We start from the raw sequence: 288,358 nt of genomic DNA on the forward strand, positions 1-288,358 counted from the left end.
TTGATGAAAACAAGTCAATATTTAGTTCCCCAAGAAAGTAGACCTCTCTGTTTACATCACATACACTGTCAAGCATTTCACACATATTATTTAGATACTGATTGTTAGCACTTGGTGGACTATATCAACACCCCAAAAGAAAAGGCTAATGGCTAATATATAAACGTTATTGATTTCATGAACCTTATTTCTTAGGCTACATATATTAATATTTGCTATTTTCAGCCATTTCCTGGGTAGCTTATCAGAGATAGACATAATACTGAAAAGAGCAAAAAAGCTAGAGAAAAATATATACATTCTGAAGTCCATTAATCAATTGGTGTGCGTGTGCTGCAGGGTTGAAGCTACGAACCCATAGGCTTGGCTCTCTCATCCCTTCCAGGCTTCTGGGAGGGAGGGTGGACAATGAGCCATAGCGGATGTAAGCAATGTCCCAACCCCCTCTGGCAGCTTTCACGGCTGGGATCAGTTCTGTCCTCCTCCGGCGCATAGCTTCAGGATAGTCCTCGTTGGGGAAGATATACGTTCCTCTCAAGTTCTTGGCTCTTTCCAGAACAGCTACCTTGTCCTTGAACCTCAGGAACTTGACCACTATCAGCCTGGGCCTATCACCTGGGCCGGTGGGGGGTTTTCCATGCCTGTGAACACGCGCCACCTCAATCTTCCTGTGGTCTATCTTCAATTTCTCAGAGATAATTTCCCTCACTTTGTCCCCAGACTCCATCCAGGTCTCAGGTGGAGATTCTACAATTCCGTCCACTAGATGGTTGTCAAACCATACCATCCAACGGGGCTATTCATTTGGGTGAGGTTTTTTTCTCGCCTGAGTAGCCTCGTTTCACTGCCCAAAATTTAATTAAACCATCTAGTGTTAAGCAAAATAACAACACAATGTCAAATACAGGTAGCCTAGTCAAATAATTAACCTCCAATCACATGAACCATTACTCTCTCGCAGGAAACCTTCACTCTTGCTTAGACATTTAGAAACGAAACATGAGAATTTGAAAAATAAGCCACCAGAGTTTTTGGAGCTAGAGTAAAGAGGACTTGCGAGTAGTAAGACATGTATTAAGGCAACAGATACCATTAATAAGAAGGGGTAGAAGCGTCTTATATGGTGAGCTACCGAGTGGTTAGGACAGGCAAGCCCCAGACTATTGTGGAGGACTTATTTCTTTCTGCTGCTGCTGTGGATATGGCTGGGAAAATGCTGGGTGAAAAAGCCCCAAAAACTATACAGACAATGCCTTCATCAAACAACACTGTTTCATGATGCATCAGTGACATGGCAGGAGATGTTTGGAAACAATTACTGCTTCGCATACAAGCCAGTGAATTCTATGCGTTACAGCTGGATGAGTCAACAGACCTGGCGGGCCTGGCACAGATCCTGGTAAATGTCCATTAGTTTATGGGGGGTCAATTAAGGAAGACATCCTCTTCTGCAAAACACTGGAAACCAGGACAACAGGAGAGGATATTTGTAAAGTACTGGACAGCTTTGTGACATCAAATCGACTTTGGTAGTCAAGATGTGTTGCTATCTGTACTGATGGCGCAAAAGCCATGACAGGGAGACATAGTGGAGTGGTAACGCACGTGCAAGCAGTTGCTCCCGACGTCACTTGGGTACACTGCAGCATCCACTGAGAGCCTCTTGCTGCCAAGGGAATGCCTGACAACTTGAAAGAATTTGTGGACACTACAGAGAAAATGGTTCACTTTGTTAAAGCAAGGCCCCTGAACTCTTGTGTATTTTTTGCATTATGCAATGATATGGGCAGCGACCATGTAACGCTTTTACAACATACAGAACTGCGCTGGTTATCAAGGGGCAAAGTATTGACACGTTTTTTTTAAATTGAGAGACCAGCTTAAAGTTTTCTTGATTGACCATAATTTTAACTTGTCTGACCGCTTGCATGAGAATGAGTTTCTCACACGACTAGCCTATCTGGGTGTTTTTTTCTCGCATGAATGATCTGATTCTAGGATTACAGGGACTCTCTGCAACTATATTCAATGTGCGGGACAAAATTGAGGGTATGATTAAGAAGTTGGAGCTCTTCTCTGTCTGCAGTAACAAGGACAACACACAGGTCTTTCCATCATTGTATGATTTGTATGATTTTTGTGTGCAAATAAACTCAAGCTTATGGACAACGTCAAATGTGATATAGCAAAGCACCTGAGTAAGCTGGGTGCGCAATTACGCAGTTACTTTTACGAAACGGACGACACAAACAACTGGATCCATTATCCCTTTCATTCCCTGCCTCAAGCCCACTTACTGATATCTGAACAAGAGAGCCTCATCGAAATTGCAACAAGCGATTCTATGAAAATTGAATTGAATCAGAAGCCACTGTCAGATTTATGGATAGGGCTGCGCTCAGAATATCCTGACTTGGCAAATCGAGCTGTTAAGACACAGATGCCATTTGCAACCACGTACCTATGTGAGAGTGGATTCATGGCCCTCACTAGCATGAAAACGAAAATACAGGCACAAACTGGGTGGAAAATGATTTAAGACGACTCTCTCCAATACACCCCAACATTGCAGAGTTATGTGCATCCTTTCAAGCACACCCTTCTCATTAACCTGTGGTGAGTTATTCACAATTTTTGTTGAACAAATAAGGTTTTATTTGTAAGATGGCTAAATAAAGAGCAAAATTATTGTGAATTATATTATTATTTGTGCCCTGGTCCTATAAGAGCTCTTTGTCACTTCCCACTCACTCATTATTATGTTTAATAAATGCAGGCCTATAGTAATAGCAAAAAACAACAACATTTGAGTGTGTGCTGACCCTGGTGCTAGAGGGGGTATGCAGCTGGAGGTTGAATGATTGAAGGGGTACGGGCCTATAAAAAGTTTGGGAACCACTGCCCTAAAGGATATTCCAGGAAACGTTTATTTGTAGAGTGTAGAACATAGTGATATACCATTTTGGCAACATGAGAGGAGGATGGCATTGGCGTCTCTCTACAAGTAGGTTGAGTCAACATGTTGTTCTGCTTTCACAAAGGCACACACACACACACACACACAGAAATCAGAATCTTCCCCCAGTGATTTTACCCACAACTGAATATAACAGACGCAGAGAAGACATGTTGTCAAGCAAAAACAAGTTTATTATTTATTTCTGTCTTCAAATATGTACAATCTTTGTGAGCGAGATGAGCGCTACTGACCAGTGTGTCAGGAAAGTGCAGGGAGAGTATAAGCTAGGCAAAAGCAATCGTACAGAGAGCAGAGCTTCTACTGCAAGCGTCACAGATCAGAGTTCAGAGAAAGCCTTGCTGTGTATAGTGAGCGCATGATGAGTCCTGTCAATAGCTACAGGTGCTGTTTACAGAGAACACAAGTCTCGCTTTGCATGGGATGGAGATTGGATTCAGAGCAGAACATTCTGCACTATTCGTCTACAAAAGTTCAATTCAAACTGAACTGACTGAACGACTGTACAGTTAGGAAACGCTTCAAACCATAACAAGTAAAGGATTTATTTGCAAGAATTGCCAACTGGTTGGCAAAGGAAGCTATTGGCTGAATGGGTGTAGTAGTGACAGACACTATTTATCTCACATTCTGGGTATGGAGCCTGTGCTGTGATTGTTTGGGTCATGTGATTTCTGATCTTTGTTGATAGATATTATTGTACAAGATGATGTGTGTTATACTGGATTTAAATGATTGCGTCATACAACACAACACCAAAATGAAAGAAGTATTGATTGATATACACTGGGCTGGTCTTGTGATTCTGACCATCTCAGAAGACTAAAGTGGAAGAACTGTGCAGTTAGAAGACATAGCCCCTTCTCTGTAATCAACACACAGCGCTACATTAGTCACTGTATAACTGTATACTTATTATCCTTATGATACAGATTATGACTGATCTTACGTCAATGATCAAACTCCTTATTGAACATTGTGACTTTTCTTTAACCAACAACCTCCACAGATACCGTATGAAATGCACATTTTATCCGTTGGTTACGACATGGGCTTTAGACGAGTCAACTTGTTTAGGTCTAACATTCATATATGTCATACGGTACTGTGCATGAACGAAACCCATACTTGTGTCATTCCACGAATAGAGTGAATTGTCGGTAGTGTAATAATACAAATACACGTTTATTTCCGTCATAAAGAGTAAATGCTAAACTACATAAAAACATGTTTTCCCATCTCAGAAAAACAAATGGCTGTAAAAAGTGCCAATTAAAGTAACAAGATTGACAATTTCATCTTAATTAAGCCATAACTTAGGGGGTATGGAACAGAGAGGCGCAATTCAATGCAAGATTAACCAAACTTGTTAAAAAAATGTGTCGCCTATCTGTCGAGGGGCAACGAGGTTGACGTGTTATGATCGAATCGCTCAGTTTTCCACCACAAAACACTGGAAATGGACAAAAAGAGGGGCATCAGCTCACCTGCTTTTACACTATGCTTTGACTACGAGATGTTACATTTTTCTTTTTAAAGGAGAGTTCAGTTCATGTCACAGGGCTGACCTTAAACCTGGGGGACCCATTGGTACTTGGTCAAAGCAAGAAAATAACTACGGCTTTACAACTATGGTGAACACTTTGGGAATGTTTGTGGTGAAGCGGGTTGAAATTGTCAAGCATGATATGGGACATGCCAAAATGGGAATTTACTTTCATGGAAACACGCTACTATTGGACTTATGTGAACCGACTGTTAAATTGAGTGCTTAGCTCAGTAAGAACGGAGAAGTATGTGAACTAAGGGTTAAATGACGTGTTTTATAAAAATGTACACACGCACACAACGTCACAAGGCCATGAAAGGCACTATTCGTGGAATGACCCACTTAATACTGAAACCACACAGGTGAATGATTCAAACCTACAATAAGGCATACTGTAGGAATGTCCATACTGAGAAACCCTTCAGTTCTACTCATACTGTACAGTACAGTACGAAATATCCACTGTTTTGTGACGGCCAAGTAACACTAGCTCTCACCCAGAGAATGCCCCGAACACTTGCACTTATCCCGTGCAAGCTTTAGTGTGTGTTCATGCAGGCCGTGGTCAGTGAAGCAAAATCGTATTTTGTAGAAGCCTCTGGACAAAAAGGCCAACACATAGCTTCAGTGCACTGTGTGAATCTTACAGTACTACATTAGATAATGTCCCATCTGTTACTATAATATTCACAAAACAACCAATACCATTGGTCATACTCCCAACATTCTAAATTGGCAACCTGAATATAACCAACCTGTTTTTTTCCCTAAGTATAACATTCACACAAATATACCTAGTACCTTTAAAGACAAAAACCACACACATAATATGACCCCATTATCCTAACTTATCTCAAATGGCCTCATGCTTGTCTCCAGAATGAACTGAAACTACTGTTCAAGGCACTCTTGCAGGATATTTCTCCTGAAGGTTAAGTTCAAGTTCTTCCACATTTCCTAGGACTATTTCAAGCACTAGCGTTGTAAGAGTTTCAATGAAAATGAAGAAAGTATATTACAACATAAATGTCAGAGTAATAAAGCAAGGCGGTCCTGGTAACCAGGGTGACACGGCTGGTAACCAGGGAAACCAACAGTGTGACCAGGCTGTTAACCAGGGTGACACAGCTGGTGACCTGGGTAACAAGGCTCGTAACCAGGGAGACCAGGCTGGTAACCAGGTAGACGAGGCTTCACAGTGACGGCAAGATGGTGAATGGCTCTCGTCTGGGTTAGGATAGAGCCCTGCAGACACTACTGTACATATGGATAACATGTTGGACACACACTGTCTCCCAAAAACACACACACACAGGGGTACACATACACACATATGGGTGATAAACACACAAACATAAACAGTTTATGTACAAAGACTTATAGTAGCAATGAATGATATAGGAATAGATCCTTTAAATACACAGAAAGCTTATATGCACAAACAAATGAATGGATTAAGCAAATATAATGAATGTATTACACACCTTAAATACAGTACAACACATTCACACAGGTGATAAAATATACATATGTCCCTTATGTACATATATGAGGTATGTAAATTGAGGTTGATAATGTCACACACATTGATAACAACATATATGGGCTATATATACAAATGCTTACTATATACATACATGCTGGTTAAATATATACAGTTTACATACTGTGCGTAGAGTAGACCACAGCTCTAACTACATATGACTTATTTTTTGGTAACATAGTTGGAAGACATGATGCTACAGGGGTTAGAGGATTAGAGGGTCCTGGTTTTGGGGTCGGGGGGCTCGTAGGGTGGAGCAGGGGCGGAAGTGGGGGTGCCCCAGGCTGGGGGCATGATAGGGAAAGCAAACACCCCTGAACCCAAGGAGGACAGCAGCTCAGGCCACTGGCTTACACAGAAGGGTGAGAGGGGCGAAGGTGGCAGCCCCCCAAACAGGTCTGGGGCTGGATGGGCCACCAGATAGCTAGGATGGAACCCTGCTTGTCCCGGGGAGCTGGTCCTCATCACTGACCCCTGGGCCTGGCTGTCAATCATCGGCCATGACAGGGAGAGTTGGGGGCCTTCAAAGCCAGCGGCTGTCCTGGCAGGTGTCTGAGGAGAAAGATATATAGGTGAGCTTTCAGTCACCACAGGCTTTCATCTTAACTATTCCAGACCTGGCTTCAAATAGTAATCGTTTTCTTTCAAATTAATTCAACCTGTGATTAGGTCTGTCTGGAGTGCCAGCTGGTAGGTTTTGCACTAGTCCATTGTTTCTATTCTGGGTGGGGAATGAACACCCACCAGCTGTCAAATGCAGGGAAATTTTGGCATTGGCAGGTAAGAATGCCTATTTCACCAGCCATATTGGCAGGTTGTCACACAGAGCATTTGACAACAGTTGTTTCAATGAAAAGTCAAATTGACCCGAAAGGCTACTAAAGTGTGACTTTGTCATCATGTTCATGGCTAGTTACAGTATTTTGTTAACACGCTATGTTGTTTTTCAATATTGGTTTGAGCTTTCTGCAACTGTCTGCTGCTAGCAATAAGATTGCAACATTTGCAACATTTGCTTGGAGCTAACTCTGCAAATAGCCCTACTGGGTGATTTGAAAAGTCATAGTCAATTGATATAATAATATAATAATACTCTTAGCAAAAATGTTTATCTTTAATTTAGAATCTGTTGAAACTATGAGAATAGAACGTTTCAGAAATTTTGGGAAACATCACAGCACAGTTCAAATCAAAACTGGATGGTCTTCAGAGATAGATGGGAGGGGTTGAGGGTAGCTGAAGGATGGGACTAAAAACAAACAAAAGATAACTAATGTAAAATATACTGTCCGTAAAATGTATAGTATGTTAAAGCTGGAAGTAGAAGCATAAGTACTGTTGTCCATTAGTTTACTCCAATTAGGGGAGGGATGATAGGGTTAGGGGGAAATAATTTATCATTTGGTACTACATCATTCCATATGTGTTATTTCATAGTTTTGATGTCTTCACTTTTATTCTACAATGTAGAAAATAGTACAAATAAAGAATATCCTTTGAATGAGTAGGTGTTCTAAAACTTTTGACCGGTAGAGTAGCTATGTGTGTTGAAAACATTTCATCACAGGTAAGACATATAACTTGTTTAGTATAGTTCATTTGTAAGTCCACTCACTACTTGTAGCTGTATAGTCAGTTTGTTTGAAGTTGCTCTTGGCTAACATAATGTTCCGGTCGTTAGCTAGCTTGCACTGACGTGGCTGCTAGCACCTTCATGAAAAGGGAAATTTTATTTACTTTTACTTAACTAGGCAAGTCATTTAAGAACAAATTCAGGGGAAGCTCTTCAATATAACATAGTAGTAAGTAGTAAGATTTCTCGGGAGCAGGCAATGTTGAAAATTAATCTTTAGACATGTTGTACTTTTCTTAAATGTAGTTTTGTAAATGACTAAAACAAGCAGAAAACAAGAAAATTGTCTTCGAAAAAAAGTCAAGTTTCTGCTGTGAGTCAATGGGGTAACCTAGGTAACCACATGTTTTTCCCACAGGCGGGCAGGGCCAGGATGTTCTATATAATACCAAATGGGACCAGGGTTGCCAGGTCCAGCTAAAATTTAGAGCCCAATGACCTCTGAAAACTTGCCCACAAGGCCTGAAAACTATCCCAACATGTTTTTACCGCAGCATTTATCCAATAAACCCTTTTCCCATAACATTATCGAGAGAAAAGATAAATTGCCCTTATTAATCTCTCCAGATCATTTTCTATCAATGGATGTCAATTTAATTTGTTTTGACTGCTATGATTAATAAACAATAAGGAAATATATATATTTTTAAAGACAAATGCCATGGTGGCAGCGGTTCAATTTAGGAGTAGCCTAAAAATGCACCACCCGCAACCAATACATGTTTTTGTCAATGTAACCCAATTTGACTGCAAACCCGCAAAAACTGCAACCCTGACTGGGACTAGACAGAGATTCTCTTCTCTGACAGACATCGAGTGGCTATTACTACGGTAACAGCCCGACCCCTTAACTTCTTATAGCTGGGGGGCAGTATTGAGTAGCTTGGATGAATAAGTTGCCCAAAGTAAACGGCCTGCTCCTCAGTCTCAGTTGCTAATATATGCATGTTGTTATTAGTATTGGATAGAAAACACTCTAAAATTTCCAAAACTGTCATAATATTGTCTGTGAGTATAACAGAACTGATAATGCAGGCGAAACCCTGAGGAAAATCAAACCAGGAAGTGGCTTCTATTTTGAAAACTTCATGTTCCATAGCTTGCCTTTGCTCCATTTAAAGGGATATCAACCAGATTCCTTTTCCTATCGCTTCCTCAAGGTGTCAACAGTCTTCAGACATAGTTTCAGGCTTTTATTTTGAAAAATGAGCGAGAAAGATAACATTGCGTCATTGTATGGCCGTGTGCCAGCAGCTTTTGTATGCGCAACAGAGTTTGGGCAGCCATTGCCTTTCCCTCTCCTACTGAAAAGGACAGTTGCGGTTGATATATTATCGATTATATATTTTAAAAACAACCAGAGGATTGATTATAAAAAAACGTTTGGCATGTTTCTGTGGATATTACGGATACTATTTGGAATTTGTCTGCATTGTCGTGACCGCTCTTTCCTATGGATTTCTGAACATAACGCGCCAAACAAACGGAGGTATTTTGGATATAAAAATAATTTTTATGGAACAAAAGGAACATTTATTGTGTAACTGGGAGTCTCATGAGTGAAAACATCCAAAGATCATCAAAGGTAAACGATTCATTTGATTGCTTTTCTGATTTTCGTGACCAAGCTACTTGATGCTAGGTGTTCATAATGTTTTGTGGAGCGATCGATAAATGTACACAAAAGCTTGGATTGCTTTCGCTGTGAAGCATATTTTCAAAATCTGAAACGACAGGTGGATTAACAAAAGGCTAAGCTGTGTTTTGCTATATCTCACTTGTGATTTCATGAATATAAATATTTTTAGTAATATTATTTGAATGTGGCGCTATGCAATTCAGCGGTTGTTGATGAAAATTATCCCGTTAACGGGATTGCCGCCATAAGAAGTTTTTAAAGGGGCAGATAACAATTTGTTTTGTCTCACTGAGTGCGTTCGTAAATTCACACTATCTACTCCGATTTCAGAGCACTCCCTTCTGAGTGTGCCAGAGTGCAGAATAACTGATGAATATACAAACGAGCAACACCCGTTGATGAGCAACACCGCTGTCAGTAAACAGCAAAAAAAATGTAATTGTTGCCAGCAGCACAGTTACAGTCACCAACGCTCTAGATAACATGAAAACAGTCTAACCAGCTCTGCTGGGGTGAGTAAAATGGTCAGAGTGAGGTGTTCTCTTATTTGTGTCTAGAAGTAGCTAGCAAGCTAGCCAACTTTAGCCAGTTAGCTTGGGTGCTTGACTCATGTTGTGAGGTCAGAACACTCAGATCAACACTTGTTATGTACTTGAGTGAAGACCCAAAAGCGGTTTTAACAGAAAACAGAGTTCTTTAATGAAAAACAGGAATGGCATAAATCCTCCTCCAACGTAGTCAATGGAACAAAAAGAACGTTAGTATAATGCAGGAAGCACCTGCCAGGCAGACTCCGACAGGATAGGACAAGGTGGAAGCAAACGCGACGACAGCTTGCTTCTGGCATCAAAAACACAAATAAGAATCAGACACTGAAAGTAGCAGGAACAGAGAGAGAAATAGAGACCTAATCAGAGGGGGAAGAGAGAACAGGTGGGAAAGAGTGAATGAGCTAGTTAGGGGAGATGTAGAACAGCTGAAGAAAGAGAGACAGAGAAGGTAACCTAAAAAGACCAGCAGAGAGAGAGACAGAGTGAAGAGAAAGGACAGGAACAGACATAACAAGACATGACAGTACCCCCCACTCACCGAGCGCCTCCTGGCGCACTCGAGGAGGAAACCTGGCGGCAACGGAGGAAATCATCGATCAGCGAACGGTCCAGCACGTCCCGAGAGGGAACCCAACTCCTCTCCTCAGGACCGTACCCCTCCCAATCCACTAGGTACTGATGGAGGGCGCATGTCCAAAATCTTACGGACCCTGTAGATGGGTGCGCCCTCGACAAGGATGGGGGACGAGCGGGGGCGCGAAGAACGGGCTTAACACAGGAGACATGGAAGACCGGGTGAACGCGACGAAGATAGCGCGGGAGAAGAAGTCGCACTGCGACAGGATTAATGACCTGAGAAATACGGAACGGACCAATGAACCGCGGGGCCAACTTGCGAGAAGCTGTCTTAAGGGAAGGTTCTGAGTGGAAGCCATACTCTCTGACCGCAACAATATCTAGGACTCTTGGTCCTACGCTTATTAGCGGCCCTCACAGTCTGCGCCCTATTACGGCAAAGTGCCGACCTGACCCCCTTCCAGGTGCGCTCGCAACGCTGGACAAAAGCCTGAGCGGAGGGGACGCTGGACTCGGCGAGCTGAGATGAGAACAGCGGAGGCTGGTACCCGAGGCTACTCTGAAAAGGAGATAGACCGGTAGCAGACGAGGGAAGCGAGTTGTGGGCGTACTCTGCCCAGGGGAGCTGTTCTGACCAAGACGCAGGGTTACGAAAGAAAGACTGCGTAAAAATGCGACCAACAGTCTGATTGGCCCGTTCGGCTTGGCCGTTAGACTGGGGATGAAAGCCGGACGAGAGACTGACGGAAGCCCCAATCAAACGGCAAAACTCCCTCCAAAATTGAGACGTGAACTGCGGGCCTCTGTCGGAAACGACGTCAGACGGAAGGCCATGAATTCGGAAAACATTCTCGATAATGATCTGAGCCGTCTCCTTAGCAGAAGGGAGCTTAGCGAGAGGAATGAAATGAGCCGCCTTAGAGAATCTATCGACAACCGTAAGAATAACTGTCTTCCCCGCTGATGAAGGCAGTCCGGTGATGAAATCTAAAGCGATGTGAGACCACGGTCGAGAGGGAATGGGAAGCGGTCTGAGACGGCCGGCAGGAGGAGAGTTCCCAGATTTAGTCTGCGCGCAGACCGAACAAGCGGCGACAAATCGAGCGTCACGTTCAGTGGGCCACCAGAAACGCTGGCGAATGGAGCGAGCGTACCCCGAACGCCGGGGTGGCCGGCTAACTTGGCAGAGTGGGCCCACTGAAGAACGGCCGGACGAGTAGGAACGGGAACGAACAGAAGGTTCCTAGGACAAGCTCGCGGCGACGGAGTGTGAGCGAGTGCTTGCTTTACCTGCCTCTCAATTCCCCAGACAGTCAACCCGACAACACGCCCTTCAGGGAGAATCCCCTCGGGGTCGGTGGAGACCTCAGAAGAACTTAAGAGACGAGATAAAGCATCAGGCTTGGTGTCTTTTGAGCCCGGACGATAAGAAATAACAAACTCGAAACGAGCGAAAAACAGAGCCCAACGAGCCTGACGCGCATTAAGTCGTTTGGCTGAACGGATGTACTCAAGGTTCCTATGGTCAGTCCAAACGACAAAAGGAACGGTCGCCCCCTCCAACCACTGTCGCCATTCGCCTAGGGCTAAGCGGATGGCGAGCAGTTGCGATTACCAACATCATAGTTACGTTCTGACGGCGATAAGCGATGAGAGAAAAACGCGCAAGGATGGACCTTGCCGTCAGCGCTGAGAAAGAATGGCTCCCACGCCCACCTCTGACGCGTCAACCTCAACAACAAACTGACTAGAGATGTCAGGTGTAACAAGAATAGGTGCGGATGTAAAACGATTCTTAAGAAGATCAAAAGCTCCCTGGGCGGAAACGGACCATTAAAGCACGTCTTAACAGAAGTAAGGGCTGTGAGGGGAGCTGCCACCTGACCTACGGATGAAACGCGATAGAAATTAGCGAAGCCCAGAAAGCGCTGCAGCTCGACGCGTGACTTAGGAACGGGCCAATCAATGACAGCCTGGACCTTAGCGGGATCCATCTTAATGCCCTCAGCGGAAATAACGGAACCGAGAAAAGGGACAGAGGCGGCATGAAAAGTGCACTTCTCAGCCTTCACATAAAGACAGTTCTCCAAAAGGCGCTGGAGGACGCGTCGCACGTGCTGAACATGAATCGAGAGAGACGGTGAAAAAATCAGGATATCGATAAACGAAAACAAAAATGTTCAGCATGTCTCTCAGGACGTCGTTAACTAGTGCCTGAAAGACAGCTGGAGCGTTAACGAGGCCGAAAGGAAGAACCCGGTATTCAAAGTGCCCTACGGAGTGTGAAACGCCGTCTTCCACTCGTCCCCCTCCCTGATGCGCACGAGATGGTAGGCGTTACGAAGGTCCAATTTGGTGAAAAACCTGGCTCCCTGCAGGATCTCGAAGGCTGAAGACATAAGAGGAAGCGGATAACGATTCTTAACCGTTATGTCATTCAGCCCTCGATAATCCACGCATGGGCGCAGGGACCCGTCCTTCTTCTGAACAAAAAAAAACCCCGCTCCGGCGGGAGAGGAGGAGGAGACTATGGTACCGGCGTCGAGCGAAACCGACAAATAATCCTCGAGAGCCTTACGTTCGGGAGCCGACAGAGAGTATAATCTACCCCGGGGGGAGTAGTTCCCGGAAGGAGATCAATACTACAGTCATACGACCGGTGTGGAGGGAGAGAAGTGGCCTTGGAACGACTGAACACCGTGCGCAGATCGTGATACTCCTCCGGCACCCCTGTCAAATCGCCAGGCTCCTCCTGTGAAGAAGAGACAGAGGAAACAGGAGGGATAGCAGACATTAAACAGGTCACATGACAAGAAACATTCCAGGATAGGATAGTATTACTAGACCAATTAATAGAAGGGTTATGGCGCACTAGCCAGGGATGACCCAAAACAACAGGTGTAAAAGGTGAACGAAAAATTAAAAAAGAAATGGTTTCGCTATGATTACCAGAGACAGTGAGGGTTAAAGGCAGCGTCTCACGCTGAATCTTGGGGAGAGAACTACCATCTAAAGCGAACAAGGCCGTGGGCTCCCTAACTGTCTGAGAGGAATGTCATGTTCCCGAGCCCAGGTCTCGTCCATAAAACAGCCCTCCGCCCCAGAGTCTATCAAGGCACTGCAGGAAGCAGATGAACCGGGCCAGCGGAGATGGACCGGAAAGGTAGTGCGTGATCCAGAAGGAGAGGCCTGAGTAGTTGCGCTCACCAGTAGCCCTCCTCTTACTGATGAGCTCTGGCTTTTACTGGACATGAGGTGACAAAATGACCAGCGGAGCCGCAGTAGAGACAGAGGCGATTGGCGATTCTCCGTTCCTTCTCCTTGGCCGAGATGCGGATACCCCCCAGCTGCATAGGCTCAGCATCCGAGCCGGCGGAGGGGGGTGGCAGTGATGCGGCAGGTGGCAGTGATGTGGAGAGGGGAGCAACGGAGAACGCGAGCTCCTTTCCACGAGCTCGGCGACGAAGATCAAACCGTCGCTCTATGCGAATAGCGAGAGTTATTAAGGAGTCCAGACTGGAAGGAACCTCCCGGGAGAGGATCTCATCCTTAACCTCGACGGGAGACCCTCCAGTTAGCTTGAGCAAAGCCGGCTGTTCCAGTCACTTGAGGCAGCGAGTGCGAAACTCAATCGAATAATCCGTTATGGATCGATTCCCCTGACATAGGGAAGACAGGGCCCTGGAAGCCTCCTCCCCAAAAACAGAACGGTCAAAAACCCGTATCATCTCCTCCTTAAAGTCCTGATACTGGTTAATACACTCAGCCCTCGCCACCCAGATTGCCGTGCCCCACTCACGCGCCCGTCCAGAGAAATGACGTAGGCGTGCGGGCTGCGCTCCTGGAAGTAAGTGTTGGGCTGGAGAGAGAACACCACATCACACTGAGTGAGGAATGAGCGGCACTCAGTGGGCTCCCAGAGTAACACGGCGGGTTGTTGATCCTGGGCTCCGGAGACCGGGAAACCCTGGAAGTGGGCGGTGGATCGAGGTGGAGTTGGTGAACCTGTCTTGTGAGGTCGGAGACTTGGACGGCCAGGGTCTCAACGGCATGTCGAGCAGCAGACAATTCCTCCTCGTGTCTGCCTAGCATCGCTCCCTGGTACGGCGGAGTGAAAGGGTCCGGAGCCGCTGGGTCCATTCTTGGTCTGATTCTTCTGTTATGTACTTGAGTGAAGACCCAAAAGCGGTTTTAACAGAAAACAGAGTTCTTTAATGAAAAAACAGGAATGGCATAAATCCTCCTCCAACGTAGTCAATGGAACAAAAAGAACGTTAGTATAATGCAGGAAGCACCTGCCAGGCAGACTCCGACAGGATAGGACAAGGTGGAAGCAAACGCGACGACAGCTTGCTTCTGGCATCAAAAACACAAATAAGAATCAGACACTGAAAGTAGCAGGAACAGAGAGAGAAATAGAGACCTAATCAGAGGGGGAAGAGAGAACAGGTGGGAAAGAGTGAATGAGCTAGTTAGGGGAGATGTAGAACAGCTGAAGAAAGAGAGACAGAGAAGGTAACCTAAAAAGACCAGCAGAGAGAGACAGAGTGAAGAGAAAGGACAGGAACAGACATAACAAGACATGACAACACTACTCCTCCTCGGCCAGAGTGTCCAGTGTGCGCTCTGATCGCGAGAGCGAAACGCCACGGCCGGCCCACTCATTAGGCAGGATTAGGTAGCCGCCCATAGTGGTAGATTGAGGAAGGTGGCATTTTCTGAGCTAAAGTGACCAAGGCACACCTCCAACAACAACACATAAAACCTCACATAATTCTGCCCAAAAACAATGACAATTTCGCACAAACCAGTGGCATTTCACAACACCCTCAATAAAATCTGCTAAACATGTGTGTGACCAATAAATGTTGATTTGATTTGAATATGGGCTCTTTAGGTGAGCGCTGACTACACCCTTTGTAAAGTAGTGCCCACTTTGTCAAAGGCAGGGGCGCAAAATATTTGACTTGTCCATTCCCAGGGTGCTGTTGGAGAGAAGCATCTCTGCAGCGCTCCACCAAAGTTCGGGTCAAAAATAATCGAACGTAAAACATGTAGAAGATATAGGATATGGTAGAAAGACTATGTGGCCTTTTCTGTAGCCTTCAGGCTGGAGATAAAATATATTACAATGTAATGAGAAGGACACTTTTTACATCATGAAGGTTTCTCCAACCAAACAGCCTAACATGAATGGCGCTCAATCAAATAGAAAATATGCTGTCATGTCAACAAAGAACATGTCCTAAAAACAGGACAAGTCAAAGTAAAATGGACAATATGGAATGGACAATCACAACTGTTGTCCAGGAGTTGCATTGTCATGATCAGTGGTTTCAAGTTTGTATCCATACATTTTTTGACAAGCTGATCATATTTAAAAAGAAAATACTTCTGCATTTCCCGCTGTGTAAACACATTGCAAATAGGCTCGCGATAACTGCTGATCAAGGTAGATAGCTGATATTCAGAGCTTAAATAGCCAAACTATTTAGTCACAGGAATCAAGACTAACTAAGTCAATGCAATGGCATGTTAGGCTACACCCCAGTAAGCATGAGCTGACGTCTTTTGGACATCTTTTTTTGGTCCTGTCCGGAAGTAGAGTTTTGGTGTTGTACAAATGGTAAGCTTACCACATAGATGGGCACTCATAAAATTCAATTTCAAGCAGCACTGTAGGCTACACCTCAGTAAGCACGGACTGACGCAGACGCTTTTGGACTTTTGGTCTTTTTTTGGTGCAGATCCAGACAGGCCTTGATTTCCACATCCACGGACATTGGTTTCTGGTCCGGACCAAATCTGAACCAATCACAGACGTCTATGTTTGGTCTAGATTTTGTCTGGTCTGGACCAGCCTTGATTTGACCCAAACATAGACATCTATAAATTACATATTTTCAATTTTAATTCAGAACCACAAATGTGCATGATTTCAACATCTGGAAAATACATTTTCACCTTTCATTCAGAACCTAAATTGAACCTAACTTCAACGTCTGGAAAATACATATTTTAAATGTATCTTCAACATAATTTTGCTTACTGGGACTATACTAGTTCTGTGGAGGGAGGGGCAATATTTTTTGGCTTGCCTATGGCGGCAGAACAGCAAAGACCGGCCCTACGAAACACATTATTTACTAAAGGGACAATCTGACCAAACTCTGAATTTACGAATGCCCAGAGCACACTCTGGCACTCCACAGTGAATTTATGAACACACCCCTAATGACTCAAATATTTGGGGGTACATTGTGCTTAACTGAGTATTGAAGACTCAAAAGAACTTTTATTCATAAACTCTTATTAATTCTTATCACTAAAACACCCAAATGATTATATTGTGCTCCTCCACCTATTTGTGTGCTTCTAAATTTCAATTTATGTACCCTGTGTAACAAATGTCAGTTTAGAGCCCTGGACTATAATTACACAATATGGACCGAGGGGGTGTGGTATATTGGCCATTTACCACAAACACCTGAAGTGCCTTATTGCTATTATAAACTGGTTACCAACGTACTTGTGGTATACAGTCTGAAATACCAATGCTGCCAGCCAATCAGAATTCAGGGCTCGAACCACCCAGTTTATAATAATCAATAAAATAAACTGCATGACTCAGCATTGTGTGGTAGGGAAGGCACTTTGTTGATGCTTAATACTCAGAACTGTTAACTGTTTTTACTATTTTATCTAAATTATTCATTTTAACATACTGATAAAATATTCAGATCACACACATTTCATTAAATTGAGCAATATACCACATTACTCATTACTAGTTATATATTTCTTGGTCAAATAAATAATCAGTTATTAGTGATTTTTTTGCGTAAGAAAAGGAAACTTTTTTGGGGTGTAAGTAAAGGAAAATATTTTGGCTTTTGAAAGATCTGATTGGCTGGTAGATTTTTTTGATCTACCTACCACAGTGGCTGGTGGACCAATAAGTAAATTTCCCACCCTGGTTCTATTGTGCCAGAAATGATCAATCAAGTGCAGAAAAATCAATATATAATTTTAAAGAAAACAAACACTAGTTGACCCATTTAGCTACACCCCTACTAATAAATAATGCATAGTACATAAACAGTTAAACACAGATACATACCGTATCCAACAACTACTCACATCTGGAGCGCTGGCCAGTCTGGCTCTGGTTCTGGGCCCCATGGGGTCGTCGTTCCAACGCGGCTGCCCACTGAGGCTGAGGGAACTGGGCCGCGGCCGCCAGGAGACAGCCAGAGCCTCCATGGCCCAGTCATCCACCAGTCTGTGGAGGTCGTCTGTGAAGGACCCTGCATAGGAGCCTATGTAGGTGCCAGGGTAAGTGCCAGTGAAGGTGCCTGTCTTGTTGTTGCTGTTGTTGGCCTGGACTTGGGCCAACCCTGCTATTGGCTGGTGGGGAGGAGGGGTGGAGCTGGCTGTCTGTTGCTGGGACGGCTGGTTGGATGCACCTGAGCCTGATCCAGTCCCTGGGAGATGGACATACTGTTCAGACCCTGCCTCAAGTTCCAAACAGAGTATGTGAGCGGAGCGGAGCTGGAGCAGAGCGAGGAGTGCCCAATTTGACTGGAGTGCGGAGCGAGATTCCCAAAGGCTGGAGCCTCGGCCTTCTCACCTGCTCCAATTTCGCTCCAGTACCACTCACTTCAGGAGCTCAGGAAATGCCCGGCCCAGCATGTATTTGTAGGCTACTTGTGTGCTGCTACTGCCCCTTGCTTTAGCTACTGTCATGGAGTTGGCTGAATATTTTCATAAAGAAACCAAGAGCAAGAGAGGGAATGCAGTGATGTAGTGTCCACAGCTAAATAATCATTGTGGAATCTGAAAAGACACTGATCCCAAAAGTATGATGGTGTACTTAAGGAGCTTTCTGTTTTAATAGGGTTATTTAAGCCTAAAAACCTTTAGACCTACCTATAGAAAAATAAAAACTCTGCATCCCTGCCTAGCAAGAGTAGCCTGAGAGGGATATTCTCCGCTGCTGGCCTGCTCTCCAGGCACCATCGCATGAGCCTGAAGCTAGACTCTGGATTCATGTTTCTAAAAATGAATTCAAAGGCACTGTAGACCGAGCCTAATAAGGCATTTTTAGTTTCATTTGTATCTCATTCTAAGTAAGCCTATATGGGAAATTAATTGACTAAAATTATTTAATACAACAAAATGTCGTTTAAACACTGAGCGCTATAATGTTCCTGCCAAGCCTAGTGTGTTGCACTTGCAAATGCTTCACAATGTATTTCTTTGTAGGGTATGGGCTTGAAATAATTGAAATAAATGGCTAATAATATAGCCTAAATAATACAATACTTGTCTGACTCCTGACCTATTTAGAGTGTGTATATGCCGTTTAATACAACATGTAGCCTAATTCAAATGATTAGCGCTTCTTACAGTCACCTCTTCATGTTGTTTATTAAAATAATTTTCAATTCAAATCATATGGTTTGGTTTCAGTACTTCAAAACCAAATGGTCCGGGTAGTGACAGAAATAGATGGTTGTTGGTTCAATGGTGATTTTAATGAATGGGGTGAATTTGGAACAACTGTTTGTTATTTTCCTGTGAAGAAGGAGTGTTTTTTTAACAAACCGGTTGGAAGTGGTTGGAAAGGACGTGGAGCGTGAGGAACGAGTGGGATTTCCGACCCCTGAACTCCGCTGACATACTCTGGTCCCAACTAGCTCTGTTGCTGAAACGTGTTATCTAAGTAAATGTAGTTCAAATGAACACTAGAAGGCCCCTCTTGTTTATAAAATGCATTCTAATCTAATGACATGTACTTCTACTCTTACTCATGAGAGGAGCTTTTGGGGAAAGAAAACAAGGTACATGAGTAGATACAATAATAAAATCAATGAATTCATGAATAGATAAATACAATAAATAGTTTGGGATTCTCCAAATGGCTAATGTCTTTTCTGCAAATTATACTTACCCCTACCACGCTCTTTACCAAGGCAGAGACGTTTCAGAGTTGACCCTAGGAGATAAACAGAGTGAGGACTCCAAGCAACACGGAAAACATAAACACACATAGACGTACGTCTAAAAAACAGTCACACTGCTACAAAGATCTGCTCAAACGCCAGATGCAGCATCATCACACACATAACACCGTGGGAAAGCACGGTTCAGACAACTATCTGAATACAGATGGACAGGCCAATCATGCAGTCCCTCTAGAAGTGAGCCACAGAACTGTGAGAGGTCTGAGAGAGAGAGAGGTCTGAGAGAGAGAGAGGTCTGAGAGAGAGAGAGGTCTGAGAGAGAGAGAGTTCTGAGAGAGAGAGAGAGGTCTGAGAGAGAGGTCTGAGAGAGAGAGAGTTCTGAGAGAGAGGTCTGAGAGAGAGAGAGGTCTGAGAGAGAGAGAGGTCTGAGAGAGAGAGAGGTCTGAGAGAGAGAGAGGTCTGAGAGAGAGAGAGGTCTGAGAGAGAGGTCTGAGAGGTCTGAGAGAGATCTGAGAGAGAGATCTGAGAGAGAGGTCTGAGAGAGAGAGAGAGATCTGAGAGAGAGGTCTGAGAGAGAGAGAGAGAGAGAGAGAGATCTGAGAGAGAGAGAGGTCTGAGAGAGAGAGGTCTGAGAGAGAGAGAGTTCTGAGAGAGAGAGAGTTCTGAGAGAGAGGTCAGAGAGAGAGAGAGAGGTCTGAGAGAGAGAGAGGTCTGAGAGAGAGGTCTGAGAGAGAGATCTGAGAGAGAGAGGTCTGAGAGAGAGAGAGAGATCTGAGAGAGAGAAAGAGAGAGAGAGAGAGGTCTGAGAGAGAGAGACAGAGATCTGAGAGAGAGAGGTCTGAGAGAGAGGTCTGAGAGAGAGAGAGATCTGAGAGAGAGAGAGAGGGAGAGAGAGATCTGAGAGAGAAAGAGAGAGAGAGAGAGGTCTGAGAGAGAGAGAGAGAGCTCGTAACCAACAGGGCGCAAAATAACAGCGCTGTGTGTAGCCATGCAGACAGGGTCCACTAGGCAGGACTGCAGTGGCAGAGAGGCAGAGTTACACAGACAGGAGCAGAGAGTGAGCCGAGTACACAGTACTGCTGCAGTGCGTTACTACTATTACTACTGCATCCACTACTCATCAGCCAAGCACAACAGACAGAGAGAGACATTTCACTGTAGTTCAGAGAATCAGAGAGACACAGGGGAGAGGATGGGATGGAGGAAGGAAAAAGAGGGGGAGAAAAAAATAAAAGAGCTGCAGGATGAAGATATCCGGACATAGTTTAAAAATGGTCAGTACTTCAACGTCCACAGAAGTCGTTTTTTTGATCCGGCCCAGAACCAGTCTTGATTTCAACATCCATAGACGTTGATTTTTAGTCCATACCGTACTACATCTGAACCAATCATAGACATATGTTTCACAAGTTTGGACTGCACATTAGAGTCCGGAACGACCAGAGCTCATTTGAATAATGCCCAGTTGTGTGTTCATTTTTACATTTAGTTCATTGAGCAGACACTCTTATCCAGAGCAACTTATAGTCAGTGTATTCAACTAAGGTAGATAAACATATCACAGTCATAGCAAGTAAAGAGTAACTGTAATGGCTACTGATAATGTTGTTGTGGTTGAAGTGTTCTTTCTGTTGGTTGTCAGAAAACATGATCACTTCCAGTTCTGAAGCTTTTGAAAAGGTGACAGATGGGAGTAATAATAAATATTCCATACTACAATCTTCATTTTGCTCCATTTTCCTGTAATCTGATATATTTCAATGTTAATGACCAAAGAATTATACGTTCAATTCTGTAGGGTTGAAATATGACCATAGAAACAATAACACCAAAAATATGTATTTTTTATGTCTGGATAAATGTATTTTCAACATCCGGGAAAATACGTCTTTTCAACTTTTGTTCAGAACAGAAAATGAACGTAATCTCAACATCATCTTTACATCTTTTCAAAGTAATTCGGCTCACTGGGTAAAGAGGAGGAGAGGCGAGAAGAAGAGGAAGACATGAAAAGAGGAGAATGGAGGAGAGGAAGGAGAGCAGTGGAGGAGGACAAGAAGCAGAGTGAGTGGGGAGTGGTGGAGCAATGGAGGGGAGGAAGGAGAGCAGTGGAGGAGGACAAGAAGCAGAGTGAGTGGGGAGTGGTGGAGCAATGGAGGGGAGGAAGGAGAGCAGTGGAGGAAGACAAGAAGCAGAGTGAGTGGGGAGTGGTGGAGCAATGGAGGAGAGGAGGAGATACAAACAGATAGACAGAGACACAGGCCCACTGAGGAATCTAGCGCGTGGTTTGCTACTGGTTTTATAGGTCACTCTCTCAGGTGGTGGAGGGTAAGCAGGCCAGCCTGTGGAGAGGAGGAGGAGAGGAGAGGAGGAGAGGAGACACAGAACATCAGGGTAAGAAGAGCACACAGCTCTGACCAGAACCCGCTTGAGAAATGAGTTTGAACAGCAACCTATGTCAGAACCATATGTTAAAGGCTACAGATGTAGACATATTTTCTAAGGCATCCTATTGCAGCAGTTCCTCTAAACATGAGTATGAGCCACAATATTGATCTGTATCTGTTGCTTGTCATTTGGGTGAAACAAATGTAATAAATTAATAAAACAGACAGTTAGTGTTGCAAAATTCCAATTACATTCCCCAAATTCTCAGGTTTTCCAGATATCCAAGTTGGAATATTCACAGAATTAGGAGGGAATAAGCAGGAAATCTGATATCCTCAACCCAGGATTTCTGGAAAACCTAGCAATTTGTTTGGAAAGTTACCGGAATTTGGAAACTCTGAAAGTGTCTCCTTTTGCATGCTGGGACATGTAGTTTGTGGGTCACCTTGGCTTGGTGGAGTCTGTGGACCTGTCCCCTCTCCGTGTAGTCCAGCTCCAGCGTAAATGTTGTCTGAGGAGAGGGAACCCTTGAGGGAGCAGGGCTGCTGGGTCTGGACGGGCTCAGAGGTGGAGGTAGCCAGGTGACTGGTACCTGAATGGGCTCGGCTGTCTGACTGAACTGGAGCTTTTCCTGGAGACCCGTTCAGACTCACTGTAGGCTCACCTACACAGACCAATATACAGTTGAAGTCGGAAGTTTACATACACTTAGGTTGGAGTCATTAGAACTCGTTTTTCAACCACTCCACAAAGTCCTTGTTAAACTACAGTTTTGGCAAGTCGGATAGGACACAAGCATTTTTCCCAAAAATTGTTTACAGACAGATTTTTTCAGATTGCATCACAATTCCAGTGGGTCAGAAGTTTACATACACTAAGTTGACTGTGCCTTTAAACAGAAAATTTCAGAAAATGATGCCATGGCGTTAGAAGCTTCTGATAGGCTAATTGACATCATTTGAGTCAATTGGAGGTGTACCTGTGGATGTATTTCAAGGACTACCTTCAAACTCAGTGCTTCTATGCTTGACATCATGGGAAAATCAAAAGAAATCAGCCACAACCTCAGAAAAAAGATTGTAGACCTCCACATGTCTGGTTCATCCTTAGGAGGAATATCCAAATGCCTGAACGTACCACGTTCATCTGTACAAACAAGAGTACGCAAGTATAAACACCATGGGACCACGCAGCCGTCATACCGCTCAGGAAGAAGACGCATTCTGTCTCCTAGAGATGAACATAGTTTGGTGTCGAAAAGTGCAAATCAATCCCAGAACAACATCAAAGGACCTTGTGAAGATGCTGGAAGAAACAGGTACAAAGTATCTATATCCACAGTAAAACGAGTCCTATATCGATATAACCTGAAAGGTCGCTCAGCAATGAAGAAGCCAGTGCTCCAAAACCACCATAAAAAAACAGACTACGGTTTGCAACTGCACATGGGGACAAAGATCATACTTTTTGGAGAAATGTCCTCTGGTCTGATGAAACAAAAATATAACTGTTTGCCCATAACGACCGTTATGTTTGAAAGAAAAAGGGGGAGGCTTGCAAGCCGAAGAACACAATCCAAACCGTGAAGCACGGGGGTGACAGCATCATGTTGTGGGGGTGCTTTGCTGCAGGAGGGACTGGTGCACTTCACAAAATAGATGGCATCATGATGCTGAAAAATTATGTGGATATAATGAAGCAACATCTCAAGACATCAGTCAGGAAGTTAAAACTTGGTCGCAAATGGGTCTTCCAAATGGACAATGACCCCAAGTATACTTCCAAAGTTGTGGCAAAATGGCTAAAGGACAACAATGTCAATGTGTTGGAGTGGCCATTACAAAGCCCTGACCTCAATCCTATAGAAAATTTGTGGGCAGAACTGAAAAAGAGTGTGCGAGCAAGGAGGCCTACAAACTTCAAATCAAATCAAATTTTATTTGTCACATACACATGGTTAGCAGATGTTAATGTGAGTGTAGAGAAATGCTTGTGCTTCTAGTTCCGACAATGCAGTAATAACCAACAAGTAATCTAACTAACAATTCCAAAACTACTGTCTTATACACACAAGTGTAGGGGGATAAAGAATATGTACATAAAGATATATGAATGAGTGATGGTACAGAGCGGCATAGGCAAGATACAGTAGATGGTATCGAGTACAGTATATACATATGAGATGAGTATGTAAACAAAGTGGCATAGTTAAAGTGGCTAGTGATACATGTATTACATAAAGATGCAGTAGATGATATAGAGTACAGTATATACATATGAGATGAATAATGTAGGGTATGTAAACATTATATTAGGTAGCATTGTTTAAAGTGGCTAGTGATATATTTTACATCATTTCCCATCAATTCCCAATATTAAAGTGGCTGGAGTTGAGTCAGTGTGTTGGCAGCAGCCACTCAATGTTAGTGGTGGCTGTTTAACAGTCTGATGGCCTTGAGATAGAAGCTGTTTTTCAGTCTCTCGGTCCCAGCTTTTATGCACCTGTACTGACCTCGCCTTCTGGATGATAGCGGGGTGAACAGGCAGTGGCTCGGGTGGTTGTTGTCCTTGATGATCTTTATGGCCTTCCTGTAACATCGGGTGGTGTAGGTGTCCTGGAGGGCAGGTAGTTTGCCCCCGGTAATGCGTTGTGCAGACCTCACTACCCTCTGGAGAGCCTTATGGTTGTGGGCGGAGCAGTTGCCGTACCAGGCGGTGATACAGCCCGCCAGGATGCTCTCGATTGTGCATCTGTAGAAGTTTGTGAGTGCTTTTGGTGACAAGCCAAATTTCTTCAGCCTCCTGAGGTTGAAGAGGCGCTGCTGCGCCTTCTTCACGATGCTGTCTGTGTGGGTGGACCAATTCAGTTTGTCTGTGATGTGTATGCCGAGGAACTTAAAACTTACTACCCTCTCCACTACTGTTCCATCGATGTGGATAGGGGGGTGTTCCCTCTGCTGTTTCCTGAAGTCCACAATCATCTCCTTAGTTTTGTTGACGTTGAGTGTGAGGTTATTTTCCTGACACCACACTCCGAGGGCCCTCACCACCTCCCTGTCGGCCGTCTCGTCGTTGTTGGTAATCAAACCCACCACTGTTGTGTCGTCCGCAAATTTGATGATTGAGTTGGGGGCGTGCGTGGCCACGCAGTCGTGGGTGAACAGGGAGTGCAGGAGAGGGCTCAGAACGCACCCTTGTGGGGCCCAGGTGTTGAGGATCAGCGGGGTGGAGATGTTGTTGCCTACCCTCACCACCTGGGGGCGGCCCGTCAGGAAGTCCAGTACCCAGTTGCACAGGGCGGGGTCGAGACCCAGGGTCTCGAGCTTGATGACGAGCTTGGAGGGTACTATAGTGTTAAATGCCGAGCTGTAGTCGATGAACAGCATTCTCACATAGGTATTCCTCTTGTCCAGATGAGTTAGGGCAGTGTGTAGTGTGGTTGAGATTGCATCGTCTGTGGACCTATTTGGGCGGTAAGCAAATTGGAGTGGGTCTAGGTTGTCAGGTAGGGTGGAGGTGATATGGACCTTGACTAGTCTCTCAAAGCACTTCATGATGACGGAAGTGAGTGCTACGGGGCGGTAGTCATTTAGCTCAGTTACCTTAGCTTTCTTGGGAACAGGAACAATGGTGGCCCTCTTGAAGCATGTGGGAACAGCAGACTGGGATAGGGATTGATTGAATATGTCCGTAAACACACCAGCCAGCTGGTCTGCGCATGCTCTGAGGGCGTGGCTGGGGATGCCGTCTGGGCCTGCAGCCTTGCGAGGGTTAACACGTTTAAATGTTTTACTCACCTCGGCTGCAGTGAAGGAGAGTCCGCATGTTTTCGTTGCAGGCCGTGTCAGTGGCACTGTATTGTCCTCAAAGCGGGCAAAAAAGTTATTTAGTCTGCCTGGGAGCAAGACATCCTGGTCGGTGACGGGGCTGGTTTTCTTTTTGTAATCCGTGATTGACTGTAGACCCTGCCACATACCTCTTGTGTCTGAGCAGTTGAATTGAGATTCTACTTTGTCTCTATACTGACGCTTAGCTTGTTTGATTGCCTTGCGGAGGGAATAGCTACACTGTTTGTATTCGGTCATGTTTCCGGTCACCTTGCCCTGATTAAAAGCAGTGGTTCGAGCTTTCAGTTTCACCAGCTCTGTCAAGAGGAATGGGCCAAAATACCCCAACTTATTGTGGGAAGCTTGTGGAAGGCTACCCGAACCGTTTGACCCAAGTTAAACAATTTAAAGGTAATGCTACCAAATACTCATTGAGTGTATGTAAACTTCTGACCCACTGGGAATGTGATGAAAGAAATAAACACTGAAACAAATCATTCTCTTTACTATTATTCTGACATTTCACATTCTTACAATAAAGTGGTGATCCTAACTGACCTAAGACAGGGAATCTTTGCTGGGATTAAACGTCAGGAATTGTGAAAAACTGAGTTCAAATGTATTTGGCTAAGAAGTATGTAAACATCCGATTTCAACTGTAAATATTACACACAGAAACCTGGACAGATGGACAAAGTGCATCACAAATGGCACCCTGTTCCCTATTTAGGTCAATTATTTTGACCACGGCCCATATATTATAATTTAAACCTGCTACTATATACACATGATGAGAGTTGCCTTGCCTCAGACCAGAGGACCTGCCCAGGCTTTAGTGGGCTGATGCAATCTTTAGTTGCGCAGACAAGCTGGGTTCAATCCCAGGTGTATATCTCAGTTCAACAACATCAGTGGAGTGACTGGTTTCAGTGCTCTCATACTCACTGGTTTTGCTAGAATCACTGGTTTTGGTGGTAACGTTCCTCAGCTGTTGTACCAGAGGACTGAGGAGTTTGCCAGCCTTCAGTTTGTGCTTGTGCTTGCTCTTCCGCTTGGGGGGAGCTGTGTGGGAGAAACCTAGGGGGGGTGGAGTGGCTTTACCCAGCCTTCGGTACAGCAGCTCTATTTCCCCTCTCTGGTGGGCCTGCAGCTCCGAAATCTCCTTCAAATGCCTGAGTGGAGGGGAGGGGGAGGAGGTTAAAAGGTTAAGGTGTCTGATTCCTCCAGATAATGGTCTTCTAGACCAGTGGTTCCCAAACTATGGGTCGGGACGCACTTCTGGGTCACGGCAGATGTCCAAGTTGGTCGCGAGATGAAATTGCCCCAAACAATGTAATTAAAATAAGTGAAAGAAAAACACTTTCAGTGTAAACATAAATTACTGTAATCAAATAGAAAGTGTGTAGAAAAGATGATGAGAATTTACAATCAACAGAGTAAAAGCTAGACAATCAGTCCCTCATTGATTTTGTTATAATGTTTAAGAATAAGAACACAGCATTAGCCATTTATAGAATTGTGTGGAATTGCAAGAGATTAGCTTTCAAACTGCAATTTTTTTTTAAATATTCTTTGATCTGTGTATTTTTCTTCACCGCTCTACCCTTATGGTGGTTTGCGACTCAAAAGACACTTCAATTGGTGGGTTTGGGAACCCCTGTTCTAAACACACACAACTTACTTCTCCTTGAGTCTGGTAAGCTCTCTCTTCATATCCGAGTCCTCCATCTCGGAGTCGTTGTCACTACTGACATAGGCCGAGCCGTGCACGCCCCCCTGCCGGCTCGGCGAATCAGAGCTCTGCACACTACTACTCCGGCGGCCCGAACGGCGCAAGAAGGCCACCGCCCTCTTCATGAGGTCACTTCCTCTCCGCTCCCCCGAGTGGCCATGCCGTGAAGGTGTGGCCGGGGCCAGCTTGGCGGGACTACTCTCCGCCCCCGAGTCTGATGACAGGAAGCGTGGGTGTGCGTGGACCGTAACATCAACAGACATGGAAGTGGTAGTGGAGGCACGTGGCAGTGACCCCCGTTTGGCCATGGAGGGGGGTGTATCCAGGTAGAAATCGGGCGGCGCAGAGTAGCGGCTGCTGCGGGTCCTCAGGGTGACGTCGTCCTCGGTGCTGACCACGGAGAAGCGTCCGATGGTGGTGGAGGGGGCCATGGCCATTGCCTGGACACTGCTGCGGTGGTCTGAGTGGCCAGCAGGGTGTGCTGGGGAGGCAGCACTGCTCCAACTCCTCTGCTTCAGCTCTCCTCGTGTCACCATGTCAGGAGGGCCTATGATAATCTAAAGACACGGATGACAACAGCAATGATAAAGTTATTGTTTAAAGAGCCACTTCCAAGTTATTACCTTTGCAGGTAATTATGATATTGGTCAAAAATACCGCATTCGCCGTTTCCTCTACAAAACTAACTAGGTATTGCACCTCTAGAGGTAGTAGTGGAAATGACTATTGGGAACAAATATGTGACTTGTTTAAAAAAACTAGCCGTATATTGCAATTCACTACTTCACAGGAGCGGCATTTGAACATATACTGCATTTTTGAGCTGAAATGCCTTTTGGAACATGTGAACTTCCATATGCCTTAATAACGAACTTGTATTCCATCCATAAATACGAATAAAATAGTTAAATTAGGTGCATAGCTGGTTTAGCTACGGAAAAGACAAGAACCTTCCTTTTAGCCATGATTGGCTGAGGTAACGGATGGGCTGGACATGCCGGGAGATGAGTTTGGATTCGTCTGCAATGTAGCATGCTTCTGTTTATAACGTGAGCTGCTCAGTATGTGTTAACAGTCCTTTCTACCGCGCCGTTTTTGAAATATAGCCATCGATCTACAAAAGTTTTGCTACTTTTCTCAACATTGATGCCCTGAATTTAGCAGGCGCTATCGAAAACGTGATGGGCTACTTTCTGCACACACCACAGTCAGTGTGAACCGGAGTGACTGACACAAACAAGATGTAGCTACAAACAAAATAGAGTTAAATGGCTACTGTCCGCCGTGAAGCGTTCATCCATGTATACGGGTAAGAGTCGAGCTCCATTTTCAGATATAAAGTTTCTAATTTCGTCATAAAGTCCTTTTTATTGCAAGTTAAAGCGCACTGTCGGTTAGCTAGCAAACGTTAGCTCGTTGGCTCGCTAGCTAACGTCACGTGTGTGATCTGTGTAGTATGTAATAGAGTAAAGTACCTTAGACCGGCCACTGGAGCCCGAGCAGGAGGTAGAGTGGAGTATGTTCTTTCTCCTAGACATGGGGGCTGCAGACAGAGAGAATGAGAGAGATGACATAGCTTATCTAAATAACTACAATAACTTGATTTTGATTTTTCACAACTGCTGTTCTATACGTTAAAAGAAAATAATTGCAACTGTAATGTTGTGGCCGACATACAACACAGTAGAGTGTACATACCACCCATGGCAGAATCACTCAACGCGCTTAAACTGTCCATCCTCTCTGGAATCTGAGGCTGAAAGAAAAAGTGGTGAGGGAGGGTTGAGAAAAGAGAGACGGTAAAAGATTGAAGCAGAGAAAGAGCGGGTATGAGGGTAATATAATGTATGAGGGTAATATAATGCAGTCGTTTCTAAAAGGGAGAATGGCCAACACGTAAGGATGAATGGCATAGATAGATTGCATGTCCTTTACATGTTGTCTGGGGTGTGGGTAAAGAAAACACTTCCAATCTCAGAAAGGAAAGTATGTTTGAGTCCCAAATGGAGCCCATAGGGCTCTGGTCAAAAGTAGTGCACTATTCAGGAAATATGTTGCCATTTGGAATGCATTCTATGAGTTCTATGTATGACATGTTCTATGTTTACCAGCTGTTCCCCTGTTCGGTAGCGCCCTTCCCCCATGGGTCCAGGTGTGCTGTTTCCTGACCCCAAGGTGGCACTGTCGGGCCCGGGAGGGGACTGGACATACTCTGTCCCCGAGCCTGGTGTCTCCGCGGCAGTGCCTGATGGGTACATAGGAGCGTACTCCTGGTACAGCAGGTTCCTCAGCTTCTCGTCCAGAGTCTTGATGGTGCTGTCCACAAAGCCCCCCGACCTCCCACCCCTCGACCCTCCCCGTCCGACTCACTGGGCCCCCCTGCCGTGTGCTGGTGGGGAGCCGGGCTCTGGGGCAACGAGGGGGCCTTGGCGCCACCCACTGAAGAGAAAGGCTGATGGAGCACCACGGGCTGCTGGGAGCGGTCGCCGCGGGAACCAGAGGGGTAGGAGAGTTGTAGGGACTCTCTGGCTGAGGAAGTAGTGGGGTCCTGGGGGGGCAGAGGGGTGAGGGGAGTTGAGCTCCCTTGGGCATCACAACTCACGTTCAGGGACAGGGGCATGACCAGCGGGCAACAGGGCACCTCCTCCACCATGGAGGCAGTGCACGCCATCTCTGCCATCTGCTGGGCAGCGTGGATGGGAGAGATGGCACCCAGACGCCCTCCTCCCTGGTGCTCCTCTCCGGACAGGAAGCTGCGGCGACCTCCAGAGGGGGCCCCTGGAGGAGCCGAGGCTGGCTGGGTGTGATGCACCCTGGGAAGGGTAGAACTGTGGGTCTGGCCCTCTGGAGGAGGTCCTGGGTGGACAGATGGGGGGCCAGAGGGGGCTGGGACATGGGACATGGCCAGGAGGAGAGGGTCTGTGGAGGACAGGATGGGAGGGCTACAGAGGCCATAGCCCTCATAGGCGAAGCCTCCACTCCCCCCAGAAACTGAGTTAGCTATGGAGGACGACGCTGATACTGCAGGACAAAAGCAAAAGAAGACAGAAGATTATAGACAGAAAGGCAATAGGACTAGCATCCTCTTAATCAACCATTCTACAACAGGACCACATGCAAAGACATACAAATATTTCAACTTAACAACTCAATATTGTATTTGTGGCATTCTGACAGAGTGTTGCAAAAGTGGTTTGACTACAGATGTTGACAGAACGTTGTTCATTCATTGAGCACTAGAGGGCAGCATGGTAGCATGGCTCGACCAGGATGGCTTCATACTCAAACGGTCACATGGAAACAAAGTCACCTCTGCCTGAAGCAGTCCCTGCAGTGCCACCCTCAGCAGACTGGCCAGGCACTGTAATCCCATCAGGCTGTGCAATTGTAGTCCTGTCAGGCTGAGCAGTTGTAGTCCCATCAGCAGTTATGTTTGTAGTTCCATCCTGGCTGGAGGTAGGAGGCTCCTCCACTGGGCAGATGATGAACCATCTCTTCCCTGTGTGGAGCACTGAGAGAAAGATAGAGAAAGAGAGTGGAAGAGAAAGGCCAGTCAAACAGATATAGCAACCAAATGTACTCAGCCCACCCACACAGCCCTCCTTTAAAAACCTTCCTCCACAGACATCCCACTCTCTATGGGGCCGATTCAGACTTAGAAATTCTATGCCTTTTTTAATCGTTTTGATTTCAGCACTTCTCAGTAGTTCAGACTTACCTTTTGCAGGTGAGTCATTCCAGCTCAAAAAAACACAAGAAAGATGATTTTGACACCCACCATCTCAGATTGTTCTGGAATCGTTTCTGTAGTTAGAAACGTATAAGTTTAACAGTCCTAAAATATTATTTGATATCTGCAAAATGAAGCTAGTTGATGGTGCCCAAATTGGCCATTTTAATTTATATGATTCATATAATTGTCCATAAATATAGTACCTAACATCCGATTTGGAACATACCTCTTCCTAACAATGACTAAGACGCGAGGAATCCAATACAATGATCAAAAACCACTCACGGACCCCCCCACATCCCACGCCAATCCCAGCACCCAACAACCAGTACACAGTATCAGTTCTCTATGTCTGACAAGTCACATGGAGCCGCTGCTTACGAGTATTGCTTCTTCATCCTTTGTAATGTATTCCCTGTGAATCTGGTGATGGGTTTTTTTCCGGTGTTCAGAGAAATTAGCCATTGAAGTCGCTAGCATTATTTACCATAAATGAGTATGGTAGTACCAAGTTTTGTCCGATATTCCTGCTACTGGCAGCACACACGTTTATCAATTTTGCTGTTCTCTTTTGTTAATTAAATGGACCACAAATGTTTTTTCCCAACTTTAGCCAGAAAACCACCAATAGCTTTTGCTCATGATGAAAAACAAATGGTATGGTCATCTTTACAATTCAAGCCAGTCTTTCATGAAAGCAATTCCGTTTGTCCATCTCTTAGGCTTGATTTTTGTCCAGGAAATGGCCCCTCTGTGTGTGGTTTACTCCCTTCAAAAAGGTCTAGATTAGTTAGACCATTCCTGGTGAACAAGCAACCATTACGCTAAAGTAGTTCTAATAGTTTCAATGTTATAGTCTTTTTTTTTAAGTCCCTAACACACAGTGTTTTGCAATGGTAATGGATTTGGGTTGGATTTAATGGTATATGTCACTAATCACACTACATATATAGATGTTTTCTAATAATTATATTGAAAACATACACCTGCCATGCATTTTACACACTAGCCCATTTCTCCATCCAAGTTTGGGACTTTTTATGAGAATTGCACCAGAGCTCAAAGAGCTGCCATTTATAGGACTATTCAAGGAGTGTTGGGTTGAAGCAAAAGGTTGCTAAGAGAAGGACAAACGTAATTGCTTCATGGAGGAATTGCTTGACCACACAATTTATTTTCATCATGAGTAAAAGCTATTGGTTTCCTACCCAAAGTTGATCCATTTATTAAACACAAGAGACCAGCAAAATGGACAACATGGTGTGCAGGCAGTAGCAGGAGCAGCCGCATCTAGTGGGAAAAATCAGAAACTTTCACACAAATTTATGGTAAATAATGCAAGCGAAGTCGAGAAAGTTGGTGCAAGTTTCAATGGCTAATTTCTCCAAACGGGGACAAAACATCACCAGATTCACACAGAATACATTACAAGGGATGAAGAAGCAATACTCCAAGCTGTAGCTCCATATTACAGACACAGAGAACTGATAATATATACTGGTTGTTGGGGTGGGATTGGTGTGGGGGTCCGTGGGTGGTTATTTATTTCAATATTATGTCAATTAAAAAGGGTCAATTTGGGTGCAATCAATTAGCTTAATGTATTAAAAATCGAATAAAATTTCAACAAAATTATGTTACAGGAATGCTGTTTCTAATTACAAAAAAGTTGTCCGAAAAAATTGAGGTTGGTGGGTGTTGTGGCTTGCTGAAATGACATGGAATAACCAAGGTGCATAACAGGTTTTGGAGGAGTTGCTCTCTTGCGCACTCTGAATACATTTAATTCAACCATACTTTTGTATAATTTTTAGCCAGTACTTCTGAAAGTAGTACTCAAAAGCCAGAAGTGGTACCCGGAAATTTCATACTACCTCACATACTATATGTGCACCACATCATCTCTCTCTCTCTCTCTCTCTCGCTTTGCTATGTGTGCATCTTGCTAGCTGTCACTCAAATGGTGAGGGGCTGAAGTTAATTGGCTGAAACACAAATTGCTCGGGCCCAAATTAGGGATTTGGTGGCTAATTGGGGTAAAACAGTAATTCCGCTCATAGATTATGCATGTAGAACTACACATTGACACATCCAGCCCAAATGGAGGTTTAAAAAATACTTACTAGTCCCCCGAGTTTCAGAGGAGGTCTTTAAAAAACAGCGAAACGTAACTAAATGTAATTGAAAATGTAATCTAAGTACTCCCTAAAAAGTATTATTTATTATGAGAGGGCCATAAACAATAACTAGTAATACTGCATCTCAACTTTCTGGTAAAAAAAAAAAGTTGCTGATGTGTTCTCAGTTTGAGGGCAAGAGCTCATGTACACAGTACTCATAATAAAAATATGAAAATAATATTATATATGATGCATTTCCTATTCAACATGATTAAGTATGAATAAGGCTTAAAATGACACACATGCTTTCTAAATACAGTATTATCAAATTATAAAATTATAAAATGACTAACTATAAGATTTCACCTTCCTTATAACTGTAAAAAAAATGTATTTGTTTGTTTAGTGGCAGAGTAAATGTGCATATTTTCTTAAGGTCTCACTTGATCAAAACGTCTCACAGAGCCCTAGCTTGGCTTCCTGAACTCGTTAGGAACTCGCCTTTCATCTCATATTATTCTTGTCCGTCTATGACAAACAGAAAGTGTGTTTTTGTATGAATTATTTTAAATTACTGGCTATACATCAATTTCTGAATGTGGTAGACGATGAAACCACTTGCGCTACGATGTAAGGATTCCTGGCATGTTGGTGGCTGTGAATTATGGTTCAGTCAGGAGTTGATGGACAGTCGGAAGAGCGAATGAAATGAGAGGAGGGACATCCCAGCTTCAAGTGGTGTCAGATTCACATCCTGCTTTAAAGGGGCAAAAGAGACATAGCAAAGATTTTTTTAACTAAACTAAGATAGACCACCGCCAGTCGTTTCCAATGGAAAAAAAGAGTCATAGTGGGCAGATCAAGTAAGGAGGTGGGCAGAGCCAAGCACAAGCCAGCGAGATCCTATTTTCCTGTTCTAGCATGTATCCGCATATTTATGCTAGGGAAAGCCTACTCTGTGAGGTGCGCGTGTGCAATAACTAAATTTGCCAGTGCACTCCTTCTAAATGACATGATTTTAAAAACTTTGGCAAAGGGTAAAGTCTAAAAAAAAACGTCATCTGCTCTGTTCAAAACAGATTCTAGTTTTGGGAACTGAAAACTGTATTGAGATCAATTGTTTAATCGATGACAATTTGCAGAATGTCTGCCAAAATCCAACTCCTTCCATCTTCTGCCAATGCTGGCCACTGGGCTTCCTCTCACTACCATATTTGGATGCTTCACATTTATACATCCGGTGAAATATCTGTCTCATTATTCTAACAGTGGACATACTCCTCTGTCCGTGAGAATCAGGGCTACCACTCAATGCAAGCCTTTTCAGGGGTCTAAATCGATCTACAGCGAATATGTCAGTCCGAACTGGTACCAGAAACGCGCAGGTCTTTACATCTTAAAGGTTTTAAATACATTGTACCTTTTAATTTGAATTTTCACAACATATTTAATTAGAATATAGGCTATCGAGAGAAAAAGGGTTACGAACAATAACGAAAAATTAAAGAAAGCCATTGAAATACATATATATTCGTCTCCTTTTTAGCACCAATAGATTTAAAAACACTGACATTGTAGATTGTTTAGGATTAGAAAAGTGTTTACGAATCATTAAAACAACGGTATGGAGAGCATTTATGCACTAAATATATTGGTAAATCAAAAATGCAGTGGTTTGATTCATCCTGAAAATTCACATATTCAATTGTTCAAACCATGAAATATCAGAAGGTGCGAAAAGGTTACAACAGTGATTGGACAATACACATCGACCATAAGCTTTACTGATCTTAGAACTGTAGGCAGATGACAACAGTTTAGTCGTGAACCGTGTCCCAGGCTCAAAATGCTAAGTTTCATTACTATATATGTTCTAAAATTATAGCACAATTTGTAACAAGTTCTGAATCCACTATAGAATAGATAGAGATAGAGATAGAGAGAGAGAGAGAAAAGTGAGGCATTACCATTCTGCTGATAAACAGGATGGTGTGCTCCAGGCTGCTGAATCTTCAGAGAGATAGAGAGTTAGACAGGAAACAGACTTGTGAGAGATGTATAATGTGTGTGTGTGTGTGTGTGTGTGTGTGTGTGTGTGTGTGTGTGTGTGTGTGTGTGTGTGTGTGTGTGTGTGTGTGTGTGTGTGTGTGTGTGTGTGTATTTCATGCGTGTGGCTTCTGAATAAACATCCACGTGAGAATATTAGCATCAGTGTGTGAGGGACTTGTGTTTGGGATGCCCCCCTCACCTCTCCCCCCAGCCCCCCAGAGTTGTGTCCCAGTTGGGGACTGCCACCCAGGGCGGAGGCCGTCTCTCCCTCCATGTTCTCACTCAGCATGTCCTCAGCCTTGTCCACGATGTCTTTCAGCTGGTCAATGAACATCTCCTTCTCTATGGGCAGGATGAAGCCATTCTCCACCTGCATACACACAGACAGAGAGACACACACACACACACACACACAGACACAATGTAACTACAAGCAATATAATAATGCCAAAACAAGAACACTGAAGAAGTGATAGCACTTCAGGAACAATCATAATGTAAGTATCCCATTTCAATACAGGAAAGATAAGATTACAAGGGGATTGATAATGAACTGGATGACCGAACAGAATACTCATTTATAAGATCTTCTGCTGTAGCGCATTTGAGCATGGTGGCCCTATTTAAATATTAAACAATCTATTTGAAGTTCTCAAAATAGCTTTTCCCAGGACATCCCAGACAGACAGAGGACCTCTGTCTAGACCTGGGGTCAAATACTATTTGAAATCCTTCAAATCTTTTGAGCATTTGCTCTAGCCTGTCTGGAGCGCCAGATGGGCCAGATGGGAATAGTTTTGTGACTATTCTAATTCATCCATTAAGCCAGGAAAGATCAATCAAGCACAGATAAAGAATTTGAAATGACTTCAAGTCATTCTTTGCACCCGGGTCTACGTCCCATAACAGCACCCTATGTCCTACATGGTGCACTACTTGGACCAGAGCCCTATGGACCCTGGTCAAAAGTAGTGCACTCTAAAGGGAATAGGGTGTAGTTTGGGACGCAGAGAGGTCTGCCAAGGTCATGACCTCACCATGTAAATGGCTATCTCCTCCGGAGCATCTCCATCCAGGTCGAACTTGAAGGTCACCATTTTGTGATTGTGAGTCTCCAGCTGACATTCCACCATCTTATCGCCTGTGTTGCACACCTGAGGGGGAGGAGAAATCACTTTGAATGTGAAAGTATGAATATGCATATACTTTGAATACACAGTATAAATTGTCATTTCAGTTTCAAACTTCTCCCCTTTGGGCTAACTGAATAGCTTATGAACGGCTAAAACATTGAGCAAATCAAATCAAACTTTATATTCCCCACGCGCCGTAAACAACAAGTGTCGACCTTACCGTGAAATGCTTACTTTACAAGCCCTTAACCAACAGTGCAGTTCAAGAAGAGTTAAGAAAATATTTACCAAGTAGACTAAAATAAAAAGTAATTATAACAAGTAACACAACGAGATTATTGTGCACTGGCCAGGTCGGAGCTGTGGTCAGTGTGGACGGATGGACTTACATTGAGCATGCTCAGTTTGGGCTTGTTGGTCCTCTCCTGGCGGGAGCGCGTGCGGGCCGATTTGCGGTGGTGTTTCCGGGTCTTCCCGTCCCCTTTCCCGCCGCTGGCCGAGCCATCGCAGCCATCACTCATCTCCTTACCCGACGCCACGTCTGAGTTGAAGCTAAAGGCAGGGATGTGAACGAGTTCAACAATACTTTTAACACATTCTCTCTCTCTCTCTCTGCTTCTCGGCGTGTCATTAAGATTGGACTCTGGTGTAGTGACTGGTGTTTAGGTTAAAGATAAAGTTACCCTGAACCTAAGGATGGATTGTTGTCTGACCTTGTCCATAGACATGGCAAGGAAACCAATGTCATTTTATAACTTGGGTGAACTATCCCTTTAAGATTTCAGTGAGAAAGTATTCACTATTGACAAGGCCAGGTGTCCACACCACGGTCACACACTACAGCCCCTATACCGTACACAGTACCCACTACAGCTATTGTTGGGGAAGAACATTTTAACAACACTAGTCAAGCTCAGAAGGTATGGCCACACACCTGTCATAGCCTGGGTAACTGTGAAAGGCCATGGGTTTCTCTTGCAGTGGCTCCTGAAGGCAAAACAATGGGGTTGTTGGATTCACAAGAACATGTCACAGGGGTTAGAGTATGGCTGGGTCTCAAACGGCACTCCACTCCTTCCCTATGTGGTGCACCACTTTTGACCAGCGCCTACGTAGGGAATAGAGTGCCATTTGAGACGCAGCCTGCATTTACAATATGGGCCGTGCATAGCCGACACACAAGAAAAGAGTGCACTGATGCATGTACGAGTACTGTACACAGTATGTGCTGTACGTTGTTGTAGAGTAAGAGTTGTATCTGGACACTCTTGGAAGTCAAGGCGCCTGGAAGAACCTTTCCAGTTGAAAAAATGTTCTTTGAGGAACCCCTTGTGTTTTGTGATGGGAGGGGTTCAATTTGAAACCTTTTTAATAATATATTGCAAAGGTGGCCGCCTTACAGATTGGAGGCGTGGCTTGTTGGAGGTGTGACTTTCAGATCATTCTTTTTGGTCACTTATTTAGCGTAGTCATTCCTGTTTATCGTGTTAAGTTGGTACACTGCAAATTAAAATGTTCCTTGAATATTTATGCGCATTATATTCTAATATAATATTCATCAAATTAACATTGCTGATTACATTTACTCTAACGGGTAGCCAACAAAAATGATCTATCGTAAAGCCACGCCCCTACTAAGCCATGCCTCCACTCCAGGGTTCCTCCAGGAACCCGTTGCTACATTGAACCATTAAAGGTTCCTCCAAGAACCCCTCAAGTAACGGAAGATGCAAATATGAACCATTAACTAGCAACGGTTCCTTGAGGAACTCCAGGGGTTCCTTGAGGATATCCATGGTTCCTCGAGTCACCACTAATTCTAAGAGTGTACTGTACTGTAGAAACGGTTGATAACTGTGTGGTGAAGAGCTACCTCTTGGCTGGCCTCAGGTTGGCAAGAGGTGGACACCGATGCAGTGTCCAGGTTCTGCTGAGTCGTGGACAAGCTGAAACGGTCAGGCACTGGGGCTGCTATCTGGATGCCAGCGGGCTTCAGGGCTGCAGCTGGAACCGGAGCCAGGCGTGGGACCCGGGCTGGGATCTCAGGGACAGTCTGGTCAGACCCGGCTGCAGCAGCAGGTTCAGGGTCCACCACCTCAGCCCTCCAGGGTGAGGAGAGGATGGCAGGCTGGACGGGGTGGAGCGGAGCGAGGGCCGACACCTGAGCCTCTCCATGGGGTTCCTGAGGGGCACCAGACTGGACCTGGAAGGAGGAATGACTCAGGTATTACAGAACCTTCTTTGCTACTGCTGCTAAAGACACAGTACAACCTACTTGTTTATCCAAATGTATGTTATGTGCTGTGCTACATTGACTATCCATATTCCAACAAAGTCAAAATGTAAAGCCAACGTATTTGTAAGGTTTTGTAAAGCCAGCTTACAGTGTATTCGGAAAGTATTCAGACTTATTCAACCTTGTTCTAAAATGTATTAAATACATACAAAAAAATGTTTTTTTAGACATTTTTGCAAATGTATTAAAAATAAAAAACAGATATCTTATTACATAAGTATTCAGACCCGTTGCTATGAGACTCATTGATCATCCTTGAGATGTTTCTACAAGTTGATTGGAGTCGGTGAAGAAGGATCTTGGTCAGCGAGGTGACCAAGAACCCGATTGTAACTCTGATAACCTTCCAGAAGGACAACCATCTCTGCAGCACTCCACCAATCAGGCCTTTATGGTAGAGTGGCCAGACGGAAGCCATTCCTCAGTAAAAGGTACATGACAGCACACTTGGAGTTTGCCAAAAGGCACCTAAAGGACTCTCAGACCATGAGAAACAAGATTCTATGGTCTGATGAAACCAAGATTGAACTCTTTGGCTTGAATGCCAGGTGACAAGTCTGGAAGAAACCTGGCACCATCCTTATGGTGAAGCATGGTGGTGGCAGCATCATGCTGTGGAGATGTTTTTCAGCGGCACGAACTGGGAAACTAGTCAGGATTGAGGAAAAGATGAACGGAGCAAAGTACAGAGAGATCATTGATGAAAACTTGCTCCAGAGTACTCAGGACCTCAGACTGGGGCGACGGTTCACCTTCCAACAGGACAAACACCCTAAGCACACAGCCAAGACAACGCAGGAGTGGCTTCGGGACAAGTTTCTGAATGTCCATGAAAGGCTCAGCCAGAGCCTGGACTTGAACTCGATCGACCATCTCTGGAGAGATCTGAAAATAGCTGTGCAGAGACACTCCCCCTCCAACCTGTTGACATGACAGGGTAGGGCAAAACAAATTAATTAAAATGGAAATAGCTAAATAAACAGAGCAACATAATGAGAACGTAATAAACACACAGCTTTAATCTCTATGTTTCTCCAAAGACATGAGGTTAGATTAGGAGTGAACACAACTCCTGATCTTTATCCATTACTTAAAGGCCCAATCCATTAGATGATGTGTCCCCAGTGGTAACAAAACAAAGTACAAACACAATCGACCAGAAACAAAACAAACACAAACAAAACAAGTTGTTTGATTTTCACCATTGAGTGCACCTGGTTCCTCTTCTTCACTGCAAAACCAATATTGTGTGCACTCACAAATACCCTCCCTAGCTGTCAGTCCTCCAGGGCACTTTTCTTACTTGTTACTCTCATTACGTATTACTTGCTTATGGATTGTGCCTCTACAGTTCTGATCAAATATACATGATAGATCTGTTTTGCATAAGCGCCATGAGTCTGTCAAGCGAGAACCTACACATTATGGAGAAACAACCCCTCTGTGAGCAGGTAGTGCAATCTAAAGTGAATTGTTTGTGGCAAATAGTTAAATATAACAGCCAGGAGTACACTATTGTTTAATTACATTTTTGTATTGGGTGTATCCACTGACAGCCTGTATAGTTCCGAAAAGATACATCCGTTGTTTTTTACATTTTCTTTACTCTGCCTGCAAACACACTGGATGCTTCAGAAGCCATTGAAGACATCAACACCATGAAATAACACATTGGGAATCAAGTAGAAACCAAAAAATGTGTTAACCAAATCAAAATATATTTTATATTCTTCAAAATAGCCACCCTTTGCCTTGATGACAGCTTTGCACACTCTTGGCATTGGTGAAGTCTCAACCAACTTCACCTGGAATGCTTTCGAACAGTCTTGGAGTTCCCACATATGAGAGCAGAGAACTTGTTGGCTGCTTTTCCTTCACTCTGCAGTCCAAGTAATCCCAAACCATTTCAATTGGGTTAAGGTCAGGTGATTGTGGAGGCCAGCTCATCTGATGCAGCACCTCATCACTCTCCTTCTTGGTCAAATAGCCCTTACACAGCCTGTCGGTGTGCTGGGTCATTGTCCTGTTGAAAAACAAATGATAGTCCCGCTAAGCCCAAACCAAATGGGATGGCGTATCACTACAGAATGATGTTGTAGCCATGCTGGTTAAGTGTGCCTTGAATTCTAAATAAATCACAGACAGTGTCACCAGCAAAGCACCCCCACACCATCAAACCTCCTCCATACTTCACAGTGGGAACCACACATGTGGAGATCATCCGTTCACCTACTCTGCGCCTCACAAAGACATGGCGATTGGAACCAAAAATCTCTAATTTGGACTCATCAGACCATAGGACAGATTTCCACTGGTCTAATGTCCATTGATCGTGTTTATTGGCCCAAGCAAGTCTCTTCTTATTATTGGTGTCCTTTGGTAGTTGTTTCTTTGCAGCAATTCGACCATGCAGCAGTCTCCTCTGAAGAGTTGATGTTGAGATGTGTCTGTTACTTGAACTTTGTGAAGCATTTATTTGGGCTGCAATTTCTGAGTCTGGTAACTCTAATGAACTTATTATCCTCTACAGCAGAGGTAACTCTGTCTCTTCTTTTCCTGTGGAGGTCCTCATGAGAGCCCTTTTCATCATAGCATATTGATGGTTTTTGCAACTGCAACTGAAATGTTCCAGATTGACTAACCTTCAGGACATAAAGTAATGATGGACTGTCGTTTCTCTGCTTATTTGAGCTGTTCTTGCCATAATATGGACTTGTTCTTTTACCAAATAGGGCTATCTTCTGTATACCCTCTACCTTGTCACAACAGAACGAATTGGCTCAAACACATTAAGAAAAAAATACCACAAATGAACTTTTAACAAGGCACATCTGTTCATTGAAATGCAATCCAGGTGACTACATCATGAAGCTGGTTGAGAGAATGCCAAAAGCGTGCAAAGATGTCATCAAGGCAAAGCGTGGCTACTTTGAAGAATCTCAAATATAAAATATATTTTGATTTGATTTAACACTTTTTTTGTTACTACATGATTCCTTATGTGTTTTCTTGTAGTTTTGATGATTCACTACTATTCTACACTGTAGAAAATAGTAAAAATTAAGAAAATCCCTGGAATGAATATGTGTCTCCAAACTTTTGACTGGTACTCTAAGTATTTTACACCCCTATGCTATGACATTCCAAACTGAGCTCAAGCGCATCCAATTAGCTTTTATCATCTTTGAGATGTCATTATAACTTGATTGGTGTCTACCTGTGGACAATTAAATTGCTTGTACATGACTTAGAAAGAAACACACCTGACCAAACAGAGCAACTGGGCAGGAAGGACCTTGGTGAGGGAAGTGATCAAGAACCCAATGACCACTCTGGCAGGACTACATAGTTCCTTGGCTGAGACGGGAAAACCTGCTGGAAGGACAACGGTCAATACAGCACATCACCAATTTGGGCGAGTGGCCAGACCGAAGCCATTCCTGAGAAAAAAGGCACATGACAGCACGCCTGGAGTTTGCAAAAAGGCATGTTTAAGACTCTGAGATAATCAGTCAAATGTGCTGTCTGATGAGACAAAAACTCTTTGGCTTGAGTGCAAAGCGCTATGTCTGGAGAAAACCAGGCACAGGCCATCATCCTGTGAAGGCCATCATCCTCTACTGTGAAGCATGGTGGTGACAGCATCATGCAATGGGGATACTTTTCAGTGGCAAGGACTGGGAGACTGGTAAGGATAGAGGGGACAATGAATGGAGACCAATACAGGCAAATTAGAACCTGCTTCAGGGCACAAACATCCCCAGACTGGGGCAAAGATTTACGTTCCAAAAGGACAATGACCCCAGCATACAGCCAAAGCATCGCTGGAATGGCTTCAGAAAATGAATGTGAACATCCTGGAGTGATCCAGCCAAAGCCCAGACTTCAATCCCATTGAAAAACTGTGGGAATAATTGAAGATTGGGAGCAGCGTTCAACAGCAATATAACTTAACAGAGTTTGAGAAAACAAGAAAGAGTGGAAGAAAATCCCCAAATCTAGATATGCAAAGCTGATAGACATACCCAAGACAAAGCTGTAATCTCCGCCAAAGGTGCTTCTACAAAGTACTGACTCAAGGTCGTGAATACTTACTGTATGCACATGAGAAATTTCTGTATTTCATTATATATGTGAAGGGCGGCTCCGGCGGCTCCTGACTAACGGTCGGCTTCGGCGGCTCCTGACTGACGGGCGGCTCCGGCCGCTCATGACTGACCGGCGGCTCCGGCCGCTCCTGACTGACCGGCGGCTCTGGCAGCTCCTGACTGACGGGAGGCTCTGGTGGCTCCTGACTGACGGGCGGCTCTGGCAGCTCCTGACTGACAGGCGGCTCTGGCAGGCTGGGGAGACCTACAGGAGGCCTGGTGCATGGAGGAGGCACCGGATGTACCAGGCTGTGGGGGAGCACTGGAGCTCTGGTGCGCAGCCTTGGCACCACTCCTCCAGGCTGGATGACCACTCTCGCATGGCACTTGCAGGGGGCTGGCCTATAGCGCACCGGGCTATGAGCGCGTACTGGCGACACTGTGCACTTAACCACATAACACGGTGCCTGACCAGTACTGCGCTTCTTCCGGTAAGCACGGGGAGTTTGCTCAGGTCTATCGCCTGACTCCGCCAATCTCCCCGTGTTCCACCCCAAAGAATTGGGGGGGCTGCCTCTCGTGCCAGTTGCGCTGCCTTACCTCATATCGCCGCTCCTCAGCTTTCGCTACCTCCAGTTCTTCCTTGGGGCGGCGATATTGCCCAGCCTGTGCCCAGGGTCCCTTGCCGTCCAATATCTCCTCCCAAGTCCAGGAGTCCAGAAGCCTCTGCTGCTGGTTACCACGATGCTTGGTTTGTTTGTGGTGGGTAGTTCTGTAACAGTTTTCTTCCTCTTCTGAGGAGGAGTAGGAAGGATCGGACCAATATGCAGTATGGTACGTGTCCATGTTAATATTTATTTAAACTGATCACAAAAAAAAGAGAGAGTGAAAAGAAGGTGCAGACAAAGAGACAGAAAACAACTACCCTCAAAACCCATGTGGGCAAGAGCTACCTAAGTATGGTTCTCAATCAGAGACAACGATAGACAGCTGCCTCTGATTGGGAACCATACCAGGCCAAACACAGAAATACAAAACATAGAACAAAACATAGAATTCCCACCCCAACTCACGCCCTGACCAAACCAAAATAGAGACATAAAAAAGGAACTAAGGTCAGGACCTGACAATGTAAGATAATAATTAAAACTGCATGCATGGTCAGAAGGATAGCAAAAATATTTACAGGGAAAGATTCTTAAGCAAACAACCCAAGCATTAATAATTGAGAGTCAGGTGATCTACTGTTCTGTGGTGTGGGGAAATGCAACAGCAAGTGACATTAGGAGGCTGCAGAATGCAGCGAGTTCTAAGGTGGGGATACGATTCCTTTGTTGTAGTTATGCACAATGCTCTTGGGTGGTCATCAATTAATAAGATCATACAAAATAAAAAGAAATGCTTATTTTCTTTCAGAGTACACCATTTAAAAATGGCCAAACTCCATTCACAACAGGGTTCAGTTGGTAAGAGACAGATATTCAGTCAATACTAGGAATAGATTGTCCACCATCTATGGGTTATCCCGGGAGAGAAGGTATACTGGCAAATTAACATTTTGTTACAGAGCAATGAACAGTTGGAATAATTTATCTGAGCAAACCAGAAACCTTTCAATATATAGATTCTGATTTTGATGAAGGCCATTGCGGGCTGAAAAGTTTATATTTTAATCTTGGGGGGGGGGGGGGGTTATGGTGAGCGAGTGTAGCACCTTTTCCTTTTCAATATATAAATTCAAACAATACTTCAGAACCAGTTGAACATAATCGTTTGGAAGGTTGTGCAGGACCAGGGCAGATGAAGGGACCGATCTATCTTTTCAGACTGTCAGAGTACTTGTTATCAGGATTTGTTTTGTATATATTAACTTTGTATATATTGTGTTTTCTTACCTGTCAATGTATTACCTCTGTTGTTTGTAACAGTGTGTTCTATGTGAACATGTGATTGTATTATAAATAGTATTTAAATGTTTCAAGGACTTAGTCTGAACAAGGTCTTTAAGAGATTATAATGAAATCCCCCCCCCCCCAAAATCTAACAAATCTACTGCCCACCTGTGTGCTGATCTGCAGTGGCTGGAGAGGGGGCGTGGCCTGGGAAGGCTGCTGTAGAGGGGTAGAAGCATTGCTGCCCAGGCAGGCAGCTGATTGGACAAGACTGATGGTGATGTCAGAGCACTGCTGAGGTAGAGGCTGGCTGGCAGACAACTGTGGTCGGGAGAGAGAGAGAGAGAGAGAGAGAGAGAGAGAGAGAGAGAGAGAGAGAGAGAGTGAGAGAGAGAGAGAGAGAGAGGAGGACAGGCAGGGTGAGTAAAAATCATGACGAAGTTAATTGAACATCTATATCTGTCCTGTTCCACAAACATAATATATTGCCTCTCATACACTCTGCCTGTCCAGTCACCAAGTCTAGTTGCCAAACAGCCTTTCTGACTGGAACACACACCCTCGGTCACAGCGTCTGACTGGGGACACACGCATAAACATACACAAAGGTCTGAGCTCACACACACACACACAGCTGAGAACAACAAAAATCACAGCCACTATCATCTCTGCTTATTAAACAGAAGCCAGGGGACAGACAGCATCTGACTGGGTGGTCAGGATTTTGTCAATGAGAGTCCAACAAACTAGCACATCTCATATTTACACTAACATTTAAATCAAAAAGTGGAGACAAGTATAGACCTTACCGTGAAATGATTACTTACAAGCACTTAACCAACAGTGCAGTTCAAGAAGAGTTAAGAAAATATTTACCAAATAAACTAAAGTAAAAATGATATAAAGTAACACAATAACATAACAATAACGGGGCTATATACAGGGGTTACCGATACAGAGTCAGTGTTCGGGGGTACAGGTTAGTCATTTGTACATGTAGGTAGGGGTGAGGTGAAGTGACTATGCATAGATAATAAACAGTGAGTAGCAGCAGTGTACTAAACAAATGGAGTGGGGGGGGGGGTCAATGCCCCTGAACAGGCAGTTAACCCACTGTTCCCAGGCCGTCATTGAAAATAAGGATTTGTTCTTAACTGACTTGCCTGGTTAAATAAAGGTAAAATAAAATAAATAAATAAAAAAAGTCCGGTGGCCATTTGATTAATTGTTCAGCAGTCTGATGGCTTGGGGGTAGAAGCTGTTAAGGAGCCTTTTGGTGCTAGACTCGGCACTCATAGACTGTTTTCTCTGCTACGTCACACCACGGTACCACGTGCTGTGACGTATCAGACAAAACAGTCTATGACTTGGGTGGCAGGAGTCTCTGACAATCTTATGGGCTTTCCTCTGACACTGCCGGGACGGCAGGGTAGCCTAGTGGTTAGAGCGTTGGACTAGCAACCCGAAAGGTTGCAAGTTCAAATCCCCAAGCTGACAAGGTACAAATCTGTCGTTCTGCCCCTGAACAGGCAGCTAACCCACTGTTCCTAGGCCGTCATTGAAAATAAGAATTTGTTCTTAACTGACTTGCCTAGTCAAATAAAGGTAAAATTAAATATATGTCCTAGATTGCAGGAAGCTTGGCCTTGGTGATGTACTGGGCCGTACACATTACCCTCCATAGCACCTTATAGTCAGATGCCTGGCAGTTGCCATACCAGGCGGTGATGCAACCGGTCAAGATGCTCTCGATGGCGCAGCTGTAGAACCTTTGGAGGATCATACCAAATCTTTTCAGTCTACTGAGGGAGAAAAGGTTTCGTTGTGCCCTCTTCACGACTGTTTTGTTGTGTTTGGACCATGAAAGTCCGTTGGTCATGTGGACACCAAGGAACTTGAAACTCTCGGCCCGCTCCACTACAGCCCCATTGATGTTAATGGAGGCCTGATCAGCCCACCTTTTCTGTAGTCCACAATCAGCTCCTTTGTCTTGCTCACATTGAGGGAGAGGTTGTTGTCCTGGCACCATGCTGCCATTTCTCTGACCTCCTCCCTATAGGCTGCCTCATCATTGTCAGTGATCAGGCCTACCACTGTTGGCCACGCAGTCGTGGGTGAACAGGGAGTACAGGAGGGGACTAAGTACACACCTCTGAGGGGCCCCTATGTTGAGGATCAGTGTGGCAGACGTGTTGTTGCCTACCTTTACCACCTGGGGGCGGACCGTCAGGGAGTCCAGGATCCAGTTGCAGAGGGAGGTGTTTAGTCCCAGGGTCCTTCGCTTAGTGATGATCTTCGTGGGCACTATGGTGTTGAATGCTGAGCTGTAGTCAATGAACAGCATTCTCACATAGGTGTCCTTTTGTCCAGGTGGAAAAGCGCAGTGTGATTGAGATTGCGTCATCTGTGGATCTGTTGGGGCCGTATGCGAATTGAAGTGGGTCTAGGGTATCCGGAGGATGCTGTCGATGTGAGCCATAACCAGCCTTTCAAAGCACTTAATGGCTACCGATGTGAGTGCTACGGGGCGGATATCATTGAGACAGGTTACCTTCACTTCCTTAGGCACAGGGACTATGGTGGTCTGCTTGAAACATGTAGGTATTATAGACTCAGTCAGAGAGAGGTTGAGAATGTCAGTGAAGACACTTGCCAGTTGGTCAGCGCATGCTTTGAGTACACGTCCTGGTAATCCATCTGGCCCTGTGGCTTTGTCAATGTTGACCTGTTTAAAAGTCATGCTCACATCGACTACCGAGAGCGTTATCACACAGTCATCCAGAACAACTGGTGCCCTCGTGCATGCCTCAGTGTTGCTTGCCTCGAAGCGTGCATAAAAGGCATTTAGCTCGTCTGATAGGCTCGCGTCACTGTCCAGCTCGTGTCTGGGTTTCCCTTTGTTGTCTGTAATATTTTCCACATCCGCCACATCCGACGAGCGTCAGAGCCTGTGTAGTAGGATTCAATCTTAATCCTGTATTGATGCTTTGCTTGTTTGATGGTTCGTCTGAGGGCATAGCAGGATTTCTTATAGGCGTCCAGATTAGTGTCCTGCTCTTTGAAAGCGGCCTTTAGCTTGATACAGATGTTGCCTGTAATCCATGGCTTTTGGTTGGGATATGTACGTATGGTCACTGTGGGGACAACACCGTTGATGCACTTAATGATGAAGTCGGTATACCTCAATGCCATTGGATGAATCCCGGAACATATTCCAGTTTGTGGTAGCAAAACAGTCCTGTAGCGTACATCCGCGTCATCTGATCACTTCCGTATTGAGCGAATCACTGGTACTTCCTGCTTTAGTTTTTGGAGGATAGAATTATGGTAAGATTTGCCAAATGGAGGGCGGGGGAGAGCTTTATATGCATCTCTGTGTGTGGAGTAAAGGCAGTATAGAGTTTATTTCCTCTGGTTGCACGTGACATGCTGGTAAAAATTTGGTAAAACTGATTTAAGTTTGCATGCATTAAAGTCCCCGTCCACTAGTAGCGCCGCATCTGGGTGAGCATTTCCTTGTTTGCTTATGGCCTTACAGAGTTGGTTGAGCCACGACTCGGTGAAACATAAGACATTATAGTTCTTAATGTCCCGTTGGTAGGATAATCGTAAGTCATCAATTTTATTTTCCAATGATTGCATGATAGCAAGTAGAACTGCTGGCAGTGGGAGTTTACTCACTCGCCTACGGATTCTCAAAAGGCAGCCCGATCTGCGTCCTCTTTTCGATCTGCGTCTTTTCTTCACGCAAATGACGGGGGATCTGGGCCTAATCCCGGGAGTCGTTAAAGGAAAAAGTTTCTTCCAGTTCCTGGTGGGTAATCCCAGTTCTGATGTTATTTTCGGTCATAAGAGATGGTAGCAGAAATATTATGTACAAAATAAGTTACAAACAATGCAACAATGCCCTACGGGCATGTAAAACGACGCCATCTTAACACCCAAGTGTTAATTCAGAACAGATCCTTACCTCGTGGCCGGGCTGGGCTGCAACAGCAGGCTGCGCCTGTGCCTGTACAGTGGCGAGAGGGGCAGCAGCTGGGAAGCTCTGTGGGGCCGTGGGGCCGTTCTGATGTACCGGAGGCCCTGGGGTGGCTGGAGCAGAGGCTGGCTGAGCCTGGGGCTGGGGCTGGGCCTGGATCCACCCTGCACTAGGCTGGAACACACAGGAGAAAAGGCAGTCTTTCAGATTATGACAAAGATTATCAAGAACACATCATATAGAATCATCATTTTTCTTCACGGGAGCAAAGAGGGGATAAATCATTGTTGAGCAAGGTTGATATTGTTTTGCTGGAAACTGCCGGATAAAAGTAATTGAGTGGCTGCTGCAATAGTAAGGGATTCTACACAGCTGATCCACCATCTCGTAATCGAGCCATGTGGTGTTTATCTGCTGAGGAGTGAACAGAGGCAGATAGAACATCACTTTTACGCTTGAGGGTCGGTGTTATGGTCAGGAAATTACAGTAACTTTCCCAAAACTCCCAGGTTTTCCTGAAATCCCAGTTGGAAGATTTTTCAGGGGGGAATAAGCAAAAATTTGGGAGTTACTGAAAATGTTGCATCCCTAGGGGTTGATTTGGGATTGGGAAGTAATGTTGCACTTGGTCATCATGGGAGGGACAGAGAAAGCTATGCTCGCGGGATCTGGCAGCTTGCGAGGCTAAGAGAAAGAGGAGGTGCTGCAGCTAGGTGTGGTGTTGCTACGGCAATGGCTCAGTAGGGTCAAAGTTCAATCAAGCCGGTAGTATCCCTGACCTACCATTGAACCATTTGGTGATAGAAGCAGGGGCTTTTCCAAACCCAGGCCTTGGTCAGAATGCTCAGGCACTGGAGAGGTGGGCTGGCTTTGGCTGGGCCAATAGGCCCCGCTGTCTGGGGAAGTAGGGGAGCTGGTCCTGCGAACCCTAGCCTCTCCATAGCTTTGGCTGGGCCGGTACGGGGCGTGTAGGGGTGTTGGGGAGCTTCTCCTGCGACTGACGATGTGGCTGAGACAGTGGTCGAGCAGGGAGAGATCTCCACTGGAGGAGCGGACCATTAGGGAAGGAGGCGGGGAAAGATGTGAGGGAGACGGAGGAGCCGACAGGGAGGAGGTGATTAGAGGGCGATTGAGCAGTGAGAGAAGCTGGGGGGAGACTAAGGAGGGGTGTGTACTGATGAGCACTGGGGGGAGGGAGGGAGGGGAGGCGTGTAGAGGTGGCCTAGAGACCCCCCAGCCTCCATCCTAGTTCTTAGTAGAAGGTCAAAGCTCGCACAGGCCCTGCGGGAGTGGGGTAGAGGGAGGTCTGAGGGGTGTCGTATAGGATTTGTAACCAGGATGGCAGGATGGGGGGGATTGACTGATTGATTGATTGAGTCAAAGTAGGAACACTGATGGTGCTGGGACAGGTGAGGGGAGAGGACAGGATACCGAGGGGGAGTGGAGTCTAAAGGGGGGACCGCGGCTGCTGCGTACTCCTCTGAGTTTTTGTTACCCTCCGGGCTCCGATGTGTGACTTTGTCTCGTTTGGGACAGAGGTGGCAGGGAGAACGGCACAGAGGCTTAGGGAGGGAGTGGGTCCTGCACATGTCAATCAAGGAGGTGCTTCCACGTCTAGCGCACTGATTGGTCCCACCACAACACACTGTACTCTCATTGGTCCCACAACCAACCAAGAAATCTCCTTTCATCTCTTGGGAGAGAAGAGCATTCTGGAATGCAAAGGGCTCACTGAAGTGTTGCTGCTCAGGTGGCATCGCCCGGACAAAAGAAAACAGATTTTAGTTCAGTTTGTCTTTACAAAAGACAGATAAAACCGAAAATAAAATGTTAACAAGGAGCTAAAGAGACATAGAAAGGGAATGTCTGAGACTTGCAGTGAGAATATGTTTATAATAATGAGTTTTGAAATTTGAGTTAGAGGCAATGGGGAATTTTGTATGAGAAACTTACAGGTGGAGACTGGTAGTCCCCCTGGTGCAGCTGTGCTTTAGGTTGCTGGTAGGCCCCATGGTGCAGCTGAGTGGTGGCTTGCTGGTAGGCCACCTGATGAAGCTGTGTGGTAGTAGCTAAGGAGTAGGCCACTTGGGGAGGCTGTGCAGTGGGCTTCTGGTAGGCTCCCTGGTGCAGCTGGGCCTGGGGCTGCACAGGGGGGCTGTAGACCACCTGGGGTGTAGAGATGGGCTCTGGGATGGACTGGTATGGGGCACTGGGCTGACTGTTTGTAACATTTGACATCACCATGAGGCCCACTCCACCATCAGCTATAACAACAGGAAACAGAGGGGAGAAAACATAATGTCAAACTGGCGAGAGACAGAGAGAAAGCGAGAGATAAAGAAAGAAACAAAGGGATGGAGAGATGAAGTGTCATTCAAATTCAAAAGCTAGGAGATGACTCAGAGCTGAGTCACACCCTGCATCTCTCTCTCTCTCTTTGCATCTCTCGCTCTCCCTGAATCTCTCTCCCTCTCCCTGCATCTCTCTCCCTCTCACTGCATCTCTCTATCTATCTATCTACCCTTCATCTATAAGCCTTGTGAAGTTTTTTCCCATCTGGATTAGATAATGGCGACGGAGGAGATGGCTGGCGTTTTACAATCCCCTAACCAATTGTGCTATTGTGTGTGTTTTTTTTGCGTTATTTGTAACTTATTTTGTATATAATGTTTCTGCCACTGTATCTTATGATCAAAAAGAGCTTCAAGATATCAGGACAGCGATTATTCAACCCATACTGGAGGAATACTTTTTCTTTAATGAGTCAGACGGGAAGGATTTACTTCAGACGCCGACAAGGCCCACATCCCCGTCGTACATAGGAGAAAGAGACGGAGAAGGTCCAGGTTCCTTGAAAGGATCCGGAGGGGAGCGGGTACTCTCCCTTTACCATCGGTCCTATTAACCAACGTACAATCAATGGAAAATAAAATAGATGAACTACGATTACGTATATCCTACCATTGGGAAAATAAAAAATGTAATATCTTATGTTTCACGGAGCCGTGGCTAAACAACATGAATAACATACATCTGGTGGGATTCAAGCTTTTTTGGCAGGATAGGACAGAGGCCTCTGGTAAGACAAGGGGTGGCGGTCTATGTATATTTGTAAACAACTGCTGGTGCATGAAATCTAAGGAGGACTCCAGGTTTTTCTCACCTGAGGTAGAGTATCTCATGAAAAGCTGTAGACCACACTATTTACCAAGAGAATTTTCCTCTATATTCTTCATAGCTGTCTATCTACCACCACAAACCGATGCGGGCACTAAGACCGCACTCAATGAGCTGTACACGGCCATCAGCAAACAGAAAAAGCTCATCCGGAGACGGAGCTCCTAGTGGCCAGAGACTTTAATGCAGGGAAACTTAAATACATTTTATCTAATTTCTACCAGCATGTTAAATGTGCAACCAGAGGGAAAACAACTCTAGACCACCTTTACTCCACACACAGAGACGCGTACAAAGCTCTCCTTCACCCTCCATTTGGCAAATCGAACCATAATTCTATCCTCCTGATTCTTGCTTACAAGCAAAAAGTAATGCAGGACGCACCAATGACTCAAGAGGTCAATAAGGAAGTGGTCAGATGAAGCAGATGCTAAGCTACAGGACTGTTTTGCTTGCAAAGACTGTAATATGTTCCAGGATTCTCAGTCACTGGCTTCATCAATAAGTGTATTGATGACGTCGTCCCCACAGTGACCATACGTACATACCCCAACCAGAAGCCATGGATTACAGGCAACATCCACACTGAGCTAAAGGGTAGAGCTGCCACGTTCAAGGAGCGGGACTCTAACCCGGAAGCTTATAAGAAATTACGCTATGCCCTCCGACAAACCATCAAACAGGCAAAGCGTCAATACAGGACTAAGATTGAATCATACTACACCGGCTCCGATGCTCTCCGGCCAACTATTACAGACTACAAAGGGAAGCAAAGCCACAAGCTGCCCAGTGTCACGAGCCTACCAGACGAGCTAAATTACTTCTATGCTCGCCTCGAGGCAAGTAACACTGAAACATGCATTAGAACATCAGCTGTTCCGGACGACTGTGTGATAACGCTCTCCGTAGCCAATGTGAGTAAGACCTTCAAACAGGCCAACATTCACAAGGCAGCAGGGCCAGATGGAATACCAGGACATGTACTCCGAACATGTTCTAAACAACTGGCAAGTGTCTCACTGACATTTTCAACCTGTCCCTGACTGAGTCTGTAATACCAACATGTATCAAGCAGACCACCATAGTCCCTATCCCAGTGCCCAAGAACACTAAGGTAACCTGCCTAAATGACAACCGACCCGTAGTACTCACGTCTCTAGTTCTGAAATGCTGGACATGGCTCACATCAACGCCATTATCCCAGAAACCTCAGGCCCACTCCAATTTGCATACCACCTAAACAGATCCAAAGATGACGCAATCTCTATTGCACTCAACACTGCCCTTTCCCACCTGGACAACAGGAATGCTATTCATTGACTACAGCTCAGCATTCAACATCATAGTGCCCTCAAAGCTCATCACTAAGCTAACGACCCTGGGACTAAACACCTCCCTCTGTAACTGGATCCTGGACTTCCTAACGGGCCGCCCCCAGGTGGTGAAGGTAGGTAACAAAACATCTGCCACGCTGATCATCAACATAGGGGCCCCTCATCGGTGCGTGCTCAGTCCACTCCTGTACTCCTTGTTCACTCATGATTGCATGGCCAGGCACGACTCCAACACCCTCATCAAGTTTGCAGATGACAATAGTGGTAGGCCTGATCACTGACAACGATGAGACAGACTATCGGGAGAAGGTCAGAGACCTGGCCGTGTGGTGCCAGGACAACAACCTCACCCTCAACATTATCAATGATGTGGACTACAGGAAAAGGAGGACAGAGTACGCCCCCAATGTCATCGATGGGGTTGCAGTGGAGCAGGTTGAGAGCGTCAAGTTCCTTGGCATCCACATCCCCAACAAAACACACTAAGACAGTCATCAAGAGGGCACAACAAAACCAATTCCCCCTCAGGAGACTGAAAAGATTTGGCATGTGTCCTCAGATCCTCAAAAAGTTCTACAGCTGCACCATTGAGAGCATCCTGACTGGTTGCATCACTGCCTGGTATGGCAACTACTCAGCCTCCGACCGCAGGGCACTACGAAGGGTAGAGCGTATGGCCCAGTACATCACTGGGGCCCAGCTTCCTGCCATCCAGGACCTCTATACCTGGCGGTGTCAGAGAAAGGCCCTAAAAATTGTCAAAGACTCCAACCACGCTAGTCATAGACCCTTCTCTCTGCTACCTCACGCCTACGACACTGGAGCACCAAGTCTAGGTCCAAAAGGCTTCTTAACAGCTTCTACCCCCAAGCCATAACACTCCTGAACAGCTAATCAAAGGGCTTCCCAGACCCCTATTTTACGCTGCTGCTACTCTGTTTATTATCTATGCATAGTCACTTTAACTCTACCTACATGTACATATTACCTCAATTACCTTGACTAACCGGTACCCCCTGTATATAGCCTCGCTATTGTTATTTTACTGCTGCTCTTTAATTATTTATGACTTTTTTATTTTCTATTTTCTACTTAACACTTGTTTTCTCTTAACTTCTTAAAGTATTGTTGTTTAAGTGCTTGTAAGTAAGCATTTCACTGTAAGGCAAGGTCTACACCTGTTGTATTCGGCACATGTGACAAATACAATTTGATTTGATTTGATTACGTTGAACTGATCGACCCTTCCTCAAGAAAAGGTGATCTGCCTGTGTGTGTGTGTGTGTTTCAATTACTTAAAGTGTTTCTCAGTTTTCTTGTATACACATTCATCTATGTGTTTGTTTGTTGTTTGGATGTCATAAGGTGAATTCACCAATTTGTAAGTCGCTCTGGATAAGATAAGAGCGTCTGCCAAATGACTTAAATGTAAATGTAAATTAAATGTTGCTGTTTGTTTATTTGTTGTTTGCCTCTGTCTCTCTCTTTGTGTTTCGAGGCTGCTTTCAGGTTCTTACATGTAGTCGTGGTGGCGTGTGCGGGCAGGCTGCAGATCAGGGTAAGGGGCTGGTCAGCTTCTGCCTCCTCTGGCTCTGCTGGGGCCAGTTGCGCCCCCTGTCGTGGTACCCCCATGCTGGGCACCTGCAGCAGGGTTGTTTAATGTACAGATTCGATCAACAATAACATGGTAACATTGATTCAGATTGAGTGGTTGGTGACCACTGGTCTATCTTAAAATGATTCCTCGTCGATCACCAAAAATTTCTGTAGAAAAGCCAACGACATGTGTCTTGCACTGTTTGGCGGTAGGTGCACTTGATTCGTGCCAGGTAGGTGCTTCCATTTTGAACCATTTCATTTGTCTGATGGGACAAACTCTGCCTACCCGGTAGACCCAAAAAGCTAAATCAAGTGTGCCTACTGCGCAGTCCAATCAAATTGCTTAACTCACCATGCCTGCAGCTTCCTAACCCACAGCTAAGTTTGATACTAGCCAACGTGAGATTTCACAACTTTTGAAACCATGACTAGAGAGAGACTGTCGAAGAATACAGCAAAGAGCTGCTGTTTTTATGAGTGAATTCATGTTTAAGTTTTTATTCAGAACTGTCAACACTGTTTTTATTCCAACACTTTTACAAAACAGTAAATGCGTTTCTCACTTACAGTCGCGGTACAACAGGCACCTCAGCTGCAATTAACGAGTAGCTAATTGTATCGATAGGCCTGTGGTTTTATTATTAGCGGATCGTCGTGTCTATTTTTTTTATCAGGGAATACTTCACGTTCTCTGGCCGTAGGAAAAACATGAATTTAAGGCAGAAATAATGAGGTACGACTCAAGTTTCGCCATCAGGTGGAAGACGGTGTCCCCTCTGGTCAGTCTCACCGGAGAAAAGTAGAGAGGAGGGGCAGTGAGCGTCGGACCCAATGTCGCTCTCTCCCTTCTCTCCGCTGAGACCTACCATCAGATTCAGGTACCGTCAGTCCAGTAAAATAAAAAAGAGAATTATTTAAATGTATGCTCTTTGTGCCTCACAAGTATACAACAACCGATCTATTTTGTTATCATAGATTGAGTTTTTAAATATAATATGGTCTGAGAAGAACAATATTGACAGGCCAAGCACAGCCAATATGCTGCAATAATGTATTAGACCTACTGCACAAACCTCATTCCTACAGACCTGTATTCATTAGGTTAATGTTGCATAGGTTTACATGTTTAAAAAAAATATCTGAGTGGTACATCTCAGCTTGCATTTTGACTCCGAAAGTGATCTTGACTCAGAAAGTTTTGGTGACCAAATAAAGGGACAACTTAAACAACAACAACAACAATTACAAATATCGAGCAGCAATGAACGGGTTTCAGACGATGACAGAAAGGACAAAAGATTGTGCTTTAGGTTGGTTATCTTTGAAAGCAGCAGGTTATCACTCTTAAAGTCATTACTTAATGTATTGAGTTTATATATAAATATGAGTAAGTCAAAAAGTTTGGACACCTACTCATTCAAGGGGTTTTCTTTATTTTTTATAATTTTCTATATTGTAGAATAATAGTGAAGACATCAATACTATGAAATAACACACATGGAATCATGTAGTAACCAAAAATTATAATATATTTAATATTCTTCAAAGAAGCCACCCTTTGCCTTGATGACCGCTTTGCACACTCTTGGCATTCTCTCAACCAGCTTCATGAGGAATGATTTTCCAACTGTCTTGATGGAGTTCCCACATATGGTCGAATGTGGTGTTATTTGGACTTATGGTACATGAGAATACGCTTTTCAAAGGTTTTCCAATATGTCCAAGATGGAGGAAAATCTATCCTGATGGACCTTATGGGTCCTTGAGGCAATTTTTGTCAGCATGAGGAAAGACACCTACATAGAACATTTCACGTCTCTAGGTCAAACAGGGCCGATATGAAGGTTTAAGTGAGACTGCTTTTAAAAACGCCCCCTATAGGCCAATTGGTGCCAATATTTTTGACCAAGTTACTCATGGCCTCTAGTTTCTGTGTGCCAAATTAGAAAAAAAGTTACCAATCTTAAGTAACTTGACCATGTCAAGAAAACAATTATAATTCAGAGAATAACAATGGCTTTGCTGTGAACCCCTAAAAAGCACAAACCTGTAGCAGGTCCTGGGTCTGGTTCTCGACTGCAGGGACGGTTCGTTCCCTCCTCCATTTGATGAGAGCCACTCGATCCTTGATGGACTTTCCTACGATCTTCACATCGCTGTCCAGGAAGAAGCCTGAATCTACCTATAACAGAGAGGTTATTACCAATGCTGCGTTCATAACATCTCATAAATACCAGCATACGACTGGGGAAAATCCACTTGAACGCCCCTCCAACTGGTAATTACTAGTGGGAAACTTGTCCATCATCTCTCTCCGACTTCTCTCACATGCTGATCACAACTCTGATGTCACATACTAAGGAAATGACACCACACAGACCCCAGCCACGATCTGTTCACTTCCTTGCCGTCAGGCAGATGATATCGGAGCATGAGGTCTGATAGAAACTGTCTCTGATCCTGTTGGTGTCTAAAATCCATCAGTCTGCTGAACACTTGAACTGGACTGAACACCTGCTCTGATTCTCCGCACCTTAGCACACATGCACTCACTCACACTCCTCCCCCCCACACACACCCACACACAAATGTACATTCATGTTACGCACACATCACTGCTGCTAGCATTATGATTGCTAAATGCCGCATAGTTTAAAATCCTGCCCCCCGAACCCCTCTTCCCCAAAACATGTGTAAATATTAGACTATAAATTGTATTATACTTATGCTACTATTTGTGTTCTTATATTTTATTATTTCTTATTGCTGTTGCATTGTCAAGAAGGAACCTGTAAGTAAGCCTTTCGTTGGACAGTGTGTAACATGTTTATCCCATACATCTGACTAATAAAACTGGAAACTTAAAATGACCTCGATAACAATATTTTCGGCAGTTAAATGCTACAAAAAAACATTATTTATAAAAAAACAATTAATATGGTTTTTTGACCACAATTTGTTTACGAGGATGATCTGTACTTTTACTTTATGATTGTTGCAGCTTGTTTGCCATTGGCCAATTGGCGTTCTCAATGAGTTGAAAGCATGTGAATGCACACAACTCGCTGTTCTAAATTTACAAGTACTATTGTCAGAGTTTCCCACTTTTTATGAATGCAGCATAAATAAACCAGGAAAAAGCCTGACTCCACTGACAGCAAAGAGGTTATCCTCAGAAATACTCTAAGGATGAGATGCTAATCCAGTTCTTTTCAATTAGCAGTGCAGTGCATTCTGGGTCAAGGGGAGCACTCCTTCAAGGAGAAAATGGGAGTCAATTGGGCACTAGCTCAACATCCCAAGAATAGCATAAATTACATGAACAAGACACACAATATTACAGATCTTTTCCGAGATGTGAGATTATTAAGTTCTCCGTAATATTTTACTACTTTGAAATCATGACATTACATGTTTTGAGTAACAAACAAACAAGTTTCTTGACTAATACCCTGACTTTCTAGAAGGGAGTGTGTGAGGAATGGCCTAGCAACCGTGTGATACAGCATGACAATGTCAATGTGATTGGTCAAGAAAGCTCAGAGCGTTAGGTATTTCTCTATTAATTTTTCCTACAGTTTAGGGTCTTTCAGTAGATTGTCTTTGTTATCACAAAAAAAACAGGCGGAGCCCTGACTTCACCTACAGCAGACTGGACAGAACAGGACAGTGCAGACAGGATAGAGGTTATCACTAAGAACCCTGACTCCATCTGCAGTAGACAGGAAAGTGCAGACAGGACAGGACAGGACAGAACAGGGAAGGACAGAGGTTATCACAAAGAACCCTAACTCCATTAACAGTAGACAGGAAAGGGCAAACAGGACTGGACAGGACAGGATAGTGCAGACAGGATAGAGATTATCACTAAGAACCCTGTCTCCATCTGCAGTACACAGGACAGTGCAGACAGAGCAGGAAAGGATAGAGGTTATCACTAAGAACCCTGGCTCCATCTACAGTACAGTAGACAGGACAGACAGGACAGAACAAGGAAGGACAGCAGTTATCACAAAGAACCCTGACTCCATCTACATACAGTAGACAGGACAGAACAAGGAAGGACAGAGGTTATCACAAAGAACCCTGACTCCATCTACAGTAGACAGGACAGAACAAGGAAGGACAGAGGTTATCACAAAGAACCCTGACTCCATCTACATACAGTAGACAGGACAGAACAAGGAAGGACAGAGGTTATCACAAAGAACCCTGACTCCATCTACAGTAGACAGGACAGCAAAGCAGAGGTGTTATCACCAGACTTGAGCTAACGTGGAAATATGAATTGATCGGACAGCACTTTAGGGACATCAGTTGTCCCTATCTTTGTATCACAGTCGCCCAACGAGATAAAAGCTTGCCCCTCCTTAGCCCACAGCTCTCTGATGGGCCACAGGGTCGGGCAGGGTCTACCAGACTGACTGGTTTAAATCAATACCTTCCTGGATGATACTGGCCCGACCACAAGACCAATTAGAATTTATTGATTGCATGATGGGTAATTATATCAGGACTGGCTTGTGGAGATTATTATTTTTTACTGACCAGGAATGGACTGTAACACGATATCAAGTCTTTCAGCGTGTTTGAGGAAGATCAGTTTAATCACATAATGACTTGTTACATGTGATTAGATGTTATTTGTAGATATGTGATTCTGTGCAGTCTGACTGTAATCTCAAAAACACACTATTTCATGACTATCACCAATTGCACAGCAGGCTCTAGCCCCCAGAGGCATGTTGGGAGATGTAGTCTGTACAGACAAGGCCGTAACTACATATGAGGACGCTGATATCCAGACTACAGTCAGTTTTATCTAATTTGAAAATAATAATAATAAAAATATATATTTCGTACACAATAAAGAAAATCAATTACGGGTCAACATCTAAATATTGCTCCCCGCGTCGATCAAAGCTCAGAACACTTATATTCTTGGAATGATGAACAGTGGTTTGTTAATTATGTTCGCCCGCATCCCGCGGATTTGCCTTTTTAGCAGCACATTCACCACTCTCTGAAATGGGTAACTCCGCCCTCTTGCGACACAGGACGTGAAACGAATGAGAAACGAACTACCCCATCTCAGAGTCGGCTTAAAAAGCTCAATTAGAGATGCTGCTGACAGTGTGTTTGCAAGATTCTGTAAAAAAAAGGTAATTTTCCAACCACCCCGCGACTCCTGCCAGGTCTACAAACATACCCCAAACAAACAAAAAATGGACTCTCGGAGAATGAGTGCACAACTGGTAAATAGTCACTTATTGATATGTCAGTCAGGTGGCTAGCTACTGGCAGAGACTTTGAAGGTTTTGGCTAGTAGGCTATTATTATTAGTATTATAATTTTTTATTTCACCTTTATTTAACCAGGTAGGCCAGTTGAGAATAAGTTCTCGTTTACAAATGAGACCTGGCCCAGATAAAGCAAACCAGTGTGACAAAAATAACAACACAGAGTTACACATAAACAAACATACAGTCAATAACACAATAGAAAGATCTATGTACAGTGTGAGCAAATGTAGACGAGTAGGGATGTGAGGCAATAAATTGGCCATTGAGGTGAAATAATTACAATTTAGCATTAACACTGGAGTGATAGATGTGCAGATGGTGATGTGCAAGTAGAGATACTAGGGTGCAAAAGAGCAAGAGGATAAATACCAATATGGGGATGAGGTAGGTGGTTGTGCTATTTACAGATTGGCTGTGTACAGGTACAGTGATCGGTAAGCTGCTCTGACAGCTGATGCTTAAAGGTAGAGAGGGAGATATAAGATTCCTGCTTCAGTGATTTTTGCAATTCGTTCCAGTCATTGGCAGCAGAGAACTGGAAGGAAAGGCGGAGAAAGGAAGTGCTGGCTTTGGGGATGAACTGTGAAATATACCTGCTGGAGTGTGTGCTACGGGTGGGTGACCAGTGAGCTGAGATAAGGCGGGGCTTTACCTAGCAAAGACTTATAGATGACCTGGGGCCAGTGGGTTTGGCAACGAATATGTAGTGAGGCCAGCCAACGAGAGCATACAGGTCGCAGTGGTGGGTAGAACATGGGGCTTTGGTGACAAAACAGACGGCACTGTGATAGACTACATCCAGTTTGCTGAGTAGAGTGTTGGAGGCTATTTTGTAAATGACATCGCCGAAGTCAAGGATCGGTAGGATAGTCAGTTTTACAAGGGTATGTTTGGCAGCATGAGTGATGGAGGCTTTGTTGCGAAATAGGAAGACGATTCTAGATGTAATTTTGGATTGGAGATGCTAAATGTGAGTCTGGAAGGAGAGTTTACAGTCTAACCAGACACCTAAGTATTTGTAGTTGTCCACATATTCTGTTACAACTGTCCAGAGTAGTGATGCTAGTCGGATGGGTGGGTGCAGGCAACAATCGGTTGAAGAGCATGCATTTAATTTTGCTAGCATTTAAAAGCAGTTGGAGGCCACGGAAGGAAAATTGTATGGCATAGAGGCCATACAACAGGTTAGTTAACACAGTGTCCAAAGAAGGACCAGATGTATACAGAATGGTGTCGTCTGCATAGAGGTGGATCAGAATATCACCAGCAGCAAGAGCAACATCATTGATATATACAGAGAAAAGAGTCAGCCCAAGAATTTAACCCTGTGGCACCCCCATAGAGACTGTCAGAGGACCGGACAACAGGCCCTCCGATTTGACACACTGAACTCTATCTGAGAAGGAGTTGGTGAACCAGATGAGGCAGTCATTTGAGAAACCAAGGCTATTGAGTCTGCCAATAAAAATGTGGTGATTGACAGAGTCGAAAGCCTTGGCCAGGTTGATGAAGATGGCTGCACAGCACTGTCTTTTATCGATGGCGGTTATGATATCATTTAGGACCTTGAGCGTGGCTGTGGTGCACCCATGACCAGCTCAGAAACCAGATTGCATAGTGGAGAAGGTACGTTGGAATTCAAAATGGTCGGTGATCTGTTTGTTAACTTGGCTTTCAAAGATTTTAGAAAGGCAGGGCGGGATGGATATAGGTCTTTAACAGTTTGGGTCTAGAGTGTCTCCCCATTTGAATAGGGGGATGACCACGGCAGCTTTCCAATCTTTGGGGATCTCAGACGATACGAAAGAGAGGTTGAACAAACTAGTAATAGGGGTTGCAACAATTTTGGTGGATAATTTTAGAAAGAGAGGATCCAGATTGTCTAGCCCAGCTGATTTGTAGTGATCCAGATTTTGCAGCTCTTTCAGAACATCAGGTGTCTGGATTTGGGTGAAGGAGAAATTAGGGGAGGCTTGGGCAAGTTGCTGCAGAGGTGTGCTGAGCTGTTGGCCGGGCTAGGGGTAGCCAGGTGGAAAACATGGCCAGCCGTAGAAAAATGCTTATTGAAATGATTGATTATCGTTATAGAATTAGTGCTACAGGATGCACATTTCTGTTTGAAAAAGCTAGCCTTAGCTTTCCTAACTGACTGAGTATATTGGTTCCTGACTTCCCTAAAAAGTTGCATATCGCGGGGGCTATTCGATGCTAATGCAGAACACCACAGGATGTTTTTGTGCTGGTCAAGCGCAGTCAAGTCTGGGGTGAAACAAGGGCTATACCTGTTCTTAGTTCTACTTTTTTGAACGGGGCATGCTTCTTTAAGATGGCGAGGAAAGCACTTTTAAAGAGCAACCAGGCATCCTCAACTTATGGGATGTCAATATCCTTCCAGGATACCTGGGCCATTTCAATTAGAAAGGCCTGCTTGCTGAAAAGTAGAAGCTTGAATTGTTTGGGCACAGACCTGGATCGTATGACAGAACTCTGCAGGCTGTCTCTGCAGTAAATTGCAACTCCGCACCCTTTGGCAGTTCTATCTTGTCGGAAGATGTTATAGTTAGGGATGGAAATTTCTGGATTTTTGGTGGCCTTCCTAAGCCATGATTCAGACACGGCTAGGACATTGGGGTTGGCGGAGTGTGCTAAAGCAGTGAATAATACAAACTTAGGGAGGGGGCTTCTGATGTTTACATGCATGAAACCAAGGCTTTTACAGTTACAGAAGTCAACAAATGAGAGCGCCTGGGGAATGGGAGTGGTGCTGGGGGGTTGCAGGGCCTGGGTTAACCTCTACATCACCAGAGGAACAGAGGAGGACTAGGATAAGGGTACGGCTAAAGGATATAAGAACTGGTCGTCTAGTGCGTTCGGAACAGAGAGTAAAATGAGCAGATTTCTGGGCGCGGAAGAATAGATTCAAGGCATAACGTACAGACAAGGGTATGGTAGGATGTGAGTACAGTGGAGGTAAACCTATTACTTAGCCAACTAGAATAATAAAGTAAGAAGCTAATGTTAAAAGGAGCCTACTTCAGCAGGAGCAAACAATAAGGTATTAAGTTCTCATAATAACTTTGCTTTACAGAGAGTCGGCTCCTGAGACAGACAGTGATGTGGCACTCAGTGGTGAGGCTGAGGCAGGCTGCAATGCATTCAGGAGGAAGCAGAGGAGACAGAGAGAGCGCGCGGAAGCAAACAGAGAGAGGGGTTAGTACAGTAGGTCACAAACTTGGCGTTATGGCCCCATGTGGAGTCCCGTAAGAAAATTGGTACTAATCTTATCAAACAAGTTAGGCACTTAAAGAAAAGAAGACTCCACATGGCCTATCTTCCCTATAGACCTGCTTAAAAATTCAAGCAACACAGTTCTAAAAATGTCATTAGTTTTCGTTTTTATCTGTGGTTGTTCGTCTTATCTCAATCGCCCACTGGAGTCTATAGTTTACCCATTACTCAACTTTTTACCACTACATCACTGATAGTAAAATAGAATTGTAAGACATATTGTAATAATTCTTGTGAATGTGATAATACGATCATCTGTGTGCTCAATTGATGTCTGTTTGTGTGGAGCTTGATTATTAATGCCTAGGAATACAAATGTGAACAATGTGTAATTTGAGAAAATAACTATCTACGTAAAGAGTTGATGATTTGATCCATTTCATCATTACAACTGATTGAACAGTTGCTGATGCTACGTGTCAGTGTGAGTCATTTTTCATATTTCCCCCCTTTCGGGGGTATAACATTACAATTGTATAGCTAATAGGCTATGTGTTTGTATACTGAGCAAAAATATAAACACAACATGCAACAATTTCTAAGATTTAACTGAGTTACAGTTCATATGAGGAAATCAGTCAATTGGAATATATTCATTAGGCCCAAATCTATGGATTTCACACGACTGGCAATACAGATCTATTGGTCACAGATACCTTGTAAGAAACGGGCCTCATGTACTTGTCACAGATAACTTATAATCAACGGGCCTCATGTACTTGTCACAGATACCTTTTAAGAAACGGGCCTCATGTACTTATAACAGTGTTTCTGTGCATTCATATTGCCATCGATAAAATGCAATTGTGTTCGTTGTCCATAGCTTATAACCCCACCACCATGGGGCACTCTGTTCACACCATTGACATGAGCAAACCACTCCCCCACACGACACCATACACATGGGTCAGCGGTTGTGAGGCTGTTTGGACGTAGTGCCAAATTCTCTAAAATGATGTTGGAGGAAGCTTATGGTAGTTAAATTAACATTAAATTATCTGACAACAGCTCTGGTGGACCTTCCTGCAGTCAGCATGCCAATTGCACGCTCCCTCAAAACTTGAGACATCTGTGGCATTGCGTTGTGTGACAAAACTGCACATTTTAGAGTGGCTTATCATTGTGCCCAGACCAAAGTGCACCTGTGTAATGATCATTCTGTTTAATCAGCTTCTTGATAAGCAACACCTGTCTTGGCAAAGGAGAAATGCTCACTAACACGAATGTAAACAAATCTGTGCACAAAATTCGAGAAAAATATGCTTTTTTATTGCGTTTCAGCTCATGAAACATGGGACCAACACTTTACATGTTGTGTTTATATTTTTGTTCAGTGTAGATCGATTGAGGTGAATGAACCTACAACAGCAAAGGTGATAATGGCTGGGTTAATTTTTTCTTGTTTTTGCTGTTCTCCAAATATATATACTGTATACAGTATATAAAAAATATATAAGCAACTATGTCCTCTAGACTATATATATATATAGTTTAGAGGACAGAGTTGCTTTCCATGATGATGCCACATGGCTAGATTAAAGTAAAATGCTACATTTCACTCATCATAAAACAAAAAATTGATTAAGGCTCATCAAATAAATGGTATCTAGGGGACAGTCATATCATTTCTCACTCTATAACATAAATATCATACTCTGCAACTGGTACTGCAAATACACCAACAAAACAGATAATCTGCAAAACAGATCTGAGCCATGATAATGTGAACCCTGCTCACCACAGCCATTTAGAGTCTCTACATATGGCTCTGCTATAGACGTCTTCACGGTTCCAAACAGTTGGATCCGAAATGGATCCGTGGCTTTCCTACCTGACCCGATACGATTAAATCAATACTTGCTTATTAAAGATAAGCATTATATTGTTAGATTATAGGAGTAACATTGGTAGTCCTAAAACATTCTTTGTCACATATCAATCATATCAAGTTAAAACGGTCATATCAAATTCAACTGTCGGCGTCCGAGGGAGCATCGGTGCTCACTGAACTTCAGAGGCCTGCAGCTATAGCCTAATAATAGCCACACCACACCAAACCTTCACAAAGGTTTCTAAACTTTATAGGGGTATTATCAAAAGTAAGTCAAGTCGGTGTTTATAGGGTGAACACTAGGATTAGCCTACAGTTGGAACTTAAGTTAGCCAATGAAAATGTCTCAACAGAATTAAACAAAACACTTTTTGCATACTTAAAGAACTGGTTTAGATTAGGAAAATAGGCTTACAATAATAATTATAATGATATATAATAATAATAATAATAATAATAATAAGGATAATAAAGATAATAAATACGAAAATAAATAATAAGTTAGAAAATTGCATCAAACCTGAATAGCGACCTGTCCGTTCCCTTTCTCAGCTTCTTTTCACTGTACTCTTTCCCCTCTAACGTTCGCTTTACTTGAATGAAAAATGCCTTCATCTTTGCAATCAACAGCAACCTAGGCCAAGGATAATCTCTTTTGCTCTCTCTCTCTCCTCAGCAACATACGTACAAGAGGTGAGGGGCCGGAACAAGTTTCAGCTGGTCCTGGCCGGCATAAGCTATGTTTTAAGTTGCAATGGGAGTGACACAGATAACTAGCTTGCACAGTTTTCTCATCACCTCACTGATTAAATTACTATAGGACGGGTCTAATCGGGTCCAGTTGGTAAATCAATTTTAATTGCACATACCCGAGTCCCGTGGCAATTATATCAGACCCGACCTAGATCCGAGACAAAGGTTCGAATTTTGGACTTCGACCCACTTGGGCCCCGGGTCAGATCTCGGAATTTCGGGTCTGATGGACCCATGAAGACCTTTACTCTGCTACTCACCATCTCCTGGGCCACGCCCTCTGGGGTCTCTTTCTCCAGGTCAAAGGTGAACTCGATGGCACCACTGTCTTTGTACTTCCCCTTCAGCTTCTTGGGGTCCTCCACCCACACCTTCAGGGCGATGGAACTCTTTTTCCCATCGTCCTCTTCGGCCAGCTCCACCCTCACGCCTGTGTCCTCCGCAAAGAAGGCATGGTTCAAGAGGTCCTTTATGCTGTACCTGTAGACAACAAACATACAGTAAAGTATACACACACGCACGTTCTCTCACACACAACGCCGCCGCTGTGGAAAGGTTATGGTGTCACTCAGAATGACTGATCCGAAACGTCAGTACACATAGGAACATCAACAGTGCAGATGTAAGATCTTAATTTGAGCCAGTCCGCTTCACCAGGACAATAGTCCCGCATCAACAGGAAATGTGAATTATTATTTTGGGCCTAAACATTCAGAAGATGGAGGTACTCAAAGTTGACCCATTTTGCATACCCCACCATACTATGAGACATCAATGTCTTCATCACTGGAAAGATAAATGGTTGAGATTGATATCGTTTAAAAGCTTACAAACAGGGTTGTCAAACAATTTTCAAGTTTTTTGAAATAAATTACTATATGATTTTATCCTGTCATTTTGTACCTTTAATGTCAATTATCTCAACTCAGATTTGTTTTCATATTCGCATATGTTGTAGCTTAGACGCTCTTTACACCATCATACGTTTTGTGCCCACCATCGGTTGGAGAAATTAAAAATAGGAGTTTCACGCATTTGTTGATAATTGACATTAAAGATTCAAACATGTCATAATTTAATTAACAAAGGTTTTTTTTTCAAGAAATTATCAAATAATTTGACAATCCTGTTTGTAAACTTTCAAATTATATCAATCTCAACCGTTAATATTTTCCAGTAATGATGACTTGGATGTCTCATGGCATGGTGGGTTAGGCAAAATGCCTCAACTTTGAGCACCTTTATCTCTTGAATGTTTTAGCATTCAGGTCCAAAAAGTCACTTTCTGAGCACTTCAACAATGGGCAAATAGTATGGAAGGTTTTATTCAAATCAAAAGGGCTGCTGTCAAAAAAGTGACTGAATTTAAATGGATGTACCCATGTGCGTTGTGTGTATATGTTGGTTGTGACCATTTAATGCCCTCTAACTGCTCTGTACTTTACCAGCATACTTTACTTTACAGATGGACTTGACTTGGTCCACTTACCTCTCTTCCCGCCGATGGCAGATACACTCCCCGATGATCTCCTTAATCTCTGGGTCACTGATCTTATCATAGCTGGCAGGCTTCACTCCCTGGAGATGCCAGACACAAAGAACAACAATATGCAGGATGGGAAGTATATTCAACGTGATATCTCACACAGTATGACGTAAGAAGAATGTCATGGGACATATTACACATTCGCACACTGACACTCACAGACAGAAAAACAAAAACAACCTTCCTGAGGACAAATATAAAACATATTTGATTATTTGGATCCCCAGGTGTGACAGCTACTGGTCCTGGAGTCCACAAATACCATTTCTCACACAGTCTTGCACTGAGTCAGAGTGTCACAAAAATAACTCACAGAGTGTGTGACCTTCGTTCTTTGCGACAGGAGTAAGACGGCTAACAAATGTCCCGCGCCATTAAGAACAGACTCCCCGTGGTGACGTGTCGTCTACTCCACTCCAATGAGAAGTGATGAGCTGCCTCAGCTGCCGCTACTCTACTCTAGAGAGGAACGTTGTGGCAGGAGGCTAGCTCCCTGTGAAGAAATGAATGGGCTACGTCCCAAAAGGCACCCTATTCCCTATGCAGTGCACTACTTTTGACCAAAAGTCAATCAAAAGTGGTGCACTTTAGGGAAAAAGGTTATTATTTTGAAATACAGGCATGGTCTCCATAAGTCATAAACACCTTATTTATCCTTTTTGAAAGAACGGCAAACTATTTCTGAAAATGTGATGATTCACTTCCTTTTAAACCTCTGCACCGTACATTCCTCTGGGTTGTTGTTGTACTTCAAATAGCACACTGCAACAACTATCTTTTTTTAAAGCAGCAGAGAGAGAATTTTGATCATTTTGTTTGGTACTTTACTTTAACTCATTTGAGTGACTGTATCTGGGCTTTTGTAGGTTTTTATTGTAAGCAGTAGCATCTCTTATCACTGTGGTAACTTTTTGGACTGAATTATAGATCTTCATGGCTTTGCTGTTTGTGCTCGTAAGTAAACACCGGCGATCGCGATGAGATGGGTGACTTAGTGCTGGTGGAAAAACACTAGGCACCAGCACGGCGTGGATGAGGGACAGTATTGAGCTGGACTCGCTAAACTCACGCTGGTGACTTTGCGGTAGATCTGAGCGGCGTTCTGGCACTCGGAGTAAGGGTATTCTGAGGTGGCCATCTCCAACATACACATGCCGAAGGCATAGACGTCCACCGCCTCGTCATAGTGCTCCTCATACATCTCAGGGGCCATAAACTCTGGGGTGCCTGGGAGGACAGAGGTCAGCGAAGAAGGCAAACGCAAACATCAAAGGTTACAAGAGTCACAGGGCTCCTCTTGAAAGAAACAAGGTTCTCTCCCTAACACAGTGACACACACTCACACAAATATGATAAACATGCTAAGCTATCTCACATACTGTATACCCATCCAAAAGAGGATCAATGAATTCAGAAACAGCCTTTCGGGTCTCAAGTGGAGTCAAGGCTAAAGTACTGTCACAATCCATTAAGTGCATGGTGACAGTATAGATTCCATACTTTTTTACAGATGATTTGTTTACGACCCTTCCAAGCAGAGCATGAAAGAGCATGTGTAATTCCTCACCAATGACACTCTTGGCAAAGGAGGCCCTCTTGAGGGTAGCCAATCCCAGGTCCCCGATCTTAACGGAGCCGGTGGGGCCGGTGATGAAGATGTTGTCACACTTCAGGTCCCTGTGGATGATGGGAGGGTCCCTGGTGTGGAGGAAGTGGAGCCCCTTCAGGATCTGTCTACACCAGCTCCTCAGAACCTTAGGCTTCATCACCTTAAACCGCTTCAGATACCTGGAGGACAGTGGCGGTCGGAGCCGTTTAAGATGAGGAAGGATGAATATTTTTTTTTTTTAGGAGCATGGCCTTATTTCTATTATAGCATACTGGATGACTGTCATTCATATTCCATTCACCCAGCTCAATGTATCATCGATAGGTTTAGGCTGCTGCATAATACTCAAATTTTCCCTGTACACATCATGAGGTTTCTACAACCTATCATATGAATGAAAGTTTACAGCGTAAGTGCACAAGTCAAAATAATTTTGAGTAATCAAGGTCACAAACAGTGACACATTCAATAGCGCCTTGCACACTCTTGCCTGCATCTAGCTGATCTAGGGTGTAATCATTAATCCAACAGTTGCAAATTAGTTTCTATTGGACAAAAAAAAGGTATGTTTGTCCCCGTATCGTTACGTTTTTTTTCTGTTTAAGAAATGTTTTTCAACAGAATCGGCGGAATGAATACACCCCTGATCACACGCAAACAGTTCACTTTCACAGCAGCCACATAAAAACAGCATGATCACTTTGCTCATTGTATAAATAATTCCTTCTTGCAACTATCTACGTGCTCTCCTCCTCTCACCTTTTCCCTTCGCTTGTGGACTTCAGTACACATCAGCTGTCTGTGACGAGGCAAAAAAAACTTTCCAAGCCAAACCTTCATATTATGACCCCTAACCACTACACACAGTCTACATCGCTGTAACATCATACAAGAACTACTAGAACTAATGCATTAGTAAACCCGCTACAATCATGCAGTACAGTCAGAAAGCAGCTTGGTAGTTACACCGGTGGGCCCGGTGACAAAATAATTCATAAAACCAAAAGCTTACCTTGACTTGAAAGAGATCCAGTGTTGGATAGCCATAGCCAGCTCGCTAACATAACATCTGTTTGAGCCGGGTATTTGAGTAGGCTAAACTAGCTATCTGTGTTTCCCAGCTAAGTGAAAGTTAAAAAATACAACTAAATACAGCTCTCTCTCCCTTTCTCAATGCTCTCTCTTTCAAAACTGTGAAACTGTTACCTTTCTCTCTCTTTAAGTCAACTATTCATCACATGGTATGGAATGAAGTGCTAGCTAGCTGTAGCTTGTGCTTTCAGTACTAGATTCATTCTCTGATCTTTTGATTGAGTGGACAACATGTAGGTTCATGCTGCAGGAGCTCTGATAGGTTGGAGGACATCCTCCAGAAGTTTTCATAATTACTGTGTAAGTCTACTGAAGGGGGTGAGAACCATGAGCCTCCTAGGTTTTGTATTGAAGTCAATGTACCCAGAGAAGGACATAAGCTAGCTGTCCTCCGGCTACACCATGGGGCTACCCTACAGTGTGCTGCTGAGGCTAATGTAGACCTTCATTGCAAAACAGTGCGTTTTTACTGAATTATTTGGTGACACTAAATACTATATATTTAGTATAGTTTTATCTAAAAAGGATAACTTTTAAAATGTTTGACTATTTTGATTTTATAAAATTCACTGAGGATGGTCCTCCCCTTTCTCCTCTGAGGATGAAGAGCAGACCATCAGCAGCAGCAGCAGCATCATAATTGTCATCATCATGACCACTAAAATTACAATCCATCTGATGAGAACAATGATAATTTAACTATTAGTTTGGCCAATTAAGTTGTCAAACTGTGGATGAACTAATTTATACAATGAAAACTTTCCACTGACACCAGTGGAATTTCCCCTTTTGGGAAGTTACTATTTTTCATTTCATAAGAACAGTTTAGGAGGTTTTACCTGACCTTGTTTAATGTTAAGCTCAGCAGTGTTGTGTGAAAGGGAGAGCGGGAGGGAGGATGCTGCTGGTTGTGTTTGTCTCACGTTTTTAGTGTCCCTGAGGTCATGAGCTCTGTCACCAGAACGATGCACTTCCTCCCTTTGACCGGTGACTCCCAGAAGTCGTAGAAACGCACAATGTTGGGGTGCTGAAGACCCTTCAACATCTCTGCCTCCTCCTTAAACCTCTGGCGCTCCGCTTTGGTCAGCTTGCGGTCCTATGAGAAGAAAGGGGAGGCAATGAGACTATTCCAGTATCTCGACAGTTATGTGATTGGTCTAGAAACCCATGAATGTACTGTAGGACGCCTGTGGGCCATGTTTGGGAGTAATGCTATGATTTTCCCCCTAGGATTTGTTTGTTTGTTCAGCAGCGGTGGCAAAGGTAGCTGTTTCCATAACACAAGTTATAAACTTCCTTCAAACTGCATGCAGAGACATAACAATGGTATCCATGAGTTCATATGACTCTGGGTAAGTAGAAAAAGGGCTTAATTTCCGAAGTGTGTCTCGGCAGAAATATATATATATATATATATTTTTTATGACACCTTTTAGAGCGGTGTAAACAATTTAGCAGCAGTCGGCCACCGCTTCAAAATGAATATAGGGAAAAGACTGGGATTGAACACAAGTGTGATATTTTTGAGTGAGGAAAGTGTTGGGATGGGAATCATCCATGCAGTGTGATCTGGACATGATGTCATAGGTGATGTCTTCTAATGAAAGCACGATGTTCAGTAAAGATGTCTATTCTAAGAGTCTTGCTTTCTTACAAAGGCGTTGTGAAGCAGATATAGACTCTATACTAAGAATGAGGATGCCTTCCACAGCTGTAGGGTGGAGAGGCTGAATGGAACGCCTGTGTCTTTGGGTATACAGCCTCTGGGTGATGGAGTTTACTGTGGATCAATATTTTGGCCCTCTTCTTCTCTTTAAATAGTGAAACAGCTGACAGTAAAGATCCTCTACATCTCTGTTCCACTCAGGACAGTCTGGCAGAAACCTTAGACAACCCCATCCTGGGCGCACACACACACACGCACATTCACACAGGAATACACAGTCACAGCATTGAATCATGAGACCCACAAAATGAAAGATGAACCCAAAATCTTTTCTGTAACAAGATTCATACTCCTACATACATATACAAACACATATACAAACACAAACACACAGACAGTATAAACACCTGTGCACTGTGTACTTGACCCAAATGACCACTAAACAGTGATGGAGAAGAGGGGACCGCAAGCATACAGCAATGAGATACCGTGGCTACAGTACACACAACCAAATACCCACTGAGACTCAGAGAGAGGTGTCAAAGGGACGCAAAGAGATGCAACAATACTGAGATACTGAGTGGCAAAGACACACACACACAGACACTCTCAAACACACACACACTTTTTCTTCTGGGAAGCGTGTGCATATAGTGTTACAGATTTCCAGATGGCAGTAATAAAGAATGTTCACATAATGTCCATTCACCAGCATGGATTATTGGAGGAAGGTGCAGAGTCGTATTTCACCTAAAGCCCATAGCGACCTAAACTGCCATATATCCGTATATCTAACATGTCGGTAAACAGATGCTAGCCTAGCAAGCATGTCCTTAATTGCCCATACAGTTTCCTATACAACACAATTTTCAGGATCCTATTCTGGAAGGAGGTTAACTGGGGAGTGGGAATTGCTCGGAGCTATCTAAGGATCCTGTGGCAGTCTATGGATTTTTTCCACCCCCCAGGCAGGGCGTGGCAGTTACAGCATCTGCCTGCCTTACTGAGCTTTGTCATTGCGAAAGAAGACAGAGAAGCTATATTAGCACTCTGCTCTAATGGAATGGGTGAGACCCAGCATGACAGCAATGAGCTATGATATAAGACGCATAGCTTTACTGTGCCCGATACACAGCAAGCCAGAGCCGATCACTGCTTATCCCTAACTGACCCGCACAGGCGCACACTCCCTCTCATTCCCTCTCCCTTTTTCCCGCTCTCTCTCTCTCTCTTTCTGTCTCTCTCTCTCTCTCTCTGCAGAAGGGAGCGCTTGCATCAGCAGGTTTAGCCTCTCCAGACAGATCTGCCCAGTAACGCCCCCGGGGGATAGGCTGTCGTTTAGTTTAGTATGCTGTACTATCAGCCTGTCCACATGATGTGGAGACGTGCGGAGTGGAACGTTTGTTTTGCGTGTGTGTAGAACTGTATCCTCAGCTGATCAGACACACTGGCAGCTGGCAGTTTTTCCCTGAATCATGTTGCATCATCCACTGATCCGAGACGATCAGGACCTGGTAAGTCTGTCTGACCCAGGGAAAGGGACGGAGAGAGAGGGAAACATACACATCCATATGATCAGTTGATTTACTAAATGAACGTGTACATTTGTGTATTTCTGCAGATGGCTGTATCCCTTTGTCTTTTGAAATATTTTTCAGTCAATCATCCTCATTTTGCTCTCTCATTCTCTTTCATCTGGCTTATCTTTCTGTATCTCTGCATCGCTCTCTTTTCGATCTCTCTTTATTTAGTGAGGTCAGAGAGTATTGGGACAGTGACAAATTGTTTGTTGTTTTGGCTCTGTACTCCAGCACTTTGGATTTGAAATTATACAATGACTATGGGGTTAAATTACAGATGGTCAGATTCATTTTGAGGGTATTGTCATCCATATTGAGTCAACTGTTTAGAAATTGCAGCACTTTTTGTATAGTCGCTCCATTTTAGGAAACCAAAAGTATTTGGACAAATTCACTTATATGTGTATTAAAGTTGTCAAAAGTGTTGTATTTTCATTCCATATTCCTAGCACTCAATGACTACATCAAGACTGTGTCTCTAACAAACTTGATATATGCATTTGCAGTTTGTTTTGGTTGTATTTCAGATTATATGGAGCCCAAATTGGTAAATAATGTATTGTGTCATTTTGCTGTCACTTTTATTGTGAATAGAATGTTTCTAAACACCTCAACATTAATGTGGATGCTACCGTGATTACCGATAGTCCTGAATGAATCGTGAATAATGATGAGTGAGAAAGTTAGAGGCATAAATATCATACCCCCCAAAAAAAAATGCTAACATCCCCTGTTATTAGTAATGATGAGAGGTTAGCATGTCTTGGAGGTACAGTGCGATATTCGTGCCTGACTTCCCCAGGGAAACCTAAACAATGAAGGGGGCTCCAGGCTAAAACTGTTCCTAAAAACACCATCTCTCCGCTCCTGGGTCTAACACTGAGAAATGCTGCATCAGCTCCATAACAAAAACCCTCTCGCCCCTATGTGTCTGAAATACTCAATATCTCCCTCTCCCTTCCCTTGGCTTAGTTCCGGAACCACAACACAGACTCTGACTCGCCTACCTGTACACTGACACGGTGTATTCATAGCATTACCTAATGGCTAGCATGGTGCAAATAGTAGGTTGTGTATTGTTAAATTACCACATCCATCCATACACATTTTAGTGGAACTTCTAAAATGCTGCTATAAAATAATCTCAGTGAACTAGCCGAGTCGCTCTCTCTTTCACCCGTCTTTGCTCTGACACTAAACTCCTCTCTCAGCTCATTTGGCGACACCCTGAAACGCTCTATGCAGCAGTACAGAAACCTCGTATTGACTGCAAATGGACCCAATCCAGAACTGATGGGCAGCAAGATGACGGTATTTTTTTTCAGTCCGCTGTAAATGTACATTACAGAGTTGTATTAAACACAATGGTGACAGGGTCTGTTTTCATGTGTGGGAGGAGGGAGGGACAGGTAACGCAAGCCTGATAACCCCATCATCAAAACGGGCGTCCCATCATCAGTACTACCAGCCTCCACTCTGCCTCGTCTGAATTAGCACAGGTTCAAGTGGTGGCAATCTACCATAATGCTTTTAAATGCAACACATGGTTTCTGTCAGTGTGTCTGCGCAGTGGTATCATAGGCCTCATAAAAGACTACGGTTTCATGACCAAGGCCCTCATAACCAACAACAACAACAAAGGTCTGGGCAGAATTCAGCATCCTTAATGGGCTAACACTAGCCACATTTAGTGCAAAATGCTATATGGGCACCTTAGGCAGCCATAAGAATAGGTGTTATTACAGCTTCATAAAATAGTTATGAATATATAAATAAATAAATAAATGTATTCAGAAGGATTTGTCTAGTTCCAAACAATTAGACATTGTAATGGAGTTGGTAACTTAAAGTGTAAACCAAGGAGTCCTATTCAATTACCTGCAGTTCACACCAAGCAACTTCTACCCAGGTGTCTGTGTCCAGACCCTTGTAGACAGTCTTAAATGACCCTCTCCCAATCTCAGTATCGAACTTGAGAAACCGGCCCCCGGGTGAGGTGGACACGGCTTTTATCTCGTTCTCATCCTCGTTCTCGTCAATCCCCGCTTTCCCGGTGGTATCAGGCGACGGTGCAGCTGCATCGTCTGGTTTTGGCTCGGCCTCGCTCCTCTCCTTCTCTTCATCCGCGCTCACACTCTCAGTCGCACTGTCCTTCTGCCCCACTTGGCTCTCGGTGCTCGAGCTCTCCTGGACCTGGAAAGCCACGCGAGGTCCGAGCGCGCGGGTTCGGTCCACGATTGTGCGCAGGTGGACGCTGAGCATTGGAGTACTGTTGACGCATTCTGGCGCGTCCAACGCTTGGTCGTCCGCGTCGGAAAACCACAAGCTTCTGCGAATAAACCTCTGACGGACCAGTCCCCGGTAATCCGATAAGGGGTACGCGCTCGGGTCGCTTGCCCCTCTCAGCGCTGCAGTTTCCATGTTGTTGACATTCCGCTCTCCACCGTTCTCATAGATACGGATGTTGGCGTTGGTGTCAGAGTCTAAATTGGGAACCGAGGAGAATGTCGATCCAAGTGGCGCGTCCGAGACCGAGTCATCCCCGGAATCCATCCCCGGGAAATATTTAGACAGTTATCGGTGACATTCAGAGGCTACTGCTTTCATGGTTCTTCCTCAGCAGAGAGGATGTGCATAGGCTACCTGCAACGTTCGCATGTACTGACGCAGTTAGGCAGCTATACAATCCCTTAAACAGTCTCACTTGAGATATCTAGCATATTTATAAAACGGCAATTAATAACGACAAAACTCTTAAAACAGTCGCAATGGTGCCACTGCATGATTTAATACGGCTCATCTTATCACGAATCAAGCCAGCCAGCCAAACAGCCAATTGAAATGTTGCATTAATAGATTACAATTGTAATTAATTGCTATCATATGCAGTTTCGGTAAAGCCTTCGTTAATTGAGACTTTGTTTCATTAACTGATCGAATTGGTTACAGTGCAAGCTGCAGAACTCGTGGTAGGGAGAACTGCTACGATGAACACTCACGGTTGTCGGGCATGGATAGTTCCCTGTTTCTCTCTCCAATCACTCAAAATACCCATCACATGCAACTGTCAGGTGAGCCGCTGTGACCACTTATAATCGTAGGCTAGTCGATCCCGTAGCTGTTTATTGCGCATGTATTACGGTTATTTATCGATTGAAAAGCAGAATGAAGTCAGGGAAGTGTGACCTCCACATCACAGCATCGCCCCCATTGCATCGCCCCCTATGCGCAGCACTCCGCTGGGGGGGCAGTTCCTCTGTTGAGCGGTGTCCGGGTGCGGAGTAAAAGCGCTGATCAGATCAAATTGTTTGCTCACTGCGGCACAGTTTTCTCCCAGAGCATCTCACCGTTCGTTCGGACAGTATTTGTGCCATGTCTCTCTCAAATTACACTTTCTATGGCAAGGAGACAGGCCCATTTTAAGACACAAACCCACGCCCCTAGCAACAACACGTATCCAATAAATACGCACGTTTTTAGGCGCTACCTTTCAGCCTCCGTGACACGGGTTGTAATGGACCACACCACTCGCTGTGTCCTCCCATCCTCTGCATGACGCCACGGGCTCCTGTGAAGGACGAGAAGCCTACAGGGCGCTCTCTCTGTGCCCGGCAGAAACCTGCAAAATATTTCCGAAAAGGGATCACTAGGATAATTGCCTATTCTATTGTATTGTTTTCTGCTTTCTGTTTACTGCACTTAAATGTGTAGAATATAATGGAACAGCATGCACATGCTCACCGATAAGTAGGCTAATTGCTTGTTCTTGATGGACTAAAATATATTCTAGCCTACATTCTATTCATTTGAGTTAAATGCAGTAGAATAGAATAGAAAATAACCCAATAGAATATATTGGAATAGAACAGCCAGCAAATTATAGCCTAAAAGTGAACAGCGATAAGCAGGCAACATGCTTGTTCTTGATAATATACATTATATTCTGTTCAATAGAATACAATAGAACAATGTTATATTCTATTAAATCAGTTGAGTTCTACAGTTATTCAGTTCTTATTTCTCAATGGCGCTGCGCCAATCTCTGTTGAAATGAAACTTGCATGACAGTGCTATATTTTTGCCCGTGCAGACTGTTCCACCTACAGGAGAGTTCTATTACTACTACTCACGTATTCTGCCTCAGAAAATACACTGAGTATATATTTTTTTTTTTTACCTTTATTTTACTAGGCAAGTCAGTTAAGAACAAATTCTTATTTTCAATGACGGCCAAGGAACAGTGGGTTAACTGCCTGCTCAGATTTGTACCTTGTCAGCTCAGGGGGTTTGAACTTGCAACCTTTCGGTTACTAGTCCAACACTCTAACCACTAGGCTACCCTGCCGTGAACACCTGCTCTTTCCATGACTAACCAGGTGAATCCAGGTGAAAGCTATGATCCCTTGCACCCTTAGAAAGAAAGGGTCCCAAAAGGGTTATTTAGCTGCCCCCATAGGAGAACCCTTTGTTGTTCCAGGTAGAACCCTTTGTGGTACCCTAAAGGGTTCTACCTGGAACCAAAAAGTGTTCTTCAAATGGTTGGGACAGCCAAAAAACCCTTTTAGGTTCTAGATAGCACCTTTTTTCTAAGAGTGTATTTGATGTCACTTGTTGAATCCACTTCAGTCAGTGTAGATAAAGGGGAGAATACAGATTAAATAAGGAGTTTTAAACATTAAAACAATTGATTGTGCATGTGTACCATTCAGAAGGTGAATGGGAAATACAAAATATTTAATTCCCTTTGAACAGGGTATGGTAGTAGGTGCCAGGCATACCGGTTTGAGTGTGTCAAGAACTGCAACGCTGCTGGGTTTTACACGCTCTTTCAACAATGGTTTTACACGCTTTATCAACAATGGTCCACCACCCAAAGGACATCCAGCCAACTTGGTAAAACTGTGGGAAGCATTGAAGTCAACATGGGCCAGTATCTCTGTGGAATGCTTTCTACACCTTGTAGAGTTCATGCCCTGACAGATTGAGGCTGTTCTGAGTGCAAAAGGGGATACAACTCAATATTAGGTAGGTGTTCCTAATGTTTTGGACATTCAGTGTATATACTCAAATCAAATTGTGTTGGTCACAATAGGTGTTCCTACCTCCAAGTAGGTGTTCCTACCTCCAACAGTGCAGTAATATCTAACAAATCATAACAATACACACAAATCTAATAATAAGCAATGTCGGAGTGGCATTGACTAAAATACAGTAGAATACAGTATGCAAACATTACTAAAGGAACTAGGTGTTCTATTTTTAAAGTGACCAGTGACTCCATGTCTACGTACTTAGAGCAGCATCCTCTAAGGTGCAGGGTTGAGTAACCGGGTAGTAGCCGGCTAGTGATGGCTATTTAACAGTCTGTTGGCCTTGAGATAGAAGCAATTTTTCAGTCTCTCGGTCCCAGCTTTGATGCATCTGTACTGACATCGCCTTCTGGATGGTAGCGGGGTGAACAGGCCATGGCTTGCATGGTTGATGTCCTTTTTGGCCTTCCTGTGACATCGGGTGCTGTCGGTGTCCTGAAGGGCAGGCAGTGTGCCCCCGGTGATGCGTTGGGCAGACTGCACCACCCTCTGGAGAGCCCTGTGGTTGCGGGCGGTTCAGTTGCAGTACCTGGCAGTGGTACAACCCGACAGCATGCTCTCAATTGTGTATCTGTAAATGTCTGTGAGGGTCTTAGGGGCCAAGCCAAATTTCTTCAGCCTCCTGAGGTGTGGGTGGACTATTTCAGATTGTCAATGATGTGTACGCCGAGGAACTTGAAACTTTTCACCTTCTCCACTGCGGTCCTGCCTATGTGGATAGGGGCGTGCTCCCTCTGCTGTCTCCTGAAGTCCACGATAAGCTTCTTCATTTTGTTGAAGTTGAGGAAGAGGTAATTTTCCTGGCACCACTCTGCCAGGGCCCTCACCTCCTCCCTGTAGGCCATCTTGTCATTGTTGGTAATTAGGCCTATAATTGCTGTATCATCTGCAAACTTGATGATTGAGTTGGAGGCTTGCTTGGCCACGCAGTCATGGGTGAAAGGGGAGTAAGGAGGGGGCTGAGCATGCACCCTTGTGGGGCCCCTATGATGAGAATCAACATAGTGGAGGTGTTGTTTCTGAAGATGTACGCAATGTGGCACCTCCATTCAGCACTGAAAATTTGATCATTATTCTGACTCATTCTACAACAGTTATGGTGCATTTCTATACAGGATTTACCCCAGTGCTTTACCTAAAAATACCTTTCTGTTTCCATTTGGGGGCTGGCACCCCCTGTCTCACTTGAGGCCAAAGCCAAGCAGGCCACTTATACTTTTCAGCTGTCATTTACATAAAAATGGTTCACAGTGAACTTTAACACCTTTTCACAAAGCAACTGTTCAGTATGAGATTATGCATAAGTTGTTGTTGATTCTGCTCTTCACAAGTTCTCTCTGTCAGTGCTATGAAAACACAATTTCCCTTGTATCCTATACAATAGTGTAACACTGGTGTTACAGTCGAAAATAAGCCTTAGGCTATTCAATTGATGTTGACATGGTGTTTAGGAAGATATTTTGTTAAAAGCTATACATATCAGAGTAAACCAAAGTTTGAAAGGCTTGAAAATGATCAGATCAATTACAATTTACATAATTTCATAAAAACCCTTTATTGCATATTTTATGTTGTGAAATTCTTGTTTCTCATTCCAAATGAAAAGGGGCTCTCCTTATAGATCAGAACATGACGATTCTGGATCTACTTTCAGTTCCTGAGCCCCGGTGTGGAAACGCCCCTCGTTGACGGGTGGTGGGCACTCTTCCACATCTTAGTCTTTATTTCACACAGCGACAGACCTGGCGGACACTGGCAGCGAAACAACGACACGAACTCCCACATTACTTTTGAAATTTAACCCGCTTTATTTCAAATTCAATAGTTAAGAGGCAAATATGGCGACTGAAATCATGGAAATGAACGGACATGCCGACGAAGAGGTAAGTTTTTTTTGGTGAGATCACCATTGCACATACCCTCAGTGACAGAAAGTCTGTTCGATTACAGCCAAAAGCTGTTTTGTGTTTTTTTAGTGAGTCTTATAGAACGTCTGATCATTTCGTTGCCTGAGTACTTCAGACAGTGTAATCTTGTACATTAACAGCACCTACCTTGTCCACTAGGTGGATGACAATAGAGGTGTCATTCTGGAGATTTAAGGGCATGTTTGTCCGAGTGGGTAAAGATGTTTCTGGCATAAGGGACAGAGGCTTCTACCTTAGATATATGTCTTCACAAAGCAGCCTTTGGTACGCATCCAGCACTGGATCAATAGGCCCAGGAGGAATGAACGTAGATGGAGCCCTAAACACACTGTGCGTGGGGACAGAAGGGTTGCAATCTCTAAAGAACAGTTTCAGATGTAATGTACATATAAGCAGGTGAAACACATTGCAGTTGCGCGTCCGACCTTACTGGTCGCCTACTTGTTTTCTTTCTCCAATAAAAAAATAACATTATTTGCACAATAGACACTAAGAAATATCCAAATGTTTGAAAAATAGCATTCGCACATGGAGGCTGCTTCAATTTATTTAAATAAATGGCTTTTCAAATATATTCCATTCTCCTGTCTCTTGTGTATATTATGGCTATATTCCCACGAATATTCCTTTATTTAATTAAGCTTTTACATGTGTTTTTTCTATCTTTATACTAATAGTAATAATACGATTTACTTTGTAGAGCTCATTTCCCACGCTCAATGTGAAGCGTGTTGGTGCTGGCTTCTGAGCGCAAATCATTTAACTGCTGCAGTTTGAGATTATTTATTCTCTTTTATTTAAGTAAATAAGATGATACTGGCCTTTATTATCTGATATTTATTTCAGATATTTTATCTTAATTAAATTGATTTATACACACAGTTTAAAAAAGAAATAACACAGTGTTAAAGTGTTAAATATCCCGCACAGTCATCCTATTTTCCAAGTAAAACATTATTTTGAATTACCAAAACATTACCCATAATATTTGTTCACTATTATCAAGCTAAAAATGGAAGATATTGTACCTTTTCTCTCATCTCTAACTATCAGGAAGCCTGAAAGAACATGGGCAGGGAGCTATTATTCATGACCCTGCCTTGACTGACAGCTCTTTGAAACACACAAGCGAACAAGCCGGGTACAAGAACCTTCAGGGGATGATGACAAAACATCCTGAGAACATCCCAAAAAAAATGCCCTCTGGGCCGTCCCCGGGACAAACCGGGAACTACTCAAAAACCTCCAGGAGACCGTGAAACAACGTCCCATGAATGTCCTAAAAACATTGTTGTGAACGTCCCCGGGACAAACCGGGAACTACTCAAAAACCTCCAGGAGACCGTGAAACAACGTCCCATGAATGTCCTAAAAACATTATTGTGAACGTCCCCGGGACAAACCGGGAACTACTCAAAAACCTCCAGGAGACCGCGAAACAACGTCCCATGAACGTCCTAAAAACATTATTGTGAACGTCCCCGTGACAAACCGGGAACTACTCAAAAACCTCCAGGAGACCGTGAAACAACGCCCCATGAACGTCCTAAAAACATTATTGTGAACGTCCCCGGACAAACCGGGAACTACTCAAAAACAGGAGAAACCGGGACAAACCGGGAACTACTCAAAAACCTCCAGGAGACCGTGAAACAACGTCCCATGAATGTCCTAAAAACATTATTGTGAACGTCCCCGTGACAAACCGGGAACTACTCAAAAACCTCCAGGAGACCGTGAAACAACGTCCCATGAATGTCCTAAAAACATTATTGTGAACGTCCCCGGGACAAACCGGGAACTACTCAAAAACCTCCAGGAGACCGTGAAACAACGTCCCATGAATGTCCTAAAAACATTATTGTGAACGTCCCCGTGACAAAGAACTACTCAAAAACCTCAGGAGACCGTGAAACAACGTCCCATGAATGTCCTAAAAACATTATTGTGAACGTCCCCGGGACAAACCGGGAACTACTCAAAAACCTCCAGGAGACCGTGAAACAACGTCCCATGAATGTCCTAAAAACATTATTGTGAACGTCCCCGGGACAAACCGGGAACTACTCAAAAACCTCCAGGAGACCGTGAAACAACGTCCCATGAATGTCCTAAAAACATTATTGTGAACGTCCCCGGGACAAACCGGGAACTACTCAAAAACCTCCAGGAGACCGTGAAACAACGTCCCATGAATGTCCTAAAAACATTATTGTGAACGTCCCCGGGACAAACCGGGAACTACTCAAAAACCTCCAGGAGACCGTGAAACAACGTCCCATGAATGTCCTAAAAACATTATTGTGAACGTCCCCGGGACAAACCGGGAACTACTCAAAAACCTCCAGGAGACCGTGAAACAACGTCCCATGAATGTCCTAAAAACATTATTGTGAACGCCCCCGGGACAAACCAGGAACTACTCAAAAACCTCCAGGAGACCGTGAAACAACGTCCCATGAATGTCCTAAAAACATTATTGTGAACGCCCCGGGACAAACCGGGAACTACTCAAAAACCTCCAGGAGACCGTGAAACAACGTCCCATGAATGTCCTAAAAACATTATTGTGAACGTCCCCGGGACAAACCGGGAACTACTCAAAAACCTCCAGGAGACCGTGAAACAACGTCCCATGAATGTCCTAAAAACATTATTGTGAACGTCCCCGGGACAAACCGGGAACTACTCAAAAACCTCCAGGAGACCGTGAAACAACGTCCCATGAATGTCCTAAAAACATTATTGTGAACGTCCCCGGGACAAACCGGGAACTACTCAAAAACCTCCAGGAGACCGTGAAACAACGTCCCATGAATGTCCTAAAAACATTATTGTGAACGTCCCCGGGACAAACCGGGAACTACTCAAAAACCTCCAGGAGACCGTGAAACAACGTCCCATGAATGTCCTAAAAACATTATTGTGAACGTCCCCGGGACAAACCGGAACTACTCAAAAACCTCCAGGAGACCGTGAAACAACGTCCCATGAATGTCCTAAAAACATTATTGTGAACGTCCCCGGGACAAACCGGGAACTACTCAAAAACCTCCAGGAGACCGTGAAACAACGTCCCATGAATGTCCTAAAAACATTATTGTGAACGTCCCTGGGACAAACCGGGAACTAGACTAAACCTTTGTGGGACCATGAAACAACGTCCTTACCACTTTAGGCAACCATTTTGTGATGCTGTTCGTAGGGTTATATCTATAAAAACATTGCAATACATATGAGATTTTAGTAGTAGTTTGCAACAAAACAATTGCACAAGCACGCACACACTCTCTCGCCATCATTTACACAGACAGTCAGACTGACTCACTGACTGGGGTTGTGGGTGTGTATTGGGGGTCAAATGTGTATTTTGAAAGTCAGGTTTCAAGCTCCTGTTCAGGAATGTGGTTTGGTGTGAAGTCAGCTATTACTGAAAAAAAAAACTGAAGCATGAGACTTGATATGCATGGGGGGGGGGGGGGGGGGAATAGTACAATATAGGATAAAGTTTTTACACTATTCATGGATATCTCTTACCCACAACATAATGTAGTAATCTACACAAAAAACGTTATTACATTATGCATTCGGCATATTTATTACATTATTGGAATTGTATTACATTATCAGTGGCTGCAGGGTGCTTTAACACTTGGCAACAGAGCATAACCTGTCCTAAACAAAGCTTGATCACTTTTTAGGCCTATTTCAAAGACCATTGTCACGCGAACCTTGGGACAATAGGTCAGGGTTTCTACTACAAGGCCTACAGCTAATCAAATAAGCTCATTCATTCTAGTCCAAAGCGCACCTGTTGAGGATTAGGGGTGAGATCATCATTTTTTTTTTAACCAGGCAAATCAGTTAAGAACAAATTCTTATTTACAATGACGGGCCTACTCCGGCCAAACCTGGATGACGCTGGGCCAATTGTGCGCCACCAGATGGGACTCCCAATCACGGCCGGATGTGATACAGCCTGGATTACAACCATGGACTGTAGTGACGTCTCTTGCAGTGAGATGCAGTGTTTTAGACCGCTGCACCACTCGGGAGCCACAACATGCGCCCTGCCCTGACTTAGGCTACCGACAGCAGGGGAATTCCTTATTGCATGCAACTTGGACAACGCGTGATTTTATAACTCAGTTATAACCTAAACACGGTTAGAGGAAGTCTAACAGTCTAACAGCTGAAGAGTGTTCAATGTAAAAAATAAATACAAAATAAGTGTTGAATCTACATGATACAATGAAGACAGCAAATCTACACTCTATATTATTGAGTTGATGTAATGTCCTGTGTTGGATTTACTGATAACATGATTAAATATGAGTTGATGTAACACAAATAATTAGAAAAACCAAAAATATTTAGTGTTTCATACATTTAATGTTTAACATTGTTTCATGTATTTGATGATTTTCAAATGTAACCCACTTTGTTGAGCACAGTGATCAAACCACCAGCAGTAACTGATTTCCCACTGGTGTGTCTTAACGTTTAATCAGAGGGTATCCAGGGAACGTGTGTTTGTGAACCGATACTAAGGGAGGAACCACCTAACTTTTCAGTCACTGCTTAAACTCCCGTTACACAACACCAAGAGGTCATAACCGTGAGGATTAAAGCGGTAGAATTCCCCAAGTCCCCACTGGTTTAGTGGCGGCTGCCGTCCGGTAAACGATGTCACCATCGTCAAGAACTGGCAGGAAAGTTGACCGCACAAGCCGTTTCGTTCTGTTCATGGAAGCAAGATCTATTACATTTAATTTTTTTAAAGACGACTTTAAATCAGAGTTCTTTCAGTAGCTCATGTTTTTGAAATGTTAGATCTTTATCAATCCAAAACACTGAGATATTTATAGGCGGGAACCCGCTCGATAAGAGAGGCATCCAACGAGTGAATATGTAGCCCCCTGAGAAATGTTCCCATGAATTAGAGAACAGCATATTAAGTATGTTTTAAATCAACCAGAGCTTTCCATAATGCAACAAATTCAGATTGCAGCTCCAACATTGCATCCACTGTTGACCAGGCTATGGCATACATAACCGTTTTGTCTGCATACCGATGAATATTGCATGATTTAATACATAGACTAATATTATTTACATAAATAGTAAAGAGAACAGTTCCCAATACCAACCTCAGTGGTACCCCTTTTATAATATTGAGGAAACCAGACTTGGCACCATCAGAAAGCAAACAGTGTCCTGTCAGTCTGATAGCTTTTAAAACCCATTTGCAAGACATTATCCAGGCCTATTTCAGACAGTCCAGAAATAAGGAAGCACAATATTGTTTATGACCTAGGCAATTTCACACCTCATCTAAAACACAGTGGCTGAAACAGTGCTATGAGCAACACAAAGGAGGTGTCCAGACTGAGACCGCTCTGCTCTGTGAGCAAAGTGACATCAAGGCCTGGTATTCTGGCCTTGTGATCGTCACGCTTTGTTGTTGTTTTTTACCCATCAGTGATCATCTAAAACCTGTGACTTTAGGCTCATTGTCGAGTCTAATTGTTTAGTTAAAAGCAACAGGAAAAGAGCCCACGTGAAGCTCACAGTCAAACAACAACAGTTGTTCAGTGGATGTACTGCCGGTGTATGAACAAGGGCAGAGAAGAAAAAATAAATATAAGAGCTAAAAGGAACACCCATCTCTACATGAGTAACAAACCTGACTAGTCAGCAGTGTCTGTTCAGACCTACAATGATCTACCTGTTACTCAACAATCCCGCAAAAGAAGGGTGTCTGCCGTCACAGGGAATTACGTGACATGTACTGTATCTCAGCATGTTATAACACTCTGGACATCAGCGGTAGAGGTGAGTCCCTCCTCAGCCCGAGAGAGAGGGAGTGGGACAGATAACCAGACCAAACGAACAACAAAGAAGGAAGACGAGGGGAGGTAATGGACTATGAGAAACGGAATTTGAGGAAGTTCACCCTTTTCAGTAGGCCTATTTCTAGAACGTCGCCATGTACACAGCAGTATGTGAAACTAGCCCTCGGAAGGGCATGCAGAAAAATGGGCAACAAGATCGAGTGAGGAAAATGGCACCTGCAAAACAGGGCCGTAGAAAGGGAACGATAGAGGGAATGGAAAAAAAAAACAAAAGAAAGAAAGATGAGTGCAGGAATTTGAGGGTGATAAGGCAGTGAGGGAAAGCAGGCTGCTTCTCAGAGATAACTAACTGTCCAGTCATCGCTAGCCTTGGTCACAAGGAGACTTTTCCCCTCTGTGGGCTTTGTGTGTTTTCAGAGGTGGCAAGAGGCCATGTGGATGTGGGCTTCTCTGTTTTACTCTGTCCTTTAACCCACACAAAAACCTGGGTAATGTTTGGGTTAGGGGCCCACTTTTCCAATGGCGTAACAATGTAATTACATCACCGTACAGTCATGCCCTCCCTATGCCTTTCTGAATTAGTGGAGAAAGTAAAGCAACATAAAGCTGAGTAAAACTGGCTCACAGCTGGAGCGGGCATTCTGAACTACTTGAAATAAATGCTAACTTTCGGGAAGCTGAGACAGGACAAGATATATAGACACGGTCATTTGTTTGACCACTGAGGCAGACAGCATGACATCAGTTCTGCTGTAATGGATTCCTGGAGTTTACTCTGTTGGTAAACATGTGTCATGAGTGGCACTCATTAGACCGGCCTTGCTTCTCTCCTCTCCACTCCTCACTGCTGTACTACACTATGTTATTACTATAGTATAGTAGCACATACTTTAGGAGGTGTTCCTCAGTCCTCCTCATTTGATAACGTTGCTATATTCTGACATTAATAGTCATTGTCATGCTATTGATTATACGACAATTACAGTTTCTTCATACAATTAACAATTACAACAAATGGACTGTTACTGAACAGTATTCACTACTGCTCTACAATACACTCAAGCAGTACATGTTCAGTACACACACATAAAACATGCTTCCGCATCACTTAAGACACAATGACACACCTCTCTGCTTTCTACATTCATATTATCCAACTTCCTCTTGTTTGACAGCTACAGTAGTTACACCCTGGTTGGTAAGAAATTGCAGAGGAGTCATGGCACGAGACCTCTTGTCCTTTCGAGCAGTTATCTGTGCACAGAGAACCGTAACAATGGCCATTTCCCACAAATGAACAGCAGTCCCTGTAGAAATCGCCAGAATTCCCCTCCCGCTAAACATTTTTTCACTTGGTCATTATGGGGTGGGTGAGAAACATGTGCATGGCCACACTTCCTGTTAAAAGTCCCACAACACTTTCCTTTCTCACGAACCACAGCAGAGCAACTGCAGAAGTCACTAGAATTCCCCCATATTTCCCCATCAAAACAAATGTCATTTGTAACATGCTTCGTAAACAACAGGTGTAGACTAACAGTGACATATTTACTTACTAGTCCTTTTCCAACAATGCAGAGTTAAGGATAACATTTTTTTGTTGTTAAAAATAGAAAGTGACACAAGGATTAAATACACAGTGAATAAAGAATACCAATAAGAGTAAAAAAGAACATGGCTATATACAGGGAGTACCAGGCAATAACATGGCTATATACAGGGAGTACCAGGCAATAACATGGCTATATACAGGGAGTACCAGGTAATAACATGGCTATATACAGGGAGTACCGGGTAATAACATGGCTATATACAGGGAGTACCAGGCAATAACATGGCTATATACAGGGAGTATCAGGCAATAACATGGCTATATACAGGGAGTAACAGGTAATAACATGGCTATATACAGGGAGTACCAGGTAATAACATGGCTATATACAGAGAGTACCAGGTAATAACATGGCTATATACAGGGAGTACCAGGCAATAACATGGCTATATACAGGGAGTACCAGGCAATAACATGGCTATATACAGGGAGTACCAGGTAATAACATGGCTATATACAGGGAGTACCAGGTAATAACATGGCTATATACAGGGAGTACCAGGCAATAACATGGCTATATACAGGGAGTACCGGGTAATAACATGGCTATATACAAGGAGTACCAGGTAATAACATGGCTATATACATGTTAAATCAGTTAAATGCAGGCATAAGCATGTGTTCATATAATCTAGCTTTCTACTAAGTCCTAACAGTGATGTGCCAGTGTTAAATCTCTGTATATCTATGGTGTACTGACGTCAGTCTCCTGTGTTCAGGTTCCCGGGGCTTGGTCTGCTGTCGCTATCGATAGTGCACTGATGTTAGCTTCTGTGTTCAGGCGTGTCATCGGTCTCTGTCTATGTTGTACTGACGTTAAGTCTCTCTATGTCCAGGAACGGCGTCAAGGCCACCGGAATTGGAGGCAGGAAGGCCAGCATATAAACATGAACCGGTATGCTAATAAGAAGAGCGCAGCAGAGAGCATGCTGGACGTGGCGTTACTCATGGCCAACGCCTCCCAGCTGAAGGCCGTCCTGGAGCAGGGTCCAGACTTCAACTTCTACACCCCCCTCATCACCTTCATCTCCATATCCCTCATCCTGCAGATCACCGTGGGCGTCCTGCTCATCTTCATTGGTGGGTCTCAGTTCTGTTCAACTTTATTTATCCCCTCAGAGGCTATTAAGAAAGTCTTGTTCACTCCTGTCTGGCTCTAACCAGCAGTCCTCTTCCTCATACTGACCGCAATAACCCAATAAGAACTCCTTTCCCCTGAAGAGTGAAGTCATTTAAAACTTTCCACAAATCTAAAAGCGTTGGATCGGCGGAGGCATGGGCTAAAAGGAGTTTCCACCATATTTCTTGTTCCAGTCATTTCATTTCAAATCAGTTAAGGGAAATGCACACTTTGGGAGGAAGGAGGCATAATTGGGACATAGCCACAGATTGATGAGGCATGGGGCCAAGAGTCTTTCCTGACCATGTGACCTGACAAACTCCTGACCCTATTGATGAGACATAAACACTTGGTTTACGGTGCCATCGTTTCTCCTCAGCTCCAAGAACAGATAAACTCCCTACATGTTTCTGACCCTACTTTATGTTTGAATGGCTCTCTCTGTTATTGTCTGTGTACCTGGCTATAATGTCCGTATATTCCCCTGCCAGGGGCTCCCATTGTGTGGGTGGGAGAGTTAAAGAACGGGACCATTGGAGACAGTGTTTGTATATCCATTGTATTTCTCCTCTCAGTTGGTTCAAATTAGGAATACTCAGTTTAATGTCCTCAGGCAGAATTGTTAACGTTACAGGAGATGTGCCTCGAGTCAGCATGTGAAAAATGCTTAACTGGGCTTCAACTCTCACAACAACCCCCACAACAACATATTGGCATTCCTTTCTAGTGAGGCATAGAATTAATGTCCTAAATAACCATTCACCTGAGTGTAGGAAATGTCAAATGCTGTATCTTGATATCACATGGTTCAATAATGATTAGCTAAACATGACGGCACTGGATATTTGATGGTTCAAAAGCCAGGTGTCAGTCTGATTATTTAAAAGTGCATCAAGCCTAGTGGTTAGAGAGCACAGTAACCCGAAAGGTTGTTGGATCGAATCCCGAGCTGACAAGGTAAAAATCTGTCATTCTGCCCCTGAGCAAGGCAGTTAACCCACTGCTCCCCGAAGACGTGGATGTCGATTAAGGCAGCCCCCTGCACCTCTCTGATTCAGAGTATCCCCCCTTTCCTTCCTACAGGAAGGCAGGATCAGAAATGACTGGACAGGTGAATACCACCATGTGGTGGAGCCCTTGAGTTCACTTGTTCAATATTGTCTACTCAGGGATTACGTCAAGGGGAAGAGGAAGAATGCACTTTTAGGGAATTCAAACAGGGCCCCAGTCTTAGAAACAACTTTTGACATGGCTCCTTCTGTTGGTTGCTTTCTATGAGCTGAGGACCTGCTTGGAGCCACTAAGCTAATCCGCAACATGTTTGTGTTCTTCTCTTGTTCTGCAGTGAAGTGGAACCTGAACGATGAGAGCACCCACTTCAAGCTGAACATTATGGAGAACATCGCCACAGCACTCATCTTCATCATCGTTGTAGTCAACGTCTTTATTACGGCCTTTGGTGTCCAAAAGCCCAATCAAAACTCTTAACTGCCCTCACTCCTTACCCCTGGTCATTAGTTATTACAGTTATACAGGCATTATACTGGTGTCATATGCACAATACACACATAATATGCCAACGTGTACCCTTGGTTGAAAGGCTCATACAAGTATTTGGTAATCAGTGTCAAATTGTCAGGTTACTTGAGTTTAATAAACATATGTATTGTACACAGACTTACAGTTAGAATGCACAAAGGTGAATCTTAAAGTAAATGTTTTATACCAGAATGCCATAGCTGCACAAACCAAATCACTGCTACTTTACAAGCAAGAGCGGTTGACGGATCCAGTATTCCATCAGATTCTCCGTGACACCAAAGACAATGGATCGATTCGTTATACAGGATTCCCACTGGCCTTTCATACAAGCGGCCAGTCACAATCAGGTTGACCCTACTTCATGACGATCCTGTCACACTTCATATTTCATATTACTTGTGTGAGCAATACATTGTTCAAATGACCAACAGTGTTAATGTATTGCCATTATAAATATGTACATATCAGGGTTATTTTAGATACACACACACACAGCTCAGTGGTGAGTTTTAGCATGTACATCTTCAGACAGATGTTAATTCAGCAGGATGTTGAGGCCTTACCTTTACTCTTCTTTAAGTCACCACACAGAGACAGAAAGACAGAGACAGAGAGCCTATCATTTGAAGTATTTTATTAGGCCTATGTGGTCTAAAAGGGAAAAACAATACAATCACGAGGATCCACTTTTATAGACAATATACTGACACATAGACAGCGCAATGAGCAAACAAAACAACCCTCGCAATATCAAATGGAATCACATGGGTCTTTTACTGAACTTTATGTTAAAAACAAATATTTGAATGAGAAGAGAGAGACTGTCACTGGCAAACAAATAGCAAAATCTACTCATTTGAAGGGGTGTCCACATACACTAAAGTATCTCATATCTGTTGTCATGGTAACTTTGTTCTAGAAATACTCAAACTTTGCAGACCCAGCTGCTGTGTTTTTTAGCCCATTGATTTTGTTGTAATGTTTGAGTCACTCTGCTATCACATGAACACACACAAGATACGGCAAAATGTGTAGAATGTAGGAAATTAGCTTTTAAATGCCTCTCAAAAATATCGCCCTCCATGGCCGCCATTTTAAAGCTCATTTCCTACATATTCTGTGTGTTCATGTTGAGTCGAGTTACTTTTTACAGGGACAGTGCACATTAATCAACGTTTTCAGTAAAAGTGCCGGTTTTAGCCAGCCGGCTAATTTTCAACCACAGTCCCTGGGCAGGCTTGACGAGTGTATAGAATTGCAGGAAATATGCTTTAAACCTGCTAAATGTTCTCTCCGCTAACAAGAGGGGTGTGAAGAGTTTGTGAACCACTGATCTAGCGTTGCAAAATGTTGGTAATTAGTGGATTTTTACACAAAATTCTCATGTTAAGTTACTTGAATTTTACAACCGGACATTCAGACATTGCCTGCTGCCTTATATGTGATCTCAGATCTATGCAACGTACAGTATGTACCATCACAATTTATGTGTAAAATATATATATAATATTTCATGCCATGTTTAGACCTTAAGCTTTGCCAATATATATATATTTTTATGATTGAAGGCATTTTCTATTTTTTTTAAATGAAGGACCAAATCATATTTTAGCCCCTGTTTGTTGCACTGTATGCAGTAGAAAACTGTACTATTCTGAAATGAAGTTTGTAAATGAAAACTAACAATTTGTCCAGATATTGTTTTGTATTGTCCACGCATAGAAAGGCTTGAAAACAGTAAATAGTGAAAAGTCATACAATTATATAAATCATAATGATGGCACTTGTGAGAATGAGGCAGTGAAGAGAATGTGGGGAGAAGCATAACTTCCACTAAAACCACTTAGCTGTGCATTGATGTCCATATGACTTAAATGGGAGTTGGGATTTTCTCCTCACAGAGTAGATGGAGCTGTGACAACAGTCTCATATGTCTACACACTGAATATATATCAGGTAGGCTACATGTGTATCTAATAGTATACTTTTCCCTACTATAAAACTTTATAACCGTTATAATCTACTTCCCCCATGAACCATATTCTCGTACCAAACAAAGCACAGATTAAGGAAAGTTAGTGAACAATGGCTTCACACTGTGTTAGAGAGAACTTTGAAAACACTTAATAACATTAGAGAAAAGTGAGAGAGAAACAGACAGAGGTGAAACACGGCTGAGACCTGAAATCTAATACTTTACATGGGCTTTTCAGTGGGAATAAAAACAACATGAACACTGTCAAAAACAGTAACTTAGTACTATTGTCACTCAAAAAGAGTGTAATCAACCGCTATAATGTGATAGTTCTAGTGAACATATTACAATTGCTCTGATATGGTTGGGTCACACATTAATCTAGCTACAAGCATAGTGGACCTGGATTGATCAAATTGAAAGACATCATGTCGTAGACATTTAATCCAAGACAAAACACCGGACGAACAACATGTTGTAGCTCAGTTGGTAGAGCGTGTGTCTCAGTTGGTAGAGCATGGCACTTGCAACACCAGGGTTGTGGGTTTGATTCCCACGGGGGACCAGTATGAAATGTATACACTCACTACTGTAAGGGTGTCTGATAACAAAATATATATATATATATATATATATCATTCATGTTTTCCATTTATAGATCCTCCCTGATAACAGAGATGATATTACAATTCAAATTGCAATAAAACGTAGTGCTTGGTTGGTTTCCTTCAGTAAGCCAAGTAAACAAATAAACATCCTATTTGATAAATACCCTCCTTTGCCGTTTGATGTTTCCTAACGTCAATCTCCTGAGCATACTGCAAGTAGTACAACACATTCAGTCAGAAAGGTTCATTTAAAGTGAGTCTGGTTTATTGGTTTCTGTACACGGTGTCCAAACCACACCAAATGAACAAGGGAAGGAGGCTGGCTCTTGACAAGATGCTGTTCAGTAACAGAGCATTAGTGTGATAATAGTCCCTTTCACCAGAGAAGATGCATGTCTAATATCTAACCATTATGAAGACAATGAAAGTTCATAAGAAAACCAGTTGCTATATGACAAATTGTCCAATAAACCTCTCAAGATTCCTAAAGCCAACAGACTGCTATATACACAGTATGTACAAAGTTAGAATCCCATGGCTTTTCACACCACTGAGACAAACTGAACTGAGCCAAACCAAGCTGTAATCAACTGGCCCAGTTAACCAGCACAGTTTGGTTCAGGTTGGCATGGTAATGTGAAAAGGGTATTTGTGTAGTGTGTTATGGATGTCCGGAAACACCTTTGGAGTGCTTGTTTTGCTGTGGTAGTGGAGACACACAGACTACTTCCTGATGGGGTCTTCAGCGTACCATATGAGAACCTCTCTGGCTCGTCGGCCCAGTCCAAGAGCAGCCATGCCAAGAGCCCCGCTTCCCCCTGTTACATTGGCCTCTGTAGGACAACACATGGACGGTTTACACTTTGTTTTATTCCCTGACAACTGAGCATGATAAGACCAACAACTTCAACCTAAAGGAAACAGAATAGGTGTACACAAATTTGGTCTGTGCGTTACGGAATAGTCTGCCCCGTCAAGAGGAGCAGACACCATGGAGGGTTTTTATGTGTCTTTCATTCATCCCGTTCACCACTTCTTGTTTGTTACACTTCAAAGTGGGTTGCGATTTTTAAATACCCTTTAAAATCAAGTTTGATGTGGAGCTTGATTTGTGGCACAACATGAAGATGCAATGTTTAAGCTTAGCTTGGTTTCAAAATAATCCGTTTAGGAGTACAGAAAAGCCATACGACATAATGACTTCTGGGGTTTTTTTCTTTGGGGAAAGAAAGAAAAAAATGGAAGGGCCTTATTGTACTCACCGCCATAGTAATACAGTAGAGCCATCCCCACCGCAACACCAAAACAACTCAGGAAGAACAGAGGACCTAGAGAGAGAGAACAGGAGACTGTGAGAAAGAAAGGTATGTACAGCATGTGTGTCTACAGTACGCGTGTTTGTATGTGTGACAGAGTTTCAGCTTTCTGTGTGTATGCGTACCTCGGTCGTTCAGCACATATCTCGGCTGGGTGGGTGAGGCTGTAATCGTGAACGGGTCTACAGAATCTGGGAAAGGGATTACAAAATGTCAGTGATTTTGGCGAATACATTTATGCAGGTTTTTTGATGCAAATACACCATCAGTAGTGTACAGAAAAAGACTAAAACATTTTCATGTGAATAATAAGGAGAGCAAATCTTAGCTCTCCAATGACTGACTGTCAGGGCGGAGGGACTAACCTCTGAGGCGGAGGCGTGTTGGTAGGCTGAAGTACACCTCTTCCATATGCAGGTGAAGCGCCCGGTAGAACTCCCGGCAGGCCTCTTCACCTTTCCCCTGCAGGTGAGCCAGGAGCTCGGCCAGTCGGACGCAGGTGGGCACATCAAGGTCCCTAAACTGGATCATCATATCATATTCAGAATTCCAGGTGTGTAGAATACCTCGATCTCTCTCTCTCTCTCTCTCTCTCTCTCTGAATGTAAGTGATTACCTTTGAAATCCAGAAATGAATGTCCTGTGCACGCCTAGCCTGTTACTCAATTTGACATTTTTTTTTGTTACAGTTGGCCACAAGGGGCCACCAATTGACTAACTGCACGTTCTGGAACTAAATTAATGTTCAAGTGGTCTGTTCAACAGAGTCTGGAAATGGAACGGATGCTTAGATTGAGTTAAAATAGTGTAGATGTAACAAAGTGCTGCTTGAAACCACAGCTGCCTGAACAAGCAGTCATTCGCTACATTTCAGTAGGACACATCTCTTAGAGCAAAGAGCTCTGCATGTGGAAGTTACAAATGACCTTGGGTCAAACTAATTTGTCCAGAGGAAGTTACTCACTTTGGTGGCCTCCTTGTCTGTGAGGATCTGTGGGTAGATCCTGTTGAGCTGCAGGATGAGCTTATCCACTAGTTCTGTGTCCAGTCGACGGTCTGTCCTGAGGAACCGACTGTCCTCCAATAGCTGGTCATGGAAACTGTCTGACAGTCACGTGGGAACGAATCACAACATGATTAAAATGGCAAATGATTAGCACCGAACACAGTTCATATTAGGTCCAGGATAAGTAAGGATTCACTTGCTGATAATGAGGATATGTCAACAAACAAACAAGGGAAGCGAAATCTCAAAACAGGCTAAAAATATGCATGAATTTGAAAGTTTTTAAAAGAATAGGAAAGCTATGCCAGGAGGTCGACCTCAACATTGCTCGTCCTAAAATAGCCAAGTGCATGTAGTAACTCTAGGGGTGAAATACATATGCATGATGCCTCACTGGCACCACCTACAGATTGCTAGAAATGAATTCAACAAATTGTCTGAAGAGGCAAGTATAGGCTACCGAAGACGATCAGGTGCCAGCGTAGCTACGGTTACGCGGGATATGTCATAACTATGTTGCAGGTGGTTTCTACAAAAACCACAGAAAAGTCAGAAAGACATTCATTAAATCCATGTTTTGTACATCCTGAGGAGGTTCCTTGCCATCTTAACTGCCACACATCTAGCATTTCCCAGAGTCTTTGCAGGAACTGGTCGGTTCTATGCGACGCAGCCGTGGCCACTTGTAGAAGTACACGACAGCGCGTAACACTTTGCCACGAAAACAAAGATCTACATACATGCAAGAGACATTTCTCACTTGATACAAAACATGGATTTTATTAACATCTTTCTGAATTTTCTCTTGTTTTTGTAGAACCACCGGCAACTTGACATATATATGGCAGCGTTTTGCATAAGCTAAGCTGTAGGGTAAATCCATTTGAATTCAATCACTTTTTTACAGCACCCCTTTTGATTTGAACACTTGCTGACAGGTGTATAAAATCGAGCACACAGCCATGCCATCTCCACAGACAAACATTGGCAGTAGAATGGCCCGTTCCGAAGAGCTCAGTGACTTTAAATGTGGCACCGTCATAGGATGCCACCTTTCCAACAAGTCAGTTTGTCAAACTTCTGACCTGCTAGAGCTGCCCCAGTTAACTGTAAGTGCTGTTATTGTAATGTGAAAACGTCTAGGAACAACAACGGTTCAGCCGCGAAGTGGTAGGCCACACAAGCTCACAGAATGGGCCCGCCAAGTACTGAAGCATGTAGCGCGTAAAAATTGTCTGTCTTCGGTTGCAACACTCACTACAGAGTTTCAAACTGCCCCTGGAAGCAACGTCAGCACAGTAACTGTTGGTTGTGAGCTTCATGAAATGGGTTTCCATGGCAGAGCAGCCACACACAAGCCTAAGATCACCATGCGCAATGCCAAGCATTGGCTGAAGTGGTATAAAGCTCACAGCCATTGCACTCTGGAGCAGTGGAAGCAGTTCGATGGGCGAATTGGGGTTTGGTGGATGCCAGAAGAACGCTACCTGCATGAATACATGGTGCCAACTATAAAGTTTGGTGGAGGAGGAATAATGGTCTGGGGCTGTTTTCATGGTTCATTCTAGGCCCCTTAGTTCCAGTGAAGGGAAATCTTAATGCTACAGCATACATTCTAGACAATTATGTGCCTCCAACTTTGAGGCAACAGTTTCAGGAAGGCCCTTTCCTGTTTCAGCATGACAATGCCCCCTGTGCACAAAGCGAGGTCACTACAGAAATGGCTTGTTGAGATCGGTGTGGAACAACTTGACTGGCTTGCACAGAGCCCTGACCTCAACCCCGTCAGACACCTTTGGGATGAATTGGAATGCCAACTGCAAGCCAAGCCCAACATCTGTGTCTGACCTCACTAATGCGCGTGGGTGAATAGAAGCAACTCCCCGCACTAATGTTCCAACGTTTAGTGGAAAGCCTTCCTGGAAGAGTGGAGGCTGTTATAGCATCAAAGGGGGACCAACTCCATATTATTGCCCATGATTTTGGAATGAGATGTTCGACGATAATGTGTCTACATACTTTTGGCCATGTAGTGTATTTGCCCATTGTAGAAATACTCGGAAAGTGACTTTTTGGAAATGAATGCCAAATCATTCAAGAGATATATGTGTTCAAAGTTTACACATTTTGGATACCCCACCATACCATGAGACACTGGAAAATATGAATGGTTGAGATTGATATGATTTAAAAGCTTAAAAACAGGGTTGTCAAACTATTTAATCATTTATGGAGATGTTTTTATGTATATAATGACGTTTGTTCTTTTTCTTTGTCAATAATCTAAAAATGCGTGAAGTCCTATTTTTTCATGTATGCATATGTTGTAGCTTAGTCCCTAGTTCACGTAATCTAAAGTTCTTGTGTTGTGCTCGCCATCGGTTGAGACAGAACATGCTCTTGAATATAGCACGGGTGTCATGTTTTGGCTGATAAAATGTACTAATATAAGAATAAAATAAAAATGTTTACAAAAAGATAGGGAGGTCCACACACGAGAGGATATTGACTTAAAATAGGAATATCTGTTGATTTAAATTATACTGTCAATCCTCCATAGGAAACCTTTTGCAATCATAAAAAATATATATAATAGAATGGACATAACCATTTAAGTTTAGATGCGATGGTGGGTGGGCCTGCAGTCATCTTTGTATTATTATTAATTAGATACAATTTCAATTCAATTTAAATGTCAATGGTGTGTGTACCAGCTAAATTGCAGTGGTCTGAAGTAGAGGTCCACCGATTATGATTTTTCAACGCCGATGCCGATTATTGGAGGACCAAAAAAGCCGCTACCGATTAATCGGACGATTTTTTAAGAATTATTTGTAATAATGGTAATTACAACAATACTGAATGAACACTTATTTTAACTTAATATAATACATCAATAAAATCAATTTAGCCTCAAGTAAATAATGAAACATGTTCGATTTGGTTTAAATAATGCAAAAACAAAGTGTTGGAGAATAAAGTAAAAGTGCAACATGTGCTATGTAAGAAAGCTAACGTTTCAGTTCCTTGCTCAGAACATATGAAAGCTGGTGGTTCCTTTTAACATGAGTCTTCAATATTCCCAGGTAAGAAGTTTTAGGTTGTAGTTATTATAGGAATTATAGGACTATTTCCCTCTATACCATTTGTATCATTAACCTTTGACTATTGGATGTTCTTGTAAGGCACTTTAGTATTGCCAGTGTAACAGTATAGCTTCCGTCCCTCTAGTTAGCGCGCGCTAACTACCTAGCCATTTTACTTCAGTTACACCAGCCTCATCTCGGGAGTTGATAGGCTTGAAGTCATAAACAGCGCAATGCTTGACGCACAACAAAGAGCTGCTGGCAAAACTGTTTGAATGAATGTTTATGTGCCTGCTTCTGCCTACCACCGCTCAGTCGGATGCTTGTATGCTCAGTCAGATTATATGCAACGCAGGACACGCTAGATAATATCTAGTAATATCATCAACCATGCTTAGTTAACTAGTGATTATGATTGATTGTTTTATATATGATAAGTTTAATGCTAGCTAGCAACTTACCTTGGCTTACTGCATTCGAGAAACAGGCAGTCTCCTTGTGGAGTGCAACGAGAGAGAGGTAGGTCGTTATTGCGTTGGACTAGTTAACTGTAAGGTTGCAAGATTGGATCCCCCTAGCTGACAATGTGAAAATCTGTCATTCTGCCCCCAAACAAGGCAGTTAACAAACCGTTCCTAGGCGTCATTGAAAATAAGAATGTGTTCTTAACTGACTTGCCTAGTTATTAAATAATTTTTTTTTTTTTAAAATAGGCAAATCGGTGCCCAAAAATACCAATTTCCAATTGTTATGAAAACTTGAAATCGGCCCTAATCGGTCTACCTCTAGTCTGAAGGGACAGGGTCTGAATCAATTTCTATGATTGAAATGACACCCACGCTGTATTCAAGAGCACGTTGTCTCTCAACAGATGGCGGGCACAACACAGAAACCTCAGATGTGAAATAGTGTCTAAGCTTCAACATATGCCATATTTAAATCGGAGTTTACACGTTTTTAGATAAATGACGTTCAAGATTTAAAACCATTTTTATATATAAAAAAACATGTTTTTCAAAAAACAATAAAATAGTGACAGAATTGTTTGTAACATTTGATATTATATCAAACGTTTATATTTTCCAGTGATGAAGACATGGTTGTCTCATGTATGGTGGGATAGGCATATGCAAAATGTGTCAACTTTGAGCACATTTATCTTTTGTCATTGATGTCTAAAAAGTCACTTTCTGACCACCTCTTCAATGGGCAAACACATGTATGGAAAGTTGTGTTTAAAACAAAGGGGATGCTATCAAAAAGTGATTAAATTACAATGGATTTCGGGAACAGATCCAATTTTACTTGGCTTTGGGGATGGTTTTTTTGGGGGGCTCTTTTACATTCACTCTTTTGCAGGTGTTACTATATAATTCATTCCACCCTAGACACATTTCTTCGTCCGCTTGCATGCACCTCTCCTATAATATCAAGGTGTTTTGGTCCTTCCCTTGCGCACGACGATTTTCCATGTTCTAACTTTTTACTATACCACAAGTTAGTATTGCCTACCAGTCTAACGTCCTACCCTGCCCTTAATCCACCGTTCATAGTGACAACAGTGGTAGGTGGATCATTTGTCCAGATCAGTAATGGGCTTATTAGCATGGGGCGGCAGGGTAGCCTAGTGGTTAGAGCGTTAGACTAGTAACCGAAAGGTTGCAAGTTCAAACCCCTGAGCTGACAAGGTACAAATCTGTCGTTCTGCCCCTGAACAGGCAGTTAACCCACTGTTCTTAGGCCGTCATTGGCAGTAAGAATTTTTTCTTAACTGACTTGCCTAGTAAAATAAAGATACAATTAAATTAAAAATACCACACAAACACATCCAAAGCTGCATACATTTGAAATATGAATCGACAAGAACAAATAGGAATAGCTGATAGTGGAGCGGCAAGGTGCATCATGGCTCATGAAAGAACAGTGAAGACATGACACAGTTCAAATATCTCCACTATTGATCTTGTTTCGGGACAATAGAATTATGCTACCTATACTAGCCGACAACAGCACAATTTCAAGGAATAATTGCGTCATTGTTTTCAAGTGAGTGCAACATTCTAGCCTACAGTGAAAATGTCATTTGACTAAGGGCGCAAAAGTCCTATGATTTGAATGTTTCCTTCGATTTGGATCAGTTTATAAGGTCTAGAAAGGCCCAGTAAAAAGCTTAACACACGCTCTGCATCTTCTCCAATCTAAACGTATATTCCTCCCGCACCTAGAACCTTCAATATAGCCAAAATAGTTCTAATTTAACTTTTTTTCTTTAAAAATGTATTCTCTTTTATATGTGGCATAAACACAACCAGTCAAAATGTTGTAACATTATTAGGCAACTTGAAAAGTCTCCTGTAGGCGTGCCCACGTTCGTCCAAATAGAATTCCAGCAGCCTCAAAATAGCTTGACATTCAACAGGTTTCCAACCTTTGTATGCGAGTAAATTGTCTAATAAAAAATGGCACCACATTATGGGAAAGCATGCAGTTTATTAGGAAACGAAATAAATTGGGAATCACTCCACAGGGTAGTGAAAGTCCACAGTGATGAGGTTGATGCTCCTTTCAATATCAAGTCTTATTCTAGTGACATGATTATCGATGCTTGGCTGCCATTTGACAAATAAAAATAATCTCGCACTTTTGTCCATAATAATCTCATCAGCGCACGTGCCAATCAATACCAGTGGCCATATGCTCTATAACCAAGCAACATTTTGTGACAAAACCATCAGTACATATCAATGCAATCTCGGTCACATTTAAAATGTTGTGTATATGTTTGTTTTTTACTGACAAATAACAATCAACCAATCCAAAACTTGGGAAAAGCAATACGATTAATGAAAGAGACATATGTTAGAATACACCAAAAAGTTGAATAACATTCAGAGATTGTCAAGCCAAGCCTTCGATACTGGGTATGTCTACAAGGTAGGGAGGGGCGTGTTTGTTTGTCGAGACTGACAGTCTATGGTGGTGTTGAAAACGCAAACCATGTCAGTATATTTTATATAATTATAAGACATCAAAATGTTGAAAATCTTATTTCTCCCTACCTGATCATTGCAAGCGGCTCTGATCGTGAAGTAATGAAAAAGGCAGGGAGAGCGAGCTCTTCTGTAGTTGCGGTAGTCAAAAACAATAATGTTGGATACCAATACAAATATCCCATTAGAATCCAATAGAAAATTGTATTCGATTTTGGAAACTATCCTATATGGTAGAGTGCATTCGGAAAGAATTCAGACCCCTCGACTTTTTCCACATTTAGTTACGTTGCAGTCTTATTACTTTCTTCAATCTAAACACAATACCATAGTTATCACACGTCTCGCATAAACTGTATAGCTACACTAGGCAGGTTTCCCATTGACCCAGGTTTATTCGACAAAACCAATGTTGCAAGAAACACGTGAGACATTTCCTAAAGATCGACATTTTTAATCGTTTGTCAGGGGCCGATTTTTCTTTTGTTGAACTTTCGTTATTGCGAAAAATTGAGATAAGGTGTTTTTTGAATAAATGATTATTGCCTAATCATTTAAGGTAGTCTGCTGCTTGCAACATAGTATTTTTCAACCATAAAATGTATGTTTCTTTGCAGGACAAAGATTGTCCTGACTTCCAAGAATGCCGGAATTGCTTCCCCTTGCTTTTCTGCTTGGCTGGCATGTTTCACCGTGTCCAATTATTTCAGATCTACAGGAGTACAAGTTTCACCATGGCATGAACAGCGGTTTATACGTTGGCACATGAGAATTATTAGTATATGGAAAATATTTGTCAATTATTGCATTCTATCCATGGTGGTTTTCGCTGTCTCCGAGACATGAAAAATATAGATGGGAGGGCATATAGGCTATCGTCAATTTATTAATTCGCAATTTCCCTAAAATGGGCAAAGTAAACACTTCAAACACTACATTTTCATTCGACACCAGGTTTCAGCGAAATATTATAAACGGTAGATGTGACGTCATGACGTCCAGATGTTTTATCGACACGAGATAGTTAGATGGCAACGCACTCTAGCAGGCAATTGTCGCATCTATTTTCTATACGAACTTTCTAACAAATCAAATCACTGGACAAGTTGATGGAAACATCGACTGCTGAAAAAGATCAAATGTGTCAGTAGCTATACAATTGTCTTTTCAGACAATTTGTTGAATTCAGCTCGGTCTGCCTACATAATTGCTAGTAAAGTATCTGTCCAAAACTTCTCGCGCTGTCAGTGGCATTGGCGTACAGTATATGGGATGTGTTACAATGTGGCAACGGGTAGTAGAATACAGCAACTGGTGATGTCGTGTTACATTAGGTCAAAGGCGGGCACGAGGTGTAGCCTAACATCGGAAACTATGCTGCTTGAAATAGACGTAGCTGTCGGGAGCACTACACTTTGCAAAAGGTTAGGCTATCAAGCTCTGTTAGCCCGACAGAAAACAGAAGTTGAAAGTGCCATAGCCACCATAAACTATCGAAAAGACAGACGGGGTTCTTAATTGTTCAAGCGCAGCGACAATATGTGTGTGTGTGTAAATGACAAAACACACATACCCATGGCAAAACAAACAAGAAACACAGCAGTACTATAGTTTAAGAAGTCGCCTACAAACCTCCCATTGTGTGGAGTCCCTTCTTTCCTTTGAGTGGCCCCTCCCTCTTCGAGACCATTATCACGACAGCACTGCAGGGAGTGGCTATAACTTTCCCGGAAATGCCTGATACATTGCATCTTATTTTAGACCGACAGCAGTACATTGAATAGTAACTATGAAGTAGCCTACAGTATCAATGTCATTTATTTGATTGAATGTTGAATTAACATACGTATTATCTAAGTTTTAGTAAAAGGAATTTGTTATAATTTGATGTCGTTTGATTTACAGTAGGCCTCAATTTCCATAATTGACTAATTCTAGGAATATGCTATTATGGCACCAACAAAAAAAGACAAATGCATGTTGGAAAACTTCCTAAATTGATACAGACTATTTTACAGGGAGACAGAATGACCGAAGCAGAAATGGGATCAATATACATGTTTTAATAACCTCAACAACGCCACATTAAGTCTGAAGTTAAGTTTATACTATTAAGCATGCACCTTGCCAGTGCAACATCATCACCACCACCACCACATAGGTAAGTGGGCTACTGGCTTCTATTGAGCATTCCACTGCTTAGACGTTGCCAGATCTTACAACACCTGGTTAGGTATTTTACCCATCAGCTAACCACATCATTATGTTATAGCAATCTGTCAGTCGATGACATGGCATGCAACCATTGGTTGATGCATGCAACGAACCAAGCAGTGGAATGCGACCACCATCTCCACCCAAAGTCCCTTGAAGAAAACATGGAAAATTACATCAACATGGTATCAATATGCCACTAATCATAATCCACATTATTGACAATACGAACACACATGACATTGTTTAAAATAAATACAAACAAGTTATTTAGTACAAAGATAAACTCAAATTGGATCAAGATTGTGAGTAAGTAGTAAAACAGAACAATAGCATCAGCAAACAGACAGCATTTTTATACCGTATTTCCATATTGATACTGCGTTTAAATTGCACTTGTAAAAAAAAAAGAGAGGAAAAAAAAGTCATACATTTAAATTTTATTGCATCAACAAAGCTGTGAATTAAATGGCACTGCAGAAGTGTTGATGACTTTACTTCCTCTGTTTGCTGAAGTCACGACAACTCTATTAGAGGACATAAAAAGGGCAAATAAAATTGCATTAAAACAGACAAAGAAATGATCCTCCATACTTGTCAATTCTATATTGACATTGCCTGACCTTTGCCACAAACGCTGGAATATAAGTAAGTATGTGCATTAGTAATCTCTCAATCAGCCACTGTTGTAAATGCCTCGAACCACTAACTCGGCAGCCAAAGTTAACAGTTATAGTATCAAAACGTTTAAAATACGTTTTTTCTTTATAATAATAAATCATAATAACAGCCCCTAAATTTGCAATTCTGCACATTTGCAGGATCACAGAATCACTTCAAAGAATTCACCACAGTTCCTGTTATTTCCCTCAATCTGTAATGACTGGGGTCAAAACCTCTCACCCAAATTCCTTCTCAAAGACATTGAAAACATAAAAAAAAAACGAAATCTAGCTTCTCTTTTGTGGACAGAAAGGCACTACTAGTCAAAACGAAGACCAGAAGATAGAAGAATAAGGTGCCAAAAAGCCTTCTTGAACATTATAAAAATTTGCCAGCCGGTCATTGTAAAGAATAATTTGTTTTTAATTGACTCGCCTGGATAAATAAAGGTTAAATAAAACATCTAAATACATGTGACAAGATTTAAAACAAAGAGAGAAAGGACTCATTCCAATCAAGATTTCTTACATTAGCCTAGGAGTCCCACTGAATATCGACCCTCGGGAAAACTGTAGCAAGTCACTTTAGTTCCTATGACTTTCCTGCCTCTGATCTTTCTCTACGAATAAATATAAATCAACACAGGTTTGCTCTCCATGGAAATTCTATTATGAATGTTCCGATTATCAACAATTATTAAATGCAACAAAAAGCTTATGAACACCTCACACGTTCACTGAGTTACAACAAGCAAACAAAGATAAATAAATACATTAAAATGGCGCAGTCATCCGGGTAGCCGATTAAACTCAACTCCATGATTTACAATGGAGTTGAGCGGCGACTATCACATAAAATGACTTCAGCACCCAAAACATAGCCCGCAATTACACGCGACAGTGGGTTTTTATGTGACTTTGGCGCTCCAGTCCGCCAACACTAGACACCACTCGACTCCATCGTAAATCGTGGAGTTGAGTTGGAGTCGGCTGTCGTCGGGGGAAAGACACAAGAGTTATAATAGTATAGAGGTGGACAATGTGGAGTGAGTGACTGGATCACAAATGAGGATCAAACTGTCGGTCATATCCATAGAAATAGACCTCTATTGGTCATCATACCGAGGAGACTTTCTTGTTTCCTGTAGCCGCACAGAGGGACCAAACCCCTAGGGGTTTCACGTGTGTCTGTAGGGGCCTAGAGCATATGTGTGTGTGTGTGTGTGTGTGTCAGAGGACGTGAGCAGAGTGGAGCTGAAGTGGAGCGTGCTTCATTTGGCTGGAGCGTGGAGCGAATTTCTAAAACGTTGGAGCGTCGACCTTCTATCCTGCTTCAATTGGGCATGCTCTAGCCAGCATTCTTCATTTCCCTCATTATGCTCTTTTAATTATGCCTATTCTGTTGTATTTATTTAGCCTACCCCATCACTAATGCAAAGAGATGTTGATATGAGTACAGTGTCACAAAAGTAGATGGGGTGTTTGTTAAATGATCCTTTTGAAACACAAAATGAATGGAGTGAATTTGGAGAGGCAGAAGACTACTCCGTGAGCAGTGAGTGGGATCTCTGACCGCTCAACTCCGCTCAGTGTTTGCACTCAGAAATCAAAGTCCTCGCATTACAGCAGTGTGTGTCTCTGACATGGGTCTCAGGCCACGGGGGGGGGGGGGGTACTGAAGTAATCATCGTCATCTGTCAACCTTTGAAGGGGACACTGGCCTTGATTAAATTACTGTAAAATGGAGAGAATATTAAATAACATTAAAATCTGAGAGTTTGAGTATCATTTGGTCAGTCTTCATTTGATACAATCTAAGTTGATAAAATCATTACATTGTGTTAGTGGCATGGTAAGGTGGGGGAGTCAGTGGGGTTAGGATGGTAAGGGTTAGTCGTGCACAGTGGAGTCTTGGCTGACCATGATGCAACTGGCTACAGGAAGCAGAAGACTCACAAGTATGGTACTCAACGTGCAGGTTAGGGATGATCATGAGTTATGAGGTAAATGCAAGTTACACCAGCATACAGATTTCTGCAGACAGGTAGGAGACGATGAGGAGGATGGGGCAGACATGGATGACTGGATGAGGGTTATAAGAGAGTTGGAGTGTACGGAACAGATTCACTCAGTCTTCACCTTACTCTGAAAGTCCTCACTAAACATTTCAAAACCACCAGGCCAATTCACACAAAACTAGACCCATATCTCATTTTTAAAATACGTAGACCTTAATTAGAGTTTGTAACTAACCCTCATTTAGAAGTGCTCTATTTGCCTTTGCAATGAAAATTGCTCGACAATCTCGATTACATCAAGTGCCAGGGAACTTAATCTGTAAACCTGAATGTGCCACATCACAGTTATCACTTTGTGATATCACAGCAAAAGTGATATCACAAGTGCTTAGCCACAGTGCCCTTCTATTTAGCAGCTACGGGACATTTCATTGCACTGTTTTAATGGTCCCCGAATGGTGTGGACCAGACGGAAGCAGCAGAGGTCTTTCTGCAGCCTGCACTGCTGCCTGTCTGAAAGTCATAAGATTACTCAGTTACACTTTACTTGAAGCCTTCGTCATAAGAGCTACACTGTCATAAACATGAAATAACATAGATATAACAGATTGTGTTATGTACACACGCCTGCTCTGAACTCTGACTGTTTGAGGAGAGCTGATAGCAGTAAATTCTACAACCGTGCCAACATTCTGCCACTCCGTGAGCATTACTAGCAGAAAAGGTATGCCTGAGCCAAGCGAGCATCATGCCATGCTGGATATGAACACATAGCTATCACATAGTAGTAAATACAAGCACACCGTTAGCCACCACTGTCCTAGTCACAGCAACAGCCCTGACAGAACCATGCCGGTGAAGCTCAGCAGTGCATAGCGTGATGAGAGGTTATTAGAGGTTATGATGGAGGTTAGAGTAAATCTCGCTGCAGAGGACCACGGGGCCTCCCAGGATGCCGCTGGGCTCGGGGAGGACCCTGCAGGAACGTCTCTGACTTACATAATGATTGGCCGATGCCCCTTTGCCCCGCGCCAATGAGGAGGTTTTTCCCCGCCCGCCTGCCGCCACTCCTCCGCCGCGGCGCGCCTGTTCGTGGTCGAACTCCAGGTCCTCCAGTCGTTGGGTCAGGGCCAGCTTCTGCTGGATGGCCATGCGGAGCAGGGAGTTCAGGGTCTTCTTCTCATCCTCCGCTGCAGCCAGCTGCCTCTGCATGTCATCCAGCTGGGTCACATACTCGTCACACCTGAGATGGTGAGAGAGGAGGGGGGAGGGAGACAGAGAAAGAGAGATAAAGAGGGATTAAAGATAGAGGGCGAGAGCAAAAGGGACACAGGAATAGTGAGAGAAGGGAAAATATTAGTCAAATGAAAACCAAATAAGGAACTTATCATTTTCTCCACCAGATGGCGCACATCTTTTCCTGCTGCCAGTCGGTGCATGTTTTCTCCATTCAGACTCACAGAGGCGCATTTTCCAGATGCTGTCAGGAGGAGCCTGCCAGCAGCCTCTGAATCTCTTCAGTATTACATCAGACATCTCCCACAATGCCCCGTCTCTCCCACACACACATGCAGCAGACACGGAAGAGGAAGTGAGACACCCCACTTGCTTTAAAATATATATATTTTTTCGTTCCATGAAAGTCAATGAAGTAAGTAGACCAGACCCACCTGCTATTGCACTGGTGTCTATAGGAGACACCCCCAGTGAAGTAGACCGAAACTGACCATTTTTATCATTGGTAAACGGCCTAAGTGAACCATCTTCATTTATCCACCATCTTTGCATGCAGCCCGTCCAAATCAAATAATTGATCATTTATTTGACCGAGACGCGCGCCGACAGAAAGATGCATCAATCTCAGGTAAAGCATCCGAGCGAACGAAACAGTGCCCCTCAGTCTCAGAATATGTAGAACATCTATCTGATGCTTTTCCGGAAATATATTAAATGTATTAAAAATAAAAAAAATGAAATATCACATTTACATACATATTCAGACTTTCTTGAAGCACATTTGACAGCTATTACAGCCTCAAGTCTTATTGGGTATGATGCTACACGCTTGGCACACCTGTATTTGGGGAGTTTCTCCAATTCGTCACTGCAGATGCTCTCAAGCTCTGTCAGGTTGGATGGGGAGTGTTGCTGCACAGCTATTTTCAGGTCTCTCCAGAGATGTTCAATCGGGTTCATGTCCGGGCTCTGGCTGGGCCACTCAAGGACATTCACAGACTTGTCCCAAGGCCATTCCTGCATTGTCTTGACTGTGTGCTTAGGGTCATTGTCCTGTTGGAAGGTGAACCTTTGCGCCCAGTCTGAGGTCCTGAGCGCTCTGGAGAAAGTTTTCATCAAGGATCTCACTGTACTTTGCTCCGTTCATCTTTCCCCCAAACCTGACTCATCTCCCAGTCCCTGCCATGCTTCACTGTAGGGATGCTGCCAGGTTTCCTCCAGATGTGATGCTTACAATCAAGATTGAACCAAGAGTTCAATCTTGGTTTTATCAGACCAGAGAATCTTGTTTCTCATGAGTCTTTAGGTGCCTTTTGGCAAACTCCAAGCGGGCTGTCATGTGCCTTTTATTGAGGAGTTGCTTCCGTTTGGCCACCCTACCATAAAGGCTGCAGAGATGGTTATTCTTCTGGAAGGTTCTCCCATCTCCACATAGGAAGTCTGGAGCTCTGTCAGAGTGACTATAGGGTACTTGGTCAACTCCCTGACCAAGGCCCTTCTCCTCCGATTGCTCAGTTTGGCCGGGCGGACAGCTGTAGGAAGAGTTTTGGTGGTTCCAAAATGTTTTCATTTGGTTGGTTTTTGCTCTGACATGCACTGTCAACTGTGGGACCTTATATAGACAAATCATGTCTAAAAATCAATTGAATTTACCACAGGTGGACTCCAATCAATTTTAGAAACATCTCAAGGATGATCAATGGAAACAGCTCAATTTTGAGTCTCATAGCAAAGGGTCTCAATACTTATGTAAATAAGGGATTTCTGTTTATTTACATTTTTTATAAATGTGCAAACATAAAAAATAAAAAATAAACTTTTGATTTTGTCATTTTGGTATGGTGTGAAAAAAATAATAAATAAGGCTGAATAAGGCTGTAACAAAATGTGGGAAAAGGGAAGGGGTCTGAATAGTTTCTGAATGCACTGTATCTATATATTGTGCATGGTAATAAATTACTGTAAAAAGACCAGAAAATGTATGTAAAAAAAAATGGTGTACATTTTCTTTTGGCGGGGGGTGGGGGGGGTGGTCTCAGAAAAATTGTGGGGGGGACAAATAAAATTGGGAACCCTGCATGCAATACGGCATACGAAACGAGAAAACCTAGCGATTGCAGGAAAAGAGTCATCTCACTGTGATGTTCTCAGGTGGATTTAGAGCTCTCAGCATGGAAAAATACGAAATCATTTTGTAGAATTGAAACAAGACCACTTCCTCTTGGGTCACAGAGGGACGAAATGACTGTGCATAAAGCTGAAGTTGTAACGAGTCAGCAGGCATTTGAATGACGTCTCTGAGTCTCAGAGGAAGCTGGGCAGAAAATGCTTTGTTGTCAGTTATATGAAATCATGCCAATTTTGTACTGGCACTAAGTATATTTATTATAATATTACTAAGTATATCATATTTTACAGTTATGAGCAAGGTGAAATATTATTGCAAGTCGTTTATAATTTGATTGTTACTACATGGAAAGTATTTCAATAATTTCAAGCCCCATTTCCCCCACATTTGTTAAAAAAAAGAAGAAAAAAAAAGAAAAAAAATCACAATTTTTCATATTTGTATCATATTTGTACTAGGGATAAATTACTTTTGGGTATGTGTATTTAGACGGGAAACTACATTACATTACATTTAAAAGCAGACTTCTGATAACTTAAGTGTACCAATAAGCTCTTAGCGTGCATCTACTAAGCCTTACCTTGTAGCAAACATGGCCCGTAATGAGGTGAAGGTGGCAGCGTCCTCTTTCAGGCCCTTGAGCTCATTTCGGAGCTTCAACATGGTCTCAGTCACCATGGTCTTCTCGTTGTCGTATTTACTCTTCAGGTTGGCCAGCGCCACCTCAGCCGTCTGCAGAGTAGAGTAGAATAGTTTATTGTCCATTTTATTCGAATGGAGGGCAGAGGTCACAGTCACAGGATTAGTAAGACCTTATGCTAATATTAACTCTGAACTTCTACACAGAAAGTAAATACTCTCAACTACTGGTCATTTCATACCGTATCAACTCTACTTTTAAACAGTACCAACTGCTCATGTTTTGGCAAAAAATTCACACTATCACACACACCTGTTTGTTGGCCTTGAGCACGGTCCTCAGGGTGGCAATCTGCTCTCTCTTGGTGCTGAGCAGAGACTTGAGTTTGAGGATTTCCCCCATGCAGGCCTCCTTGTCCTTATCGGTCACAGTACCCAGCTCCATGGAGGCCATCTTCTGGCGGCTCAGCTCTGTGGTGCGGTCCACCGCCTGCTGCAGGTGACGGATCTGGTCCCTGATGATGGCAACTAGGTTATAGATGTTCATGGGCTCTGAACGGGACTCTGGGATTGGGGCTGGGGTGGCTGGATCACTGGCTTCAGATTGAATGGGTTCAGTTTCAGGAACCAGCCCATTGGAGAGCAGAACATGGGACAGATGTTGTGTCTTCCCCTCTCGGCTGCCCCTGCCCCCTATACTGGCCTTTCCTTCCTTATAGTAGTCGAGCATGACCCGGCTGGGCGTCTCGTTGTTGCACATGCACACGTGGTTATAAAGGTTGGCCAGCTCCTCGCTGAACGTCACCAGTTCGTCCTGCGCCACGTTCAGGCTTCCCTGCGACTCGCCAACCGCTTCACTCACTCGCCGCAGCTCTTTCACCAGCCTTGCCACCTCCTCGTGCTCCTCCCGGCTGCTCTTCTCCAGGGAGGCCAGCTTTTCGCTCAGCCCTGCCACGTCGCTCTCCAGGCGGACTCGCTCTTCTTCGTACTGGCTCCGGCAAGACTGGTACTCGGCTTTAAGAGTCTTCAGCTCCTGTCTGAGCTCCCCGGCTTCTGATACGGCGATGGTATACTTACACTGCAGGATCTCAGGCCCGTTGATGTCCAACTCGTAGTAGTCCCCGTCACCATCATCGCGGCTGTCTCGCTCTTTCTCGCTGTCCAGGGCCGAGTGGCGCTCCTTGCTGGCCTGGAGTTTCCTCATGGCACTGAGGTTCTCGGTGAGGCGTCCCACCGTCTCCTGCTGCTCTGACAGAGTCCCGTGGGCCACCTCCAGCTGCTTCTGGGACTCCTGCAGAGAGGAGAGGAGCGCCGCCTTCTCTCGCTCCACCTGGAGAACACAGACACGGGACACAGTCACATAACAGCACTGAGAAATCTCTGCAACACTATGTTACAAGTCCTATTTCAGCTTGGTTTTTATTACTACTTTTGATTGAGAAATTAAGTAACAGATCTATATTTACATTTGTCTTTTTTTCTTCTTCTTCTAATTTCTATGTAAATACCAGGTAAATATCTGGCTCTAAAATGAAGTGTAATCCAAAATGCCTTATGGAGGTGTGAGACACTGTAGTGTGAGATACTCACTCAATAATTTCACACATTATTTATTCAGCAAGTCAACAGTGCATGTATAAGAGAAGTATCCTCGTCAGTCCATGAAGTTCCACATAGGGCTCAATTGATTAGCCTTTGACTAGGCCACTAAGGCCAGTATAGGTAATCAATGTCCCTAAATGGATGAACACTGTGTTCCCCAATGCTTAATGAACTTTCCAGCCATAAGTCAGAACTGTTCACAGCTGCATGTAAGCCTAACTATTTTCCAGGCAACACTTACAAACCCAGCTCAATAATGCTAATTATTACTTTATTGCTTTACCAGGGACGCTGACACCTTGACAGTGGACTGTGAATAAAGCAAACAGGCTAAGCATTTTTACAGTCCTGCCTGCTAAAGCTACTATGTGGTCATCTTACCTGCATGAGCTGCTGCTTGAGTTTCTGGATTTCTGAGATGTTGAGTTCACTCAGCAGGTCATCCACTAGGCTGGGGGCGGGCCGAAGTTTGGCTTTGTTATCTTCGTTGGCGTCGGCGGCCATCTCGGCCAGGCCGTTCTCGTAGCCGCGGAACGAGTCATCGTTGTTCGGCACGTTGGTGGCAGCAGTGGGATCCTCGCTGAACTTGAGTCCGTCCACGGAGACGTTGAGGGAACTGTGGTAGTATGGTAACAGGTTGTCCCCAATGGTCATGTAGTGGGACAGTTCTTTACGCAGGGCGGCCTTCTGCTCGCGCTCAGTCTTAATGGTCTCCAGAGCCTCGGTCAGCTGGCGCTCGGCGATCTCCCTCAGGCGTATGGCCTCCTCCTGCTGGCTGTGGAGGCACTGGGAGTCTTCCTCCAGGCGACGGATCTCATGCTTCAGACCCTCAAACTCCACCTAGAGATCACAGAGAAGCCACAACACATCAGAGGAATCACTAACTAAATAGGGAGAATCCCCCTTACACCCACCACAAAAGCATATTTTTGTCTCATCCTCTCCAGTTGGTCCTTGTATCAATAGCCTCATTCATTGGCCCTGGCTTTCGACTTTTGAGCCGTGTCACTTATTCACCCAAACATCTGAAGTGTATTGGCCAGTGTCTCTAACTCTACAACCTTAACCGCTACCCATTACCCACAATAAGCCCTCATCCTCCCCTAATCTCCATACACAACAGCACCCACTACCCTAGGGCAGGGGAGGCGGCAGGTAGTCCAGTGGAGCGTTGGTCCAGTAACCAAAAGGTCGCTTGATCGAATCCTCGTGCCGACTAGTTGAAAAATCTGTAGATGTTCCCTTGAGCAAGGCACTTAACCCTAAATCACTCCTGTAAGTCGCTCTGGATAAGAGCATCTGCTAAATGACTAAAATGTTAAGTGAATCCCTCCCCTTAGTCCCCTCCTCCTCCTCCTCCTCTCACCTGGCTCTGTCGTAGCAGGGACACCTGTTTCTGCAGGGAGATGTTCTCATCCTCCAGCTCACTGTAGTCCTGCAGCAGACGTGCCTCCCGCACTTTATACTCTCGGATGTCATCACGCAGTTGGGTGCGCTGCAACTCCACCTGCTCAGAGCTCTGCAGACACAAGGAAAGAAAATGGGTGAGAGAAGAAGTGAAAGAGGAAAAAGTCTTGTCAGAGAGTACAACACAAGGACATGTGGATTTGATAAAAATGCATTCCGTGGTTGTACTGTAATGTCAACGCAGCGGGTGTTTCTCAATACGCATACTCTGAAGTATTAAAGTGTGCGAAACAGAGCGCGGAGGGCACTTTTTGGATGCATACTCTGTTCGTACATATTTTGAAGCATGCATCAATGCGAGGTTCAACGGAAAGTATGCACAGAAATATGATGCAACCATGAAAAAAAAATGACAAAATGTATTGAAATCAATGCTGGACAGTATTTTTTCTGAAGGGAGATCAAATTAATGTTTACCAATAACATCTCATACGTTCTGTGACAGAACTATTTTGTATATTAATGAACAAATACATACTGTGTTAGTAGATCGCAAGCTCATGGTAAGTCAATAGGGCTAGCTGGCTAGCTACCCATCAAGAATTGGTAGCTAGCTACCCATCAAGAATTGGTAGCTAGCTACCCATGAAGAATTGACAGCTAGTCATCTACCTTGCATAAGATTAGTTGTAGGTAGTTTTGCCTGTTAAACTAGCTGGCTAGCTAGATTATTAAGTGTGCCTTGAATTCTAAATAAATCACCAACAGTGTCACCAGCAAAGCACCCCCACACCACCTCCTCCATGCATCACGGTGGGAACTACACATGCGGAGATAATCCGTTCACCTACTCGCATCTCAAAGACACAGCTTTTGGAAACAAAAATCTGGACAGATTCCCACCGGTCTAATGCCCATTTCTCGTGTTTCTTGGCACAAGCAAGTCTCTTATTATTATTGGTGTCCTTTAGTAGTGGTTTCTTTGCAGCAATACGACCATGAAGGCCTGATTCACAAAGTCTTCTCTGAACAGTTGATGTTGAGATGTGTCTGTTACTTGAACTCTGTGAAGCATTTATTTAGGCTACAATTTCTGAGGCTGGTAAATCTAATGAACTTATCCTCTGCAGCAGAGGTAACTCTGGGTCTTCCTTTCCTGTGGCGGTCCTCATGAGAGCCAGTTTCATCATAGCGCTTGATGGTTTATGTGACTGCACTTGGAGAAACTTTCAAAGTTCTTAAAATGTTCCATATTGACTGACCTTCCTTTAAGTAATGGACTTTTGTTTCTCTTTGCTTATTTGAGCTGTTCTTGCCATAATATGGACTTGGACTTTTATCAAATAGGGCTAATCTTCTATATACCACCCCTACCCTGTCACAACACAACTGATTGGCTCAAACGCATTAAGAAGGAAATACATTCCACAAATTAACTTAACAAGGCACACCTGTTCAATGAAATGATTTCCAGGTGACTACGTCATGAAGCTGTTTGAGAAAATACCAAGAGTGTGCAAAGCTGCCATCAAGGCAAAGGGTGGCTACTTTGAAGAATCTCAAATATAAAATATATTTTGATTTGTTTAACACTTTTTTGGATACTACATCATTCCATATGTGTTATTTCATCGTTTTGATGTCTTCACTATTATTCTACAATGTATAAAATAGTAAAAGAAAGAAAAACCCTGGAATGGTTAGGTGTGTCCAAACTTTTGACTGGTACTGTATATCTTGCTGATAATTCTGAAGTAAAAAGTTTGCTTTGTGTACATCTTGTTTTATCCCTATCCTGGCTGGAAGAAGGTTCAGTGAATGGGGAGGTGCAGCGTGAGATAAAAAAAGTGGTGCTTCTCAAACGTTTTATTCGTTCTCCACACTCTCATTCACACAAGACTATACTCCAGAGAACATCCTTTGAGAATGTACTTGGAGCATGAGTGTGCAGCTTGGTAGTATGCATAGAGGAACACCCAACACTCAGCTTATGTGGCTATATGCCAGGGGAATAGTGTTGAGATGAGATCTTGGCAGCTTGTCCACTGTAATTAGGGAGGACCAAGATCCAGTTACCAGACTAGGCCATTGAGTGAGAGTGCCTACTAAAAAGATATGGTCCTCTTCGTCAGATTGGTGAGATACAAGAGTATTTCCACATTGAGGTTTGACCTCTCCACATTGACCATGTTTGTGTTTTGGGCAGGTCCTCCACCTTCCAGCTCACCTCTCTCATTTCCAGGGCGACGGCAGCCAGGCGCTCGTTCTCTGATTGGGTACTAGTGAGGGCGGTTTTGGCCAACCGCAGCTCATTCTGCAGCTCCAGGACCATCTGCTGATATTGGGCCTCCTTACTGGCTGACTCCAGCATCAGTGACTCCTCCCTGCTCTCCCCATCTGCAGCCACCTTCCTATGGGTGGAGTAGGCCTGACCAAATGCCTGGGTACAGGAGGAGAGAAAAATACATTGATTAATACTAGGACTGAAGTGGAACACCTTCCTAAGGGTGGAGTATGCCTGCCGAACGCCTGGGGACAGGAGGGGAGAAACATACATATACGCATAGATTAGTACCAGGACAGAAGTCATATGAGTACAAAACTGGGAGGATAAGGGTGGACATTGACCAGAACTCGTGCAGGACTCCAGTGAGCATGACTAGTTGTGAGCATCATAACTGGTTGAGAGTCATATTAGATATTACTTGTCATATTACTTTTTTATGCTGTCCAATCAGCACAGAGCTTCACTAAAGGCTATCAGATGAGTGAATGTGTGAAGGTTCCTTTAATACTTCGTCATTTTCGCATTTTTTTTTTGGTCAATTCTGTTTGACTTACATGCATCCTTGATGAGAAGTAATCCCTTTGATTATATGCAGTCTATTTCAATGCATTATTATATTTAGGATTTATCTGACAGTTTGAATTCGCGCCGTGGTCAATTAAAACCTCTACGGGATCGGTGTCCCTATACCGGGATGGTTGTCACTAACGTGCGCTAATGTGACTAGAATGACGTTGTAAGTAACAGCAAACTTTCCAGGACATATGCATGTCTTATATTTGCAGAAAGCTTACATTCTTATTAATCTAAATGCAGAGCACCAGTACACCTAGGAAAACATATAGTTCTAGCTTTAATATCTTAAATATTTGTCATTATGTCACTATCTAGTTAGCTACCATTCAGATGTTTTTCTGATAACATTTACTCTTCAGATAATTAGGTTATGTATTTATGAGCTAGTGTACTCAAAATGTAGCTAGCTTGTTTGCTAGCTACAGTGTCTTCAGAAATAATTCCTACCCCTTGACATATTCCACATTTTGTTGTGTTACAGCCTGAATTCAAAATGGATGAGATGTTTTTTCCTCATCTACACACAATACCCCATAATGACAAAGTGAAAACATATTTTTAGACATTTTTGAAAATATATTAAATAAAGAAATCTCATTTACATAAGTATTCACCCCCCTGAGTTAATACATGTTAGGGTGACCTTTGGCAGTTATTACAGCTGTGAGTTGTTCTAGGTAAGTCTCTAAGGGCTTTGAACACCTGGATTTAAAAGTTATTCAAGCTCCTGAGTGGCGCAATGGTCTAAGGCACTGCATTTCAGTGTAAGAGGCGTCACTACGGTCCCTGGTTCGAATACAGGCTGAATCACATCCGGCCGTGATTGGGAGTCCCATAGGGCTGCGCACAATTGGCCCAGCGTCTTACAGGGTAGGCCGTCATTGGAATTAATAATTTGTTCTTAAGACTTGCCTAATTAAATAAAGGTTAAATAAAAAAAATGGTTGTTGGTCATTGCTAGAAAGCCATTTTCAAGTCTTGCCATAGATTTTCAAGCCGATTTCAGTCAAAACTGTAACTAGGCCACTCAAACATTCAAATGTCATCTTGGTAAGCAACTAGGTTATTGTCCTGCTGAAAGGTACATTTTTCTCCCAGTGCCTGTTGGAAGAAAGATTAAGCCAAGTTTTCTACTAGGATTTTGCCTGTACTTAGCTCTATTTCGTTTATTTTTATCCTGTCCATGCCGATGACAAGCATACCCATAACACGATGCAGCCACCACCATGCTTGAAAATATTAAAGTGATCTGTGATCGGTTGTCCTGTTATTCAGGACTTAAAGTTCATTTCTTTGGCAGTTTCACTTTAGTGCCTTACTGTAAACTGGATGCATGTTTTGGAATATTTGTGTACACAGCCTTCCTTCTTTTCACTCTGTAATTTAGGTTAGTATTGTGGAGTAACTACAATGTTGTTGATCCATCCTCAGTTTTCTCCCATCACAGCCATTCAACTCCGTAACTGTTTCAACTGTTCAGTTTTGGACTCATGGTGAAATCCCTGAGCGGTTTCCTTCCTCTCCGGCAACTGAGCTAGTAAGGACGCCTGTATTTTTGTAGTGAATGGGTGTATTGACACCATCCAAAGTGTAAGTAAAAACTTCACCATGCTCCATTTTTTCCCATCTACCAATGGTCTTGGTGATTAAATCTGTTTGAAATTCACTGCTCGGCTGAGGGACCTTACAGATGAAATGTGGTTGTTACTGACAAGAAGCACATGGCTGAGCTCTTTAATCACCACTTCATTAGGTCAGGATATCTATTTGACTCAGCCATGCCCCCTTGCCAGTCCAACATTTCCTCACCTCCCACCCCTTCTAATGAGACTATCCCGATGCTTATCCCTCTTTTTCCTCTACCCCGCAACAAAGTTTCTCCCTGCAGGCAATCACTGAGTCCGAGGTGCTAAAGGAGCTTGTGAAACTTGATCCCAGAAAAACATCTGGGTCAGGTGGTTTAGACCCTTCTTTAAAGTTGCTACCCCTATCATCGCCAAGCCTGTCTCTCCTTTTTGGGGAGGTTCCCAATGCTTGGAAGGTAGCCACGTTTCATCTTTTATTTAAAAAGGGGGAGATCAAGCTGATCCTAACTGTTTTAGGCCCATTTCTATTTTTCCCTGTTTATCAAAAGTGTTGGAAACACTTGTCAATAATCAACTGACTGGCTTTCTTGATGTCTATAGTATTCTCTCTGGAATACAATCTGGTTTTCGATCAGGTTATGGATGTGTCACTGCAACTTTAAAGGTCCTCAATGATGTCAGCATTGCCCTTGATTCTAAGCAATGTTGTTCTGCTATTTTTATTTACGTGGCCAAAACTTTTCATTCGGTAGACCATTCCATTCTTGTGAGCTGGCTAAGGAGTATTGATGGGTGTCTCTGGCCTGGTTTGCTAACTACCTCAAAGAGTGCAGTGTATAAAGTCAGAAAATCTGCTGTCTCAGCCACTGCATGTCACCAAGCCAAGGGAGTACCCCAAGGCTCTATCCTAGGCCCCAAACTTTTCTCAATTCAACAACATAGCTCAGGCAGTAGTAAGCTCTCTCAGCCATTTATATGCAGATGATAGTCTTATACTCAGCAGGCCCCTCCCCAGATTTTGTGTTAAATGCTCTACAATAAAGCTTTCTTAGTGTCCAACAAACTTCCTCTACCCTTAACATTGTTCTGAACACCTCCAAAACAAGGGTCATGTGGTATAGTAAGAAGAATGCTCCTCTCCCCACAGGTGTGATTACTACCTCTGAGGGTTTAGAGCCTGAGGTAGTCACCTCATACAAGTACTTGGGAGTATGGCTAAACGGTACACTGTCCTTCTCTTAGCACATATCAAAGCTGCAGGCTGAAGTTAAATCTAGACTTGGTTTCCTCTATCGTAATCACTCCTCTTTCACCGCAGCGGCAAACTAACCCTGATTCAGATGAGGCCTATCTACTGCAGCCCTCATCCTCCACATACAACACCCGTTCTGCCAGTCACACTCTGCTAAAGGTCCCCAAAGCACATAGATCCCTGGGTCGCTCTTCTTTTCGGTTCGCTAAAGCTAGCGACTGGAATGAGCTGCAACAAAACGCTCAAACTGGACAGTTTTATCTCAATCTCTTCATTCAAAGACCCAACTATGGACACTCTTATTGGCAGTTTAACTGCTTTGTGTAATGTATTATCGTCTCTACCTTGACCTTTGTGCTGTTGACTGTGCCCAAGAATGTTTGTACCATGTTTTGTGCTGCTACTATGTTTTGTTGCTACCCTGTTGTTGTCATGTTGTGTTGCTACCATGCTGTGTTGCTGCCTTGCTATGTTGCGGTCTTAGGTCTCTCTTTAAGTAGTGTTGTCTCTTGTCGTGATGTGTGTTTTGTCCTTTATTTATATATATATATATTTATTTATTTATTTATATATTATATATATATATATATATTTTTACATCCCAGCCCCCGTCCCTGCAGGCGGCCTTTTGGTAGGCCATCATTGTAAATAAGAATGTTCTTAACTGACTTCCCTAGTTAAATAAAAAAAAATACAGATAGACCACTGCACCACCCGGGAGGCCTAAGGCACTGCAACGCAGTGCTAGCTGTGCCACCAGAGACTCTGGGTTCAAACCAAGGCTCTGTCGCAGCCGGCCGCGACCGGGAGGCCCATGGGGCGGCGCACAATTGGCCTAGCGTCGTTCGGGTTAGGGAGGTTTAAGCCGGCAGGGTTATCCTTGTCTCATCGGTGTGGCTGGCTTCCGGGTTGGATGCGCGGTGTGTTAAGAAGCAGTGCGGCTTGGTTGGGTTTCGGAGGACGCATGGCTCTCGACCTTCGCCTCTCCGTGCGGGAGTTGTAACGATGAGACGATGTAACGACTAACAAATGGATACCACGAAATTGGGGGGGAAAATACAAATAATGAGATGAGGTAGTAGTCATTCAAAAACAGAGTGAGTCCATGCAACGTGTTAAGCGCATCTTTACTCCTGAACGCATTTAGGCTTGCCAGCTCGCCATAACACACATTTAGGCTTGCCAGCTCGCCATAACACACATTTAGGCTTGCCAGCTCGCCATAACACACATTTAGGCTTGCCAGCTCGCCATAACACACATTTAGGCTTGCCAGCTCGCCATAACACACATTTAGGCTTGCCAGCTCGCCATAAACACACATTTAGGCTTGCCAGCTCGCCATAACACACATTTAGGCTTGCAACACTCTTCGCCATAACACACATTTAGGCTTGTCACTAAAGCACGCCATAACACACATTTAGGCTTGCCAGCTCGCCATAACACACATTTAGGCTTGCCAGCCTTATCTCAGTTCGCCATAACACACATTTAGGCTTGCCAGCTCGCCATAACACACATTTAGGCTTTACTTTATCTCAGCTCACCATAACACACATTTAGGCTTGCCAGCTCGCCATAACACACATTTAGGCTTGCCAGCTCGCCATAACACACATTTAGGCTTGCCAGCTCGCCATAACACACATTTAGGCTTGCCAGCTCGCCATAACACACATTTAGGCTTGCCAGCTCGCCATAACACACATTTAGGCTTGCCAGCTCGCCATAACACACATTTAGGCTTGCTAGCTTGCCATAACACACATTTAGGCTTGCCAGCTTGCCATAACACACATTTAGGCTTGCCAGCTTGCCATAACACACATTTAGGCTTGCCAAAAATACTTGTTCACATTTCAGCTTTTCATTTTTTATTAATTTGTAAAAATGTCTAAAAACATAAATTCCACTTTGACATTATGGGGAAACTGTTTATAGGCCAGCGAGACCAAATCTAAATTTAATTCAAGGCACTGTAGCTACCTGGCTAGCTAACTAAATGACCTAGCTGTAGTGTCCAACACTGAATCAGTGTTGGACACTAGCTAGAACATGGTCCAATACTTTAATAGCAATAGAGTTAGCTACTAATACAAAAATCATACTCTGTACCAAATGCATTGCCTATCAAAAAACATCTTACAATGTATACATTTCATGTAATTCTACTTACTGTATGTTCCTAATTATTTACTTAGTATTATCAAACTTCATCCGGATATTACACTGTTGGTGTGGAGGAGTACAATATTACTAGTTAGCTTGTATTCTACGAACAATAACACCAGTGTTCCTGTAAAAGAATGTGTATAATGTAATATAGATAGGTTATAGCCGAGAGAGAGAGAAGGAATTGGTGGCTTGTTAGAGCACATCACATTTCAGTGGTGCTCATCAGGACCCACAAAAACAATTGAAATGTCAAAGTGGCCCCCTTCAAACATATTGTAACACTGGGAATCCTTAGCAGTCCATGTATGATAGTACCCTGAGTGGGGGAGTAGGGTAGAATGAACATGTGGTCTTCCTGTACATTGTAATAATGTATTTTCCATTCCATTGTTTGCTCAGCTTGTAATTGGTTATGTAAACATTATCAGAACAGCCATTGCATGATAAACAGAACAAAACATGGACCCATCATATAATATATAAGTTTTCACAATTTCAACGACAGCTTCACTTTCTGTCAATATTACAATATTGCTGCTTGCTCAGCCTCTGTCCTTGGTCTGCATCACACAGACCGACAGTCTTCAGTCCTGTCCTCAGTCCTGAATTGTCATTAAGTCCATAGACCAGATCCATAAACTGTTCTCAGTTTAGCCAAGAGAACTGAGAATCAGGCAGGGATTCTCTCTGTATACAGTCAAGAGAGTGCTGTCAGGTTGCTACCCACTGTGTACATCAACACCCTGGTCAAGCCTCCCATGATTGTCCAGCCTTGTTGTAGTCCGACTCTACATCACATACGTGGTGTTGGATTTTAACCAGGGTTCGACAATCATGGACGGTGACCCGATTTGCAATTTTTGGGAGAGAGATAATCCTCTCTCAGTTTTCAGGGAGTGTGTGAGTTACAATGTTATTTACCGTGACATAGGCCTACCTTCACAATAAACTACATTAGATTAATGTGTACACTGCATTTTTCTGGACAAAATTCAGGATGGCTAAATTGTTGTTGTCTGTTGACTCCTGTAACACAGACACAAAGGTGGAATTAGTGAATAGTCACATTGTCTGCCTGTCATGGATCAATGTAGCCTAAATTCTATGAACTTGACAATAGCATATTCAAACATTCTCCATGGAGAGGAAGGTGTCTGTCTGGCCATTGTTTCACTTATGTGGCCATGCAGAGCAGAGGGGGGCTGGGATGGGGAGCCTAAGAGAAAATGGCAGGTAGGCAGTTCTCACATTTGGTTTCTGTTGGATACGACAGAATGTTACTCTGCTAAACACAGAAGTGCATCCAATCTCTCAACTTCAAACTAGCTAATTAAAACAGTGTATTCGGAAAGTATTCAGACCCCTTCACTTTTCCCACATTTTGTTACGTCACAGCCTTATTCTAATATGATTTCTTAAGTTGCCTGAATGTTTATGGACAATATTCCTTTGATTAGATTTATCAAGATCCATTTTGTTGTGATATATTTTTCTTGACGTTTTGAATTGCATTTATTGGACATTTTGGTTGTTTTTATGGAAATTGGAAATATTATTTATCATATTGAGTATAAATTACACATTTATGTGGAATAATTCCATATAGACTAAGGATATACCAGCATTTCTCCATTCAGCGTTTCAGAACATGAATGGAGAATGGTGCTCGTTTAAAGGCCAAATGTGCAGTCAAAAATGTGATTTGCCTGTGTTTTATATTTCCACACTAAGAGGTTGGAATAATAAAAATAATATTTACTGGGAAATTGTGAAAATTATGATAATGCTCTTTTAGTGTAACTTCTGTTTGAAAAGACTGCCTGAAATGTCTTCCTGTTTGGGTGGGATGGAGTTTAGGCCTGCCTAGTAACATCGTACTGTGTTAAATGGGTTAATAAATCAATAAGAAAAGAGTTCCAAACCTCTCTGCCAATAACAGCTAGTTTTTAAGTTTACCCCCAGACAAGTCCCCCCTAAATCCTTGCTTGAGTAATTGATCCTCGCTAAAAAAAAAAAAATGTTTATTTTTTACCATTTTAATTGAAAACAATCACAGTAAGGTATTTAATTGTTCCCACAATAAAATAAAAAATATATTGAGATAAAAATTGCTGCATTGGACCTTTAATAAAGTTAGATCAAAGCTAAATCTATGTCTGCGGGATCACAATGATACATTTTTACACTATAGAACTGAATATAATAGCATACCATAACGTTACTGTAAGACAAAATCTGAATGGTTGGATTTTTCGCTCATGCGGCCAAAACAGCTAAGTAGAGGTGGAAAAAAACAACAGAGGGAAAAGAACGGGGCGGTTAACTTCTGAAAGTAACAGACACGATACTTTAAAAAGTAACTAATATTACAATATTTGAACACAGTAAATTGTTATATTACTATGTTACTCATAAAAGTAATCCATTACTTTTGTAACGTGTTGGGGGGAAAACACTGAAAGGGGGTTACCTAGTCAGCTGCACAACTGAATGCGTTCAACCGAAATGTGTCTTTATGCATCTAACACAACCAGAAGAGCATAAGGATACATGTAGGGTTAAGAAAGACATGACAACAGGCATGATAACCCAGATGTCCAAGGCCAGTGAGGGTAAAAGACAACATTTTAAATGGCCTGAAAATATCAATGTGAGATTCCTACAGACAGTTGACCCCTGGGCTTTATAGAACATTCAGTCCGCATCACAGGTCCAGCGTCCCAAACGGCACCCTATTCCCTATATAATTCACTTCTTTTGACCGGGGCCCATAGGGCTCTGACCAAAAGTAGTGAACTTTATGGGGAATAAGGTGCCATCTGGAACACAGCCAGGGACAATGTGCCAACTGATGATGTAACAGGACGCTGGAGCAGAACGGTCAAAGAAAATCCCAGCTACAACAGAGCCAGGGTTCTTCTCCTGCCTCACTTGTGTCCATCTAACCTCTCTTTCTCCGCACTGTGTATACAAATCCCCCGGCATGTCAGTCAGTGTGGCTGAAGCTATGCCAAGGGGTTGCTAGTTTGAGCACTGAGGAGGCCACTGACATGTTCTCACAAGACAAATGTTCCATTACTAATAGAGGCCTGGGTGGGCAGGCAGGCACTGCTTGGTCTGGCTGAGTCAATAGCAAGAGCACACCAAAATATTTCCCTGTAAGGGGGAGGGGGTAGAGAGAGAGGGGGATGAAGAGAACTACACAATGCCATGTCACATTTCCTATTAAATTCGCAACACAGTGTTTCCCCTAAATCGTTGCTGGGATTGTAAATCGTTTTCAGTGTAAACTTAAACAACTCAACACCGGATACAGTTCAAGTCAGAAGTATACATATACCTTAGCCAAATACATTTAAAGTCAGTTTTTCAAAATTCCTGACATTTAATCCTTGTAAAAATACCCTGTCGTAGGTCAGTTAGATCACCACTTTATTTTAAGAATGTGAAATGTCAGAATAATAGTAGAGAGAATGATTTATTCCAGCTTTCATTTCTTTCATCACATTCCCAGTGGGTCAGAAGTTTACATACACTCAATTCGTATTTGGTAGCATTCCCTTTAAATTGTTTAACTTGGGTCAAACGTTTTGGGTAGCCTTCCACATGCTTCCCACAATAAGTTGGGTGAATTCTGGCCCATTCCTCCTGACAGAGCTGGTGTAACTGAGTCAGGTTTGTAGGCCTCCTTACTCGCAAACACATTTTCAGTTTTGCCAACAACTTTTCAATAGGATTGCGGCCATGGCTTGGCCACTTCAATACCTCGACTTCATTGTCCTTAAGTGACAGAGTAGCCTAGTGGTTAGAGCGTTGGACGAGCAAGTTCAAATCCCCGAGCTGACAAGGTATAAATCTGTCATTCTGCCCCTGAACAGGCAGTTAACCCACTGTTCCTAGGCTGTCATTGAAATTTGTTCTTAACTGATATATTTTACACAAATACAATTGCTCTGAGAAAGAGATGTTTTTTTTTTTCCTCTCAAAAAATGTAGGGGTCAAAATGATTGATACCCCTAAAGATTCTTACATATAAACTAGTCAAAAGTTTAGTATTTGGTCCCATACTCCTAGCATGCATTGACTATATCAAGCTTGTGACTCTACAAACTTGTTGGATGCATTTTCAGTTTGTTTTGGTTGCGTTTCAGATTATTTTGTACTCAATAGAAATTAATGGTACACAATGTAGTGTCATTTTGCAGTCCCTTTCATTATAAACAGGAATATAATATGTTTTTCTAAACACTTCTACATTAATGTGGTTACTACCATGATTACGGATAAATAGGAATGAAAGAGTGTCAAAAGATCATACCCCCAAGACACAACTAACAATAACAGGAAGATTAGCATGTCACAAGAACCCACGGGAACATAGTCAAAACGGAAGCAAATTTGAATCTCTAAAACGATGTCACAATCTTTGATTAAAGCAGAGATATTTATAAAAAGGAAGAATTGTCTGATGAAACTAAATATACAAAAAACATTAGGAACACCTGCACCCACTCTTTCCATGAAAGATGAAGGGGACGAGACAGGTTAAAGAATCATTTTTAAGCCTCGAGACAATTGCGACATGGATTGTGTATGTGTGCCATTCAGAGGGTGAATTGGCAAGACAAAAGATTTAAGTGCCTTTGAATGGGGTATGATAGTAAGTGCCAGGCGCACCGGTTTGAAGGTGTCAAGAACTGTGACGCTGTTGGGATTTTAACTCTCAACAGTTTCCAGTGTGAATCAAGAATGGTCCAGCCAACTTGACAACTGTGGGAAGCATTGGAGTCAACATGGGCCAGCATCTCTGTGGAATGCTTTCAACACCTTATAGTCCATGCTCCGATGAATTGAGGCTATTCTGAGGGAAAAAGGTGGTGCAACTCAATATTAGGAAGGTGTTCCTAAAGTTTTGTACACTCAGTGTATATACAGTGGGGTAAAAAAGTATTTAGTCAGCCACCAATTGTGCAAGTTCTCCCACTTAAAAAGATGAGAGAGGCCTGTAATTTTCATCATAGGTACACTTCAACTATGACAGACTAAATGAGAAGAAAAAAAATCCAGAAAATCACATTGTAGGATTTTTAATGAATTTATTTGCAAATTATGGTGGAAAATAAGTATTTGGTCACCTACAAACAATCAAGATTTTGGGCTCTCACAGACCTGTAACTTCTTCTTTAAAGAGGCTCCTCTGTCTTCCACTCGTTACCTGTATGAATGGCACCTGTTTGAACTTGTTATCAGTATAAAAGACACCTGTCCACAACCTCAAACAGTCACACTCCAAACTCCACTATGGTCAAGACCAAAGAGCTGTCAAAGGACACCAGAAACAAAATTGTATACCTGCACCAGGCTTGCAAGACTGAATCTGCAATAGGTAAGCAGCTTGGTTTGAAGAAATCAACTGTGGGAGCAATTATTAGGAAAGGGAAGACATACAAGACCACTGATAATCTCCCTTGATCTGGGGCTCCACACAAGATCTCACCCCGTGGGGTCAAAATGATCACAAGAACGGTGAGCAAAAATCCCAGAACCACACGGGGGGACCTAGTGAATGACCTGCAGAGAGCTGGGACCAAAGTAACAAAGCCTACCATCAGTAACATACTACGCCGCCAGGAACTCAAATCCTGCAGTGCCAGACGTGTCCCCCTGCTTAAGCCAGTACATGTCCAGGCCCGTCTGAAGTTTGCTAGAGAGCATTTGGATGATCCAGAAGAAGATTGGGAGAATGTCATATGGTCAGATGAAACCAAAATATAACTTTTTGGTAAAAACTCAACTCGTCGTGTTTGGAGGAAAAATAATACTGAGTTGCATCCAAAGAACACCATACTTACTGTCAAGCATGGGGGTGGAAACATCATGCTTTGGGGCTGTTTTTCTGCAAAGCGACCAGGACGACTGATCCGTGTAAAGGAAGAATGAATGGGGCCATGTATCATGAGATTTTGAGTGAAAACCTCCTTCCATCAGCAAGGGCATTGAATATGAAACGTGGCTGGGTCTTTCAGCATGACAATGATCCCAAACACACCACCCGGGCAACGAAGGAGTGGCTTCGTAAGAAGCATTTCAAGGTCCTGGAGTGGCCTAGCCAGTCTCCAGATCTCAACCCCATAGAAAATCTTTGGAGGGAGTTGAAAGTCTGTGTTGCCCAGCAACAGCCCCAAAACATTACTGCTCTAGAGGAGATCTGCATGGAGGAATGGGCCAAAATACCAGCAACAGTGTGTGAAAACCTTGTGAAGACTTACCGAAACCATTTGACCTCGGTCATCGCCAACAAAGGGTATATAACAAAGTATTGAGATAAACTTTTGTTATTGACCAAATACTTATTTTCCACCATAATTTGCAAATAAATTCATTAAAAATCCTACAATGTGATTTTCTGGATTTTTTTTCTTCTCATTTAGTCTGTCATAGTTAAAGTGTACCTATGATGAAAATTACAGGCCTCTCATCTTTTTAAGTGGGAGAACTTGCACAATTGGTGGCTGACTAAATACTTTTTTCCACCACTGTATGAATTAGATGAAGATCACCTTTCGACCCGTCATTTGCTAACTGATTCTGTTGCAAATTTGTAGCAGTAGTCTTTTTTTACCAATTGGGCAAGAATTAGCTAGCTGGCGCAAATGTAATCCATTATTTCTGAAAAAAAAATTGATGGATAATCGGAATAAATGCAGTGGGACATGGACACAGTTCGAGCGAAAAACACTCCCAAGGTATGAAAAAGTTTGAAAAAGTTTGTTCGAAGGGTGAAATATCCAGCCACATAATCCGTAGAAAACGCACAGCACACTAATGGACACATGTCAGGGCTCTCAGTAATTACCAGACAGACACAATGTACATACTAAGCACATGTACATAAACAGACATGTCACATTCACAAAACACGCTTACATGGGTCAAATAGTTCAGAGACCCCAGCCTAGACATACAAAATTAGAAATCAGAACTTCATATCCTATGTACGCAAGGGGGCTGCTCCTGAAGACCTCTTGCTAGCCCCTAGAGAGAACATCCTAACACAGCCTGCATTACGCATAACACTGTCAGTCAGGGAATGTCCAAATGGCACATTCATAATACCTGAAAAAAACAATACAGTACATTGCTTTTGTTATATCAAAAAAATGTCATCCAATTATATCTTATCTGTGTGTCTGCAGATAATGTCTGCAGGTAAGCACACAAAATATCTCATTGTTGTCCATCTCCGGCTTTTTTTAGTGAGTAAACTATTACAGAGGACCATAGACCTATCTGCTTAGAGGGCCTGACGGAAAAGCCTTTACAACTTGGCTGTGAATCAATTGTGTTATTAGATATGAGACTGTCGCAATAACACTCATTGTATAACCCGGCATATACTATATGCCTTTGTAACTGGGCCAAAATGGTAGAAGACTCACCAGCCAGTACACACACATGCCAATACCACCTGTTGGTCAGGAAGGATAAGCTGACCTTAGCTCTCTAGTCTCTGCCCTGCCCTAACCCTAGATCTTCAACCAATCCCTGCTTTCTAAAACAAACAGAGACAGTGGCCGTGCGGCTTTTCATCTATTAGAATTCGCTGCACACTATTGAGGAAGAAAATAATTGTCTTTCTGAACCCACGTGTGTCTGACAGCTGCTAAACAGCTGAAGGGACGCCTGTACCAAAATGAATGAATGGGGGTAATCAACGCAATTGTGCATTGGATGATGCATTCTCAGTAGGATGGGCCTAGTATGATATTTGTTGCTTACTGTATTAATTTTTACTAAACAGTATATTATAAATAATATGTAGTATGATTAGTACACAGTATGCAGTTTAAGTAGGTAGTAGGCAAGCCAGATTTCAGACACGGACACCGGTTTGGCCCAGGATCAGACAGGCTTAGCTGTGTATCAGACAGAGAACAGCTAAGACCTCCACCTATCACCTCTACAAAGGGATCAGGATACGAGTACGTCGTGAGTAGCCATGTGCAGGCATACGTGATTCATTCATAGAGAGCCAGTCAACATGTCACCTGACAATGCTAAATGTACTACAGTAACGACCCAGAAAAAACATACAGTTATGACTACAACTACTCTTCCCTGGAGGAAAAGGAGGTACAACAGAGCTATAGGGAGTTTGCGTGCCCTAACCCGAAGAACATTAGAATCACGCACGCCTGGCAAGGCCAATGAACACCGTGCCTCAATGAAAGCCCCGCCTTCCACAGGTAATTAAACTGAGGCACAGATTAATTCCTTCAATTCAGTACCACTCTTCACATAGCCCAGAACTGGGCAGAGTGGGGCTGAACTTGTGCTGTACCTCGTTTCCCTCCTTCAGGGAACAGTAGTTATAGTCATTATAGTATGTTCCCTTTCAGTCGATCAACTCACTACAACACAACTATGGGGATTTGAAATCAAGCCCGAAGCAGGGCCCACGGCAGACAACCCAGAGTGCCAACCCGACAGGAAAACATGCGGTACCTGGGTGTTGCACAATCTGCACGCTGCCTAATGACCCACTCCTGTCCCAGCTGTAAGCACACCCAACTCGCTGCAGCACAAATATCTCCTACAGGCAACCCTTTAACTTTTTCATATGTGAGTTCCAAATATCTCTAATGGTCGCCCCAGCGGGAGTTGTTTTATGCACGTGATGTCAAAACGCACTCACTGTTCCAAAATGTGATTATTACGCAACAGGACAGTTAACACGCGCTGCCTGCTAATTATCTATGTTTCAACTTGTCAATTTCAAATTATTTTCTCAAATTTGTATTTTCTTACAACAGTTTGAATTGAGGTGTGTTCCGCCTCCTCAATAATCCACATAGAAGTTGCCTATTTCAGCGTTGTGGACAATTTATGTTTGAGGCTTTACGGAGCCGGACAAACTTCTCTTTTCGAGAATTGCCCATGTACTTCACCAATGTTTGCGCAGATCAAGTATGCAAACATTTGCGCAGTCTCGCACGAATTGGAACATTTTCTGGCTGGCGCTCGCATGGCTTTCCTTGTGGTTTTCCTTACAAATAATAACTTTGGACATGTGCGTGTTACTATCAAAATAAGTTCCTTATTTTCTGTATATCGTGTTGTCGTTTCTACTGTAGGTGCATTCAGTATGCATGTATGTATCTATGTACACTACCGTTCAAAAGTTTGGGTTCACTAAGAAATGTCCTTGTTTTTGAAAGAAAAATCACTTTTTTGTCCATTAAAATAACATCAAATTGATCAGAAATACAGTGTAGATATTGCTAATGTTGTAAATGAATATTGTGGCTGGAAACGGCTGATTTTTTTATGGAATATCTACATAGGCGTACAGAGGCCCATTATCAGCAACCATCACTCCTGTGTTCCAATGGCACATTGTGTTAGCTAATCCAAGTTTATAATTTTAAAAGGATAATTGATCATCAGACAACCCTTTTGTAATTGTTAGCACAGCTGAAAACTGTTGTGCTGATTAAAAGAACCAATACAACTGGCCTTCTTTAGACGAGTTGAGTATCTGGAGCATTCGTATTTGTGGGTTCGATTACAGGCTCAAAATGGCCAGAAACAAAGACATTCTTCTGACACGTCAGTATATTCTTGTTCCGAGAAATGAAGGCTATTCCATGCGAGAAATTGCCAAGAAACTGAAGATCTTGTACAACGCTGTGTTCTACTCCCTTCACAGAACAGCGCAAACTGGCTCTAACCAGAATAGAAATAGTGGGAGGCCCCGGTGCACAACTGAGCAAGAGGACAAGTACATTAGAGTGTCTAGTTTGAGAAACAGATGCTTCACAAGTCCTCAACTGGAAGCTTCATTAAATAGTACCCACAAAACACCAGTCTCAACGTCTGTCCAGTGTCTGTGTTCTTTTGCCCATCTTAATATTTTATTTTTATTGGCCAGTCTGAAATATGGCTTTTTCTTTGCAACTCTGACTCCCAATACTCTTTCTATTCTGGTTAGAGCCAGTTTGCGCTGTTCTGTGAAGGGAGTAGTACTTCAACTTTGGTGAAAGTGTGAGGCGAGAGGGAAAGCCCTAAAGGGAGCACCGGGAAACTCATACGCTGCAGCATCAAAATGGAAACTCAGGAATTTCCTGTGAGGGGGATATATGACCATATTAAAGTACGCGTCCTTCTAGTTGATGGTTCACCTCCAATCCCACTGACTGTAACAACCTGCTGTTGGTAAGCATTCTGGATTTGTAGACCCTGAATTGCTTGTCTAAAGAGGGATGCAAAGTCACCCCTTCTGGGAACCAGGAAATGTTTTGTATGTCAGCAATCAAGTTTTCAAGATATTCAAGTTTCAAAATACAGAAGCAGTGTTTGGATGGAGTTTTCCTTTAAACCTGCAATATCTAACTTTTTGGGTGACCAGACCAAATTTAGAAATGAGTGTTATAGATCTGTCAATGTGTGTTATAGATCTGTCATTGAAAGCAAGTCTAAGAAGCAGTAGATCTGTGTCATTTGCACTATTTCTATGGTTCCCGTTCTTAAATTTAGTTTTTGCATCTTTTACTTTCGGTTTTGTACACCAGATTAAAACAGATGATTATGGTTATGGAAAAGCCATTGCACAGCGATTTAGATGGTACAATGATTCTCTTAAACTATACTTGCTTGTTTTGTCAAACTCAAATTAGGAGAACTATTAGAACTTTCGCTAACAGGAAATGGTTGGATTAAGCCTGACAGATTTCGTATTCCCATGTTTATTTTAAAGAATGTGTGAAATTGTTCTGCTTAGGTCGAAGTGAAGAGTGAAAGAATTTAATGAATGAATCCGTGCTTTGGGTGTATCAAATGTGGAAGGCGGGGCTTCCATTGAGGCACGGTGTTCATTGGCTTTGTCAAGCATGATTCTAATGTTCTTCAGTATCTGGGGCTATGCATCTCACCACTGTGATACTTTATACTTTGTCGGATACACTCTCTGACATGTCATGTGTTGGACTCCAGATCAGATATGTGACAATTGATTAAATAATCAGGCCTAGAAATACAAACATTAAAGGCCTGTCATTTATTAGAGGCCTGTCCCAAAGTTTCTGGTAGGGTTGCAAAAGTAACTTTCCCAAAACTCTTAGGTTTTCCAGAAATTCCAGTTGGGAATCCTCCAACCAGGATTTATGCACAGCTAGGGATTTTGGGGAAGTTCCTGGAATATTGCAAACCTAGGCCTGTTGTTGCACTGTCCAATAGTTTATTTATTAGATTTTTTTTAATTTAACCTGTATTTAACTAGGCAAGTCAGTTAAGAACAAATTCTTATTTACAAAGACGACCTGCCCCGGCCAAACCCTCACGACGCTGGGCCAATTGTGCGCCGCCCTATGGGACTCCCAATCACGGCAGGTTGTGATACAGCCTGGAATCGAACCAGGTTCTGTAGTGACACCTCCATCAATGAGAAGCAGTGCCTTAGACTGCTGCGCCACTCGGAAGCCCTATAGTTCCTGAAGTGTCATTAAAAAAAGGTAATAAAAAAAGAAGCCCAAGGCACTCTTCGTTTTAATTGATTATATGAAGAGTGCCTTGATCCTCCTTTTTGATGACCAATTTACCCGTTTTACCAAAGAGCAGCTTCTGTCTACCAAAACCTACTATTGTGTACCTTAGCAGCTTCTGTCTTCCAAAACCTACTACTGTGTACCTTAGCAGCTTCTGTCTTCCAAAACCTACTACTGTGTACCTTAGCAGCGCTTCCCTTCCTCCTTTTTTCCCCTACAAGTTCCCGAAGTGTGTTTGGAGCAGTAGAGTCGAAGGGAGGCGGGAGACACGTCTGTCTGAGACATGAGGAGCTTAGTCTTAACTACCTCCACCTGTGTCTAAACCCATGTCCACGTACCTAACGTACACTCAGTGTGTGAGTGTATGTGCATCCATGTTTCACAGGGACAGACAATCCGACACAGACGTACTGTAAGCAGTTCACGTAAAGGTCAGCATATGAAGATGTGTTAACTAAGCTATGGTTTTGCTGACCTGGGAATTCAAGGATGGAGAGGGTGCTAGTGTGGGAATGTGTGTAAAGGTGTTAGCATGCTTCAGTTCGGCGCCAACCTTAACATGAAAAACAAGAAAAAAGCGGCAATAGTACTTTGTCCATTTTGAGACGCCGTAGCGTTAGTCAGAATTCCTCTACAAGAAATCCGAAATCTATCATTCATTTTGGCGTTTTTGCCGAGGAGATCTTAGTCACGCAATTTTGCATCTGACTAGGACGTTTGATGCCGTATTTCTCAAGTGAAAAACTGCGTGAGGACGAGTCGTTGAAGAATCCCTACGGTTGACCATTCGCCGGCGAGGGGGTGTAGACTTCGGCTACCAACTTCAGCTTGCCTCGAGAATAATGTGTGCACAAACAGCCCAAAAAAACAAAACGAACCAAAACGTCATAGTAATATGAACTGCTCCGAACTGTTTCGGTTGTAAAGAAGTGCGTTTACAAGAGTGAGGTGAGCCTACTAGCTTGGTTCTACCCATATGCCATCTGCCGCCTCTCTCCCTCTTTCTCAAAATCAAGGGAAACAACTAGTCCGTTGTACAACAATGCATTCAACTTTGTTTTTTTCTTTGTTTTCACACCAAATCACAGTACATAGTGAAAGTAGTGCAATGTATCTGAATAAAGAAGTCTGTTTTTCATTCTGATGTAGGCTAGTTCAATTAGCAGAGGCATGATGGTGGCCCCATACCCTCTGATGCTGGTCCTGGTCCTGGTGAGCTACTGAGAAGAAAAATAGATCCAATTCTCAATGACACTACAAGTCCCACAAGTCTAAGTCCCCCCGCCCCCTCTGCTCTTGGCATATTCCCAGGTCCAGGCCATGAAAGGATAGATCCTCCTGAACTCAGCGGGAGATTTAGATTTAGACCTTTATTTAGGGCTATTTAGAAAAGATTAGAGGACAGTTGAATGGCTTACCCAAACAATTAAGCAGGGCTTGACAATTTTTTTAGGCACTTGTCCTTTGGACAAGTAGGACAGATCTTTTTGGGGTCCTAAAGCTCAAGTCACTTGTCCCCCAAAAATGTTCTCTCTCTAACACAATCTTTACATCATTGTATGACGCAAGGATCCACTTTACAACATAAAATGAATTACTATATTATTTAGCATAGAGAATCAGACAAAAATGTAGGCTACACCCTGCCTATTGGCAACTTTGCATATTCAAGCCTGTCTCAAAATGTAACACTGGCATTTAAGGCTCTCCTGGAGAATGGTTGGCCACCCTTCGTAGCCTAAAACATATTTCACTTAAAAGGGTAACATTACAATTACGACCAAATGTCTTTATAAATGACATAAAACATCCTGTTTATGGTTCAATTGTTTCATAATACTGACCCCCTTCGCTCAGATTCAAGGTGGGTGATGTGGGGAGCGCAACAGGCACTGTCCTTCACTCTCATGACCATTTGAGCTGAACGAACCGTGCCTAGAGTATGTCGACAGAATCAAGCCTTTAGACGTTAAAAAGTGAATTACCCTTCATTATATTTGTCAAACATCACTGGCATTTAGCCTATATTTATACAATTAAAAGTCTCATTAGTGTTTGGCAACATTTTCTTGCGCCTCATGTCAGCATCGGTTTGGACATGAGGCTGTAGCCGATATGCGTATCACCTACACTTTGACATGTAGGCTTTTTTATTTATGTATGGGCTTATGAAAAATAGATTTGAATATGTTTCCAATGTTAGCACCTCTGATCCAAATCTGATCGAAGCAATTGTTTGATATTGGGATTTTTTTTTTACTTGTCCATTGGGACAACTTAAATCTAAATTCTCCTTGTTTAACAAGAGGACAAGTGTCAAGCCATGTCAAGTGTCTGTGAGTAAGAACATAGGCTGTGTGTGTCAGCGAGAGAGAGAGAGAGAATATTGAGGTACACATACAATACAAGGGACAGACATGCTTGATGAATGGCCTGGAAACTCATGCTCTTTTATTTCACTCTGTCTCTCACACAAAGTTCAATATTGAGGCTGTCTACAATGTATTCAGATATTAGATACATTGGAGTGGATTTAACATCAATATGCTTCAGATTAATGACAACTGAAATGTGACTCACCACCTGGATTCGGTCTATGAAATTTGAAATATTAAAAGTAGAGACTCAGAGCTACAAAATGGGATATCATACACTGCATTTGAGGAACAATGGGAAAGTTATTCTGCTTTGAAAGTTGATCAACTTGTAAACTCACTTTTGAATGTTTTGGTATCTCGTGAAGAGCTCCTCTTTGTCTACACCCATTCAGCATAGTTCAAGATTTAGCCCCACCCATCTCGTTTCGTTCTTGGAGCGCACACCTGACGCTCTGGCCGATGATTTGTCTAACTCTGGATAACATGAAATCAGCCTAACCAGCTCTGCTGACAACAATTTCATAACGCTTTTTCGCAGACATTTACTGACTCTGGCCATATTCAACGGGCGTTGTACACACGTCACGTAACGTTAGCTAACGAGCCAGCCAGCTAACGTTAGCTAGTTAAACAACAATGAACAATGCCACAGTGCTCGGAGCAAACCAACCAGGTTCAATGACAGCTAGCTAACAGGAGGGGTGCATCACTTGAGTGGGTTGAGTCACTGAAGTGATCGTCCCGTCTGGGTTGGCGCCCCCCCTCGGGTTCGTGCCGTGGAGGAGATCTTCGTGGGCTATAATTGGCCTTGTCTCAGGGTAGTAGGATGGTGGTTGAAGATATCCCTGTAGTGGTGTGGGGGCTGTGCCTTGGCAAAGTGGGTGGGGCTATATCCTGCCTGTTTGGCCCTGTCCGGGGGTATCGTCGGACAGGGCCACAGTGTCTCTCTCCTCCTGCCTCCAGTATTTATGCTGCAATAGTTTATGTGTCGGGGTCAGCCTGTTATATCTGGAGTATTTCTCATGTCTTATCCGGTGTCCTGTGTGCATTTAAGTATGCTCCTTCTAATTATTTCTCTCTCTCAATCAATCTTTCTCTCGCTCTTCTCTCGGAGGACCTGAGCCCTGGAACCATGCCTCAGTACTATCTGGCCTGATGAATCCTTGCTGTCCGCAGTCCACCTGGTCATGCTGCTGCTCCAGTTTCAAAGGTTCTGCCTGCAGCTATTGAACCCTGACCTGTTCACTGGATGTGCTACCTTGTCCTGGACCTGCTGTTTTGGACTCTCTCTCTACCGCAAAAAAAAGCACAATCGTTGCACGAATGTACCTAACCACAAACATCGATGCCAATCTTAAAATCAATAAACAGAAGTATATTTTTTAAACCTGCATATTTAGTTAAAAGTAATTCATGTAAGCGGGCAATATTAATTAGGGAAATTGTTTCACTTCTCTTGCGTTCATTGCAAGCAGAGTCAGGGTATAATCAACATTTTGGGCCGCCTGGCTCTTTGCGAACTAAATTGCCAGAATTTTACATAATTATGACATAACATTGAAGGTTGTGCAATGCAACAGTAATATTTAGAGTTAGGGTTGCGGCCCGGTCGATAAAATACGGAACGGTTCCGTATTACACTGAAAGAATATACATTTTGTTTTCGAAATGATAGTTTCCATTTTTGACCATATTAATGGCTCGAATTTCTGTGTTTATTATATTATAATTAAGTCTACGATTTGATAGAGCAGTCTGAGCGGTGGTAGGAGGCAGCAGGCACATAAGCATTCATTCAAACTTTACTGCATTTTCGAGCAGCTCTGAGCAATGCTTGCTTCACAGCGCTGTTTATGACTTCAAGCCTATCAACTCCTGAGATTAGGCTGGCAATACTAAAGTGCCTATTAGAACATTCAATAGTCAGTTATATGAAATACAAATGGGATAGAGAGAAATTGCCAACGCGTCATAATTCCTATACTAACTACAACTTCTTAACTGGGAATATTGAACCACCAGCTTTCATATGTTCTGAGCAAGGAACTTAAACGTTAGCTTTCTTACATGGCACATATTGCACGTTTACTTTCTTCTCCAACACCGTGTTTTTGCATTATTTAAACCAAATTGAGCATGTTTCATTATTTATTTGAGACTAAATAGATTTTATGTATTATACTAAGTTAATATAAAAGTGTTCATTGTTCATTCAGTATTGTTGTAATTGTCATTATTACGAATATATATATAAAAATTGTCCGATTAATCGTTATCGGCGTTGAAAAATCATAAATCGATCGACCTCTAATTATTATTATTATCTGACCCTGCTGGTCATCTATGAACGTTTTAAGCTGAACATCTTGGCCATGTTCCATTATAAACGTTCAATCTCCACCCGGCACAGCCAGAAGAGGACTGGCCACCCCTTAGAGCCTGGTTTCTCTCTAGATTTCTTCCTAGGGAACTTTTCTTTGCCACTGCGCTACTACATCTGCATTGCTTGCTGTTTGGGGTTTTAGGCTGAGTTTCTGCACAGCACTTTGTGACGTTGGCTGATGTGAAAAGGGCTTTCTAAATAAATTTGATTAAATTGATTAGGCTCTAACTAGAAAAGCAAATGGCCCTGGGAAACTAATAATAACGTCAGCTTGGGAGCCAGCCAGCTAACATTAGATAGCTAGCTAACAGTACACTTTAGCTTGAAATGAAACCACTTTGTCAAAATTAGTAACGTGTAATATCTGAAAATGTAGCGAGCTGTCGCTTGACTATCTTACCTGTATACATCATCATGCCTGTCAGGAACGCCATACCACGGTTGCCCTTAGTTTGAAGATGTAATCCAGAGACAGGTGTTTTCTCAAACTCTTTAGCTATCATACTCTAATTCCACTGATTTCAAAACTTGATCCTCCAGAAAGTGGAGAACCCACTTATGCAGCTCCACTACACAATACATTTTTTAAAGAACCACGTTCAACAGGATTACCAACACTGACTGACGAGCTCAAATAGACAGAAGCCTTCTATATGGCAGACTAATCCGAACTCATCTCTCGGCATGTCTAGCCCACTCATTATCTCAGCCAATCATGTTCAGTGGGAAGGTTACTCGCTTTTTCTGTGGCTTAACCAACAAGGCTCGTAATTTAAGAATTGTATTTGTATTAACAGATGGCATACAAGTTTGTTATTAAGGCACATGAAAGTTCACATGTTCTAGAAGGCATTTCTGCCAAAAAACGCATTTTGATTAAAAAAAAAAATCAAATAAATACGTTCAAACGGCTCTCCTGTGAAGTTGCGACATGCCCCTTGTTTTCTGAATCGGGTCACAAATGAGCTACTCTTGATAGAAATAATCAGGTAAACATAAACAATGCTAGTGAAGTTGCCATGATAACCAGTTGTGCTTGTGTGGCTATAAATGCTGTCATTCTGCTAGAGCACCGTAGTCAGAATTCTGTGAGAATGTTGTTGCTTAGCTCTAACACATAGCCTAACAGTTTATTTCAGTTTACTGCAAGCCATTTTGTTGGGAGAGGGACACACATGCTTCAGGGTGACTAAAATCCCCTTAAATTTCATAAATACATGGGCTGGACCGAGCTTGGCCTCTGGACTCAAGCTCTTTTCAACAGTGGGTACTAGCCCCTATGACGCAGGGATAAACTGCAACAGGATTCACAAGATAGAGGCCCTAGTCTCTCAGAGAGAAGACTAAAGCATTTGGGCAAATCTGATCAAAACCAGCCAAGCAACTCGACTGCTGTTCTCCCATTGGAGAAGCCTGAGGCAGGGAAACCATTCTCTGGCAGAGGCAAAGTCAGCATGGGGCTGACTGGCATTAAATATAGTACTGGCCTCCACCACAGCAATTTCCACTGTCAAACAAAGAGCAAGTTGGGACTGGTGTAGGTTATTGCTGATAGATGTCATGCAGAGATAATAACTTTAAAAAGGATATTCAAATATCACCCACATTTTCCCAAATAATACTAACACAGACACACGTATGTGTTTGTAAACATCTGAAAACATCTACACTCTTGCCTGAAGTTAGTGTTCTGTCTTTTTGAATGTTTTCCTCATCTTTTATCACAGTAGGCCAACTTTGATGTTATTAAAGTAGGCTAACAAGCTTCTAGCACCGAGACCCCTAGAGAGCTCATCCTGATGCCGTATTACCCCTAGGTGTCGACACCCTCAGCCCAGCTGGTAATACACTCGTGTCACCCATGGACCGGCTGGTACATACAACATCCTCCATTCAGGCTGCAAAGGTGTCAGTTTCCTCCCCAACTCGATTTAATTAGCTTCTTTTTTTTTTTGCTTTCGGGAGGGTTGTGTGTTTTTTTTATTGGGCACACAGAAGGGTAGTGTGTTTTTTCCCTGTTTTACATTCGCTCTTTTGCTGGTTATACTATATAATTTCTTACATCCTAGACACATTTCCTCATCTGTGAGTGCACCACCCCTATATAAAGGTGTTTTGGTACTTCCCTAATGCACTACACTTTTCCATGTGCTAACTTTTACTATACCACAGGTTTGTATAGTCTCCCAGTCTAACAGCCTATCCTGTGCTAAATGTACTATTCATAGTGACAACATTGGGAGGTGTATCATTTGTCAAGATCTGCAATAGACTAACTAGAAATCATACCACACATTAAAGCATTCAACGCTGCATACATTTTTTTATATGAATCCACAAGAACAAATTGGAATAGCTGATAGATAGCGGAGCCCAGGTGCATCATTGCTCATGAAAGGACAGTGAAGACATGAGACACCCAGCTCAAAACGTTCCCCAATTGAAAAGCCAACTGACATTTACTACTGAGGTGCTGACCTGTTGCATCCGCTAAAACCACAGAGTTCCTCTGTCCGGTGCCTGTGTTCTTTTGCCCAGCTTAATCTTTTATTTTTATTGGCCAGTCTGAGATATGGCTTTTTCATTGCAACTCTGCCTAAAAGGCCAGCATCCCGAAGTCGCCTCTTCACTGTTGACGTTGAGACTGGTGTTTTGCGGGTAGTATTTCATGAAGCTGCCAGTTGAGGATTTTTGAGGCGTCTGAATTAGAGGTCGACCGATTCATCGGAATGGCCGATTAATTAGAGCCGATTTCAAGTTTTCATAACAATTGGAAATCTGTATTATTGGACACCGATTTTGAAGATTTATTTTTTTACACCTTTATTTAATCTTTATTTAACTAGGCAAGTCAGTTAAGAACACATTCTTTTTTCAATGACGGCCTAGGAACGGTGGGTTAACTGCCTCGTTCAGGGGCAGAACAACAGATTTTCACCTTGTCAGCTCGGGGGTTCCAATCTTGCATCCTTACAGTTAACTAGTCCAACACAATAGCGACCTGCCTCTTGTTGCACTCCACAAGGAGTGCAAATGCTACGCGAATGCTTACTGCATTCGCGTAACAATTTAGCCTGTTACACGAATACAGTAAGCCAAGCTAAGTTGCTAACTAGTGTTAAACTTGCCTTATAAAAAACAAATCAATCATAATCACTAGTTAATTACACATGGCTAATGATATTACTCGCTATTATCTAGCGTGTCATGCGTTGCGTATAATCTGACTGAGCATACAAGTATCTAAGTATCTGACTGAGCGGTGGTAGGCAGAAGCAGGCGTGTAAACATTCATTCAAACAGCACTTTCGTGCGTTTTGCCAGCAGCTCTTCGTTGTGGGTCAAGCATTGCGCTGTTTATGACTTCAAGCATATCAACTCCCAAGATGAGGCTGGTGTAACCGGAGTGAAATGGCTGGCTAGTTAGCGCACGCTAATAGTGTTTCAAACGTCACTCGCTCGCTCTGAGCCTTGGAGTGGTTGTTTCCCTTGCTCTGCATGGGTAACGCTGCTTCGAGGGTGGCTGTTGTTGTGTTCCTGGTTCGAGCCCAGGGAGGAGCGAGGAGAGGAACGGAAGCTATACTGTTACACTGGCAATACTAAAGTGCCTATAAGAACATCCAATAGTCAAAGGTATATGAAATACAAATGGTATAGAGAGAAATAGTCCTATAATTCCTATAATAACTACAACCTAAAACTTCTTACCTGGGAATATTGAAGACTCATGTTAAAAGGAACCACCAGCTTTAATATGTTCTCATGTTCTGAGCAAGGAACTGAAACGTTAGCTTTCTTACATGGCAAATATTGCACTTTTACTTTCTCCAACACTTTGTTTTTGCATTATTTAAACCAAATTGAACATGTTTCATTTTATTGATGTATTATATTAAGTTAAAATAAGTGTTCATTCAGTATTGTCATTATTACAAATATATATATTTAAAAAAAAAATAATAATAATAATAAAATACCTTATTTAAAAAATAAATAAAAAGTTAAAAACATTTTTTTTAAGTCGGACGATTAATTGGTATCAGCTCTTTTGGTCCTCCAATAATCGGTATCGGCGTTGAAAAATCATAATCGTCGACCTCTAGTCTGAATTTCTAATCAATTTGATGTTATTTTAATGGACCAAAAATGTGCTTCTCTTTAAAAAAAGCAAGGAAATTTTAAGTGACACCAAACTTTTGAATGGTATATAATGTATATATATGAAGAGCCTACATGTATCAACTTTCACAGTGAATGCTTTTGTTTACATTTTGTGCCAATGAATTGAACATCGCCAAATCTGTAAATAATAAAGAAAATGTTGTGCCTATTTAATGCAACCCTTGCTGTTAATAGGTCGCAAAGCAGCATTCCAACTGGGCTAAACTTTTGGAAATGACAAGTTTGGTATGGTTTAGAAACTTGGGTGCTCAAGTTCAGTGTCGCCTGGAATCGCCTGGACATGTTGAAATATCACTTCTAGAATAAAAACCTCCAGGCTTCCATCATAATGGTTCATTTATAGAAAATATTAATTACAGGGGGCAGTTTGGAAAAAAACGAATCCCGTCCGAATAGTCCTCTGGAATAATGGACATTCTGCCGTAATAATTACATAACCAACATTCTCTGGTAATACTAGTCCCGTGCAAATATGGCTATAGTCTATTTATTGTGGTGTTGAAAATGCAAACCATGATGTTAGTGTGCCCAATGCTTTGTTTATTGGTTGTGTGGTGCATTTGCACAGAAACCTGTCGGTGGAAAATTTGTTGCTAACAAGTACATGTAAAATCTCAGAGAATGATAATTAAATGCTAACAAGTGCATTGCGAACATTTTATACAGTTTCTGACCTAAACTATACAAGTAACTCAAAAATACTACTCACAGTTTGCTCCACGCACATAACAAATTAGACAGCAAGACTGTTTATCCTGGAAGGGATTATCTGCTGTTACCAAGAGAAACTTGATTTTGGAAGAAGCTAACCCCCATCAAACAGGCAAAGTGTCAATACAGGACTAAGATTGAATCCTACTGCACCGGCTCTGATGCGGCAGGGCTTGCAAACTATCACGGATTACAAAGGGAAACCCAGCCATGAGCTGCCCAGTGACGCAAGCCTACCAGATGAGCTAAATACCTTCTATACTTGCTTCGAGGCAAGCAACACTGAACCATGCATGAGAGCACCAGCTGTTCAAACGACTGTGATCACGCTCTCCGTAGCTGATGTGAGTAAGACCTTTAAACAGGTCAACATTCACAAGGTCTCAGGGCCAGACGGATTACCAGGGTGTGTATTCAGAGCATGCATTGAACAGCTGGCAAGGGTCTTCACTGACATGTTCAACCTCTCCCTGATCCAGTCTGTAACACCTACATGTTTCAAGCAGACCATCATAGTCCCTCTGCCAAAGAACGCCAAGGTAACCTGCCTAAATGCCTACCATCCCGTAGCACTCACATCTGTAGCCATGAAATGCTTTGAAAGGCTGGTCTGCAACTGGATTCTGGACTTCCTGATGGGCCGTCCCCAGGTGTTGAGGGTAGGCAACAACACATCCGCCATGCTGACCCTCAACACAGGGGCCCCTCAGGAGTGTGTGCTTAGTCCCCTCCTGTACTCCCTGTTCACCCACTAATATAGCAATAAAATGCAAATTAATTACTTAAAAATCATACAATATGATTTTCTGGATTTTGGTTTTAGATTCCGTCTCTCACAGTTGAAGTGTAACTATGATAAAAATTAGACCTCTACATGCTTTGTAAGTAGGAAAACCTGCAAAATCGGCAGTGTATCAAATACTTGTTCTCCCCACTGTAGCCTTGTTATTGTTATTTTGTATTACTACATTTTTTGTGTTATTACATACAGCCGGAAATAACTTTTGGATATCAGAGCAGCGGTAACTCACCAGCATTACGACCAGGAATACAACTTTCCTAAATTGGATCCTTTGTTCATTCCCCCTAGGGCAATTGAACTTATTCCAGAGGCTACTCCAAAACACTGCCGGCATAGAAGAGGTATTCAGACTGGACTTCTAGTCGGACTCGAGGCGTGCACACCATCCGCCGCATCAGAGTATGTTACTCGCTAATGTACAGTCCATGGACAATAACGTAGACGAGCTCAGGGCGAGGATCTCCTTCCCGAGAGATATCAGGAATTGTAACATACTCTGTTTCACGGAAACATGGCTCTCTCGGGATATACAGTCCCGGTCCATACAGCCATCTGGATTCTCAGTACATCGTGCAGACAAGAATAAAGAACTCTCTGAGAAGAACAAAGGTGGGGATGTCTGTTTCATGACTAACTACTCATTGTGTGATTGTGAAAGCATACAGAAACTCAAGTCCTTTTGTTCACCCGACCTAGAATACCCCTCAATCAAATACCAATGGTATTACCTCCTAAGAGAATTCTCTTCGTTTATAGTCATATATTCCCCCTCAAGCCGATACCACGATGGTCCTTGGGGAGGGGGCACTTTGTTTTGATGACACCTCGGGTTAGACCAGCCCACCCCCTCCCCAGTAAGAATGTGTGTTTTCTGTTGCATTCTTGACATAAATGATAATGGGATTCGGGTAGGGGAGAGAGATAAAAAACATGGGATAATTATATATGGGGCCCATTCTGCATGGAGAGCTCTCAGCTCTGTTTTGTAAGCGGTATGCTCTTATCTATTCAGTTGTAGGATTATGGACACACCCTCTGCTTTGCAATATACAGTTTACTTTGAGTTAAGTCGGGTCTATCTCTCCCCCTCTCTTTTCTCCCAATTGTAGTGGATATCAAGTGATCTGAAGCAGTGCTCACAATTAGTTCCACACTTCTGTTTTCTATTAGTTTACCATTCTAAACATGGCGAAAAGGGAACAATATCAAATAAGGAACATGGCATTCTCTCGCCTCCTCAGCTCGCAGGCCTGCTCCATGGCAAGCAACAGAGTGCTGGGGGATTGCCCAGCTAGTGGTGCTTTCCACCCGCTGGTGCTGGATAGAGGTGAGTGCTTTTCTCCACACAGCTGTCCATTTTTTGCTCAGTTTTAATACGCACAATCTTAGTTACAACACCCCTCTCCTTATCGCTCTCACACAAACACGTTGTAATTATGCAGTACAAAGAAATGTGCGCTCTTAACAATAGTCTGTTCTTAGGCGTGTGTGTTATGTATGAGTTTCACGTATGCAGAAGCTTACAATGTATCCTACCATTTCTACCGACCTGCATGACATTTATGATTTTAATATGCACACTTTCGTGAAACGGTTTCATTTTAATAACAACATTTTCGTTACTCAAAATCATTGTCACGTGGTTAATAACACAAATTATACAAATCTGAAAGTTAAAATTCCACTAATGCAAGAGCACCAGCCTCTGCCATTTAGATACATTGATTCACCGTGAGCCATTGGCGGCTAAATAAAAATAGAGATGGCCTAGGCAAATGTAGCAGAAGGCCTACAACTTCCATTGTCAACTAAGTAAAAATACATAAAGAAGACATATGTCCAGATGAAAATGCAGGTTCTTTCATCTCTTTATAGATACTCTGCAGGCCTGCCTCCCTTTCTTTATGTCTGACTGGGTTCAGCACCAGTGAGAGATATATATATATATATATATAAGGTCTGGCCCTATGCTGTTGCTTGCGAACTTGCAACATTGTATCAACTAGCCTATTCTGGGCCTTTACATTTAACATTACATTACATTTAAGTCATTTAGCAGACGCTCTTATCCAGAGCGACTTACAAATTGGTGAATTCACCTTCTGACATCCAGTGGAACAGCCACTTTACAATAGTGCATCTAAATCATTTAAGAGGGGGGGGGGGGGTGAGAAGGATTACTTATCCTATCCTAGGTCTTCAGAGTAATCTGCTTCAGTGAGCTCTGGACAGACAGCTGTTTTTGCACAAAGGGACATGTGTTCAGGTAGGGTATTTTATGATGTTTCCACTGGATGTATGGGATCCTCGGAGGATGACATTTTCAAATACTGTGAGGAAATTTCATCATTCACAACTGATTTTTTTTAAATGACTGCCTATGTTGACTTACTGTGTGAGGTGAAGATAATTTTGACATGCTCAGATTATTAGTTGTGGTGAGTTAAAAGGCTAATTGATCATTAGAAACCATTTTGCACGTTTGTTAGCAGAGCTGAAAAGTGTTGTTCTGATTAAAGAAGCAATAAAACTGGCCTTCGATGAACTAGTTGAGTATCTGGAGCATCAGCATTTGTGTGTTTTGATTATAGGCTCAAAATGGCCAGAAACAAAGAACTTTCTTCTGAAACTCGTCAGTCTATTCTTGTTCTGAGAAATGAAGGCTATTCCATGTGAGAAATTGCCAAGAAACTGAAGATCTCGTACAACGCTATGTACAGAACAGAACAGCGCAAACTGGTTCTAACCAGAGTAGAAAGAGGATCGGGAGGCCCCGGTGCTCAACTGAGCAAGAGGACAAGTACATTAGGTGTGTCTAGTTTGAGAAACAGACACCTCACAAGTCATCAACTGGCAGCTTCATTAAATAGTACCCGCAAAACACCAGTCTCAATGTCATCATTGAAGAGGCGACTCCGGGATGCTGGCCTCTCTTTGTCACACACACCCCTCCCCTTCTTCTCTTAACATTTCAAATTATACTGAAGACACAATATCTTCACACATATTTTTAGATGCATTGCTTTTCACCCAACAGCCACATCTCAAAAACCGCAAATTGAGGGCTTCCCAACTAGGCATGGAGCACTTAATTATATACTTTGGCAAATGTATTTCAATTCACTTTAAGCTGCAGTGACTACTCTTATTGAATATTGTCCTATGCTTAGGCTACTCATTACATTTGGAATTGTATTTTACTGTTAGCCTGCTATTATAATGTTTTTTTTCTACCCCACACACAGCACCCCCTACTCAAATCATCTTCCTCCAGCTATGCACCCCCCCCACCCCAGTAAATGTCGAACTGTCCCTTATAACAGCACAGCCGAATTGAATTTAAAACCTTCGACAAAGTAATGCAACATAGCATAGCGAGCCTGAATCGAATGAGAAACGTACACTCATTACTGTACTCTTTTAGCCATTAACGGTTACGAAGTTAAATGGGCGCGCTTTGACAGTCAAATTGACAAATGTGTAGTGGAATGTTGTGACCTGACTACCTCCTTCAGCTGGTCGAGTTCCTGCCGAACGCTCTCGAACTCAGTCTCCAACTCATCATACCGCTGTTTGAGCAGTTGCTTCTCTTCGAGCACCGCAAGCCCGTATTCCGCCGCCTGGATCTTCTCATGAGTCGTCTCGCTCAACTCCCGGGATAGGCGTTCTAATTCCGCCCGAAACCACTGCGGCCCGGCCTCTGCAACCAGAGTCGCCTCTGGATATTCCTGTTCCTCCACAGACATCTTGGCCAGCACTTGAAGGACAACAGAAAAGCATATAAAAATAAATCAGTGCCTTCTGTATTTGAACTGCATGGCTGTGTTGGGTCCTCAACTTTTTGATGTGAACAAAAAGTTCAGCGGATACCGTTATCAGATAGTATTTTCAGCTCGCTCCATAGCCCCGGTACCTATATTCCACCAGCTAGCCTACTTCATGCCACTAGAGAGGAAACTAAGTTGAGATCATCGATTATGAGGAATACAGTTTCAGGTCTACAGTTGTGCGCCGTGGGAGATGTAGTTTTAGGGCCATTATGTTGGGAAGAAGGACTACGCCCATGGAGAGACATAGTAATGGCGTCTTTTTGTAGGCGCTAACTCACGAATGGGTAGCTGCAACTCGATATGGCGACCGGAGTTTGGGCGAGTAGGTGTTTCGAAAGGAGTGGGTGTATGGAAAGCGACTTAGCTAATTGGACAGATTTGCTGCCACTCAACACTGTTTTGCGTGGCTGATTGGGCTGCACTATGAGTTGATAGTAACACTGATTCTGCCGCCTTTAGGCAAGACCAAAAAATGGCGTTCCCCTGCAAAACTAGAATAGTTCCAGTAAGCAAAATGACGTCTAAAGGACGTATTTTCCAGAAGTTGGGTTCAATTTAGGTTATTGAATGAAAGATGAAAATATATTTTCTGTATATTTAAAATACATATTTCCAGGACATTGAAAATGCATCTTTTCCGGATGTTGAAAAATATGTATTTTCCGGAAGTTTGAAATCAGGTTAATTTTCGGTTCTGAATGAAAGTTGAAAATAAGTCATTTATAGACATCTATGTTTGGGCCAAACCAAGGCTGGTCAATACGGGACAAAATCTGAACCAAACATATGATTGGTTCAGATTTGTTCCGGACCAGACAAAATCAACCAATCGTGAACGTTGAAATCAAGGCGGTCTGGAGAACACCAAATCTGAACCAAACACTCAGAACCTTAAATATCCGTGGACGTTGAAATCAAGTTAAGATTTGGTCCCGACCGGACCAAAACCCAATGTCCGTGGAAATCATTGGGGCGGCAGGAGCCTATTGGTTAGAGCGTTGGAATTGTAACCGAAAGGTTGCATTTATTGTAAGTGTAGGGGTGTTAACCCTCCTGTCCTTGCTAAATTCCCAATCTGGCCCTCGAACCATCATGGTCACCTAATCAACATTTTTTTATTGATTGAGCGCCATTTAGGTTAGGCTATTTGATCGGAGAAACCTGCAGGATGTAAAAAAGTGTCCTCATTACATTGTCATGCATTTTTTTCTCCAGCCTGTAGGCTACAGAAAAAGCCACATAGTTTTTATATATCCTATATCTGCAACATGATTTATGTTAGATATTTTTTTGACTGAACATTGGAACGCTGCAGAGATGCGTCTCTCCAACAGCACCATGGAGAGTCGCGCTGCGAATGGACAAGCAAAATATTTTGCCTTGCCTTTGACAAAGTGGGCACTGCTTATCAAAGGGCAGATTTAGCGCTCACCTAAAAAGCCCATATGCCACTGGTTGAGAGAAATTGTCATTGTTTTTGGGCAGAATTATATGAGGTTTTATGTGTTGTTGTTGGAGGTGCGTCTTGGTCAGTTTAGCTCAGAAAATGCCTCCCTCATCAATCTGCCGCCATAGGCACCTAATCCTGCCTAATGAGTGTGCCGGCCGAGAGCAGATATCAAATCAAATTTATTTGTCACATACACATGGTTAGCAGATGTTAATGCGAGTGTAGCGAAATGCTTGTGCTTCTAGTTCCGACAATGCAGTAATAACCAACGAGTAATCTAACTAACAATTCCAAAACTACTACCTTATACACACAAGTGTAAAGGGATAACGAATATGTACATAGATATATGAATGAGTGATGGTACAGAGCGGCATAGGCAAGACGCAGTAGATGGTATCGAGTACAGTATATACATATGAGATGAGTAATGTAGGGTATGTAAACATAGTGGCATAGTTTAAATACAGAAGCATCCCAATGGCAACCGGGAGTATGGGCAAAGATTTGTTTAACTCAACCAAGATAGACCACAGCCTAACATTTCAAACGGGAACAAATTAGTCATAGAGGGCAGAACAAGCATGGAGGCGGGCAGAGCCAAGCACAAGCAAGCGAGATCCTATTGGCGTGTTCGAGCATATATTTGCATATTTAAATTTAGGGAACACCTACTCTGTGAGGTGCGCGTGTACAATAAGTAAATTATCCTTCACACTCCTTCTAAACAACGATTTTTTTACAACTTTGGCAAAGGGTAAAGTCTACAAATCATAGTCCACTCTGTTCGTAACAGATTCTAGTTTTGGGAACCGAACATGTATCAAGGTGACATCTAGATCGTTATCAATATTAGTTAATGCTTGTGTATGCTGCTATCCTACTTGAAATAAAATAATGCAAGAGAAAAAAAATGGTCACGTATCTAATGCAGGCGACACGACCATGATACCCAGTAGCAGTCGGCAGACCAGAGCGCAGGTCCACGGCTTAAAGGCTATGCATGTTCATTCCACCGTCTGCAATGGTGGTGCAGAAATCAGGTAATTTTTCTTGTGCTTCGCTGAGCAGCAAGGAGCTGTTGTAAAGGAAGTTGTCAAAGAAGGGAATTTGTGTTTATACAGGACGTCCCGCTCTCACCTACCGTCAACCAATCATATCAATAAAGGAGCTTAATTTGGAAGCCAAATGTAAATGTAGCTCCTTTATTGATATGATTGGTTGACGGTAGGTGAGAGCGGGACGTCCTGTATAAACACAAATTCCCAATTGCGTTTCACCATCCATACGGCGCCTCGAACCACATTTTCTAATCATGCATACATTGGCTTATAATTTGCTCTAAATGTGCCATAGTTTGTTGGACAAAGCCTTTATGAAAGTGAATGGCGTTTTTCTAAGGTTTTTGAATAAATGCTGAAAACAGGGTTTATGGTAAACACAGGTTTAGGATATTTTATACGTTTCGTTCTATGAGATAATCTTCATCAGCTAATGTCACTTTTTGTGATTGTATTTATTTATTTATTCATGTAATAAGAAAAAACATAAAGGCTTCATAATTCATAAAGGTCATGTTAACTGACTGCTATTATCTCATATAACAAAACGTATAAAATATCCTAAACCTGTGTTAACCTCAAGCCTTATTTGTTGCATTTATTCCCAAACCCTATTCCTCCCCCATTGATTTTTTCCCATCCGGATGACTGAACAACCCAGAGGTAACTTATTTCCGGGTTTTAGGACTACAAACTGGCGACCTCTATTGTTTGACAAATGGTAATTCAGGAGTTGATGCGTTGGCAGCGCTCTGTCTATGGAAAAAAAAACTGTGGGAAACCCTACAGTCAATGAGGGCGTTAGCCCACCAAGGCCGGGATATTTAGCTAGCTAGTTAAAAATGTTATTAACTAGCTAGCTAACTAAATATAAATTAATTTGTAGATATATCTGCAAGTATGGTTGCATATAGTTCTCATGAATTAGGGTTGGGTGTTGAAGGACCACTTGTCACATTGTCCACTATTGTAAAGTGGCTGTTCCACTGGATGTTAGAAGGTGAATTCACCAATTTGTAAGTCGCTCTGGATAAGACCGTCTGCTAAATGACTTAAATGTAATGTAATGTAAATGTCCAAGGTGTGAAGGTGTGCTGTGTTCAAAACAACTGGAAACTCGGAAGTGGGAAATCTCCGACTTCAGTGTGTTCAAGACAACTGGGAACTCAGAAAAAAACGAGCTCTGACTGGGAAAATACGTTTTGAACTGTCATCATATTCGAAATTCCAAGTCGGGAACTCGGGCCTCTTACTAGAGCTCCAACCTGAAGATCACTGACCTTGTTCTTTTTTTCAGATTTCCCAGTTGTACTGAACACACCAAAAATCCAGAGAATGCCAGATTTTGATGACAAAGTATGATTTAAAAAAAAATCCCACAGGAAGGACCGCCTTCCTGTAGAAGTTCCTGTAGAAGTCAGCACAGCACCAACAACGGTGAGTCCAAATATGTCTTGTATCCTGCTGCATAAATGATGTAATATGCCAGGGAGATATGTATGCTGTCGCTAAGAAAGTACACTGCAAAAATGGAAATTAAGTAAAAATAAATATCTTAAATCAAAGCTTGTTTTTTGTCTGACAAGATATTTCTTCTTACCAGCCAGATTTTATGTTGGAGCATTTCACTTGTTTCAAACTTTTTTTGTCCTTAATTGTCTTAATAAGATAATATAACTTATTACTGAGATTGTATTACTGGTTCTGAGTGACTCAATGCTCGAAACTAGAATTGCCAGAATTATAAAGCTGTTTGATCTACACTGACAAGTACAAAACTGCTTTGTCAAAGTCACAATTTCTTATTTCAAGCATCTTATCCTTTTCATCTCTTCACATATTAAGAACAGATAATGACCAACTGGAATGCACTGTTTTATCGTCAATCTTACACACAGCAATCATGTAGACAAAATACAGTACATAACAAAATCAGTACACTTTTCATATCTGGGGAACATATTGAGTCATTTGAACTGGTGTACAATTCTATTACATCCCCAAGATGGTATTTGACTAGTACATACGTTTGGCTCTTGTTGCTAATTGTTTAATAAGAGGTCAAATCAACCAGCTTTTCAGCATCCACTAACTCAAGTGGTCTGTGCAAGGTGAGGGACCTCAACTTTATAAGCCATGACGTTTCTATCAAAGTGTATAGTTTGAAATGGCTGATATTCCAAACAAGAAATAGAATCAAAAAGAAATATGTTTTTGACCAGTCCAAATTCTTGCATATTACTATTCAGTACTTTGGCAAAGATCATGGACTTCTGAGTTATGTATTTATTAGAATTTATTACAAGCCATTTGACTGATACAGCATGGTTTACTTCATTGAAACCTAGGAAGACCCTCAATTTTCCATGTAAATCTTGTAGATCTTTAACCTCTGATACAGGTCCCATCTCCCTTTCATTTGAAAAAATTGGGTGCATTGAGCTGTTATCATTTTGGCAGCTTTCATATATTTGTTTCTGATTGGTCAAAGACTTGCAAATCTTTTTTAAATTGAGCTTGGTAGCCCATTGTTTAAAGAAACAATGTTTAGACTCAAACCGCATACACGTATGTCTAACCATTGGACACAATGACTTTATCTGTAATGGCAAATGTATCATATAATGCTGTTTAGGTGTAACATTGCGGTCTGGAAAAAGCTCCCTCTAATGCTTCAAATTATTTTCAACGAGTAACTTCAACCTAGACACAGTCGCAATGGAAAGAACAGGCGCAAATACTATCTGTACAACCTCTATTAGCTCCATTATCAGTCATATATGCATTGACTTCCAAACTTCCAAAAACAAATGGCAATATCCTTAGCAGGACAAGCATTTGCCCAGATGACTGTTTTAATTTACCATCACTTGACGTTAATGTACTAACATAAATTGGGGATGGCCGATCTCTAACATCTAGAGGGGAATAAGGGAAACCAAGAATAACAGAATTCACTTGAGTCCCGATCAATCTGTCCTGACACAACAAGATGATTCAAAACACATTTGATTTCCAATGGGGCTAGGCCATCCAGAATTATATGCATCATGTCTTGCGGAGTTTGTTGTATAATATCAAAGGCTGGGAATTCAACTAACTTGCTCCTTCTATTGATCCCATATGTTGTTCTCAGGCTGTTGCGAAGCAAGTCCGTCTGTGCCTTTTCTATTTCATCGCACTGTCTGACATGCTTCTACAATGTCCTTTTTGTATATGCATCCTCATTGAAGAGTGAGTGCATGTCTATCAAAAGAACACTCACAGTGTCTGCACTTACTGTAGGCAAAGCTCACACCCTCTTTGAACCCTGCTAGTTCATGTTGTGCCAGGGTGTCTCCACAGAGAGAGACAATGGCACCATATATAGTTTTCTCTCCGTTAATAGTTTGCATTTTAACCCCACTGTACAATGCATCCATGTCTTCCTTGATTTTATTCAATATTACATCTACACCAGATTGACGGAGCTCTGCTGATCTAGCCACGGCAAGTAGCCTGATCGCATGGCACAGTTACAGAATGTTCTCACTGTGGTGCATCTTATTGGCTCAATGTTTTTCCCATACAAACCACAGCAACTGTTTTGTTCGACGAATGCATCTGTTGTGCATAACTAATCATATGACCCGTGAAGTTAGTTAGACATGTCAGTCTCTTTCAGATGATCCATCAACACAGTTTTAGGATATCCTATATGTATTGTTCAATAAATAATCATCTTCATCAGCTAACGCCACTTTTTGTCAGTGGTTTAAAATAATGAAGTAAAAAATACTTTAAAGTACTAATTAAGTAGTTTTGAGGGGTATCTGTACTTTACTATTTGTATTTTTGGCAACTTTTACTTTTACTTTACTTCATTCCTTAAGAAAATATTATACTTTTTACTCAACATTTTTTCTTGACACCCAAAAGTACTCATTACATTTTGAAAGTCTTAGCAGGACAGGAAAATAGACCAATTCACACACATCAACAGAACATCCCTGTTCATCCCTACTGCCTCTCATCTGGCGGACTCGCCTTACACACATGCTTCATTTGTAAATTATGTCTGAATGTTGAAGTGTGCCTCTGGCTATCAGTAAATACATTTTTTTTAAACAAGAAAATGGTGCATCTGGTTTGCTTATAAGCAATTTGAAATGACTTTTACCTTGACTTTTGATTCTTAAGTATATTTTACTAATTGCATTCACTTTTGATACTTAAGTATATTTTAAACCAAATACTTTTAGACTTTTCCTCAAGTAGTGTTTTACTGGGTGACTTTTACTTTTATTTGAGTCATTTTCTATTAAGGTATCTTTACTTTTATTTACTCAAGTATGACAATTGTGTATTTTTTCCACCACTGCTTTTTTGAGTTTTGAAGCATTTATGTAATCAAAACAAATACATAAAGCACTTAAAGGCTTCATAATTCATAAAGGTCATGTTAACTGACATATTATATTATAGAACAAAATGTATACGATCTCATAAGCCTGTGTTAACCCCATAGGAATGGCTGAACGAACCAGAGGTAAATAATTTGCGGTTTCGAAGACTACAAGGCGAGATCTATTGGGGCACAGTCTATGGAAAACATTGATTCTTTAACAAGACTGCCATCTAGGGATTGAAAACAATACTGAAATAAAGTTGCAATAAACTGCAATAAACATACCACGTTTATGACCCCCCTTGGCCGATACGGCTTTTGGAGGCTCCCATTTGGAATCTCATCTCCCCAGAACATGTCCAGTGCTGAATGTCACAACTGCTGGAGGGCCTTGAAGGAGTTGTCTGCAAAATGGATGATATCCTGGTGTACGGGGCCACTCATGACAAACACAATAACCGGCTTGCACAGGCAGGACTGACTCTGACTGCAAAATGTGAGTTCTCCAAACAACAGTTTAAATTCCTGGGACAGAAAATCGCTGGGAGTGGTGTTCAAGCTGACCCAACCAAGATCAAAGGTCACAGCAGCTGCATAAATACCAGTACCAACAAACGTGAGCGAGGTCCGGAGTTTCATGGCCATAGTCAACCACCTGGGGAATACGTCCCTCACCTCACAGAGACGTCCAGACCACTCAGAGAGCTACTGAACAAGAAAAGTGCTTGCGACCCCCCCCCCAGCAATCGCAGGCATTTAATGACATTAAAAGTAACCTCAACTCCTCCTGGATTAGTCGTCTACGGCCCTACAGCCCTACAGCCCTACAGCAGGCGTCATCTGAGGCCTCCTACGGCCTATGAGCCATTCTGCTACAGAAGAAAAGCGACACGGACTGGCGTCACATCATGCACGCTTCCCGGATCCTGATTAGCATAGAACGTTGCAACACACAGATCGAAAAAGAAGCTGCTGCTACTACATGTGCTTGTGAGCACTTCAGGAACATTCTTATAGGCCTCACATTTAAAGTCGACACTGATCATACGACTCTGCTGGCGCTGCTTGGCTTATAGTCGCTCGACAAACTCCCACCAAGGAAGCAACGCTCCAGAATGAGACTCCATTGCTCATGTGCATGGTAAGAGGTTGCCTACGGCTGACACTCTGCCCAAGAATCCCTCCACAGGGAACCAGAGCAGCCAATCTCAGGAACAGCTAACTGAAGGGTGTGTGCACGCTGTCCTCTCCACTGGAGGCAGGACCCAGAGACCCTCATCCCAAGACCGACACCAGAGGGCCCTTGGCAAAAGTTAGGGGCTGACATTTTTTTGACCTTGACAACTACACCTAACTTGTTGTCTTTGACTAATTCTCTAGATTCATGGAGGTGGCAAAAATGACCTTACACCATCTAGCGCAGAGGGTGGACAGGATGAAGTCACGATTTGCTCGTAGCAGGTCCCTCTTCATCTAATCTCAGGCAATGGCCCCCCAGATTACCTTTGCGACTTTAAAAACATCTGCAGACACCTTGGGATTCACACACCCAACCTCAAACATGTTGTTCCCCAAAAGCAATGGTACAGCCGAACAAGCTATATAGACTGTCAAACAGCTCCCATAGACCCCGACCATGTGCTATTAGCATACAGATCAACCCCCCCTTTCCAATGGACTGAGCCCAGCAGAGTTTTGCAAGGCAGGAAGCTGAGTACCATTAATACTCTGCCCTCAATGCTGACAGGGTGGCCAGACCTCTCTGAGTTTACAGACGGACAATCTAAGCTCAGCCAAAATAAACACTTTGACAGCTGACATCGAGCAAAGGCCTTCAGCTCTCTTCACCCAGGAGCTATAGTATGGATGCAGGACTCACGGAACAAAGGCATAGTACAAGAACACGCAAACACACCACGCTCCATCCTAGTAAACACTCATAGCCAGACATTCAGGAGAAACCGCCGTTACCACACCCTGGCCAAACCAGAAAATGTGCCACCGCAGCTGCACTATACTGGCGCCCACAGCACCTCTGACTCCGGCTCCAAAGAGACTCCCACAGCTCATACAGAGCCCTCCATTACCTCTCCACAACCTTCCCCCTCTCAACAGTACCCTGTGAGTACTAGGTTCCACCCACTTACCTTAGGGAGATGTGGGTGTAGTTACATGTCCCCCTCCTTAAGGGGGCACAAGGTGACCGTGTTGATAAATAATTATTTTATTTTACCTTTATTTTACCAGGTAGGCTAGTTGAGAACAAGTTCTCCTTTGCAACTGCGAACTGGCCAAGATATGGAGTAAACAATATACAATTAACAAGTCAATAACATAGTAGAAAAAAATAATCAATGTACATTGTGTGCAAAAGGCATGAGGAGATAGGTAATAAATAGGCCATAGGAGTTAATAATTACAATTTAGCAGATTAACACTGGAGTGATAAATGATCAGATGAACATGTGCAGGTAGAGATACTGGTGTTAGCAATAAAGTAAATGAAATAAAAACAGTATGGGGCTGAGGTAGGTAAATTGGGTGGGCTATATACCAATGGACTATGTACAGCTGCAGCGATCGGTTAGCTGCTCAGATAGCATATGTTTCAAGTTGCTGAGGGAGATAAAAGTCTCCAACTTCAGAGATTTTTGCAATTTGTTCCAGTCGCAGGCAGCAGAGAACTGAAAGGAAAGGCGGCCAAATGAGGTTTTGGCTTTAGGGATGATCAGTGAGATACACCTGCTGGAGCGCGTGCTAAGGGTGGGTGTGCCATCGTGACCAGTGAACTGAGATAAGGCGGAGCTTTACCAAGCATAGACTTGTAGATGACCTGGAGCCAGTGGGTCTGGCGACGAACATGTAGCGAGGGCCAGCCGACTAGAGCATACAGGTCGCAGTGGTGGGTGTTATAAGGTGCTTTAGTAACAAAACGGATGGCACTGTGATAAACTGCATCCAGTTTGCTGAGTAGAGTATTGGAAGCTATTTTGTAGATGACATCGCCGAAGTCGAGGATCGGTTTTACTAGGGTAAGTTTTGCGGCGTGAGTGAAGGAGGCTTTGTTGCGAAATAGAAAGCCGACTCTAGATTTGATTTTGGATTGGAGATGTTTGATATGAGTCTGGAAGGAGAGTTTGCAGTCTAGCCAGACACTAATAGATGTCCACATATTCTAGGTTGGAACCATCCAGGGTAGTGATGCTAGTCGGGCGTGCGGGTGCAGGCAGCGACCGTTTGAAAAGCATGCATTTGGTTTTAATAGCGTTTAAGAGCAGTTGGAGTCCACGGAAGGAGTGTTGTATGGCATTGAAGCTTGTTTGGAGGTTAGATAGCACAGTGTCCAAGGAAGGGCCAGAAGTATACAGAATGGTGTCGTCTGCGTAGAGGTGGATCAGAGAATCGCCCACAGCAAGAGCAACATCATTGATATATACAGAGAAAAGAGTCGGCCCGAGAATTGAACCTTGTGGTACCCACGTAGAGACTGCCAGAGGACCGGACAACATGCCCCCCGATTTGACACACTGAACTCTGTCTGAAAAGTAGTTTGTGAACCAGGCAAGGCAGTCATTAGAAAAACCGAGGCTACTGAGTCTGCCGATAAGAATATGGTGATTGACAGCAGAGGTGTATTTGGAGGGCAACTTGGTCAGGATAATGTTAATTAGGGTGCCCATGTTTACGGATTTAGGGTTGTACTTGGTGGACTTCTTGATGATTTGTGTGAGATTGAGGGCATCTAGCTTAGATTGTTGGACTGCCGGGGTGTTAAGCATATCCCAGTTTAGGTCACCTAACAGAACAAACTCTGAAGCTAGATGGGGGGCGATCAATTCACAGATGGTGTCCAGGGCACAGCTGGGAGCTGAGGGGGGTCAGTAGCAGGCGGCAACAGTGAGAGACTTATTTCTGGAGAGATTAATTTTTAAAATTAGAAGTTCGAACTGTTTGGGCATAGACCTGGAAAGTATGACAGAACTTTGCAGGCTGTCTCTGCAGTAGATTGCAACTCCTCCCCCTTTGGCAGTTCTATCTTGACGGAAAGTGTTATAGTTGGGTATGGAAATCTCAAAATTTTTGGTGGCCTTCCTAAGCCAGGATTCAGACACGGCAAGGACATCAGGGTTGGCAGAGTGTGCCAAAGCAGTGAGTAAAACAAACTTAGGGAGGAGGCTTCTGATGTTGACATGCATGAAACCAAGGCTTTTTCGATCACAGAAGTCAACAAATGAGGGTGCGAGGAGTGGAACTAGGGGCCCCATTGTAAACTAAAACAATGATAACTAACCTGAACAACAGTATACAAGGCATATTGATATTTGAGAGAGACATACAGCAAGGCATAAAGTAATCGCAAGTCTTGATTGGGAGAGCTTGCTAAAACAACAGGTGAGACAACAACAGCTAGTCAGCTAACACAACAACAGCAGGTAAAATGGCAATGACTAGGCAAAGAGGGTCGGATTAACTACACACAGAGCCTGAGTTCGCAGCTGGGGCCGACAGATAAAACATAAATAAACAGAATGGAGTACCATGATTAATGGACAGTCCAGTAGGCATCAGCTATGTAGCCAAGTGATCATAGTGTCCAGGGATCAGCAGTAGATGGAACAGTGAAGCCACCACTACGCTAGCACGCGGGTGACACGGCATTTAAGGTTTGTAGCCCGGGGGTGGTAGGGGGGTTCTGCTCAGACGGAGGCCGGTTGAAGGCACAGTGGATGGAGTATTCGTCGGCAGACCAGTCATGGTGGTGGTGCGGCGGGGGGCCGTGTCGACAGAGAATCCAAGCCAGATGGCGAAAGAGGTATTGTATAATTTAGTTTGCTAGCAGAGAGATGTGCCTGGCTCACGGCTAACTGGTGCTAGCTTCGTGGCAGTGGCGTTAGCCAAGGTCCAGAGTTTACAGCAAGGATCCGGTGGAGTATTGGGCTCTAGTCGTGTATGAGTGGGGTTCGGGTGAACAGCTGAGTAGGCCGGGAGGTGGACCTCAGGGATAGCTTAGGTACTGGTTGCAAGCTAGCTGTGAAGATCAGAAGTAGTGGTCCAGGGTTTACGGCAGGAATCCGGCGTTGTTGTGGAGAGACAGTTCGATACTGGTAGACTGGCGAGTATTATCCAGGCTAAAAACAGGGCTGGCTGTGCAGAAGGTAAAAGCCGCTAGCAGTGGCTAACAATGACTAAACAGCTTGTAGCTACTTAGCTGGTTAGCTTCTGGAGGTTCTTGAATGTATTCTAAAATAAAAAATAATAGCGATTCCGTATCACACTGGGTGAGGCAGGTTACAGGTATAAAGGTATAATCAAATTAAATATCGAAAAGAGATTGAAAATAAATATGGGTCCAGTGAGTGGTTGGGCTGGCTGGGGACACGGCGATTGTCAACTGTAGAAGACTCAGTAGAATGGGCAATGGCTTTTACCGTGCTACCTACAAGGTCACATTGCAGAGCTGCCATTAGACAAACAGATGTCTGATATATTCAGACTAATACTGTCTGCTGATAGGATCTCAGCGTAAACATGGCGACCAATGGACCAATTCTGCTCGGTCATCTGTCGGAATCTTTCACGATCAAATCTGGATACTCACAGTGGGTGTTGGTTCTGATCAAATCGAAATTGTACAGAGTCAAAAATGAAGAGAAACCTGCTGCAATTCTAATCATATTCAAACGAACACACAACAAATATATTAAAGTTGAACTTATTGTTTTATCTATTTAGAATTGATTTAGAATGAATTATCTCTATGGTCAATTATAATGATGTTATTAATTTTAGTCTTCCTAAATTTGATCATTATTCTAATAAAACGTTTTGCATAAGCAAATACTTACCCCAACGTGCCTTTTTCAATAGACACGCTACGATACATTTGCATGCACACAGTCAAAGAAACACCCGGAAATAGTAGTGAACTCTCAAACTCAAATGCAGAGGGCTTTAATAGATGAAAGTACAAGGTACATAAAAAAGTTCAAGTAACAAATGAGGTGTTTGTTTTAGCTTCACAGTTCAGATGTAACTGCATGCTCTCAACATCACCATGACCACAAGCACAGAGACAGTCTCTAAGCCAGGGCTGGGGTAAATTCCATTTCAATTTACATCCTGATATGACTGAATTGAATTGAAATGGAATTAACCCCAACCCTGCTCTAAGCCCTAGCTGGCCCTGTGTCCCTCTTCCTCACCTCCAGGTCCAACTGTTTGCTATCGTGGACATTATTTGCTCAGAGAAACATTAGTGGTATGTTCAGACGGCTCGTTTTAACACACTGTTGGTTTGCTCATGCAGGTAAAAGGTGTTAATATGGAGTTAAATATGTGCCAAAAGCTTTTATGCACAACATTTTGGCAGTTATCTGACCCCATGTGTTTATCTAGTCTACACCTGAGTTGTAGAGATAAAAGGATGTTTAAAACCAACATGTGTGCTAACACAAGCTGTCCAGCCACGTGTTTGGGTTGTGGTATAGAGAGACATATGGATCAAACTGTATGGATTTTTCACTTTACTGATATTTGTAGCCCACATACATTTTCATTTGATCATCTTTTGTTTCTTTTTTTTCCTTCTTGGACTACGTTTTACAAACATGACATTTTCCAGAGACGGTTGTCATGGAGACGACACTTACATTTCACTACCAGCTGCCCCACCCTGTCTTTAGAGTTACATCATCAGAACAATATAAAAGTATTCAAACAGCTGCTGGTTGTTTTTTTGGTTGAACATATCAACTGTGAAGAGTTTTAAAACATATGAGCATCAAATAAAGGTGCCTATATTGAGTCACAACATGTATAGTCTTTATTGCATTGTATGGTTTGCACCTGTATGGTTTCTACACCTGCCAGCCGAGTTTGACGACCTCTCACTTTAATTTCTGAAGTTGACCCCTTGACCCTGGGATTACCCATAATTACCAGGAAGTGGGAGTAGGGTTGTGTGTGTATTGTATGCATGTGTGTGAGAGAAAAAAGTGAAATGTGTAACTTACTTCAAAATGTACATACAGCACAAACTCACGTTACTTTAGTAAACACATAGGGGACAGGGCTTTCACAGTGAGGGGGTGGGTTTACCAGGCGTGGGTGGTGACATGGAACAATGTCTCTATTTTTCTCAGGGGTGGTAGAATGGGGGCTGGGCTGGGTGGGGCGTAGCTAATGCAGGAAGGGGTAGAGCTACTTGGCGTTGGCGGAGCCACTGAGCATCTTCCTGACGGCCTGGCAAATGGCTTCGCGGTCGATGCCGTAGATCTTGAGCAGCTCGTTGGGCTTGCCACTGCGCGGGACGTGGGCTACCGCCAGACGCTGCAGGGTGAAGCCCTGCTCATTCACCACCGCTGAGCATACTGCCTCCCCCAGGCCACCTGAGGAACAGCAACATCAAATGAAATACATGAGTGAGAAGGCTAAGGAAGCATCTCTGCAAAAGGATTGGGGTCAATCCAATTTCATTAAGTCAATTTGAAATGACAGCAATCCTTCCCCCAGCTCTGATACACTCCCCAGGAGTAATTTAGAATGACATTGAGCTCAAACAGCTTTTTCCCCCCTCTATTAGTAAAGCTTTTTGATTCCAGATGATAAACTGATCCTAGATCTGTGCCTGGAGATGTCTAGCGGAGGTCACTCATTGGTCTTGAGATCTTGAAGATGAAGCCATTGGTCTATATCTGTCGCCGTACACTCCCTCGCCATCTTTACCCACCATATTCTCACCCTCTCATTCTTTCACTCTCTCTTTTCTCTCCTGCTATCCCGACACTTAGAAAAAAGGTGCTATCTTGAACCTAAATGGGTTCTTTGGTGGCCCCCATAGGAGAACACTTAGCATAACTATTTTTGGTTTCAGTTAGAACCCTTTTTGGTCCCAGGTATAATCATTTTTGGTTCCATGGAGAACCCTCTGAAAAGGGTTATACCTGGGACCAAAATGGTTCTACATGGAACTGAAAAGGGTTCTCGTAGGGGGACAGCTTAATAACCCTTTTGGAACCATTTTTTCTAAGAGTGCAGTCTCTCCCCCTTAGGGGGCAAAGAGGGGGTTGCTACTGCTACACATCTTTGATCTAGGTCACAGAAGCCCCATCGGCACACGCTCCACTAAGGAAATCTGACAGCACTCTGCCTCCCTGGCCTTCACACACTCACGCACGCATGCACACACAGACACACACACACACACACACACACACACACACACACACACACACACACACACACACACACACACACACACACACACACACACACACACACACACACACACACACACAGACAGTCTTCCTCCTCAGCAAACAAAATGCACCAGAACAGAATATGTCTTGCCCACGCCCACTATGACAGCGCAAAACCTGCTATGCCTCTCAAGCTAATGAGAACATCCCACCGCATCATCTCTGAGCCAATGAGAGTATACCGTCTGTATAAATAAACAATGCAGAAAAATGACAGGTTGCCAGGTTGCAATATATACGGCTAAATGACATACAATTATTCTTGAGTGCCAGATTCTGGTGTAGCAGAAAGGCTCCTGACCAAGCATACTTCTGGCAATGGGTTTGAGCCCCATCTTTATCATTTTCCTGTCTAACCCCTCTGTGTCTAACTTCTCTAATACCTAAGGTCGGAACTCTGGTTGCGAAAAGCATACCTTCATAGTAGTGGTCCTCAACGGTGAGGATCCGGCCCCTGGTCTGACGCGTGTGCTCAATGATGGTCTTGGAGTCCAGGGGTTTGATGGTGAACGGGTCGATCACCCTGATGAAGATCCTCTCTGGGAAAACAACAAGGTGGGAAACATAGTGTTTATCAACAGTAGTGTATAGGATTGGAAACTCCGAAGGTTTTCCAGAAATCCTGGTTAGAATATTCCTGGAATCAGAAGGGAATAAGGAGAAAATCTAGAATACTCCACCCAGGATTTATGGAAAACCTGGGAATTTTGGGAAAGTTGCCGTGATTGTGAAACCCAAAGTAGTGTGTTTCAGTAGAGAAACGAGATTCAAGCAATACAGAGAATGGCATTAAAACCTTCAAACAATGAGGTTCAGATATAGAGAGGGATATAACTTAATAAACAGGATACGCTTGAACATATAATTGAGAAAGGCTAACACTTATAGGATATAGAAGTTGTGCGCCAAAACTAATGAATGGATTGGATTCAATAGCAAATTCATTAACGCATGTAGCCAATATTAGAGCATGCAGAAAAGAGAGAATGGCCACAGCCAGGAATCATCAAATCCCTATACAGTTTGGTTCTGGGTTCCAAGTCTTTCTTCAAGTCTGGCTGAGGTTGTACTGTACCTTTCTTGAGCATCTCAGCTGCAGCCATGGCCTCATGTAGGGTGATCCCAGCTCCGATCACGGTCACCTTGTCCTCCGCGCTCTGGTACACCACCTGAGATGGACAGGGATGAGTTAACAACAAGGTTTCAGCACATCTCATAAAGCATCTCATAAAGCTAGACTATTGAATGAGAGATTCATTGTTTATATTCCACTCAAAGACAACCCTCTCTGCGTTAATTTGAAGCCATTCAACCACTTGTACGGCATCCATAATAGGAACTCTTTCAGTTGTCAGAGGGTTAGGGTTATTTCCTCAGTGAAGGAGTTCCTAATATGGATGCTGTAGAACTGATTAAACTAATCATCTAACTAATAAGCTCATGTCCGGAAGTAGGAGGAAACTTAAGTGGTTTATCCAAGGCTGTGATAGCCTGTGTGGTTAATGTAATATAGAAAAGAGTTCACCTTAGCCTGTCCAACATGGAAGTCCTCGTTGCTGCTGTAGATGATCGGGTTCTCGGGGTGGCTGGTTCTGATGTAGCAAACACCCTTAGAAAAGAGAATGGAATACTATGGTCATACATTTGAGGGTTTGAACACAAAGCATATCCTCTGGTGTTGGGGCAGGGTCATAGGGAGATGCGTCAATGTTGGAGGGCCAATAACATTTGGTGTGAGGGGATAAGAACCAATAGCATTTTGGTGGGAGGGATTATGAATACCTTTGTGCTGGCGGCCAGCTCCACTGCCTTCTCAATAGACACACCATCGCTGGGGTAGAAGATGGTTGCCATGGGGATGGCTCTAAACATGGCCAAGTCCTCTAGACCCATCTGAGACGGCCCGTCCTCTCCTGGAACACTCAACTAGATTAATATCCTTCCAAAATGTTGTAAACGTAGAAAGAAAATACTATGTGTTGCTCTTTATTGAGATTTCCTGGTGCAAATCACATCCATTCAAGACTCCAGGCAGGCTCAAGCAAAAGATTTCAAATATGATTTCAACCCAATATAAAGCTAAAGGCTAGGTGGACTGACATGCAGGTGTATAAGACAGGCAGACAGACAAGAATGCGGACAATAGGACAGACGGACAGTAGGACAGACGGACGTAGAGAGAGTGGCATGCAGTGTACCTGAGGGACTAACAGAGGAAAGGGACATCAGGTCCCCTGGTGAAGGTGACAGCATCCAGGACAGACAGGGTCAGGGGTCAGGGGGGGAGAGGGAGGTTAGGGGACCTCAGGGGGTGAAGGAGGTGAGGAGGAAAACACAGAAGTGGGGAAAAAGAAAGAGAGGAACTTGGATCAACCGCACGAGATGGGCAGTCACGTTGGGAATTCAGTACCATTTGAGGGTGCTTTGACTTGAGGAGCCAATAGAAAGAGTGAAGAGAGTGAGAGAGGGGGTAGAGTCACTGGAGAAAGAGTGGGGTTGTGTGACTAATGTTCCCTCAATTTTTTTGGTGGCACAGAGCAAATTTACAGTTTTAGACAGTAGCCATTAGGCTATTGTGGCTATTTCAGCATAATGTAAGCCTACCAACAAAAACAATGGGGCAAATCCTATAACATTTTCACATGGAAATAGCTTTTGATTTCTGTGATATAGCCTATGTGTGGTGTTCAATGCAGGCCTACATTGCATGAGACATTTCTACATTATTATGATTATGATTTTTTACTTGGTCTGTAACACCATGGGCCAAATAGGGGACTGTAAATTGCATTTTTTTGTGTTGTATGATACAAAAAACCACTTTACAAAATAAAATGTATTATTATTACTATACAGAGAATTAGACAATGTAGGCTATCCCTCTGCATATTGGCTTATTTGCATATTCGAGCCTGTCTCAAAATACAACATTGCTCCTTTTTATTAAGACATAAGCTTTTTACCTGACTGCCAATATAATTCTCCTTTGCGCTCTTGCTCTCCCTACAACAAAATCACAGACCAAATCTTGCTAAGTTAGATCTGTTTTGGTTTGTTGCATTGAAAAGGGGCTGATATAATGTTGATTCAATCACAGAAAAAACATTGCTCTATAAAGTGAAAACTAACGGGGTGAACTCAGTGAAGTTCAATCTCTTGGGTCTCTGCGCAACCTGGCATTTCTGGCAGTCCTGGAGGAGGTGCACGACCACGCACACAGGCAGTTAATAGGGAACATTCGTTGAGGTGACAGAGATGGTAGAGGAAGCGAGACATCCCACTTGCTGCTTTTTTTCAGGTTCAATGAAAGTCAATTAACTAAGTAAACCAGACCCAGCTGCTATTGCGTTGTTGTTTATGTGAGACACACCAAGTTAAGCAGACAGGAACATAATATATTTTCTCAATGGTAAACGGCTTGAGTGAACTATCTTAATTTATCCAGGTTGCAGTGTATGGGGGTAATGGTGGGTGGTTGTGGGAGTGGCGTGGCGTGGCGTGGAGTGGAGTGAGGATTTGGGAGTGTGCCCGGGGTTTGTTTGGGGGAGGGTCAGACAGACTCACCAATGGACAGGCCACAGTGGGAGCCACACAAGTTGATGTTGCTCTCTGAGATGGCAGCCATGCGGAGCTGGTCGTAGGCCCGGGTGAAGAAGGAGGCCAGGGTGCTGGCGTACACAACGTTCCTCTCACGGGCAGCGCAGCCAGTGGCAACACTCACCTAGAGGGAAAAGGAGAAGAGAGGAGTGACATCACACTATAACAGTGGCGGCTGGTGACTTTAGGGAGATTAGTTACTGAGAATAATGGATGGACATTATTTTAATGAAGCTGATGGCAGAACAATATTTCATCTTCCAAGTAACTCTCAATACATTTACAAGGGGTGCGTCCCAAATGGCACCCTATTCCTTAGAAGGTGCAGTTATTATTTTGCGCACTATGTAGGGAATAGGGTGGTATTTAAGATGCAGGCATAGATTCAGGAAGACCAATCCTCCTCTTCTTCCCTGAATGAGCCTCATCCGGAGCTCGGGAGTAAATCTAGTAAATCTACATGTTCCCCCACAGGAACATGTAGTTCATCTCTATGGTGGTCCTGCAACTGCAGAGACATAGCACTGTATATAAATTAGCTTCAGCTGAAGGTGAGCGGAACCCAGAACACTATTTATTCTATATCTATGACTTATTTTTTGTCCGTGCTACAAACATCTGTATTGGTCTGCTAATGCAGGACTATTAAAGGGCCAGTGCACTAGGTTTGTGAGAAAAACAATATATACACCTACTCATTCAAGGGTTTTTCTTTATTATTATTTTTTTTCTACATTGTATTACAATATTGAAGGCATCAAAACTATTAAATAACACATATGGAATCATGTAGTAACCAAAAAAGTGTTAAACAAATCAAAATAGATTTTATATAAGAGATTCTTCAAAGTAGCCACCCTTGATGACAGCTTTGCACTGTAACGTCTGCTTCCAACTCACACTCTCAAACACGTAGATCCCCTGAACGCAGCTCACTTTCCAGCCCACTTTCCAGCTCACACTCTCAAACACATAGATCCCCTGAATGCAGATCACTCTCCAGATCCCAATCACCTGAATTCTGGTCACACACCTGTATGTCATTATCACACACTATTTAGTTCAGTTCTTTCCACACCATAATTGTGAGGAATAATTAGTTTTGTGACACACGTCTAGTCTGAGCTCTGTGTTTCCCGTACTTTATCTTCCAGTGTATGATAGTTTTTGCCTGCCTCACTAACGACACCTTTTGCCTATTCCCTGCCTGTACTTTAGCCTATCAGTTTTCCTGTTATCAACCTATTGCCTGATGTCCTGGACAAAGTTACTTGCCTTTTCTCTGCCTGTACTGTTGAATTTCTGCCTGCCCCTGGACCCAGCTACCTGCCTCCTTCTGTGGTCCTTTAACAATAAACACCTGCAGCGCTCTGCGCTTGAAACCAGCTCTCCGTCTCCCATTGTGTTCATTACAGAATACCTCACCAAAAACTACAGATGAATTCAGCAGAGCTGCAGCTACGTCTAGCCCGACAGGAGGAACGAATCGATGAACTCTGCGACCTCCTTTGCCAGTCCATTCCTGCTTCACTGATATGAGGAACCACAACCTCCTCTCCATATCCATGCCTAATAATTACGACGGCTGGTACTGTACAAGGATTTCTCATGCAATGTAACCTGTACATAGACCATCACCCCGCTGACTTCACCTCTGGCAAAGACAGGGTGGACTTCATCATCTCTCTACTCACAGGCAAAGCTCTGGATTGAGTCACATCCCTGTGGGCCGCTCAAAGTTCTGATCTGTCCTCTGAATTACGTTTCCACACCCTCTTTAAGGAGGTGTTAGACCATTCCGTTTCAGGTTGTCACACCGGGGACCTGTTATGTGAGCTGCGACAGGGCTGTCGCTCCACCACTGAGTATGCCCTTGAGTTTCGCACCATGGCTGCCAGCAGAGGATGGAGTAAACCAGCGCTCCTTACAGTCTACCGGAGGGGAATAAATCGGGAGTTACAGACCGAACTGGCCAGCAGAGGAGATTTAACTGACCTAAACCAATACATCCGGATGTCCATATCCATTGGCAACCTACTGGTGGACCGCAGACCTATACAGTCGCCCCTGGCCTGCGAGTCTTCCACGCCCTTCTCTCGTCCACCACAGTCTAATAGCCCCGAACCCATGCAACTCAGCCGCAACCCTCTCACGCCTGCCGAGAGACATTGGAGGTTATGTGAAAACCTGTGCCTCTATTGTAAAGAGAGTAACCACCAATTCCCCCCCCACCCCCACGAAGGGGTGACCACAACTCCTCCACTTCCACCCGGGTAAGCACCTCTACATTTTTGAAAATTGCCAAAAGGCAGTTTGGTATCCCGGCACATCTTTCTGGTAATGGGATCACTTCGTTTACGGAGGGACTAGTGGACTCGGGGGCCGCAGGTAATTTCATTGAAGAACAATTGGCACAAAAGTTAAGACTCAAACTAATCCCTGTTAATCCTCCCTTTAGGATTAATGCGCTGGTCGGACAACCTCTCGGAACAGGTCTTGTGACTCAAATGACCGACAGTATCACCCTTCAGATTGGCCTCCTTCACTCTGAGGTCATTCAGTTAATGGTATTATCTTTTCCTAAAGAATCCCTCATCCTCGGTCACCGCTGGCTAAGCCTTCATGACCCTGCCATCTCCTGGCGGGGGGAACTGCTCTCATGGTCTCCCGCCTGTTTTGAGTACTGCTTCAATCTACCCTGTTAAGCCACCTCTATAGAAGAATCGGAGTCTGCCATTCCAGCCCACATCCCACCTGTATATGCCCAGTTCCTGAGTGTCTTCAGCAAGACAAAGGCATCCATTCTGCCCCCCTCATCACCCAGAGGACTGCATGATCAACCTCCTTCCTGGGGCATAGCCTCTTAATGGTCAGATCTATCCCCTGTCCATTCCAGAGAACGAGGCTATGGACACCTATATAGAAGAGGCCCTCAACATGGGATTCATTGGTCCATCCACGTCTCCGGCTGCATCCAGTTTCTTCTTTGTGAAAAAGAATAGTAGTCTCCGTCCCTGCATAGATTACCGACCCCTCAATGATCTTACCATCAAGAATCACTTCCCTCTGATTCCAGCCGCACTAGAACAAGTTGGACAGGCTACCATCTACTCTAAACTGGACCTACGTAGTGCTTACAACCTGGTCCGTATCCTAAGTGGGGATGAGTGGAAGACGGCATTCATCACCGCTAAGGGTCACTACGAATACCTGATTATGCCCTATGGTCTCACCAATGCTCCTGCAGTCTTCCTGTCCTTCATGAATGAAGTTTTCCAGGACATGATCAACCAGTTCCCCATCATGTACGTTAACGATATCTTGATCTACTCTCATTCCATTGCAGAACACGTACAACATGTGCAACAGGTCCTCCAACGGCTACAGGACCACCATCTTTATGTCAAGGCTGAGAAGAGCACCATTCACGTTACTACGGTAACCTTCCTAGGTTTCGTGTTGACACCAGGAGGGGTCAACATGGACAAAGACAAAGTCACGACCATGCTTAACTGTCCCAAACCTACCATCGTAAATGATCTACAACATTTCCTAGGATTTTCCAACTACTACCGCCGGTTCATCCGAAACTGCAGCAATACAAACGCTCCTCTCTCAGCTCTCACCTGTCAAAAAACCCATATCCTCCAATGGACCGACACCGCCCTGCATTTGAGACCTTGAAACTCCTCTTCACCTCTGCACCCATCCTTAGGCAGCCAAATCCTACCTTTTCTTCTGGAGGTTGATGCATCCAAAGTCGGCGTGGGAGCAGATCTCTCTCAGCGGGTAGGGACACCTCCCAAATGACACCCGTGTGGCTTCTTTTCCAAGAAACTGTCACCCGCTGAGAGGAACTATGATGTTGGGAACCGAGAGCGCCTTGCCATTAAGCTGGATATTGAAGAGTTGCGCCACTGGTTAGAGGGAGTTCATCCCCCATTCCTTGTCCTTACCGACCACTGCAATTTTGAGTACTTGAGAAGTGCTATGAGGCTCAACCCCAGACAGGCTCGCTGGGCACTCTTCTTCACATGCAACTATCTGCCTGGCAAGAAAAGGCTGATTCCTTATCCCATCTATTTGACTCCCCTTCCTCTAATCCAAGCCAATCCTGCCTCCGTCTTGTGTCATGGGACCCATACACTGGGAAATCCAATCAGCTGTCAGAGATGCCCTACGCCACGACCCAGCTCCTCCCGACACCCCTGCAGGCAAGACCTACATTCTGGCGTCCGTCAGACCCCAACTAATGCAGTGGTGGCATACCTTACCGAGTTATGGCCATCCCGGGATCACCCGGACCACAGAGCTACTGACACGCAGGTTCTGGTGGTCATCTCTAACAGCAGACGTCCGAGATTACATTCTTTCCTGTCCCTTCTGTGCTCAAGTATTTACCTACACCACACAGACCATGGTCCCACATCGCCATGGATTTCCTCACTGATCTGCCAGACTCTTCGGGCTTCACTACTTTGTTGTAGTTGACCGGTTCTCCAAGATGTGCCGACTCATCCCCCTTCCACATCTACCTAATGCCATGGAAATGGCTGAGTGCATGTTCCAACAGGTGTTTCGTCTGTGTGGGATCCCGGAAGACATCATTTCAGATCGGGGATGCCAGTTCATCTCCAGGGTCTGGCGAGCCTTCTGCGACCTACTGTGGGTCTCCATCAGCCTATCCTCCGGATACCATCCCCAAACCAATGGGCATACAGAACGCCTGAATCAGGAAATAGGGAAGTAACTTAGCCAACATTGCACCCACCAACCACACGAGTGCAGTCGCTAACTAGCCAGGGCCGAATAAGCACAGAACTCCCTGGGGCATTTCTCACTCCATCTCACTCTTTTTCAGTGTGTCCTCGGATATCAACCCCACGTGTTTTGGGAGACCGCACATCGGCACCTCCATCAATCTTGAAGGAGTTCCCACATATGCTGAGCTCTGATCTGCAGTCCAACTAATCCCAAACCATCTCAATTGGGTTGAGGTCGGGTGATTGTGGAGGCCAGGTCATCTAATGTAGCACTCCATCACTCTCCTTCTTGGTCAAATAGCACTTAAACAGCCTGGAGGTGTGTTTTGGGTCACTGTCCTGTTGAAAAACAAATGATAGTCCCACTAAGCGCAAATCAGATGGGATGGCGTATCGCTGCACAATGCTGTGGTATCCATGTTTAAGTGTGTCTTGAATTCTAACTAAATCACAGACAGTGTCACCAGCAAAGCACCACCACACCATCACACCTCCTCCATGCTTCATGGTGGTAACCACACATGCAGAGATCATCCGTTCACCTACTTTGCATCTCACAAAGACGCGGTGGTAGGAACCATAAATCTCCAATTTGGACTCATCAGACAGGACAGATTTCCACCCGTCTAATGTCCATTGCTCATGTTTCTTTGCCCAAGCAAGTATCCTCTTCTTATTGGTGTGCTTTAGTAGTGGTTTCTTTGCAGCAATTCTACAATGATGGACTGATTCACAGTCTCATCTGAACAGTTTATGTTGAGATGTTGCTGTTACGGGCGACAGGTAGACTAGTGGTTAGACCGTTGGGCCAGTAACCGAAAAGTTGCTAGATCTAATCCCTGAGCTGACAAGGTAAAAATTTGTTGTTCTGCCCCTGAACAAGGCAGTTAACCCACTGTTCCAAGGCCGTCATTGTAAATAAGAATTTGTTCTTAACTGACTTTGCCTAGTAAATAAACTTGAACTCTGTGAGCATTTATTTGGGCTGCAATTTCTGATGTTGGTAACTGTAATGAACTTATCCTCTGCAGCAGATATAACTCTACGTCTTCCTTTCTTGTGGCGGTCCTCATGAAAACCAGTTTCATCATAACGCTTGATGGGTTTTGCGACTGCACTTGACATTTTCCGCAATGATTGACCTTCATGTCTTAAAGTAGCGATGGACTGTCATTTCTCTTGGCTTATTTGAGCTGTTCTTGCCATAATGTGGACTTGGTCTTTTACCAAATAAGGCTATCTTCTGTATACCACCTCTACCTTGTCACAAGACAACTGATTGGCTCAAACGCATTAAGAAGGAATTAAATTCCACAAATTAACTTTTAACAAGCACATTTGTTAATTGAAATGCATTCCATGTGACTACCTCATGAAGCTGTTTGAGAGAATGCCAAGAGTGTGCAAAGCTGTCAAAGGCAAAGGGTGGCTACTCAAAAATAAAACATATTTTGTTTTTGTTTAACACATTTTTAGTTACTTTTGATTCCATATGTGTTATTTCATAGTTTTGATGTCTTCACTATTATTCTACAATGTAGAACATAGTAAAAATAATGAAAAACCCTTGAATGAGTAGGTGTGTCCAAACTTTTGACTGGTACTGTATATACACTGAACAAAAATATGGCAAAATGCAACAAGATTCAAGATTTTCCTAAGTTATTTAAGTTCATATACGACAATCAGTTAATTTAAATGATCTCATTAGGCCCTAATCCATGGATTTCACATGAATGGGCAGGGGCACAGTCATTGGTGGGCTTTAGGAGGGCATAGGCCCACCCACTGGGCAGCCAGGCCCAGCCAATCAGAGTAAGTTTTTCGCCACAAAAGGGCTTTATTACAGACAGAAATACTCCTCAGTTTCACCAGCTGTCTGGGTGGCTGGTCTCAGACAATCCCGCAGGTGAAGAAGCCGGATGTGGAGGTCCTGGGCTGGCGTGGTTACATGGTAGAGATAACTAACAGCTTCACAATGCTCAAAGTGATTTTCAACGTCTGTTTTTTGTTTTTCCTATCAATAGGTTCTCTCCTTCGTGAGGCATTTGAAAACCCCCTTGGTATGTGTGGTTGAATCTGTGTTTGAAATTCACTGTTCGATTGAGGGACCTTACAGATAATTGTATGTGTGAGGTACAGGGATGAGGTAGGTATTCAAAAATCATGTTAACACTATTATTGCACACAGAGTGAGTCCATGCAACTTAACATGTGACTTGGTAAGCACATTTTTACTCCTGAACTATTTCGACTTTCCATAACAAAGTGCTTGAATACTTATCAACTCAAGACATTTCAGCCTTTCATGTTTCATTCATTAGTAAACATTTTGAAAAACACAGTTCAACATTGACATGATGGGCTGTGTGTGTAGGCAAGTGACAAAAATATCTATGTTTAATCCTTTTTAAAATCAGGCTTTAACACAACACAAGGTGGACAATGGGTACGTAGGCTTTCTAAAGGCACTGTATACCTTGTGACAAGTGCCATGTTACTGCAAAAGAGACAGGTTGCAATGTCAATTGTCGTCAAACAAATGGGACGTTTGATTGAAATACAGGACCAATCTGTTTGGTAAATGAGTAGTGTTTTCATTTGTTAATAAAGTGCGGCACGTGATGGTTTGGTTGCGAATTGTGGGATAAAGGGCCAAAAGGCAGACATGTGGTCACCCTAGACTGGGAAAAAATACAAAGGGGTTCAGTGAGGTCTCCACAGGGACAATGACTGCTGAGCGAATCACAATCAAACTGAGGGGTCACGCCTCCCAGAAACCCAGACCTACGCTATGTAAAAGTCAATGAGAAGTCAGTCAGTCCAAAAGCACACGAGTTTATGGTACCATATGGGAGGAATCAGCGGCGTGCTTCTCTCTCACAAGTTGTCATTTCCTGTTTCATATCTTAAAAGCCCTCCCCGATCCCCCTGCTCTTCTCTTCACCGTGGCTGTCTAAACCTCTGAGTTGCCATTGGACTCGTTCCTATTCCATATCAGTACCAGATAGAAGTACTATTATCCAATTTCCTTCTGCCCCACATCTAACCTGGACAAAGAGGATAGCACTCTTGCCATTGACATGATCATTATTCTCTTTCTTTGTGTTTCTCTGTCTCTTTCTTTCTTTCCTTGTGTGTCTCGGTCTCTTTCTCTCTATGTGATTGTTTGAACAGCAGATTGCCCCTTTAATGCCGTATTCAAATACGCATGACTACAATGATGACATGAGTAACTGATAATCAACGAGGGGCAATGCCTTCTATGGAAAATAATGAACAACGTGGAAGGTGTGTTCCACAACGTGCTAGCGAAGTGGAAATGACCTTCACAGAGTTGCATTATCTTCCATGAAACGCATAGAGCCCGAGTTGATTATCCCTTTTATACTATGCCAAGGCTATAATTTAAAACATTTGCTGCTGGAAATGTGTTCATTTGCAGGTAGAAATGTGTTCAACATCCACTGAAGTAGCTAGCAAGTTTACTAGATAGCTACAGCAGTTGCCTTGGTAACCAAACAGACTTGCTAGTTTAACTAACCAAACCATCAGTCCTAGCTTGCTATTATGAGAATCGAATTCAACAATCCAATAATGTTTTCAATTTGACTTTTTCTTTCAAAAGCAGCTCAAACTGGGAACATGTAAGAAATAACTATAGCCATTGAATTCTACCTTGCTGATATACCGTGCATTATTTAAGCAATAAGGCCTGAGGGGGATGTGGTATATGGCCAACATACCAAGGGCTGTTCTTAAGCAAGGCGCAACACAGAGTGCCTGCATACAGCCCTTAGCCGTGGTATATTGGCCATATGCCACAAACTCACGAGGTGCCTTATCGCTATTATAAACTGGTTACCAACATAATTACAGCAGTAAAAACACATGTTTTGTCATACCCGTGGTATATGGTCTGATATATCCCACGGCTGTCAGCCAATCAACACTCAGAGCTCGAACCATCCAGTTTATAAAGGGAAATAATGCATGCTCTAGAATGCACTTCAAGCCAATCCGAAACGAGTATTCAACCATGCCATACATAATGCAGTCATAAATAAGTCATACCATGAACAGCAGTACCTCTGATTTTCTCATTATTCTCTTATCAATATTAACGATTCCCCATTAGACAATCTGTCTGTCTCATTTGAACCTGCTATTCTAGCTTTATTCTGCACAATCATCTTTATAACAATGGTATATCAGCCAGCAAGCCAGCTAGTCAGCCAGGCAGTGAGGCAGTCAGTAAGTTAGCCAGGCAGTCTGTCAGCCATCCATTCAGTCAGTCAGTCAGTCAGTCTGGGGCAGCAGGTAGCCTAGTGGTTAGAGCGTTGGGCCAGTAACCGAAAGGTTGCTAGATTAAATCCCCGATCTGACAAGGTCCAAATCTGTCGTTCTGCCCCTGAACAGGCAGTTAACCCACTGTTCCTAGGCCGTCATTGTAAATAATAATTTGTTTTTATCTGACTTGCCTTCTTAAATAAAATAAAAAAGTCAGTCATTGAGTTAGCCAGTCAACCAGGCAGCCAATTAGTCAGTCAGCCAGCCAACCATCCATCTGGTCAGTCAGTCAGTCACCCAACCAGTCAGTAAGACAGTCAGATCAGCCAGACGGCCACACCCACCCTCCTCACACTGATTCATATTTCACTTCACAGCTCAGCATAACTGTCATAACGGCTGTTCATCAAACACAGCCCTGACCTGAACAGGCTGCCAGGCTGTCAGTCAGGAGGAACCAGCCAAACAGCAGCAGTACAGTAATACAGCCAGGCCTGAATGACAACTCTCCCAAAATGTTAATCTAAAGTCCGATTGCAATGAGAGGGAATAGAGGGTAGGTAGCCTAGCAGTTAGAGTGCTGGGCCTGTAACTGAAAGGTCACTGGTTCAAATCCTCAAGACAACAAACCAGTCAGCTGTGCGGAGGGTGGAAGCATAGTGGATGGAGGAAGCGTGGTGAGGCATTGGAGGAGGAAGCACAGCGGGGGGAGAATGTAGGAGAGAGGATGCTTGGCATGGTGTATTGTAAGTGGGTCATGTCTCTCTCTCCAGCGTTACATTATGGATGGACCAACATCCATTATTCATCAGGCCAACCTCTGTAACACTGAGAGAGAGAAGTTTTATTCAGCTAATCAGACCTGAGAGAGGGGGAATTCGCTCAACGAGTCAGTGGTCTGAACAGAAGTAAAGAGGCATTTTGTTAATCACCATCAGCAAAATTAGTGACAGGCAGAGCAAGAGTTCAAATACTATTTGAGATCATTTCAAATACTTTACCTGTGCTTGATTGAGCTTGTCTGGCTTAATGGGCCAATAGATTCGTCCAGAAACTGTAAAGCCCCACCATTTGGCACTTCAAACAGGCTAAAGAAAAAATGCTCAAAGTATCTTAAAGATTTCAAATAGTATTTGAACCCAGGTCTAGGGACAGGGCATTCGGTTGAGCATCAACGAGAGAGACAGAGGCAGAGGAGAGAGGACAGCTAAGCTGAGCCACGAAATGCTGCTGCAATGTTTTAACAATGCTGAATAGATTTTTTTAAAACAAAAAGTATAATTTAGAAGTAATTTAAAAAAAGGTTGGCTTTTAAAAGCTTGGTTTAGTTAGAAAGAGTGTTGTCTGGGTTTATAGAATGATCATAATTGGCTCATAGAGTGGTCCTTCCCAATCCTGACTACATATACAGTACCAGTCAAAAGTTTGGACACACCTACTCATTCAGGGGTTTTTACTATTTTCTACATTGTAGAATAATAGTGAAGACATCCAAACTATGAAATAACACATATGGAATCATGTAGTAACCAAAAAAGTGTTAAACAAATCAAAATATATCTTATATTTGAGATTCTTCAAAGTAACCACACTTTGCCTTGATGACAGCTTTGTACACTCTTGGCATTCTCTCAACCAGCTTCATGAGGTAGTCACCTGGAATGCATTTCAATTAACAGGTGTGCTTTGTTAAAAGTTAATTTGTCAAATTCTAATGACCAAGACCATATTATGGCAAAAACAGCTCAAATAAGCAAATAGAAACAGCAGTCTATCATTACTTTAAGACATGAAGGTCAGTCAATCCGGAAACTGTAAAGAGCTTTGAAAGTTACTTCAAGTAACTGGCTCTCATGAGGACCACAACAGGAAAGGAAGACCCAGAGTTACCTCTGCTGCAGAGGATAAGTTCTTTTAGAGTTACCAGCCTCAGAAATTGCAGCCCAAATAAATGCTTCACAGAGTTCAAGTAACAGACACATCTCAACATCAGCGTGAATCAGGCCTTTATGGTCAAATGTCTGCACAAATAAGAAGAAGAGACTTGGGCCAAGAAACACGAGCAATGGACATTCGACTGGTAGAAATATGTCCTTTGGTCTGATGAGTCCAAATTTGAGATTTTTGGTTCCAACCGCCGTGTCTTTGTGAGACGCAGAGTAGGTGAACGGTTGATCTCCGCAAGTGTGGTTCCCACCATGAAGCATGGAGGAGGTGGTGTGATGATGTGGGGGTGCTTTGCTGGTGACACTGTCAGTGATTTGTTTCGATTTCAAGGCACACTTAACCAGCATGGCAACAACAGCATTCTGCAGCGATAAGCCATCCCATCTGATTGGCGCTTAGTGGGACTATCATTTGTTTTTCAACATGACAATGACCCAACACACATCCAGGCTGTGTGAGGGCTATTTGACCAAGAAGGAGAGTTATGGAGGGCTGCATCAGATGGCTGCATCCACAATCACCCGACCTCAACCCAATTGAGATGGTTTGGGATTAGTTAGACCACAGAGTAAAGGAAAAGCAGCCAACAAGTGCTCAGCAAATGTGAGAACTCCTTCAAGATTATTGGAAAAGCATTCCAGGTGAAGCTGGTTTAGAGAATGCCAAGAATGTGCAAAGCTGTCATCAAGGCAAAGGGTGGCTACTTTGAAGAATCTCAAATATAAAATAGATTTTGATTTGTTTAACACTTTTTTGATTACTACATGATTCCATATGTGTTATTTAATAGTTTTGATGTCTTCAGTATTATTATACAGTGTAGAAAATAGTAAATATTAAGAAAAACCCTTGAATGATTAGGTGTGTCCAAACTTTTGACTGGTACTGTATGTGATAAAGAGAAAATCAAGAAAAACTCAATAGGGTTAGGGTCTGAGTAAGGGTTAGGGTTAGGGTTAATTTCATACCATGTTCTGCTGCGCAATGTAGCACTCCACAAAGCGGTTGGGGTGTTCGTTCTTGAAAATCTCTGAGTAAGTGAAGTTGTTGGTATCTCCATCCAGGACCACCACGCGCTCATTATAACGGCCCAACTTAGCCAGGGCCATGCCATAGGCCTTCCTGGTGGAAATCTGTTGAGAAATACAACCAGTCAATCAACAAATCAACGAATCAATCAACCAGTCCGTCACTAATAAGTACATTTTTCTGCCTGTTTGTTCATGTATCATTATACCACCTTGTCTCTGACAGTAGTCAATCTAAGGTGTGAGTGACTGCTTCTATTATGATATAATGTTTGCGACTATAGGGTGAGCCCCAGTGGAGTCCATATTCCTGGGATAATTTGTACAACCACATATGTACAGTATATGGTGAGATGCATGTGAGATGCATGTACTGTATGTTACCTTCTCTCCCTGCTTGTAGGCGGGTGCGCTGGGCATGCGGACGTTGCGCAGGCTGACTGGCGGGGCATCCTCTACGGGCGTGGTGGGGTACAGGCGCTTGCTGCTGTTCATGATGCGCGCCTGCAGATCCTTCACGACTCCCTCAGCCATGTCCTTGGACAGGGGCTTGGCATGCCAGCCCATCTTATCTTCCACAGCTGGTAAATGCAGACAGACATAATATTAGAATACACACATGCTGTATACACAGCGGTGGTGTAAAGTACTTTAAGTAAAAATACTTTAAAGTAGTACTTAAGTTGTTTTTTGGGGGGTATCTGTAGTTTACTTTACCATTTATATTTTTGACTACTTTTACTTTTACTTCACTACATTCTTTCAGCAAATATTGTACAAATTACTCCATACTTTTTCCTTGTCAGCCAAAGTACTCATAGTCTAATTCAAGCACTTATCAACCGAACATCCCTGGTCATCCCTACTGCCTCTGATCTGGCAGACTCACTAAACACCCATGCTTCATTTTAAATGATGTCTGAATGTTGGAGTGTGCCTGTGGCTTTCCGTAAATTAACAATACAAGAAAATGATGCCATCTGGATGCTAAATATAAGGAATTTTAAATGTATTATACTTTCATCTTTGATATCTAAGTATATTTTAAACCAAAATCTTTTAGACTTTTCCTCAAGTAGAATTTTACTGGGTGACTTTTACTTTCACTTGAGTCATTTTCTATTAAGGTATTTTTACTTTTACTCAAGTACTGTATGACTGTTTGGTACTTTTTTCACCACTGATACATAGTAACATCAGAATGGATATTTAGGCCCAGGGGTTTTAGCCTGACGATGTGATCTCCTGACGGGGAAAACCCCCAGACCTGGAGTCAGGTCACATGGTCAGGAAAAATCAATGGCCCAACACCTTATATTCTTTACACACCATACTGAGAGGTTAGCCCATTAACAGGTATGAGTGATAGGATGTAGCCAATAGCCATACGAGGGTGAGAGTACCTGGGATTCCCTTGCCCTTGGTGGTCTTGGCGATAATTGCAGTGGGCTGGTGACGAGCCTGGCTCAGAGCCTTACACAGCTCCTCCACACTGTGCCCATCCACAATGATGGCATGCCAACTGTAGACAGCAACACTCACGTCAGAAAACCCATTTCACATATGGAAAAGGCATTCACACACTTTCTCTTTCTCATACACTCATGAACAAAGAATTCCACATATGCCCACAAATGTTGACATGTGCCTTCACACATTCATAGACTTTCTCTCGCTGTCATTACATTGACAAAGAGGATCTCTGCCTCTCTTACTCACTCTGTCCTTCTCTCTCGTGAACCCAATTTCATACACACACACACACACACACACACACACACACACACCCACCCACCCAAAGGCCTCGCAGCGTTTCTGGTACTTCTCCACGTGGTGCTGCAGGGGCGCTGGGTCAGTCTGGCCCAGGCGGTTGATATCCAAGATGGCCACCAGGTTGTCCAGCTGGTAGTAAGAGGCAAAGGACATGGCTTCCCACACTGCCCCCTCAGACAGCTCCCCATCCCCCAGAAGGCAGAACACATGGTAGCTTGGCAAGAGAGAGGGATGGGGGGTGAGACAGAGGTGTGTGTGTGCCGTGTGCCGTGTGTGCGCATGTGCACGTGTATACACTCTTAGAATGTTTTTTTACAAAAGGGTTCTTCAGCTGTCCCCATAGGAGAACCCTTTTATGAGTTTTGTGTAGAACCCTTTTGGGTTCCATTGAGAACCCTCTGTGGAAACGGTTATACATGGAACCGAAAAGTGTTGGGGACAGCCGAAGGACCCTTTTAGGTTCTAGATAGTACCTTTTTTAAACAGTGTAGATTCAAGAAGTGGTAAAATCAAATTATTATTCTACCCAACACCAAATAGTGCTCTATGAAACCTTTCAAGTCAAATTCATCCATTTCCCCTGAAGTGACAGAACAGATTGAACGCCCCCTGGGAATTGTGAAAGCCCTCTCCCACAACGGGAAATTGTTAACCTTTACCTCTCCCTTTATCCCACTTACTGCATTCCCTCACATCTACGCTGACTGAGGCTTCTAGCCACACAGACTCCTTTGAACAAAGCAAATGCTCCTATTTTAATCAAATGGCCTGATAATCTGCTTATGTCATCCTTTTCAACCACCACCCACACAAAATCCTCCTCTAGCACAAATCTATCCAGGGCAGGGCATATTTTCAGGACTGGCAATATCCACATTCCACATATCAGAGATCCGCATTCCTCATTCTGAGACAGAACCTGAATTAGACTGTGGAATGTGAGTCTGATTTTGAACAATAGACTGAGTGATGAATACTAATGTAAAGTCTGAATTGGATTCTGAGACCGAATCTGTCTGGATGGTAAAAATAGTTGTGGCCGCAGGGGCTGTGGTTATTAGAGCAGAAGAATCGTAAGAGCAGAGCATGCAGATACTGCACACCCAGAGGACCTTAGAAAACCTCACAGTGCCCTAAAGAAGTCTAAAAGAGCTCACTATGCTCTAAAGAGCTCTAAAATATCTCACTATGCTCTAAGGAGCTCTAAAATATCTCACTATGCTCCAAAGAGCTCTAAAATACCTCATTATGCTCTAAAGAGCACTAAAATACATCACTATTCTCTAAAGAGCTCTAAAATACCTCACTATGCTCTAAAGAGCTCTAAAATAACACGCTGTGCTCTAAAGAGCTCTAAAATACATCACTATGCGCTAAGAGTTCTAAAATACCTCATTATGTATTTGAGTCCATACTTAACACTTTAGAATTCAGAGGCCTGCAAAGACCACACATCTGTGTGTGAATGTGTGTGAACTCCTACCTGGACTTGTCAAAGTACTTCCCGGTGTAGGCCATCCCACAGGCTACACCCAGACCCTGGCCCAGAGAGCCAGTGACCACATCCACAAACTGTTGCTTCTGAAACTCCAACACATACACAGGAACAGGACTGTTACTATCACCATAGAGAGCAAGGATGTGTTGAGTAGGTTATAAAACGTTAAGCTATTATTATAGGTTACAAGTTATCAACGTTCGGTGAGGTACTACCTGAACTTGTCCATGAAGAACACACATTTCCATTTTCAGTTTTGCTGCGGTGCTAACTGCTAGGCTATTAAAGGTGAGGCGTAGGTTAACTGTCAGGCTATTAAAGGTGAGGTGTACGCTAACCTTTAGGTTAGCAAAGGTGATGTGTGGTAGTTATCACTCACAGGTGTGGGGTGTCCCTCCAGGTTGGACTCCACCTGGCACAAAGAGAGCAGCTCACTCTCCTTCAGGAAACCAGTCTCTGTCCACATGGAGTACAGGGCCGGTGCAGAATGACCCTAAGGAGAGGAAAACCCATGTTACTCTAATACAACCCAAGACATAACCACGTAACTATTTCACAACCAGGGAGTGTAAAATACATTGCTTCTTATGACTGTAACCCATATCACATGACAATCGCACACCAGCTGTAACACAAGTGTATCACGTAAGCAGATCCTGACCGTTATGTGACCTTCACCCAACCAAAACAGTGGAGGTGAGCTGGAGGATCTCACAACATGGATCTGACAACAACAGTAATAGAACGCAACGATGGTGTTCTATTTAATTCCAATAGTCTCACCTTCGAAAGGATGAAGCGGTCATTGTTGATGTTCTTGGGGTCCTCTGCGCGGTACTTCATTGTGTTGAAGAACAGAACAGACATGATCTCTGCAACGCTGCAGCATGATGTGGGATATCTGGGAGAGAAGGAGTACACGCTTAGGAAAAAGGTTCAAAAAGGGTTCTTTGGTTGTCGCCATAGGAAAAACCTGTTTGGTTCCAGGTAGAACTCTTTGGGTTCCATGTAGAACCATCTGTGGAAAAAGTTCTACATGGAACCAAGAGTTCTACCTGGAATCAAAAGGGTTCTACCTGGATCCAAAAAGGGTTATTCAAAGGGTTTTCCTATTGGACTGTTTTAGGTGATAGATAGCATGTCTTTTCTAATAGTGTATGAGCAGGGAGGGATGTTACTGACAGGTGTTCACATAACAGACAGACTCATAGACACGCACACACACACACACACACACACACACACACACACACACACACACACACACACACACACACACACACACACACACACACACACACACACACACACACACACACACACACACAGACACAGACACAGACACAGAGAACAGAAATATCACTTTACAATCTCAAAATCACTCTGAATTGAATCAGAGTCTAAATGGATTTTAAGTGGCACAGTCTAAAATCTGAGCTCGCCAAAGAATTCTATGGCACCATGGGGAAACATGGGTAATAATAATTAGAGTGAAATAGTTCATCCAAAATACTGATGAGGGGGCCATGCTCAAACCGAGATGCCCCCTTGGCTCCCTCTTTTTCCCAATTACAGTGATGTCAACATCCAAGGGGTACGTTGATGGGTGACTGGGGAGAAATGTGGATCATTTTGGAAATAGCACGAGTCAGACAGCCAGTTAGTCAATCAGTCAGAGGGCGCCATTTGGAATCACATTCATCACCTGGCTTATAACATTGTGGTCGTCACTAGTTACCTAAGCCACAAGGTCATTTCTACAATTTATCTTCTTAAAATGGGATTTGAACCCTAACCTTAACCCTAATGCCTAACCCTAACCTTAACCCTAATGCCTAACCCTAATGCTTAACCCTAACCTTAACCCTAATGCCTAACCTTAACCCTAATGCCTAATCCTAACCTAAAAATAAGACCAAAAAGCTTTTATTTTATGTACAGTTTTACGCTATAGCAAGTTTCGACTTTGTATCTAGTGGAAACCTTTGTAACATTTAGCTCCCATTTCCAGTCGGCGATTTAAGTAAGATGTTATAAAAACGTTTAAAAAAAATTAATTCTGGCAAGGACCCTACCCTAAATTGGTAGAGGGGTTTTTCTCCAATCACCAATCGCATGGCAGTTGCTTATTGTCTAGGCTTGCGCACTTAGTCTATTTGTGGATGGTTTGTGTATAGGCTACGGTCGAATGATGGAGCCATGATGGAATTCATGGATGCTGGAGTTTGTGTTTGAGCAATAAATGATGATTGATAGCCTTTCTCAAATAAACGTGTGATTTCTTCACAAAAATCACAATGAAATATGTTCTTTACAGAATTACCCAACGTGCGCACTTGTTTGTGCATGGGCTCTCTATTTAATACAATAATTACACTCTAGCCTAATAATAAACTTCAATTGGGTGTTCACACTAAGAGTAATTGAGGAGTAATTATTAATAATATTTAATGACCAATATTCCCCCCCATTTAAATCAACGAAGATGGCGGAGCGCACATCCCAGCCAGGGTTATCTCCATGCGCTTTGTCTCGTGCCAACAACTGACGCGCAAGCTCCGAGGGCTCCTCCATCGCTTACCTGCCTGCGGTCAGACAAATGAAGACGCGCTATACTTTTCCCCAGATACAGGAGTTAATTTCAGACACTACAGCAAAATGTATCCTGTCATGTTGTTCACAATGGAACATTTTCTAATATCGAAAAAAACTAAATAATCTCACGTTGAGCCACAATGGCCATACATCAATCTTGCTCAATAGAATAAACAAAATAATCCGTAAATTGTTCAAGAATACAGCGTTCGACAATTAAACTATATAAACAGATTACCTAACTACAAGCTACTGTATGTCTATATAAAAATCAATACATACAGATGTTGACGAAAATATAAACTTTTTATGTTATTGTTATGGATAGTCTTTATCGTTTTGATCTGCATCACATATGTGTAGTGACTCACAGCATCAGACGGTAACATGGGGTAACAAGCCTCCCTTAAGAACCATGTCCCATTGCTGACACAAAAAAGCAACATTTTGTCAAAAATGTGGTATGTGGATGATGGTCGTGCTTAGACAAACAAATTATGAAGGGAAATAAGCGGCTTACAGTCTACCCCAGGGGGCTAGTTACCCCAGTTACCCTACATTTCATCTTCAACTCAGTTACATTTTTCCATAGCTCATTTTGTATTCTACATGGGTGTGCATGTGCACCTGTGTGTATGAAGGAGTCTTTATACACTCTTCCCTAGATTTACGACTGTGTGTATGTGTGTGTGTCTGTGTCAGTTTGAGTTAAAGGGTCTTACCCGCTGCCGGCAGCAGTGGTAGCCTTGATGCAGTTTATTCGGAGGCGGTTGGCGATGTTCCTGAGTGCCTGAACCGTCTGCTGGTCGGGTTTGTGGTAGTCCTCCATGAAGGCAAAATGTCTAAGCACCAAAAGCACCAGGAAAGTGAACTAGACTGCACAGAGGCTGTGTGTGAGTGAGGGTTGGCAGAGGGAGCCCTGCTTGTGTATATGCGTGGCAGAGAGAAGAGGTGGAGAAAGGGGGAGAGGCAGGATTTATCCCTGGCACGTGTACACACGAGGAGGAGGAGGATGGGACTAGCGGTGTGGGATGGGTCTGAGTACAGAGGTCAAATCGCACTCTATGCTGGCTAGGACTGCATGCGAGTGTGCAAGGTGTGTGTGTGTGTGTGAGTGAGTGAGTGAGTGAGTGAGAGTGTGAGAGAGAGAGAGAGTGAGAGAGAGAGAGAGAGAGAGAGAGAGAGAGAGAGAGAGAGGGAAAAAAAGGGGGGGTCTGCCCACAGAAAGGGGGACCCGGGAAGCATCTGCCCACAATTGTCTTTGGCTTTAGTGTCTAAACTCATTACCAGATTTGGGATTTGTGAGTCTTGTCCTTTATTCCTGTTTACCTCGTGCGTGTCTTCGTGATCATGGCTTTGTTTTGTGTGTGTGTGAGAGAGAGGGGTATTGTATAGAGAGGAAGTGAGATCATTTAAGTGGCTTGTCAAGGTTTAATTTGTTTAATCCTAAGCCTACAAAGGCTTTTAGCGAGAAAGAGCATGTACATAAGAAAGAGCGAGAGATAATTTTTACCCCTTCATTGGCATAGAGAGAGAGGGGGAATGAAAGAGCATGAGAGAGAGTAAGTGAGTTTGAGACAAAGGAAGAGAGACTGAGTGAGTTAGAGACAGTGTGAGAGAGTAAGTGAGTTAGAATCAGGGTGAGAGAGAGTAAGTGAGTTAGAGACATAGTGAGTGAGTGAGTGAGTGAGTGAGTGAGTGAGTGAGTGAGTGAGTGAGTGAGTGAGTGAGTGAGTGAGTGAGTGAGTGAGTGAGTGAGTGAGTGAGTGAGTGAGTGAGTGAGTGAGTGAGTGAGTGAGAGTAAGTGAGTTAGAGAGAGAGAGAGACTCAGTGAGTTAGAGAGAGAGAGAGTAAGTGAGTTAGAGACAGTGTGAGAGAGAAAGTGAGTTAGAGACAGAGTGAGAGAGTAAGTGAATTAGAGACAAGAGTGAGAGAGAAAGTGAGTTAGAGACAAGAGTGAGAGAGTAAGTGAATTAGAGACAAGAGTGAGAGAGAGTAATTGAGTTAGAGACATTGTGAGAGAGAAGTGCTTTTCTTGATTTTTTGGGAGGGAGGGGAAGAGAGAGAGAGAGAGTGAGTGTGCGCGACAGTGATAAAGAGAGGGAGGGAGGGAAGGAGTGAGAGAGAAAGAGAGGGAGACTGAAAGTGTGTGAGGGAGTGAGAGAGAGTAAGTGAGAGAGAGAAAGTGTTGTTTTGTGAGGGAGGGGTGTTGGAGATCAGGTGAGGGGATTATTGAAGATGTTTAACCAAGAGCTACTCCTCAACACATCCATGTAGCAAAATCTCATGGAACTAATGACCAAATCATCTGGACGGTGCTACCCCAGCCAGTAACCCTCTCTATCCGATTATCCAGTGTGTTTGTAGTCAATGCAGTAGTGATGCAGTAGTCACAGGTTTCCACTGTGGAGAATGTCAATTAAACTCTTCATTGTTGAGGAAGAGCTTGTAAGTAAGCATTTCACTGTAGCGATGATTTACACCTGTTGCTGTTTTTCAGCGTCTATTGATACTGCCACTTTTGGAGCATTGAGGTTTTTGGTGTGATGGATTACGTTGAAAAAAAAACCCAGCAGAGATTGTCTGGAGATCCTGTTTGATCTGAGTGAATTACCTTTTTGTTTTAATGTTTCTATGCGAAAAGCCTATACCTTAGCAATGATTTTATAATCCACATTCAAGAGTGAAACTGAGCAGTAGGATCCGCATGACAATGGAACCTTTTTTTTTAAGTATGGTAATTTTAGTCAAACATAGTGATGAAGGAAGTTAATTTTTCTCTAGAGCTACTGTGAGCATAAGTAACATAGGCTTTAGTCATTTGGGATGAAAGTGTCATTAAAATTACACTGGGAATACATTACCAGCAGATTTCACCTTTTATCGATTATTAATGACCTCTAACAGTTCACCTTGGGTAATGTTTCTATCCATGCACATTTTGTCTGCCTTCAGAAAGTGTTCATACCCCTTGACTTTTTCGATATTTTGTTAAATTACAGCATTGTTCTAAAATGTATTCAATTGTTTTCCCCTCATCAATCTACACATAATACCCAATACCTGAATTAAAAATGTACTGATATATATATTTTTTTATCACACATCTACACACAATACCCCATAATGACAGTTAAAACGTTTTTTTTATAAATCTTTGCAAGTTTATTGAAAATAATACAAAAATATACAATTTACATAAGTTTTCACCCCCTTAATCAATACATGTTAGAATCACCTTTGGCCGCAATTACGGCGGTGAGTCTTTCTGGCTCTAAGTCTCTAAGAGCTTTGTTTACCTGGAATGCACAATATTTGCACAACATTTAACAAAAATATTCTTCAAGCTCTGTCAAGTTGTTTGTTGATCATTGCTAGACAGCCATTTCCATGTCTTGCCATAGATTTTCAAGCCAATTTAAGTCAAATCTGTAAATAGGCCACTCAAGAACATTCAATGTTGATTTGGTAAGCAACTCCAATGTATGGCTTTATGTTTTTGATTATGTACCTGCTGAAAGGAGGTGTCTATGTCTGTAGAAAAGCAGACTGAAACAGGTTTTTCTCTAGGATTTTGCCTGTGCTAAGTTTATTTTTATCCTCAAAAACTCACTTGTCCTTGGCAATCTTGGCAGTGATAAGCATACCCATAACTTGATGCAGCTACCATGCTTGAAAATATGAAGAGCGGTACTTAGTTACGTGTTGTGTTGGATTTTCCCCATAACGCTTTGTATTCAGGACATTAAGTACATTTATTTGCCACATTTTTTGCAGTTTTACTTTAGAGCCTTATTGCAAACAGGATGCATATTTTCTGTACAGGCTTCTTCTTTTCACTCTGTCATTTAGATTAGTATTGTGGAGTAACTACAATGTTGTTGATCAAGCCTCAGTTCTCTCATATCACAGCTATTAAACTCTGTAACTGTTTTAAAGTCACCATTGGCTTCATGGTGAAATCCCGGAGCGCTTTCCTTCCTCTTTGGCAACTGAGATAGGAAAGATGCCTGTATCTTTTTAGTGACTGGGTGTATTGATACACAATACAAAATGTAATTAATAACCATCCTCACAGGAATATTCAATGTCTGCTTTTTAAAAATGTCTACCCATCTATCATCTTGCATTTGTGGAATACAAAGATGAGGTAGTCATTCAAAAATGATAAACACTCGTCCATGCAAATGATTGTGACTTGTTAATTGTAAATTGAACTGAGCTTATTTAGGCGCAGGGTGCAGCAGGTGTTTATTTGGGTCCAGGGGCAGGCAGAAGGCCATATGCAGGGGCTCCAAAAAGGCAAAAGTACAGGCAGGGAAAGGCTAATAACATAGCCCGGGAGATGAGGCAAGAGGTTAATGACAGGAACTCCGATAGGCAAAGGTACGGGCAGGGAATAAGCAAAAAGGCGTGAGTGAGGATAGCCACAACTATGATACACGGGAGGACTAATACGGGAAATAACAGAGCTCTGAATATAAATATGTATCATAACAAATAATACCTCACAATGATGGTGTGCAAAGAACTTAACTAAACAGTGTGTGTAAATGACATACAGGTGTGTGAACAGGTGATCAGAATTTAGGTGATTGGGATCTGGAGAGTGAGCTACGTTCAGGGGATCTGTGTTCAGGGGACCCCCCCTCCCCCCCTCCCCTCCTCTTGACGGCCTAGGAAGCTGAGCAGGTGTCCTCCCATAGGGACGTGGAGCTGGGCGGTCTGGAAGGTTACGGTGGAAAGACAGGATCATGGCTGGGTCAAGGATGTCCTGGGCGGGGACCCAGGACCGTTCTTCAGGTCCTAACCCCTCCCAAACCAGGTAGTGGATGCGACCCAGGCACTTGGACCCAGGCATTTGGAGTCAAGGAGGGATTGGACTGCATAAACCAGTGCACCGCCGATGTCAAACGGAGGGGGTGCGCTGAGGTGCGCCTCTGAAGGATGGAGAGGGCTGTATCTCAGGCTTGAAAAGGGACACATGGAAGGATGAGGAGATCTGGTAATGGAGGGGCAACTGGAGACGGTAGGTGACAGGATTGATGCGGTGTGTTATTTTAGTAGTTTGCGAGGTCTCTTAGCCCATGCACAGACGGGACAGGAAATAACGTAATCTCGTACGTCTGCTGTTAGGAATGACAACTAGAACTTGCATGTCAGTAGCTCTGTGGTCCGGGCGATCCCTGGATGGCCAGAACTCGATGAGGTATGGCACCACTGCATTAGTTGGGGTCTGACGGATGAAGGAACATAGGTCTTGCCTGCAGGGGTGTCAGAGGTGCAGGGTCATGCGTAGGGCCTCTTGGACGGCTGATTGGATTTCCGACTGTACGGGTCCCACGACACAAGACAGAGGCAGGATGGGCTCGGGAGCTGGGTTAGAGGAAGGGGAGTCAAATAGATGGGATAAGGAATCAGCCATCACATTTTTCTTGCCAGGCAGATAGGTGACGGTGAAGTCGAAGCGTGTGAAGTGTGCCCAGCGAGCCTGTCTGGGGTTTAGCCTCTTAGCACTTCTTATGTACTCCAAATTGCGGTGGTCGGTAAGGACAAGGAATGGGTGATGTTCTCCCTCTAACCAGTGGCACCACTCTTCAATAGCCAGCTTAATGGCGAGGCGCTCTCGGTTCCTGACATCATAGTTCCCCTCAGCGGGTGACAGTTTCTTGGAAAAGAAGCCACATGGGTGTAATTTGGGAGGTGTCCCTACCCGCTGAGAGAGAACCACTCCTACGCCGACCTCGGATGCATCAACCTCCAGAACAAAAGGAAGGGTAGGATCTGGCTGGCTAAGGATGGGTGCAGAGGTAAAGAGTTGTTTCAAGGTCTCGAAAGCAGTAAGGGATGTGTCGGTCCATTGGATGGTACTGTTTTTTTGACTGGCGAAAGCTGAGAGAGGAGAGTTTGTGCTGCTGAAGTTTCCTATGAACCGGCGGTAGTAGTTGGAAAGTCCTAAGAAACGTTAAACATGGCCATGACTTTGCCTTTGTCCATGTTGACCCATCCTGGTGTCAACACGAAACCGAGGAAAGGTACCATAATAACGTGAAAGGCACTCTTCTCAACCGTGACATAAAGATGGTGGTCCTGTAGCCGTTGGAGGAGCTGCTGCACATGTTGCACGTGCTCTGCAATGGAATGAGAGTAGATCAAGATATCGTCAATGTACAGTGGGGCAAAAAGTATTTAGTCAGCCACCAATTGTGCAAGTTTTCCCACTTAAAAAGATGAGAGAGGCCTGTAATTTTCATCATAGGTACACTTCAACTATGACAGCAAAATGAGAAAAAAAAATCCAGAAAATCACATTGTAGGATTTTGTAATGAATTTATTTGCAAATTATGGTGGAAAATAAGTATTTGGTCACCTACAAACAAGCAAAATTTCTGGCTCTCACAGACCTTCTTTAAGAGGCTCCTCTGTCCTCCACTCATTACCTGTATTAATGGCACCTGTTTGAACTTGTTATCAGTATAAAAGACACCTGTCCACAACCTCAAACAGTCACACTCCAAACTCCACTATGTCCAAGACCAAAGAGCTGTCAAAGGACACCAGAAACAAAATTGTAGACCTGCACCAGGCTGGGAAGACTGAATCTGCAATAGGTAAGCAGCTTGGTTTGAAGAAATCAACTGTGGGAGCAATTATTAGGAAATGGAAGACATACAAGACCACTGATAATCTCCCTCAATCTGGGGCTCCACGCAAGATCTCACCCCGTGGGGTCAAAATGATCACAAGAACGGTGAGCAAAAATCCCAGAACTACACGGGGGGACCTAGTGAATGACCTACAGAGAGCTGGGACCAAAGTAGCAAAGCCTACCATCAGTAACACACTACGCCGCCAGGGACTCAAATCCTGCAGTGCCAGACGTGTCCCCCTGCTTAAGCCAGTACATGTCCAGGCCCATCTGAAGTTTGCTAGAGAGCATTTGGATGATCCAGAAGAAGATTGGGAGAATGTCATATGGTCAGATGAAACCAAAATATAACTTTTTGGTAAAAACTCAACTCATTGTGTTTGGAGGACAACGAATGCTGAGTTGCATCCAAAGAACACCATACCTACTGTGAAGGATGGGGGTGGAAACATCATGCTTTGGGGCTGTTTTTCTGCAAAGGGACCAGGACGACTGATCCGTGTAAAGGAATGAATGAATGGGGCCATGTATCATGAGATTTTGAGATAAAAAAAACTCTTTCCATCAGCAAGGGCATTGAAGATGAAACGTGGCTGGGTCTTTCAGCATGACAATGATCCCAAACACACCACCCGGGCAACGAAGGAGTGGCTTCATAAGAAGCATTTCAAGGTCCTGGAGTGGCCTAGCCAGTCTCCAGATCTCAACCCCATAGAAAATATTTGGAGGGAGTTGAAAGTCCGTGTTGCCCAGCAACAGCCCCAAAACATCACTGCTCTAGAGGAGATCTGCATGGAGGAATTGGCCAAAATACCAGCAACAGTGTGTGAAAACCCTGTGAAGACTTACAGAAAACGTTTGACCTCTGTCATTGCCAACAATGTATATAACAAAGTATTGAGATAAACTTTTGTTATTGACCAAATACTTTTTTTCTACCATAATTTGCAAATAAATTCATCAAAAATCCTACAATGTGATTTTCTGGATTTTTTTCTTCTCATTTTGTCTGTCATAGTTGAAGTGTGCCTATGATGAAAATTACAGGCCTCTCATCTTTTTAAGTGGGAGAACTTGCACAATTGGTGGCTGACTAAATACTTTTTTGCCCCACTGTACATGATGAGGAACTGGTTGATCATGTCCTGGAAAACTTCTTTCATGAAGGACTGAAAGACTGCAGGAGCATTGTTTGACCGTTGACCATAACCAGGTAGTCGTAGTGACCCTTAGCGGTGATGAACTCAGTCTTCCACTCATCCCCACATCTGATACGGACCAGGTTGTATGCTCTATGTAGGTCCAGTTTAGAGTAGATGGTAGCCTGTCCAACTTGTTCTAGTGCGGATGGATTCAGAGGAAGAGGGGAGCGATTATTGATGGTAAGGTCATTGAGGGGTCGATAACCTATGCAGGGACAGAGACTACCATCCTTTTTTTCACAAAGAGGAAACTGGATGCAGTCGGAGACGTGGATGGACGGATGAGTCCCATGTCGAGGGCCTCTTCTCGATAGGTGTACATAGCCTCGTTCTCTGGGATTGGCAAGGGATAGATCTGACCATTACGGGGCGATGCCCCAGGAAGGAGGTCGATCATGCAGTCCTCTGGGTGATGAGGGGGCAGATTGGATGCCTTTGTCTTGCTGAAGACACTCTGGAACTGGGCATATACAGGTGGGATGTGGGTTGCAATGGCAGACTCCGATTCTTCTATAGAGGTGGCTCAACAGGGTGGATTGAAGCAGTTCTCAAAACAGGTGGGAGACCATCACCGCAGTTCCCCTTGTCGCCAGGAGATGGCAGGGTCATGAAGGCTTAGCCAGGGGTGACCAAGGATGAGGGGTTCTTTAGGCAAAGACAACACCATTAACTGAATGACCTCAGAGTGAAGGAGACCAATCTGAAGGGTGATACTGTTGGTCATTTGAGTCACAAGACCAGTCCCGAGAGGATGTCTGTCTATTAATCCTAAAGGGAGGATTAACAGGGATTAGTTTGAGTCTTAACTGTTGTGCCAATTGTCCGTCAATAAAATGACCTGTGGCACCCAAGTCCACTCGTCCCTCCACAAACCGAGTGATCCCTTTAGCAGAAAGCCGGGACACAAAACTGCTTTTTGTTAATATTCAAAAACGTAGCCATGCCTACCCGGGCGGAAGTGGAGGGGTTGTGGTCATCCCTTCATGTGGGGCGAATCGGACAGCTATTGAGTAGGTGGTTACTCTCTCTACAATAGAGACACAGGTTTTCACGTAACCTCCGATGTCTCTCAGCAGGCATGAGAGGGGCACAGACGAGTTGCATGGGTTCGGGGCTATTAGACTGTGGTGGACGAGAGAAGTGCGTGGAAGACTCGCAGGCCAGGGGCGACTGTATAGGTCTGCGGTCCACCAGTAGGTTGCCAATGGATATGGACATCTGGATGTATTGGTTTAGGTCAGTTAAATCTCCTCTGCTGGCCAGTTCAGTCAGTAACTCCCGATTTAGACCCCTGCAGTAGACTGTAAGGAGTGCTGGATCACTCCCATCTACTGCTGGCAGCCATGGTGCAGAACTCAAGATCATACTCAGTTGTGGAGCGACAGCCCTGTAACATACCAGGTCCCCTGTGTGACGACCTGAACACCTCCTTGAAGAGGGAGTGGAAACGGGATTCAGAGGACAGATCAGAACTTTGAGCGGCCCCAATCCATAGCCTTGCCTGTGAGTAGAGAGATGACGAAGTCCACCCTGTCTTTGTCAGAGGTGAAGTCAGCGGGTTGATGGTCTATGTACAGGTTCCATTGCATGTGAAATCCTTGACATTTCCCTGGGGAGCCATATTTATTAGGCACGGATATGGAGGGAGATGAACGAGAGGAGGCTGTGGCACCTGATATCAGTGAAGCAGGAATGGACCGGCGGAGGAGGTCACAGAGTTCATCAATTCGTTCCTCCTGTCGGATTAGACGTAGCTGCAGCTCCGCTGAATCCATCTGTCATTTTTTTGGTGAGGTATTCTGTAATGAACACGATGGGAGACAGAGAGCTGGTTTCAAGCGCAGCAGGTGTTTATTTGTGAAGGACCACAGGAGGAGGCAGGTAGCTGGGTCCAGGGGCAGGCAGAAAGTCATACACAGGGAGTCCAAAAAGGCGACAGTACAGGCAGGGAAAAGGCTAATAACGTCGTCCGGGAGATCAGGCAAGAGGTTGATGACAGGATATCCGATAGGCAAAAGTAAAGGCAGGGAATAGTCAAAAAGGCGTCGTGAGTGAAGATAACCAAAACTACGATACACAGGAGGACAAATACGGGAAAAACAAAGCTCAATATAAAATATGTATAAAAACAAACAATACCTCACAATGATGGGGTGCAAAGACCTTAACAAAATAGTGTGTGTAACTGTCATACAGGGGGGTGAACATGTGATCAGAATTCAGGTAATTGGGATCTGGAGAGTGAGCTGCGTTCAGGGGATCTACTTGTTTGAGAGTGTGAGTTGGAAGCAGACGTCACAGCTTCATGCTACAGCCCAGAATAGACCACTGAGCTTGAGGAAGCTAGAGGGAAGAGGGGTATAAAAAAATGCAGGATATATCTTTTTTTCTGAGAATATTATATCAATCCAGAGATAACATAAAGCATCGGTTTACACACAAGCATAATTGTATAAATGTATAAACAGTCCGTTTACATAAATAAAGCATTTAGTAATAACGTTTAGTTACACACAGCATTTAGTAATAACGTTTTTTTCTGATTGCTTAGGCACTATCTTTGAAACTTCCGGCTATTTTTTGCTAAACTCTAAACATCTAACCACAACACCTTACACCGAACTCGCAAAACATTATGCATCTCTTGCAAAAGCAAACAAATTCTTGCAAAACTCTTCAAACTCTTCTTAAAAAAATGTGTTTTTGCGTCAGTACAGCACAAACAAACCATCATTTGAATTAGCACATGAAGCACCAACTACACACTGATAGTATAAATAAAAAAACACTTGTGGCTTATGCTTTTTCTGTGTGCAGGGCACAGCAGTTTGCAATAAAATTGTCATACATGTATTGAACACACAGACACACAGGTATCCAAATGTGTAAAGTATGGATGTGTATTCTGAACATAACACACTATCAATACAAATAAGGGGAAAACGTTTTGTTTTTTCCCTCTCTCAAAATGTTCTAACACTCCTCAAACAACAAAAGCGCAGTAGAAGAGTAAGACTTTATCCACATCACATGCGATGTTGTCTTGAGTTAGGCAGCGTGGAAAGTATGGCCTGGAGGGCCGTATCCAGGTCTGGCATCACCCCTGATCCATGTCTCCACAAGCCTCCTCCATTACCTGTAGAAGGGGTATGCGATGGTGAGGCTGGCGATCATACCCCTTCCAACGCCAAGCAGAGAAGAATTATTCAATAGGATTCAAGAACGGAGAGCATGGCGGGGAGGGGGGGGGGGGATTGAGTGCGATGAAAAGTGGGTGACCTGTGAACCAATTGCGGACCACAACAGCCAGGTGGAAACAAACATTTTCCCAGATGATAACGTACCTGGGCTGCTCTGGCCCCTGGTCATTAGGGATTAGTCTGATGTGGAGGGTGTTCAGAAATGTGATAATGTGTGCAGTGTTGCATGGGCCTCGGATTGCATGATGGTGAAGGATGCCGTTTTGACTAATAGCCTCACACAATGTTATTTTGCCACCACTTTGACCCGGGACGTTGATGATGGCACAGTGTCTGATGATATTTCTGCCGCGGCCCCTTGTTTTTGCAAGGTTGAAACCTGCCTCGTCCACATATATTAGCTCATGATGCACTGCATCTGCTTCTAGCTCCATGACTCTCTGAAAGAGACAAGACAAAACAATGTAGCACAGTACGAAAAGACAGGGGTCAGTCAATATGATGTTTCACCATACACTTCCAGGTCCAGTACCAATGATAGGATAGTATAGCTTACCTGCACACATTCATATCTCAGTTGTTTTACACGGTCTGAGATTCTTTCGAAAGGGACTCTGTACAGCTGCCTCATCCTAACTCTATTGTGTTTCAGCAGACGAGACAGTGCAGAGAGGCTCACTCTGTTGACGTTTTGGAATATGGTGTTATCTGCCATTATCTGGTCCTGCAGTTCTCTGAGTCTGATGCAGTTGTTTGCAATGACCATATCTACAATGTGGGTCTCCTGCTCTGGGGTGAACAGTTGACCTCTTCCACCAGATACAGGTTTTCTTGCAGTTCTATAAACATGGTTTTAGTGATAGATCCTTCTCATTATGAAAGTACAGTACATATTACTGCACCAGTAAGACTACAGCACTTACAGTTACTTACCGCTTCTCATTTCGAAATATCTGGATGATACCTGCAACAGTATAACGGCTCAGATTTGGTTGAACCCGTTGCCCAGCCTCCCTCATACTCATCCCATGGTTGACAACATGGTAAACCACAGTCGGTCTGATTTAATCAGTTATTGTGATCCTGACTCCTCTTCCCCTTCCTCTCCTTATCCCCGTCCTGCTTAACCTCTTCCTTCTCCTCCTCCTCCTTCTTCTTCTTTTACTTTTTCACCTCCTCCTCCTCCTCTTCCTCCTCTAGTTCTCATCCCTCTTACTCTCTGTCCAATATTGGCCTCCATTGTTGTCCAAATCAAATGTTTACCTGTGGCATATTTATATTGCTCAAGCTCTGATTTGTAAGTGAACTCATTATCTAAAAGTGTTTTCACATGTGTCAATGTGGAAAGGCAATTGGCGAAATAGTGTAGCAATGTAGAGACCAATGTTTACAGTTTTGCAAGAAGTGTGTTATAAAATGACAAGTGTAAAGTGTAAAGCAGAAAATGGGCATTCAGTTTGGCACACTTGGTAAATGCATTGGCTACAAGTGTTCATGGTTTCGGAGATATTGCTTCAAGAATCACTGTTAGTGTAAAGCTGCAACAACATGTTAGTTGCCTGAGTGCCTTGCCTGTGTGCAGCAGTATGTAATGTGACACACTAGAGGTCACCGTCTCCCCATAAAATATTGCAACACACTGCATTCCAGAGTAGAGATGACCAGGACTGATTCTGTGATACAGAAACAGCTAGGGGCAGTTTCTCGGACACGGATTAAGCCTAGTCCTGGACTAAAAATAATTCTCAATGAGAATTTCCGTCGATTTTGCCTTTTAGCCCAGGACTAGGCTTAATCTTCCTGGGGAACCAACCCCTGAATGTGAACCTACCATGGACTAAAATTTAGCTCAAATGTGTAGTGTAATATTGTATGCATAAAACAAAACATGTGCTTTGCTGTGAAAACTAACTCCACATGAAAGTTGGTGAGTGGTTGCCCATAGATAGTAATAGGTTGATGTACTCTGTGTGTCAATATGCTGAGTTTACATTTCACAAGGCTTGAATCACAAAGATTTCTGAGAGGTGCTGGGCACTTCCTACCCCCATACACACCCCACGAGTCAGTGTGTAATTTGAGCACTGAATACAATTGTTTTGCGTCAGCACAAGACTTAAGGCTAATCTTCTATTGGGAAAGTAAACGGACTGAGAGTGAGTACTGAGCAGGATACAGCGGCTGTGCTCCTGTCATGTACCTGTGCTTCCTCTATTGTCAGTAGGGTCGCTGGAGCCTGTCTCTCTCTGTTCAGTGTCATCACCCTTCATCGCATCTACTGCACACGGCAGCGACGTCATCACCTTGCACCTCTGCCCCCTCAAAGCCACAGTGATTCTCTCTCTCTCCACTCACATGAACGCACACACATACCATCACATCACCCTGCTCCAGCGCCCCTACCTCCACCTCTATCAATCAAATGTATTTATAACACCCTTCTTACATCAGCTGATTTCTCAAAGTGCTGTACAGAAACCCAGCCTAAAACCCCAAACAGCAAGCAATGCAGGTGTAGAAGCACGGAGGCTGGGAAAAACTCCCTAGAAAGACCAGAACCTAGGAAGAAACCTAGAGAGGAACTAGACTATGAGGGGTGGCCAGTCCGCTTCTGGCTGTGCCGGGTGGAGATTATAACAGAACATGGCCAAGATGTTCAAATGTTCATAGATGACCGGCAGGGTCAAATAATAATAATCACAGTGGTTGTATAGGGTGCAACAGGTCAGCACCTCAGGAGAAAATGTCAGTTGGCTTTTCATAGCCGATCATTCAGAGTATCTCTACCGCTCCTGCTGTCTCTAGAGAGTTGAAAACAGCAGGTCTGGGACAAGTAGCACGTCCGGTGAAAAGGTCAGGGTTCCATAGCCTTAGGCAGAACAGTTGAAACTGTAGCAGAGCACGACCAGGTGGACTGGGGACAACAAGGAGTCATCAGGCCTGGTAGTCCTGAGGCATGGTTCTAGGGCTCAGGTCCTCCAAGAGAGAGAAAAAGAGAAAGAGAGAGAGAGAAAGAGAGAGAGAGGACAGTTAGAAAAAAGAGAGAGAGAGAATTAGAGAGAGCATACTTAAATTCACACAGGACACCGGATAAGACAGGAAAAATACTCCAGATATAACAGACCGACCCTAGCCCCCCGACACAAACTATTGCAGCATAAATACTGGAGGCTGAGACAGAAGGGGTCGGGAGACACTGTAGCCCCATCCGACGATACCCCCGGACAGGGCTAAACAGGCAGGATATAACCCCCCCCCCCCCCACTTTGCCAAGGCACAGCCCCCACACCACTAGAGGGATATCTTCAACCACCAATTACTATCCTGAGACAAGGCCGAGTTTAGCCCACGAATATCTCCCCCATGGCACGAACCCAAGGGGGGGCGCCAACCTGGACAGGAAGATCACATCAGTGAAGTTTAAGATTTTTTGCAATGTTACGTAGATGGAAAAAAGCTGTCCTTGAAACAGTAAAGCTATGTTCGTCAAAAGAGAGATCCGGGTCCAGAGTAATGCTGAGGTCCTTCACAGGTTTATTTAATTATGACGACGGTACCACCATCAAGATTAATTGTCAGATTCAACAGAAAATCTCTTTGTTTCTTGGTACCTAGAACTAGCACCTCTGTTTAAAAGTACAACATTTGCCGCCATCCACTTCCTTATGTCTGAAACACAGGCTTCCAGGGAGGGCAATTTTGGGGCTTCACCATGTTTCATCGAAATGTACAGCTGTGTGTCGTCCGCATAGCAGTGAAAGTTAGCATTATGTTTCCGAATGATATCACCAAGAGGGAAAATATATAGTGAAAACAATAGTGATCCTAAAACGGTGCCTTGAGGAACACCAACATTTACAGTTGATTTGTCAGAGGACAAAACATCTACAGAGACAAACTGATATCTTGCCGACAGATAAGATCTAAACCAGGACAGAACTTGTCTGTGTAGACCAATTTGGGTTTCCAATCTCTCCAAAAGAATGTGGAGATCGATGTTATCAAAAGCAGCACTAAGGTCTAAGAGCACGAGGACAGATGCAGAGCCTTGGTCTGATGCCATTAAAAGGTCATTTAGTTTAGGGTTAGTTTTTAATATTTTCTGGGTCAAGGTTTGGCTTTTTCAAGAGAGGCTTTATTACTGCCACTTTTAGTGAGTTTGGTACATCCGGTGGATAGAGAGCAGTTTATTATGTTCAACATAGGAGGGCCAAGCACAGGAAGAAGCTCTTTCAGTAGGCCTTTGATGATCCTTGGTTGGGGTCTGAGCAGATTAATTGTTGCGATTGCAAACGTAATAAAAAGATGGTCCGATAGTCCAGGATTATGAGGAAAGGTATTAAGATCCACAACATTTATTTCACAGGACAAAACTAGGTGCAGAGTATGACTGTGGCAGTGAGTAGGTCCAGAGACATGTTGGACAAAACCCACTGAGTCGATAATAGCTCCGAAAGCCTTTTGGAGTGGGTCTGTGGACTTTTCCATGTGAATATTAAAGTCACCAAAAATTGAAATATTATCTGCAATGACTACAAGGTCCGCTAGGAATTCAGGGAACTCAGTGAGGAACGTTGTATATGGCCCAGGATGCCTGTAAACATTAGCTATAAAAAGTGATTGAGTAGTGGTGGTTCCGTTCTTCTGTGCTCCGTTTTATTTACTTAACGAATAAGTAACACACAAAATGTGCACTTGTAAATCATAACAATTTTAATCAAAATACAGCTGTAGACAGAAGTCAAAGATCAAACATCACATATACAACTGATGTCTCTCATAAGTTCTGCAAAATAGGAATCATGCTTGTCGTCAACCCCATGTGATGTCACTGCATATGTCATTACCTGCTACTCCTCAGACCAAGCCCATGCATACACAGCTATACAAACTTGCAAGAGATACAATAATTCCAGTATTTTCTAAGGCCTCAGCAGTAAATGTCCACTCCCCCAAGTTGATTTATAGAGGTATGCCTGACTATCCTCTTATCTCTTCTACTCCCCTGCAGGGCTCTGTTATCTTTGAAGTGCTTTCTCACAGACCCCATGCAATAATTCACACATTTCTCAGACCATTTCTTTATAAAAGGCAGAGACTTAGATGAGACTGTGGAACAATTTTAAAACCTTATAATGAATATTATAAGGATATTATAATATATTGTTAATCTGTAGTCTAGGACCCTATAAATACAAAAGGAGGAGGGGTCCCATAGCCCCGCCCCTTCTATTAATACAACATAAGCATAATCAATTATTATAATACATCAAACATTTGGTGCAGCCCCTATCATGACCACAATTTGACCCCATCAGTAGGTTGCATTGATTTCATGACTAGAAGCTCAAAAGATTTAAATTTGCTATCGTGAATGTTATCAACACCTCCGCCTTCGCGGGATGCTCGGGGGATATGGTCACTAGTGTAACCAGGAGGTGAGGCCTCATTTAATTAACACGGTAAATTCATCAGGCTTAAGCCATGTTTCAGTCAGGCCAATCATATCAAGATTATGATCAGTGATTAGTTCTTTGACTATAACTGCTTGGAAGTGAGGGATCTAAACATTAACTAGTCCTATTTTGAGATGTGAGATATCACAATCGCTTTCAATAATGGCAGGGATGGAGGAGGTCTTTATTCCAGTGAGATTGCGAAGGCAAACACCGCCATGTTCGAGTTAGAGCCCTGTCTATGTTCGTAGATAAGATGAGAGCACCCCTCCAGCTAGGATGGAGTCTGTCACTCCTCAGCAGGCTAGGCTTGGTACTGTTTGTGGGTGAGTCCCAGAAATAGGGCCAATTATCTACACATTTTTTAGGAGGGGCAGAAAACAGTTTTCAACCAGCGATTGAGTTGTGAGACTCTGCTGTAGAGCTCATCACTTCCCTCTAACTGGGAGGGGGACAGAGACAATTACTTGATGCCGACACATCTTTCTAGCTGATTTACACGCTGAAGCTATGTTGCGCTTGGTGACCTCTGACTGTTTCATCCTAACATCGTTGGTACTGACATGGATAACAATATCACTATACTCTCTACACTCGCCAGTTCTAGCCTTAGCCCTGCTCCCTGGTAAACAGTGTATGATCGCTGGATGATTTTTTAAAAGTCTAATACTGCAGGTAATGGAGTCACCAATGACTAGGGTTTTCAATTTGTCAGAGCTAATGGTGGAGGCTTTGGCGTCTCAGACCCCATAACGGGAGGAGGAGAGACCAGAGAAGGCTTGACCTCTGATTCTGACCCTTTGCTTAATGGAGAGAACTGGTTGAAAGTTTCTGTCGGCTGAATGAGCGACACCGGTTGAGCATTCTTACAACAATTCTGCCAGATGCCATGAGAAAATTGTCCGGCTGCGGGCACTGTGCGAGGGGATTTATACTACTATCTGTACTTATTGGTGGCACAGACGCTGTTTCATCCTTTCCTACAGTTAAATTACCCTTGCCTAACGATTGCATCTGTAGCTGGGCTTGCAGCACAGCTATCCTCGCCATAAGGTAATCGTTCTCCTGTATAATGTATAATGAAAAAAGTTGAGCGAGGGGAAAAAATAAACATATAAATATGAAATATAATTAAAAAGTAAAAACCGTAAAATTGGCAGGTAGCAAAGTAAGGTTAACAACAAACCCGCCTGCAGCAGCATGTAAACAAGTCTACAAGTTGTGATCGGAAATGACATCAGATCCGTCCTTCCAAAACTACATTTAGCAGACGTTCTTATCCAGGGCGACTTAAAGGAGCAATTAGGGTTAAGTGCCTTGCTCAAGGGCACATCGACAGATTTTTCACCTAGTCAGCTCAGGGATTAGGAACCAGCAACCTTTCGGTTACTGGCCCAACGCTCTTCACCGCTAGGCTACCTCACACACACTGACACTGTCCTCCTCTCCCACTTCCGTAGCAACTCCTCTTGGCTCCTGAGTCCCGTCAGAAACGCTTTCCTTCAAAGAGACCCACAGGTGCCAGCCAAAGGGAGCCTGAGAATGTGGGAACCAGATGATATTGAGCAGCCATTCCAAGACGCCCACAGATGCACACATTCTGGTGGGAATGTACATTGAGAGAGCATGAATGTTTCTATTTTTGCTCACTCTGACAGAAAAAAAAGGAGCTGGAGAACCACTTTGAAAGCAATACCATAATATAACACAGTGGAGAAAGAATTGCACTGATCAAGTGCACGGCTGGGCCCTTCTGATTAATGGGCTGTAAATCAGCACGAAAGAAGTATGAATAATACTCACACACAAACACACACACACACACACACACACAATTTGGAAAACACACACTATGTGGACAAGACAAAAACACACACAGAAACACACTTTCTCAGATACCTTAGTTAACCTACAGATGTAGGATCCTAATTTGATCTTGAACTATTTTATTGCTGAGAATTTTCCTGCAAAGCAACTTTTAGTGTATTTGAGTTTGTAAAAGGCTTCTAAAGTTTGTAATTTCAACTTTGAAATTTCAGACCCCTACAAAATGTCCATTCATTATAATACACATAATAATTCAAATTTCCTGTTGCTGCATTTCCTGTTGCTGAATATTTTCCTGCTGTTGCAAACTGGATCAAATTAAGATCCTACATCTGTATGTGTATTCTCTTATTCCTATATACACAGACATATTCACGAACCTTCTCTTAGACACATTGCTTTAATGCCAACTCCTCCTCCAGGCCTAAGCCTCTTCCACTCTGATGTTATCACTCCATTTCCCTAAATCGTTGTGCGGTCACCACAGCGACACATTACTTACAACGCCTCTCCGGCGGCTGTCCGTCATTCACTGGCCCCGCCCCATGACAGATAATGACAAGACCAGAGGACTGATGATTGAGTAATCAACAGAGCAGTCACTCAGTCTGGCAGACAGGCAGTCACTCACTCACAGGGCTCACAGCTCTATTAGCCCAATGAGTCCCACCATGATGCTGGAGCGTTTTTGGACTTCAAACCCCTTTCAAACACTGTCAATAGCTTTCCAAACGTATTTAAAACAAGTATATACAACTGGTGTGCAATTTAGTTAACTGTAAATGGACAAGAAGAAAAACAAATCGAACAACAAGTTATCCTGACTGCTTTTCTCAGTGTAACATCTCCTCTGTTTCTACATTTTATGTAATTTAAAATCTCTAGTTGCATATGAACTTTTGATTACAATTACATGAAGCTATTGATTGAGTTTTGAATCCCAGTTTCCCGTACGTGCAGTAATATTGCAGTTTCGTTGCTGGTAAGGGCAGCTGCCGACACAAGTGTGAATTTAGCACAGACAAAGAGGTGAGATTGAAACAGTGGCAGGTGATTTATGTGGTGGGTTATACCTTTTCCTTATGGACAAACTGTAGAAGTACACCTGGCCTGTTTCTGATGGCCAACACTCGTATACTGCTCTATATCACAACATGTGTGCACGTGTGTGCGTTAGTGTGTATTAGTGTGTGTGTGTGTCAGTGTGTGTGTGTGTCAGTGTGTGTGTGTGTTTCTGTGTGTGGGTGTGTTTCTGTGTGTGTGTGTGTGTGTGTGTGGGTGTGTTTATGTGTGTGTGTGTGTGTGTGTGTGTGTGTGTGTGTGTGTGTGTGTGTGTGTGTGTGTGTGTGTGTGTGTGTGTGTGTGTGTGTGTGTGTGTGTGTGTGTGTGTGTGTGTGTCGAATACTGAATAAGTAATTGCCAGCCAGACAGACAGACAGGCAGGCAGGCAGACAGACAGACAGGCAGACAGGCAGGCAGTCACTCACAAATCAGGAGGCACACTGAAACTCCATTTCCAATTCTCTTCAATGCTGAGTAAAATGTGTATTGGGAATTGGAATTTGGTTTATTTTCTGAATTGACGAATTGAAATGGAATTGATCCCAAACCTGATAGCCATTGGAAGAGAGGGCGAGCAGAGAGGAGAACGAGTGAGATAACAATGAAGAGAGAAAGATGAACGGCGAGAGAGCGAGGAGAGGAGTGGGGGTAAGAGCTGGCAGAGGAGAGCGGAGTGTTGCAGGTTCAGTGGTGTAGTTGACGATGCACTGGGAGAACAGCTGCGCTGCAGGGCTTTCAGGCTCCATCACTACTGCTCTCCTTCAAGCAGCTCCCTCCCTCCCTCTGCCAACACACACATGCACAAACACACACACACACACAGATATATAAATACACAAACAACACATTCATGCATGGACTCACAAACATGCAAAAACACTGATCACCACTCCAGTGCACATAGACATACTGTAATAACAAGTAATACAGCAACAGGGCTGTAATATCCATGTACAAAACACAAGCCCCTCATATATGAATACATATAGTCACTTTATGCTAATTGCATACACACAGAATATTACCGTGCCATAATAGATACACAAACAAGCATAGAAAGGTATACAGTGTAATCCATCTACAGTATACACATAACCCAATGTAGAGTACAACTAAACATGCACATACTGCACACACACACACACACACACATATACACACACACACACACACGTGGATGGGATTAAATTGAAACAGGACCCCAAAGAAAGAGGTTTAAAAAAGAGCTGCAAAGAAAGAAGGAGAGAGACAGAGAGCGAGGGAGGGAGTGAAGGAAGGGAGGGAGACAGAGTGCGTGGAAAGAGAGGTTTTCACATAAGCTCAAGTGCGCTGACAGAGCGACAGCTAAAATTAACAGCTGTTCCTTGTGGATCACCCTATGTAAATAAATGAAAACAGATTTATTGTGCAGTTTTTGTTATTACAGTAATAGAACCGTCACAGGCTCAGTTTAATCCCATCAGAGGCTGGCCAAACAACCTTGTTGTGGTATCTCTGGCTACTCAAGGCCTAAATGAGGCCCACAGCAATAGAATCCATGGACTTGAATGGGGAGGCCCTTTCTATGGATTCTATTTCTATGGTGACTGTTGGGGATTGTCCTCCTCTCTGTCTGACTGTCTAGTTCCCGATTTATTATTTCTGTCTTGCTACATGCCATTGTGAATGGTTTATATATTTGATATAATGGTCCCGTTCTAGTTCACATGTCTCTCAGTGCACACCTAGGGCCTGTGAAGTGTCTCACTAAACCAATCCTAAAGTGTCAAATGCATTGTGTAGCTCAAATTAGATATTTTAAGATGATTTGGACATGTAGCACGAAAAATACTAATATAGGGGATATTGACTTGCATTGGAATTGTGTCATAAACGCTAAAAAGTTCGCATTTTGGAGACAATGACCATGTAAACAAAACCAAAGCATGGATTGATGTGTCACGGGTGTCGTTAGAAGTAGACCAAAGTGCAGCATGGTGAGCGTACATTTTCCTTTTATTTGAATGTCGCCAACAAAACAACAAACGAAAGCAACAACCGTGAAGCTTACCGGGCTAAGTGCCACAAACAAAGTTAACTACCCACCACGAAAGGAGGGAAAAAGGGCTACCTAAGTATGGTTCCCAATCAGAGACAACAATAGACAGCTGTCCCTGATTGAGAACTATACCCGGCTCAGGTGCGGGACGCAGACCCCACTCCACCACTTGCTCACCCCACTTTGGTGGCACCTCTGGTGCAGGGACCCTCGTCTCCGACCCCGGACTGGGGACCCTCATCGCGGGCCCCGGACAGGGGACCCTCGTCGCGGGCCCCGGACTGGGGACCCTTGCCGCAGGGACCGTCGATGGATGCTCCGGACTGGGGACCGTCGCTGGAGGCTCCGGACTGGAGGCTGTCATTGGAGGCTCTGGACTGAAGGCCGTCGTTGGAGGCTTCGTGCCATGACTCCTCACTGGAGGCTCCGTGCCATGGATCATCACTGAAGGCCTCTTGCCATGGACCATCACTGGAGGCCTCTTGCCATGGACCATCACTGGAGGCCTCTTGCCATGGATCCTTACTGGAGGCCTCTGGCAGCACTATTCTGGAAGTGGTTCTGAAGTGGTTTGGCTGGAATGACCCCGAACAGAGCGTTGCCGTAGTCGATCCGGGAGAAGATGAAGGCATGGAAGAGTTTCTCTGCATCTGGATGGGAGAGCGATGGTTTGAGCCAAGCAATGTTTCTTGGATGGAAAAATGATGTTTTGCAGATATTTTGACATGGGCATCAAAGGACAGAGAATGATCAAACTTGATAGTTGTACATTTTCTTCTTCTTTAAAAAGAAAAAGTGTAAAGCTAATATTAGTGTCACCCGAATTAATCCACCTCTTATTACCATCATTATGATGCCATGGCTCTAGACACTATACATTTAGACAGAAACGCAGTATAACCAGGCGTTGCGTCACCTTGAAATTGACATTTTTATTCAGAGAATTGCAGGGGAAGAGTACAATACCTTTTCATTGTGCAGCTTCGTTGCCCTGGGTGCTTGTTCGTTGAGCTGTAGATCCACTCGGGTGTCCCCAAATGTTTTCAAAAGCACCATTGTTTGTAAGTGCCCAGCCGTACTTTGGTGTCTCATTGCTGCCTTGGTTAGACAACTCAGGTTTGCAAAGCCAGTGTGGCTCCAAACACCAAATCGATCACATGCAAATAATAGGCATTCCCAGCAGTACAGTTTGCAGTGCTTCTCGGAGCCTGTCTTTGTAGCGTCGGCGTCTACCTCTCCTGACAATGTCTAACTTTTCTTGAAAAGTTTGTCTTGAGAATGGCGTTATAATTATATCCTCGACCAAATCAATATCTTCTCCTTCCGCCATTGTGGGTTGAAAAAACAGTTTAGCAGTACGCAAATTAATTTGTTGATCAATCGTTAATCTATTTCAGTTTCCTAGTTTCTTAGTTGGTAATCCAATCAAAAGACGTGCAGGCACTACGCCTGCTAGCTGGCTCCTGTGTAACACTGGAGCCAGCCAGCAGGCGTACAATAGCCAACTCTAAAGCTGATTGGTTGACACAAAATTTTAATTTCCATTCACTTTAAGCTACAAGCGCCCGCACTGTTGATTCTGAAGGCCTGAGGGCAGATTTTAGACCCCTGGCAACACATGATGGCTGAATATGATTGGATAAAATATCTAACATAAAGACCAGCCCTCCAAATCTCAACCTGGGGCTGGAAGCAGTGCAACCAAGAGGAACGCTATGAAATGAAGAGTCTAACTCCTACTCTGGGGAATAATTTAATACATACTTGTGGGAAAATATATTTTAAAAAAATATATATTCTGATGATGTTTAGGCCAGCAGAGAAGGCCTTGCTGGCCCTGACGGCCCACCACTGGAAGGCGGTGATATAGCTTAAAGCATACAAACTATAGCCCCCAATTTGAGAAAGAAGAAGACAATGCTCTGATCATTGGCTGATCACTCCCAATCCATAGGAATCTCCACCCAGTTGGCTACTTTAAAATGGTGGAGGCCCTCAATGGCAATGTCCATATAAAAACAGGTTATATCCAAGTTGAGTCCTCTAACTATCTCTATGGTCTGGCCACAACAGGAATGACAGAGATTATGGTCGCATTCCCTGCTCAGACGTTGCATGCATCAACCAATGGTTTCTGTGCCGCTCGGTCGTGTTGTCAACAAGGCAGAATGATGCATAGTTCAGAAACATTCAGCATCTCTTTCCCATAAAATATATGTTCGAAAAAATGATTGTCCCATCCACCCTCTTCGGAGGACAAAAATAACTTAGTTTTACATTTCTGTTTTTTTTACAGCTATTTTGTTACTCATACATTATCTTCTTTTATACACAGTATTACATGTCAGAAATACAGTTTCATATACATATTACACATTAAATGGTACTCAGACATATCCGGTATACATGATATGTTTAAAATATAATCTCACCTACTCTCAGCCCATCCCAGCTATCTCTATTGATTTCCATGTGCCATATTTTGTTTCCACTGTGCTGTGTGTGATGTCTTACATAAATTCTGAAATGTTCTAATCTCATAGTATCCACAGATTGAAAACTAAAGATTCATATTTTTGCTAAGAGTATTATTATATTGTTAATTTATTGACAATGGGTTTCCAAATCGCCCAACAGTGCTATTTGTAGGTTTATTTTAAGTGAATGTTGTGATTTTCCATCCACTCCTGAACCTGTGACCAGAAACAAGCTACATGGGGGCAAAACCTGAATAAATTAAATAATGATTCTGTCTATACGCAGCAAAATCTGCAGAGCTAAGATGGTTGTATGCCCCATATATATATATATATATATATATATATATATATATATATATATACAATTATGTTGGTGCCAAGAATGTTGTATAAATAATTTATATTTAAAAAGGTGTTGAATCAAGTATTGTTTTGTGTCTTAGTTCATAAACCATGTGCCATGGAAAATCTACTTCTCAGCGCCACAGCTGTGAAGTGGCGTGTATTCATGAGTGCCAAGGGAGGCCAGGATTCCAACAAAATTGTCCCCCAAAAATGACGGTCAAACAATATTTATTTATTTTCTTTCTATGTGTTTCATAAAATGTATTGAATTTGCAAGAGACTGAATGTATCTCACCGGAGAAAGCATCCAAGTGAATGAAACAGCACCCCTCTGCCTCAGTACTGCATGTGTAGCATATCTATTTGATGCTGTCTGGTCAGAAAGAGTATGACATTGTTGCCACCAATATGCATTGATTGCAGGAGAAGCCAGAGAGCATTTTGGTTTCCTTAATAAAAAAATAAATAAAAAAATAATAGCCAATCGCATTGAGCTAAATTGAGAGAGCTCAACCATGTACGGTCCTGGTGCACCAAAATAAAGTGTCAAGGGAAGCCAGGCTTCAGACCGATAACAACATAAGCCAAAAGTCATTATTGACAGAAAAAAAATTGATCTTGTTGTGTTGCTGTCCTCTGGGGGCTAGCTAGCTAGCTTAAATAGTCGCTTTCCTAAATTAGCCATCGGTGAATATAGGGATTTGGACTTTTACTTAATTCTCTGCACTGGCCAATGATTATAATGGTGATTCTGATTCAACAATAAATTCATACATTGTGCCCCTGGCCTGAGAGGATGGAAGTTCAACACGCAGCTAGATGTAGTATGCTAATGTTAACTAGCTGACCTGGCATATCATTACTCATTACTCAAGTAAGTTTTGCATATTTTTTTATTCGGATCGATGGGCAACTACGGGAGCGAAGGAAGGAGAGGAGATCCGATATCACTCGCCCACCCAAGGCTTCCACCTCGCCTCCGAGACATCCCAGAAGTCCCAGACGGCTCCATTGCCGAGAGAACCCGAGTCTACCCGAGTTCCCCCGAGAGTCTCAGAAGTTTGCCAATTCACCTCCTCCCAAGCAGATACAACTAGGCAGAGCTAGGCTGTCCCCAGCCAAATGGCTATATAGTCTTCACACAAAAGGTTGCCTGTAATTGTGGGACTACTTGTCATTTTGTGCCAAGCTGTCCAATAAAAGACCAGGCTCACCAGTAGAAGCGAGTACTTTGGTTGGCCATATGGAGAACTTTTCCTATCCCCTTACTTGCACCCCTTTTCATGCCATCTTGCTGTGGGGGAACCAGTCAACATTTCTCTGGGTACTTATCGACTCTGGGGCCGATGACAGCTTTATGGACGTTACCCTGGTGTCTGAGCAGGGCATCCCCACTCAGCCCCTCTCCATTCCCATGGACGTTAGAGCGCTGGACGGGCGCACTATAGGCCGGGTCACCCACAATACCACCCCCATCAACCTATGTGTGTCAGGGAACCACAGCGAGATGATCCAATTCCTGCTTATTAAGTCCCCTCAGGATCCCATGGTATTAGGATTCTCTTGGCTCTAGCGACACAATCCCCTTATTGACTGGTCTAACTGGTGCCACCATGGGCAGGAGCCCTGTTCTGCCATGCTCATTGCCGTAAATCAGCACTGCCTGCCCCGGGACGTCTTCCTGGGGGCTCGGAAATTGACCCGGACCTCTCTGCCATTCCCGCGGAGTACCAGGACCTCCGGGAGGTGCTAAGTAAGGAGACCAAGGAAATGGAGACCTATATTGAGGACTCCGTAGCTGCAGGGTTCATCCATCCTTCTGCATCCACCGCCGGTATAGGGTACTTATTTGTGGAGAAAAGGACAAAACCCTGCACCCGTGCATCGACTACCGGGGCCTCAACGACATCACGGTGAAGAACCGCTACCCGCTACCACTCATCTAATCGGCCTTCGGGACGCTCCAGGGGGCCACTGTGTTCTCCAAGCTGTATCTACGGATTGCCTACCACATGGTGAGGATACGGGAAGGGAACAAGTGGAAGACTGCCTTCAACACTGCCAGCGGTCATTATGAGTATCTGGTCATGCCATTTCGCCCCTGCTGTGTTCCATGCTCTGGTGAATGATGTTTTCGGTGACATGTTGAACCGGTTCGTCTTTGTCTACCTCAATGTCATCCTTGTTTTCTCCCGCTCTGCCCAAGAACACGTGCTCCACGTCCGACAGGTTCTCTAACGCCTCCTGGAGAACTAGCTTTTTGTGAAAGCTTAAAAGTGTGAATTCCATCGCTCCACCATCCCCTTCCTGGGTTAGATCATCGCTGCAGGGAGTGTATAGATGGATCCCAGGAAGGTGAGAGCGGTGATGGATTGGCCCCAGCCTACGTCCAGATTGCAACTGCAATGTTTCCTGAGATTTGCCAACTTTTATCGCTGCTTTATCCGGGGTTACAGCACCCTGGCTTCCCTCCTGTCTGCACTCACCTCTCCCAAGGTTCTGTTCACGTGGTCTCCAGCTGCTGACCGGGCGTTCCGGGATCTCAAACACAGTTTCACCCCAGCTCCCATTTTGGTTCATCCTGACCCGTCCCGCCAGTTCGTGGTGGAGGCCAATGCTTCGGATGTCGGAGTGGGGGCTGTCCTGTCCCAGCGTTCTGCCTTGGACATCAAGTTACATCCATATGCCTTCTTCTCCCGTCGCCTCAATGCCACAGAGAGGAACTACGATGTGGGAATTTGTGAGCTTCTCGCGGTGAAGATGGCGTTGGCGGATTGGAGGCACTTGCTGGAGGGGGCATCCGTTCATTGTGTGGACAGGCTACAAGAACCTGGAATATCTCCACACCGCCAAGCATCTCAATTCCAGGCAAGCTAGGTGGGCCCTGCTTTTCACCCAGTTCAACTTCTCCCTCTCATACCAACCGGGATCCAAGAGTGTCAAGCCGGATGCATTGTCATGCTGCTATAGCCCCGCGGCTACACCCCCAGAACCAGGGACCATCCTTCCCACCTTGTGCCTGGCGACGGCACTCAACTGGGGAATAGGGAAGCAGGTTCAGGAGGCACAGCGTTCCCAGCCTTCATACGACAACTTTGTTTCAATATTTCTGTAAGTCAGTGATATTTACTCCCATAAGTAATTCATTATGGATCCATAACTAAATCAACATCTGCATTTTGAAAGAGTATTTTTTTAATCGTTATTTTATTAACGAAATGTGTTTGTTTATTAGGCTACTGTGCAGTCTACAATACATACTGTAGTAAACATGGGAAAGTACCTAATTCCTTACTCAACAATAGTGAGACTTATTTTGGCTATGGTAGGCCGAAGAATATCCAAGAAAAAACATTTCAATGACGTGAGTCCACCAATAATTACATTTAGAGGATTGGAGGATTCTAAATTAATATCTAAGGGGGGCATTTTCCGTTGGGATCTGTGAGAATATCTGAAAATATCTAAGGGGCTTTTATATAATTCTCAATGAATTAATAATAATCGCTTTGTTTAAAAGTAACAATATTTTTTCGTTTTCATTTTAGCTAGAATGAGCGAGAAAACCGCAATTCCTGAACATGGGGTGAGACATTCTCACTCATGTGTAAATAGAGCCAGTTTGTTGTTCAGAATTATTTATTTCTGGAGAAACCTAACTTGATTATTTAGCAGACATCACTTGCTGATATTCAGTCAACACAGATCTTAAGAATATCATGGAATATTTGAACATTTCAGTTTCTCCATTCTTGTTTCAGAGCAGTGCGGTCCACAGCGGGAAGGCTATGTAATCTCTCTTCAGTTACACATCCTTGGAATAGCAGAACAGCATAACGGTCCGGTCCGGTGTGCCCATAAATTGCCATTTTATTTCACCAACCTTATGATCCGCATAAAACTGCTTGGGTTCTGCCTAAACAACATAGCTACACTTGCTTGAGCTGGTCCCATGGTTGATTCAGAGCGGGAGACCCTCTGCATTATTGTGACTCCATTGTCTTAACCTTCCCATCTTAAACCTAAGCATGAGCACACTCAAAATGTCTGACAGTTAGTGGAGGCTCCTCAGAGTGAATTTCATAAAAATAGTGAAACATTAAAAGGTATCCTTTCTTAGATATATACTGTATATATTTTGTTTTCTCAGAACATTAACCGTGTGTAGGTAGATGTGGAAAGATGGATACAAATGATTTGTTGCAAATTGGGGAGGGGAGGGGGGTTCTCACCTAGCTCTATTAAACTATTATTTTGTCAAGGTTGAATACTCTATTGTTCAGCTAATAGCCCATCCTGCTATGCTGTGAAAAACTACTGATGATAATACTCTACCCCTTTCCACACGTTAAAGATGTGTTTTTAGCCACAATCGGCCCCAACCCCAATTAATACATTTGGGCACAGTTGATGGATAGCGTGCTGGACGTTGGGCTAGAATGTAGAGGGTTTGAAACCTGCTCCCTGCTTGTTTCATTACATTATTATGCATGTCTGAGAGCAAATAGCCTGGATTGTTACTCCCATCTGGTTCCTCGCTCTCTTCCACGTATCATTCAGCACGTTTGTGGACCTGCTGGCAGGATGTACTGTTTTTATTCTGTATATATGAATTACAAAGCAGCCTTTACTTCAATCATGTCTCTAGTCTATTGCATAGTTACAATGTGTAATCATTGATGTCCCAGGAGCAGGAGTGGTACACACTGTTGAAGTGTATAATTGTAATACATACATGCAGACACAGCATCATTCACAGAATGAAGTTTGATACACCTAGTATTGGATATGACAGAAAACAACTTGCTAAATAGCGATTTTCGTAAATGAACTTTATGACAAAAAAATATGCACAATCATTTGTCTCTACATTAACTAACATATTCCCCTCAATTGTATTTTTTTTGCTTGACATGTTATGACATAATAACTACTTACATTTGCTTCCCCGTAATGTTTTGTCAGCCATCTTTGCTGAAGAAAGTCACCAGGACGGGGGGCTCGCGTCAAATTCGTCATTGGAACCACTCGATATGATTGGTCATATAAACACCTTGGGACCCAAACTCCCCCTTGTGGTGGTCTGAAGCAATGAAGCCATGACGCTGGGTACCTCTTAAGTTCCGCGGCGTAAGCTCACAACTGTTAAAGGAGGAACCACTGTACCCTCGGCCCAGATGTTTGTCCGCCGCTGTCGCCGTACCTGGAAGAGAGCCCGGTCGGCTCTTCTCAAGACCACCTCCAGGTATCGACGGCAAGCAGACTGCCACCGGACCCCTGCTCCCTGGTATCGTCTCAGGCAGAGGGTATGGCTGTCCAACCGAGATCTGCCACTCCAGGTGGAGTCCCGCAAACCTTCCCCCCGGTTTATAGGCCCTTTCCCCATCTCTAAGGTCATTAGCCCCTCTGCTGTTTGTGTTCCATTGCCCCGTACCCTCCGTATACATCCCACTTTTCATATGTCTAGGATCAAACCCTTGTCTCACAGCCCTTTGTCTCCTGTTCATGGACTCTGATCTGGATTACTGACCTCTGCCTGCCCTTGACCTGTCGTTTTGCCCTGTTCTTGTAATAAACTTTTGTTACTTCAACACTGTCTGCATCTGGGTCTTCTCCTGAAACTTGATACCTTCGCCTCTTTCCACTTGCCTCTTCCATTTCTGTGGTAATTCTGCAAACTTTGGATAGAGAAACATGCCCATATAATTTTGATAGCTGCATGTGTGCCATATTTTCACCATTTCTATTCATCATATCATTAATAAAGAAATTACATATGAGGCAAAACTCGTCATACCAACAGTGTTTCTGCCTGCTTGAACGGCGAGTAGCTCAGATACATATGAAAACATGAAATGACCCCGGGAATCAATATAACATTGCTCAAAGACGTTCAAAAACAACATAACATTCAAAATGGGTAAATCTTTTGTATGACTGAAGATGTTAGTGAGCATTCTAGCAGATACTCAGACTTCCAGTCATTGAGCTAACACTTGTTAGCATTGGCTCGCGAAACTAACCCTAACTTCCTTTATACTGGACACAGAGATATAAATATGGTGTCCACAAGTTCATCTGACCCTGGGGAAGTAGATAAAGGGCCCCAAAGTGTCCCTTTAATATGTAATAATTTTGGTCCCCCAAACTCCTATTCATTATATAAATAGGCATGTTTAATTTTGTCTGGCTAACCGTTCCAAATAAAGTTACTGTCACGCCTTGGTCTTAGTATTTTGTGTTTTGGTTTATTAGTTAGTCAGGCCAGGGTGTGACATGGGTTTATTATGTATTGTATTTTCGTATAGGGGTTTGTAGTGTTTGGGATTGTAGCTGATTAGGGGTGTGTGTGTTAAATAGGTTTGGCTGCCTGAGGCGGTTCTCAATCAGAGTCAGGTGATTCTCGTTGTCGCTGATTGGGAACCGTATTTAGGTAGCCTGGTTTTCGCTTTGTATTTCGTGGGTGATTGTTCCTGTCTCTGTGTAGTGTGCACCAGTCAGGCTGTATATAGGTTTCACGTTCTGTTTGTTGTTTTTTTGTATTTATTAGTTATTCGTGTATAGTTTGTTCGTTTGTCTTCCTATTAAACATGAGTAACTTACACGCTGCATTTCGGTCCGACTCTCCTTCAACAAAAGAAGAACGCCGTTACAGTTACATGTTTTCTGCTCATATAATTTGAAAAACAAAATAGTTATCAGGAATAGGCAGCGACATAAGTATAGTAAATAAGTCGTCTGCAATGTGACTAAAGAGTTAATCAGTTTGGTTATTCCATAAATAGACATGTATTCACCTCTCTTTGGTTGCAAGAGCATATCTATATCTATATTTCCCTGTATTTAGCGCCATCCATCATTCCTTCAATTCTGACCAGTTTCCCAGTCCCTGCCAATGAAAATCATCCCCACGGAATGATGCTGCCACCACCATGCTTCTCTGTGGGGATGATGTGATTGTGGTGATGTGAGTTATTGGGTTCGTGCCAGACATAGCGTTTTCCTTGATGGCCAAAAATCTCAATTTTAGTCTCATTTAACCAGAGTACCTTCTCCCATACGTTTGGGGAGTCTCCCACATGCCTTTTGACGAACACCAAACGTGTTTGCTTATTTTTTTCTTTAAGCAATGGATTTTTTCAGGCCACTCTTCCGTAAAGCCCAACTCTGTGGAGTGCACAGCTTAAAGTGGTCCTATGGACAGACACTCCAATTAATGCTGTGGAGCTTTGCAGCTCCTTCAGGGTTATATTTGGTCTCTTTGTTGCCTCTCTGATTAATGCCCTCCTCGCCTGGTCCGTAAGTTTTGGTGGGCGGCCCTCTCTTGGAAGGTTTGTTCTGGTGCCATATTCATTCAATTTTTTAATAATGGATTTATTGGTGCTCCATGGGACGTTCAAAGTTTCAGATATCTTTTTATAACCCAACCCTGATCTGTACTTCTCCACAACCTGTTTGAAGAGCTCCTTGGTCTTCATGGTGTCGCTTGATGGGTGGTGCCCCTTGCTTAGTGGTGTTGCAGACTCTGGGGCCTTTCAGAACAGGTGTATAGCTACTGAGATCATGTGACAGATCATATAACACTTAGATTGCACACAGGTGGACTTTATTTACCTAATTATGTGACTTCTGAAGGTAATTGGTTGCACCAGATCGTATTTAGGGGCTTCATAGTAAAGGGGGTGAATACATATGCACGCACCATTTTTCTGTTTAAAATTTTTTAGAATTTTTTGAAACAAGTTATTATCTTTATTTCACTTCACCAATTTGAACAATTTTGTGTATGTCCATTACATGAAATCCCAATAAAAAAATCTATTCAAATTACAGGTTGTAATGCAACAAAATAGGAAAGATGTCAAGGGGGGTGAATACTTTTGCAAGGCACTGTATATATATTTTTTTTTTATCACCAAATTTGTGAACTAGGCCTTTATTGCTCCCGTATGAGCGGACAAAAATACTCCTCAGCACCACCTTTCCTCTGCATTCCCCTGCTCAGATGTTGCATGTATCAACCAATGGTTGCGTCATCAACAGACAGATTGCAATAATGATGTGGTTAGCGGATACTTTAAAAACCTGTCCAGGCATTGTAAGATGTGGAATGCGTCAGCAATACCTGGGCAGAGGAACGCCACAAAATACTTTTAATCATAAGCAATCAAACAAAACAATATTATTCATGATTTTGTGAATGTACTCATCGAAAAAATGTCTATAAAAAAGAAACCCAACATGATAGCAAATTCTCTTTGTGAAGTTATGTTCAATCTATCCCACAATGCAGTTGCAAGACTTGTGATTAAATAGGGGACCCTATAGTGGTGCATGCAGCAGTTTGAATAGAGGGCAGTGGGCATTCGAGAAGGTAGAGGAGGAGAGGGAGGTTGGTGGTAAAGATCCGCCCAGCCCCAGCCAAACGGCAGCCTTACTCCCTGGGGTTCGGTTGCAGCCTCTGTCTGTGTTTTTATTTCATTTCCTGAGTAAAAATAAACGACACCCATCTCAAGGGGATGGGAGGACAGAGGACAGAGTTGGTGTGTGGGGAGCGGGGCATTGTAGATTCTGTGTGTCTTACGTTCACACACAGATACACACACCGGGGACGGGGAGTTCATTTCAGGTTGAGGAACAAACTAAAGTATAACTGCCATTTCCACCATCCACTCTCCCTTGGAGTGATCTCTCCAGGAAACATCATTTTGGCAGGTACTGTAGAGAGAGAAAACAGGTCACAAACTACAGGAGATGAGGGAAGAGATATAGAGCTGTGGGAGAAAATAGAGGGAGCAGTGGAAGGTTTTCAGGGGCTTAACAATGTCCCATCAACTCATGGCTGTTTATCAGATATTTGTGTAGCATTAAGAAAACAGGATTCATTCTCATGCTTCTACCAGCTCCTACCAGCACTCTGCAGCTCTCTGCACACTAAAGCCACCAACATGTTACTAGACCAAAAGTGTAACCTTGTTATGGAGCATTAGGTACAATTAAGAGTAAGGTCTCAGAGAAGGTGAGGTGATGTTACTTTAGTATTTTCAAATCCCTACACACACAATTTGGCTCTAACCAGAATAGAAAAAGGAGTGGGAGGCCCCGGTGCACAGCTGAGCAAGAGGACAAGTACATTAGAGTGTCTAGTTTGAGAAACAGATGCCTCGCAAATCCTCAACTGGCAGTTTAATTAAATAGTACCCGCAAAACACCAGTCTTAACATCAACAGTGAAGAGGAGACTCTGGAATACTAGCCTTCTAGGCAGAGTTGCAAAGAAAAAGCCATATCTCAGACTGGCCAATAAAAGAAAAGATTAAGATGGACAAAATAACACAGACACTGGACAGAGGAACTCTGCCTAGAAGGCTAGCATCCTGGAGTTGCCTCTTCACTGTTGACATTGAGACTGGTGTTTTGCAGGTACTATTTATTGGAGCTGCCAGTTGAGGACTTGCGAGGCGTCTGTTTCTCAAACTAGACACACTAATGTACTTGTCCTCTTGCTTAATTGTGCACTGGAGCCTCCCACTCCTCTTTCCATTCTGGTTAGGGCCAGTTTGTGCTGTTCTGTGAAGGAAGTAGTACACAGCATTGTATGAGACCTTCAGTTTCTTGGCAATTTCTCAACTGAAATAGCCTTCATTTCTCAGAACAAGAATAGACTGACGAATTTCAGAAGAAAGTCCTTGTTTCTGGCCATTTTGAGCCTGTAATCGAACCCACAAATGCTGATGCTCCAGATACTCAACTAGTCTAAAGAAGGACAGTTTTATTGCTTCTTTATTTAGCACAATAGTTTTCAGCCGTGCAAACATAATTGCAAAAGGGTTTTCTAATGATCAATTAGCCTTTTAAAATGATCAACTTGGATTAGCTAACACAACGTGCCATTGGAACACACAAGTGATGGTTGCTGATAATGGGCCTCTGAACGCCTATGTAGATATTCCATTAAAAATCAGCCATTTTCAGCTACAATAGTAATTTACAACATTAACAATATCTACACTGTATTTCTGATCAATTTGATGTTATTTTAATGGACATGAAATGTGCTATTTTTTCTCCAAAAACAGGGACATTTCTAAGTGACCCCAAACTTTTGAACGGTACTGTATATAATCAGATTATTCTACATACAGTGTCTTCAGAAAAATTGACACACCTTTACTTTTTCCAAATTTTGTTGCTTAACAGCCTGAATTAAAAATGTATTACATTTTGTTTGTTTTGTCACTGGCCTACACACAATACCCCATAATGTCAAAGTGGAATTATGTTTTTTAGACATTTTGACACATTATTTAAAATGAAAAGCTGAAATGTCTTGAATCAATTAGTATTCAATCCTTTTCTTAGGACAAGCCTAACTAAGTTCAGGAGTAAAAATGTGATTCACAAGTCAAATTGCATGGACTCACTCTGTGTGCAGTAGAAATGTTTCACATGATTTTTGAATGCATACCTCATCTCTACCCCACACATACAAGTATCTGTAAGGTCCCTCTGTAGAGCAGTGCATTTCAAACACAGTTTCAACCACAAATACCAGTGTGTGTGTGGGGGGGGTTCAATGCCTCGCAAAGGGCACCTATTGGTAGATGGGTAAAAAAAAGCAAACATTGAATATCCCTTTGAGCATGGTTATTCATTATACTTTGCATGGTGTATCGATACACCCAGTCACTACAAAGATACAGGCATCTTTCCTAAATCAGTTAGTGGAAAGGAAGGAAACCGCTCAGGGATCTCTTGTTGACAGACTACCTGAACATAAAATTGCATAAACATAAAATGACGCTAGATTTTAGTTATAGGTTACCCGAGATTACTTGAGCAGCAAAAACTAATATAACCAACAGGTTGTGGTTTCCGGGTTAATCTCCCATTTCTCTTTTTGTAGTGCCATCAACCTCTGCCACTACGGAACACTTACCCAGCTAAGAGGTAAATGATTGGCTGACAAACGCTTGATGGACGCCACAGGGCGTGTGGAATCTACTTTAATCTGCATTGTGTACCACCACAGGTGGAAATATGTTTTTACCTAAACTGCAGACAGCCATATTGTTTGATAATGGAGGACTATTAAAGGCCCATTGCACTACTTTTGTAAGAATGAATACAGTATAAGTCAAAGGTTTGGACACACCTACTCATTCAAGGGCTTTTTTTGTTTTAACTATTTTTTACATTGTAGGATAATATTGAAGACATCAAACTATGAAATAACACATATGGAATCACGTACTAACCAAGGAATTGTTAAACAAATCAAAATATGTTTTATCTTTGAGATTCTTCAAAGGAGCAACCCTTTGCCTTGATGACAGCTTTGCACAGTCTTGGCATTCTCTCAACCTGCTTCATGAGGAATGCTTTTCCAACAGTCTTGAAGGAGAACCCACCTACTGTGTGCTGAGCACTTGTCGGCTGCTTTTCCTACACTCTATGGTCCAACTCATCTCAATTGGGTTGAGGTCGGGTGATTGTGGAGACCAGGTCATCTGATAAAGCACTCCATCACTCTCCTTCTTGGTCAAATAGCCCTCACACAGGCTGGAGGTGTGTTTTGGAACAATGCCCTGTTAAAAAACAAATTATAGTCCCACTAAGCGCAAACCAGATGGGATGGTGTATCGCTGCAGAATGATGTGGTAACCATTGTGGTTAAGTATGCCTTGAAATCTAAATACATCACTGACAGTGTCACCAGCAAAGTACCCCCACACCATCACATGCTTCACGGTGGGAACCACACAAGCGGAGATCATCTGTACACCTACTCTGCGTCTCACAAAGACACAGCGTTTGGAGACAAAAAATATCCAATTTGGACTCCAGACCAAAAGGACAGATTTCTACCGGTCTAATGTCCAATGCTCGTGTTTCTTGGCCCAAGCAAGTCTCTTCTTATTATTGTTGTCCTTTAGTAGTGATTTCTTTGCAGCAATTTGACCATGAAGGCCTGATTCCTGCAGTCTCCTCTGAACAGTTGATGTTGAGATGTGTCTGTTACGTGAACTCTGCGAAGCATTTATTTGGGCTGCAATCTGAGGTGCAGTTAACTCTAATGAACTTATCCACTGCAGCAGAGGTATCTCTGGGTCTTTCTTTCCTGTGGCGGTCCTCATGACTGCACTTGAAGAAACTTTCAAAGTTCTTGAAATGTTCCGTATTTACTGACCTTCATGTCTTAAAATAGTGATGTACTGTTGTTTCTCTTTGCTTATTTGAGCTGTTCTTGCCATAATATGGACTTGGACTTTTGCCAAATAGGGCTATCTTCTGTATACCACCCCTACCTTGTCACAACACAACTGATTGGCTCAAACGCATTAAGAAGGAAAGAAATTCCACAAATGAACTTTTAACAAGGCACACTTGTTATTTGAAATGCATTCCATGTGACTTCCACATGAAGCTGGTTGAGAGAATGCCAAAAGTGTGCAAAGCTGTCATCAAGGCAAATGGTGGCTACTTTGAAGGATCTCAAACATAAAATATATTTGGATTTGTTTATCACTTTTTTGGTTACTACATGATTCTATATGCAGGTAACCTAGTGTTTAGAGTGTTTGGCCAGGAACCAAAAGGTTGCTGGATCAAATCCCTGAGCTGACAAGGTAAAAATCTGTCATTCTGCCCCTGAACAAGCCAGTTAACCTACTGTTCCACTGTAGGCTGTCATTGTATATAATAATTTGTTCTTAACCGACTTGCCAAGTTAAATAAATAAAAATGTGTTATTTCATAGTTTTGATGTCTTCAATATTATTCTACAATGTAGAAAATAGTGAGAAAAAAAATAAAAATGATTAGGTGTGTCCAAACCTTTCATTGGTACCATATTATTATTCAGATTTTTCAGGGGGTACTGCAGCACCCTCAGCACCCCTACTATGTGTACAACTATTGTCATAGAACACTTGGTGGATGTTCCTTTTGTCTTGGTGTTTAATTTCTGGGAACATAGTCTGTGGTTTAGGGAATTTCTGCTATTAGATTGTATGCTTGTGGTAAAGAAATATTGAAAGCATTTAATGAGAACTAAAAGATATGCAACATGAAAATATTGTCTAATTTCCATTTAATAATGTTTTGATGGTCCCTATCAAGGCCCAGAGATAGGCTATCCAAAGTCAAACCAACATTGCCAAGGTTGTACACCAGCCAGTTAAAGATAATTGGCTAAATAATTTAATTTAAACCTCTCTGGGATAAGCGTGACACCTGTCGACAACTTCCGGTGAAATTGGAGGGCACGCAATTCAAATAAATAATAATAAAAATGATGGATATTAAACATCTAGGTACATACAAGTGTCTTATATTGGTTAAAAGCTTAAATTCTTGTTAATCTAAATGCATTGTCCAATTTAGAATAGGCTTTACAGTGAAAGCATGCCATGCGATTGTTTGAGGATGGCGCCCCACATCAGTATTTTTCAACCAGCACAGGCTTCGTAAAATCACAAATAGCGATTTAAATATTCACTTACTTTTTGAAAATCTTTCTCCGATTAGCAATCCAAAGGGTCCCAGCTACAACATGCATGGTCGTTTTGTTAGATAAAATCCTTCTTTATATCCCAAAAAGTATGTTTAGTTGGCGCCATCAATTTGAATAATCCACTCGTTCAACATGCAGAGAAAGGAATCCAAAAAGCTACCGCTAAACTTTGTTAAAACAAGTCAAAATACATTTCTAATCAATCCTAAAGTACCCTAAAATGTAATTAACCTATAATATTTCATACGGGAAAAAGTATGTTCAATAGGAAAGTACAATTAACAGGTGCGTATCCTCTTTGTCACACGCGCACAGACTGATTTCCAACTCTGACTCCCAGTAGCAAAACTCAAAATTCTTCCTCGTTTGCAAAGAAACAAGCCTGAACCCTTGAACAAAGACTGTTGACATCTAGTGGAAGCCATAGGAATTGCAATCTTGGAGCTGGAATTACATATAGCTTTCCATTGTAAGAGCATGGGCTCTCAAAAAAAGAATTCTGGTTGGTTTTTCTTTGGATTTTCTCCTGCCATATCAATTGTGTTATAGCCTCATATATTATTTTAACATTTCACAAACTTCAATGTGTTTTCTATCAAATGGTACCAATTATATGCATATCCTGGCTTCTGGGCCTGAGTAACAGACAGTTTACTTTGGGCACGTCAGTCAGGCAGGAAGTGGAGACACCTACATCAAATCACATCTGAAACCAACTCACATTTGAATTCAGTCATGACCTCTAGCATTTCTTAATGAACAGAATCTAAAAACGAGGCCAAATCAGGAAGTGCAATCACCCTTTAAAGGGAACAATAGAGCAACATTATTTTCTTTCTTTCTGTTTCTAACATCTCCATAACATGCGCAGTGAACATGCAACTAGGCATTCATTCATTAAGATGAGTCAGTGTTGAATGTGTCAGACAGAGAAGGAAGAAGGAGGATATTCATTGGTGCACACCGTAGCAAAACATTTTGCATTAACCCCCGAAAATAAGGTCTGAGGATAACACAGGTTTAGGTTATCTTATACGTGTGGTTCTATGAGATAATATCAGTCATTTAAGATTACCGTTATGAATTATGAATCCTCTATGTGCTTTATGTGCTTTTTAAAATCAAATAAATGGTATAAAAATGAACAGTGACGTTCTCTGATGAAGATTATCTCATAGAACAAAATGTATAAGATCTCCTAAGGCTGTGTTTACCACAGACCTTATTTCGGGTATTTATCCAAAATCCTTTCAAAAACTCCATTAATTTCCCCATATGCTTTGTCTAATGAACCATGGCAGAGTTAGTGCCTACAAAAAGACTCCATTACTATTGCTTGGGTTCATGGCACGGGTTGCTTCATTAATGCAGTGTGCGTCCTGGTTGAGTCTACTTTAACTTTCAACAAGTGGCAACCCTTCATTCATTTTGAGCCACACATTTTTTGCAAAAAAAATAATAATATGCAGAGAGGGAGGAGGGGGAGGGGGAGGAGGATAATAATAGGGTTATGGAATATAGAAATAGCAGCAGAGACAGAGGAGGAAAATAGTGAAAGGATGCCAGGTCCGCAGGGAGGCGAGTTTTCCTCCATTTCCGCTCGGCTGCCCGGAGCTCTGTTCTGTGAGCTCCAATGAGTCATCGAGCCACGGAGCGGGAGGGAGGACCGAGCCGGCCTGGAGGATAGGGGACATAGAGAGTCAAAGGATCCTGGTTGAGTCTACTTTAACTTTCAACAAGTGGCAACCCTTCATGGATGAGCGAGGGGAAAAGGATCATTTTGAGCCACAGATTTTTTGCAGGAAAAGCTCAATGAAACCTATAAATGATAAGAATAAGCTTGAAAGGGCTGGTAACTGTGACAGCATATTCAAAGGAGGCGATAGATAGATGGGTAAGGGGAGAGAGAGAGAATGACCACTTGGGAGAGATACCCCGCTGACCAGAAGCTCTCGGGGTGTGCGAGAACACGTGGGCGGACGAAGAGAGCAGTAGGAGTAGCAGTGTTATCTGTGGTATGGAGGGAGGCATAGGCTGAGATATAAGACACATAGTTAACAGGGTACAGAGAGGCTACGCTAATGCAAAGGAGATTGGAATGACAAGTGGACTACACGTCTCGAATGTTCAGAAAGTTAAGCTTACGTAGCAAGAATCTTATTGACTAAGATGATTGAAATGAAACAGTACTGCTGGAGTAGGCTAGCTGGCGATGTTGACACTACACTAATCAAGTCGTTCCGTCGAGTGTAATAGTTTCTACAGTGCTGCTATTCGGGGGCTAGCTGGCTAGCTAGCAGGTTGATTGCGTTCCGTTACTTTAAAGAAGCGACAATAGCTGGCTGGCTAGAAAATCGCTCTAGGCTACACAATTGTCTTTGCTGTAATAGAGTGCTGCTATTCGGGGGCTAGCTGGCTAGCTACGTTAGAAAACGACAATAGCTGGCCAGCTAACCTAGAAAAATAATCAAACCGTTGTACTGTAATGAAGTGAAATGAAAATGTGATACTATAGGTTGGCTAGCTGTTGGCTAGCTAGCTAGCAACATTTCCTACGTTAAGGACGACAAATAGCTGGCTAGCTAACCTGTAAATTAAGATAATCACTCTAAGTCTAATATATATATATATATATATATATATATATATATATCAACAGAAAATATATATATATATATATATTATGCAAACGCGGAATGTGGCAAAGAAGGGGTCGAGTGGTAAATGGCAGATATGTGAGAGCAGAACTAATAAACGGGCTCTGCCCGATCACTAAAATGGCCACCCCTGTCAGAACTACAGATCACAAAATGGCCGACCACCAAAACTACAAGTCCCAGAAGCAAGGGGAACCCTCAGAAGGTGGAGCCAACCCACAGATAAAGGGTCAAGAAAAACCAGGAAGAGAAGAAGAGAGTGCTGGAAGGATCTATGAACAATAGAGAAAGAGACAATAGAGATTGGCTGGATTTACCGTGTATGAGTTGGACTGTTTTGGACTTACCTGTTGGCGTTTGGACCTGGACCTACCGAGAACCCGATTCGTGTACTGAACCCTGCTATCCTTGCCCTCGCCTACGGCCTGGGTGGACCAGGACGGAGAAACAAACACACAGGTACTGTCCTGTTCGAAAGAACTCTCATTCTTGGGTGATTTGGTGGGGGTTTACCACTTAGTTTGTGACAAACGCTCCTAACCTTGAAGAGGTTTGCCCCAATATATATATATATATATAATTGTGTTACGGCAAATGAGTGAGGAGGTGTGGAGTCAGGCGCAGAGAGCTAAAGATGTGGGAAAAAACACGCTTTAATGTCTCGGAAAAATAACATGAACAAAAGTAGGAAAACAAATGCTCTCGACCCGAAACCTGCCCCTCCGCTTGCCCTGCCGGAAGCTGGGTCCGCAGTGTATAGGGCCATTTAAAGTCCTGAGGAGAATAAACGAGGTTTGTTATCGATTATTACTTCCTTCGTATTATCGTATTAACCCCTCGTTTCATGTGTCTCTTCTCAGGCCGGTGGTAGCTGGTCCCATGCAGGAAGGTGAGGTTCCGGAGGTTCCTCCGCCCCTCTGGACATCGAGGGGTCCCCGGCGTACAAGATACGAGCTATTCTGGACTCGAGACGCTGGGTGAGGGGCTTGCAGTACCTTGTTGACTGGGAGGGGTACGGTCCGGAGGAGAGGTGCTGGGTTCCGGTGAGGGATATTCTAGATCCATCTATGTTGAGAGAGTTCCATCGCCTCCGTCCGGATCGCCCAGCGCCTCGGCCCCCGGGTCGTCCCCGAGGCCAGCGTCGACGCGCTGCGGGAGCTGCGCGTCAGGGGGGGGGGGGTCATGTCACGAATATTACAGAAGGTGACTCCCCTTCTCGTTCGGGTGGCGCTCGGCGGTCGTCGTCGCCGGTCTACTAGCTATCACCGATCCGTTGTTCTGTGTTCCTTTGGTTTTGTCTGATTGGTATCACCTGTTTCTTGTTTGGTTGTTAGGGTAGGGTTATATATAGTTTGTTCAGCCCGCTTCTGTTTTGTGCGGGCTTGTTCGTCTGTTTTATGTTTGAGTGTATTTTGCTTGTATTTTGGGTTTCGCGCTCTCCGTTAATATTTCTGATCATTTGTTTTCCTACTTTTGTTCATGTTATTTTTCCGGGACATTAAAGACCCTGTCCCCAGGTGCAAACACGGGGGCCTCACTGCGGTGACGGTCAGCGCTCTTCTTCTGCCTTACACTCGCTTGGCGTAATGACTCTTGGACAGCCCTCCAGGTCTCCTTAGAGCGCTGCACCCACTCCTCCACCGCAGGAGCCTCAGTCTGGCTCTGATGCCACGGTGCCAGTACTGGCTGGTACCCCAACACGCACTCAAATGGTGACATGTTGATAGAGGAGTGGCTTAGTGAGTTTTGGGCTATTTCTGCCCAGGGAATATATCTCGCCCACTCCCCTGGCCGGTCCTGGCAATACGACCGCAGAAACCTACCCACCTCCTGGTTCACTCTCTCCACCTGCCCATTACTCTCCAGGTGATACCCTGAGGTCAGGCTGACCGAGACCCCCAGACGTTCCATAAATGTCCTCCAAACACGGGAGATAAACTGGGGGCCCGATCAGAAACTATATCCTCGGGCACCCCGTAGTGCCGGAAGACATGGGTGAAAAGAGCTTCCGCAGTCTGTAGGGCCGTAGGGAGACCGGGCAATGGGATAAGACGGCAGGACTTAGAGAACCGATCCACAACGACCAGGATCGTTGTGTTACCCTGAGAGGGGGAAAGGTCAGTAAGAAAATCCACCGATAGATGGGTCCACGGCCGTTGTGGAACGGGAAGAGGTTGTAATTTACCTCGTGGCAGGTGTCTAGGAGCCTTACTCTGGGTGCACACCGAACAGGAGGAGACATAGAATCGCACATCCCTCCTCAAAGTGGGCCACCAGTACTTCCTCTGAAAACCTCGCACTGTCCTAAAAATACCTGGGTGACCCGACGAGGGTAGACAATGAGCCCATCGAATCAATTGATCACGAACAGCCAGCGGCACGTACCTACGACCCTCCGGACACTGTGTAGGCGCAGGTTCCTCCCTTAGCGCCCGCTCGATGTCCGCGTCCACATCCCATACTACTGGTGCCACCAGCTTAGCTGCCGGAATGATGGGAGTAGGATCGATGGACCTGTCCTCAGTGTCATAGAGTCTTGACAGCGCATCGGCCTTAGTGTTGAGGGAACCTGGTCTATACGAGATAGTGAAACGAAATCTGGTGAAAAACATGGCCCACCTTGCCTGACGAGGATTCAGTCTCCTAGCTGATCGGATATACTCCAGGTTACGATGGTCAGTCCAGACAAGGAAAGGGTGCTTAGCCCCCTCAAGCCAGTGTCTCCACACCTTCAGGGCCTTAACCATAGCCAACAACTCCCTATCCCCCACATCATAATTCTGCTCCGCTGGCCCGAGTTTCTTAGAAAAAAAGGCACAGGGGCGGAGCTTTGGTGGCGCACCCGAACGCTGTGAGAGCACCGTTCCAACTCCAGCCTCGGATGCGTCCACCTCTACTATAAACGCCAAAGAAGGGTCCGGATGCGCCAACACCGGCGCCTCAGTGAACATCGCCTTCAACTTATGAAAAGCTCCGTCCGCCTCTGCTGACCACTGTAAACGCACCGGCCCCCCCTTCAGCAGTGAGGTAATAGGGGCAGCTACCTGACCAAAACCCCGGATAAACCTCCGGTAGTAATTGGCAAACCCCAAGAACCGCTGCACCTCCTTTACCGTGGTCGGAGTCGGCCAATTACGCACAGCCTTTACGCGGTCACCCTCCATTACCAACCCAGAGCTGGAAATGCGATAACCCAGGAAGGAAACTGATCGTTTGGAAAACTCACATTTCTCCGCCTTCACATACAGGTCATGCTCCAGCAGTCGTCTAAGAACCTTGCGCACCAGAGATACATGCGCAGTGCGTGTAGCGGAGTAGATCAAAATATCATCAATATACACCACTACACCCTGTCCGTGCAGGTCTCTGAGAATCTCATCCACGAAGGTTTGAAATCTAGCTGGAGCATTATTTAAACCGTATGGCATGACGAGGTACTCATAATGGCCAGAAGTAGTGCTAAATGCAGTTTTCCACTCATCTCCATCCCGAATACGCACCAGATTATAAGCACTCCTGAGATCCAGTTTAGTGAAGAACTGCGCTCCGTGAAATGATTCCACTGCCGTAGCAATGAGAGGTAGTGGGTAACTAAAACCCACCGTGATGATGGAATTTAGACCTCTATAATCAATACACGGACGCAAACCACCATCTTTTTTCTTCACGAAAAGAAACTCGAAGAGACAGGTGACATGGAGGGCCGAATGTACCCCTGTCCCAGAGCCTCGGTGATATAAATTTCCATAGCCACCGTCTCCTCCTGGGACAAAGGATACACATGACTCCTGGGGAGTGCAGCGTCACCCTGGAGGTTTATCACGCAATCCCCCTGCCTATGGGGTGGTAATTGGGTCGCCTTCTTTTTACTGAAAACGATAGCCAAATCGTCATACTCAGCTGGAATGCGCACGGTGGAAACCTGGTCTGGACTCTCCACCGTTGTCGCACCGATGGAAACCCCTACACACCTGCCTGAACACTCATCAGACCACCCCTGGAGAGTTCCCTGTTTCCACGAGATCGTAGGATTATGAATAGCTAGCCAGGGAATCCCCAGCACCACTGCAAACGCAGGTGAATCGATAAGGAACAAACTAATTCTCTCCTTGTGATTCCCCTGCGTAATCATCTCCAACGAAATTGTGGCTTTCCTCACCAGCCCTGACCCTAATGGTCGACTATCTAAAGAGTGCACGGGAAAAGGGGGGTCGACTTTTACTAACGGAATCCTCAACCTCTACCAGTGCCTTATGCTGGAGAGAAGGAGAATAATTAAGGAAACAAATTAATAAGAACATGTGACCAACAGGAAACTCTGGGAGAGTGTGGTGCTTACTCACCTGGGGTGACCGAGGAGTGTTCTGCCTGCCTTCTCGATTCCCAGATGAATTCCTCCAGCACCGACCAGACGTGTGCCCTCTCCGGCCACAACTGGTACAGGAGGAGCTTCCTCCTCCGATCTCCCTAGACGCGGTCCCTCCTAGCTCCATCGGGATAGGAGCAGGAGGGTCAGGAGGTGGAACTGACAGGACCCTTTCAGAACGTCCGCGAGCAGCTAGCAGATGGTCCAACCGGATCGACAGGTCTATCAGTCCATCCAGGCTAAGTGTAGTGTCCCGACAGGCCAGCTCCCTGCGGACGTCCTCTCTCAGGCTACATCTGTAATGGTCTATCAGGGCCCTGTCGTTCCACCCTGCTCCAGCGGCCAAGGTCCGGAACTCCAGCGCAAAGTCCTGCGCGCTCCTCATCCCCTGTCTGAGATGGAACAATCTCTCACCCGCCGCTCGACCTTCTGGAGGGTGATCGAACACGGCCCTGAAACGGCGGGTGAACTCCGGGTAATTGTCCTTCGCTGAGTCGGGCCCGTTCCAGACCGCATTAGCCCACTCCAGGGCTCTACCCGTAAGGCATGTGATGAGGACCCACACTCTCTCCTCGTCCGAGGGAGCCGGCCGAACGGTGGCCAGGTAGAGGTCTAGTTGAAGCAGGAATCCCTGGCACCCTGTCGCTGCTCCATCGTACTTCCTCGGAGGCGTAATGCGCAGAGCGCTGGAACCGGATCCAGATGGGGGAGATGGTAGAGTTGCTGGTGGGAGGGTCGGTGGGGTAGTAGGGAGACCATTCCCCTCCCAACGATCCATCCTCTCCATCATTTGATCCATCGCTGATCCTAGGCGATGGAGGATGGACGTGTGATGAAGGACTCTCTCCTCCATAGTGGGAAGAGGAGTGGTCGCTGCTCCTGCTGACTCCATATCGTGGTGAGGGCTTCTGTTACGGCAAATGAGTGAGGAGGTGTGGAGTCAGGCGCAGAGAGCTAAAGATGTGGGAAAAAACACGCTTTAATGTCCCGGAAAAATAACATGAACAAAAGTAGGAAAATAAATGATCAAAAATATTAACGCACAGCGCAAAACCCAAAATACAAACAAAATACACTCAAACATAAAACAGACGAACAAGCCCGCACTAAACAGAAGCGGGCTGAACAAACTATATATAACCCTACCCTAACAACCAAACAAGAAACAGGTGATACCAATCAGACAAAACCAAAGGAACACAGAACAACGGATCGGTGATAGCTAGTAGACCGGCGACGACGACCGCCGAGCGCCACCCGAACGAGAAGGGGAGTCACCTTCGGTAATATTCGTGACAAATTGTCTATACATACACATATATATATATATGTGATATGTATATATATATATATATGTATTATTTTTTTTTGGGGGGGGGGCTTGCCTGTTTTGCATATTATTTTGGCATTAATACTTGTCACATATAAGTTTGCAAACAAAATAAATATATCATTCAGTTAATAAAGCTGCATACCCACAAGGTCTTTTTTGTTTGTTTTCATGAGTAAGGCAGCTCCAAAATTCTGGTATTTCAGCCTAGCTCAGTGCTTTCTTTGGTGGTGGGGCGAGCCAGCAGAAAATAGAAGCTTTGCGCCGTGATTGGCTCAGTGTTCTGTCACTCATTGGGACAGTACGTCATCGCCAAGTTTAAGTCCTTAGTAAGGGTAGACATCCAAAATTTCAGCCCTTTGGATCTTGCCATATAGTTATATTACAAGTGCCCTTCCACGAAGGCTCAAGGTCATTGGCGACAGAAAAAACTAGTAAAATCACGTTATATTTACAGTAGCTTTGAATGGACTGATCATGTCAAAATCTTACTTTCAAAGTCTTAGCTAGCAGTCATCATAATGAATCAAGTCGACAATCTACGGGCAAATCCTTTTCCTTCTCTTCATATGAAGAGAAATAATTAAGAGAAATTATAGATAAAATGTATCTGTGCTCATCGGCCATTGGACATAAAGATTACACAACAAGTCGAAAATTGCAAATTCAACAATGCGTGGTTTGGAAGGAATCAGTGCCTAACGGTAAGCATTGCAAAGCAACCACTAACGTTAGCCTGCTATTCAATGGAGTGGCTGTGTTTTTCTTTCTTCCGAGTTTCCACCATAAATCCAGAGAATGCCAGACTTTGATGACAAAGTTTGATGACAAAATTTGCCCACAAAGGACCACCGCGCCACCTTCACAAGGTGAGTCCAAAATCTATTGTATGCTGCTGCATAAATTATGTAATATACACGGGAGTTATGTATACTGTGGCTATGAAAGTAATACTAAGTGTATGTTGTGTCGTATGCTGTTAATAGGGCACGTGCCTCACACTAATAATTTGGTATATTTTCACCAACGTAGTATTCTAAACAGATCGTTCATGGCCGGTGTGTGCTTGTTTGCAAACTTGTTTTTGTTAAGCTTTGACATGCTACTCGTGGTGGTGGCGCTTGGCTTGCACGTGCAAATTCAGCACACACAATTTGACACGTCAAATTAAAAGCTTATTTAACACGTCAAATAGCGTTGTATGAGGTGTATATTTTTTGGACCCACAAAGACCCAAATGGCGTTCAATGTGCATCACCCTAATAATTTGATCTATTTTCACCTCTTAATTTCGCCTACTGTTCTGACTTGGTGGTGCTCATGTAGCCTATAACCTGTTTTAGTGAAACGTAATCATCGAATATTGTAAGGGCTTTCATTGTCTGCTTATATGCCCCATGTATTTATCCTACGGGTCTAATGTGTACAGGGAGAACACTATAAGAACAGCCCGTGTTCTGAATTCTGCCTGTACATTTCAAAAGTGCTGAACAAATGGTTGTATTGACTATGTCTTCGCTCACTCATTAATGTCTTAATCGAAATTACGGATTGCCTCTTATCAATTTGTTGTCCCCATATGCCATAGTTTGTACATCTCAAGTGTCAGTAGAAACCAAATTTGTTAAAGCAAGTCAGCCATATCAGCTATCAGCTTTTAAGGCAGTAAATGAGGCTGAATGCACTGTTTTGTTGCCAGAAAAGGCTCCGCTGATAGCCAGGTGTAGCGGTGGTAAGATGTTGGCAATGCTGTTGTGACAGCTTTATGTATAGGCCCTATAACAGTTTGTGTTCACCGTTTGTCACCGTTATAGTGCAACTCATGTATTGTTTAGTGTTGTGTTGTGTAGTGGCTTTGCTGACACGCATCCCACTGTTTTTTTGTTTGTTGGCCCACTAATATTTACATGCAAAAATCGCCGCTGCTTTCAACACTTGTCAACTTAATTCTCTCTACTGGCTGCTGCAACCGATTTACTTTAAATGACAGACACTAACGCTCGATCAAATTCTACGCCATCCGTTTGTGGCAGATGCGGGACTACATTTGCGGGCCATCCACAATATGGCTGGGCTATGCTGGCGTGCGCCTCTCTTCAATATGTAATTTGGTCAATTCCACTCGGACCATGTCAACTAGAATTGATCATTTTTCATTCATGGATTGAATATGAGCGATTTTTTTACTGCTACTACAAAGACAGTCTGTAATTGCAAAAAATAATGTATATAATTTGTCATCATGGACCTTCAGTTTTCATATTTCCAAGTTAATCAAGGCAACGAAATTAGAGGACTACTGTTACTGTGTCAGTGGTGTGGCAATGCTGTCTCAGTAAGTCAGTCATGTTATTTGCATTTACCATTAGCCTCCCAAATTGAGGTGGAATTTAATGTTGAGGTTGTTCATGAAAATCAATTAAAAGTAGGCTAGACCTAATTAGTAGACCTAGACTATATAGTCACTGTGGCCCTTTCGTGTTGGTGACTTTTTGCGTGCGGTGTAAATGAAGAGACGCGTGTGCACGATCAGGAGGGACACAGAGACAGGAGGAAGCGAGCTCTGATTCTAATGTGCTCATTTCACTGTTCACTCACGCAGTGGCGATAAGCAGCGCTGCATAGCGGACGAGGATGCTCTGTTCTCCCCCGCATACACTCTCCTGTCTCATGCTTTCCACGATCAACATGGAAGGGCTTCATTAATGCCCCTGCCCCCAAGCTAATGAATTATAACTCGCCGTTTGAGACTGGACTTGCGTTAAAGCACTGGACTTTCCCTACCGAGTGGATAACGCTGAGGTATCTGCCGAATAATAAGTCTTCAGAAAAGGTACGTTTTATTTGCATGGAATCGGGTCTGAAGTTAGCATGTTAGCTCAGCGAGGCCGGGTTTGTAATGGTTTAGTCATGTCTGTTTTCATTATTTCCATACCAGAACAATATAGCTCAGTGACCGTGTCCATTTCGTTTTTACAAACCGTGTTGCCAAGTTTGTCCTTCATATTGCCTGCTATTATGTTGAGGATATCTCAGAATTGCTTTGCGTAGAGACTATTTATCATGACAATAGCCCAGTGAACGAGACAGATATGCTTGTCATTCGGACTGAAGTTCGGTGGCTGCATTGTAGCCTATCCCTTCTCCGAATTCGTCGCGGGGGATAAACGCCGGGCAAAAAGCCATAGACCTTGTGTCCCTGGACCAGAGCCGAAATAACATCAGTGGGCTTTGTAACCCATTGTAACCTAGCAATAACGCCAGCTGTTTCTCCCGAGGAACGCCAGGACCATCTGACTGTCATGCATTGCTCCATTTTCGCAATGAGCGCCTGGAGCCGGACTGTCATTTTACACCGTTTTTAGGGATTTTGACGATATACCTCAATGTGTTCAAGGAGAAATACGACCACGTTTGGTGAAGGGTAGGCCTATTGTTCATGTGTCGCGAATCGCTCGTGGGAATGCCAGTCGCTATTTACATCAGGTTATAATGCGCCGGGTGTCGATTTCCATCGATGTTACTGGACATGAATCATCTCACGTGCGATGGGGTTTGGATGCATTCTGCATAGGCTACTGTTCCATATGGACAGAAAATGAAACAGAAGCCTCTGATGACAACACTAGGCCAATGGTTGGTGCTTTCAGGATGAATGTGTTCATATTCAGTGCTAAAGATGATTGCAACGTTCTATCCTTATTATACACGGAATTTGAGAAATGTTATACGCTCTTTGGAATATTCAGGCAATGTGACCTTTTTCAGCTTCTTGTTTCCTCTGCGGGGCCTAGCACTCGTACTTCAAGGACTTATACAACTGATTTGACCAAGTTGTGTTAGTAACAACTTTGAATTCATGCAGCTTATCCTTGTTGTTTTTGGCTCGGGAAGCATGTCATATGCGGTGATATTTTAATACATGTGGCAGCATTTTTCAGTGAATCATTTCGTCTTGTTTACACGGTTGTGTCCCCTCTTTGTTGTGATGGCAATGGTCGGGTCCATCACCCAGCCACATATCCTAATCTTGTGCCTTTAATCATAGAGCCTTGCTTACATTATTTTTGATAGACCAATGCTTTAACTTTGCATCGTTATAATGCAACAATAGTACTTTAGAGATGCATTATATTTATATTAGCATTGCCTGTGCGTTTGGTTTTTAACCACTCTTTTTTCACTCAACTCTTTGCTGGTTCCAAAAAAAATGTTATCGGTGCACTTTTCCTTTTTGAGGGAGGGGGTGTTCTCTCTCCTCATTTTCCAATCATGAGACTCAGCAGACTATCCAGCCTATAGCCTACTATGCCCTGTTTGCCGACACTGATCTTTTAACGATTACCCACTCTTACCTTGTGTAGTTAGATTATAAAGAAGGTTGATTGAATTATTGGTCTTGTTGGAGATACTTATTCAGTTATTACTATGTGATTACAATGTTACTAGTACTACTCTGCTATTAATGTGTTATTATAGTGTTACTATACCCGTGTGACTGTATACTGTTGGTGGGCTGAAGGAGTGAGATCATCTCATGACCCCCTGCATGGTGGTGACAGTGACAACATTCCATAACTCGCACTGACACATGCATGTCTTTCAACACTGGAAGACAGAGGAGACCGACTGACTCTTGAATCAAGAGAAATGAGATGAAGAAGACTAACAAAAAGCATACGGCTATGCAATGCATCATGAGTGCCTAACCTATGTCTCATAAAACAGTACCAATCATTTCGATAAGAGTTAGGTTTGAGTTTGTTACAGAATGGCAATGGCTTTTTTAAGATTAGTGGCATGAGGCGTCTTGGTTAGTGTGGAGTATAGTGGTTCTTGTTGGGGTAGCTGTTGAGTGTGTCAAGTTATTAACAATTTTGAAAAGGACATTTCACCATAGCTCTGCCACTGTATATAGTCATTACTATATCAACAACATTATGTTTTTGTCATAAACATGACAAAAATCTTCTCTCCACAAGTTAGAACGAGCACATTTTCATTTCACCTGTAGAAAGCTTGGTTTGGTGTGCACTGTGAACCGGCATGAAAAAATACAAATACTGTATATTCCTCTTGTCAGGATTTGGCCAGGGTTGTTCCGGGTTTTGGTCACTAGATGCCCCCATTGTGCTTTTTGACCTTATGTTTTTTCCCTTGTTCCCCATTATTATTTGCAACTGTGCCTCGTTTCCCCTGATTGTATTTAAACCCTTAGTTTAGTTTCCCTCAGTTCTGTGCTCTGTGTTTGTATGTTAGCACCCAGCCCTAGTGTTCTGTGTATTCTTGTCGATTCCGGAACAACCCTGGCCAAATCCTGACACATCTGTCCAGTGTCTGTGTTCTTTTGCCCATCTTAATATTTTCTTTTTATTGGCCAGTCTGAGATATGACTTTTTTCTTTGCAACTCTGCCTAGAAGGCCAGCATCCCGAAGTCGCCTCTTCACTGTTGACATTGAGACTGGTGTTTTGCAGGTACTATTTAACAAAGCTGCCAGTTGAGGACTTGTGAGAGGTCTGTTTCTCAAACTAGACACTCTAATGTACTTGTCCTCTTCCTCAGTTGTGCACCGGGGCCTCCCACTCCTCTTTCTATTCTGGTTAGAGCCAGTTTGCACTGTTCTGTGAAGGGAGTAGAGATCTTCAGTTTCTTGGCAATGGCTCGCATGGAATAGCCTTCATTTCTCAGAACACGAATAGACTGACGAGTTTCAGAAGAAAGTAATTTTTTTCTAGCCATTTTGAGCCTTTAATCAAACACACAAATGCTGATGCTCCAAATTAGAGGTCGACTGATTATGATATTTCAACGCTGATCACGATTATTGGAGGACAAAAAAAATGATACCGATTAATTGGACGATTTTTTAAATGTATTTGTAATAATGACAATTACAACAATACTGAATGAACACTTATTTTAACTTAATATAATACATCAATGAGAACTTGATATCGGCTCAAATTAATCGGACATTCCGATTAATCGGTCGACCTCTACTCCAGATACCCAACTAGTCTAAAGAAGGCCAGTTTTATTGCTTGTTTAATGAGCACAACAGTTAATTAGCACAACATAATTGCAAAAGGGTTTGCTAATGATCAACTCGCCTTTTAAAATGATCAACTTGCATTAGCTAACACAACGTGCCATTGGAACACATGAGTGATGGTTGCTGATAATGGGCCTCTGTACACCATAAAACATCAGCTGTTTCAAGCTACAATAGTCATTTTCAACATTAGCAATGTCTACACTGTATTTCTGATCAATTTGATGTTATGTTAATGGTCAAAAATGTTTGCTTTTCTTTCAAAAACAAGGACATTTCTAAGTGACCCCAAACTTTTGAACGGGAGTGTATATATAAACTCAGCAAAAAAAGAAACGTCCTCTCACTGTCAACTGCATTTATTTTCAGCAAACTTAACATGTGTAAATATTTGTATGAACATAACAAGTTTCAACAACTGAGACAAAAACTGAACAAGTTCCACAGACATGTGACTAACAGAAATGAAATAATGTGTCCCTGAACAAAGGGGGGGGGGTCAAAATCAAAAGTAACAGTCAGTATCTGTTGTGGCCACCAGCTGCATTAAGTACTGCAGTGCATCTCCTCCTCATGGACTGCACCAGATTTGCCAGTTCTTGCTGTGAGATGTTACCCCACTCTTCCACGTGGTCTGCCACTACGAGGACGATCAGTTGTCCATCCTGTCTATCTGTAGTGCTGTCTTAGGCGTCTCACAGTACGGACATCGCAATTTATTGCCCTGGCCACATCTGCAGTCCTCATGCCTCCTTGCAGCATGCCTAAGGCACATTCACGCAAATGAGCAGGGACCCTGGGCATGTTTCTTTTGGTGTTTTTCAGAGTCAGTAGAAAGGCCTCTTTAGTGTCCTAAGTTTTCATAACTGTGACCTTAATTTACCTTTTATTTAAACTTTATTTAATTAGGCAAATCCGTTAAGAACACATTCTTATTTATAATGATGGCTAGGAACAGAGGGTTAATTGCCTTGTTCAGTGGCAGAACAACAGATATTTACCTTGTCAGCTTGGGGATTCAATCTAGCAACCTTTCGGTTACTGGCCCAACGCTCTAACCACTAGGCTACCTGCCACTGCCTACCGTCTGTAAGCTGTTAGTGTCTTAACGACCGTTCCACAGGTGCATGTTCATTAATTGTTTATGATTCATTGAACAAGCATGGGAAACAGTGTTTAAACCATTTACAATGAATATCTGTGAAGTAATTTGGAATTTTACAAATTATCTTTAAAATACAGGGTCCTGAAAAAGGGACATTATTTTTTTTGCTGAGTTTATATATATATGTATATATATATATATATATATATATATATATATATATATATATATATGTATATATATATATGTATATATATATATATACACTAGGCCTGTGAGCTATGCCTACACTCCGTTGTATGCCTCTTGAGTAATCTGAGCTGAAAAAACATTATAGTCTATTCCGTTAAAACGACTAGAGCCTATGCACACGTTGTAATCATAATTCTGAACTTAAATTGGCGCATTTCAAACTATCCTTTTGTGAGGCGCAGAAGGAAACTAGTTATTTTCAATGGCAGTGGTGGGGTGGATAAACCAGAATTGGAGGATCCACCATCATTGTTTAAATCTCCAGTTTGGGAAAATGTTGGCTTCCCAGTAGAAGTGTATTGAAAAGTAGGAAATCAACTAAATGTATTGAATTTATGAGATCATTATTTTATTTCCCCAAGATGATGATAAGACAAAATGCATAAGTGATTCCTATTTTCTTTCAACTTTCTGAAGAGTCAGTGTGGAAATGCCCCTTCCTGTGTGCACACCTTTGTCTGCCATATGTAGCCGTTAGCGATGATGCTAATGACAACCATCTTCTGGTAGATGGAAAGGATTTCCCAAAAACCTTCTCAATGTATGTTAACTACAAAGTAGCAGTGGCGATTTCAACATGTAAATCTTGGTGCGGCAAAAAAAAAGCAGTGGGATGCATGACAGAAGATCCACTACTGCACACAGTTGAAGTCGGAAGTTTACATACAGTTAGGTTGGAGTCATTAAAACTCGTTTGTCAACCACTCCACACATTTCTTGTTAACAAACTATAGGTTTGGCAAATCGGTTAGGACATCTACTTTGTGCATGATACAAGTAATTTTTCCAACAATTGTTTATAGACAGATCATTTCACTTGTAATTCACTGTATCACAATTCCAGTGGGTCAGAAGTTTACATGCACTAAATTGACTGTACCTTTAAACAATTTGGAAAATTCCAAGAAATGATGTCATGGCTTTAGAAGCTTCTGATAGGCTAATTGACATACTTTGAGTCAATTGGAGGTGTACCTGTGGATGTATTTCAAGGCCTACCTTCAAACTCAGTGCCTCTTTGCTTGACATCATTGGAAAATCAAAAGAAATCAGCCAAGACCTCAGAAAAAAAACTGTAAACCTCCACAAGTCTGGTTCATCCTTGGGAGCAATTTCCAAATGCCTGAAGGTACCACATTCATCTGTACAAACAATAGTACACAAGTATAAACACCATGGGACCATGCAGCCGTCATACTGCTTATGACGGCAGATTTCCTCCTCTTCGTTTGAAGAGGAGTAAGGATCGGACTAAGATGTGGTGTGGTAAGTGTTCACAACGATTTTAATAACAAAAGCACTGAACACTGAAATACAAAAACAATAAACAAATACATGAAATAACAAAACCGAAACAGTACCATCTGGTGAAAAACACAGACACGGAAACAAACACCCACAAACCAACAGTGAAACCCAGGCTACCTTAATATGATTCTCAATCAGGGACATCAATAAACAGCTGCCTCTGATTGAGAACCATATCAGGCCAAACACAGAATTAGAAAAAACATAGAAACACAAACATAGACTGCCCACCCCAACTCCCGCCCTGACCATACTAAATAAAGACACAACAAAGGAAATAAAGGTCAGAATGTGACAGTACCCCCCTCCACAAAGGTTTGGACGCCGGCTGCAAAACCTGAACCTATAGGGGAGGGTCTGGGTGGGCGTCTGTCCACGGTGGCGGTACTGGCGCGGGACATGGACCCCACTTCACCATAGTTCTAGTGCGCCTCTTCGCCCGCCTCCGTGGCCTCTTTAAAGCGGCGACCCTCGCCACCGACCTTGGACTGGGGACCCTAGAAATGGGTCCCGAATAGGCGGGAGACTCCGGCAGCGCCGGAGTGAAGGGCGATTCTGGCATCGCCTAGCTGACTGACGGCTCTGGCAGATCCTGGCTGACTGACGGCCGCTCATCGAGGGAGAAGCCACGGCTCCAAAACCGACATAAAAAAGTCAGACTTCGGTTTGCAACTGCACATTGGGACAAAGATCGTACTTTTTGGAGAAATGTGTTCTGGTCGGATGAAAGAAAGAAAAATAGAACTGTTTGGCCATAATAAACATTGTTATGTTTGGAGGAAAAAGGGGGAGGCTTGCAAGCCGAAGAACACCATCCCAACCGTGAGGCACGGGAGTGGCAGTATCATGTTGTGGGGATGCTTTACTGCAGGAGGGACTGGTGCAGTTCACAAAATAGATGGCATCATGAGGAGGACAATTATGTGGATATATTGAAGCAACATCTCAAGACATCAGTCAGGAAGTTAAAGCTTGGTTGCAAATGGGTCTTCCAAATGGACAATGACCCCAAGCATACTTCCAAAGTTGTGGCAAAATGGCTTAAGGTCAACAAAGTCAAGGTATTGGAGTGGCCATCACAAAGCCCTGACCTCAATCCTATAGAATTTTTTGGGGCAGAACTGAAAAAGCGTGTGCGTACAAGGAGGCCTACAAACCTGACTCAGTTACACCAGTTCTGTCAGGAGGAATGGGCCAAAATTCACCCAACTTATTGTGGGAAGCTTGTGGAAGGCTACCCAAAATTTTTGACCCAAATTAAACAACTTGAAGGCAATGCTACCAAATACTAATTGAGTGTATGTAAACTTCTGATCCACTGGGAATGTGATGAAAGAAATAAAAGCTGAAATAAATAATTCTCTCTACTTTTATACTGACTTTTCACATTCTTAAAATAAAGTGGTGATTCTAACTGACCTTAGACGGGGACGTTTTACTAGGATTAAATGTCAGGAATTGTGAAAAACTGAGTTTAAATTTATTTGGCTAATGTGTATGTAAACTTCCGACTTAAACTGTAAGTACCAATCTGAAGAGCGTTCCTTACATAGAGCGTTATATACTGCTATCTAAACCTACATAAACATGATTCATTGGATTGGTTCACACATGTGACTGGCTCTGTCTCTATCTTAACTTAAAGAACGTATTCTGGGTGTTCTGCCAGATGTTTTTCCGTAGGGGGCCCTCCCCCTCCTCTTTAAACGAGACACAGGCAGGAACCGAGGATTGTTTTACGACACCAAAGATAATTTCATTCATTACAACATGAATTTGTGTAGTGTTTGTATGCATTTGTTTGTGTTACGGGGTTCACAGGAGTTTCGAGGACCAGACAGAGTACGTTCCAGACCATGTTACCATGTTATTGAGTCTACACTTTTTCTCTTTGTAAAATGCAGGTTAATCTGGAGACGTTCCACAGTCCCCTGTTGAAATATACCCAACGTATATACATAAAGTCAGTGCATTTTGGATCCACAGGCACGAGGAATGCGTCATTGTCCCTAAACCATATACTAGCCTGTCTAGAATCACTTAGGACCCATCTGTTGACACCTTTACCAACAAAGGTGTGATGCCCTTACATCCCTTTATCAACCGAGTCTAGATGCTGACACCACAACCATGTCTTTCCAGGAGACGTGCAGTACAAGCAGATCTTCTGCAAGGGGTCCAAGCAGTGGATGGTTTTAAGAAGGTCTACGAACCCTGTACTCATCACTTCCGGCGGAGTCTTATCCAGATGGCCGTAGACAGCAGATGGGGCATTCGCTTCAAGCACAAAGTCTCATCTTCCCCAGCCCACCATGCCACCCAGCAAGTGAATTTCCATTGACATAAGCTACCACTGTCTACCACTGACATTCAGTTTTACAGTACAGCCTTCTCTCTCTTCTTGCCTGCAACGGTGTTGTAATTGGGTTGACTCTGCTATACCACATCAGAACACACTAAGCTATCGTGTCTCACCTCATCACACAGTCAAACGGACAGGCACACCTTTGTTTCATGTCACTCCATTACCCTGTCAAAACTAGACTGAATTTCCTAAAAGCCTACTCTGGCAGTGGCAAATGTTGGATTGTCGTAGTGACACTAACTGATACAGTTTGTATGTATAAATAAATGCCTTTTATATTTCTAAATTTGGTTTCATTTTTGTATAGGGAAAGGTCTCTCCTTGAACAACTACCGTTTTATCACAAACTGTAATAAAATGTTTTGATTCATTGTCTGATTCACATAACGAACCGTCTAATGCCAGTTCCCTACCACGGACGGGACCACTACATGTGTTATTATAGCGCTACTATAATAATATGTGTAGGAGGAGAGAATATTCCTACAGAATATGTTCTCCTTCATTTCTATAGGTTGCATACCTCTATTTCTGCCTGCTTTGGCATAGTTCTCATTGTAGAGCACAGGAATAAGAGAACTAAGCTGAACCAGGCAGAACTAGAAGTATGCAACCTACAGCTAAACATATTATACTGGTTTCTCTGTCCTGTTAATGTTGCCTGAGCACGCATAGAAGTACCTGGCCTGCTTCTCGCAAATGTCAAATGTTAGGAAAGTGACCAGCTGGGCTTCTCAGTCATTTTTTCTTCACCTCACAAGTCAACAAAGTACGTATTTAAAAAAAATATATATATTTTATTTTTTACATCCATTTAAATTATAATAGTTCCTCACAGTATTTGAAAAATCTTTGCAACACTCTCTCTCTCGATAATCAGCATCTCTGATAAATAGGCTATGGACATATTGCGTGTAATTGGTTATTTTTTGATGATGATCCTACTATAGCAGTCCCCTTCAAACTTTCCTTGACAATTCATTATCTTATAGCCTACTTTCGGAAAAGCCTAAGGTTTTTTCCACATTTTGTTACGTTACAGCTTATTCTAAAATTGATTAAATAAACATTTTCCCCTCATCAATCTACACACAATACCCGATAATGACAAAGCAAAAAAACTGGTTTTTAGACATTTTTGCACATTTATAAAAAATAAAAACCTAATACCTTAATTACATAAGTTTTCAGACCCTTTGCTATGAGGCTCGAAATTCAGCTCAGGTGCATCCTATTTCCATTGATCATCCTTGAGATATTTCTACAACTTGATTGGAGTCCACCTGTGGTAAATTCAATTGATTGGACATGATTTGGAAAGTCACACACCTGTCTATATAAGGTCCCATAGTTTATTCCGGTTGAAACGTACGGTTGAATGTCTCCATGTAGCTAGCTAAGAGAACGTGTCAAAATTCTCCATTGTCAAATTCGTGTTGATGAGAGGAATCACTTGAAGCCATTGTGGTCTGGTCAGTTCTTTCAGTTTTGCCCAATTGGACTTGTGTTGTAGGGACGGGGCCAGAGCAGGGACCACTGCCCCATATCGAGTTGTAGCCTTTCAGAGACTGGAAAGAATGTGTCACCTTATACATTTATAATTGAATCCGCCGATAGGAACATTGCTGAAAGACGTCCAATGGCTCTATCAAACAAGGACAACCATATCTACATGCTGACTAACATATAGTGCAGTCAGTATAACATAGAGGCTTCGCAAAATGCCACAAAGCAGGACTACATAGGACCCCCCCCCCCCCATAGACCGGATGTCATCATGGGGTGTCTCCTTCCGGGTTCACACGAAGCCCAGACCCGCCCTCTTCTTGGGAAATGATGTGTGAAACATCTCACTGACCCTAGAAATGCCTTCGTCTTGATCACAACAAACCCAGATTCCCCTTGAAGTTAAACGTTTGAAATAAAATATGGCTGAAACAGAGTATCACACAACAGAGTTTGTGATTCAGGCTTCTTGCTGGGTATGCTGCTTCCTGTGTAGGTCTTCCCTGTAGCCTATTTATCTTCAAGTGATTCTTAGCCATTGACGCAGCTTTACCTGAGATGGCTGCTGTTCATGGTCTTGTGGTTCTGAATGTGAGATAGTAGGTATTCCAATCATCGCTGTCCGTGGTGCTAAATTGGAAACTACTAACAGCGCTAATTGATTATTTGTTTACCTTTACCAGTTTCCATGTGATAAAGTCACCACAGTAACCTTCTACTGATGATTTTAGTAGTGATGATCAATGATCAGTTTTCTATTTAAACATATGGATTGGTAACCACTCTCTCTCCTGTGCTCTCTTTCACAGAGGCAAATTATGCCAGCAGAACCAGAGTCCCTCCCTCTGGTGACGTGCCAGCCCATTGGTCAGACCGCCCTGTGCCCCTCATTTAGCCCCGCCCTCTCTCCTGGCAGATCCATGCTGCTGGACACGCCCCACAGAGCCACGCCCACACCATGAGTGCCAACGGGCCAGCCAACGCCCCTGCGGTCCCGGCTGCAACCCCAGTTGCCCCGCCGGTGCCCAGTCCGGTAGCCGCCCCTCCGGCTGCCCCGGTCTCGGTGCCGACTGTCCCGGTGGGCGCATTGGCACAGAAGAAGCGGGCGCAGTACGCCAAAAGCAAGAAGCAGGGGAGCAACGCCAACACCAGGCCAGCCAGGGCCCTGTTCTGCCTCAAACTCAACAATCCCATACGAAGAGCCTGCATCAGCCTGGTAGAGTGGAAGTATCCTTCACAACGGACCAGAGTGTGTGTGTGTGTGTGTGTGTGTGTGTGTGTGTGTGTGACTCTGGATGTTGATAATCTATACCTTGTACTTTAGTGTGTGTTGCAGTGTGTGTGTGATGTGTAGGTCAGTGCATGAGAAGAACCATCACAGGCTCAGTTAGGGTCCATTCAGGGCCATCAGGTGAATTGCCTCCCATGCACCAATTCATGATTTACCTTTGTCTGAACCGTACAGTTGGCTAAATCTTGAGTTGCACCTAGCCAATGCCTAGCTTTAGCTGACTCGCTTTAGCTGACTCTAGCTTAAGCTGACCAGCTTTAGCTGACTCTAGGTTTAGCTGACTCTAGCTTTAGCTGACTAAGTTTAGCTGACTCTAGGTTTAGCTGACTAGCTTTAGCTGACTCTAGCTTCACCTGACTAGCTTTAGCTGACTCTAGCTTTAGCTGAATAGCTTTAGCTGACTCAAGCTTTAGCTGACTCTAGCTTCAGCTGACTAGCTTTAGCTGACTCTAGCTTTAGCTGAATAGCTTTAGCTGACTCAAGCTTTAGCTGACAAGCTTTAGCTGACTCTAGCTTTAGCTGACTAGCTTTAGCTGACTCTAGCTTTAGCTGACTAGCTTTAGCTGACTCTAGGTTTAGCTGACTCTAGGTTTAGCTGACTCTAGCTTTAGCTGACTAGCTTTAGCTGACTCTAGGTTTAGCTGACCAGCTTTATCTGACTCTAGGTTTAGCTGACTCTAGCTTTAGCTGACTAGCTTTAGCTTAGCCATGTGCAGTGACTGTATCCCATCTCCATTTCCCCTCACAGACCAGTACAACTAGACAAGAGACACCCCTTTATGTTAATATCACTGCAGAGTGTGACTCACTACCCAACACAAGAATATGAAAGTGAAACAGCAAGTCAACGTTTACTTTTAATCAGTTCATTCTAGCGTAGGTAACCTACTGCAGGGAAAGACAGATTATTTGACAGCTATAGCCAGCGATGTGTGAATCATTCTAGACTTTGTGTTTTTTTGGCGGTGCATGTGAGAGAATAGTCAACTGGAGGTGAAAAAAAAGTTGTTTTTTTGCTGCCTCCTAAGGCGCAGTGAAAGTCACCACGTCCCAAATCTTAAAATACTGGTGGGGCGAGGGTGACTCAGTGACACGACACAGCTGCGTGAGCCTCTGCTGGGACTCTGCTGCTCCAGAAGACACAGTCATCAGAACACTGTGATAACTCTGCACATTATCTCATGTTATTTAGATTGGCCCTGAATTGCCAAGTTGCATTTTGAATGCCATTATGACTTTTTTCTGACTCTCGCCACTTCCGATGTCTTTGGCTTGAACTCTGTCTGTGTTTGATGATTATCAGTTTGAACAGGAAATAGTCAAATGTTGACACGGTGAATATATTCATGTGATCCCCCGCTTCGATGATTTTCCCTTAACCTTGTCTTCCAGGCCATTTGATATCTTTATATTAATAGCTATTTTTGCCAACTGTATGGCCTTAGCTGTGTACATCCCCTTCCCTCAGGATGACTCCAACTCCACCAACCATGACCTGGTGAGTACATACGTCAGCATTACTCCTTACTCAAATGAACCCCATGACCTCCGGACCCCCTTGCATTACCTTTGACCTCCTGTTGTGCTCTGGAGAGTATGGTTGCAAAATTTCAAGATGATGTTACAATACTTTTATTGCATCATGGTTGTTTTATTCAACCGAATAGGGAGGGTATTTTTAACTATTGTGTGTGTGTGTGTTCTACTGAGGATGGGCCTCTGGGAGATAACACTGACAGGAGATTTACAATGTCTTTTGGGTGATAAATCCTAAAGAGCATTCCAGAGCATGAGTTAATGTTTCTGTTCTATACCGTACCAGGGAGAGATGGCTCCAGTTTGGAGTCGGAGGGCCAGACACTGGTGATACAATGAAAACTGTTGACACTGTTGACACTGATACTGTCTGCTATGTATTATAGGTATCTTTCATACACATCTTAACCTTGTGACCCATTCTATCTATCTGTTGATCGTCGTGTAGGTTGAAGGGGTGTATCTTGGCTATAAAATACCTTTGTACTTTTGTCTCGGGCCTCTCAACGAATCATCAAAGAGACGGTGATTCGTCGACCAGCCATCACTATTGCAAAGCTCTCACTATTAAAGGTTTAGTTTAAGTATAACTCTGACTTGTGTGATAACCACAAGAGGTAAAGGGTGAAGTAGCCAAGGGGCACTTCACCCTGAGCCTTGGCTGTTTTCACCTTGTACTGTGAATGACTCCTTGGGTTTGCTGCTGTGTGCTCTGGCAGTGACAGCATTCATGGTGCAGGTGACTTGTGGTGTCATTGAAGTCTCTGTGGAGGTGCTGTTGAACAATGGGCACCCTCTGTTGTCAGGTCATTATGCTTTACCCTGCAGTGATATTACGGTTGTGTATGGTTGACGAAGCTTGAAATTGGACTGAAATAGGTGCCGGTACTCATGTCGGGTGCCAGTACTGTTTATATTTAGGTGTAGGAACTCCACGATACTTTTCAAACAATATTGTATAAGAGGTGCAGGAACTCAAGCAGTTGTCATGACTAGTGTTTAAAGGCACTAAATGGGACACGTCATGCTGTTCAATGGACATTTGTTTTTAATGTGTATTACTTGTGTGTGTGTGTGTGTGTGTGTGTGTGTGTGTGTGTGTGTGTGTGTGTGTGTGTGTGTGTGTGTGTGTGTGTGTGTGTGTGTGTGTGTGTGTGTGTGTGTGTGTGTGTGTGTGTGTGCTGGGGATGTGTAGATGTGTGTGCTATCTACTGTTTAAAGATTGTTCTTGTGTAACCACGGTGACTATGAGTCCAGCCGTTGGTTAGGTAGAAGACCATCCATGCTCTTTCACATTTGTACTTCGTCATGTCATATCGTTCCTGCAGTGCACCAGAATTTCGTTCCGTTTTTATTTGTAGAAATCGTCATCTCTCTGTGCTCCCCCTATGCGCACGCGAGTCTCGGCAGTGTGTCTGTGTAGACTGATGCATTGTGGGTGACGTGGTGTTCATAGCAGGGCTCCTACAGCTCAGAGTGTGTTCCTGCACAGTCCGCTGGCGAGACAACAGACATTTGGATTCTTACGTGAGCAGAATTTAGCTGGAGAGCTTAGTGATTCATCAATGTCTGAGAGCAGGATGGTGTGAGAGCGATAGAGAGCTAGAAGCCGTCCTGTTTTGTAACCCTCAACCCACCTTCTGCTCTAAAAGATGCATGGGGCTTATAGAAATCAAATTGCATTGGTCGCATACATATACACGCCTGCACGGTGTTCCTGCCATTATGCTACGGTTGAACGAAGACGTTCTACTGTAAGATACTACGATGTGACCTACTACTTGAGAGGAGAAGTGTGGTGTAATGCTTGCCCGTATGACCTCCAGGAGGGTGACCCCAGGGGTATTTGTTTGCACAGTGGTGCATAGGAGGAGGAAAGTAGGTTATCTGGGACAGTACAGTCTGTGCTACAGTATTGTGTAATCTATGGGCTCGCTCGGTGTTCACCGAAAGAGCGTGGGCTTAGTGAGGGGATTGCAATGTTCATAAACCAGTGTGAGTATCAGGCCAAAACATGGTCCTGCATGGCTCGGTTGGTAGAGCATGGTGACTTTAACACCAGGCTTGTGGGTTCAATTCCAGCTGGGTCCACCCATATAAAATGTATGGAGCACCACTGTAAGTATCTTTGGATAAATAGGGAGATTAAATGTAACAGGGGGTCTGATTCTGTAGTTTAGAGGGAATTAACCAGAGCCATGTATAAAGTAGGTGTGGCCATGGAGTTAACAGTCGACTCTGTGGAAAATACGCTGGATATAGCCTAGGTACGTAGGCACGCCTTCTGTTATGTCCATATGCTGGTATGATGATTCAACCTCAATACAAGTCTCTAGAGAGAGTGGCTATGAATTCACACCACGGCAACAGTGTTGCCATTAAACTGTGGGGCGGTGGTATGGAAGTGCGAGGGGGTTCATGTGAATGGGGATGTATTTATATGGCAGCTAACGTGGAACGGCTAGGCTTGGCTGATGGACAGATCCACACCCTGAGATACTGGCACTGGTGCGTATGGCACCGACGGTCATACTGTGCTCAAAGTCTCTTAGGTTACTCGTTTTGCCCATACTAACATTCAATTAAACAGTAACTGAATGCCTTGATGCCTGTCTGCCTGCTTTATATAGCAAGCCACGACCAGCTGACTCACTGTTTGTAGGAGCAAACCATTTTCAGGAACGGGCTGGTGTGCCTAATAAACTGACCCTTGAGTGTTTGTGCCAAACTTCAGTCAATCTTATTTTTTAGGTGCGTTGTGCAGTTCTGCTCTTTCCAATTGCAGTAGGTATACTGTAGGAGGTTGATTTAGGGCTGGTGCAGCAAAGTACTGTACTAACTACAATACACACAGAGAGGTCTCAGGAGGAGGAATGGGAGAGTGTAGAAATGCTGACTTGGTTGAAAATGGCAGCCAGCAGGGGATGGGGGATGAGAACTCCAGAGCACATCGCTCTCTCTCACAAACACACACACGCAAGCACGCACACGCACGCACACACACACACACACCACAGACACGCGCGCGCACACACACAATACTGCACTGCAGGCCCATAGGTGAGCTGGCTGGCTGGGGCTGATGATGGGAGAACCATGATGGCAGGGGAACGGCGTAGGGTCGGGGTGGAAGGCCTGGCTGTCAGGGAGGGACAACCAGGCGAGTCCCCTGGCTCCTATCATCCTATCACGAGGCGCTAATGCCATGCAGATTAGATTCAGTGACAGACTCAGTGTAACCTGGGGGAAGGGAAGGAGAGAGATAGCGGTACCATTCAAACTCAGTATCTTACTTAGAGCTCAGCAAGCTGAGAGGAGGCTAAGGCTGTTTCCCAACGCCGGCCCTCCAAGACAGAGCAACTAGTTGTAGGGATAAATATGTCTAAGGAATGGGACATCACTCGTGAATTGCGCACCTCATCAGAAACCCGACAACAGAAACCACGCAATTCATTGACAACGAGCCTTGTGTTTTTCACAACGCCTGTACTGGCGGCAGTAATAGCTTTCCTTATATTTCTCATGCAACACATAAGTGCCATATGAGCAACAAATGAAAGAAGCAAAACAACAATATGCCAGTAATGTACCCGTCCTCTGGCTGTGGTTCAATGTGGAGTAATACTGAAGCAGGAGTTTCATTCCATAAATAGCAGTTTGACAATTAACAGTCACGTTTCCTTCACTCAGTCATTTTTTGCAATTTCTTAGGGATGAATGATTAACGAGTGGAAGCATCAAACAATTAACATTGTTTTGAACGAATATTTATACCCAAGGTTTCAGGGTCTTTACTGTCACGCCTGCCCCCGCTTCCCCTCTCTGGCGCTTCGAGGGTGCCAGGATGCCCTTCATTACGCACACCTTTCACCATTATTACGCGCATCAGCGCTCATTGGACTCACCTGGACACCTTCACATTTTGATTGCCTTCCCTATATCTGTCTGTTTTCTCTGTTTCATGCCCGTGTCAGCATTATTGTCTTTTCCGTTTCCCCTGTCCAGATGCTGTCCATATTCTGTTCCTGTTTGTTGGTTATTAAATGTTCACTCCCTGTACCTGCTTCTCGTCTCCAGCGTCGTTCCTTACAGAATGCTGACAATACTATACGAAGCATCAGGGAGCTTTTTGTTTTTGTTTTGTTGGTGACGTCGGGTCATTGTGCCGCTGCCGATGGAACCGGGGGTGCCTCAGCTGGTTCGGATAGGATAAGTAATCCTTCTCACCCCCCTCCCCCTTAATGATTTAGATGCACTATTGTAAAGTGGCTGTTCCACTGGATGTCAGAAGGTGAATTCACCAATTTGTAAGTCGCTCTGGATAAGAGCGTCTGCTAAATGACTTAAATGTAAATGTAATGTAAATGTTCGTCTGGCTTCCACGCCTTAGCTGGCTCAAGAGGTTTCCTTCCCTCAGCTGGCTCGTCGGGCTCCTACGCCTCAGCCAGCTCATCGGGCTTCTATGCCTCAGCCGGTCAGTCTGGCGCCCATGCCTGGTCAGCTGGTTCGTCTGGCTTCCACGCCTTAGCTGTCTCGAGAGGTTTCCTTCCCTCAGGTGGCTCGTCGGGCTCCTACGCCTCAGTCAGCTCATCGGGCTCCCGTCCCACGTCATGCCTAAGCTGGCACATCAGGCTCCCATGCCTCAACTGGCTCGTCGAGCTCCCACGCCTCAGCCGGCTCATCGGGCTTCTATGCCTCAGCCGGTCAGTCTGGCGCCCATGCCTGGTCAGCTGGTTCATCAGGCTTCCACGCCTTAGCTGTCTCGAGAGGTTTCCTTCCCTCAGCTGGCTTGTCGGGCTCCTACGCCTCAGCCAGCTCATCGGGCTCCCATCCCACGTCATGCCTAAGCTGGCACATCAGGCTCCCATGCCTCAACCGGCTCATTGGGCCCCCACGCCTCAGCCTTGCGTGTCGGGCTTCTACGCCTCAGCCTGTCAGTCTGGCTCCCACGCCTCAGCCTTGCGTGTCGGGCTTCTACGCCTCAGCCGGTCAGTCCGGCTCCCACGCCTCAGCCTTGCGTGTCGGGCTTCTACACCTCAGCCTGTCAGTCCGGCGCCCATGCCTCGGCCGGCCCGTCAGGCTCGCCCAGGAGGGACGATGGCTGGCGCCCCTAGAGGGGAGGTACTGTCACGCCTGCTCCCGCTTCCCCTCTCTGGCCCTCGAGGACGCCAGGATGCCCTTCATTATGCACACCTGTCACCATCATTACATGCATCAGCGCTCATTGGACTCACCTGGACTCTTTTACATTTTGAATGCCTTCCCTATATCTGTCGTTCCTTACACATACAGAGATCTGCTACATACAGTGCCTTCCGAAAGTATTCACACCCCTTGACTTTTTCCACATTTTGTTGTGTTAAAGCCTGCATTTAAAATCTATTAAATTTAGATTTGTTGTCACTGGCCTACACACAATACCCTATGATGTCAAAGTGGAATTATGTTTTTTGAAATGTTCAGGAGTACAAATTTGCTTAAGAAGTCCATAAGTTGCATGGACTCACTCTGTGTGCAAAAATGGTGTTTAATATGATTTTTAAATTACTACCTCACCTCTCTTCCCCACACATACAATTATCTGTAAGGCCCCTCTTTTGAGCAGTGAATTTCATGTTTGGGGCAAATCCAACACAACACATTACAGAGTACCACTCTCCATATTTTCAAGCATAGTGGTGGCTGCATCCTGTTATGGGTAATCGTTAAAGATGCATTATGCAGAAAACGCTCTGCCATTTGGTTGCGAAAATTCTAATAGTTTGTTTAATTTCAGGTTATGTGACAAAACAAGCAATTATAGATAATCATTGTACCATCTAAACCGCTGTGAAACCCCCCCATAAATATCACATTTACATAAATATTCAGACCCTTTACTCAGTAATTTGTTGAAGCACATTTGACAGCGATTACAGCCTCAAGTCTTCTTGGGTATGACGCAGCAAGTTTGGAACACCTGTATTTGGTTAGTTTCTCCCATTCTTCTCTGCAGATCCTCTTAAGCTCTGTCGGGTAGGATGGGGAGTGTCGCTGCGCAGCTATTTTCAGGTCTCTCCAGAGATGTTCGATCGGGGTTCAACTCTGGCTGGGCCACTCATGGACATTCAGAGAGTTTTCCTGAAGCCACTCCTGCATTGTCTTGGCTGTGTGCTTAGGGTCGTTGTCCTGTTGGAAGGTGAACCTTCAACCCAGTCTGAGGTCCTAAGCGCTCTGGAGCAGGTTTTCATCAAGGATCTCTCCGTACTTTGCGCCGTTCATCTTTCCCTCGATCCTGACTAGTCTCCCAGTCCCTGCCGCTGAAAAACATCCCACAGAATGATGCTGCCACCACTATGCTTCACCGTAGGGATCAAGCCATGTTTCCTCTAGACGTGACGCTTGGCATTCAGGCCAAAGAGTTCAATCATGGTTTCATCAGACCAGAAAATCTTGATTCTCATGGTCTGAGAGTCCTTTAGGTGCCTTTTGTCAAACTCCAAGCGGGCTGTCATGTGCCTTTTACTGAGGAGTGGCTTCCGTCTGGCTACTCTACCATGAAGGCCTGATCGGCGGAGTGCTGTAGAGATCGTTGTCTTTCTGGAAGGTTCTCCTATCTCCACAGAGGAACTCTGGAGCTCTGTCAGAGTGACCATTGAGTTCATGGTCACCTCCCTGACCAAGGCCCTTCTCCCCCGATTGCCAAGTTTGGCCAGGCAGCCAGCTCTACAGTAGGAATAGTCTTGGTGGTTCTAAACTTTCTCCATTTAAGAATTATGGAGGCCACTGTGTTCTTGGGGACCTTCAATGCTACAGAAATGTTTTGGTACCCTTCCCCAGATCTGTGCCTCGACACAATCCTATCGGGGAGTCAACTTTGGTACCTTATATAGACAGGTGTGTGCCGCAAGTGGACTCCAATCAAGTTGTCGAAACAGCTCAAGGATGATTTACTACTATTTTGTGCTATACCATTATTATTATTATTATTATTATTATTATTATTATTATCTTACATTATTGTGTCTCAAAGGGCCACTAGGCTATACATAGGAGCTAAGTGCTGTTAGGTTCTGACAAACAGAGTAAAAACTCAAATGGATGACTAAGTTTATTCACCCACTGGGTCAAACAACTGAAAAGACAAAGACATTAACACAATCACATAAATGTATACCCTCCTTCTATACTGAGTCTCCTCTTTGCACGTCTGGACATTCTCCTCCTGTTGCTGAGCAGGAACTCAAGTGGCCACTTCATCTGACATGACCTCGGCCCACATTCCTCACTCCTCACTAGCCCACGGCTGTCCTACCTTACCTGTGACTGAAACCAGACTGTATACCTTCTCCTCTCTGTAGGATACACAAGATTTAACAATAACGTGTTCTGACAGAATGTACATTTTCTGCATTCCCCTTTCTCGCTCAGTAGATTTCCATACACTCGGTTCTAATATGGTAAGATGAATAAGGATATTTCAAGTTAGAAGTTAGAATCCAACAGTGCAATAGTCAGGTCACTCTGAGGAAAACGTCAGTCACCTGTTCTCATCCTGTATAATGGATTCAAGTGAGCTAAAAGAAATCTCTGCCTTTTTTTTGTTGAGTGCTTCAACTCCTTTCTTCCTCAACTTCGTCCCTGTTTCTTTGTAAGCCCTTCTCTTAATTTTCAACATATTGATACAGCCTAGTTAAGGCAGAGTTTTGATTTGAAAAGTTCTAAATAGAGTATTGTGTTGCGCATGATGATTTATCATGTTGCGCATGATGATTTATCATATTGCACTTCACGATATATCGTCAATGTCAAATGTCACGACAATTGATTAATTAATTTATCGGCCCAACCCTATATTCTCTTCTTCCTCTCCTCTGTATCCTCGGCACTCCTCATCTCTCCTGTCATCCCTCTCCTCTATAGCTCCTTCCTGATGACGTCCTTGACACACAGGTTGGAATGATTGCTCTGAAATTGATCACCTGGAAAGGCTCTGTTGCACACCTTAGGGAGGAACAGTCACGCACAGTCTGAGAGAGAGTGTCCTCTCTCCGCTACGCCACTGTCTGTCTGTACCCTCCACCCCCACCTGTCTAAAACCTCCTTCCGGTTTTAAGGTCATTTGTGACTGCTCTCTGTATGACTTGGCGCTCCCGGCAAGCAGCTCCTCCCGCTGAAGGTAGCTGAGCGGAAAGTACCCCGGGAAACAATGACCTTTTCACTGTGAATATGATTCATGTTTCAACCTTCACAGGGCAACATGCACGCGGAAGAGTCCTGGCTGCTATCATTTTAGTGTGTGTGTCTGTATCGCTGTTGTTGGCGAATACTACTCATTTTAATTCACCACACCCACCGGGGATGGAGAGACACTGACTTGTGGAAACTGAAATGACCAGAAATGACGGTACAGTCGGTGCACAAATAGTCTGAAATGACAGCAGTTGAACTAAATGAGGCTGAATTGACCATAGTTGTATTGTGAATTAGGGGGAACCACAGGTGCTACAAATCAAATCAAATCAAAAGTAGTAAAAGTAGTAATAATGAGGCGAACTGCTAGAGCAGAAACACACATGCTTTTTTTTCACATGGCTGTGTGTCCTGTCAAAGGAATATGCGTGTCTGTGTTTCTGTTTTTTAAATTCATTTCACAGTTATTTAACCAGGTAGGCTAGTTGAGAACAAGTTCTCATTTGCAACTGCGACCTGGCCAAGATAAAGCGTAGCAGTGTGAACAGACAACACAGAGTTACACATGGAGTAAACAATTAACAAGACAATATCACAGTAGAAAAAAAAGAGTATCTATATACATTGTGTGCAAAAGGCATGAGGAGGTAGGCGAATAATTACAATTTTGCAGATTAACACTGGAGTGATAAATGATCAGATGGTCATGTACGGGTAGAGATATTGGTGTGCAAAAGAGCAGAAAAGTAAATAAATATAAACAGTATGGGGATGAGGTAGGTAAAATTGGGTGGGCTATTTACCGATAGACTATGTACAGCTGCAGCGATCGGTTAGCTGCTCAGATAGCAGATGTTTGAAGTTGGTGAGGGAGATAAAAGTCTCCAATTTCAGCGATTTTTGCAATTCGTTCCAGCCACAGGCAGCAGAGAACTGGAACGAAAGGCGGCCAAATGAGGTGTTGGCTTTAGGGATGATCAGTGAGATACACCTGCTGGAGCGCGTGCTACGGGTGGGTGTTGCCATCATGACCAGTGAACTGAGATAAGGCGGAGCTTTACCTAGCATGGACTTGTAGATGACCTGGAGCCAGTGGGTCTGGGGACGAATATGTAGCGAGGGCCAGCCGACTAGAGCATACAGGTCACAGTGGTGGGTGGTAAAAGGTGCTTTAGTAACAAAACGGAGGTCACTGTGATAAACTACATGCAGTTTGCTGAGTAGAGTATTGGAAGCTATTTTGTAGATGACCACGCCGAAGTCGAGGATCGGTAGGATAGTCAGTTTTACTAGGGTAAGTTTGGCGGTGTGAGTGAAGGAGGCTTTGTTGCGGAATAGAAAGCCGACTCGAGATTTGATTTTAGATTGGAGATGTTTGATATGAGTCTGGAAGGAGAGTTTACAGTCTAGCCAGACACCTAGGTACTTATAGATGTCCACATATTCTAGGTCGGAACCATCCAGGGTGGTGATGCTAGTCGGGCGTGCGGGTGCAGGCAGCGTTTAAGAGCAGTTGGAGGCCACGGAAGTAGTGTTGTATGGCATTGAAACTGGTTTGGAGGTTAGATAGCACAGTGTCCAAGGACGGGCTGGATGTATACAGAATGGTGTCGTCTGCGTAGAGTTGGATCAGGGAATCGCCCGCAGCTGTTGACCGAGGTTGGAGTAGCCAGGAGGAAGGCATGGCCAGCCGTTGAGAAATGCTTGTTGAAGTTTTCGATAATCATGAATTTATCGGTGGTGACCGTGTTACCGTGTTACCTAGCCTCAGTGCAGTGGGCACCTGGGAGGAGGTGCTCTTGTTCTCCATGGACTTTACAGTGTCCCAGAACCTTTTGGAGTTAGAGCTACAGGATGCAAATTTCTGCCTGAAGAAGCTGGCCTTTGCTTTCCTGACTGACTGTGTGTATTGGTTCCTGACTTCCCTGAACAGTTGCATATCGCGGGGGCTATTCGATGCTATTGCAGTCAGTCCGCCACAGGATGTTTTTGTGTTGGTCGAGGGCAGTCAGGTCTGGAGTGAACCAAGGGCTATATCTGTTCTTAGTTCTACATTCTTTGAACGGAGCATGCTTATCTAAAATGGTGAGGAAGTTACTTTTAAAGAATGACCAGGCATCCTCAACTGACGGGATGAGGTCAATATCCTTCCAGGATTCCCGGGCCAGATCGATTAGAAAGGCCTGCTCACAGAAGTGTTTTAGGGAGCGTTTGACAGTGATGAGGGGTGGTCGTTTGACTGCGGATCCGTAGCGGATACAGGCAATGAGGCAGTGATCGCTGAGATCCTGGTTGAAGACAGCGGAGGTGTATTTGGAGGGCTAGTTGGTCAGGATGACGTCTATGAGGGTGCCGTTGTTTACAGATTTAGGGTTTAGTATGCTAGCTAATGGTAGCTAACAGTATGCTTTGACTTGCAATGAAAATGACTTTCTGACAAAATATGAAACTTATATCTAAAAATGTAGATACCTAGACTCTCTTACCGTATACATGGATGAACGCTTCTCCATTTCTGTCACAGATGCCATGGTTGCCCTTTAGTTTGAAGTTCAAATGCCTCCCCTTTGAAGGAGTGACGTGCGACATACTCCTAGATTCCTGAAACGAGTCAGATATTAGCAACCCATGCTAGTGTAACCGATGTGAAATGGCTAGCTAGTTAGCGGTGGTGCGCGCTAATAGCGTTTCAATTGAGGACGTCACTCGCTCTGAGACCTTGATGTAGTAGTTCCCCTTGCTCTGCAAGGGCCGTGGCTTTTGTGGTGGAATGGGTACCGATGCTTCGAGGGTGGCTGTTGTTGATGTGTGCAGAGGGTCCCTTGTTCGAGCCCAGGAGAGGGACGGAAGCTATAGTGTTACACTAGTTGTTGCATCTCTATCTCCCCTCTTTCGAAATTCCTTACAGACATTGCCATCTCTGTCGCATGTGCGGTGCACTTTTGACAACAGTGTTTTCCTGCTAATTTTATTATGGAACAAAAAATACTGCCTTGTGTGCTTTGCTTATAATGTGAAGAAATAATAGTTTATCAACATTTTAAGCTAAACGTCCTGATTGTTTGCATGAGCCTCGAGCTTTTACATTTTTTTTTTTGGGGGGGGGGGGGTAGCCTACGCATACTGATTGTATGCATCTGGTCGCTGTCCCAGAGTCAGTTTGGAATAGGCTATTTTTTCTCGCCCAGAACGAAAACCTGACCAATAGAATATGCCAACAAAGGCTAGTGATTTAGCTGTTTGTTACTCGTCTTGTTGGCGGAGGAAAAGTAAACAAGGACTGTTACTCTAACATCTTCAAATTGTGTGATCGGGATTCGGTAAGAAGGACGCACACAGTTGCGTCCTCGAGTTGCGTGATCTGTTGAGATGAATAACCATCATCTAAATGTGATTTCTGTCATTCTGAGCGCCGTGGCTGGACGCCCCAATCAGGGTACGCACCCAATACATGTGGGTCTGGTAAATGCCTTAAATCTCCGGTAAATTAAAATGCTGCCGACCATGTTCCTAATGGAAACCATGGTTTGCTTGTGCATGTGTGTTTGAGTACTTGTATGTACGTGTGCATGCGTGCGACAGTGGCTGTAACTGTGGCTGTAACTGTGGCTGGCCCGACAGCAGTGTCTCTGCACTCCAGTGGAGAGGATAGTAGAAGTGTGTGTTTAGTCACTTAACAAGCTGCTCATTTGTGACTCACGCAAGGACACCCCCTGCTCGTTATCCCTTAACGTGCGTGCCCGTGCGTGCGCACGTTTTTATGTGTAGGTGGTATAGCAGGCCATTGATAGACAATCCATGCCCATCCAGCCTGTCTGGTCTAGAAGGACACACTGTGCCTATTTATCCCCATGATTCGAATGGCAATTCAGGGATCTGTATCATCTATCGTATAGGTAGGCTCCTGCAATTACCCTAATGACTAGTTGAAGGAATCAAATGATGAATTACTGAACAAATGAATGAATGAAACAAGGTAATTTAACGACTATGAGAAAGTGTGTTTTATAATTATGGTGTATCAAGTGTCTCAGAGTAGGTGTTCTTACTTAGGATCAGTTTTGTCTTTTGGATCCCAATAACAAACGGTCACATGGGCAAGGAAGACCTGATCTGTAGACTAGTACAAGACTGATAGTGAGAAATATGTTGAGTGTCTGATGATCAGGATGGTATCTGATTCCTCTTCTTTGCAAAGAGAGCATCTCAAAGTGCACTGGGCCATCTGAGCAACAATGTATAAGATTTCCATCGTCACACTGCCGTGACTTTTCCTCAGGTGATCTGGTGCTCAGGAGTTAATATACACGCGTGAAACGCACACACAGACACACACACATGCATGCACATCCCTCGTTCGAAACATCTCTCCCTCGTGCCTCTCCGTTTTGGAGCAGTGTGCCCAGCCCATCCCCCATTCTCATCTTTCCCCTTCTGTCTTTCAACCAGTAGGCCTCCCCACAGATGACTCACTTTGTGCCAACATGTGTGTGTCGGTTTATGCTCTTAACTCAAAGGCTGCGTTTACACAGGCAGCCAAATTCCAAATTTGTTTCACTAATTGGTGTTTTGACCAATCAGATCAGCTCTGAAAAAGAGCTGTGAAAATAATCAAATGTTATTGGTGAAAAGACAAATTAGTGGAAAAAAGCCACATCGATTTATAGATCGCAATGTTTTATCTGTCCCATTATGGCTTCTGTGAGCGCACGGGCAAGGCCATCTCCATTTTGAAGTAGTCCATTTTCTACTACTACTTCTATGAGTTGGTAAACAAACTGAAAAGATCCATACTGTCACCTGGAGTGGGTTGTTTGAACAGGTATAAAGCCAAGATTGGTTATTTACTGCCACCTGCAGTTATGGAATGTTTGCTCACAAGTATAATTAATTACCTAATTCCTCCTGATGACCTGGATGGAATTATGTGATCCATACGTAACCCATAGGAAGTCCCCAGTTGACAACTTCAAAATTGTGAAAGTCCTCAATGGCGTGGCCCATGTTAAAACAGGATTTTGGGCACGAGAGTCATTTATACATCTCTATGGCTTAACTGCATCTGTGTGTGGAAGTGCAAAGTGTCTTTGTGTGAGTGTGTGTTTTTTGTTGTTGTTGTGGTGAGCCTGTGTGTGTAAGAGAGTGAGAGAGAGGGAGTGAGAGAGAGTGAGAGAGAGAGAGAGAGAGAGAGAATGTAAGCACAGTGCTCTGAACACGTGTGTCTGAATTATACTGTGTGTCCTTGAACCACGTCAGCAGCACGTTTGCCAAGTATCTATTCACACGCTGCAGTATTTGGATAATGGATTCATCCGGAGGATTAAAACATTTTTTCTCACATTTTGCAGTCAGTGGTTGCATCCCAAATGGCACGCTTTTCTCTACATAGTGTACTACTTTTCACCAGGGCCCATAGGGAATAGGGTACCATTTAGGACGCAGAGATTCAGTAAGCCAGTTATGCATGGGCCCATTCCATGGTTAGGGGGGCTGCACATCACGATCACACAATTAAACAGATCATTCAGAGCTTTGATGATCAAGCTGATGAGCTCTGGAACTCTCATTAAAATTACTTTGGCTACTCTGGCCTGAATCACCTCGGCTACACAGGCCTTGCTGAGTGACTGACTGGCTGGAGGATGGCTCATCTCCACAAAATAGTGAGAAACAATGAACTAATAGTAAAACCTCAATATAACCTTGGTTCTTTCTATCATTGTATGAACCCAGTGAGAGGATGCCTCAGATGATGCCATGCCTCACATAACAGTAATAACACACCAATGTAGCATGATGTATATTGGTAGATACTTCCTCCCTTGTAAGGTACTTTATAACAGATTGGGTTAGCATTAGTGATGGGGGGGGGGGGGAAGTTACTTTTATTTTTGACAATATACACTACCGTTTGGGGTCACTTAGAAATGCTCTAGTTTTTGAAAGAAAATCAAAAATCAAATCTATTTTGCATGAAGAAACAATCTGTCATTCATCACAAACTTTGTGAATATCTGGGTTTTCCCTCTTCACAATGCAGAAAGACTGCATCTAATCAGTGGACACCACTCGTTTTCATTACAACACACCTGTCATAACTGTTTCCTTTACTAAAGTAGAGGTTTATTATTAGTATTGCTAAAGGTACTGCATAGGTGTAAACATACATTTCTTTAGCAAGAGATAGCACTTGTATAGCCTGAGAAAGTAGCAGAAATGTGCAGAAAGTAGTTTTGAATGCATTTCATTGAAGGGAAACGGTCTTGAACATTTTTGGGAACATAGTGATATATTCTTATGTACTGTACAATGAGGAAAAGGATTACTTTCCCCTGAAGAGGCATTAGAAATACAAAATACTAGTCTTCTCCCATTTTTTTAACCATTGCCCCCACCCACAAGGTGTATAAACAACAACAACATAAGAATAAAATAAGAATAGATACAAAACAAAAAAACGTGAGGAACATAAATCAATCAACTCAAATTAGCAGGACAGTATGCAAGTGTGTGTGCATGGACTTTGCAGATGTACTTATCACCTGTGCAGCACATAGTATTTGTTTCTCCTCCTATTGCCTGTCCCAGCTGCAGCCTCAGGTGGATCAGGACAAGGTTAAGCCCCTTCCTATTGCCTGCCCCTTACAACATTAACAATGTCAACACGGTATTTCTGATCAATTTGATGTTATTTTAATGTATCAAAAAAACATGCTTTTCTTTCAAAAACAAGGACATTTCTAAGTGACCCCAAACTTTTGAGCGGTAGTGTATATCGTGTCGTGTTGACAATATCGCAATAACATTTTTGCACTAGGTGGCTGTACCTGCACCAAAACTCCAGTATTTGTCCTTCATCGTTTGTTCTCCATCTTCTCTTTAAATAGGGAGGCAATTTGTTTTTAGCACTTTTATTTCCATGACTCATCAAAACAAGTTTCATCATGGCTCTCTCTTGTCCCTCTGCAGCAGACATATATGGTGAGCAATATGTTTGGAACATCGAATCGCAATGAAATCACTGTATCCAATCGCAATACATTTATCCTGAGTGACGCAGCGGTCTAAGGCACAGCAGTGCTAGGGGCATCACTAAAGACCCGGGTTCGATCCCGGGCTGTATCACAACCGGCCGTGATCAGGAGTCCCACAGGGCGGCGCACAATTGGCCCAGTGTCGTCAGTGTTAGGGAAGGGTTTGGCCGGGGTAGACCGTCATTGTAAATAAGAATTTGTTTTTAACTAACTATCATGTGGCTGATGTGGCTAATAACTATCATGTGGTTAATGTGGCTAATAACTATCATGTGGCTGATGTGGCTAATAACTATCATGTGGCTAATGTGGCTAATAACTATCATGTGGCTGATGTGGCTAATAACTATCATGTGGCTGATGTGGCTAATAACTATCATGTGGCTAATGTGGCTAATAACTATCATGTGGCTGATGTGGCTAATAACTATCATGTGGTTAATGTGGCTAATAACTATCATGTGGCTGATGTGGCTAATAACTATCATGTGGTTAATGTGGCTAATAACTATCATGTGGCTGATGTGGCTAATAACTATCATGTGGCTAATAACTATCATGTGGCTGATGTGGCTAATAACTATCATGTGGCTGATGTGGCTAATAGCTATCATGTGGTTAATGTGGCTAATAACTATCATGTGGCTAATAACTATCATGTGGCTGATGTGGCTAATAACTATCATGTGGCTAATGTGGCTAATAACTATCATGTGGCTGATGTGGCTAACAACTATCATATGGCTAATGTGGCTAATAACTATCATGTGGTTAATGTGGCTAATAACTATCATGTGGCTGATGTGGCTAATAACTATCATGTGGTTAATGTGGCTAATAACTATCATGTGGCTGATGTGGCTAATAACTATCATGTGGCTAATAACTATCATGTGGCTGATGTGGCTAATAACTATCATGTGGCTGATGTGGCTAATAACTATCATGTGGCTAATGTGGCTAATAACTATCATGTGGCTAATGTGGCTAACAACTATCATGTGGCTGATGTGTCTAATAACTATCATGTGGTTAATGTGGCTAATAACTATCATGTGGTTAATGTGGCTAACAACTATCATGTGTCTGATGTGGCTAATAACTATAATGTGGCTGATGTGGCTAATAACTCATGTGGCTGATGTGGCTAACAACTATCATGTGGTTAATGTGGCTAACAACTATCATGTGGCTAATGTGGCTAACAACTATCATGTGGCTGATGTGGCTAATAACTATCATGTGGCTAATAACTATCATGTGGCTAATGTGGCTAATAACTATCATGTGGCTAATGTGGCTAACAACTATCATGTGGCTGATGTGTCTAATAACTATCATGTGGTTAATGTGGCTAATAACTATCATGTGGTTAATGTGGCTAACAACTATCATGTGGCTGATGTGGCTAATAACTATAATGTGGCTGATGTGGCTAATAACTCATGTGGCTGATGTGGCTAACAACTATCATGTGGTTAATGTGGCTAACAACTATCATGTGGCTAATGTGGCTAACAACTATCATGTGGCTGATGTGGCTAATAACTATCATGTGGCTAATAACTATCATGTGGTTAATGTGGCTAATAACTATCATGTGGCTAATAACTATCATGTGGCTGATGTGGCTAATAACTATCATGTGGCTAATAACTATCATGTGGCTGATGTGGCTAATAACTATCATGTGGCTGATGTGGCTAATAACTATCATGTGGCTAATGTGGCTAATAACTATCATGTGGCTGATGTGGCTAACAACTATCATATGGCTAATGTGGCTAATAACTATCATGTGGTTAATGTGGCTAATAACTATCATGTGGCTGATGTGGCTAATAACTATCATGTGGTTAATGTGGCTAATAACTATCATGTGGCTGATGTGGCTAATAACTATCATGTGGCTAATAACTATCATGTGGCTGATGTGGCTAATAACTATCATGTGGCTGATGTGGCTAATAACTATCATGTGGCTAATGTGGCTAATAACTATCATGTGGCTAATGTGGCTAACAACTATCATGTGGCTGATGTGGCTAATAACTATCATGTGGTTAATGTGGCTAATAACTATCATGTGGTTAATGTGGCTAACAACTATCATGTGGCTGATGTGGCTAATAACTATAATGTGGCTGATGTGGCTAATAACTCATGTGGCTGATGTGGCTAACAACTATCATGTGGTTAATGTGGCTAACAACTATCATGTGGCTAATGTGGCTAACAACTATCATGTGGCTGATGTGGCTAATAACTATCATGTGGTTAATGTGGCTAATAACTATCATGTGGCTGATGTGGCTAATAACTATCATGTGGTTAATGTGGCTAATAACTATCATGTGGTTAATGTGGCTAATAACTATCATGTGGCTGATGTGGCTAATAACTATCATGTGGTTAATGTGGCTAATAACTATCATGTGGCTGATGTGGCTAATAAGTATCATGTGGCTAATGTGGCTTATAAATAACAATGTGGCTAATAGCTAACAATGTGGCTATTAGCAAACAATGTGGCTAACATGTGGCTAATGTGGCTAACAGTATACATTATAGAACTAATGGTTGCTACATTCACAGTGTAATGTTTCTACAAAAATACTCCACAAAATAGTGAGAAACAATGAACTAATAGTAAAACCTCAATATAACCTTGGTTCTTTCTATCATTGTATGAACCCAGTGAGAGGATGCCTCAGATGATGCCATGCCTCACATAACAGTAATAACACACCAATGTAGCATGATGTATATTGGTAGATACTTCCTCCCTTGTAAGGTACTGTATAACAGATTGGGTTAGCATTAGTGATGGGGGGGGGGGGGGAAGTTACTTTTATTTTTGACAATATACACTACCGTTTGGGGTCACTTAGAAATGCTCTAGTTTTTGAAAGAAAATCAAAAATCAAATCTATTTTGCATGAAGAAACAACCTGTCATTCATCACAAACTTTGTGAATATCTGGGTTTTCCCTCTTCACAATGCAGAAAGACTGCATCTAATCAGTGGACACCACTCGTTTTCATTACAACACACCTGTCATAACTGTTTCCTTTACTAAAGTAGAGGTTTATTATTAGTATTGCTAAAGGTACTGCATAGGTGTAAACATACATTTCTTTAGCAAGAGATAGCACTTGTATAGCCTGAGAAAGTAGCAGAAATGTGCAGAAAGTAGTTTTGAATGCATTTCATTGAAGGGAAACGGTCTTGAACATTTTTGGGAACATAGTGATATATTCTTATGTACTGTACAATGAGGAAAAGGATTACTTTCCCCTGAAGAGGCATTAGAAATACAAAATACTAGTCTTCTCCCATTTTTTTAACCATTGCCCCCACCCACAAGGTGTATAAACAACAACAACATAAGAATAAAATAAGAATAGATACAAAACAAAAAAACGTGAGGAACATAAATCAATCAACTCAAATTAGCAGGACAGTATGCAAGTGTGTGTGCATGGACTTTGCAGATGTACTTATCACCTGTGCAGCACATAGTATTTGTTTCTCCTCCTATTGCCTGTCCCAGCTGCAGCCTCAGGTGGATCAGGACAAGGTTAAGCCCCTTCCTATTGCCTGCCCCTTACAACATTAACAATGTCAACACGGTATTTCTGATCAATTTGATGTTATTTTAATGTATCAAAAAACATGCTTTTCTTTCAAAAACAAGGACATTTCTAAGTGACCCCAAACTTTTGAGCGGTAGTGTATATCGTGTCGTGTTGACAATATCGCAATATCATTTTTGCACTAGGTGGCTGTACCTGCACCAAAACTCCAGTATTTGTCCTTCATCGTTTGTTCTCCATCTTCTCTTTAAATAGGGAGGCAATTTGTTTTTAGCACTTTTATTTCCATGACTCATCAAAACAAGTTTCATCATGGCTCTCTCTTGTCCCTCTGCAGCAGACATATATGGTGAGCAATATGTTTGGAACATCGAATCGCAATGAAATCACTGTATCCAATCGCAATACATTTATCCTGAGTGACGCAGCGGTCTAAGGCACAGCATCGCAGTGCTAGGGGCATCACTAAAGACCCGGGTTCGATCCCGGGCTGTATCACAACCGGCCGTGATCAGGAGTCCCACAGGGCGGCGCACAATTGGCCCAGTGTCGTCAGTGTTAGGGAAGGGTTTGGCCGGGGTAGACCGTCATTGTAAATAAGAATTTGTTTTTAACTAACTATCATGTGGCTGATGTGGCTAATAACTATCATGTGGTTAATGTGGCTAATAACTATCATGTGGCTAATGTGGCTAATAACTATCATGTGGCTGATGTGGCTAATAACTATCATGTGGCTGATGTGGCTAATAACTATCATGTGGCTGATGTGGCTAATAACTATCATGTGGCTGATGTGGCTAATAACTATCATGTGGCTGATGTGGCTAACAACTATCATGTGGCTGATGTGGCTAATAACTATCATGTGGCTGATGTGGCTAATAACTATCATGTGGCTAATGTGGCTAATAACTATCATGTGGCTAATGTGGCTAATAACTATCATGTGGCTGATGTGGCTAATAACTATCATGTGGCTAATGTGGCTAATAACTATCATGTGGTTAATGTGGCTAACAACTATCATGTGGCTGATGTGGCTAATAACTATCATGTGGCTGATGTGGCTAATAACTATCATGTGGCTAATAACTATCATGTGGCTAATGTGGCTAATAACTATCATGTGGTTAATGTGACTAATAACTATCATGTGGCTGATGTGGCTAACAACTATCATGTGGTTAATGTGGCTAACAACTATCATGTGGCTAATGTAGCTAACAACTATCATGTGGTTAATGTGGCTAACAACTATCATGTGGTTAATGTGGCTAATAACTATCATGTGGCTAATGTGGCTAATAACTATCATGTGGTTAATGTGGCTAATAACTATCATGTGGCTGATGTGTCTAATAACTATCATGTGGCTAATGTGGCTAACAACTATCATGTGGCTGATGTGGCTAATAACTATCATGTGGTTAATGTGGCTAATAACTATCATGTGGTTAATGTGGCTAACAACTATCATGTGGCTAATGTGGCTAATAACTATCATGTGGCTGATGTGGCTAATAACTATCATGTGGCTGATGTGGCTAATAACTATCATGTGGTTAATGTGGCTAATAACTATCATGTGGTTAATGTGCCTAATAACTATCATGTGGTTAATGTGGCTAATAACTATCATGTGGTTAATGTGGCTAATAACTATCATGTGGCTGATGTGGCTAATAACTATCATGTGGCTGATGTGACTAATAACTATCATGTGGCTGATGTGGCTAATAACTATCATGTGGTTAATGTGGCTAATAACTATCATGTGGCTGATGTGGCTAATAACTATCATGTGGTTAATGTGGCGAATAACTATCATGTGGTTAATGTGGCGAATAACTATCATGTGGCTGATGTGGCTAATAACTATCATGTGGTTAATGTGGCTAATAACTATCATGTGGCTGATGTGGCTAATAACTATCATGTGGCTAATGTGGCTAATAACTATCATGTGGCTAATAGCTAACAATGTGGCTATTAGCAAACAATGTGGCTAACATGTGGCTAATGTGGCTAACAGGATACATTATAGAACTAATGGTTGCTACATTCACAGTGTAATGTTTCTGCTGGTTGAAGATAGACATCATGGCAGTGTTGGTCCATGTTAAAAATCACCTCTGCTTGTAATAACGTTGTTGTTTCCCTTCAGAAAATGACACTGACAGACACTTCATAGCTTCGCCTATCCCCTCACTGCTGCACACACACACACACACACACACACACACACACACACACACACACACACATACACACACACACACACACACACACACACACACACACACACACACACACACACACACACACACACACACACACACACACACAGACAGACACACACAGACACACACTGCCCTCTGTGGTCAGTGTGTGTAGCTGCTGGTGTGTAGACTATAAAATTATATGATGCTGTTGCTGGGTTACAGTGCATTAATAAACATTGTATTCAGAGAGAAACAGAGAGACAGTTATCTTTCTGAGTGGGGGAAGGGGAAGATGCAAAGGCAATGTGTCTCTCTCTCTTTGTCACTAGTCATAATGGTTTGATCAGAGATCGAAGGTTATATGCACACAAAATAATCTGCACACACATACACGCGCACGCACACACTTTCACTCGTGTAAATATGTGCATGCACACTGCACGTACTGTACACCCTTGTACAAATGCAGTTGCTGTTTCTCCGGTGGATGTTGCCCTCAAACTTAGCATAAAATGTTACTCCTCAATGAAAGAGTTTTTCCGCTACTTTTGTATACCTTTTAGCCAGTAGTTCTGAGCTAGTAGGTCCCCGAAAAGTGAGTACTACGTCACATATGTGCAAATGTGTTTTTGCATTGCTGTCTCTCTCACTCTACTGTGTGTGCATCTTGCTAGCGGTCACTCTAATGGCGAGGGGCTGAAGCTCATTGGTTGAACTCAAATTGCTAGGGGGCTGTCCCACGTGGGGGAAATGTAGTGTAGGGAAAATAGCACAGCTTCCAGGAAACAGTCGCTTTCAAACGAGGGATTTCATGGCTAATTGAGGTAAGCCAAATTATGCATGAATGAACTACACATTGGCACATTGAGCCCAAAGCAGGAGGTTAAATGTAACTAAATGGAATCGAAAATGAAATCTAAGTAATCCCCCAAAAGTAATTATTTATCAGTTGAGGGCCATAAACAGAAATGCTGTATACTCCAAGAAAGGTTCAAATCTTTACCATTCTGGTATTTCAAAAAATAAATTGCTGAGGTGTAGTCACACAGTACAAATATGATAGAAATATGAAAATATGAAATATTTTATATAATTTATTTCCTATTCAATAAAACTGTATGAATAAGGCTTGAAATGATTTATATGCGTTCTAAATATAGTACAATCAAATTATAAAACAGCTAACTATGAGACTTCACCTTCCTTATAACTGTAGAATACATATTTGTATGTTTAGTGTCAGAGAAAAGGTCTCTGTTGATCAAAACGTCTGCCACCATCGCTGTGAACGTCTCTCTCGTTCCCAAATTGCCCTTCGTCTCATATTAATCTCTTCCGTCTTTAAAATCGCTGAATTGTTTATGGCTATAAATGGATCTCTGAATATGCTACAGTGATGAAACCACTCTCTCCTGCTGCACTACGATGTAAGGATTGCAGGCATGTGCTTTGTCAGTGGCTGTGTCGTAGGGGGTTGAGCAAGGAGTTGATGGACTGTCGGAAGAGTAGTTTCAGATATCACATCCCACGTTACACAGTCTCAAATTCAGTTTATAAGCGAAAACATTTCATCTACAAAGTTAAAAATACAAAGTAGTAGAAAAAGTTCCGTAGCTTGTCTTTAATTAGATATATTGGCCTAGCTATTTTGTTAGCAAAGAAATATGTAAAATATGTCGTTGTTAGCACAATTATACAATATGCATATACACACAAGCATGCGCACGCACACACACACACACACACACACACACACACACACACACACACACACACACACACACACACACACACACACACACACACACACACACACACACACACACACACAATGATTCTGTGAGGAAGCACTGTGTGTTGGCTTCCCTTAACCCTCTGGCTGGCCTAAACTGCTATGACTGATACATAGAGACAGACAGGAGAGAGAGAACGGTGGAGCGAGAGAAGAAGAGTCAGGGGAGAGAAAGAGAGTCAACGATGACTGCTTCACCATTGTTACAAAACCAGAGCTGCAGTAGACCTGTGAAATCACACTCATTGGTGACAATGGTGACACACTTCAGTTTATATTTGTAAATGACGAAAAGGGTTGTTATTTTGTGGGATTTGTTTACCATAAATATATTGACTGGTTAATTGTGCAAATAATGCACTTGTGTTTCAAGGTTTAATGTCACATGCACAAGTACAGTGGAATGCCTTTCCTGCAAGGTCTAAGCCCAACAATGCAGTATTCAATAACAATGTAATACTAAAAATAACATAAGGTAGAACAAAAACATACGAGAAATAGAAATAAGAAGAACACAAGAAAGTTGTTACGGTTTTCTATGTGCAAAGGAGAGTCGGACCAAAATGCGGCGTGTAGATTGCGATCCATGTTTAATAAACAAAAGTAAAACACGAATCAATTACAAAAACAACAAACGTAACGAAAACCGAAACAGCCTATACTGGTGTAAACTAACACAGAACAGGGACAAAAGGACATAAGGACAATAAGGACAATCACCCACGAAACACTCAAAGAATATGGCTGCCTAAATATGGTTCCCAATCAGAGACAACGATAAACACCTGCCTCTGATTGAGAACCACTTCAGACAGCCATAGATACACCTAGAACACCCCACTAAGCTATCATCCCAATACATGTGAAAAAAACAAACAATACAAAAGCACACCACATACAAAAACCCATGCCACACCCTGGCCTGACCAAATAAATGAAGAAAACACAAAATACTTAGACCAGGGCATGACAAACCCCCCCCCCCCTCCCCCAATGTGCGTACTCCCGGCCGCACACCAAAACCCATAGGGGAGGGTCCGGGTGGGCGTCTGTCCACGTGGCGGCTCCGGCGCGGGACGTGGACCCCACTCTATCAAAGTCTGTGTCCATTTTCCTCTCGTCCTCAGATAGGCGACCCTCGCCGTCGACCTTGGCCTAGTAGTCCTCACCCAGGACCCCACTGGACTGAGGGGCAGCTCGGGACTGAGGGGTAGCTCGGGACTGAGGGGAATCTCGGGACTGAGGGGAATCTCGGGACTGAGGGGAAGCTCAGCACTGAGAGGAAGCTCAGCACTGAGAGTAAGCTCAGCACTGAGAGGAAGCTCAGGCAGGTAGTTGAATCTGGCAGATCCTGGCTGGCTGGCGGTTCTGGCAGATTCTGGCTGACTGGCGGATCTGAAAGAGTCTGGCTGACTGGCGGATCTGGAAGAGTCTGGCTGACTGGCAGATCTGGAAGATCCTGGCTGACTGGCTGATCTGGAAGAGTCTGGCTGACTGGCGGATCTGGAAGAGTCTGGCTGACTGGCGGATCCTGGCTGACTGACGGCTCTGGCTGCTCCATGCTGACTGGCAGCTCTGGCTGCTCCATGCTGACTGGAGGCTCTGGCTGCTCCATGTTGACTGACGGCTCTGGCTGCTCCATACTGACTGACGGCTCTGGCTGCTCCATACTGACTGACGGCTCTGGCTGCTCCATGCAGACTGGCAGCTCTGGCGGCTTCTTGCAGACTGGCAGCTCTCGCGGCTTCTTGCAGACTGGTAGCTCTGGCGGCTTCTTGCAGACTGGCAGCTCTGGCTGCTCCATGCAGGCTGGCAGCTCTGGCTGCGCTGAACAGGCAGGAGACTCCAGCAGCGCTGTAGAGGCGGAAGGCTTTGGCAGCGCTGGACAGGTGGGAGACTCCGGCAGCGCAGGAGAGGAGGAAGGCTCTGGCAGCGCTGGACAGGCGGGAGACTACGGCAGCGCAGGAGAGGAGGAAGGCTCTGACAGCGCTGAACAGGTGAAGCGCACTGAAGGCCTGGTGCGTGGCGCTGGCACTGGTGGTACTGGGCCGAGGACACGCACAGGAAGCCTGGTGCGGGGAGCTGCCACCGGAGGGTTGGTGTGTGGATGTGGCACAGGATGGGCTAGACCGTGAAGGCGCACTGGAGATCTTGAGAGCAGGGCTGGCACAGGACGTGCAAGGCTAGGGAGGTGCACAGGAGGCCTGGTGCGTGAGGCTGGCACAATCTTCACCAGCCGACTAACACGCACCTCAGGACGAGTATGGAGCGCTGACCCAGGTGCCATCAAATCCCCGACACGCACAATTCCATGCTTAAAGCACCAACACAGCAACTCCTCTCATGACTCTCTCCTCCAATTTCCCCATTAACTCTTTCACAGTCTCTGCTTCGCTCACCTCCAACACCGGCTCTGGTTCTGGTCTCCTCCTTGGCTCCTCACGATAAACAGGGAGAGTTGGCTCAGGTCTGACTCCTGACTCTGCCACACTCTCCCTGAGCCCCCCCAAGAAATTTTTGGGGCTGACTCTCGGGCTTCCTTCCGCGCCGCCGTGCTTGTCTCTCCAACTCCATTCTCCTATAACCCTTTTCGCACTGCTCCAGCGAATCCCAGGCGGGCTCCGGCACTCTTCCTGGGTCGACCTCCCACCTGTCTATTTCCTCCTATGTCGTATACTCCAAACTTTGTTGCTCCTGCTGCCGCTGTTGCTTCTCCTGCTGCTCCTGCCTGTTGACACGCCGCTTGGTCCTGTTGTGGTGGGTGATTCTGTTACGGTTTTCTATGTGCAAAGGAGAGTCGGACCAAAATGCGGCGTGTAGATTGCGATCCATGTTTAATAAACAAAAGTTAACACGAATGAATTACAAAAACAACAAACGTAACGAAAACCGAAACAGCCTACACTGGTGTAAATTAACACAGAACAGGGACAAAAGGACATAAGGACAATAAGGACAATCACCCACGAAACACTCAAAGAATATGGCTGCCTAAATATGGTTTCCAATCAGAGACAACGATAAACACCTGCCTCTGATTGAGAACCACTTCAGACAGCCATAGATACACCTAGAACACCCCACTAAGCTATCATCCCAATACATGTGGAAAAAAAAACAATACAAAAACACACCACATACAAAAACCCATACCACACCCTGGCCTGACCAAATAAATGAAGAAAACACAAAATACTTAGACCAGGCATGACAAAAGTAAGTAAGCTACAGTTTATTCGGAAAGTATTCAGTCCCCTTGACTTTTTCCACTTTTTGTTACGTTACAGCCTTATTCTAAAATTGATTAAATTGTTTTTTTCCTCATCAATCTAAACTCAATACCCCATAATGACAAAGCAAAAACAGGTTTTTAGAAATGTCTGCTAATTTATAAAAAAAATACCCTTTACTCAGTACTTTGTTGAAGCACCTTTGGCAGCGATTACAGCCTTGAGTCCTCTTGGGTATGACGCTACAAGCTTAGCACACCTTTCTTCTCTGCAGGTCCTCTCAAGCTCTGTCAGGTTCGATGGGAAAAGTCGCTGCACAGATATTTTCAGGTCTCTCCAGAGATGTTCTATCGGGTTCATGTCCGGGCTCTGTCTGGGCCACTCAAGGACATTGAGACTTCGACCCCAGTCTGAGGTCCTGAGTGCTCTGGAGCAGGTTTTCATCAAGAATCTCTCTGCACTTTGCCCTTTTCATCTTTCCCTCGATTCTGACTAGCCTCCCAGTCGCTACAGCTGAAAAACATCCCCACAGCATGATGCTGTCACCACTATGCTTCACCGTAGGGATGGTGCCAGGTTTCCTCCAGATGTAACGCTTGGCATTCAGGCCAAAGAGTTCAATCTTGTTTTCATCAGACCAGAAAATCTTGTTTCTCATGGTCTGAGAGTCCTTTAGGTGCTTTTTGGCAAACTCCAAGTGGGCTGTCATGTGCCTTTTACTGAGGAGTGGCTTCCGTCTGGCCATTCTACCATAAAGGCCTGATTAGTGGAGTGCTGCAGAGATGGTTGTCCTTCTGGAAGGTTCTCCCATCTCCACAGAGGAACTCTGGAGCTCTGTCAGAGTGACCATCGAGTTCTTAGGCACCTCCCTGACCAAGGCCCTTCTCCCCTGATTAATCAGTTTGGCCGGGCGGCCAGCTCTAGGAAGAGTCTTAAGAATGATGGAGGCCACTGTGTTCTTGGGCACCTTCAATGCTGCAGAAATGGTTTGGTACCCTTGCCCAGATAGATCTGTGCCTCGACATAATCCTGTCTTGGAGCTCTACGAAACACTTCCTTCAACCTCATGGCTTGGTTTTTGCTCTGTCATGCACTGCCAACTGTGAGACTTTATACAGACAGGTGTGTGCCTTTCTAAATCATATCCAATCAATTTAATTTTCCACAGGTGGACTCCAATCAAGTTGTAGAAACATCTGAAGGATGATCAATGGAAACAGGATGCACCTGACCTCAATTTCAAGTCTCATAGCAAAGGGTCTGAATACTTATGTAAATAAGGTTTTTCTGTTTTTTATTTGTAATACATTTGCAAAAGTGTCTGTAATCCTGTTTTCGTTTCGTCATTATGGCGTATTGTGTGTAGATTGAAGAGGACATTTTTTTATTGGTAATTTTAGAATTAGGCTGTAACATAACCAAATGTGGAAAAGGTCAAAAGGGGTCTGAATACTTTCCCGAATGCACTGTACATACAGGGTTAGTTCCAATACCATATGTACAATGTGCAGGGATACTGGAGCGATAGAGGTAGATATGTATAGTGGTAAGGTGACCAGGCATCAGGATATATGATAAGCGGGAGTAGCAGAAGCGTATAGGACGTTCGTATGTGTGTGGGTGTGAAGAGTCAGTTCAAATGTGTGTGCATATTATGTGTGTGTGTGAGCAAATGACGAAGTGAGTGTTTACTGTGCGTGTGTTGGAGTGTCAGTGTGCAGTGTGTAGGGCCCTGTGAGTGTGCGTAGAGACAGTGCAAAAATACAAATAAAATACAAGTCTGTGTAGACATTTTGTTAGCTATTAGTTAGCTATTTAGCAGCCTTGTGGCTTAGGGATAGAAGCTGTAAAGATCTGCAAGGTGCACGTAACACCTTGGACCAGAGCTAGCTCTGTCCCTCCTCTGCTAATGACACGACGCGCAGCTTTAAGGGTTGTGTGTAAGTTGAACACAGTACCGGTGCATAGAGCATGCAGCTGGGTTGTTTGTTGTTTCGTTGTCTCTGTGGAGGTAGAGTTATCCCGGCCGTACAGTGATATTAAACAGGCGTGATGTCACAAAGTGTGAGACACCATGTGAGCCTGGCCCTCCGACACACGCACAGATGTGCTGTACCACGCACGCTCCTTGTGTCCCCCACTCACCACTCTCAGGTGATCGTGTGATACATTCTCTTTTTGTTCTCAAAGATGGTGGATAAATGAAGAGTTCACTCGGGTCATTTGCAATTGAAAAAGATGATCAGTCCGGGCTGCTTAACAGGGTGGCTCTCCCATAGACACAAATGCAATAGCAGCTGGGTCTGGTCTCCTTAGTTCATTGTCTTTCTTTGAACCAGAGAAAAAAAGTGAGTAGGGTGTCTCGCTTCCTCTTCCGTCTCTGGTGTACTTACTTTCCGCTCTCAGGTGATCATGTGATCAATTATTATTATTACGATTATTACGTAATCATTTTGTGATATAAATATAAATGTACAATATTGAAACCAATGGCACTTATTGATGATAGTCATGTAATGTGATAGTTTTACAGTCTAGCGATTTCGTCCAAATCAATCAATCAATCATATTTATTTATAAAGCCCTTCTTACATCAGCTGATGTCACAAAGTGCTGTACAGAAACCCAGCCTAAAACCCCAAACAGCGAGCAATGCAGGTGTAGAAGCACGGTGGCTAGGAAAAACTCCCTAGAAATGCCAGCATCTAGGAAGAAACATAGAGAGGAACCAGGCTATGAGGGGTGGCCAGTCCTCTTCTGGCTGTGCCGGGTGGAGATTATAGCAGAACATGGCTCAGATGTTCAAATGTTCATAGATGACCAGCAGGGTCAAATAATAATAATCACAGTGGTTGAGGGTGCAACAGGTCAGCACTTCAGGAGTATATGTCAGTTGGCTTTTCATAGCTGATCATTCAGAGTATCTCTACCGCTCCTGCTGTCTCTAGAGAGTTGAAAACAGAAGGTCTGAGACAAGTAGCACGTCCGGTGAACAGGTCAGGGTTCCATAGCCGTAGGCAGAACAGTTGAAACTGAAGCAGCAAAACGGCCAGGTGGACTGGGGCCAGCAAGGAGTCATCAGGTCAGGTAGTCCTGAGGCATGGTCCTAGGGCTCAGGTCCTCTGAGAGAGAGAGAGAGAGAGAGAGAGAGAGAGAGAGAAAGAAAGAAAGAAAGAAAGAAAGAAAGAAAAAATTAGAGAGAGCATACTTAAATTCACACAGGACACCGGATAAGACAGGACAAATACTCCAGATACATAAACTACTGCAGCATAAATACTGGAGGCTGAGACACGAGTGGTCGGGAGACACTGTGGCCCTGAACGATGATACCCCCGGACAGGGCCAAACAGGCAGGATATAACCCCACCCACTTTGCCCACTTTTATAAAGCACAGCCCCCACACCACTAGAGGGATATCTTCAACCACCAACTTACCATCCTGAGACAAGGCCAAGTATAGCCCACAAAGATCTCCTCCACGGCACAACCCAAGGGGGGGTGCCAACCCGGACAGAAAGATCACATCAGTGACTCAACCCACTCAAGTGACGCACCCCTCCTAGAGACGGCATGGAAGAGCACCAGTAAGCCAGTGACTCAGCCCCTGTAATAGAGTTAGAGGCAGAGAGAGGGGAACCGGCCAGGCAGAGACAGCAATGGAGGGTCATTGCTCCAGTGCCTTTCCGTTCACCTTCACACTCCTGGGCCATACTCCACTTAATCATAGGACCTACTGAAGAGATGAGTCAATAAAGACTTAAAGGTTGATACCGAGTCTTCGTTTCTCACATGGGTAGGCAGACCATTCCATAAAAATGGAGCTCTATAGGAGAAAGCCCTTTCTCTAGCTGTTCATTTAGAATTTCTACTGACAGTAAGGAGGCCTGCCTCTTGTGACCGTAGCGTACATGTAGGTATGTGCAGCAGGACCAAATCAGAAAGATAGGTAGGAGCAAGTCCATGTAATGCTTTGTAGATTAGCAGTAAAACCTTGAAATCAGCCCTTGCCTTAACAGGAAGCAAGTGTAGAGAGGCTAGCACTGGAGTAATATGATCAAATTTTTTGGTTCTAGTCAAGATTCTAGCAGTCGTGTTTAGCACTAATTAAAGTTTATTTAGTGCTTAATCCGGGTAGCCAGAAAGTAGAGCATTGCAGTAGTCTAACCTAGAAGTGACAAAAGCATGGATACATTTTTATGCATAATTTTTGGACAGAAAGTTTTAGATTTTTGCAATGTTACGTAGATGGAAAAAAGCTGTCTGTGAAAGTCTTGATATGTTCGTCAAAATAGAGATCAGGGTCCAGAGTAATGCTGAGGTCGATTCACAGTTTTATTTGAGACGACTGTACAACCATTAAGATGAATTGTCAGATTCAACAGAAGATCTCTTTGTTTCTTGGGACCTAGAACAAGCATCTCTGTTTTGTCCGAATTTAAAAGTAGAAAGTTTGCAGCCATCCACTTCCTTATGTCTGAAACACATGCTTCTAGCAAGGGCAATTTTGGGGCTTCACCATGTTTCATTGAAATGTACAGCTGTGTGTCATCCGCATAGCAGTGAAAGTTAACATTATGTTTTCAAATAACATCCACAAGAGGTAAAATATATAGGGAAAACAATAGTCGTCCTAAAACGGAACCTTGAGGAACACCGAAATTTACAGTTGATTTGTCAGAGGACAAACCATTCACAGAGAAAAACTGATATCTTTCTGACAGATAAGATCTAAACCAGGCCAGAACTTGTCCGTGTAGACCAATTTGGGTTTCCAATCTCTCCAAAAGAATGTGGTGATCGATGGCATCAAAAGCAGCACTAAGGTCTAGGAGCACGAGGACAGATGCAGAGCCTCGGTCCGATGCCATTAAAATGTCATTTACCACCTTCAAAAGTGCAGTCTCAGTGCTTTGATGGGGTCTAAAATCAGACTGAAGCATTTCGTATACACTGTTTGTCTTCAGGAAGGCAGTGAGTTGCTGCGCTACAGCCTTTTCTAAAAATTTTGTGCGGAATGGAAGATTCGATATAGGCCGATAGTTTTTTAAATATTTTCTGGGTCAAGGTTTGGCTTTATTACTGCCACTTTTAGTGAGTTTGGTACACATCCGGTGGATAGAGAGCCGTTTATTATGTTCAACATAGGAGGGCCAAGCACAGGAAGCAGCTCTTTCAGTAGTTTAGTTGGAATAGGGTCCAGTATGCAGCTTGAAGGTTTAGAGGCCATGATTATTGTCATCATTGTGTCAAGAGATATAGTACTAAAACACTTGAGCGTCTCTCTTGATCCTAGGCCCTGGCAGAGTTGTGCAGACTCAGGAGAACTGAGCTTTGAAGGAATACGCAGATTTAAAGAGGAGTCCGTAATTTGCTTTCGAATAATCATAATATTTTCCTCAAAGAAGTTCATGAATTTATCACTGCTAAAGTGAAAGTCATCCTCTCTTGGGGAATGCTGCTTTTTAGTTAGCTTTGCGACAGTATCAAAAGGGAATTTCGGAAAAATAGGATGATCGAGCAGCAGTAAGGGCTCTTCGGTACTGCACGGGACTTTCCAAGCTAGTCGGAAGACTTACAGTTTGGTGTGGCGCCATTTCCGTTCCAATTTTCTGGAAGCTTGCTTCAGAGCTCGGGTATTTTCTGTGTACCAGGGAGCTCGTTTCTGATGAGAAATGTTTTTAGTTTTTAGGGGTGCAACTGCATCTAGGGTATTGCGCAAGGTTAAATTGAGTTCCTCAGTTAGGTGGTTAACTAATTTTTGCCCTCTGGCGTCCTTGGGTAGACAGAGGGAATCTGGAAGGACATCAAGGAATCTTTGTGTGGTCTGTGAATTTATAGCACGACTTTTGATGTTCCTTGGTTGGGGTCTGAGCAGATTATTTGTTGCAATTGCAAACGTAATAAAATGGTCCGATAGTCCAGGATTATGAGGAAAAACATTAAGATCCACAACGTTTATTCCACGAGACAAAACTAGGTCCAGAGTATGACTGTGACAGTGAGTAGGTCCGGAGACATGTTGGACAAAACCCACTGAGTCGATGATGGCTCCGAAAGCCTTTTGGAGTGGGTCTGTGGACTTTTCCATTTGAATATTAAAGTCACCAAAAATGACAATATTATCTGCCATGACTACAAGGTCCGATTGGAATTCAGGGATCTCAGTGAAGAACGCTGTATATTGCCCAGGAGGCCTTTAAACAGTAGCTATAACAAGTGATTTAGTAGGCTGCATAGATTCCATGACTAGAAGCTCAAAAGACTGTTTTTTTTGTAAATTGAAATTTGCTATCATAAATGTTAGCAACACCTCCGCCTTTGCGGGATGCACGGGGGATATGGTCACTAGTGTAACCAGGAGAAGACGCCTCATTTAACACAGTAAATTCATCAGGCTTAAGCCATGTTTCAGTCAGGCCAATCACATCAAGATTATGATCAGTGATTAGTTCATTGACTATAACTGCCTTGGAAGTGAGGGATCTAACATTAAGTAGCCCTATTTTGAGATGTGAGGTATCATGATCTCTTTCAGTAATGGCAGGAATGGAGGAGGTCTTTATTCCAGTGAGATTGCTAAATCGAACACCGCCATGTTTAGTTTTGCCCAACCCAGGTCGAGGCACAGACACGGTCTCAATGGGGATAGCTGAGCTGACTACACTGACTGTGCTTGTGGCAGACTCCACTCAGCTGGCAGGCTGGCAAATAGGGTGCAGGCCAGGCAGCAGGCTATCTCATTGTAGAGCTAGGGGAGTTAGAGCCCTGTCTACGTTCGTAGATAAGATGAGAGCACCCTTCCAGCTAGGATGGAGTCCGTCACTCCTCAACAGGCCAGGCTTGGTCCTGAAAGAGGGCCAATTATCTACAAATTCTATCTTTTGGGAGGGGCAGAAAAGAGTTTTCAACCAGCGATTGAGTTGTGAGACTCTGCTGTCGAGCTCATCTCTCCCTCCTAGCTGGGAGGGGGCCAGAGACAATTACTCGATGCCCGACACATCTTTCCAGCTGATTTTACACACTCAAGCTATGTTGTGCTTGGTGACCTCTGACTGTTTCATCCTAACAGCATTGGCACCGACGTGGATAACAATATCCATATATTCTGTACACTCGCCATGAAATCACCTGTGTTAAAGAAATGACCAATACAATGAGTTTGCAATGTAATAAAGGCTTAACATGCCAGTCGATCGACTGGAACCTAATTATTTCTCAACATTGCAATGTCATTGGCTACATCCCTCCGTCAATCCCATATCAGCGCACTCCAATAAAAATAAAAAACACTGCTTCGTTTAGTTCATGGACACTTTCACTGAGAACCAAACCTAAGCAAACGGGCCATAACATAGGAGGGACCTATGTGAACTTGTCCAATAAGAAATTCTCATTTTCATTTTCCGTTGCCAAAAGTTTCGCTACGATTTGCCCTGATGAATAGGACCCATGACTTCTTCACGATGAGATTTAGCCGCCTCGTGTGTCATTTTCGCCGCCTAGTGTGTCGTTCTGCGAGCTGTGTCTGCGGTGTTGATAGACTGGTTACTTCAACCATTTTGTATCTTCTCTATAGTTCATAGTTACCGCAATCACCTCGACTAACCGGTGCCCCCGCACATTGACTCTGTACTTGTAACCCCTGTATATAGCCTCGCTATTGTTATTTTACTGCTGCTCTTGAATTATTATTCAATATTTTTTTTACATGTATTTTCTTAAAACTGCATTATTGGTTCAGGGTTTGTAAGTAAGCATTTCACTGTGAGGTCTACACCTGTTGTGTTCGGCGCATGCGACAAATACAATTTGATTTGATTTGACATGGCCAGTGATGCTATGTAAAACTGTTTGTACCTGGTTCAGTGGGTTGGGTTAGCGTCCCCCTTGATTATATGAGGAGAGCTCTTTCTCTCTGAGTCTCATGGACTGTGTTATTGCCTTCAGACACAAGAGAGAGGAAAGGGGGGATACCTAGTCAGCTGCACAACTGGATGCATTCAACTGAAATGTGTTTTCTGCATTTAACCCTACCCTGCTGAGCATTCCCCCTGTGGCAGGCTTGAGACAGGGCAACACAGGTTGCATGAGGAACGTGTGCATGTGTGCGTGAGTGTGCTTGCGTGTTGTCGGTGTGCACGTGTGTGGAAGTGTTTAACTGTTTTGACAGGACTGTGTGTGTGTGTGTGTGTGTGTGTGTGTGTGTGTGTGTGTGTGTGTGTGTGTGTGCATGCTTGCTGTGCATGCTTGCTGTGCGTGTGCATAGGGGGGGGTGGCTGCGGGAGCTTATAAGAATGTTCTGTTAGTATCTGTGTTTTGTATGTATGAGAGGAGTGCATACTGTACAGCTCTTTACAGCACAAATAAGCTCTGCCATTAGTCAGAGATATTTATGGCCTACCCCACAGGCCTCACTATCCCCTCTCTCTCTCTGTCTCTCTGTCTTTCTCTCTCTCTATCTCTGCCTCTCTCTCGCTATCCCACTCTGCCCCTATCTCTCTATCTCTGCCTCTCTCTCTCACTGTCCCGCTCTGCCACTCTCAATAGAATAGCAGTGGTAGGCCGAAAGCCCCGCTCAACCTTTTACAGTGGTAACAAAGGGGCCCATGTCTCTTTCACTGGACTAAGTGCTTCACTCAATCGGCAGTAAACTGTTGGCAAAACGAGCCCTGCAGCCCAGAATGCTCTGTATGGTGTCTACAGAGCACTGGGATTAAGGACTTGGGAGTTGGGACTGAGTGAGAGTGAGTGAGAGTGAGTGAGAGTGAGTGAGAGTGAGTGAGAGTGAGTGAGAGAGAGTGAGAGAGAGTGAGTGAGAGAGAGAGAGAGAGTGAGAGAGAGAGAGAGAGAGAGAGAGAGAGAGAGAGAGAGAGAGAGAATGGAGTCAGGGGTCCAGCATGTGAAGAGTTAAATGGCTTTGTTTGACGTTCACTCTCTCAACTGCCTCTGGCCAGCAGGACCCCTGATTTTAGAATAGGTAACAATAGATATGATATGGGTTGGTAGAAAGCAGCGGATGGAACCAAGCTAGCTAGCACACGATTTGGTTATGGCTTTGAAAACAGCGAAAGACAGACAGACAGACAGACAGGCAGACAGACTCTATGCTGTGTCCACACTGTATAAACTGCATTCTGGGTGTTAAGGTGGCTGCTGTGCCTCGTCTATAATGGAGGGAGGGAGGGAGGGGTCCCAGCCCAGCCCTCTCACCTGTCACATGCTGGAGACTCACATCTCCCTCAATAGCTTTAAGCACCAGCTGTCAGAGCAGCTTACAGATCACTGCACCTGTACATAGCCCATCTGTAAAAAGCCCATCTATCGACCTACCTCATCCCCATACTGGTATTTATTTATTTATTTATTTTGCTCATTTGCACCCCAGTATCTCTACCTGCATATTCATCTTCTGCCGATCTACCATTCCAGTGTTTAATTGCTAAATTGTAATTACTTCGCCACCATGGCCTATTTATTTCCTTAACTTACCTCATTTGCACTCACTGTGTACATTTACATTTACATTTAAGTCATTTAGCAGACGCTCTTATCCAGAGCGACTTACAAATTGGTGAATTCACCTTCTGACATCCAGTGGAACAGCCACTTTACAATAGTGCATCTAAATCATTAAGGGGGAGAACAAGTGTATAGACTTTTTGTTTTCTTTTGTTCTACTGTATTATTGACTGTGTGTTTTGTTTATTCCATGTGTAACTCTGTGTTGTTGTATGTGTCGAATTGCTACGCTTTATCTTGGCCAGGTCGCAGTTGCAAATGAGAACTTGTTCTCAACTAGCCTACCTGGTTAAATAAAGGTGACATAAAATAAATCAAATAAAACATGTCTCTGGGGCCGACCTGGGAGTGTCCTGAACAGCTGAGTCACACTTTGGCCCCACTCATGGCTACTGAGTGGAGAAACTGGATGCATTCAACTGAAATGTGTCTTCCGCATTTAACCCGACCCCCTCTGAGCATTCCCCCTGTGGCAGGCTAGAGACAGGGCAACACCGGCTGCGTGAGGAACGTGCATGTGTGTGTGTGTGTGTGTGTGTGCCTGCGTGCCGCCGGTGTGGCCGGAACGGAGCAAATGGAGTGGCGCCAAACACCTGGAAACTGTGACACCATTCCACTGATTCCGTTCCAGACATTACCACCAACCTCCTGGTCTGTATACACACACACTCACTCAGTCACTACTCTGATGCTGACATACCTGTCTCATCCAGCATCTGTCGCTCCCTATCCTGTCCTTCCTGTCTACAGTACCTACCACAGCAAGACACTCACCATGGTGCCGCCAAGTTATCCCGTCTATGCGGACCTCGGAAACTGTGTTTTGTACTTCCTGGGTCACATTGGATGGGCCCGCGCCCGAGTGTCTGTCTGTTTTCGACCTGTGTCATGTCGGGTCATTGTTGAGATGGGATGAGTTGTTTGGTTCGAATCTGATGAAGTCAGAGCTCTGTCTGTTGTTCCCGACCTGAATACAGCCACTTTGAGGTGGTGGCCAGGGCTTTGTCCCAAAACGTACCTCAAACGTGCCCCTGTCAAAAGTTAGGGAACGGGATGCCATTTGGGACGCAGACCCAGGGGGATTCTAGAACGAAACCATGCTCCGGTTGGAAGATTTGAGCCTGATGGTGGGGTTGTGGTGGTCAGCTGTCTGGACAGTGCTGCAGCGGGCCGAGGGAAACACTTTGTACGACGTTGATTAACTGGATGAACTGTATCCCTCTGTGTGTGTGTGTGTGTGTGTGTGTGTGTGTGTGTGTGTGTGTGTGTGTGTGTGTGTGTGTGTGTGTGTGTGTGTGTGTGTGTTTGTGTAACTGGATGAACTGTGTGTGTGTGTGTGTGTGTGTGTGTGTGTGTGTGTGTGTGTGTGTGTGTGTGTGTGTGTGTGTGTGTGTGTGTGTGTGTGTGTGTTGTGTGTGTGTGTGTGTGTGTGTGTGTGTGTGTGTGTGTGTGTGTGTGTGTGTGTGTGTGTGTGTGTGTGTGTGTGTGTGTGTGTGTGTGTGTGTGTGTGTGTGTGTGTGCGTGTCCAGGTGCTCCCTTCATTGCAGCCATCACGGTTATTGGCGTTTACGTAACAGTGAGAGAATTTACAGTTTTCTATCCCTTTTGTCTCTCTACGGTTGTAGTTGCCTCTCTCCAGTGAATGCATTCCAGAAACAGAGAAATGACCTAAATGGATTGTGTGTGTTTAGCTTGTGTGTACTGTGTGGGTATTAGGCTTGGGCGATATACCGTTAATAGCGTATTGCCGGGGTATTTTGAAATCCCAACAGCTGCGGGGGTTTGTGCTACGCCACCACTTAGAACAATAGGTTTGGTATAACTATAAGAAACGTGTCAAATAAATTACATCCATCTCAGGGCTCCAGCAATGCATTTAGTTTGCTAACTGGCTAGCTACTGTAAGTGGCTAAATGTCAACCTCAAGCTTCTTGGTTACAGCAGAGACATTCAAATCCCTTCCCGGATCAAGATCCCTGTTGCCTAAATTGTTTTGTGCGTAGTTTTTGAAATTATTATTATTTTTTTTAAATGTATAGAGCACCTGGTGTGTATTTACGGGAATACCGTGTACTCCGGTATGGCACAGAAACTTTATGACGGTAGGAGAATTGGTATACTGCCCAACCCTAGTGTGTGTGTGTGTGTGTGTGTGTGTGTGTGTGTGTGTGTGTGTGTGTGTGTGTGTGTGTGTGTGTGTGTGTGTGTGTGTGTGTGTGTGTGTGTGTGTGTGTGTGTGTGTGTTAATATTCTAATATGAATGGCCACTACTGTATAATAAATCATTAGTATGGCCCAACTCCCATAGCGACCTGTTGTTTTCTTTTCCTCTCTCTCTCTCTCTCTCTCTCTCTCTCTCTCTCTCTCTCGCTTTCTCTCGCTCTCTCGCTGTCTCTCCCTCTCTCTCTCTCTCTCTCTCTCTCTCTCTCTCTCTCTCTCTCTCTGCAGGAAACGGTAGAACATGTCTTCCTCGTCATTTTCACTATCGAAACCTTTCTGAAGATTATCGCCTACGGTTTAGTGGCGCACCAGAACGCGTATGTGAGAAACGGATGGAACATGCTGGATTTTGTCATCGTCGTTGTCGGGTAGGTATCTCCACTCTTCCTTACTCTCCAGCCGCTCATTCATCTGGAATTCATCTGAAGGGATACAGTGATTTTCGATAGTATGGACTTCCTCAGTTCTGATTGTGTTGTGAAGTACTTCATTAAATAGTCTCGGCGTAGGAGTGCTGATCTAGGGTCAGTTCCCTCCTGTCCATTCATGGTAATTTGCAAGGCCAATCTGATTCCAGAACCGTACTTATGCTCAGACACTGAGAAGCTTGATGAATACAGGCCCAGGGCATATTTTTTGTGTTTCAGTTTAGGATTTGAATTTGAACTGCAGCTCCTCATTTGAGCCTGACTGTACTTGTTTGTGACAGAGGTTGAGGTGGTACATTCCTGGGCCCTGGTCAAAAGTAGTACACTCTTATATACGGAATGGGGTGCCATTCCGGATGTGTTCACTGTCGGTGTACTAATATGGACGGACCCTCATCCACTTACAGTATATGACCCAGAAAAGACATGGAGGATAAATCACAACTTTACCACCACTGGAGTGACTCACCATCACGCCATGTTCCATCGCTCCTCTCCTACCCTCGCTTCCTTTTCTCTCTCATTCCATATTCTCCCTTTCTTTCTCCTCTCTTTCTCTCTCTCTCTCTCTCTCTCTCTGTCTCTTCCTTTCCTTTCCTCTCTCTCTCTCTCTCTCTCTCTCTCTCTCTCTCTCTCTCTCTCTCTCTCACTTTCTCCTTTCCTCCTCTCTAGCTTTCCCTCCCTCCCTCCCTCCCTCCCTCCCTCCCTCCCTCCCTCCCTCCCTCCCTCCCTCCCTCCCTCCCTCCCTCCCTCCCTCCCTCCCTCCCTCCCTCCCTCCCTCCCTCCCTCCCTTCTCTAATACACACACAGTCCAGTGGGTAGCTAGGTCAGATCTGTGCCTGTATGCGGCATGTGGGTTGATCTGTCATGCAGTCAGATGCAGAGAGATGCATCCTGCTAGGATGACTGACTGACTGACTGACTGACTACAGCACACGCATTGAAATGATCATAGAAACGGAACACTAAGATAAGCCCTGTCGATATCCAAATATAGACGTGTCAATATCTTCACAACTGAAATGGACACACTAAAATACTGCACGCAGGCCAAATGACTGCACAAAGTACACTACATGACCAAAAGTATGTGGTCATCTGCTCGACAAACATCTCTTTCCAAAATCATGGGCATTAATATGGAGTTGGTTCCCCTCTTTGCTGCTATAACAGCCTCCACTCTTCTGGGAAGGCTTTCTACTAGAAGTTGGAACTGCCAGTTAGCTACAAGAGCATTGGGCACTGATGTTGGGCTGGCTCGCAGTCGGCATTCGAATTCATCCCGAAGGTGTTCGATGGGGTTGAGGTTAGAGCTCTGTGCATGCCAGTCAAGTTCTTCCACACCGGTCTCGACAAACCATTTCTGTATGGACCTCTCTTTGTGCATGGGGGAATTGTCATGATGAAACAGGAAAGGGCCTTCCCCAAGCTGTTGCCACAAAGTTGGAAGTTGTATGCTGTAGCGTTAAGATGTCCCTTCACTGGAAGTAAGGGTCCAAGCATGGCGGTGTATTCAATTTTATACACCTGTCAGCAACAGGTGTGGCTGAAATAGCCACTTATTTTTGAAGGGGAGTCCACATACCTTTGTATATATAGTGATGTCAGATCAAATGATGGCTTCATTGGGATCTGTCATCATTGTCATCATTATCAGATTTTCTTTTTAAGTGCTCTACAAGAAAATACAGTTACAGTATAATAAAAGGGGCTCAGCATATACATTTGGTATTCTGTTCTGATGGTAATCTATTCTGATGGTATTATTGTCATATGAACTGATGAGTGAGCCATCAAACACCTCAGTGAGAGGCCTGGCAACTCCATTCAGCCCATTTTGTGTGTGTGTGTGTGTGTGTGTGTGTGTGTGTGTGTGTGTGTGTGTGTGTGTGTGTGTGTGTGTGTGTGTGTGTGTGTGTGTGTGTGTGTGTGTGTGTGTGTGTGTGTGTGTGTGTGTGTGTGTGTGAAAAGAAAAGATACTGGACCTAAATATATATTTATATAATCTTTGAGAACTAACAATCACCGAAGCAAAAGCAAGGCAGTCAGGGAGAATTGAACATTCCAAAACAATGAATTTAGCAATATTGATTTTGTTATTATGTTTGAGCAAAGGAACACTTCAGTACGCATGGTCAAAATGCATAGAATTGCAGGAAATGTGCTTCAAAACAGCGAAATGTTCTCTCAGCACCATAGCCGCGGGAAGAAGGGGTGCTGAGGGTTCTGCAGCACCCCCTGAAAAATCATTTGCAAACCAATTATTAGAGGATCGATATTGCCATCTGTAGCACGGGTAAAAAATTCTAATTAGTGCAGGGAAACTTTTTAACCAGCCCAACTGTACGTTTCTTTAGAGTCTATTGTATTGGTCTGGGCCCGTATTTATAAAGTCTCGGAGTGGGACTGCTGATCTACTGAGTTTTGCCTTTCATTTCATAATGAATAAGATTGCATGAACATGGGGAACCTGATCCTAGATCAGCACTCCTACTCCTACTCTGGGAGAGGAATATGGGCCCTGAATCCAATGCTCCAGTCTTTTTAACATGTTCTCTCTCTTTCTGTAGTAATTCAGTGCCGTCCTGGAACGTTTGACCTGCAACATTCTCTTTCTGATGTGTTTCCTGTAGCATTTTGTCCCTGCTTTTTCTCCACAGGCTGTTCAGTGTTGTCCTGGAGCTTTTGACCAAAGACTCTGTTGAGACGAAGGAGGAAGCGGAGGCGGGTGCGGCTGCGGCGGCGGCGGCGGCGGCGGCACTCCACCCCTCCGCCCAAGGCCACGGGGGAAAGTCAGGCGGCTTCGACGTCAAAGCCCTCCGAGCCTTCCGTGTCCTGCGACCCTTACGCCTGGTCTCAGGAGTGCCCAGTGAGTTACTGTTATCTGACCCTTCACCTTTGACCCCACAACAACACCAACCAGACCGAGGTTCAAATGCTGTTTGAGATCATTTCAAATACTTTATCTGGAGTTGATTGAGCTTGCCTGACACCATGGAGTAGAAAAAATTAGAAGGAGTGCGAACCTCATCCATCTGGCATTCCAGGCAGGCTAATGTACTTTTTAAATATTTCAAATAGTATGTTAACCTAGGTCTGACACGAACACAGTGTTGTTGTGAGTGCTGCCTGATCCCTCACCTTTGACCCCCATGATGAAACATGCACAGCAAACCTCCATTGACCTAGAGTATATAGGCTAACCTCTGAAAAAGGCACTACATAACACCACCCCAGTAAATAACACTGCGGCAAACTGTGACCTGATTTTCATTATTTCATTTGAGTCATTTAGCAGAGCGACTTACAGTAAGTGCATTCATCTTAAGATAACTAGGTGGGACAACCACCGATCAGCAAAGTCAGATTCAGAGGGTTTAACAGTCACATGTACAGGGTTGCAGGTGTGATTGCATAGTACAGTTGAAATCTTAGGCTCCGAGCTCTAACATGCAGGACAAAGTGAACTAAAATAATGAAAATGGTGATTAAAACAATAGAAACCGAAAGAGAACGATATACATCATAACAACTGTAGCAGTGATGAATAAATACATTTTTATTGGGTTGCAGGCTGAGTAAAGACTGTTGAGGTGGTGAGGGGGAATGACCATAGGGGGAGCAGCATGACCATTGAGGTGGTGTGGGGACCAAGAGAAATAAAAACCATAAAATGATATATATATATATATAAGCGTCCTCTCGTGTCCTCTCACTGTCACTCACGTTTATTTTCAGCAAACTTAAGATGTGTAAATATTTGTATGAACATAACAAGATTCAATGACTGAGACATAAACTGAACAAGTTCCACAGACATGTGACTAACGGAAATGGAATAATGTGTCCCTGAACAAAGGGGGGGGGGGTCAACATGAAAAGTAACAGTCAATATCTGGTGTGGCCACTAGCTGCATTAATGCAGTGCATCTCCTCCTCATGGACTGCACCAGATTTGCCCGTTCATGCTGTGAGATGTTACCCCACTCTTCCACCAAGGCACCTGCAAGTTCTTTGGTGAGACAAAACCGTGACTCGTCAGTGAAGAGCACTTTTCGCCAGTCCTGTCTGGTCCAGCAACTGTGGGTTTATGCCCATAGGCAACGTTGTTGCCGGTGATGTCTGGTGAGGACCTGCCTTACAACAGGCCTTCAAGCCCTCAGTCCAGCCTCTCTCGGCTTATTGCGGACAGTCTAAGCACTGATGGAGGGATTGTGCGTTCCTGGTGTAACTCGGGCAGTTGTTGTTGACATCCTGTACGAGGTGACCCCCTGTCACCAGGGAGATATGTGGTCTGGATTCAAGAGCGTTTACTAATCGACCTTGACTCATATTCAACCACACACAGTTTTACTCTAACACACGCACGCACAAACACCTACCTATGTCGTCCTTCTCTAACACGAATGTTTGACTCTCTGTAGGTTTACAGGTTGTGTTGAACTCCATTATTAAAGCCATGGTTCCTCTCCTCCACATCGCCCTGCTGGTCCTGTTTGTCATCATCATCTACGCCATCATCGGCCTTGAGCTCTTCATTGGTAAAATGCACGCTACCTGCTTCTTCCCTAGCACAGGTAAGAGTGTGTGTGTGTGCGTGCGTACGTGCGTGCGTGCATCTTGCATCTTACCATCTGTGTGCGTGTACGTGACTGACCATTGCATTTGTGATTTCAGTCTCTCTCTTTCCGGCTGTCCCCCCCCCCCCTCTCTCTTTGTAGGCATGATAGCGGAGGACGAGCCGGCTCCAT

At 43.5% G+C, this 288,358-nt stretch overlaps 5 protein-coding genes and 1 pseudogene across 8 annotated transcripts in view; 2 read left to right on the plus strand and 4 right to left on the minus strand.

Moving 5' to 3' along the window:
- Nucleotides 1–3,127: 3,127 nt before the first annotated feature.
- On the minus strand, nt 3,128–76,836 carry LOC135539676 (serine/threonine-protein kinase WNK2-like; annotated as a pseudogene).
- Nucleotides 76,837–80,237: 3,401 nt separating this feature from the next.
- Nucleotides 80,238–92,285, plus strand: LOC135539679 (ninjurin-1-like). The gene is made up of 3 exons (XM_064965718.1): nt 80,238–80,425; nt 88,774–89,017; nt 90,403–92,285. The coding sequence occupies exons 1-3, from the start codon at nt 80,381–80,383 to the stop codon at nt 90,543–90,545; spliced, it is 432 nt and encodes a 143-aa protein (XP_064821790.1). The 5' UTR covers nt 80,238–80,380; the 3' UTR covers nt 90,546–92,285.
- On the minus strand, nt 91,219–103,298 carry LOC135539678 (caspase recruitment domain-containing protein 19-like). Its single transcript, XM_064965717.1, has 6 exons — nt 103,213–103,298; nt 95,463–95,602; nt 94,864–95,020; nt 94,624–94,689; nt 94,445–94,510; nt 91,219–94,015 (listed from the first exon to the last, which is right to left on the minus strand). The coding sequence occupies exons 1-6, from the start codon at nt 103,268–103,270 to the stop codon at nt 93,906–93,908; spliced, it is 597 nt and encodes a 198-aa protein (XP_064821789.1). The 5' UTR covers nt 103,271–103,298; the 3' UTR covers nt 91,219–93,905.
- A 291-nt stretch (nt 103,299–103,589) lies between these two features.
- Nucleotides 103,590–149,720, minus strand: LOC135539677 (protein bicaudal D homolog 2-like). Of its 3 annotated transcripts, none has more exons than XM_064965716.1 (8): nt 146,871–149,720; nt 115,714–115,926; nt 113,446–113,598; nt 112,461–112,919; nt 110,791–111,807; nt 110,419–110,570; nt 107,474–107,717; nt 103,590–106,190 (listed from the first exon to the last, which is right to left on the minus strand). In XM_064965716.1, exons 1-8 carry the CDS (start codon nt 147,108–147,110, stop codon nt 106,188–106,190), a joined length of 2,481 nt encoding a protein of 826 aa, XP_064821788.1. In that variant the 5' UTR covers nt 147,111–149,720; the 3' UTR covers nt 103,590–106,187. The 3 variants fall into 3 exon arrangements, with proteins under 3 accessions (XP_064821788.1, XP_064821787.1, XP_064821786.1); XM_064965715.1 differs by lacking the exon at nt 103,590–106,190 and having other exon boundaries at nt 106,199–107,717; nt 146,871–147,121; nt 147,235–149,720; XM_064965714.1 differs by lacking the exon at nt 103,590–106,190 and having other exon boundaries at nt 106,199–107,717.
- Nucleotides 149,721–160,009: 10,289 nt separating this feature from the next.
- On the minus strand, nt 160,010–184,670 carry LOC135526973 (transketolase-like). Of its 2 annotated transcripts, XM_064955646.1 has the most exons (14): nt 184,564–184,670; nt 182,030–182,147; nt 181,626–181,739; nt 181,232–181,329; nt 179,771–179,962; nt 179,379–179,497; nt 178,360–178,556; nt 177,916–178,080; nt 165,915–166,071; nt 164,133–164,263; nt 163,876–163,959; nt 163,426–163,519; nt 162,767–162,889; nt 160,010–161,480 (listed from the first exon to the last, which is right to left on the minus strand). In XM_064955646.1, the coding sequence occupies exons 1-14, from the start codon at nt 184,668–184,670 to the stop codon at nt 161,293–161,295; spliced, it is 1,887 nt and encodes a 628-aa protein (XP_064811718.1). In that variant the 3' UTR covers nt 160,010–161,292. The 2 variants fall into 2 exon arrangements, with proteins under 2 accessions (XP_064811718.1, XP_064811725.1); XM_064955653.1 differs by lacking the exons at nt 181,626–181,739; nt 184,564–184,670 and having other exon boundaries at nt 182,030–182,126.
- A 47,975-nt stretch (nt 184,671–232,645) lies between these two features.
- LOC135539680 (voltage-dependent L-type calcium channel subunit alpha-1D-like) overlaps nt 232,646–288,358 on the plus strand; it is a 123,509-nt gene continuing 67,796 nt past the window's right edge. The window contains exons 1-7 of the mRNA XM_064965719.1: nt 232,646–232,802; nt 243,369–243,786; nt 245,243–245,348; nt 283,408–283,547; nt 286,268–286,476; nt 288,032–288,190; nt 288,329–288,358. The exon at nt 288,329–288,358 is cut by the window's right edge and continues 167 nt beyond it. Of these exons, the coding sequence (XP_064821791.1) occupies nt 243,518–243,786; nt 245,243–245,348; nt 283,408–283,547; nt 286,268–286,476; nt 288,032–288,190; nt 288,329–288,358 (913 nt within the window). The 5' untranslated portion in view covers nt 232,646–232,802; nt 243,369–243,517. The remainder of the gene's footprint in view (nt 232,803–243,368; nt 243,787–245,242; nt 245,349–283,407; nt 283,548–286,267; nt 286,477–288,031; nt 288,191–288,328) is intronic.

The sequence above is a fragment of the Oncorhynchus masou genome, chromosome 5, assembly GCF_036934945.1.
Source record: "Oncorhynchus masou masou isolate Uvic2021 chromosome 5, UVic_Omas_1.1, whole genome shotgun sequence".
Classification (NCBI taxonomy): domain Eukaryota; kingdom Metazoa; phylum Chordata; class Actinopteri; order Salmoniformes; family Salmonidae; genus Oncorhynchus; species Oncorhynchus masou.

Coding starts and splice junctions, on each gene's coding strand:
- LOC135539679 (XM_064965718.1), top strand. CDS start 80,381: ATGGCGACTGAAATCATGGAAATGAACGGACATGCCGACGAAGAG. Junction 80,426..88,773: donor ACGGACATGCCGACGAAGAG/GTAAGTTTTTTT, acceptor CTCTATGTCCAG/GAACGGCGTCAAGGCCACCG. Junction 89,018..90,402: donor CGTCCTGCTCATCTTCATTG/GTGGGTCTCAGT, acceptor CTTGTTCTGCAG/TGAAGTGGAACCTGAACGAT.
- LOC135539678 (XM_064965717.1), bottom strand. CDS start 103,270: ATGGTCTCGAAGAGGGAGGGGCCACTCAAAGGAAAGAAGGGACTCCAC. Junction 95,603..103,212: donor GGGACTCCACACAATGGGAG/GTTTGTAGGCGA, acceptor CGTGACTGTCAG/ACAGTTTCCATGACCAGCTA. Junction 94,690..94,863: donor AACACGCCTCCGCCTCAGAG/GTTAGTCCCTCC, acceptor TCCCTTTCCCAG/ATTCTGTAGACCCGTTCACG.
- LOC135539677 (XM_064965715.1), bottom strand. CDS start 147,110: ATGTCTGTGGAGGAACAGGAATATCCAGAGGCGACTCTGGTTGCAGAG. Junction 112,920..113,445: donor CCCTGCTACGACAGAGCCAG/GTGAGAGGAGGA, acceptor TGTGATCTCTAG/GTGGAGTTTGAGGGTCTGAA. Junction 110,571..110,790: donor TGCTCAAGGCCAACAAACAG/GTGTGTGTGATA, acceptor TCTACTCTGCAG/ACGGCTGAGGTGGCGCTGGC.
- LOC135526973 (XM_064955646.1), bottom strand. CDS start 184,670: ATGGAGGACTACCACAAACCCGACCAGCAGACGGTTCAGGCACTCAGG. Junction 178,081..178,359: donor CCTACAAGCAGGGAGAGAAG/GTAACATACAGT, acceptor ATTTCTCAACAG/ATTTCCACCAGGAAGGCCTA. Junction 164,264..165,914: donor CCACTGTGGCCTGTCCATTG/GTGAGTCTGTCT, acceptor TGAGTGTTCCAG/GAGAGGACGGGCCGTCTCAG.